Source organism: Haliotis rufescens, unplaced genomic scaffold, assembly GCF_023055435.1.
Source record: "Haliotis rufescens isolate VD_foot unplaced genomic scaffold, xgHalRufe1.0.p SCAF_5, whole genome shotgun sequence".
Taxonomy (NCBI): domain Eukaryota; kingdom Metazoa; phylum Mollusca; class Gastropoda; order Lepetellida; family Haliotidae; genus Haliotis; species Haliotis rufescens.
Window position 1 is genome coordinate 3,740,984 of NW_025964223.1, and position 288,358 is coordinate 4,029,341.

The 288,358-nt window shown below is 42.0% G+C and overlaps 10 protein-coding genes across 12 annotated transcripts; 5 read left to right on the forward strand and 5 right to left on the reverse strand.

Annotated features, from left to right (window-relative positions):
* The first annotated feature begins 674 nt into the window (after nucleotides 1-674).
* Nucleotides 675-34,236, forward strand: LOC124133544 (lysine-specific histone demethylase 1A-like). Of its 2 annotated transcripts, none has more exons than XM_046497976.2 (18): nucleotides 675-1,003; nucleotides 4,835-5,009; nucleotides 5,811-5,944; nucleotides 6,335-6,413; nucleotides 7,967-8,059; nucleotides 9,056-9,162; nucleotides 16,905-16,986; nucleotides 18,051-18,145; nucleotides 20,000-20,142; nucleotides 21,079-21,169; nucleotides 23,204-23,338; nucleotides 23,817-23,890; nucleotides 24,705-24,853; nucleotides 26,571-26,666; nucleotides 28,671-28,873; nucleotides 30,106-30,348; nucleotides 30,782-30,863; nucleotides 31,385-34,236. In XM_046497976.2, exons 1-18 carry the CDS (start codon nucleotides 788-790, stop codon nucleotides 31,606-31,608), a joined length of 2,421 nt encoding a protein of 806 aa, XP_046353932.1. In that variant the 5' UTR covers nucleotides 675-787; the 3' UTR covers nucleotides 31,609-34,236. The 2 variants fall into 2 exon arrangements, with proteins under 2 accessions (XP_046353932.1, XP_046353933.1); XM_046497977.2 differs by having other exon boundaries at nucleotides 675-946.
* A 1,513-nt stretch (nucleotides 34,237-35,749) lies between these two features.
* Nucleotides 35,750-60,838, reverse strand: LOC124129340 (E3 UFM1-protein ligase 1-like). Its single transcript, XM_046492865.2, has 17 exons — nucleotides 60,752-60,838; nucleotides 60,002-60,147; nucleotides 58,298-58,424; nucleotides 57,424-57,538; nucleotides 56,752-56,882; nucleotides 55,952-56,010; nucleotides 55,220-55,366; nucleotides 54,815-54,990; nucleotides 54,437-54,607; nucleotides 53,621-53,747; nucleotides 46,113-46,365; nucleotides 45,137-45,303; nucleotides 44,595-44,725; nucleotides 42,643-42,723; nucleotides 38,919-39,010; nucleotides 37,967-38,178; nucleotides 35,750-37,448 (listed from the first exon to the last, which is right to left on the reverse strand). Exons 1-17 carry the CDS (start codon nucleotides 60,823-60,825, stop codon nucleotides 37,288-37,290), a joined length of 2,370 nt encoding a protein of 789 aa, XP_046348821.2. The 5' UTR covers nucleotides 60,826-60,838; the 3' UTR covers nucleotides 35,750-37,287.
* Nucleotides 60,839-75,398: 14,560 nt separating this feature from the next.
* On the forward strand, nucleotides 75,399-149,074 carry LOC124133546 (dynein axonemal heavy chain 5-like). Of its 2 annotated transcripts, XM_046497979.2 has the most exons (83): nucleotides 75,399-75,631; nucleotides 77,762-77,811; nucleotides 80,795-80,881; nucleotides 81,352-81,384; nucleotides 81,806-81,868; nucleotides 82,058-82,129; nucleotides 82,677-82,736; nucleotides 86,708-86,881; nucleotides 87,245-87,437; nucleotides 87,709-87,874; nucleotides 88,868-88,961; nucleotides 90,293-90,391; nucleotides 90,759-90,940; nucleotides 91,560-91,679; nucleotides 92,512-92,713; nucleotides 93,726-93,821; nucleotides 94,511-94,774; nucleotides 94,885-94,950; nucleotides 95,542-95,771; nucleotides 96,236-96,387; nucleotides 96,755-96,962; nucleotides 97,773-97,993; nucleotides 98,354-98,613; nucleotides 100,869-100,880; nucleotides 102,607-102,813; nucleotides 103,769-103,849; nucleotides 104,559-104,963; nucleotides 106,014-106,132; nucleotides 106,637-106,936; nucleotides 107,224-107,464; nucleotides 108,145-108,271; nucleotides 108,381-108,453; nucleotides 108,921-109,074; nucleotides 109,496-109,762; nucleotides 110,384-110,650; nucleotides 111,188-111,412; nucleotides 111,925-112,097; nucleotides 112,586-112,764; nucleotides 113,481-113,668; nucleotides 114,059-114,253; nucleotides 114,575-114,709; nucleotides 114,938-115,045; nucleotides 115,825-116,124; nucleotides 116,756-116,999; nucleotides 117,816-117,928; nucleotides 118,662-118,826; nucleotides 119,349-119,474; nucleotides 120,422-120,562; nucleotides 121,301-121,411; nucleotides 121,672-121,794; nucleotides 122,311-122,553; nucleotides 123,193-123,345; nucleotides 123,668-123,808; nucleotides 124,332-124,574; nucleotides 125,237-125,391; nucleotides 125,869-126,022; nucleotides 126,874-127,038; nucleotides 127,181-127,369; nucleotides 127,726-127,882; nucleotides 128,584-128,789; nucleotides 129,252-129,354; nucleotides 129,653-129,840; nucleotides 130,052-130,219; nucleotides 130,829-130,966; nucleotides 131,474-131,731; nucleotides 132,236-132,430; nucleotides 133,123-133,278; nucleotides 133,620-133,802; nucleotides 134,486-134,729; nucleotides 135,607-135,912; nucleotides 137,167-137,306; nucleotides 137,811-137,978; nucleotides 138,479-138,614; nucleotides 139,230-139,369; nucleotides 139,848-140,012; nucleotides 140,398-140,592; nucleotides 141,251-141,401; nucleotides 141,929-142,040; nucleotides 142,539-142,695; nucleotides 143,290-143,502; nucleotides 145,982-146,110; nucleotides 146,543-146,669; nucleotides 147,409-149,074. In XM_046497979.2, the coding sequence occupies exons 1-83, from the start codon at nucleotides 75,529-75,531 to the stop codon at nucleotides 147,690-147,692; spliced, it is 13,836 nt and encodes a 4,611-aa protein (XP_046353935.2). In that variant the 5' UTR covers nucleotides 75,399-75,528; the 3' UTR covers nucleotides 147,693-149,074. The 2 variants fall into 2 exon arrangements, with proteins under 2 accessions (XP_046353935.2, XP_046353936.2); XM_046497980.2 differs by lacking the exon at nucleotides 100,869-100,880.
* Nucleotides 149,075-153,442: 4,368 nt separating this feature from the next.
* On the reverse strand, nucleotides 153,443-172,160 carry LOC124133547 (uncharacterized protein C11orf97 homolog). Its single transcript, XM_046497981.2, has 5 exons — nucleotides 171,809-172,160; nucleotides 161,648-161,746; nucleotides 161,146-161,271; nucleotides 160,693-160,731; nucleotides 153,443-158,540 (listed from the first exon to the last, which is right to left on the reverse strand). The coding sequence occupies exons 1-5, from the start codon at nucleotides 171,837-171,839 to the stop codon at nucleotides 158,416-158,418; spliced, it is 420 nt and encodes a 139-aa protein (XP_046353937.1). The 5' UTR covers nucleotides 171,840-172,160; the 3' UTR covers nucleotides 153,443-158,415.
* Nucleotides 172,161-177,069: 4,909 nt separating this feature from the next.
* Nucleotides 177,070-194,585, reverse strand: LOC124133548 (dentin sialophosphoprotein-like). The gene is made up of 3 exons (XM_046497982.2): nucleotides 194,521-194,585; nucleotides 190,273-191,694; nucleotides 177,070-182,308 (listed from the first exon to the last, which is right to left on the reverse strand). The coding sequence occupies exons 2-3, from the start codon at nucleotides 191,509-191,511 to the stop codon at nucleotides 179,573-179,575; spliced, it is 3,975 nt and encodes a 1,324-aa protein (XP_046353938.2). The 5' UTR covers nucleotides 191,512-191,694; nucleotides 194,521-194,585; the 3' UTR covers nucleotides 177,070-179,572.
* Nucleotides 194,520-212,049, forward strand: LOC124133549. The gene is made up of 9 exons (XM_048383906.1): nucleotides 194,520-194,651; nucleotides 195,942-196,132; nucleotides 197,638-197,788; nucleotides 198,978-199,119; nucleotides 204,526-204,663; nucleotides 205,513-205,652; nucleotides 206,439-206,647; nucleotides 208,240-208,494; nucleotides 211,043-212,049. Exons 2-9 carry the CDS (start codon nucleotides 195,956-195,958, stop codon nucleotides 211,367-211,369), a joined length of 1,539 nt encoding a protein of 512 aa, XP_048239863.1. The 5' UTR covers nucleotides 194,520-194,651; nucleotides 195,942-195,955; the 3' UTR covers nucleotides 211,370-212,049.
* A 953-nt stretch (nucleotides 212,050-213,002) lies between these two features.
* On the reverse strand, nucleotides 213,003-222,380 carry LOC124133552. The gene is made up of 8 exons (XM_046497984.2): nucleotides 222,168-222,380; nucleotides 220,233-220,486; nucleotides 219,510-219,656; nucleotides 218,778-219,001; nucleotides 218,046-218,294; nucleotides 217,273-217,447; nucleotides 216,114-216,259; nucleotides 213,003-215,832 (listed from the first exon to the last, which is right to left on the reverse strand). The coding sequence occupies exons 1-8, from the start codon at nucleotides 222,367-222,369 to the stop codon at nucleotides 215,532-215,534; spliced, it is 1,698 nt and encodes a 565-aa protein (XP_046353940.2). The 5' UTR covers nucleotides 222,370-222,380; the 3' UTR covers nucleotides 213,003-215,531.
* A 1,849-nt stretch (nucleotides 222,381-224,229) lies between these two features.
* LOC124133553 lies at nucleotides 224,230-232,684 on the forward strand. The gene is made up of 7 exons (XM_048383924.1): nucleotides 224,230-224,662; nucleotides 225,534-225,787; nucleotides 226,309-226,455; nucleotides 228,812-229,035; nucleotides 230,023-230,271; nucleotides 230,758-231,078; nucleotides 231,366-232,684. The coding sequence occupies exons 1-7, from the start codon at nucleotides 224,377-224,379 to the stop codon at nucleotides 231,661-231,663; spliced, it is 1,779 nt and encodes a 592-aa protein (XP_048239881.1). The 5' UTR covers nucleotides 224,230-224,376; the 3' UTR covers nucleotides 231,664-232,684.
* Nucleotides 232,685-242,069: 9,385 nt separating this feature from the next.
* On the forward strand, nucleotides 242,070-250,683 carry LOC124133554. Its single transcript, XM_046497986.2, has 7 exons — nucleotides 242,070-242,499; nucleotides 242,856-243,109; nucleotides 243,997-244,143; nucleotides 244,564-244,787; nucleotides 245,545-245,790; nucleotides 249,038-249,358; nucleotides 249,650-250,683. The coding sequence occupies exons 1-7, from the start codon at nucleotides 242,211-242,213 to the stop codon at nucleotides 249,933-249,935; spliced, it is 1,767 nt and encodes a 588-aa protein (XP_046353942.2). The 5' UTR covers nucleotides 242,070-242,210; the 3' UTR covers nucleotides 249,936-250,683.
* A 3,273-nt stretch (nucleotides 250,684-253,956) lies between these two features.
* LOC124133555 lies at nucleotides 253,957-262,944 on the reverse strand. Its single transcript, XM_046497988.2, has 3 exons — nucleotides 262,828-262,944; nucleotides 261,029-261,164; nucleotides 253,957-257,003 (listed from the first exon to the last, which is right to left on the reverse strand). Exons 1-3 carry the CDS (start codon nucleotides 262,859-262,861, stop codon nucleotides 256,829-256,831), a joined length of 345 nt encoding a protein of 114 aa, XP_046353944.2. The 5' UTR covers nucleotides 262,862-262,944; the 3' UTR covers nucleotides 253,957-256,828.
* Between the last annotated feature and the right edge of the window lie 25,414 nt (nucleotides 262,945-288,358).

The window sequence follows — 288,358 nt, forward strand, 5'->3', positions numbered from 1 at the left end:
CAAACAAATTGTGGTGTGCAGACACGTATATATATTGTGATGATGCTTCTGTTTAAAGCCCGATATTCCCGCACAAACCTGGGTCATACGTATCATATTTCATTGTTTGTGTGGTTTATAAGTAAGTACGGTTCATGAGCCGATGCCCATACACACCGGTTGAATTCCGGGTTTAAATAGGTCCCAAATGGATCGGGAGATCAAGCTCATTAAATTGGTTGATTGGTGCAGAGACCATATACCGATCTTTTCTCTGATTGAAATTCATCGCACCCCCAGTCCGCTGCTCGCGTTATCAACCCCTGGTTTGTCTGGCCCAGATTCGATATTGTACACATGCCTGAAGACTCCCGTCACACACATACTGCAAAGCGGATCACTAAAATCCTTGCCAATAAATGCAGATAATGCCAGAAATTATTTGGAATCAGCTTTTTAAGAATTAAAGATAATTTCTAAATATATCCATGTTCAGCAATTACGATATTCATGCAATTTGTTGGCCGGGTGAATTTTGCAACACTTCATAACGCAACGAATGGTGTGGTTTCAGCACTGACTCAAATGTAGTGTTAGTTTTTTCCTCAACACATGACATTTTGCACGTAGACAGCAATGAACGGCAAACAAAAACCTTTTGGCGGCAGTAGGGGAGGCAACTCTGGCGGTATAGAGGGCGCTTCATAAACACAAAGCGAAGCACCGTTTTACCAAAACATCTCGGATACAGGCCTATTTGATGTTATTAAGGTATCATTTACCGCTTGCAAGTTGTACCTAAGTCGATATGTCGACTTCCACAACTGGAAAAGCTCTGCTAGCTGGTTTGAAAGATCGCAAAGACAGCGAATCAAACGGTGACGATCGGAAACGACAAGGATCGCCGGTTGTAGTAGAAGACAATGAGGCTGCCGACAGAAGAACCAGTAGAAGAAAACGACCAAAGGTAGTTGCCGCCGGTACAGATGGAGCATCCCACCCACAACAAAGCGCGTCATCGACTGTGAATATTATTTTAAATTATAAGTGTCCACGTCCGTGTTTGTGGCATGAGTTTGGAATGCAGAGCTTCGGTGGTTTGCTTGCTAGTTCTCGTCTTGACACATGTTGTTCTGTTTTCGATCACTTGTCATTTTCACAGTTTGTGTCACATTCTCAGCCTTGTCGTAGCACATGTATGTGGTGTTTAGTTTTAGAGTGCACATATCTGATTCAACCTATACCCAGCCTTGAAAAAGTTTGTTCAATTCTGATATAAAAGTAAAGTACCCCTGACATTCATTTAGCCCTATACCGGCTTTAGGCGAATTCGTAACCAGGTCCAGAAGCAATACCAATAAAATTACTAGTCGTTTGTCATATTGACCCCAACACTCATTACGATTTGCCATAGGCATTGAACATAATCATCATGTAACACCTTCTATATCTACAAAATACCGCAAAGTTTTGTTTTCAGCAAGTTTAGTTTACAATTCATTGCTGTATGACATCAGAGGATTAGGATGAGGATGGGGAACTCGGGACGGGTGGGTCCTGAGTAGGACCCAGGTACCCGCACAACTACCTGACAAGTCACATCAAATTCTGTTTAATGACATTAACAACAATACTCTACAAGTATAGCTAATTTTCACATTTCTTTCTGACTATGCAAGCATTTGCTCTGACTTTTATATGTTCTAGTAAGGATAAAGCATCTATCAACTTCAGTGTATGCATGATCAGATTGTTTTCTACGTGTCTCTAAATAGCTTATGCCAGGGCTACGGTAAAACAATTCCCATTCAGACATTTTGTTCCCAACTCTTGAGACCTATAGTGCTGCCCAGGTAATAGGGTGTCGGGTACCTGGTAGTAAATTTGTCCTCGTCCCAGCCCTACAGATGATCCAGATAAACCAATGAAATCATTACCTTGCTAATGAGTCAGGTCACGGGCTGTCATATTCAAGCTTCGAGGTACAATCCATTTTTGAAATGGGAGAAGTTTTAACACAAGAAATAACATTATAGATGATTGCAAAACACTTTCCATTTTTGCACTTTTGGAGTTTATTTAATTTAACAGAGAAAATGTGTCTGAAATTTTTCTGGCATGGGTTACTTCCCTTGATCAATCTTCTGACTACACGTTTGTCAAGATATGCTTTTTAAAGAGCATTGTTAAAGTTCAATATGGTCCCACCTCAAATTATTTTTTTGCAAACAGGTAATGAAAATAGTCAGACATTTCACCAGTACTTGTGTAAAGTACACCAAAATTGCAAGGCAGAATTTTTAAATTTTATTTAGAAATCGTATGTTCTGACTTGTGCCTATAGGGTCTATCTTCAGCATAATTCAACACCAGAACACTTTTAGTCTCCAAAGAATATTATACACATAATTGTATATATAGTCACAGTTACTTTCACTATTGAAGATTTTGTCGAAGGTCAAGGTCATATTTAAGGATATTGCAAAACATGGTTGCCTCATTCATTGCCAGTTACTGTTTTACTTGGACAGTCCTCCCGTGAATATCTGGGTTAGAATAGGTCTTCAATAACCCATGCTTGCTATTAAAGGCGGCTATGCTTGTTGTAAGAGGCAACTAACGGGATCGGGTGGTCAGGCCCACTGACTTGGTTGATGCATGTCATTGTATCCCAACTGTGAGGATCAATGCTCATGATGTCATTGTCAATCACTGGAATGTCTGGTCGGGACTCTATTATTTACAGAGTGCCATCATATGCTGGAATATTGCTTAGTTAAACAACAAACAAACAAAACTTGGACAGTCCTGTGACTTGGATAATTGTTGGGTGTAAAGAAGTAGTCTTGATTAAGGTCAAAATCTAGAAGTAATGTTTATGGACTGGAAGTACATCAATATTTTTACAGGCTTCGGGGAAATGGTAGTGATGGGACTACTTCTGTTTTTCAAGTACTGGCAAGCATCACTCGTTCCATCTTCCCTAGGCAAGGGTGTTAACTGACTATAAAAGTCCAGTTTCCAACCTTGCCGAACTGGGCTGGAATTTGCGGCCCTGATCGTAGCACCACCAGTGGCTATTATGAGTTATGTCCATTTTATGTCCTTCCTACTGACAAATCAGATTATTTCTCTCATATCACATGTATTTGCTTCAAACAAAACGGCAGCGCCCGGTCAATACGATCTGATCGAAAATCAAGATACATATTGTAATAAAATGAGTCTTACCCCACGAAGTGCATCAAATCACATGAGCTTGATTAAAAACATGAAAACATTTTCAAACAGTCGACCCAAATCTGCACATTGAAATCCATGTTGTTTACTAACCGGATGTCTAGTTCGTTACACATTTTTGATTGGACTATGCATAGACTCATTAGTCCAGCCAAAATGTAACTCCAGAATCCCAGCCTAGTTCGGCAAAGGTGGAAACTGGACTTTTATAGTCGGTTAACGCCCTTGCCTCGGGATGATGCTCTTGTTCATGTTGTGTGTGTAGTTATCTTTCCTGTGAAATGTTCTTGGGTACTTGTGACATAAAAACTGTGAGAATATGGTATTGTTCTGATCAGCATGAACTAGGATGAATATTTCACTCACCTGACTGAAAGTCAAGTGAGCTTATGTCGTGGCATATTGGCGTCCTTCTGTCGTTAGCATTTGCATTTTAGACGTCTCCCTGAAACGACAATGCCTTGGGAGCTGATTGTATGAGTGATCCCTGCTTCTGCTCCAAGTCTAAACATGGCTTCCATGGCAGCCATATTGAAAATGTGATTTGGGGCCATTACTCAAGCTATTTCTGCATGTATCTCTATGAAATTAGGAGAGGCTCTTTGTATACCGGTAGATTAAAATCTAGGACAAAATAGCGAAACAATATTATGCATGCCCGAATGTTTGGCCAGTTTGCCCTGTGTGTGAATTACCCTTGGCTTGTCAAAGCAAAAACAAAACATTCCTTGTCTTTCATCGAGTACTCAGTACTCAAGGAAGGGGGTGGGGTAGGGGGGTGTAGTGAAGGGGGCAGATATATCCAATTGCGTTGATCGATGCTCATGATATTAATCACTTGATTGTCTGGTCCAGACTCGATTATCTACAGACCGCCATCATATAACTGGAATATTGCTGAGTGCGGCGTTAAACAACAAACCAAAAACCAAAACAACATTGCCAAGCTAAGTGACATTGACAAGATAGGCAGCTTGATATGTTTGACAGCCGACATGACCAAGAATTTCAGTGTGGTTTAAAATAGACCTGTTTGAAAGTTATTCCTTCCTGTTATCATATTGAGCCAAATTACAACAATACTATGGATATTTTATAGGAAGATGAAAGTAGATCAATACGAGAAGGAAAGTTAAACAGTCTGTAACCATGGTAACACTTTGACTTGTCATTCAAGGAAACACCAACATGATGAAGCAGGACATTTTGATCATTGTTAATTATTTTTCATAAGCCTGCTTGTCATAATTTAGGCCAGGCTCATCTACGGAAAGACTGTAAAATGGTGAGGCCACACATGATACAAGTATTTCGACAGTGATAATGCTGACAGAAACTAACCTGTGAAGCATGTTTAAGTTACTACTCACGACTCAGGATGTATTTTCAAAACCTTTTTTAACACTTTTTTATCTTGAGTTCTACTAACACTTTGGGATGATGTTATTTCGGGCCTGTTTTGAGTGTCTTTGAGTTGGGAGTGTTGGTGTCTGTTCTAGCCCAGGATTTGGCATGCTTGGTGTCCTAGAGGTTGATGGTTCGTGTCTATGTTCTGAGCCAGGCTTTACCCTGTCCTACAGGTTGAATGTTCTAAGCCAGTCTTTTTTCCTGTCAGATTGAATACAAGGAAATGGAGGACGCACAAGGTCAGGTGTCGGAGGAAGAGGAGGGTTCGGAGGAGGAGAAGAAGGAGGTGAAGGAGAAGGAGAGAGTGGAGGAGAAGAAACTGATCCCAAAGGAAGAACCCGAGCCTATTGTGGATGACAGTGACCATGCCGATGACCCCACAGGTAAGTGCTGAACAGTGACCATATCGAGGTACCCATCATGGCATGGGTTGAAGGAGAACACCAGCGTAAAAAAAGGGCGTTTCAGTTTGGGGTGTCACGATTCACAAATTTTATACACACTACGTCTACCTATGTATTGATTCTTGTGGTGGCACATGGTCGCGTGCACAGAGCACAGGTCACAAATCAGGTGCAGTGAAGCAATGTCGGTCGCGGAGAGTCCTTGGATGGGTGACCGGGTTTCGGCAGCTTGGATCCAGAGAGTTTCTAGGACTTCGGTACTGCCCCACACTAAAAGTGACACAGATTTACTATCATGCCTCAAGATTTGTGTCAATTCTGTATTGGTATATGCAGATTGAACATGCTATGGAAATTTGATATTCTGTTAAATATGTAAGTTTGAAGCCTTCAGAATAAGATACCTCTTTTCAGTTTTTCTTTTTCTTCACATTTCATGTATTAAAGAGTCAACAGATCTGTAAATATGTTCTTGCAAAGCAACGTCCCATTGTTGTTTTGCTGTGATGATAAAAAATCTCTCACAAAAACATAAACTATTATGTTAACATCAATCAACTTTTTGTCAGGGTTCACATGTTCTGATGTTTTCTGGGGCAGTTGGGTAGCCTAGTGGTTAAAGCGTTCGCTTGTTACGCCGAAGACCCGGGTTCGATTCTCGACATGGGTACAATGTGTGAAGCCCATTACTGGTGTTCCCCGCCGTGATATTGCTGGAATATTGCTAAAAGCGGCGTAAAACCATACTCACTCACTCGAATGTTTTCTTTCACTGAGCAGGTTTGGAGGGTGCAGCATTCCAGAGTCGTCTCCCCTTTGACAAGATGACATCCCAGGAGGCAGCATGTTTCCCCGACATCCTACAGGGACCTCCTCAGGCCCAGAAGGTCTTCCTCTACATCAGAAACAGGCTGGTGAGTTGGACTGACAGTGGACAACGTCATTTTAAGGGTCTTTGCTCTTCCAGTTCTCCATATCACCCCAATCAAAAATAATATTAAAACCTTTTTTATATCCACCCACCTGAAAAAATACCAGTCCTAGGAGATTATAAACACACAAATAATAGTTTTAATTTACTGATATCTCTGGATACTATGGAACATGTGTCAAGGTTATATTGTCATGGCCATGGACAGTTCCAATGCATCGATAGTTTCATCTTTTGTTGCAAACCTAAGCGACATACAAACTGGCATCAAACACATGACAATTTGAGGTAGATGACCTGGGCTGAAGTCCCTATCAGGAACAGCTTTTGTCTGCCATTTATGGTCAGTTTTCTACAATCCTTGCACTCGCAGCTTCAACTCTGGCTTGACAACCCCAAACAGCAGCTGACGTTCGAGGGAGGTCTCCCACAGATTGAAGCCCCATACAACAGTGAGTCTTTTTAATTCAATATCCTCATAATTTCCCTGGTGATTCCTGGCTAGAATTGGTTCCTATTGATCATGTTGATGCAACACATATTCTGGATTAGAAGTCGGGGGTCCGTTCCGCAAATCTATCGTAGTGCTAAGGTTATTGTAACTCCCATACTTTAACATAGACTTACGACTGTCATTGCGCTACAATTGCTTTGTGGAACGGGGCCGGGGTCTTGATTAAACACTGGCCTTGATTCGATTTAACGCTGTTTTTTTTATGGTCTGAAATCTCACCATTTCTTTTGCAATTAACACTTGGTTAAAAGAGTGTCTGCCAAAATATACGTCTGGGCATTTAATAAAATAAATATGGTATGCTTTGTTGGGAGAATTGATTCAATTTGATTTTGTTGTCTGGTTCTGATTAGCTGATTGCGTGTCATCGCGCCTTGATGGTAGGGCTGGGACGGGTAACTCAGTTCGGGTTGGTCCTGAGTAGGACCCGGGTACCCACAGGTACTAAGCAGACCAGTTTCAGCTGAAAAGGAAAATAAACATTCTCATCCTTGGATATATTGTTTTATGACAAAAACAACTCTATGGTCACATTACAAGCCACTAAATGTTTTCATTTTGATCTGCTGATGCACGCATTCCTTCTGACTTTTATATCTTTGGGTATAGATAAAGCTTTCGTCAACCTCAGTGTATGCATAATCAGATCGTTTTATACGTGTGTCTAAGTAGTTTTTGCCAGGGCTCCTGTAAAACAATTCTGAATCAGACATTTTGTAGCCAATTCTTGAGACAGCAGATATCTGGGTAAGGTCGGGTAATAGGCAACCCGGAACCCGGGTAGTATGTCTGGATTATTTCACTGCAGCATTAAACAAAACTGTCACTCAGGGATCACATTTGGTGCAATTGTTATTTTTTTAATTTAAAATATTATTTTCATGTTTCCCTCATGAACCTACTGAACCCATAGTCAGTGATAATGACGTAGCTGGACAAGTGTATGTCAGTCACAAATGTTACACAGTTGTCCTTGATATATTGTGGGCCACAGATTGTCAAAGGTTCTCAATTTGTTTTGTGGAGTTGCCTCCCATGGTCCTACCAGGATGTGCTTCCAGGATCTATTATCAGCACCACACTCTTGCTTGTGCTTTTCATCAAGTGGTGGGGGCATGGGTCGTCTTAAGGTGCTGCGATTCACTGTGCAGAATTGCATCCCTTGGGCACGCCAGAAACCTATGATTGTGGTTTCAAATCCCAGTTCGCCCTGATTATGTTTCTATGGTTTGTCAGCACCATATCTGTGCTCGTGGGTTTCACCGAAGTGGTAAACGGTTCAGACCTGCATAACTTCGGGCTTTCCTCCCACATTAAGCTGGCACACCGTGATATAACTGGAATTATGTTAAAAGCGGTGATAAGCCCGACTCACTCACTCTTCAAGTGGTAAACCTCTGCAAGAAGCTGACATGCCTTGATACAACTGACGTACTGTTCAGAGCAGCATTAAACCCCAACTATCTCACTCAATGAATGTCTTTTTCCCAGGTGATGGGCCTCTTGTGATGCGAGTCCACTCCTTCCTGGAGAGATATGGACTCATCAACTTTGGCGTCTTCAAGAGGCTGAAGCCACTACCAGGTGAGAAGGACGAACCAGTTTTTGGTACCCTAGTTTCAGTGTCTGTTGTTTTTGGTTGTTCGTTCGTTGTTTAACACCGCACTCAGCAATATTCCAGCAATGTGACGGCGGTCTGTAAATAATTGAGTCTGGACCAGACAGTCCAGTGATTGATATCATGAACATCGATCTACGCAATTGGGATACTATGACATGCATCAACCAAGTCTGCAAGACTGACCACTCGATTCTGTTGGTTACATCTTATGACAAGCAGTTGCCTCTTATGGCAAGCATTGGTTGCTGAAGACGTACTCTACCCCTGATCTTCACAGGTCGGTTACAGTGCTAGCTTGTCATGTTCACTTGGCTTTCATTCCCACATTGGTCAACATTGTCAAGCAAATCCCAATCTCATTAAAATCAGATCTTAGTTCTCGCTGCCGCTGATTTGAGAAAAAAAAGATCTGAGGACATCCCATTACGGGTCACGTCAGACCGACCTTTCATCCGACCAATCAGAGCAGCTTACCAGATCAGGAAAGTGACAATACTGCTTTTTGCAATCATGAAGAACAACACTTACATTGTCAGCCATTTTGCAGCATCTGTTCTCTCTACTGAAGTGATGGTGGTGAATGGGTCCGGAGTATTTATCATAATAAAATGATATAGAAGAGAAAGGATACGTTGATTCTCGAGGATGAGACACATTCTGCACTTGACCTAATTAGCTTCTTGTTCCAGCAAGGGGCGGTCGGGTAGCCTAGTGGTTAAATCGTTCGCTCATCACGCCGAAGACCTGTGTTCGATTCCCGACATGGGTACAATGTGTGAAGCCCATTTCTAGTGTCCCTCGCCATGATATTGCTTGAATATTGCTAAAAACGACGTAAAGCCATACTTGCTCACTCTTGTTCCAGCATACAAAAAATACCGGTATTGCGGATGACTGTAACTCACCAAGTATTGCTGTGTCTTATTGTGTAAGAATCTGAGGGAAACAATCTATTTCAGCCAAGAAGCACGGTCGAGTGGTGGTGATCGGAGCAGGCATCGCAGGGCTGGGAGCTGCCAGACAACTCCTGTCTTTTGGGATGGATGTTGTCATCATTGAAGCAAGGGTAAGTCTGTTTGACTTAATGGAAACATTAATAACAGTCGCTGTGCTATTTTATTTGGTGGTGATTCCAGTGTAACAGGCTGAAACAACCCCAGTTCTTTCCTGGGAAAAGTTTAGTCTACACAATTTCTTCCCTGGGACAAGATTTCTGATTTTTTTAAAGAAAAACAACTGAATTTTGGGTGATCACTTGCTTGATAATGGTGTTAGACCCTACAGCAAAACGTTATTGTAATCAAGAAGTTGTTCATCCATTTATCTTATCCCTACTTAGTATTCCAACTTCTAACAAAGATGTTTGAACTTTTGGTTAGAACTTTGAGGCCTGACCATGTAAACAGTGTAAACAGTCTCTATACTATTTTTGGGGTTGGTTATTCCGATTTTACAGGCTTAAACATGCAGGCACATGCAGGGGGCACATCCAGCATACACGTCCAGGGGGCACATCCAGCATACACGTCCAGGGGGCACGTCCAGCATACACGTCCAGGGGGCACGTCCAGCAGGCACATCTAGCGGGCACATGCAGGGGGCACATCCAGCATACACGTCCAGGGGGCATGTCCAGCAGGCACATGCAGGGGGCACACCCAGCGGGCACATGCAGGGGGCACACCAAGCATGCACATGCAGGGGGCACATCCAGGGGCACATGCACATGCAGGGGGCACACCTAGTGGGCACATCAAGCATGCACATGCAGGGGGCACATCCACGGGCACATGCAGCGGGCACATGCAGGGGGCACACCTAGTGGGCACATCAAGCATGCACATGCAGGGGGCACATGCACATGCAGGGGGCACACCCAGCGTGCACATGCAGGGGGCACACCTAGTGGGCACATGCAGGGGGCACACCTAGTGGGCACATCAAGCATGCACATGCAGGGGGCACACCCAGCGGGCACATGCAGGGGGCACACCTAGTGGGCACAACAAGCATGCACATGCAGGGGGCACATGCACATGCAGGGGGCACACCCAGCGGGCACATGCAGGGGGCACATGCAGGGGGCACACCTAGTGGGCACATCAAGCATGCACATGCAGGGGGCACATGCACATGCAGGGGGCACACCCAGCGGGCACATGCAGGGGGCACACCTAGCGGGCACATGCAGGGGGCACATCTAGTGGGCACATCAAGCATGCACATGCAGGGGGCACACCCAGCGGGCACATGCAGGGGGCACACCTAGTGGGCACATCAAGCATGCACATGCAGGCGGCACACCCAGGGAGCACGTCCAGGGGGCACATCCAGCGGGCACACCCAGCATGCACATCCAGCGGGCACATCCAGCGGGCACATCCAGCACACTCAAAGAACAGAACAGAACAATGTTTATTTCTCATAAATCACTCAGTGATTTAGAGAACATACATTTTACAGTTGATCAAATACTAATAATATTACATTAAGTAATACGTTACCACTGTTATACCGAGGCTGTTGTCTCCCACAACTGCTGCTATAGCGAAATCTACCACAGAGATCTCAATTACCTCATGCAGCACGTGCGTAGCCACCTAGCTGCCATGTGACACCCTTCACTCTTGTCTCCTTCGTCTGCTTAGCAAGACGTGTTTTCTCCTGCTGAAGCGTTCCTTGAAGATTTGGTGATATTTATTATAGTTTATTCTCTAATAAACTGTGCTTTTATGGGTCGTTGCGGTAGCTACGCTTGGTTATAATTTTCCCGCCCTTTTTTCTATATACTTGCGGAGTTCGCGTATGCACGTTGTGTTTTACGTTTCCCCTGTTCTTGTATGTTTTGGGGGTTAACATAACTTATTTCTTTAATAAAAGTTATATGTGTATGTTATATGTTCACATTGCTCGTTTATTTTCTTGTGAAAATGTTCGTTTGTGAATCATTGTGGTGCGTGCGTTGTAACCATGTTTTGTTCTTTGTTTATAGCAAACAATCAATGTCTGACATGGATATGTCCCCAGTAACCACCCCCTCTACCCCTGCTCCTCGGAGTTGTGGGGTGTGCAGAAAGTTTTTGTCGTCCTGGGATCCCCACGATCGTTGCCCCCGGTGCAGGGTTCCTTGCGGGGACACCCGGTGCATCCTGTGCGAAGGTCTGGGGCCTGCGGTGTTTGAGCGGTACCGGCTGTACGTACAGTCCGTCTCCACCCCTGTGGTGGCCGGTTCGTCCGGTCGGGGTCCCCGTGCGGGTACCACCTCCTCGGCTGCGGCTGATCCCCTTGCGGCCCTAGGGCTGTCTGGGGATTCCGTCGCCGCATTGTTGTCGAAACTTGTGGACTCCAAGCTGGCGGCCTTATCGCAAGATAGGCCGCTGGCTGTTCCGTCCCCGGCCTCTTCGGTGGCCGCGGGGTCGGACGCGGGGTCCACCGGTAAAGCGGCGGATCTCTTGGCGGCCTGTGTGCTGTCCGGGGATTCCGTCGCTGCATTACTTGCATAACTTGTGGACTCCAAGCTGGCGGCCTAATCTCAGGATAGGCCGCTGGCTGTTCCGTCCCCGGCCACTTCGGTGGCCGCGGGGTCCACCGGTACGGCGGCGGCTCCCGTGGTCACCGGTCCTTCCCCCGAACCGTTGCTCCCGCTATCGGTTTAGGACCGCGTGGCCATGGTTTATGACCTCTTTGAGGACATGCCCCGGCCGGTACCGCGGGGAATCCACGACTGTGGGTTCCTCCGAGGTATACGATGAGTCTTCCGACACGGCTTTCCCCGCATCGACCTTGCTGCGCGGTTTCAAGCCTTCCTTGGAGAACGCCTTCGCGGCGGCCTCCGGTCGGGGTCTCCCGTTGCCTCCGACGTCGTGGAGAAAGGGTTTATTCCCGGTACATGACCTTGCCTTTCCCGAGGCTGGTCCTACCGCAGAGGCCCATGTTGAGCGGTTGGGTGTCCGTGCCCCACCGGCTGCTACGGTAACGCAAGCTACCTTGCACCAGCTGGACGCCCTCGCTCGGCACTCCATGTCTCACGGAGACACTTACTTGGCTGCAGCGGCCCGTCTGGTCGAAGGTTCTCCCACGGACCGTGACCAGCGCATTTACAACTGCCTGCTCAGTTTAAATGCTTCCCTGGAGTACGTTGCCGAGGACTCTCGGCACACACTTGCTCTTGTTGGGTCCCTGCATAGGCGCCTGGGTGCCGCTCCTAACCGGAGCGCGCCCCAGGCTGCTGCGGCATGTAGGTCTAAGGGGTCGGGTTCTTCTTCCTCTGGGAAGTAGCCCCGCCCTGAGGGCTCCGGTATGGGCAATCAGCTGCCCTTTCGCGGGAAGACGGGGAACTGGGGGAAGCCCAAGTCGTCGACGGACGGCAAGGGCCCCTCCAGGTGACTCTCATTGGAGGGGTTCGTATGCCGACAGCGCCAACTTCGGTTGGCTCTTAGGCGAACCCGAGTCACTTGGCCCTGGACAGTTGCGCCTGCCGCAACCTGTCAGGGCCCCCTCTCCTTCCCCAGTGGGAGCCAGACTCCAGACTTACTGGGAGAATTGGGAACAAGTGTTCGACGACCCGTGGGTGGTCAACACGATTCGGTACGGCTATCGGCTTGATCTCAAAGCGAATCCGCCGCTCACCGTTGCCCCGTTGGCAGGTTTCGATTCGGAAACCGATCTTCCCATCCTCGCCGATGCCATCGGCAGGTTGGTGGAGAAGGGGCAGTACGGGAGTTAGCTCTACCAGAAATAACACCGGGGTTTTACTCCAGGATATTTCTCGTTCCCAAGTAGGACAGTGCCGAACTCAGAATGATTCACACGTCCGCTCCCTGGCTGTTCACCCGGTTAACCACCCCCATAGTGGGGTTCCTCCACAGGAGGGGTGTCCGGTACTTCGCGTACCTGGACGACTCGCTAGTAGCAAATCGAATGACGGACACCCTGTCACGCCATCTCGATTTCGCACGTCGGCTCTTGGAGCAATTTGGGTGGATTATCAATCTCCCCAAGAGCGAGTTAACCCCTTCTCAGAACTTGCTGTTCATCGGAGGTCGGTTCAACACGGTGTCCCATCGCCTCTTTGTCCCCCCAGACCGGTGGCACAAAATTCAGGCGATGATTGCCAAAGTCTTAGCGGTGCAACAGACTGTTCACTTTTGGTCACAGCTGTTAGGGCTACTTGTATCAGCCCAGGACTGCACCGCACGGGGTCGTCTCCAACTCCGCCCGCTGCAACGGTTTTTAATCCAGTTGTTAGCAACGGAGGTGAACAGTGCGACCGTCGCCCTCCCGGATCGGCTCCGACCGCATCTGGAGTGGTGGACGGTCCCTTACATTGTCTTATCAGGACTCTCAATGCGGCCCTACAGGGCCACGTTGACCCTGTATACAGACGCCTCTCTAGTGGGCTGGGGCGCCCATCTAAAGGGGGAGGTGAGCTCGGGGCTGTGGTGCGTAGACGAACTAGGTCTTCACATCACTTGTCTCGAGTTCAAGGCAGTGATCAACGCAGTCAATCACTGGAAGCATCGTCTCGTCGACGCCCGGCTCATGCTGGCGACCGACAACACGACGGTAGTGTCCTATGTGAACAAACTGGGGGGAACCCACAGTCACTCGCTACTCGATCTCACGTTCGAGTTTTACGCTCTGGTGGACAGTGTCCCGTGCCAGATACGCGCCCGTCACATCCCAGGTGTGCGGAACGTACTGGCCGATGCTCTATCGAGGCCTCAGGATCCGAGCCCCACAGAGTGGATGCTGAACCCAGTAGTGTTTCAGTGGCTGTGCGAACGTTTGGGTCGTCCGATGGTCGACCTGTTCGCAACGCGGTTCAACAATCAACTCCCGTTGTTTGTATCACCAGTCCCTGACCCGAGGGCCATCGATCACGATGCTCTCGCGTTAGACTGGACGGGCTTGGTCGCTTATGCTTACCCGCCGACAGCGTTGATACCACACATTCTAAGCCGGCTCCGAGGAGTTCGCTGTCGAATGTTACTGATCGCGCCCATGTGGCCGAACAGATCGTGGTACCCCGACTTGCTGACCCAGGTCACGCAGTCGCCACTTCCACTGCCTGTGAGACCGGATCTCTTGATCCACCCTCACACCCGTCAGCTTCATCCAAACGCAGGGCAGTTCAATCTGCACGCGTGGATGTTGTCACCGAGCGTCTGAGGAGTAAAGTTTTTTCTCGCCGGGCGTCTCGGGCATACGTTAGTATGCATCGTGATTCTACCCAGAAGGTGTATAATGCACGTTGGGTTATTTTCACGAAGTGGTGTTGTAAACATCACATTCATTCGCCAGATAAGGTATCTGTGCAGGATATTGCTCGTTTCATGTCTCACTTGCGAGAGACCCGGAAACTCTCCGGGGGTTCCATTGCCAACTATGTCTCGTCCGTTGCTACGGTACGGGACGTTGCTATGGGTACCAGTCTCTCCAAAGAGCCGGTGATACGGGGTATTATCAAGGGTTTCAAACAGCACGATCTTAAGAAGGGCCGCCTTCGGGCACCGGCCTGGGATCTTTCCCTAGTGTTGCAATCACTTACGGAAGCTCCGTATGAACCCTTACATAGTGCTTCGTTCCGGCATGTGACTTGGAAAACAGCATTTCTCCTCTCCTTTGCCACGGCGGCACGTGTATCCGAAATTCATGCACTCGATGTCGCCAAGGTACGATTCGATAGGGGTGACGAAGGAGCGGTCCGCCTGGGCCTGCTCATGGGCTTCGTCGCCAAGAATCAGAGAGTCGGGCAAACGGAGAGAGAATTCACTGTAAGATCACTCAAAGAAATCTTACATCCTGCTGATACTGAGGACAGAGCGCTGTGTCCGGTTAGGGCCCTTAAGTATTATCTTAAGGCTTCGAATGAACGTAGACAAGGGCGTGACCGTCTGTTCATATCGTGTAACCCTAATCGCACGGTTGACATAACTCGCAACTCGATTGCGTTGTGGCTTCGTTCTGTCATCAATCTGGCGTACCGGTCTCGGGGGTTACTGGTAGCGGGGTCAAACCCGCACGAGATCAGAGCGCTAGCGGCAACATTTGCCCTACACTCGAATATCTCTGTTCGCAGAATATTACGAGGTTGTTACTGGCGTTCTGACTCGGTTTTTGCCAATCATTACCTCAAACAGGTCGCTGATGCCGTCGTGGAGAGTGTGCACCGTCTTGGCCCGCGGATCGCGGCGCAAGCGGGCACCTAAGGGGTGTGCCCAGCGCAATTCCGAACTCCTCAGGCGTCTGACCTTGCACGGTGGTCAATCTGGGTCGACTCAAATGTTCCCACTGCCGTGGGTACAGGAGTTTGGGTCCCGCAAACCAGCGCACTCACACCACAGGTGAGGGCGGCTTTTTGTGTGCTTTAGTCCTTATTTGTATTTTGACAATTATGTCTTTAATTGTCTGTCGTGTATCCCAACCTTGTGATGCATGCTTACAAATACTGGAATTAGGTCACGCGCCTAATGCATACTTTAAGTAGGCTTGCTCTGGGATATACGGTCTGAATGAAATTAATTTCCCTCTTTTCGACTGTTTAACCTGATCTAAGATTTAGCTCACACGGATACTGTGTTCTCATCCGCTGCGGCGATGAAATACCTATCCAGTGGGGCCGTTTGGAGTCACCAATCGTTTTGGCAATGACGATTGAGCCTTACGGTATGCGCTTGACAGTGCTTTGGTATTCCTATAGGGTAACGCCTAGCTAGGTGCATGCGCATCGAGTGCTTCCGCCTTGGTGTTTACTTCCGCTGGTCGGAAGGAACGCTAGCAGTCAGGATTCGGGTTGTAGGTGCTCCCCACCGCCTACTGTGGTAGTCAGCCTCGGTATAACAGTGGTAACGTATTACTTAATGTAATTTGTAGAATTTTCCTATTCGGAATATTCTATAAGTAATACGTTACCACTGGGCTGCTGCCCGCCCGTCCGTCCCCCGAGCACTTGCTCTCGCAAGAGACAAGAGTGAAGGGTGTCACATGGCAGCTAGGTGGCTACGCACGTGCTGCATGAGGTAATTGAGATCTCTGTGGTAGATTTCGCTATAGCAGCAGTTGTGGGAGACAACAGCCTCGGTATAACAGTGGTAACGTATTACTTATAGAATATTCCGAATAGGAAAATTCTACAAATATACACGGTGGTAGGGCTGCAACGAATACACTATGAGGCGAATACGATTCATATCACGAATATAGGGTAACGCATATGAATATTTATTCATGAATACAATAACAAGTCAGCAGTTGATGTATTATTTATTATAGTCAGTGAAACAATAACAACATAAATTATTTGTCATATATGAGTGTTGTGTTTGTAGAAATCTATGTATGCATATTATAAGTTCTTATGGATATTTTTAGGTACAGGGTATGTAAATGCACATGACTGCATATTCATAAATATTCGATTCTAGTGGGCACGAAAAACGAATTCAATTCATGAATGGATTCGGTTTTATTCACCGAATACACAAGTGAATTGTAACAGCCCCAGTGAGTGGTATACTTACATACATGTGGAGGCGAATATATACCTTTTTACTTGAACACATTCAGATAACAATCAACATCATTGGAATATATACACACATTCATCATAATAAAAATATCTTGCATTTATTTCTGTAAGGACAATCCACTTTTGATATATTAACAAAACTTTGAGTAATGGCTGATATTGACAATTCATGAGATAGGTAAATTTGTGTCTAGTTGGGCAATATGCATGCACCCACTAGATCCGCCAGGGCTTGTGTGAAGTGCATATTGATGGTATTGATTTATCGGACCTTGCAGGATCGAGTTGGAGGGAGAGTGGCAACGTTCAGGAAAAACAACTATGTAGCCGATCTTGGAGCAATGGTGGTCACAGGGCTTGGTGAGCAATTTCAAAGTGTATTTACTAACATTTTGATATATTTGATACTGTAATCCTGATGCTATCAATAAAGTTGGGCTGACTTGGTTGATGCATGTCATCGATCCCAATTGCGTGGATCGATGTTCATAATATTAATCACTGGATTGTCTGGTCCCGACTAGATTATTTACATACCGTCATCATATGGCTGGAAGATTGCTGAGTTGGCGTTAAACAGCAAACAAGCAAACAGACAAACCACAAGATGATCTTGGGGCTGACTGTCATCAGTCTATGTTGACAGACCCTGGTTGATTGTGAGTCCTCACACAGACCCTGGTTGATTGTGAGTCCTCACACAGACCCTGGTTGATTGTGAGTCCTCACACAGACCCTGGTTGATTGTGAGTCCTCACACAGACCCTGGTTGATTGTGAGTCCTCACACAGACCCTGGTTGATTGTGAGTCCTCACAAGCTGCCAATGTGGCTCATGGTTCATGCTAGCGGTGACGAGTTTGATTGGTGCAAACTTATTTACAGATGGCTTTGGTGTAGCTGGGATATTGCTGACCATAGCATAAATTCACTCATCGACCTGGAACGCCTGTTTGTAAATGTATCTTGTTAAACTCAGGGCGTTAATTTTCACCGCCACAAAGTGGGGCGGGGGATATGGGTCTGTCCATCCACTCCTTAACATGCTCAAGGGGACAAATTTTCTCAAAAACTTTTTAAGTCCGAGAAATGAGGTTTTACACATGGATATTAATGGTCATGATCTCAAATTGGTGTCGTAAATTCATTTTTTACAGAGTTATGGCCCTTGCTCCATGCTTTTCAACTTAGTGCATGCATACTGCGTGAAATGGGGATAGGTTTTCTCAGAAATTACGGAAGTTACATGAATGAAAGTTTGCATGGTTATCTAAGAGACTGAGTTTGAAAAATGGTCCTGACAATTGTTTTTTTTTACAGAGGTACGGCCCTTGATCCATGTTCTAATGTGTCCCATGGCAGGGGAGGTGATAATGCTGTGTTCTTGTTCTAGTTTGTTTGAATCCCACGTTACACTGTTTACAGGAGGGAACCCTGTGACAGTGCTGAGTCGACAGATTAATATGGAGCTGCACAAGATCAAACAGAAGTGTCCGCTGTACGAGAGTAATGGCTGCACGGTGAGTATGGAAAGTATCTGACTGATAGTGGCATGAACTGACGCTACCCGTGCCCGTGGGTTTCACCGAAGTGGTAAAAGTTTGAGACCTGCATCACTTACAGCTTTCCTCCCACATTAAGCTGACATGCCGTGATATAACTGGAATACTGTTAAAAGCGGCGTTAAACCCAACTCACTCACTCACTCACTCACTCACTATAACGAACTACGGTTATAACGAACTAAAATAAGTGGTTCCTTTGAGTTTGTTATAACCATAGTTTAGTGCATAGTAATATAAAACACTCAGCGTTCTTTAACTTCTTTTGAGTGGTATATATGTATCATTCAGGCGAGTATATAAGTCATGTTCTTGATAGTTAGCCTGTGTCATGATTCACACTATATCACTGCACGGCAGACCCATGAAGATCCGGGGTAGAATAGGTCGTAAGAGTCGACCAACGGGATCGGGTGGTCAGGCTCGCAGACTTGGTTGATGCATGTCATCGTCTCCCAATGGCGTGGATCGATGCTCTTGATGTCAATCACTGGATTGTCTGGTCCAGACTCGATTATTTACAGACCGCCTTCATATAGCTGGAATATTGCTGAGTGCAGCGTTAAACAACAAACAAACATTGCATCGCAAATTTACTGATGATACCATACACAATATGCCCCCCACTGCTCCCCTCTGCCCCCCTCTGCCCCCACCTCTCCCCACTGCCCCCCTCTGCCCCCCACCTCTCCCCACTGCCCCCCTCTGCCCCCCACCTCTCCCCACTGCCCCCCACTGCTCCCCACTGCCACCCTCTGCTCCCCACTGCCCCCATTGCCCCCCTCTGCTCCCCACTGCCACCCTGTGCTCCCCACTGCCCCCCTCTGCTCCCCTCTGCCCCCCACTGCTCCCCACTGCTCCCCTCTGCTCCCCTCTGCTCCCCTCTGCCACCCTGTGCTCCCCACTGCCCCCCTCTGCTCCCCACTGCTCCCCACTGCTCCCCTCTGCCCCCCATTGCTCCCCTCTGCTCCCCTCTGCTCCCCTCTGCCACCCTGTGCTCCCCACTGCCCCCCTCTGCCCCCCTCTGCTCCCCACTGCCCCCATTGCTCCCCATTGCCCCCCTCTGCTCCCCATTGCCCCCCCCTCTGCCCCCCACTGCCCCCCTCTGCTCCCCACTGCCCCCCTCTGCTCAACCACTGCCCCCCACTGCCCCCCACTGCCCCCCTCTGCTCCCCACTGCCCCCATTGCTCCCCACTGCCCCCATTGCCCCCCCTCTGCTCCCCACTGCCCCCCACTGCCCCCCTCTGCTCCCCACTGCCCCCCACTGCCCCCCTCTGCTCCCCACTGCCCCCCTCTGCTCCCCACTGCCCCCCTCTGCTCCCCACTGCCCCCCTCTGCTCCCCACTGCCCCCCTCTGCTCCCCACTGCCCCCCACTGCTCAACCACTGCTCCCCACTGCCCCCCTCTGCTCAACCACTGCCCCCCACTGCCCCCCACTGCCCCCCTCTGCTCCCCACTGCCCCCATTGCTCCCCACTGCCCCCATTGCCCCCCTCTGCTCCCCACTGCCCCCCACTGCCCCCCTCTGCTCCCCACTGCCCCCCACTGCCCCCCTCTGCTCCCCACTGCCCCCCTCTGCTCCCCACTGCCCCCCTCTGCTCCCCACTGCCCCCCACTGCCCCCCTCTGCTCCCCACTGCCCCCATTGCCCCCCTCTGCTCCCCACTGCTCCCCAGTGCCACCCTCTGCTCCCCACTGCTCCCCAGTGCCACCCACTGCCCCCCTTTGCTCCCCACTGCTCCCCTCTGAATCCACGTGTGGCCCTCGATGCTGCACTAGTCAGGAAATTGAGATGTTGACTTTGTTTCACCAGGTTCCCAAAGAGAAAGATGAGATGGTGGAGAGGGAGTTCAACCGGCTGCTGGAGGCGACGTCCTACCTCTCACATCAGATGGATTTCAACATGGTCGAGGGGAAGCCTGCCTCTCTGGGACAAGCACTGGAGGCTGTTATAAAGTACGTTGTAGAGCTCACTGATGAGGGGGCATCGTTGTATGACAGTATGGATCATTGCTCCTGCTATCAACCAGTGGTTTGCCCAGAAGAAGAGCTGGAATATGGCTGGCCACAGCGTAACAATCAGCCTCTATCTGACTGTCAACATGCCCCCGGGACTCTTATAGACCAGGGGGCACGGGGGGCCCAGTTGTCTAAGGCGCAGCAATTCACTGTGCAGAGTTGCATCCCTTGGGCACGCCAGAAACCTATTATTGTTGGTTTGAATCCCGGTTCACCCCAGTTATGTTTCTAGGTTTGACAGCACCATACCTGTGCTCGTGGGTTTCACCGAAGTGGTAAACGTCTCATACCTGCATCACCTCGGACTTTCCTCCCACATTAAAATGCCGTGATATAACTGGAATATTGTTAAAATCGACGTTAAACCCAACTCACTCACTTACTTATAGACCAGCTCTGTGGTCTAGAGGATGGAACCTCTGCCCAGAGAGCAGAAGGTCGGTGGTTCGAAAAGGCATTAAAAGATGGTAATTGTTGTTACTCTGCCAGGTGCTCAGCATTAAGGGGCTAAAACAAGGACTGGTCGGCTCGGAGTCTGTATGCTGTGTTTGAGTGGGGTATTCATGTTAAACTGCGGCATGGTATCTCAGTGGGCTAGCACTATAAATCGGCATCAGTCCGGACCAGTGCAACGCACCAGTCCGCACACACACACACACACACACACACACAGGTCGCTATATAAGTGCAGTGATCTTGGACGTGAAGTTAAACCCAATTTCACTCAAGGGGTATCCATGTTAAACTAGCATGGTATCTCAGTGGTACCAGCAGGTGTATGCATGTCACTGCATAAGTGCTTGTGGCAGTATTCTTGGAACTCCTCTTGTTCCCCCTGTGGAGCTGGTGGTGACTGACGGGTGTCTGTTGCAGGCTGCAGGAGAAGCATGTGAAGGAGAAGCAGTGTGAGCATCAGAGACACATCATCGAGATGCAGGACAAGCTCAAGAAGAACCAGACCCAGGTATGCACAATACATCATGTCCCAGCCATTCAGTATGCCATAACTTCAGTGTTTCAGCCATTCAGTCCTCCATGCCATAAGACCCGTGAAGATTCCGGGGTAGAATAGGTCTTCAGCAACCTATTCTTGCCGTAAAAGGCGACTATGCTTGTCGTAAAAGGCGACTAACGGGATCGGGTGGTCAGGCTCGCTGACTTGGTTGATACATGTCATCGATCCCAATTTGCGTAGATCGATGCTCATGATATCAATCACTGGATTGTCTCAGTCATTTCCTGACCGCTGTCATATACAGTGATCGCTCGCTATTGCGCTCTTCGATAAAGCGCTACTTCGGTTACTACGCGCAGTAACGCATGGCTCCCAAAATTTATGTACACTTTTATTACTGATAGTTTTACACAGACACAATTGTATTGTTGTTCGTTGTTCATTTGCACATAACGCTTTTCATTGCATAATCAACCGTTTATCGCTGAATGGAGTTCTAATAATCTGTTTGAAAACATCCGCGGCAAGTCCCGGAAATACGATTGTTCAACTAGTTAACTTTTCACACTATACATCCTTTGATCTTAGAAGCGCATGCATGCAATAAAAGAGAACCACAAGCGAAGTTTATATTCTTAATTAGTGGGCAATCCAATTTGAGGCGACACTGTCACACACATGTAGTTGCTGTCACAACACGGCGGTCATTCATTTCGTAATCGCGCTTTCGTAACATCGCCTGTTTTTTTCCGTAGTTATAACAAGCGATTTCATTGGATTAAAATTTGTTTCTAATGACGCTTTCTTGCCGAAATCTACTACAAGTTTCGTGATTGGTCAATTTTGAGCACGTGACCTCAGGCAGCCAATCAAATTATAGCTGTGATACCAAGCTCGTGTTTGATAAATTTCAGAAGTTGGCGAAAGATTTTTTGTTAAATCGTGTTATTCTGAACGTTTTAAGCAGGAAATCACGATATATATTAAAAATATGGAACTTCGCGAACCCGTTGTGGAAATGTGTGTCCGAGAATTTTATTTTCAATAACATCACGGGAAATAGTGAATAATTTTTTAATTTATCGATTAAAAATGATAAATTGAAATGGAATACGTATTTCAGACATTTTGAAACGTGACAGAATTAATAAATGAATGATATTACGGGTAGATCTAGGTCCATAAAAATATATACTATTTTGATGTGACGTGAGATAAACACATATTGATGATTTGAGATTTGCCGAGCGCGCCTCGGCCTCCGTTAAACGGCTCATCGTCTATAACGCCCACCAATTATTTGGACCCCATTGGCAGCGTTGTAGCGAGGGACCACTGTAGCTGGAATATTGCTGAGTGCGGAGTTAAACAACAAACACACAAACAAATATCATTACACTTCCAAAGTTTTTTGTGTGAAATAATGAAAGGTTTGGGTTGTATGTGGGCTCAGAAACCACCGGGAGAAGAACATTTCCACTAACGGGATCGGGTGGTCAGGCTCGCTAACTTGGTTGATACATGTCATCGATCCCAATTGCGTGGATCGATGTTCATGATATTATTCACTGGATTGTCTGGTCCAGACTCGATTATTTACAGACCACCGTCATATAGCTGGAATATTGCTGAGTGCGGTGTTAAACAAAAACCAACCAACGTTGCCATAACTTCAGTGTGCCAGCCATTCAGTCCTCCATGCCATAACTTCAGCGTGAGGAGCCCCTGTAATGGCTGCATACTTACTACAAGTGAACCTGAGACGGTTTCATGTTTCTGTGGGCAGGATTTGTATAATATTCTGCTGCATTCAGCACTCTTTAGGCTTCACCACAGCGGGGTATTAATAAAATCTTGGCCAGACGAGTTAGGGATTGACACCCTGAGGGAATGACAGCTCCCCACACTGCCCGGTTCAGTGACACAATGTGCAAGGTTTAGTTGTCTTTTTCAAAGAGCAAGGACACTGAGGACCTAGAATCCTCGGTTGGATAGCAGTGATGACAATCACTATAACTCAGAGCTGTGATGGAAATGTTCCAGATGCTGACTCTGAGGGACAAGATCGAGGAGCTCCACAAGCAGTGGAAAGAAGCATCAGAGGTGAAACCCCCCAGAGACATCACCGCTGAGTTCCTCATCAAGAGTAAACTCCGAGATCTCAACGCAGCCTGTAAGGTGAGTAAACTCCGAGATCTCAACGCAGCCTGTAAGGTGAGTAAACTCCGAGATCTCAATGCAGCCTGTAAGGTGAGTAAACTCCGAGATCTCAACGCAGCCTGTAAGGTGAGTAAACTCCGAGATCTCAATGCAGCCTGTAAGGTGAGTAAACTCTGAGATCTCAACGCAGCCTGTAAGGTGAGTAAACTCCGAGATCTCAATGCAGCCTGTAAGGTGAGTAAACTCCGAGATCTCAACGCAGCCTGTAAGGTGAGTAAACTCCGAGATCTCAACGCAGCCTGTAAGGTGAGTAAACTCCGAGATCTCAACACAGCCTGTCAGGTGAGTAAACTCCCAAGATCACAACGCATTCTGTAGAGTGAATGAACTCATATCTCAGTGCAGAATATAGAGAGGAGGTCTCACATTGTCCATCACTGTTTCTACACCTTCAATGTTATTTTCAGTAATCATTTTTCTTTGTATGTTTCGACAGGAATTCGAACTATTTCAAGCTCAACAGAAAGAAATTGAAGAAAAATTAAACGAACTTGAGTCCAATCCACCGAGGTAAGTTTAATTCTGTCCTCTTATATTGGTTGTACAGTCTCAATAATATATCTCATACAAGTAAGGCAACACCTTTTCTGATTTTTTTGGTGTATGGATATTCAAGAGGGATTTGCGACTTAAGGAACACAAAGCAGCAATAAGAAAATATAAGGTTTTATTTGTGTAGACACCCTACAGCTTTACCTGTCTGCATGAATATATGACCACCCCTCCATAGCATCAGTTGAACTTCCTAATCAGCGTCAAGACATTTATGTTCTCGGTACAAGTCAGCAGTGCAGCCAGACCTGCCTATCTGGTGGCTGGGCAAATGATAAACACTGTACCATTATGTTGTTGTGGATATGTTCTTCTCCCGGTGGTTTCTGAGCCCCACATACAACCCAAACCTTTCATTATTTCACACAAAAAACATTGGAAGTGTAATGATTTTTGTTTGTTGTTTAACTCCGCACTCAGCAATATTCCAGCTATATGATGGTGGTCAGGAAATGACTGAGCCTGGACCAGACAATCCAGTGATTGATATCATGAGCATCGATCTACGCAATTGGGATATGATGAAATGCATCAACCAAGTCAGCAAGCCTGGACACCCGATCCTGTTAGTTGCTTTTACGGCAAGCATGGGTTGCTGAAGACCTGTTGTACCCCTGATCTTCACGGGTCAAGAGTGTTAAGTAGTTAGGACTGGTGTCTATTGTTTTCACAGAAATCAAACTTTTTTATTTAATCATGCAAGGGTGTTGGTGGATATTGATGACTGATGTTGGCGTTGGAGAGGTGATGCAGTGGTGTGCTTGTGTTTCAGTGATGTGTACCTGTCGTCTCGAGACCGCCAGATCCTGGACTGGCATTTTGCTAATCTCGAGTTTGCCAATGCGACGCCACTCACGACTCTGTCACTGAAACACTGGGACCAGGACGATGACTTTGAATTCTCAGGAAGCCATTTAACAGGTATTGTGCTGGCATTTTGTGATGTCACGATTGTCATTTCTTTCATTTCTGTCATGTAGTATTGTCTGTTGCCGACATTTAGCATTCAGAGTGAACTGGGTTCAGATCTAATATTGCTATACTGTAAATTAATTCTAAAAATGTGACCGTTAGTAGCTGGCATTAATTATGCATTTGTCATCCAAATTTGCCATCCAAACTCACTGTCAGATGTCAACAACATTGATATCGTCATGCAGTGTCAACAACAATGATATTGTCATGCTCACTGAAGCTTGTCAGATAGCCCAGACTGGTGCCACACATGCAAGACAGTTTTTTTGTTCTTGGCCACTTAGTCATAAGCCAGCATGAGTGATCATGAGCTGACACGAATGAGTTCATCCTGTCTCTGTTTTTAATTGTGAGAAACACATGTGGGGCATAGTGTGTTGTTTCAATGACAACATCAGCTTGTAAGATGTGAGATGACGGCATGGTTCACCCCAATAGCAATCAGTGGTTTGGTTTTTTTATCATTTTTTTAATATGTTTTTTTGTCATGCTTATAGTAGTATTATCCAGTTTGAATTAAAAATCTCTTATTAATAAAGTGACACATTTTTGTTTTGATACTCGTGTTCGCATTATTTTCGTGGCACATTAATTTCATGATTTACAGTATTTGACAGTATCACCAATATTAATTAAGCCATATTCATTGCCCAAGAAGCAGTCACATGTCATTTGACAGAAACGCTTATTGACTCCAAGTTTGGTCTATTTATATGTTGAATCGGCTCTATTTATTATGTAATTAGGGGGGCACGGGGGGCCCAGTCGTCTAAGGGGCCGCGATTCGCTGTGCAGAGTTGCGCCCCTTGGGCACGCCAGAAACCTATGATTTTGGGTTCGAATCCCGGTTCGCCCCAATTATGTTTCTAGGTTTGTCAGCACCATACCCGTGCTCGTGGGTTTCACCGATGTGGTAAACGTCTGAGACCTGCATCACTTCGGGCTTTCCTCCCACATTAAGCTGACACGCCGTGATATGACTGGAATACTGTTAAAAGCGGCGTTAAAACCAACTCACCAACGAACCAGGATTCGAACCCACAATCATAGGTGTGTAGACTGGAGTCTGTGATGGGGAAATGTTTCAAGATAATAACCATAAATACACAAAATAGACTCGGGCATAATAGCAAACCAAATATAAGGTTATGCTGAGATTTGAGGCGGTGGGGTGGCCCAGTGGTTAAGTCACGTAAGTGTTTGCTTACCATGCCCACAGCCTGGGTTTGATTCCCCACATGACTAGCATGTGTTCAGTGTCCTCTGCTGGGATATTGTTGGAACTTGCTAAAAGTGGGGTAATGCCTCATAATTGCTCATTCGCTTCTACAATATGAGGGGCACGGGTGGCCCAGTCATATAAGCGTCCGTAGATGCTGTGCAGAGTTGCGTCCCTTTGGCACGCCAGAAAGCTATGATTGTGGGTTCAAATCTGGTTCGCCTCAAGGTTTGTCACCATCATGTCACCATATCGAGCTTATGGGTTTCAGCTGTAAGTATCTAAGACATGCATCATCAAGCTGAAGCACTGTGATATTACTGGAATACTGTTCAATGTGTCATTAAACCCAACTCACTCACTCTGATATTTGGGAACCAAGGATGAAGTCGCTGCAGGTTCATGAATTATCTTTCAAATGGTTTGTTTATATTCTCCCCGCAGTACGGAACGGCTACTCGTGTGTACCTGTAGCTCTGGCTGAAGGACTGGACATCAAGCTCAACACTTCAGTCAGACAGATCCGCTATACACCACAAGGTAGGGAAGTTTATTTACACAGCTTTCTATCAAAGCTATAGACAATTTATTCATTAGAAATCGTTCTCATAGACACAAACCAAAATTATACCTTTTTTATTTACCAATAATTGCGTTGAAGTACACATGTTCACTCTGAAGGGAGGGTAGACACATTGTTATTGGCTTGATTCCCGTTTGCGATGGCATTGGTATTTCCATCCTATTATGAACTGTTCAATGTTTTTCACTGAAACTTTGCATATGCATTGCTCATCAGCTTAAAAGGTACCCTTTCCTGTGTTGAAATTTTTCTAAATTGTATGGGTTTTTTTTCTATAGAAACAATTTCGACTTAGTCTCAAACAAGGGTAGGGTTTGTTTCCAGGCCATAACTTGAAAACCTTCCAGCATTTTTCAATGCTCTGCTCATCAGTTTAACTATTTTGCAAACTTAACTTTTGCTCTTTTGAAATTAGTATTTTGTTACATTTCAATGAAAACAACTTGTTCTCTATGAATTCTAGGCTTTGTTTCCGAGCCACTACTCTCAAACTTATAACTAATTTTGCATGAAACTAGACATGTGCAATGACCAAATGCTCAACTTTTGCCTTTTCATATTTTTCAATATTTGTTTTCCATTTCTATAGTTTTCCATGGAAACAATTTTTGAAATTCTTAAGAATCTTTCTACTATGCATAAAACTACTGATTGTTGATTATGGGTACATCTACTAGCACAATACAATCTATCACCCAAATGGCTGTTACAAGTTCAGGAGTCTTGTCTGCCATGAAGTCAACATGGCATCGACTGTAGTGCTACTTCATCAATGCATTAATCAGATTCTGTACTAGTAGTTTTTGCTATTATTGTCTTTTGGATTCGCAAACACATACCGTATTCGACCCAATAAGTGCCCATGTCCCAATAAGCGCCCCCTTTTCCCGGATGCCCAAGTAAGATTTACTCACCTGTTTTTTACATACGGTCAAGAATCTTTTGTAGTCGGTTAATGAGGAGATGTTCACCAGTAAACGTAAGTAACAGTTTATCTCCAGCCCCCCAGCAACGGAAGAATATCAATAGGCTTACTGATGAATTTACGCCAATTTGACTCTGAATTGGTCCCAATAAACGCCCACCCTTTCTGTCTTTATTTTAAGCGCCCTGAGCGCTTATTGGGTCGAATACGGTATACAGTCAAGTCTCGTTAATCCGACACTCGTTAATCCAACAATCGGCTTTATCCGACACAAATGATGGGAACCGATTAAATCAGTGCTATTTAGACCCGTTAATACAACAGTCTCGCACTCCAACTCCAACACACCTAATTTGCACCGAATTGCTGAAATCACTCATTAATCAGTCTCGTTCATCCGACAGTGATCAGCGTACTCCGTGGTCATCTGCCCACGAGGACACACCCCGTGTTTTGATGTGAGACGAGTCGGCTGGTAGCTGCATATTTCAACGGCTGCAGAGATAAACTTGCTTAACAATAAACAATCACTGCTTTAAATAAACAAAACAGAATTAATCACATGCCTAGATTACCTTAATCATTAATATCGGATACAAGTTCTCGCTACCATTGAGGACATCCCATTACAGGTCGCGTCAGAACAACATTTCACCAACTTTGACCGACCAATGAAATTACTAACAGGAAGTCGACATTAGCCACTAAGAAAGCAGCTTTCATAAGCATTGCGGCACTAGTTTCATATTGGCGACTTCCATTCCAGAAAATGTGATCACACAGTTTAGGTTGTGGTTTTCCCAATGTGTTGGTGTTTAGCAACAATACACAGCTACTGGATATCTACTTGAAGTGGCATTTAGAAGTTAGTACGATGAACAAGGGAGACAGGTGTATGGATATACAACTTCTTTATTACAATGAATGTGACGTTACGGTGTAGATACTGACACTGTTATCAAGCAAGTGGATATCTTGCCTGTAATTGAGACTACCATATCCTGATTCCATGTGATCGGTGATTCCTTGACTCCAGGTGTGGAGGTGACGACGGGTAACTCTCGGGTGAACATGAACCCTCAGACCTACAAGGCAGATGCGGTGCTGTCCACGCTGCCGCTGGGGGTGTTGAAGGAGAGCATGAGGAACAGTGGCATCAACAGCCCCCAGTTCCTGCCTCCGCTGCCCGACTGGAAGGCTTCGGCCATCAAGAGACTGGGATTTGGTAACCTCAACAAGGTATGTGTCATCAGTGTTCGAAATACCTGCCTGCCCGACCGTCCTTAATCCAGGCAATAAGGATTCGCACAAATTTGAAAACTACAGGCCCGACGTCATCTGCCTGCCACGGGCCTATCCTGACCAAGTTCATGAGGTTTTTATCGAATCATATCACAAATCGACAGGAGGGGAAATAAATAATTAAGATGTCTTTTTATATTTAAAAGAATCCATGATGATATTTGTTACTGCACGGTGCTCATATGCATATTGTCTTGTGTATCATACATACCAGCCTTTGGAGAGAGGAATGATACCCTTTTGGCTTCAGGAGAAGTCTTTGCTTGGCAGGCTGGAGAGAATAAGGTGTTGCTATCTTGTGTCGTGGGTGGTGCTGTGTTTTGACCATAGCTGTCATCTCTGTTGTGTCATGGGTTGTGCTGTGTTTTGACCACAGACTAACACTGTCATCTGTTGTGTCGTAGGTTGTGCTGTGTTTTGACCACAGACTAACACTGTCATTTGTTGTGTCGTAGGTTGTGCTGTGTTTTGACCACAGACTAACACTGTCATTTGTTGTGTCGTAGGTTGTGCTGTGTTTTGACCACAGACTAACACTGACATCTGTTTTGTCGTAGGTTGTGCTGTGTTTTGACCACAGACTAACACTGTCATTTGTTGTGTCATAGGTTGTGCTGTGTTTTGACCACAGACTAACACTGTCATCTGTTGTGTCGTAGGTTGTGCTGTGTTTTGACCACAGACTAACACTGTCATCTGTTGTGTCGTAGGTTGTGCTGTGTTTTGACCACAGACTAACACTGTCATCTGTTGTGTCGTAGGTTGTGCTGTGTTTTGACCACAGACTAACACTGTCATCTGTTGTGTCGTAGGTTGTGCTGTGTTTTGACCACAGACTAACACTGTCATCTGTTGTGTCGAAGGTTGTGCTGTGTTTTGACTACAGACTAACACTGTCATCTGTTGTGTCATAGGTTGTGCTGTGTTTTGACCACAGACTAACACTGTCATCTGTTGTGTCGTAGGTTGTGCTGTGTTTTGACCACAGACTAACACTGTCATCTGTTGTGTCGTAGGTTGTGCTGTGTTTTGACCACAGACTAACATTGTCATCTGTTGTGTCGTAGGTTGTGCTGTGTTTTGACCACAGACTAACACTGTCATTTGTTGTGTCGTAGGTTGTGCTGTGTTTTGACCACAGACTAACACTGACATCTGTTGTGTCGTAGGTTGTGCTGTGTTTTGACCGAGTATTCTGGGACCCCAATGCCAACTTGTTTGGACACGTAGGCAGCACTACAGCTAGTCGTGGTGAGCTCTTCCTGTTCTGGAACCTGTACAAGGCGCCGGTGTTGCTGGCGCTGGTGGCTGGCGAGGCGGCAGCCATCATGGAAAATGTCAGCGATGATGTCATCGTGGGTCGGTGCATCGCAGTCCTCAAGGGTATCTTTGGCAACAACGCCGTACCTCAGGTAAACACTTGATTTTTTAAGCCACACCAAAGAATTTACATGCAAATGTTTCAACTTAACCAGAGTTATAGCAAGGGAATCTGAAGAAAAAAAATCAAGATTGAAATAAGTTCTTCCCCTTGACAAAAAAACAGCGATAAGTGTCTGAGACTGGCAATTGATCATTTCTAACACGGCACCTTGAGATTTACAGAAAATGTTTTAGCTGCCATTAACTTTGGTAGGATGTAACGCTTATTTGTATGGTAGCCCAGTGATTAATGTGTTTCCTTGTTATACTAAATACCTGGGTTTGATTCCCAATCTGGTTAACATGTACATGCAATGGCAGAATGAAAAAACAAAGACTTTCTGACTAGAAGAATTAAACTGCGTTCTTCTGAAAATCTAGTAATTAGCTTCCACACGTGACTATATTTCCCTGGTGTTTCAGCCGAAGGAGACGCTAGTGACCAGGTGGCGAGCTGACCCTTGGTCAAGAGGCTCGTACTCCTATGTTGCAGCAGGATCGTCAGGTGAGCTACAACCTATCATTGATACTTGGATTTGGTGACAAAATAACTTTTCCATAAATACTTGGGAGAAACTTGTTTTGCGTCATGTTTTAACACACACACACACACACACACACACACACACACACACACACACACACACACACACACACACACACAAAGAGAAATTGGTCGCTGTACATGCTCGATGTCATAAACAAATGTGTTGTGAATGGGGACCGCCTCCCTGGGTATTCATGTTAAACTGTGGCATGGTATCTCAGTAAACTAGCACTATAAATCGGCATGTCCGGACTAGTCGCACGCACGCATGCACACATAAAGTGCAATAATCTTGGACGCAAGTTTAAACCCAATTTCACCTCACCTCATGGAATGGAATATTGCTCATGATATCAATCACTGGTTTCCAATTATTTACAGGCCTCGTGTCAAAATGCTGAAAATATTGCTGAATGCAACATTAAAAAACAAACAATTTTTAGACAGTATTGTGACATATTTTTTTCTGTTCTGTCCAGGCAACGATTATGACCTCCTCGCCACGCCAGTGTCACCACAACAAGGAAGTCTACCACGTCTGTTCTTCGCGGGGGAACACACAATCAGGAACTACCCTGCAACAGTGCATGGAGCTCTGCTGAGTGGACTGAGAGAGGCTGGACGGATAGCAGACCAGTTTCTCGGAGCCCCCTACGCCCTCCCGACGCGGCCCCCAGCAGCGCCACCTATCACCACATCCTAGAAACATGACCACCGCCACCATAATGTTCATGTAAAGACTCCATGTCCGTCAGCAGTGTCAGGCACAAGGGAGTATAGCTTGGCACTGCCTGATCCTGGGAATTCATGTGCGATGCCTTGGTGCTCTCTCAGTGACATTGCCAGCGCTACTCGGGAATTCAAAGAAACTTGAATTTGGTCAACAGATCATCGCTAGAGTTCAAGAACTTGAAATGCAAAATTTTACATCTAAAGATGACTTCTTAGTCACCATGTTGGTTGCATTATTAAGTTCTCATACATCTGACTTATATTCACCACCTTAAATTTCCAAACATTTAAACTCAATTTCCCTTCACAGAACTACAAATTTCCTTTCATTTAATCTTCAGATTTCCATAAATTAACACAATTTCATGTACAAGAACTTATAGACGTATATATTTAAGGTTTCGTCTCCAAACACAGATACCTTAACATTCTTTCTTGTCATTTCTTGTTTAAGGTGTAGCTTTAGAGAAGCCAGTCAGAAAGAAGTTAGGAGCATTATCGAGGACAATAGTTGGAAGTACCTAGTTTTTTATCAATTGTCCGTTGCGAGAGTATGACACCTGCCTATGGCCGCTGTTGGATAGGCATGGCATGATCACTGGACCACCAGTCCTTTAGTAGAGAGTGCTGCAGCTAAGATGGGTTGCTAAGACCATTGTTGTCTTGGAGCCAGCTGCAACTTCAGTTACCCACGATTAGAAATTGAAAACAAATGGTTCTCAAACAATTGAAACAATGAAGCATTTTCTGTTTGAAAACGTGATATGGGTTCAACATATTCAGGGTTTTTTTGCTCTAAGATTTAAATAAAAGGCTTTATGCAGAAAGGCATCTCCCTGCCTCATATGTAGATAGTAGCAATTTGAGAGTTTGTGTTCAGTTTACTTTGCGCTGTACATAATGCTGTGTGAATGTTGGAATGATTCACAATGATTCATGCTCATAATTCAGTTCTCATGTGTATAAATTCCATTGAATCATGTCAGGTCAACATCCTATACAACGATGGCAGCTAACACAAAGGACTCGACACATTTTCCATCCTCTGTGGTCAAGGGTCTGTTTCTGTTCCAGCATCTTTCACCCGTGATCTCAGTCTTGAGTCCATGTCTGCAGTTCCTGATTGGAGGATGCATTAGTAGTTAGCCAACAATACATTCTTTTTTCGTCTGCAGCAGGATTTAAAATATTCAAATTCAAGTTCTGGGACAAAAGAAGTCCCAATGTTCATTTAAGAAATGATGTAGGTGACATTGTTGCGTGTGTGGTCTGGCAGAATATGTGTCATCATCATCATCATCATCATCCCCATCATCATCATCATGACCCTTTAATGTCAACCACCCGTGTGCATGGAACATGGCTGATTGCAGCACTGTATACTACTCAAAAAAAGTTAAGGAACACTTGATATTTAGCCATGACAGATTAACTAGTGTGAAATAAATCTGTTCTTTAACTTCTTTTGAGTAGTATAGAATACTCTCATACACTCTGATCATAGTCTAGCTTTTCGAGGCCAGTAACATATCGGGTCTTTATCGGTATTTCGATTGTTGACGAGACAAGACAATTGACATCCCTGGTTGAGACCCAAATAACAGTGATAAGCAATTTTTTTATTATTCATGTTGGAATAGTCATAGACATTGGAATAATGTTTCAAGTTAACAGTCTGCCTCAAACATTTGAACTGCTTGCCTGAACCTGTCACTTGACATCATTTTCGGTTGATCTTAGTGCTAATGTGTGGACTTAAACCATACTAGACCAAAAGAAACTTTACTTGAGTCCGTTTTTTCACTAGTGGCTAAAGACTAAGTTACTGGTCTTGCCGTGTTTAAACATCTTGTGAGTGACAAGACTTGATGCATTAGGTGGACAAGAGTTGGAAAGATACCATCTACTTGTGTCTTCTTCTGTGTTCAATCCTCACATCAGTAGAGATGTTTGGAGACTCTGATCCAGTAAGTGTGCTTCATTTGCAACATCACTCCGTGACCTTTTGTTGCCGCCGTCAGTGTACAAAGGAACACTTGTTTTGAGATCCACGTGCTGAGCTGTATTTGTAGCATTGTGGGGTATCATCTCTGTGGAGATGTTGTTAATTAGGCTTAAAAAAAAATAATAGTCTTGGTTCTCAGGCACCGGCATCATTATCGTAAAGTTCACCGCACAGTTCATATTTATTTCCATTTTTAATAAATTATAAAAAAAATCCTTAAATATTCCAAGTCCAACAGTAGTCAAATACTGTATTCCATTATTCTACTCATCAAGGAATACATTTATGTAGGGAGGCCCTTCCCAGGTTGATTGTACACAACTGTTTATTTGATTACCAAAATGTTTATATGGTTACATACTAGTTTGAACCACAACAAAAAATTACACCGCCCACCCGCACTATATTTTAAAAAAACATTGCCTGAGAACCCATACTTTTATTTTTTTAAGCCTTACAAGTGAAGTGCTGACGTTTCCAATTGGACGTGTGTCCTAAAGCATGTTAAGTATCCTGTTAAGTTATTCTTTATTTTTGTATCAATGTTTGTCTTCCTCGTGGAGTAGATGTAGAAAATAAAATTGTACAATTCGACCATTTGTTGATTTATACTCGGAAATGACAGTTGAGTGTGTGACGGGTTTGATGATGCTCTGAGAAGTACAGTAAACTACAGTCATTATGAACTCAAGGGGACCACTCATTTTAGTTCGTAATAACCGTTGTTTGTTATACATACATATAGCATATATACAACAAATGGTTGGGACCAAAAAATAAGTTCATTATAGGCATGTTCGTTATAAACATAGTTATATCTCGGCGGGTCAGCTGAATGCTGGAGGAAAGCTTGATAATGACGTTTGAATATACACTATTTTGCCGCCGCACACCAGGACTACGGTTCATGGATGCTTTGTGGGATCCAACAGTAAGGTATGACACTGAAACAGTGCTGAAACCTCATCACACCATACTTAAGTGAGCATGTTTAGTGCCACTTTGAGCGGAATTTCATGTTTGCTCAAAGTGCAACAAGTGGGTAAATGTTATCCATGCAATAGTTGGCTTCACTGACAGCGTTAGGCTAAAAAAAAAAGTAATACCGTACTCGACGTAATAAGCGCAGAGGGCGCTCTCAAAATTAGAAAAAGGGGGCTCTTATTAGATCATAAATTTCATGGCTTATGCTGACAGCCTGAAATGTTTACATACGACAGACATATTTTTCCAGAATTTAATTGCCCATAATTAAGGGTGCATATAACACAAGTCTGTATTATACACGAATAAATAAATCTTGTGTACATTGATCAATCGGAAGGGGTGCTAATTGGGATTGTTCTCTAGCCAATATATTAGCAAATATTGCTCTGGGCGCTTATTAGGTCAAATACGGTAGTCTTGGTTCTGTGACACTGCCTGCATCATCATGAAGCCTGTTGAATGTTTTGCGAATTTTTTTCTTTAAATATTCTGTGTCACGAACACACGACCCCAGCAGTGAACATATACAATACTTAAGAATGACATGATTTCGCCAAAATTATTGTAAACAAAATTTGATTACATACTAGTTTGACTCATGGGGAAAAAGAAACACCGCCCAATATTTTCAAAAGCATTTGCCTGAGAACTAATTCATTTTTTTTTTTTTGATGATGTGGCAGTGTCTTGTGGAAGTCAGCCATGCTCACGCTATCAACCACTGGTCTGCGTGGTCCAGGCCCCCCGAGATATCCCATGATTCTAACTGTTGCTAATCACAGGACATGCAACCCAGCAATCCTCTCTGTAATCCCCTGGACTCATTCTCGGTCCATACGCATCAAAAGACATTAAGGGATTGTACTTGATGTTACCCTGCACTTGGCAATAAGGGGATTAAAAACAAGGACTGGGCCCCGTTCCACCAAACGATCTTAGTGCTAAGACTGCTGTAAGTCTATGTTAAAGTATGGGAGTTACGCTACAATTGCTTTGTGGAACGGGGCCCTGGTCATCATGTCTGAATGGTGAATCCTTGTTAAACTGTAGCATGGTATATATCTCTGACCTTACTCACTTAAAAAACTCAAAACCCAGATCCATTGAAAGAACACATTAAAATTGTTTAAGTTTTATTATTTGACAATATTTATTACATACATTTCATGTACTTGATAAGCAGGATCGTCTGTACAAAAAATAAAATAATGCCACTTGGCAGATACTTAACCAACCACCAAATCTTAAACATAACACAGGAATAATCTTGACTGGACCTCCCACAACACAGGGCCCATTAAGGCGGCCATTTTTACCGTGGTTACAGAATACTGAGAGACACGCAGCCCTCAAGTTCAAGATATAATATTCTAAGGAAGCAGTTGAAAAGTGTGATGTCAGATGAAACACTTAATTCCTGAACTTTTGAGACACAGCATCACTCTCACTCACTGACTCACGCACATGCATGCACATGCATGCACACACAAATGTTGACACGCTGAAAGAGAAAAAAGCCCTGGGTGCTGTTGTACGAAGCGATCTTAGTGCTAAGGTGATCGTAACTCCGATGCCTTAACATTGTTTAACTACGACAGTATCGCCATTAAATTGTTAAATATGACAGAAGCACAATCTCATTAAAACCAGATCTTAGTTCTCTCTACCGCTAAACAAAGATCTGAGAACATCCCATTACGGGTCATGTCAGACCGACCTTGAGCGAACTTTGACCAACCAATGGAATGACCAATCAGAAGACAGCTTTCTCGTGCTTTACGGCACTAATTTCAAATTGGCGACTACGCTTTGAAACATATTTTGACAAATTCTCGATTTAAAATTTTAAACCTGAACAAAAGAACATTGTGAATGGTTAATAGATAGTCCAGATTGTATGGATTCAGTCGTTAAACCCGTAACTATCGTTCGGAATACCCAGTGTTAAATTTCGAGTTTGCATGATTAGAAATCACATTCCCACTGTCACTTTCATGATCTGGTAAGCAACGCTCTGATTGGTTGGATGAAAGGTCGTTCTGATGTGCCCCCTGATGGGATGTCCTCAGATCTTTGTTTAGCGGTAGCGCGAACTGAGGTCTGATTTTAATGAGATTGGTCAGAAGCACTGAGATGTTTACTTTGATAGATGGAAAAACTGTTAACCCAATCCCTAAACTTCAGGAATTGAGATTTTATCTGCCACCAGTTGAACTGCTCCCTTATTCTGGATCCTTCATGGTCCTCACTGATCAGGATACCTGAAATCTGGTTCCTGACAATCTCAGACTATTGTATACCATGGATAGCTGAACAATCAAATCGAGACACAAATTAGATGAGAGTAATTTTCTTGACAATCACCAGGCATACACACCTTATTATTGATTTTAATGGTGTTTGTGCAGGATGTATTTATAGATCAATTTATTGTCACTGAATGAACAGAAAATGTTTTCCAACTAATATGCCTTGTTACCATGGTAACTGGATAACAGGGTCTCACTGAAAATGACGGTACATCAACCTTCATTTCTGAAACATAAACTGTCCACAGACTCGACGAATGAATTCCCTTCGTGGTGATGCAACTTCATTGAGACATGTCTGTACAACCACTCATAGCTGTAGGTGCTCCAGAGTCACACATCACCGGAATTATTTGTCTTCCTCTTCTTTGGGTGAATTTCTTTTGGCTGTGAGGGCTATTTCCTTCACCTGGGGCAAGAGTGGCTTGATCTCCTCCATGACAGCAGCAACAGCATCAGCGTCTGCAGCAGCAGCATCGGCCTGGAGTTTGGCCTGTCTCACCACAAGTTCTGGGGAAATGCAAACTTTATGTACGTCTTGTGTTATTCAAAGTAAGTCATCACAACATATTTACCCTTACACATCACCTTGATTTTGATGTTAAACAGAGCTGTGGATCAGGAATTTGTTGTAGCATTTGTACTGAGTGGAGGCATGGGAGGTCAGTTAGCTGCTAGGAAGTACATTGTGTGCTTGCCCTGTGTGAGTGATTTGGGTTTAACGTTTCTTTGAACTATATTCCAGTTATATCACAGTTATATGTGGTAAGAAAGCACACGGTCATAGATTTCTGGTGTGCCCAAGGGATGCAACTCTGCTAGCGACTTGTGGCCCCTTAGACGTCTGTCACCTGTGTCCCCTGCTTGTCCTGGTATGGACACATATGTTTTGGGGGGACATCCAATGAAACCTAATACAAAACTATGTTTGGTATTTAGGAGGGTCTATCTTCGGGAACAAAATATTCATATAAAAATTCCCAAACAAGCAGATCCTGTATCTGCCAAGGGACACAACTCCATCTTACCTTGAAGAGTGACTAGTGTCTTGTGTTGCTCCTTGTCCATGTAGACTTCGAGGTACTCGATGATCTGCGGCACAACACGTCCCGGTGCATGGACCATCATCTGGGTGTATGTCTGGAAAAGTATGACTGCGGCGAGGTGGAGCGACATGGCTGGGTCGCTCTCGTCCTTCACGCTCTCCACCAGAGACTGACGATGATTGAACACAATTTGTCTGAAATAAGTAAAATCATTCATGTTTACATTTTCAATTGGTTCATTTAGGTTTTCTTGATCTTGAAATATATACTGTAAAACGTGAAATTAATGCGTCTCCAAAAGAATGTGACTGCTGGCCCCTAGCCAAAAATGTGACTTAGTATGAATGCGACACCCCCTCCTCTCAAGCATCAGTGGATTTATATCTAAACAAAATGTCCTCTGTCAGGTTTACAGGAGAATCCTCACCTTAATCCAACCACACACCAAATAGCACCGCTTATTAGCGCTGAGTAGAGTACTTCAGCTAAAACAATACGTGCACGCTGGCTTGTGTCGGCCTTTAATGCAGTCGCAAAGAGCAAAGACACCGTGTTGGGTGGCGTGTGTCTGGACTTGCAGGTGTGATCAGTGATGACATGAGTGAGTAGAACGCTTGTCTTGACCCCAGCAGTGACAATTCACAGGATGTAATAAGTGTTTGACTGACATTGTTTATATTCGTGTAACAAGTGCTGCTCAATAAACAGTGATGTGGAATACATAGTTGTTTGTTTTCAGCGTATGTCTAAGTTGGTATTTCTGCTGTCCAAAATGTCTTACTGTTGATATAAATGCGATGTTTAATAATGCGAGCAAAGACCACTCGCATTTTTTGCATTTAATTCACGCTCGCGTTAATGTCAAGATTTACAGTATATCATTAGGTTATAGACAGCAAGCACCTGCCTGCTTCCCTCCACACCCTCTCCCTACCTCTCCTTCCTCTTGTCTGGTTTCTTCAGCAGCAATCCCAGGTGTGCTGATCCACACACAACATCCAGGTAGTTGAAGAAGTCATCCAAGTTCTAAAACACACAAATACACACAATGTAAGGCAATCCACATTAGTTTCTGTGTGTCTCATCGCCATTCCTTATACTTACTATACTTATATCAAATGACAAAATGCAGGATAAAATAACATGTCCAATATGGCTGCCCTGGCAGCCATGTAAAAAAGCACATCACCATTCTGTGAGCATATACACCGCTTTCCTCTTCATCATGTTGACAGGCTTCAGGAGGAGATATCGAAAATGGAGTAACACAAGAAAAAACGGTTGACGTGAAGGTGAAAGGTCGTAGTTATTGTTCATACAACATACCGGCTGCATTTTAAATCATTTGGGCAAACATTGCATTTTCAATATGGCTGCCGTGCAAACCGTTTGCCTTTGAAAGAAAGAACTAGATATATCGTCAGATCATAGGTTTTTGGACATCATACGTTTTCGGACTACTCACGCTAAAACAGGGGTGTAGCATCACACAGACATTGTAAATACTCACATGATGGCTTTAGAAAGTTGTCTCTTATTTATAAGTGAATGAGATGTTTAGCAGTTGTTTATGTGATTAGAGAGAAAACAAAGAATGATTCTTAGTGTCCAAAAACCAATAACACAGGATACTGTTCTGAATGCTTCGCTCACTTGTAGTAAGAATTTAGAAGCCTCAGGGCTGATTGTCTGATTAGAAAGTTCACCTGATACGACCTTTTATAGAGTCTTCTGATGTTCAGGCAGAGAGGTATCATATCGGAGTGGAAGATCTGATGTCAATGACATTGTTCCCTGCCTTCCCTGTCTGATGTCAATGAGATCGTTCCCTACCTTCCCTGTCTGATGTCAATGACATTGTTCCCTGCCTTCCCTGTCTGATGTCAATGACATTGTTCCCTGCCTTTCCTGTCTGATGTCAATGACATTGTTCCCTGCCTTCCCTGTCTGATGTCAATGACATTGTTCCCTGCCTTCCCTGTCTGATGTCAATGAGATTGTTCCCTACTTTCCCTGTCTGATGTCAATGAGATCGTTCCCTACCTTCCCTGTCTGATGTCAATGACATTGTTCCCTGCCTTCCCTGTCTGATGCCAATGAGATTGTTCCCTACCTTCCCTGTCTGATGTCAATGACATTGTTCCCTGCCTTCCCTGTCTGATGTCAATGAGATTGTTCCCTACCTTCCCTGTCTGATGTCAATGAGATCGTTCCCTACTTTCCCTGTCTGATGTCAATGAGATCGTTCCCTACCTTCCCTGTCTGATGTCAATGAGATTGTTCCCTACCTTCCCTGTCTGATGTCAATGAGATCGTTCCCTACTTTCCCTGTCTGATGTCAATGAGATCATTCCCTACCTTCCCTGTCTGATGTCAATGACATTGTTCCCTACCTTCCCTGTCTGATGCCAATGAGATTGTTCCCTACCTTCCCTGTCTGATGTCAATGACATTGTTCCCTGCCTTCCCTGTCTGATGTCAATGAGATCGTTCCCTGCCTTCCCTGTCTGATGTCAATGACATTGTTCCCTGCCTTCCCTGTCTGATGCCAATGAGATTGTTCCCTGCCTTCCCTGTCTGATGTCAATGAGATTGTTCCCTGCCTTCCCTGTCTGATGTCAATGACATTGTTCCCTGCCTTCCCTGTCTGATGTCAATGACATTGTTCCCTACCTTCCCTGTCTGATGTCAATGAGATCGTTCCCTACTTTCCCTGTCTGATGTCAATGACATTGTTCCCTGCCTTCCCTGTCTGATGCCAATGAGATCGTTCCCTGCCTTCCCTGTCTGATGTCAATGACATTGTTCCCTGCCTTCCCTGTCTGATGTCAATGACATTGTTCCCTGCCTTTCCTGTCTGATGTCAATGACATTGTTCCCTGCCTTCCCTGTCTGATGTCAATGACATTGTTCCCTGCCTTCCCTGTCTGATGTCAATGAGATTGTTCCCTACTTTCCCTGTCTGATGTCAATGAGATCGTTCCCTACCTTCCCTGTCTGATGTCAATGACATTGTTCCCTGCCTTCCCTGTCTGATGCCAATGAGATTGTTCCCTACCTTCCCTGTCTGATGTCAATGACATTGTTCCCTGCCTTCCCTGTCTGATGTCAATGAGATTGTTCCCTGCCTTCCCTGTCTGATGTCAATGAGATCGTTCCCTACTTTCCCTGTCTGATGTCAATGAGATCGTTCCCTACCTTCCCTGTCTGATGTCAATGAGATTGTTCCCTACCTTCCCTGTCTGATGTCAATGAGATCGTTCCCTACTTTCCCTGTCTGATGTCAATGAGATCATTCCCTACCTTCCCTGTCTGATGTCAATGACATTGTTCCCTACCTTCCCTGTCTGATGCCAATGAGATTGTTCCCTACCTTCCCTGTCTGATGTCAATGACATTGTTCCCTGCCTTCCCTGTCTGATGTCAATGAGATCGTTCCCTGCCTTCCCTGTCTGATGTCAATGACATTGTTCCCTGCCTTCCCTGTCTGATGCCAATGAGATTGTTCCCTGCCTTCCCTGTCTGATGTCAATGAGATTGTTCCCTGCCTTCCCTGTCTGATGTCAATGACATTGTTCCCTGCCTTCCCTGTCTGATGTCAATGAGATTGTTCCCTACCTTTCCTGTCTGATGTCAATGAGATCGTTCCCTACTTTCCCTGTCTGATGTCAATGACATTGTTCCCTGCCTTCCCTGTCTGATGCCAATGAGATCGTTCCCTGCCTTCCCTGTCTGATGTCAATGACATTGTTCCAAGCCTTCCCTGTCTGATGTCAATGACATTGTTCCCTGCCTTCCCTGTCTGATGTCAATGACATTGTTCCCTGCCTTCCCTGTCTGATGTCAATGAGATTGTTCCCTACCTTTCCTGTCTGATGTCAATGAGATCGTTCGCTACTTTCCCTGTCTGATGTCAATGACATTGTTCCCTACTTTCCCTGCCTGATGCCAATGAGATCGTTCCCTGCCTTCCCTGTCTGATGTCAATGACATTGTTCCCTACCTTTCCTGTCTGATGTCAATGAGATCGTTCCCTACTTTCCCTGTCTGATGTCAATGACATTGTTCCCTGCCTTCCCTGTCTGATGCCAATGAGATCGTTCCCTGCCTTCCCTGTCTGATGTCAATGAAATTGTTCCATGCCTTCCCTGTCTGATGTCAATGAGATTGTTCCCTGCCTTCCCTGTCTGATGTCAATGACATTGTTCCCTACCTTCCCTGTCTGATGTCAATGACATTGTTCCCTGCCTTCCCTGTCTGATGTCAATGAGATTGTTCCCTACCTTCCCTGTCTGATGTCAATGAGATCGTTCCCTACTTTCCCTGTCTGATGTCAATGACATTGTTTCCTGCCTTCCCTGTCTGATGCCAATGAGATCGTTCCCTACTTTCCCTGTCTGATGTCAATGACATTGTTTCCTGCCTTCCCTGTCTGATGCCAATGAGATCGTTTCCTACCTTCCCTGTCTGATGTCAATGAGATTGTTCCCTGCCTGATGTCAATGACATTGTTCCCTGCCTTCCCTGTCTGATGTCAATGAGATTGTTCCCTACCTTTCCTGTCTGATGTCAATGAGATCGTTCCCTACTTTCCCTGTCTGATGTCAATGACATTGTCCCTGCCTTCCCTGTCTGATGTCAGTGAGATTGTTCCCTACCTTTCCTGTGACGGACATATGCAACTTGGTCATCATCGTCTGTTCCGCTGCAGGGAGACTGCTGATTATCTTCAGCCTGGCCTGTGATGAACAGAAAGACACCAAGTAGAGACATGAGACCGGCTGTAACTACTCTCTCATGTCAATACCCTTGTGGAGTAACAACCCATCAAACTATATATTCCATGCCCTGATGGCAATACCCTTGTGGGGTAACAACCCATCAAACTATATATTCCATGACCTGATGGCAATACCCTTGTGGGGTAACAACCCATCAAACTATATATTCCATGCCCTGATGGCAATACCCTTGTGGGGTAACAACCCATCAAACTATATATTCCATGCCCTGATGGCAATACCCTTGTGGGGTAACAACCCATCAAACTATATATTCCATGACCTGATGGCAATACCCTTGTGGAGTAACAACCCATCAAACTATATATTCCATGCCCTGATGGCAATACCCTTGTGGAGTAACAACCCATCAAACTATATATTCCATGACCTGATGGCAATACCCTTGTGGAGTAACAACCCATCAAACTATATATTCCATGCCCTGATGGCAATACCCTTGTGGGGTAACAACCCATCAAACTATATATTCCATGCCCTGATGGCAATACCCTTGTGGGGTAACAACCCATCAAACTATATATTCCATGACCTGATGGCAATACCCTTGTGGGGTAACAACCCATCAAACTATATATTCCATGCCCTGATGGCAATACCCTTGTGGGGTAACAACCCATCAAACTATATATTCCATGCCCTGATGGCAATACCCTTGTGGGGTAACAACCCATCAAACTATATATTCCATGACCTGATGGCAATACCCTTGTGGAGTAACAACCCATCAAACTATATATTCCATGCCCTGATGGCAATACCCTTGTGGAGTAACAACCCATCAAACTATATATTCCATGACCTGATGGCAATACCCTTGTGGAGTAACAACCCATCAAACTATATATTCCATGACCTGATGGCAATACCCTTGTGGGGTAACAACCCATCAAACTATATATTCCATGACCTGATGGCAATACCTGGATAAAATACCAACAGGCACCATTGCCATGCTACACAAGGACTTATCAAGACAAGCCCTGAAAATGTATAAATTTCCAATTCATGTTAAAAATACAGCTATAGCCTTGTAGAGGGGAATAGTATTTTACTTACAACAGGCCCAGTACAGAGGAAGAGACCTAGTTATATATTTTGCATTGTTCAATTAAAAAAGGACCTAAAAATCGCAAGTATAAGAAAACTAAAATCTCAATGTACCTGCAAAGGGCACTGAGATTTCAACTCTAGATAAACCCCTGCTGGGGCTGGTATCTATTGACTTAATCAAATGCAAGAAATGCAGGTAAGCACTTACACAGGCACCTACTGGTATTCTAACCTGGTCCCCACTAAAGAGTTTATCTTGAGTCAAATGATGGTCATGTCTACACCATCCGCAACAGCCTACTCTACCGGTACATATCTCAACTCTGTTAGGATAAGGGGCGGTCGGGTAGCCTAGTGGTTAATGTGTTCGTCACGCCGAAGACCCGGGTTCGATTCCCGACATGGGTACAATGTGTGAAGCCCATTTCTGGTGTCTCCCGCCGTGATATTGCTGGAATATTGTTAAAAGCGGCGTAAAACCATATTCACTCACTCACTCTGTTAGGATAAATACCCTGGACCCATTGGATGCCATAGCTTGGTTATGAGCTTGATTCAAACAACAACAACACACACTAAAGTATAAATACTCTCACAAGCTGAGCATAGTACATTCTGTCATGTTTGTTTTATATATTTTTTCAGTTCCCTTTATTTCTTAAAGCTTTTTTTACAGTCTTGTATTCCAGATAGAGTACACTTTTTCAGCTAAACTCGAATACTGCTACAAAGTTCAAAGAGCAATGGCTGCTTACCTCTGCTGTTAGGCCCTCATCGTCCAGGACTGACATGAGGCTGTCGGTAGCGACTGCATTCAACACGGTATTGGTGATGTCGGTACACACGGTGTTCAGCAGATACTTGACAAGCTGTGTGTTGGCATCGCCTGAACAAACAACATGGAGGTTCGAGAAATGATATCATGTTCCATCGTAGATCTTGGTCCTCATCTTTACCTGGCATAAATCCTGTGTGAACTCATCACAGATATTGCAAGGACAATTATACAAACAGGAGTAAAGGACTCTCTTTATTTTCATGAAGGGGTGTTGGTGGGGTGGTCTTGATTTTTTTCAATAATTTCTCGAAGAAAAAAACTGGAAAAATCTTTTTGCTTCAGGTCTCACAAACAAATAAAACTGTTTACTACACATACAAGTTGTCCTCAGAACAATGTCATCATACGTCTTGAATCAGTCCCAAAACATCCAGCCTCCCACTCCCCCACCCCACCCCCATCAAAATGGTTTGACCCTTTTCCCTTTGCACCAGCAAACATCAACAAAGCAGATCTCACCATGAAAATGTTTTAGCCCCTTCTCAAACAGCTTAGCGTTGGTCCACAGCCCTGATACTTTCTCTTGCAATTCTCCATGGGTCTTCTTTCTGTCCGAGCCTGTCGCAGTGCCAGACGTTTCCAGGAATATAGACTTCGCCACTTCCTGGAACTGTCGAGTCAGGGGTCTGGACAGAGAAGTCAGTTAGAATGTGGACATAGTAAACACACCTGAACACTGGTCAGACATATTACTCAGTGAAACCACACTACACTAGATGGTCACCAAGACTATTGTTTTACACCGCACTCAGCAATATTCTAGCCATATGACGGCAGACTAAACTTGGCTATGTGTAAACAGAGTCTGGACCAGACAATCCGGTGACTGATATAATGAGCAATGAGTATGGCCATCAGGGTATGTTGACACAAATCAACCAAGTCACTCATAATGCTGATCCTTACCACGAGATCCATTAAGATCATAGGCAAGACAAATCTGTGATCAGCGGATCCAGAAATGGCAAAGGGATGCAACTCTGTACAGTAAATTGAAGTGTCCACCATGACCCTAAATTAAGTATCACCATTGGCCACACCCACCTAGTCCACAGCTCATTCCAGACAAGTAACTACAATTTGTGAAAAAACATCTGCCCAGAAAAATACCAAAAGATGTTAAATGATGTTACTTGCTACCCTGCCTGGTGCTCGGCATTAAGGGGATAAAACAAGGACTGGTTGACTCGGATTCTGCATACTGTGTCTGAATACAGAATCCATGGAAAACTGTGGCATGGTATCTCAGAGGGCTAGCACTGCAAAGCCAGCTTAGTCTGAGCCACTACAAGCAGCTACACATTCATGCAGGCACATCGCTACGTAACTGAAATAATCTTGGAAATGAATTACCATGCGGGCCTTTGCAGAATTGATCATAATATATTTAATGCGGTAATGACTAGCTACTGTAACTAGGCTACCAAACACCCACCTGTACAGCTTGCCGGCTATTTCACTGATCAGGTCTTCTGGACAGTCCTGGAGCTTTTCCTGTTTACGTATGACATCTGATATTTGATCGATGGCCATAAATGTCACCTCCCCAGGTTTTGTGCGTGTATTGGACTGAGCGGTGTCATCATCGGAATCGTCGTCCTGATCGCCACGACCTGTTCGATACTTTTTCTTTGTTGCTTTCATCTTTGCCTCCCGACCCTGAGTTCCCCCTCCAGTCTTTGTGCTGGCTGCAACACAGTGAAGACACTTGGTGAGGTGGACTTATACACCTGGGTGCAGGGTGCAGGGTGCAGGGTGCAGGGTTCCTTTACATCTCACATTGGGACAGGTCATTCATGGTAGAGGGGTCAGAGGTTCTTGATGCACTAATGTACTGAAATTAATTACCCTCCCCTAATGCTTGACATATTTTTGGATGACCCTACTCATGTCCTTGCACATTTTTCTCATGACCCTAACCTAAACAATAAAATGCAAAAGCACTTTATATTTCATTATATGATGTCCATTTTTATCATGACCCTCGCCACATATGGGAATTATTATTTATATCATTTATGACCCTCACCTAGGGACTGTTATATTTTTCTGTGACCCTCCCAAATCCCCCTGACCCCCCAGATAATATAGTATCTGCCCCTACTGCTTACCAAACTACTTCTCACCATAAATCTGATGCCCCGTTTTTGAAAAGCACCAGAGTACTTTAGAAAATTACTAGGGGGTGAATGCCATATAAAAGCAAAGCCAGCAATATTCCTGCTATATCACCATATCATGGTGGCCTGGAAATAACTGAGCTGGCCAGGGAATCAACGACTGAAAACGAGCAATGACCGCTATTGCTCTGAAAGCTTGAAAATATGATAATGAAAACCCACAGGTATGTTTTTTTCATTTTATCTATTTTAGCACATCCGAACCCTCTAACTTGGTCGCACTGCATAAAGGTGAGCCTCAGTACCTTGGGTACCATGGCTTCCATGAGTGACAGATTGTAAACAGGCGAAATCCTAATGACCATTCCTGCCTTTCAGAATTGATCATAACATATCTAATGAATCTGCATTAATACTCATCTATCATTTTTTTTAAAATAGATTTTGTTTTGTTTCAAAATCTTCTTCCTGGAATCAGCTACTGTGAAACCGTGTTCCTCTGCTTTGCAGCAAGGACATGCTGTTAAATAGTAACAATCTAATAATTTTGTAGAATTTTCCTATTCAGAATATTCTATAAGTAATACGTTACCACTGTTATACCGAGGCTGTTGTCTCCCACAACTGCTGCTATAGCGAAATCTACCACAGAGATCTCAATTACCTCATGCAGCACGTGCGTAGCCACCTAGCTGCCATGTGACACCCTTCACTCTTGTCTCCTGCGAGAGCAAGTGCTCGGGGGACGGACGGGCGGGCAGCAGCCCAGTGGTAACGTATTACTTATAGAATATTCCGAATAGGAAAATTCTACAAATTACATTAAGTAATACGTTACCACTGTTATACCGAGGCTGACTACCACAGTAGGCGGTGGGGAGCACCTACAACCCGAATCCTGACTGCTAGCGTTCCTTCCGACCAGCGGAAGTAAACACCAAGGCGGAAGCACTCGATGCGCATGCACCTAGCTAGGCGTTACCCTATAGGAATACCAAAGCACTGTCAAGCGCATACCGTAAGGCTCAATCGTCATTGCCAAAACGATTGGTGACTCCAAACGGCCCCACTGGATAGGTATTTCATCGCCGCAGCGGATGAGAACACTGTATCCGCGTGAGCTTAATCTTAGATCAGGTTAAACAGTCGAAAAGAGGGAAATTAATTTCATTCAGACCGTATATCCCAGAGCAAGCCTACTTAAAGTATGCATTAGGCGCGTGACCTAATTCCAGTATTTGTAAGCATGCATCACAAGGTTGGGATACACGACAGACAATTAAAGACATAATTGTCAAAATACAAATAAGGACAAAGCACACAAAAAGCCGCCCTCACCTGTGGTGTGAGTGCGCTGGTTTGCGGGACCCCAACTCCTGTACCCACGGCAGTGGGAACATTGGAGTAGACCCAGATTGACCACCGTGCAAGGTCAGACGCCTGAGGAGTTCGGAATTGCGCTGGGCACACCCCTTAGGTGCCCGCTTGCGCCGCGATCCGCGGGCCAAGACGGTGCACACTCTCCACGACGGCATCAGCGACCTGTTTGAGGTAATGATTGGCAAAAACCGAGTCAGAACGCCAGTAACAACCTCGTAATATTCTGCGAACAGAGATATTCGAGTGTAGGGCAAATGTTGCCGCTAGCGCCCTGATCTCGTGCGGGTTTGACCCCGCTACCGGTAACCCCCGAGACCGGTACGCCAGATTGATGACAGAACGAAGCCACAACGCAATCGAGTTGCGAGGTATGTCAACCGTGCGATTAGGGTTACACGATATGAACAGACGGTCACGCCCTTGTCTACGTTCATTCGAAGCCTTAAGATAATCTCTTACTTAAGGGCCCTAACCGGACACAGCGCTCTGTCCTCAGTATCAGCAGGATGTAAGATTTCTTTGAGTGATCTTACAGTGAATTCTCTCTCCGTTTGCCCGACTCCCTGATTCTTGGCGACGAAGCCCATGAGCAGGCCCAGGCGGACCGCTCCTTCGTCACCCCTATCGAATCGTACCTTGGCGACATCGAGTGCATGAATTTCGGATACACGTGCCGCCGTGGCAAAGGAGAGGAGAAATGCTGTTTTCCAAGTCACATGCCGGAACGAAGCACTATGCAAGGGTTCATACGGAGCTTCCGTAAGTGATTGCAACACTAGGGAAAGATCCCAGGCCGGTGCCCGAAGGCGGCCCTTCTTAAGATCGTGCTGTTTGAAACCCTTGATAATACCCCGTATCACCGGCTCTTTGGAGAGACTGGTACCCATAGCAACGTCCCGTACCGTAGCAACGGACGAGACATAGTTGGCAATGGAACCCCCGGAGAGTTTCCGGGTCTCTCGCAAGTGAGACATGAAACGAGCAATATCCTGCACAGATACCTTATCTGGCGAATGAATGTGATGTTTAAAACACCACTTCGTGAAAATAACCCAACGTGCATTATACACCTTCTGGGTAGAATCACGATGCATACAAACGTATGCCCGAGACGCCCAGCGAGAAAAAAACTTTACTCCTCAGACGCTCGGTGACAACATCCACGCGTGCAGATTGAACTGCCCTGCGTTTGGATGAAGCTGACGGGTGTGAGGGTGGATCAAGAGATCCGGTCTCACAGGCAGTGGAAGTGGCGACTGCGTGACCTGGGTCAGCAAGTCGGGGTACCACGATCTGTTCGGCCACATGGGCGCGATCAGTAACATTCGACAGCGAACTCCTCGGAGCCGGCTTAGAATGTGTGGTATCAACGCTGTCGGCGGGTAAGCATAAGCGACCAAGCCCGTCCAGTCTAACGCGAGAGCATCGTGATCGATGGCCCTCGGGACCGGGACTGGTGATACAAACAACGGGAGTTGATTGTTGAACCGCGTTGCGAACAGGTCGACCATCGGACGACCCAAACGTTCGCACAGCCACTGAAACACTACTGGGTTCAGCATCCACTCTGTGGGGCTCGGATCCTGAGGCCTCGATAGAGCATCGGCCAGTACGTTCCGCACACCTGGGATGTGACGGGCGCGTATCTGGCACGGGACACTGTCCACCAGAGCGTAAAACTCGAACGTGAGATCGAGTAGCGAGTGACTGTGGGTTCCCCCCAGTTTGTTCACATAGGACACTACCGTCGTGTTGTCGGTCGCCAGCATGAGCCGGGCGTCGACGAGACGATGCTTCCAGTGATTGACTGCGTTGATCACTGCCTTGAACTCAAGACAAGTGATGTGAAGACCTAGTTCGTCTAAGCACCACAGCCCCGAGCTCACCTCCCCCTTTAGATGGGCGCCCCAGCCCACTAGAGAGGCGTCTGTATACAGGGTCAACGTGGCCCGGTAGGGCCGCATAGAGACTCCTGATAAGACAATGTAAGGGACCGTCCACCACTCCAGATGCGGTCGGAGCCGATCCGGGAGGGCGACGGTCGCACTGTTCACCTCCGTTGCTAACAACTGGATTAAAAACCGTTGCAGCGGGCGGAGTTGGAGACGACCCCGTGCGGTGCAGTCCTGGGCTGATACAAGTAGCCCTAACAGCTGTTCCCAAAAGTGAACAGTCTGTTGCACCGCTAAGACTTTGGCAATCATCGCCTGAATTTTGTGCCACCGGTCTGGGGGGACAAAGAGGCGATGGGACACCGTGTTGAACCGACCTCCGATGAACAGCAAGTTCTGAGAAGGGGTTAACTCGCTCTTGGGGAGAATGATAATCCACCCAAATTGCTCCAAGAGCCGACGTGCGAAATCGAGATGGCGTGACAGGGTGTCCGTCATTCGATTTGCTACTAGCGAGTCGTCCAGGTACGCGAAGTACCGGACACCCCTCCTGTGGAGGAACCCCACTATGGGGGTGGTTAACCGGGTGAACAGCCAGGGAGCGGACGTGTGAATCATTCTGAGTTCGGCACTGTCCTACTTGGGAACGAGAAATATCCTGGAGTAAAACCCCGGTGTTATTTCTGGTAGAGCTAACTCCCGTACTGCCCCTTCTCCACCAACCTGCCGATGGCATCGGCGAGGATGGGAAGATCGGTTTCCGAATCGAAACCTGCCAACGGGGCAACGGTGAGCGGCGGATTCGCTTTGAGATCAAGCCGATAGCCGTACCGAATCGTGTTGACCACCCACGGGTCGACGAACACTTGTTCCCAATTCTCCCAGTAAGTCTGGAGTCTGGCTCCCACTGGGGAAGGAGAGGGGGCCCTGACAGGTTGCGACAGGCGCAACTGTCCAGGGCCAAGTGACTCGGGTTCGCCTAAGGGCCAACCGAAGTTGGCGCTGTCGGCATACGAACCCCTCCAATGAGAGTCACCTGGAGGGGCCCTTGCCGTCCGTCGACGACTTGGGCTTCCCCCAGTTCCCCGTCTTCCCGCGAAAGGGCAGCTGATTGCCCATACCGGAGCCCTCAGGGCGGGGCTACTTCCCAGAGGAAGAAGAACCCGACCCCTTAGACCTACTGGCCGCAGCAGCCTGGGGCGCGCTCCGGTTAGGAGCGGCACCCAGGCGCCTATGCAGGGACCCAACAAGAGCAAGTGTGTGCCGAGAGTCCTCGGCAACGTACTCCAGGGAAGCATTTAAACTGAGCAGGCAGTTGTAAATGCGCTGGTCACGGTCCGTGGGAGAACCTTCGACCAGACGGGCCGCTGCAGCCAAGTAAGTGTCTCCGTGAGACATGGAGTGCCGAGCGAGGGCGTCCAGCTGGTGCAAGGTAGCTTGCGTTACCGTAGCAGCCGGTGGGGCACGGACACCCAACCGCTCAACATGGGCCTCCGCGGTAGGACCAGCCTCGGGAAAGGCAAGGTCATGTACCGGGAATAAACCCTTTCTCCACGACGTCGGAGGCAACGGGAGACCCCGACCGGAGGCCGCCGCGAAGGCGTTCTCCAAGGAAGGCTTGAAACCGCGCAGCAAGGTTGATGCGGGGAAAGCCGTGTCGGAAGACTCATCGTATACCTCGGAGGAACCCACAGTCGTGGATTCCCCGCGGTACCGGCCGGGGCATGTCCCCAAAGAGGTCATAAACCATGGCCACGCGGTCCTAAACCGATAGCGGGAGCAACGGTTCGGGGGAAGGACCGGTGACCACGGGAGCCGCCGCCGTACCGGTGGACCCCGCGTCCGACCCCGCGGCCACCGAAGTGGCCGGGGACGGAACAGCCAGCGGCCTATCCTGAGATAAGGCCGCCAGCTTGGAGTCCACAAGTTATGCAAGTAATGCAGCGACGGAATCCCCGGACAGCACACGGGCCGCCAAGAGATCCGCCGCTTTACCGGTGGACCCCGCGTCCGACCCCGCGGCCACCGAAGAGGCCGGGGACGGAACAGCCAGCGGCCTATCTTGCGATAAGGCCGCCAGCTTGGAATCCACAAGTTTCGACAACAATGCGGCGACGGAATCCCCAGACAGCCCGAGGGCCGCAAGGGGATCCGCCGCAGCCGAGGAGGTGGTACCCGCACGGGGACCCCGACCGGACGAACCGGCCACCACAGGGGTGGAGACGGACTGTACGTACAGCCGGTACCGCTCAAAATCCGCAGGCCCCAGACCTTCGCACAGGATGCACCGGGTGTCCCCGCAAGGAACCCTGCACCGCGGGCAACGATCGTGGGGATCCCGGGACGACAAAAACTTTCTGCACACCCCATAACTCCGAGGAGCAGGGGCAGAGGGGGTGGATACTGGGGACATATCCATGTCAGACATTGATTGTTTGCTATAAACAAAGAACAAAACATGGTTACAATGCACGCACCACAATGATTCACAAACGAACATTTTCACAAGAAAATAAACGAGCAATGTGAACATATAACATACACATATAACTTTTATTAAAGAAATAAGTTATGTTAACCCCCAAAACATACAAGAACAGGGGAAACGTATAACACAACGTGCATACGCGAACCCCGCAAGTATATAGAAAAAAGGGCGGGACAAATTTTCCGTTTGGCGGGAAAATTATAACCAAGCGTAGCCACCGCAACGCCCCATAAAAGCACAGTTTATTAGAGAATAAACTATAATAAATATCACCAAATCTTCAAGGAACGCTTCAGCAGGAGAAAACACGTCTTGCTAAGCAGACGAAGGAGACAAGAGTGAAGGGTGTCACATGGCAGCTAGGTGGCTACGCACGTGCTGCATGAGGTAATTGAGATCTCTGTGGTAGATTTCGCTATAGCAGCAGTTGTGGGAGACAACAGCCTCGGTATAACAGTGGTAACGTATTACTTAATGTAATGAGAATAACAACAAAACGTCACTAGTCCTGACCCTGGTGATACGGACGTCCCACCTTCGGGAGATAACTGCTGTAGAACGTACATGTATGCAAGAATCTACACCAAGTGTCTTTTCCTATCAAACATAATGTCAATAAAAGCCTCACTCTGAAGCTTGCTGAGAAGTCTTAAACTTTTATTGACAAGCGTTGATATGGTCGATATCAAAAGACATGATCATGATGATGGTGAGATTCAATCTATCATCCAAAATCATTCCTCTAACTTTTTCAGTAATAACAAGTCTTGTGTGCAAAAAGAAGAGATAGCAAAGATCTGCAAACATTGTGATGTAATTCATTGCGACTAAATCTCCCATGGAAGCCAGTTGTTGATGACAAAAGTGAAATACTCTCGACTTAAAATTTGTTAATCAAGACAATTTCAACTGAATCACTACCATCCAGGTTAACATGATTAACAGTGTTTCACTACATATTATAGAAATACAGAACAAGACTTAGTGGTTAGTGTCGCATAAGCATGGAACAAAAAAAAGCTTTTGCTAGAGTGAAAATGTGAATAATTTTGTCAATACTAACAGGCTGCCTTTTTTCTTCTTTGGTCACGTTTGTCTTCACGAGCCGAGCTGCCATCGTCCAGACCCGCAATCTTACTCCCCTTCTTGTCTCCCTCGGGATTCAGGAACACTGGGTTGGACTTGGCCTCCTGGACACAAACAGCAGACATGGCAAATCGAGAAACTGTTTCCAAAATACAAGTTCGAAATCAGAGTTCTCTCTGATGTACTAAATCCTGAAGGGCAGATCAAGTAATGTAATAAAATATTATGCTGTGTTTTTTCAATGTTCTTTTCAAATTCATGTTATTCGTATTCCTGTTAAAACTTTTGTCAGCCATCCAGGTGACAACAGGTGAACACTGAGCAAACTTTGACTGGCCCAATCAAAATGAAGGCTGCATGGATTTGGTTTAGCCAATCAGATATCTGCTTTCTAAAACAATTTGTCACTGTCAAACTGGTTGTTTTGGACAGTGCTTGAGCGGCATTTGTACATATGTTTAGCTGGGGAGAAACGAATGTCCTAATGTCATTGATTGAAAAATGCAATTGACACGACAGGATGTATAGTATCAGTGTGGCCCTTATTATCTTCATTCAGAACTACTTGTCTAGGTTTGTTTTTGATATAGAAAAGTCTGATGTTCGGAATGTATAGCTCCCTCAAGAATTTAGAAGCCTCGACACTGATTGGCTGAGTAGAAAATTCTCCCGACGAGACCTCATATATGTCCTTTGGAAGGTTTGTCAGACCTTGATGTGGACCGGTATTAAATCGGTGTAAAAGATATGATTTCAAGTCAACCAATTTCGTAAATATAAGAAACAAACTCACCTTTCTCGCTTTTGATGTCATGAGTGCTGAAAATGGCTTGCTACATTCAGATATGAGAGACTCGCTTGCCACAATGCTGTCACAGCACACGATCACGCCCTGACGGCCTCGGAGATAATTGGCCAGCAGTTGTCCTGCATCCTTGACGCTGAATATGGACGGCATCACAGTCTGAAAACAAACACCCAGTAAACAGTATTCAAAAATGCCAAATTTAAAACTCTCGTGGATCCTTTATAACTATAAGACTTCAGATGACCATTTAGTAGGCTGTCTTAAGCACGGGATACTGGGGAGTTGTTCTTTATAAGACTTCAGATGCCATTTAGTATGCTATTATAAGCACGGGACACTGGGCAGTTGTTCTTTGTCACTCACCATAATGTCCACCCATCCTCCTGTAGAGAGGGCTTCTTCGGCTGTAGCCTCAATCTGGTCCTGAATTCCTTTCCCAGCGCAACAGGTCTTCAAGTAAGTGATTGGCTCATCCTTGAAACGCTTCTTGATAAAGCTCTTCACGTCCGATATCCCCAGTCTTGACAGCGAGTCATACTCTGTACAGAGGAGCTTACATTAAATACATACCAAAATAACATGTAGAAATGTCCTCGGTACCTGTATACACATGGCTTAGAAAACAACAGCTGTTGAAAATTCATTCATGAGAACTAACTTGATCCTCTTTGTTTGGATGCTGTTGAAAGTGTAGGCTTCCATAAATTTCCTATAAAACTTTGAATGGCAAAACCAGAAATCTTCAACAAAACTGCTCTACATACATACCTAGATATCCATTCTGCTTGTAGAACGCATCAACCCACTCGTTTTGAGACTGTGTATAGATATCTGGAATGTACGTTGCCTTCTCGTTCCTTCCTCCCGATACGGAACCCGCTAGACGTCCCATCTTGATCAGTTTTTCTAAAATGGCTAGAGAGAACAAAGTAATCAAGTGTAAACGTGAGAATGATAAAAATTATTTGAGTAAACTTGCTTCAATTAATTGTTAATTAATGTTACTCATAATGACTTCATAACTCTTGTACATACCATTGGAAGATAGCACCGGTATGATGCAACCCATTTAACACAGTATAAGATCATGAAAAGTGAGTGAGTGAGTTGGGTTTAACGCCGCTTTTAACAGTATTCCAGTCATATCGCGGCCTGTCAGCTTAATGTGGGAGGAAAGCCCTGAAGTGATGCAGGTCTCAGACATTTACCACTTCGGTGAAACCCATGAGCACAGGTATGGTGCTGACAAACCTAGAAACATAACTGGGGCGAACCGGGATTCGAACCCACCATCATAGGTTTCTGGCGTGCCCAAGGGACGCAACTCTGCACAGCGAATCGCGGCGCCTTAGACGACTGGGCCACCAGTGCCCCCAGGTCATGAAGACGTTACTTGACTTCGAATAAACTAAACCCTGTTAATCCAGACGGTAGTGTTCCTGATCAAAGAATCCTGGTAACTTTGTACACATGTAGGTGTAAGTTCCTGTAGATTCTTACTGTGGAAGAGTCTCTCCTTGCAGGCATGCTGAGTCATGACGGACAGCACGGGCGTCGGCCTGCAACAAATGTCCTGGTCAACACATGGTACAGGGCCGGATATGGTTTCACACACGTTTTTCTTAAAGTAACATTCCAGCCATATCACAGCTAGTGCCACAGTGAATGGGGTGAGTATGATTTTACACCTCTTTTAGCAATATTCAAGCAATGCCATGGCAGGGGACACCAGAAATCGGGCTCAAACATTGTACACATGTGGGGAATTGAACACGGGTCTTCAGCGTGTGCTTTCACCACTAGGCTACCCCACCCCACCGTGAATGGGCTTTAGACAAGTGTAGAAGCCATGGTCTTTGGTGCATGCACACTCTCGGGCAACACAACCTGGAACAACTTGACCCTTATTTCTGCCAGTACAATGAAAGAAGGGCAACACTCTAAATCACAAATACTTATAATCTACTTCATAGATAAATGACGCTCGCCAAGTCCGGAGATGGATCAGAAGCCCTGTTTAGTGGGCACAGTTATATACACATAAATACATGGGAACACATAAACATCCACTAGGTGTTTCACGTGGCACATTTGATAAAAAGTTTCTATTGCTGTACCAAAAAAGGTGAATTGGTTAAAGTATCATTCCTTTGATTTTGCTATGTTAATGACAGCATAATTTTGTTTACTGTTGTAGGCTAAACTACAATGCTTTACAAGTAGCTATTCTAAGCACACATTGCACAGTATTGATAAACAATATGTCTGTCTGATTGTGACATGACAGTGCAGGCACCTACTTTGTGACGGCACTGAGTGAGCCTCGGATTCTCGCCTTCATCCTCGTCACAAATGCATGGGTGAAGATGACGTCACGGTCGTAGCTGTCGAGTTGACCTTTGATGATAGACCCAAGTCTTTCACGAATTACCTGCATTAAAAATATATATTCAAGATCAAGCACATCATTGTGCATCATAAGCGACATAAAGATATTTCTACAATATAATAATTCATGATTAATTAACTGAAATTAAGTGATTCCAGAGACTGACAAACAATATCAGGTCAGGTGTTAAGTAGAAACCGGATACCTCTAGAAGTGCACACACAAAAAGTTGAAAACACAATAAAGGACTGATACACTGTCTGAAAATAAGGGTTGCAAATACCCGTCCCCCATCCCCCTGGCCCTACCCCCTCTGGAGCCACCTATATTACAGCCTTATTAATGCAGATTGAAAATAAAAATAAATGAAGCCTTGCCATGGTAACCAGTGGTCAATAGTGTGAGAACCAATCCATGCCACAATGACACAATCAGACCAGTCACGAGAGCTAGCCATGCTTTGCATACAACACTGTTTCCAAATACCATCCATAATTAGCAACCAGTGTGACAATCACATCCACATGATTCAAGTGTTACCACCTTTCCACATAACATGACCAAATTGTTTCTAAACACATACCTCAGTGAGAAAGTCCGCTGGCAGGTCGTATGTCTTGGTCAGTTCTGCGATGGTCACTTGACCTTGTTCGGTAAGTTTGTCGTTCACCTCCTCAGCCAGGCGGTCTTTGTAGGTGCTAGATAATAATTATTGTCATCCATATTTTTTTTCAATCTGAGAGGGGAAGCATTATACCTTATATATTTTATTTAAAAACCTGCTGAACATGCCTAAGGCATTTGTGTTTTTCAACTGTGGATGATCCAAGAGACGCATGAATGTTGGACACAATACTGGACACATCGCTGGACATGGTGTATTTTATCAAGGAAGGAACTGAGGAAACACACATAGCTGTCTTCTTCATCTGTAGGTATGTGGGAGATTTTTGGTACTGATAGTAAAGTGGGTATGGGTAAAAATCACATATTCAATTTATTATGGGCTACCCTTGGGCACGCCAGAAACCTATGATTGTGGGTTCGAATCCCGGTTCGCCCCAATTATGTTTCTAGGTTTGTCAGCACCATACCCGTGCTTGTGGGTTTCACCGAAGTGGTAAACGTCTGAGACCTGCATCACTTCGGGCTTTCCTCCCACATTAAGCTGACACGCCGTGATATAACTGTAATACTGTTAAAAGCAGTGTTAAACCCAACTCACTCACTCACTATTATGGGCTAATCACATGTTTACATATTTTCTGACTAGACTGCTATGAATTATATGGAATACACCATGTACAAGATCTGGCACCAAATTAAATTCTTCAAAACTATTTTGTTTCTATTTTCATTTTTTTAATGTTGATCCATTTTGAAAACCCAATTAACATGATAAATACAAAATAAAAGACCTACGTATTCAACCTCTGCGAATGCCTGTCAAGACTTACACATCAATAAGCTGTCCCAGCACAAGGCTGATCTTCCTGTCATGGCCGACGATGGTGTTCACCTTGGCCTGGATGTGGTTGAGATCAACATTGAGAATCTGCTGCAGTTCAACCAAGTTGATACGACCTGAATACAACACAGAGGTCAGACAAAACACTCAACAGCCACTTGCATGTAGAATACAAATAGAGCATTCCAGATGTAGCGCTCATAGATGAATGACTGAAGTCGGCACACACATAAATATACCTAGACATATTTGTCATGGCCTGATGACTATAAATTGATGGCAAGTCAATATACCAACAGTTAACATCGATGCCATGCAACACTATTGTCGTGTTTCGTAGACATGTTAAACTTTGTTGGTCCTCATGTTGAAAAATGCAAGGAAACACATGTAGTAAGATGGGACAGAACCCATCAACAGTGATGTCAAAACTATTTTGTGATCAATCTATTGCAAAACAAATAAAACAAAAGTTTGCCACTAACGTGGTTATATCCCCCGCCCCTGTTGCAGAATTTATGACATAATTAAATCTAAACAAACCCTAACCCTTTTTAACCGAGGTGGAACTTGTCATGGAAATTGTAAAAAAAGATGAGTTTGGAACCTAAGTCCATCTTGTTGCCATGGAAACGTAAAAAATAAAAATTTCTAAAAGTTCTCAATAGCAAAAGGCACCAGTTCAGCATGTACCTGACAGACCTGCAAAGTTTGATGAAAAAATATTGAACGGTTTATGAGTTATGCTCCGGAAACAAACCCTACCCTCACAGAACCTAAGTCCATCTTGTTGCCATGGAAACGTAAAAAATAAAAAAATTCTAAAATTTCTCAATAGCAAAAGGCACCAGTTCAGCATGTACCTGACAGACCTGCAAAGTTTGATGAAAAAATATTGAACGGTTTATGAGTTTTGCTCCGGAAACAAACCCTACCCTTACAGAACCTAAGTCCATCTTGTTGCCATGGAAACGTAAAAAATATAAAATTTCTAAAATTTCTCAATAGCAAAAGGCACCAGTTCAGCATGTACCTGACACACCTGCAAAGTTTGATGAAAAAATATTGAACGGTTTATGTGTTATGCTCCGGAAACGAAACGTGACGGACGTACGGACGTACGGATGGACAGACGTACAGACGGACGGACGGACGGAGCCCATTTCTATATCCCCCGCCAACTTCGTTGGGCGGGGGATAATAAGTCTTTGAATCGCATGAAACTGAAATAGTTACCTATATTACAGCAGTATCACAATACTGTTTTTAACTATTACACTACAACATTGTATTGCAATCACACACACACGCCATAACTCAAGTTATGTTAGTAGTGTTTTAGTCTTTTATGATTGATTTTAACAGGACACTTACTTTACATGCTCAGAACAGCTATCTTGTTTCGTCAATGATACTATTGTACTTATAGTTTGTTTTATATTCTTGTCATGAATGAATTATTTAAGTTTTAAAATTGGTTCAGCAGGAGGGTATAGCCTTGTGGTTACATTGTTCAGTTGTCACGCCAAAGGCCTGGGTTCTATTGCCCAGGTTGGTACAATGTGTGAAGACCATTTCTGGTGTCCAAAGCTGTGATGTTACTGGAATATTGATAAAAGCAGCGTAAAACCCAACTCACTCAATCACTCACAATTAACATTCCTAGCCAGGATGTAGATAATATACTTTGTACCTCCATGAACATAGAGTTCGTCTCGGATCTCCTTCGCCAGCTCCTGGTGGGTGAGATACTCCTTGCCATCTGTTGTGTAGATCACGTCGATCAGTTTCAGCTCAATCAGCTTTGTCACCAGCTCTACAATGTTCCTCTCAGACAATCTAAAAGAGTAGCAACCAAATGAGTTGGTGAGCATATATATTCTTCAGAATGTTCGATCAGGTTGACACGTAGGTCCAAGTATTGACATTGGATAGCTGATGATAAACTTTGATGGTACAATAATTTTTCTTCTAAAGAGTGGAGAAAAGAAATAAATTATAAATATCAGACTCAGATTAATCCCTTTAATTATCTGTGAAGATATACACATATATCATTTGAAGCAAAAGAAAAAACGAAACATAATTTTTAAATACCACGCAGTGTTAAAAATAAAAGTTCACTTCCTCATTTTCAGTTCTCATGATCTACATTTGTATGGCAGATCCCCAGAGATCCCCAACTGATAGCAAACCTGCTGCAGTAATTATTGACTTATTATAACGACACAGATCATTTTAATATTACCATTACAACTTAGAACTGAATATTGAACATCCGACGATAATTAATTGCAGCTGTTTGCGACACCGGTGAAACTCAGTTCTCAACAAGGTGTGACATATTGCACAACAAATCGACAAAGACAGAAACACAACAATTAGGGTGGATATTAAAATTGAGATGTCCATCTAAACATGACAATGTGATAAAAATAGTTACTTTTGTTTTGTCGTACTAAGCTGGACACGCTGAAAATCAGCTGCCAGACGTTTCACTTCTTCCCAGTCAGCCATGTTGGCAAGTGCACTGAAGAGTATGCAAAGGGGAGATAACTCCAATGTTTTATAGCAGCCGACACTTCTTGGGGGTGATACCACGATCATCATGCGTGCATTAAATGCAAGATACAATATTAATACCACAAAAAGAAAATATGATAATACCATTTAAAATATATTTGTAACAGAATATGTACAGTATCTATTCCACTCCACCTGTTTTATAGGATTTTTCTTTAATGAATGATACCGCAGTTAACGAAACGCCAGTAAAATCTAAATTGTGGCATTAAAAGTAAATAAATAAAGCATCACCGCATGATTTTATTTGTCTGTTTGTTTAGCGCAGCATACAATAATATTATATTATTGACTATATGACTGCGGTCTGTAAATAATCGATGCATCGACCCACGCAATTAGGATACGATTACATGCATCAACCAAGTCAGCGAGCCTGACCACCCGATTCCGTTGGTGACCTTTTACGGCAAGCATGGGTTGTTGAAGACCTATTCTATCCCGGATCTTCACGGGTCTACCTCATGTAGATAAATTAAATTTGAAACCGGATTTGTTGTTACCTCTTGGGAATAAAGTTAAACAACTCCATTTAAAAACTAACGGGATCGGGTGGTCAGGCCCGCTGACTTGGTTGATGTACGTCATCAGTCCCAATTGCGTGGATTGATGCTCATGATGTCAATCACTGGATTGTCTGGTCCAGACTCGATTATTTACAGACCGCCGTCATATAGCTGGAATATTGCTGAGTGCGGCGTTAAACGACAAACAAACAAACAAACCATTTAAAAAAGAAATCACAAAAGTATTCCATGTAATGTGTACTTCCACAAGATTAATATGCTACAGCATGAAACAGGTGGCAGGTGCAATGCTGTTGACTCTTCAAACCATTACATGATTGCCTGGTGAGGCATTAGACTTGGTTCTACGAGGGGTGTTCATTAAAGATTTCCCCTAAACCACTTAGGGTTATCATATTTGGTTGAAATTTCACATGTGTAATGATACATGTATCTATGGGTTATGTCTGAATTTGCAGCACCGAACTATTAATCTTACCACTTTTACAGGTGTTATGATCGAGTAGGGTGTGACAATGGAGCCAGTAGAATACCGAGCAGTGATTAGGTTTTTATATTTGAAAGGTCGCACACCAAAAGAAACTTTCGATGAAATGAAAGCAACTTATGGGGAAGATGCCCCATCATATGAAGTTGTTAAACACTGGCATCGCCAGTTCAAGTGTGGTCGGACATCTGTGGAAACAGCTGCCATTCCTGGTCGCCCCCGCCATTGATGAGGACACTATCCATCAAGTGGAGACCGCCATTTTGGCAGACCGACGTATAACTGTTCGCCAGTTAGCACAAGATGTCAAGATCAGTGTAGGGTCTGTGGAAAAAATCATCCATGACAATTTGAACATGCATAAGGTGTCTGCACGATGGATTCCCAGGTTGCTATCACCTTTCCAAAAGCAGGAACGAGTCAATTGCTCAAAGGATCTTTTGGACTTGTGTCAAAAATCCAGGCAAACCTTTTTGACAGACTTATCACACAGGATGAAACATGGGTCCATCACTATGATCCTGAGACTAAAGTTCAGTCGATGCAATGGAAGCATGTGGAGTCACCACCCCTAAAGAAGGCACGTGTCCAACCCTCTGCAGGCAAGGTCATGCTCACGGTGTTTTGGGACCAGCACGGAGTAGTGATGATGGATTTCTTGGCAAAGGGTACCACATTTACAGGAGCTTATTATGCTTCACTGCTGCGGAAATTGCGGGACGCTATCAAGCTTAAGAGGCGTGGCATGCTGACCAAGGGTGTCTGTCTCCTGCAAGACAAAGCTCCAGTACACAACTCTCATGTTGCCCAGACAGAAGCGCGGTCCTGTGGCTATGAAATCCTTCCACATCCTCCTTACTCTCCTGACCTTGCACCATCTGACTTCCACCTCTTTCCAACCATGAAGTCATTTTTGAAGGGAAAACGTTTCACAGATGATGAAACACTGATTTCTGAAGTCAAGTCCTGGTTTGAGATGCAAAATGAGGGCTTTTACAAGCGAGGTCTCCATAGTTGCATAAAACGATGGGAGAAGTATGTAACTCTTGGTGGTTCCTATGTGGAGAAAGAGTAATACCTATGCCAAGTTTCATTCCACTAGGTCCATCGGAAGTGGGTCAGGGGAAATCTTTAATGAACACCCCTCGTAGATATGTGAGGTGTGAGGCGAAATGGGGTTTAACGTCGCGTTCAAGATTATTGCACTTATATAGCATGCACGTCAGTGTGTGTGTGTGTGTGTGTGTGTGTGTGTGTGTGTGTGTGTGTGTGTGTATGGGTGCGTTTGTATGGGTGCGTTTAGGTGCATGCGTGCGTGTGTGAGCGAGAGAGTTTATGTGTGTGCGTGCGCACGTGCGGGTATGGGGTTGTGGGTGGATGTGCGTGTCTAAAATAGGTCCCCACAACAACATGCATGTCAGCTAGAATGAGTGTCCTGTCCTTATGGTGAGTGACCTAACTAAGTGTCTGGATCATTCTGTGGTGTGTGGTGTCCGCTTGTACTAGTCCGGAATAATGCCGAGTTTATAGTGCTAGCCCACTGGGACACCGTGCCGCAGTTATACAAGAATATCTCCTCAGACACAGTTTGAGCCGAGCAGTGAGTGAGTGAGGTTGGGTTTAACGTCGCTTTTAACATTATTCCAGTTATATCACGGCGTGTCAGCTTAATGTGGGAGGAAAGCCTGAAGTGATGCAGGTCTCAAACGTTTACTAATTCGGTGAAACCCACGAGCACGGGTATGGTGCTGACAAACCTAGAAACATAATCGGGGCGAACGCGGCGCCTTAGACGACTGGTTAAGCCGAGCAGACCAGTCCTTGTTTGTTTGTTTGTTTGTTTGTTAGCCTCTTAATGCCGAGCGCCAGGCAGGGTAACACGAAGTACCATATTTTTCTTTTGGTATAACGCGGCCATGGATCGAACCCCTGATATTCGGTTCTCCGGGCAGACGCTCTACCACTAGACCACGGAGGCGGTCTCCTCTAGATAGAGAGAGGGAGTGGTAAAGGGTTGAAGAGAGGTGTCCAGTGTCTTTTTCGATTCGATTATTTTTGTTAGTTTGTTTGTTGTTTAACCCCAACCTGTCAGGCACAACGCCCTTATCTGACTCTAGAAAGGGTTTCCTTAACTGAAGCGCTCGTAAAATAATACGACGAAGTTCCGTTAAATTGTTTTAGCCATTAATGTTTAAATCTTCATGTCAATTAAATATCAGTTTGGATTATGTTTAGAAATTACTCATATAATGTTCGCATTTTATATTCAATAACGTCTTTAAGTTGACCTGCCCCTAAAAGATAACCCATGGGTAAACTAGGTCAGGTTGCACATTACTGTTGAGTTAGATTGGTCTCACCTAGAACCTATTAGCGGATTCGAACCCACGTTCAAGGGGCGCAACTCTGGCCAGTGTTTCAATAATATCAACAGGTGTAGGCTTTTATTGAAGAAGACAACCCCGTTAAATCGGACGGTGCCGTTCAAACTAAAGCATCCGGATTAATACATGTCAAAATTAACGAATCCCGATACGGTGTATTCTAAAGCATCCGGATTAATACATGTCAAAATTAACGAATCACGATACGGTGTATTCTCAAGCATCCGGATTAATACATGTCAAAATTAACGAATCCCGATACGGTGTATTTTCTCTTTAATTACATATAGGCGTTAACAACTGCAAGCGTCTGGTATAGGCTTGTTCTTTTAAATGTACCGGACGGGATTAACGAGGAGAGTATTATGCTTGTCTGTCTGGCCTCTTGATTGTGAGTTTTAATCTGAAACCAAAGCAGTGACGTCTTGAGAAGACATCGTTTTGAATATATTGAACCAAGAACAGTAAACACGTGCAACCCTGGGTTAGATCTTAGCCCTCGTGGTATATCAATAGACGTAAATGAGCTTGACGCAGCCTATTGTCAGACCTAAGCCACTTGACTACGTGCAAGCAATGCAATGCATGCAGGTCCGTGCTTTGACAACTATTTTTGTCAAACAGAGATCAGGTGTGTGATTGTCATACCAAGGTGATCCCGCCAGGATTCTTGGGTCACCAGTAATTTGATACCCCCTGCCTCGGAGTCGCGATATAACGCAGCCTATTTGATACCCCCTGCCTCACTATAGCGATACAGCCGGGGAGACAATCGTAGCTCGCAACACTGCATTGACTTAGGTTAGGTTAACCTTTGATTCAATCAGTTACATGTGTAGAGCTAATTAATGATACAATACTAGGGTATAGTACATAGTGTTGCCGAGAAACTTGGTTATGTTCTGTTATCGTGAGTGAGGGTGTTCAATGTTTACTGATTTTAAGCAACGTCGCGGCAGGGAGACCGAGGGTTGGCGCCACAAATTACTGTAGGGAACTGACGAGTCAAAATGTTGTGTGTTTTTTTAATCAAATTAGAAACTAATATTTATTTATTTATTTATTCACTCTCACTCACTCACTCACTCACTCACTCACACTCACTCACTCACTCACTCACTCACTCACTCACTCACTCACTCACTCACTCACTCATTTATTTATTTATTTATAAACCACGAGTTCTAGTGATATTTTATATCTTGAAGGTGTCTGGTAAGTCACATTCTTTCTGTGATAACATAACCTTTTAAAATCAGTATATTCAATGTGAAAATACTTTTAGATATCAATAATAATATTCAATTATTCATATCCACGCCTTTTTATATTTTGAAATTCTATTTCATAGATCACATTCACGTTATCAAGAATTTTTTTGTGTGTAAAATATATTTCTTTCTTTTTTTTTAAATAATGATTTTGCTATCGATAACAAACCATTTATAAACAAAGAAAGTATAAAATGTTGCTTACTCCTCTTTGAACAGTGTACCAGTATCAGTTCATGGCGGTGGGCCGGCTTGATGTTGGAGGAAAGCCGGAGAGATACAGGTCCAAAAAACAGTTTTGATGGCGAAACCCACGAGCAAGCGTATGGTGCTGACAAACCCAGTAACATGAGCAGGTCGACTCCAGCTTGGGAACTCACCAGCGGCCACAGGTCTCTGGCACATTTAAGGACTGCAAAGTGAATTGCGGTGTCAACGTATAAACTATATCCGTTATATCAATGGGTGAGTGAGTGAGTATGGTTTTACGCCGCTTTTAGCAATATTCCAGCAATATCACGGCGGGGGACACCAGAAATGGGCTTCACACATTGTACCTATGTCGGGAATAGAACCCGGGTCTTCTGCGTGACGAGCGAACGCTTTAACCACTAGGCTACCCGACCTCCCCTTTATATCAATGGGTGTAACCTCTACATAGGAAACAACTCAAAGTGACCCAGATCTGGGATTCGAACCCACCACCCACAGATCCTGGCATAGCGAAGGGACGCAACTCTACATAGCGAATTACTGCACCTTGTTTCACCTGACCGCTCGTTCCCACACACTCCTGGCCAACCTCCCCTTTATATCAATGGGTGTAACCTCTACATAGGAAACAACTCAAAGTGACCCAGATCTGGGATTCGAACCCACCACCCACAGATCCTGGCATAGCGAAGGGACACAACTCTACATAGCGAATTACTGCACCTTGTTTCACCTGACCGCTCGTTCCCACACAGTCCTGGCCAATACCACTGCACAAAGTACATACAATTAACCCATCATTTTTTCTATCATGACACATTAACAAACAAGGTGAAACTTGAAAGGCTCGATGATTATATATTCTTTACTGATCCTGAAAAAAAGGTGTTTTGATTTGCAATTCGCGATTTCCTTATGGCTGTTACCACGAGAGATATAGCATTGGGTATCTGCCCATAGCTACATTAATTGCTAACTTCACAGACATACGCTCGGGTTATCGCGAACTAAGATCACAACCAATTTACCGATCTCATTGCTGGGGTTAATAATACATAGCTGCACACACCTTGTCCACGACCAATGAGGCTGACACGCTATATGACGCCGGGGGTAGCCCTCAGTCTAGTCGCGGGGATAGGTTAGGTCATTTTCCGTTCTTTCATCTACCTTCTGGTATAGACCGGGCCGTGTGTGAAGTATACTTCCTAGACTTAGTGTGAATAATACATGCGTGAGACTGTTATGGACTGTAGAGTCGCCAGATACTAATTCCTAACATGGCATTGTCAGTAGGATCTGTTATGAAGTGGGGAGTAGAACCCCATGTGTGTTTATAGTATTGAGGAGACTATATAATATGGAAGGTGTGTTACTATTGCAATTTATTATACTATTGCAACAGCTAAAACTACTGGTGCGATACTATGGCAACATATATGCTGCTATTGTAGCAGTTTTCGAATAGTTTGACATATTTTTTTCTATTTTTAAAATGTAAATTGCCTTGAATTGTTCGACCTTCTGGCAAAGATATCCCCTGCCCGAGCCCCAGCCCCAGCCCCCTCGACATTCTGGCAAAGATAACCCCAGGCCCAGCCCAACCCTCGAATCCAGGGTTAGATTGTTCTGTGCATGGGTGAGCGAGTGAGTGAGTTGGGTTTAACGCCACTTTTAACAGTAGTAGAGTTATATCGCGGCGTGTCTGTTTAAAGTGGGAGGAAAGCCCGGAGTGATGCAGGTTTCAGACGTTTACCACTTCGGTGAAACCCACGAGCACGGGTTTGGTGTTGACAAACCTAGAAACATTATCGGGGCGAACCGGGATTCGATCCCACAATCATAGGTTTCGGCCTGCCCAAGGGACGCAACTCTGCACAGCGAATCGCGGCGCTTTAGACGACTGGGCCACCCGTGCCCCTTCTGATATACATTGACGAATGATTTCTGAACGGGCACACCAATGTGTGTTGTGACGTGTCTCTCCAAGCAAGGCGTCCGTACTTTCTTGAAAGCTAGGTTACCATAGAGCCATGTAGCGATAGTTCCACCAATAATTAGTGTACACATCTTCACCATATTCTCTTTTCTCCGTTCTACGTTCTGTGACCCACTAGTTGGCTGGAACACCCTTCGCCCTATATTTCCTTCAGGACAATGTAACTCTATGGTCTCATCAGGGCCCTTATAAATATTATGGTCTAATATCAGCACTCCGGTTGTCTCGAACTATCGACATGTTTCCGATGGTTTTGTTCTAATGTATATCACTTTACAGCCTGTAGGCGGCATGGAAATTTAAGCTGGATATTTTTTGTGTGTTAATAGTGTAAATGAAGATATTGTTTTATGGTACTCAGTAAATAAACACTTTGTTGGATGCAGCAGGGGTAAAATAGTTTCTTCTAAACAATAAACACCCCCACCACCACAACCACACATACACATCTAATGTCCTTCAGGCCATTATAGAACTCTTCTGATTGGCCCAAAACAGTCCTCAACGGGAGACTTCACGGCATTGTCGTCTGCAAAATGATGTCCTCACAGTGAGAGCTTAAAGGGGCATTCACACGGTGCAACTAGTTGTATACATCTTGTATGCAATAAGTTGCTCGAACTGAAGTTGTATACAACTCGGCATTCACACGGGGGCGAGTTGTATACAACTCGGGTTTCGCGAGATCGCTGACAAAAAGCTTGTGATTCACAACATTATCGCTGGAATCCTGGTTGCCGAGTAACGTTCTGACGCATAGATTTGAAAAATCAACACTTTGCGAGAATTGCGGTCGCGCAGTACTAGATCTGTGATATATGAGACGGGGCCCAGTTTAACCACTTGTCGCATGAAAATAGAGCATGCCCTATTTCGTAAAACTCACGTCCAACAAGTTGCATACGTCAAAAGTTGGACCGACTTGCCTGTTCACACGATGCAATGTGTTGCATGCAACAAACTGTATACAACTAGTTGTACCGTGTGAATGCCCCTTAAGTTGTTGAAACAGATAATGGCCACGTGGAGTAGGTATTCGCTATAGAGGGGAATCATTAACTGTTCAAAGACACGTTCCCCTCTTGCAACTCTGGACTAGTGGACTGGATCATTGTCCTGCAACAGCAGAGCCCTGCGTGTTAACTCCCCTCTGCGCTTTGTGGGTATTTCGCTTTCCCGAATTCAGTCAATATGTTGGCATAACGCCATAGTGATTTCGAGGGGCACATATAGTCTACCAATTGATAGATGTTGGATGTTTCCTTTGCACTGATTCAGGTTTTGTCTTGTCATCCCATTTTCGTAGATCGATTCTTATGGTGTGAATCACTGGAATGTCTGGTCCTGATTCGAATATTTACAGTCCGCCTTCAGATAGCTGGGCTATTGCTGACTGCGGTGTTAAACAACAAACAAACAGAGTTGGTCTCTGGACCCAGTGATGAACCCACGTCTCCTCATCTGCTACCAAACATGATGCAAACTTTCTTTCACCGAGTTGTTGAGTTCTGGACTGCATGCCTTCATTTGGTTGCCATCATACACATTGAGGTTGACATTGTCGTAAGAGGCGGCTAACGGGATCGGGTGGTCAGGCTCGCTGACTTGGTTAATGCATGTCATTTTATCCCATTTGCTTAGATCGATGCTCATGATGTCAATCACTTATTGTCTGGTCTGATTATTTACAGACCGCCGTCATATAACTGGAATATTGCTGAGTGCGGCGTTAAACAACAAACAAATCATTCGCTGTAAACCTTTCCAAGGCAAAATCTACAGGACTGCATTCCTTTTGCTCCAGCTTGCTTCAATCCATTATGGAGACGCCCCCGTGATTCATATGGTGAACTAGTTCTCAAGTTTTATTACAAGTACAGATTTATATTTGTTAACATGCAATCAGTGTATGAGTTTTCCACGCACCCGTAGGGATTCCAGATTAGAATAGGTCCCCAGCAACCTATATGCTCGTCGTAAGAGGCGACTAAATGGATCGGGTGGTCAGGCCCCTTGACTTGACTGATTGCATGTCATCGTTTCCCAATTGCGTGGATCAATTTTCTGGGCTAGACTCGATTATTTTCAGGCCGCCGTCATTTGGCTGACATATTGCTGAAAGGGGCTCTTCCACGCGTCTTGTGGCTCAAACATATATACGTAAACTACAGATTTGGAGAGAAGTATGTTTCTAGATGAATAACACCATCAACAAAATCCGAATGGTTTAATTTCTCGTCAACGGTGTGTTCCGAATGTTCCATTACACTCGCTCCATCTTATAGAGCGGTGTGTTCCGAATGTTCCATTACACTCGCTCCATCTTATAGAGCGGTGTGTTCCGAATGTTCCATTACACCCGCTCCATCTTATAGAGAGGTGTGTTCCGAATCAATCTCATTAAAATCAGACCTTAGTTCTCGCTACCGCTAAACAAAGATCTGAAGACATCCCATTTGGGGTCACGTCAGACCGACCTTTCATCCGACCAATCAGTGCGTCGCTTACCAGATTATGAAAGTGACAGTCGGAATGTGATTTTTGTTACGGGTTTAACGACTGATTCCCTACAATCTAGACCATCTATTAGCAATTCCAGAATGTTTTTGTTCAGGTTTCAAATTTTTAATCCGAATTTGTAAAATATGTTTCGAAGCGAAGTCGCCAATTTTAAATTAGTGCCGTAAAGCACGAGAAAGCTGCCTTCTGATTGGTCATTCCATTGGTCGGTCAAAGTTCGCGCAAGGTCGGTCTGACGTGACCCGTAATGGGATGTCCTCAGATCTTTGTTCAGCGGTAGCGAGAACTAAGATCTGATTTTAATGAGATTGGTTCCGAATGATCCATTACACTCGCTCCATCTTATAGAGCGGTGTGTTCCGAATGTTCCATTACACCAGCTCCATCTTATAGAGCGGTGTGTTCCGAACGTTCCATTACACCCGCTCCATCTTATAGAGCGGTGTGTTCCGAATGTTCCATTACAGCCGCTCCATCGTACCTGCATTCGTGAATCAAGAACAAATCAATATTTTTTATCTATAAATAAGAGCCACGCATCATACCCCACATAAATTATGAGCTTTTTCGAATAAACATTATGAACTACTTGATCCCTATATCAAAGGAATGTTCGTCTGTTAACCGTCTTAATTCATATGCGGACATAACTGTAAAGATCTTTAGAAATGGACACGAGTGTCTATAGTGTCAGGTTGCCGCTAATGCGTCGTCCCATACAAGAACGCACTCTCTCTCTCACAGTCTATATTTCTGTGATATATCAGTGTTATAGAGACGACATGGTTTGAAGAACTGTCAATGAGAGTATGGTGACGGTACGGTGAAAGTATAAGAGCTTTTACTGAAATAAAAACACTCATGGCATCGATATGCTGGTTTTTATAACTTTGAGATATTCTTAATGTCAGTGCACAGTATATACAGCGTGTCAGTCATTATACAACTCACACGACAAGAGATGTATGTAGGATATAACCCGCACCCGTGTGTTTGGCTGAGAATGTTAACACCAGGGTATAAAAGAAAAAAGGTTTGCAAGCAGAATACAACATTTCTGACACATTTTTACTCTTCTAGAATTTGACAAAGCAGCCTTTTCACTCTTATTTACATACAGGTCACATTAACATTTGTTGTAAGCGCTCCACATGTTTGTATTTGGGATGTGGGTAGTAGACCACATGTATAGATGCAGTAGGGGTCAAATTTAAATTCGGAAATTTCTCCTTGATTTGAAATTCATATTCTGATATAACTAAATCGGTACATAAATGAAATAAGTCAATTATACCCACAAAAATAACTGATTTTATTGATTCAATGACAAGTATCATTCAATTATTGATTGATATAACAAATTCCGGCAGTTAATGGTATAAAAAAATAAATATTATTAACATATATAGGAAGATTTTACGTTATGTGTGATGATATCAAGCGTTTCATTGTGTTTCATTCTTGCAACAACAAACGAACAAAGCATACACGGAATTCAGAATTCCTTCACCGATATAATATATAGCATGTGTAATTAAATATGGTGAGCAGACCGTTTTGATTAAGTTAATTTATTACCTATTATTTAGATCACGGTAGGTGTATCTCATGCAATACAGACATACGAGGAGAGGTGTGGAGTGGATTTTAATTAGTCGTCGCAATTCAAATTCATATTCATGCTAAGACCGTATATATCCCCGCATAATTCCCGATTGTTTGGGGCTAAACAATGAAATACGACATATGAGTGGACTTTTATTTGATCTCATTTCATTCCCAGTGTTGTTGTTTTTAATATGGAGAGGGTCGTTAGTTTGTAAAAATGGCATGCAATTTTAATATTTTTATCAAAATTTCCTTTGGTATAAGCAGAGAGTGGTCACTCCCTATATTCCCCTACGCCCTACATGGCCAAAGTACTTTATATACAGGGGAGTCGATACACGACATAAAATCTACTCCCTGTTTCATACAAACCAAGCACTCGTCGGGACAGGGTAACCGCTCCTAGCCATATAACTGCTACATAAGATTTTTTAACGATATAATACAACTTTGTTACTGCCAAGGATTAATCAGTTAAGCTTGATCCGCAGTGCTCGGCTGTTATATGTCGACCATGAGCCGATTACAATTTATTTTATTGTGCATATCTGCAGTGGGTATGGAGTTTCGGTTTGTCGGTTGACGGGGCGTTATATATAATAGGAGAGCGTAACGACTTGCCCTTGGGTGCAAGGTCATGCCAGCCCCCGGTGGGTCGGCTACATTTCTCACAGATGGGGCGTACTTGAGGGGTCATAAACCGAATCCTCTGTGGGTCCTCTTAGTTATATGTGTATACATAGCGTACATATAGCTCACCCTGTCATCCGACATAAACAGGACACGCATAAATATATTGGTCCTTATATATTCAAAAGACAGAAATAAATGGCGTGAAACGTGGGACTTGCCTCCTGTGTTGAAATGACATGATATACATGTACAGTTAAATTTTGTTAACTCGAATACTCGAATTATCCGTAGTTCGAGACAAACCGTACGGTGTGTCAATGTTCGTCACTGTGACAAAGATTTGATGTCGCCTCCAACCTTGTTAGTGTACAGTTTGACTCGGTTGAATCGAGGACCTCGAGTTACCCGTTGTTAGAGAGAAATGGGGAATTCTTTTTACGTCACTATGACGACAAAGATATTACGAGTGTAAAAACTTTTCTGTATTTTCACGTGCATTTCAGTAATTCTCAATGTTGATTGTTCGGCAGAAGCGATATTGTATAAAAACAATCATACGATATGACATAATCTATAGTGTGTACGACTGGATAACTTTATGTCATAAAAACAATAGGTTACCATCACTTAACTTTCACCGTAGGGCTGACATATGCGTTTCTTCTATTTCTGTCTTAAAATTGACTATATCATTTGGTCAGGACAGACAATCAATAATTCCTCGTTGCTCGCTAGTTATTATCCAAGCATACCCCGAACAACAGCGGATGAATACATAAATAAATTCTGTGACGGTTTTGTAAAATCTGTATAATGTAGATCCAGGGTAGAATAGGTCTTCAGCAACCCATGCTTGCCGTAAAGGGCAACTAGGCTTGTCGTAGGAGGCGACTAATGGGATCGGGTGGTCAGGCTCGCTGACTTGGTTGAAGCATGTCATCGATCCCAATTGCGTGGATCGATGCTCATGATGTCAATCACTGGTCCAGACTCGATTATTTACAGACCGCCGTCATATAGCTGGAATATTGCTGAGTGGGACGTAAAACAACAAACCAACCAACCAACTGTACTCACATCGACCTTATGTGAAGAAACAAACTGTATCCAAATGATGCCAACAATGATCGAGCGTGACGTCATCATCTACTGTGACGTCATTAAAAATGACGTAAACAATGACATTTTGTCTTACGCCCACGGTGGTTCCTGCAGGGCGCGTGAAAAGCATTATTACACGTGTGTTTTGTATTTCGTTTTATTAACTCGCTCATTTAGAACCATACACATATTAAATCGAGAAATCGAGTTATCCATAGAACGGAGTGTCGATATGGGGCAGTTATATCGATGTGACTCTACTATAACGTTACATCGTCTGAGACCATACCTCGGGTTAAGGGAATTCGAGTTACCAAGGTATCACTGTTAAAGTTGAGGTTAAAACCTGATAAGTCGAATTTCATGAAAGGATATATATATGTAGTTGAAGACGGTGGAACGTGATGATCTTGGCAAATTCGTTGTCTTTGTAAAATATAACATTACTTTGCCTCAAATTACGGGGACTTCTGGTTAAAGGCTTCACTTAAAAAAATATACTTAAAACTGTTGAGATAAACAATGTTGAGCTATATATCTCCTCAGCTTCAAAATAATGTTCACCATTCAGTGTTGGACTGAACATTGCGTTATTTTGTATTTACCTGAACATCCACGCTACATGGAGGCGGTTATATCTACACTCAGCATAATAAAGATTGAATACGAAAAAAATACATATACGGTAAACTGAATATAAAAAACCCCGTCACAAACGAAAATAAAATTCAGTCGTAAACACTCAAGAAATAAGCGTGCGTTCGTCACGCCTTAGATTCATGTTCCATTCGTAAATGGGTATTAATCTGTGATTAATGTGTCCCCCGCTGTGATATTGCCGGAATATTGCTGAAAGGGGCCCCATAATACAGTATCCAACGTAGATCTAGTAAACCGAAAAAACGTCACCCAGGAATGAATGAAAAACAAACTAAATGAAGAGGAGTATCCATCGAAACAAACAACACCCACACCCCAAATGTATGTTACTGTTCAAACAGACCTAACCCGTTAATTCCTATCTGTACCGCATGCAAAAATAAATAAATAAATTAGAGAATCTACCTATTCTACTTAACTGTTCGATGCCCTTCGTGACGTTAATATGCACTGTATAAAAAAAACGTTTTTCTGAATTCATTAATTAATATTAATTTGATTAAAGTGCACGAATAGCGACGTTGAACATGCTATTGTATAATGCGTAACATTGTAACAGCAATAATGTTATTTGATTCATATCAAATAGCATAAACAATAGAAGAAGAAAAGTCAACACTAATTAGAACTTAGTGACCCAGAGACAAGGACATTTAAAAATCCTGGCGCTAAATGAAGATATATTTCTTACAAAATTAATGACACCTCTCCTTGTACTGACTTTTTCACATAATGTCCAACACTGTTTATCATTCCGCAACACCACACAGCCGTGAAAAGATTTTCGATACGTGAACTGATTAGGTAAGAATAATGACCCTAATCCGCTTCAGACCCCGGCTCTTTTGTGTACATGTCTCCATGGTGAGGAAACGTCTCCAACGAGCCACTTGCCAAAATATTAGTCCGCAAAAAAACATCTGTCATCTTATTCATGATCAAAACATATCTTCTGCAAGGCATATTTGTGACAATACCCTGCCCGGTTCATACCTACAATCTCAAGTAAAAATAACGAGCAATAAATATTTGTTGCAGTATTTTTATCGCGGACTATTTTGTATCCCCCACAGCGCGGAAGTCAGAACACGTGCGCGGTAGCACAGCTCAAGGATGACGCGCCTACTTAGTTCGAGTGTTGAGTGAGAACTCGCAGTAACAATTCATTTCTCACAAGGGCACTTGGACACAACTGGACTGTTGATTGTGAGGGGATACTAATAATTTCCTCAAAATGGGAGACGTCGAACAAGACGGCGGGCCTAGTGAAAAAGAGCAAAACAAACCTGACAGCCCCAAACCTGATCAAGAAGTTGCGCCCCCTCTGGTAACCAAAGGTGAGTGGTAGAAGCGTCATGACTCAAAACGTTCGACCTTGTCATTTACTAAATGGTTTAGATTTACAAGTCACCATTTCCGCTTCTTTTATTTATATTGCACAATTTAGCACATACAAGCTCATTTCTGTTCAAGAAAGTGAAATCAATAGGATATGACGACCTAAACAAACCTATCTGAGCGTCCCAAATATTCAGACTCAGAGGTCGACAAATCCCCTGTCAGCTGTCATTTTTGTGTGTAAATATTTACTTAGCGTGTACACAGATAGCGTATATGTCAGTTTGCAGTTCAGATTTTAATCCGTTTTTCAATTTATCAGTCTCAGCTTAATTTTTTTTAAAATTGAATGAAGGTTAAAATAAGTTTAAAAACAAATTAAACAAATTAAAATAAGAATGCTTAAAGTGTTTGAAATAAATTAAATCCTAGGAAATATGACACCTGCAAAAATACTCTAAGCTTGGTAAAGAAAATTACTGTTTACTGAATATTTTATATTGCTTTTTTAAAAATTAACTACAAATCTGCCAAAGTCAAATTTAACATGTTGTCCAGATTTGAAAATGTGAAATTAATTAACATGTGTTCTATGTTAAGATTTAGTAATCTGGTGCTTGACAATCTCTAGTTATATCCTCTTGAACCAAAGTGACATGTTGTTCATGCTATATGTACTATATTGAGCATACAGTGTCAAACTGCCAATGCCACAAGAGTATTAAACAAACAAACACACTTATCATAATCAAAAGTTTTATCACTAAGTTACCATAAATTCGCACTCTATATAGACAAGCCAGACTCGATTGACTGTTAAGTAAATATGTACATAGTGAGTTTGTTTCCCATCAGTAGGATTGTCTGATATATCCAGCACCCCATTCACAATCAAGTACCTCGCCCACAATGCAATCTTTCATGATAAGAAACGGAAATGTACTCACGATCACGCCCGGAGATCCTCTTGGGCTTATAGTGTTCTATTTGTGCTTACCCACTGAGACGGTATGCATGATTGATTACTCTGAAAGGGACAATTTTCTCGTCTATTTATTATTTGCACATGCAATTTGTACATGTAGTCCATTTAGCTCAATGCAACAGTAAATATTATCAAGTATCTGCTGTGTGATTCAAGGTATTAGAGGCCGATGACTTGTTGATATAAAAGAGCCTATTGATAAGACAGCCATTAGAGGGGAGCGGTGACTGTATTGATAAAGCCGATGTCTGTACAGTTTATGAACTGTAAGCTACATTCTTTGACCCCAGCGACTGGAGTGTGAATCTGGACACAAACCAGTGTGTCTGTCACGTACTTGTAGTTGAGTTTTATGAAGGTTATCTGGAGGTTTAAGTGATTAATATCTTCTGTTGCTTTTATTTGGCATTTTTTCTTTAGTATATGGTTTTGGGGTTCACCGACTCCATATTTAACAATTATGGAATATTAAAATTATGGTGCTAATAATTTTTTAGTTCTTTCAAGTTTGTTAAAATATTCTATATGGTGTTGCCGCCATCTTCAGTGCCTGCAACTTAGATGGTATAAATGAGTGTATGTGTGCTCTAATTTTACTGGTTCCAGAATAGTTTGTTTTTATGGTTGTAAATTAAAACTGATCATATATATATATATTTTTTACACTTCCAATTATCCTATTTAGTGACCACTAAGAAATATTTTTAAAAAAATTATTCAAATTTTAATTTTGACCAATGATCCAGTATTTGGAAAAAACATATCTGTAAACCAAGTAATAGAAATTAAAAGCCTTGCCTTGTTTACAAATAATTGATATAAATAAAAAAATGAGTGTCATGACTTTAAGGGGAATAAATCTCTATGAAATTTAGAATCCTGGTAAAATCCTCATGTTTATCTGGGGATCACACAATTTTGAAAAAGGTCTCTTGTGTGGTTGTCCCCCTTTGAAAAGGATTCAATTCTGTCATTCTGTCTTGACAGACCTTAACAGTGTTCAAAATTACAGATGAAAGTCAAGGGGTATTCGCCATAGCTCCAATGTTAACGGCCCCAATATTCAGTTACTACAAATATCCTAAGGCCCCCGGGGGAACTGCATAGCTTTGCTTGAAGATGCTCACCCATGTTTGTGTTGCAGGAGATGACAAGGGAACCAAGAAGCCAGCTCCAAAGATGCAGGTCTCGAAGGTGAGGAAATTTTTTTTTTTAAAAAGGAATTATTCTAATACATAAAACATGTAATATACATTCTGATCATATTTGCCCGTCTTTGGGGTTTTCCAACCGTTTTAGTTTTATTACCTTTTTATAAAGCAAATGTGTATTTTGAATGAACCCTAAATTTTAACTGCCGTTAAGAAACAATACCTTATTGAATTAAACTTTTTTTTTATACAGGTTCATATGTATGCATGATATTATGTAACATATATAAACAATGTATCTAGTACTATCTACACACATATTTAACATAGCGTAAATCCAAATCTGACATTTTGTTTATTTATTTCCATTTATTGTGCCAGTACTTTTTTTTTATCCATTCCATCAATCTGTGCCACAACAGTTTTACATGTGTACATTCAAATAACAGATTGATAATAGATTTGATTTTGATTTTTTTTCTTTATCAGAAAGTGAAAATGATATTTCACTGCCACTTCAGAATACAATTGTCTTAATGTTGCATGTTTGATGTCAGTTGAGAAATATCAATAGCCATACTTTAACAGAAATTCTGCAAAATGTTGATATATTGTAGATGTTGTATCAATAGTTTTCAGTGACTTATGATGTGTGAAGGCCATTTCTATGGTTTTACGCCGCTTTTAGCAATATTCCAGCAATATCACGGCGGGAGACACCAGAAATGGGCTTCACACATTCACATTGTACCCATTAAAACGGAGAGGTACATATCTTTGATTGATATTGCATTTTAGAAACTTAGTTTCATTGTAATTCAAAAATGTGAATAGACTGAGTTTCACTTTTTGTTGTTGAAATTAAGGATCCCTATAAATGTCAATATTGAAAATATCAGAAGTAATAGGATTACCTTCTGTATACATATGCTGTGATTAGCTGCAATATTGGACCCGTGAACATCCGGGGTAGAATAGGTCTTCAACAACCCATGCTTGTTGTAAAAGGGGACTATGCTTGTCGTAAGAACGGATTGGGTGGTCAGGCTCGCTGACCTGGTTGATGAATGTCATCATATCCCAATTGTGCAGATCGATGCTCATGATGTCAATCACTGGATTGTCTTATCCAGACTCAGTTATTTACAGACCACAGTCATATGGATGGAATTATGTTAAGTGTGGCGTTAAGCAACAGACAAAACAAGAAACAAACGAAGCTATAATATTGCTGATGTGGTGTAAAGCAATATTTATTTATTCATTCATTCTATATATAAACTGTCAAATGCTGGGTTTTACATCAAGTCTGAAACATAAGTCTAGTAATTTATTCTGTATGGGTTATCAACTCAACATGTGAAAGTTGATATGTAATAAAATAAATCTAGTTTAATATTAAGTACATTAGGTTTGTTAAAGGACTTTCTGGCAAGTTGAGGAAACTTTAAATTGTTTATGAAGTATGACTTTGCAATTACATTGTCTCAGGCATATTGGCTATTAGTGTTCGAGTGTAACATTTTTATCATGATGTTTACCTATATTAATAATAACAAGGCTCATTTTTTAAATCCATCCCTTTTAGGTTTCCAGAGCTTTTAGTTTATTGACAAAATTGATCTAGTTTTTTATGCTATCACTTAGCAGAGCCAATCAATAGGGCATGCGACAAACGTACCATTGCTTCAGTGATCACACTGATTGACAGCAATAGACACTATAGCCGCTCGCATTATAATACAGCCCGAGAATAAATTCCTTTTAAAGGGGGGCACTTACTGTAAATGTGTCGGACGTGGCATGTTTTATGTTTGGTTATGGTCATTGAAAAGGTACATTCTATTTTTCTTAAGCTACGTTATTCTACAAATAGTTATGGATAATCTAATGTTCTTGTTAAGTGATAATAAAATGACATGGTCAAAAGGCTGTTACATAGATTTGCATTTAGTGAAAATGGAGAAACATTTTAAGACTTCTTTATGAGAAACACAGCTGTAAGGTTTTTAACAATTTGAGTTATTTTAGATTTTTAATGATGTGTTGATGACTTTATTGTTTTGTGAATCATGTTAAATGATATTTGATTATTTTGTGAATTCTTTAGATTAAGCTACATTTTCAAATCATTGACAAAGGACAGTATATAAGAGGCCTTTTGGGCCCATAGGATCAGTATTATATGCTAGGAACTGACCAGACCTTTCAGGAATTGTTAATCAAATGTATTGGTATGACTCAGAATTAGACTTTGTTGTTTTCAAAACTTGCTTGTATTTGGCAGTAAATGTATGGGTTTGGCTATATGGGTGAGACAGGCTGGTTTTCAAGAAGTGATTTTATTAATACAGTGTTCTCTTGCTATTGCGCCCTTCAATAAAGGGCGAACTCGGTATAGCATGCGGTGATGCATGGCTTCCAAAATCTATGTACATTTTATTAAAATCAAGTTTTTTCCCCTTTGCAAAAAACATAACCAGCTGATCACTTTGAGCACCCAACACCAGAAATACCAATCAACAAATCTGAACAGAAGTCCACAATTTATTCCTGTTATTACACTCTCTGGTTATTAAAACATATTCATTGTATATCTGGACTTAAGTTTGTAAAATATTTTATTTATCAGCTAGTCTCTGACTCAAGCTGAATTTCATTGCAGATAAATACAGTTAGTACCGTATTTGACGTAATAAGTGCCCAGGGCGCTCTCAAAATGAGAAATGGGGGGCTCTTATTAGAATATAAATTTGGTGAAAAACAACAGAGTTGAAAGATCAAGTCACTGACATGCTCATGGTTAAAGTTTGAAAAATATTGTTTTCCCTTATTTTATGACTTGACTTTTCCCTTGGTCCCTTGGAATATCTCAGTATGAGACTTGAGCCACTAGTCTGAAGCCTGAGTCTAGTAACATTCTGTTTGTTCTTGTACGATCAGTGCTAAGAGCTGAGAGACTAGTAAGCTAAGGACTAGTAGACTGAGGTGTTTGTCACCGGCTGCTATGTTTGTTTTGTGTGCAGGCCGCCATGAAGAAGATCGTTCTGGCCGGAGACGCTATGAAGGAAGTCCAGCGTGCAAAAGCCAACAAGGATGAGAGGAAACTGCAGGTAGGTGGCGCTGTTTGTTGTTCTGGGATTACAGCATGTCCTTGACATGTCATGGACACGGCTTCCAGGGTGATATTAGTTGAACCCATTTTCGTCTCCCTGTTGTTAAAGATGGTCTGTGAATATTGCTACTTATCTCAAGATTATGATAAACACCAGGTCTTATGAGGATGTCTTGTGCATCCTATCCTTTGGTTCTCCATGACTAGATCCTCATTGGGATTCGGTTCAGAATCAATCCCCATCACGTTTATTTATCACAAGAACTGACTAAATTGAGGATCTGGCGATTAGTGGATAGTTGTTCATACTATCAACCACTAGTTTGATTATTTACAGGCTGTTGTCATAGAACAAGAATGTAGTCTGAATAAAACAACATTCACTTGCTAACACACTCCCTTACAGTTGAGCTGGAGAATGTAACCCGCTCCCAGAAATACTTTGTAAATATCTTTATTGTTTTTCAGATGGATGCAAGACATTCCTACCTCACTGAAAAGGTTTGTGAATTATTCTATTTGCCTTCATGTTGCTCTGCCAGGTGGGGATATTCCCATGTTTTGTCCAAACTGTTTACAGCCGGTAGGGAAGTCTAGTGGTTAAAGCGTTCCCTCGTCACAACGAAGACCTGATTTCGATTCCCCTACATGGGTACAATGCGTGAAGCCCATTTCTGGTGTCCCCCGCCGTGATATTGCTGGAATATTGCTAAAAGCGGCGTAAACCATACTCACTCACTCACTGTTAGCTGAAGGTCAAATTAGATGATACAATTCAACTGATTAGGGATGTTAATTCTGACTTTTAGCCAATGTTACATGTTGATAAATCCACGAACTATTCAAACTGACATTGACACCTGGTGTGCTGTGAGTTTCACAAGAATTCATTTGTGAAGAAGGTTTATTGTTGTTTTTGTAGATTTCAGATGCTCTTGGCCTTGATGCTGCTGTAGTAGAAGACTTCATCTTGGGAGATGACAAGGTGAGAGAAGAACAATATAATACATGAAAATATATTTATCTTGCACTGTGTCCATCCCTCATATTCATGGCATCAAACAACTGAGAAAGGGAATGGCTGATAGTTGACCTTGAACTTGACGTGTAGCCATGACACATCGTTTGTGATGTAACTGTGGGTGGAGAGTGATGTCATGTTTTCTCTTTTCAGTTTGACCTTATTGACAACTTCTTTGCGGAGAAAGGAGCCAGAAAGTTGATGTTTTTCTATCAAGAGGCCACTGTGAGTGGTATTTCTATTGCTTCATGTAGAAAGACGTTATAAGTTATCTATTGAAGGGACTAAAACTAGAAGTCATCAATATATGTGTACTTTTATATTATTTTAATTAAAGTCAGATCATTTGCTCAATACCTCCCTCTGTTAAGATCGGACTCTAATCAGCTTGGCAGCTTCAGTCAAAGAAACTAACATTTTTATTCCATGAGTCCTTATAATGATAACATATGACAAAACCCTTGAAAATGGCAAATTTCCACTAGTCCTTATGATACCTTAACCATTGGGCAGTTTGGCAAAGACTGCAGGACTAGTGCCAATTTCTAATGCTGCAGCTTTTATATTCTTGGTACAAACATTAAGTGCAGCATGTCTGATTTCTGTATTTTGAAAATAAATGTAAATGCACAGTTCTGGATGGAGAATAATACTAGCTGTGCTATGTTTTCACCCTGTCGTTTCCAATTTGGAAATAATTCTTGGTGCCAAGCTTGCAATGACTTTCTGATGACATTCTTCTAACATTTCGTCTGACTGTTTGCTGTTGCAGAAGACAACCCCGACTGGTAACCCCAGCAAGAGGTTATTTATCACAAGTGGAGACACTGAGGTAAGACACGTTCACCACATTGTGTTTTACAGTCTGACATGACTGGCCCACACTGACATGGCTACCTCGACATGGGAAATGTACATGACATACATGCACTGCATCAAATGGCTTGTACTGAAATAACCTTTCTTCCCTCTCACAACAGGACTTTGATCCACCTCAGTTATCCTGTATATTGTATCTCCATTCTGTCATGATAAATACCCTATTGCAGGACTGCAGTATTCTGCACACTTTCTGCCATTTTGGTAGGGGATGCTTGCATAAGTAAAGATACTATTTAATTATCAAAGTTAATACAAAATACTACGTGTTTGTCTAAATGGGGCTCTGATGGATGTCACTTATGAGGTTGTTGCATGCCATTATGGAATTTCTATTTTCGAGTAGTTTCTTGATATTGATGGTTTGCTTTGATATTGGTTTTCAAATGCAAGCAAAGTAATTTTTTCTGCACATTCTGAGCTCTATCACCCTATTTTTCAAATAGTGACATTGTCACGTGCAGCTATATTACTAGCATCAAACAAACATGGCTGATAGCTGTCTTGCAAAATGCATGTGATTCTCTTTTAAAACTTTTGTTTAAAGCCCAATTCTATTGGCATGAAAATAGTGATTCGATGAAATTACTTGAGTGAGAGAACACCTGTGCTAAGCTAGGGATGAGCGAGATTGAGATGGTCATGTCACTTCCAAAATGTAGCTTTGATGGCGCGAGTCCAGGGTATTTAACACTACACAATGGAGATATAGTACCCTGGATAATAGAGGATGGCTCTAGGTTTGTTTTACATTTCTTGTTTCACAATAATGTAAATATAAGCAGTACACATGCACTAGCCTTTTAAGCAGATTAAATGCAGACTTGACCTTTACACCTTTCGTTTTTCAAATTCTTTTCCTTTCATAAACACACACTAAACTAGCAAATAATTGTTAAATAAGTTTTTGCAATGAGGTGTTTATTGATATTGTGTCATTCGTACACCATTACTAATATATTATGCCCAGGTAACGTTAAAACACGAGGGGTTTATAGCGTTGTTTGTGACATTGTTTATTGCATCAGTGGTAATCGCCCAACATTACGGCAACATAACCAGGTATTGTTGCATGTTAATTACAGACTGTACCTCTGGCATTTTGCCATGATCTGTTACCTGGGGACATTGGACGAGGGTTGTCAGCTTGAATCTTGACTGCCTCCCATTGCGTTATTTATTGATCATATAAAGATAAAGATTGGTATTGATCAGCTCTCAAAGTTGTGTGATTTGTACCATTAAGCACCGTCTGTCATCACTCAATGGGTTTACGATGCCGCCGTCGTTGGGAACTGTGTTATCATTTCCTTGCATTTGTCAACAGGAAGTGTTTTTTCTGTTCATTCGTAGATAAGTCCTATTATATTATACATAAAAGGGAAAACGAGAAAAGCAGTGATGTTATCACAACTTCAATCAAATTGTTATTACTCTTGGCGCAAACACCATCTAGGATTTATTGCCGTTACATTGTTACAGTTTAAACATCGGTATATTGATTGTGTTTGTTGTGAAATGGGATATATTGTGTCAGATTACACCTTTGATTGGGGCTTGAAAGGTAGTTGTGTTTAACACAATTCCAGCTTGTATACTAATGACTGTAATTACAGTGGCCTAGATGTTTATTGTGAAAGCAGCCATTGTGTGATGAAAGTGTTTGGGTATTGAGCCTTTCTGTCTAAATCACTTATTAGTAGGCTGCACGAATGTACTGTGTTGACAATAGCTTCAAGACGGTGTATGTTATGAACTTCATTATAAGGAAGAGATATATTTAAAGGATTTTTGGTTGTGATTAATAATAGTATTTCAAGGCAGCATATTGACGGATCTTAAAGATATTAATGGTCTTATGACTTTCCAGTATGTATCAAGATGTTGCAATTAGTGCAGTACATGAAAGTCAGACATTGTTTCTGTTTTATTTGGGTACTCATTAGTCAGTTGCTAGGTGAATATTATGAAATGCAAGTTAACAAAGCGAGTTTTGAATAACTCCGATTGACCCTAGTCACACCTTTTGGCTCAGTTAAATTTTGAAGTTGTCAGAGCTCCAGATTAGCTCTTGGTGTTGTGGGTATTTTACCCAATGATTTTAAAATCATTGGGTATCAGTAATTCTATCTGGGTATTCAAATTTCTGTTACCCACTAGTTTTTACACATGTGGGTATTTAAGTCAAATATTTAAAAACTCTATTCATCTAGTCCCTGCAAACTGGTGTCGTGTGGGTTTGAGAGCTTTATAGGACTCAAAAATACCACAATACTTCCACAAGAAAGTGGGATGGCAAATGATCATGATGTAACTGTCATCGTGGAGTTTGGCAAGGTTGTTTATAATTTCAAAATAAGTTGCTGATTTGCTAATCGAATATGCAGGGTTACTTCACAATATTTTGATGATATGCACAAGTTTTATTTTTGTAGCGTATCTGTAATGTTCGCTGCGTATTTTGTACGCTTGGATTTTATTTTACTGCGCATTTCTGCATTTCTGATGCGTTTTTTTACGCAGATACGCAGATACGCAGCAGCTTATCTGGAGCTCTGAGTTGTAGAAAAATTTGTATGAAAACTAGTGTTCTTTTTTACACTTTGAGCTTTGACTTAACCGAAGACACAAGTACAGTTAAAAGGAGTGAAAATACAGCCTGAATATTGTCAACTTCAAGACTATGAGCAAGTCTGTGACTAAATATGAACTCTTCACCATGAGGTGTACAGACTTGGTCGATGTCTTAGAAAATCAGCGTAGGTCTAAGAAATATGCTTGCTGAAAACATGTAAAATCTGCCCTTTTGATACGCTGTAGCATGGTACAGTTAGTGTTTTAAGTCCTAATATGCAAGTGTTGAAATGAACAGTTAATAGGTTTGCTGTATTATCAAATTTCAAATCCATGTTAATCCCATGGGCTAAAGGGCCGTTGTCATGTATTATCCTCTTTGTGATCAAAGGGATCGCAACGTAGCACAGACTATTAACATTGGTTTTTTCATAAGTGCCAGCCCTTTCCACAAAGGCCCATTTACTTGAAATGAGATATAGTTTCCAGAATAGTTAGTGTTTCCGGAATGTTCATTGATAACATAAAAATCGGTTAATTTGTTGCTATTTTGCAGCATAAGCTGATAAAGCAGGCTAAAATTGGAGTTCTAGGCTATTTTCGAGCTAATCAAGTCTGTCCCCTAAGTGAATTTATTATGAAACTTGTAATCAGCTGGACATTCAGACACAAACAAGATCTCCGTAATCTCCTAGCTCAGCCAGTCAGTATCGGCAGTTGGTTGAAGGGATAGGTTTATTGTTTCAGGATTTTTATATTCTTTTATAGTTCTTCTTTTATATGATTATGAATGATATGAGTGGTGGGACAATATTGTGGGGTAGCAGGGGCAGCCGGGTAGCCTTGTGGATAAAGCGTTTGCTTGTCACACCAAAGACCCGGGTTCGATTCCTGACATGAGTACAATGTGTGAAGCCCATTTCTGGTGTCCCCCGCCGTGATATTGCTGGAATATTGCTAACAGCAACATTAAACCATTCTCACTCACTCCCCATTGTCGGGTAGCAGCACATCAGTGTTTGTTTCTGTTACATGTTGAGTCCCAAATTGAAACAATATGTTAACCAAGAAATCTGTATGTAAAAGAAGTTAGTTTGTATACCATTTGTTGGCTGTTCAGTCAACTAATGTATTACAAAATTCACTAGGTTTACAAATCAGTACGAGTTAGTGCACAGCAATTACAATGGCAGTACACAATGGAGTGGTAGTGCAATGATTGTATGCTTCTTTAATGTATTAATCAGAAGGGCGTTGAAAAGGCCTGAAAAAGGTCTTGAATTTTGTGAGTGACATGCTGTAAAGGCCCTGCATTCTGATTGGTCCGGTGTACGTCTGTGTGTTTCTCAGGGTCTACACGGAGTGTGTCTGTACTTCCTGAGGTTGTCAACCAAGGCCATCTCGAACAGAAACATCGCAGACGAGGTCAACTTCGGTATGATGGACTGCAACCAGGGGCAGGTGCTCAGTGGGTTCGAGAAACACATGTCAAAGGTCATACTGCCAGCTCTGAAATCTCTGGAGGTAGGTAACAGAATAGTGGAAATTTGAGGCTAATTACTTTTTTTTGTAAGATTTCATTTTTTTGTCATATCCAAGTAGTATGTTTGTGAATGCAGTGATTTTTCAGATTCACATGTGTTAAAAATCAAATTTGACTTGAAAATAAATCCTCTGGTCTCTTTCTGTTATATTTGATTGGTTATGTATTTATGCAAAGGGGCGGTGGGGTAGCCTAGTGGTTTAAACGTGTACTTGTCATTCCTGGTGTCCACCACCGTGATATTGTTTGAATATTGCTAAAAGTGGCTTAAAACCATACTCACTCACTTTGTGCAAAGATGAGCAAGAGTAGAATGTGTTTTGAATTGAAGTTGTCCTTTCCAGCAATGGGGCACTTTGACAAATGGCAGCAATGGCAACAATGCTCAGGTTGAGGATTTCTTGGAAAACATGGAGAAATTCATCAGCAGCCTTATCTCTGCCCTGAACAACATGGAGGGCCAGGTCGCCCTGGAGGAGAACGGAACAGGGCACATCATAGATAGCATGGAGTCCCCTGCAGATTATCAGACGGCAGGTACGGTGTGGAATTCTTGAGACCTTAAAATATGATGGGGGAGGGGGGAAAGAGAAAAAAATGTGTCATTTTGTTGACAATTCTTAACATGCAAGGCAAAGTCTGAGGAATGTGTTCCTCTCTCTGTTAGGTGTAAGGTAGAAGAGTGGTTTGTGTGCTCAGTTATGAAGTTCAGGGCCACTTGCACCAAGTAATCTTAGCACGAAGATCCTTGTAACTCCCTCAATGAGGCTGTAGAGACACATGGTGAAGCTGTGGACATCTGTTACAGCTGCAAACACAGAGTACCTGGAGAAGCTGGAGGAACTGCTAGGCATGTGGTCCAAACAGATCGAGCAGGTCCTGGCCGAGAGTGAGCAGATGCGGCGAGAAGCTGATGACATCGGACCAACTGCGGAACTAGCGTACTGGAAGAGTCGTATGGCCAGATTCAACAAGTATGTCTTCCACCCTATTGTGTTCCCTTTTAAGCATTTTCTGTGCTTAATGTATTCCTTAATGAGTAAAATACTGGAATACAGTATTTGACTACCGTTAAACTTTTTTTTTAAATGGAAAAAAATCTGAAACGTACGGCAAACTTTATGATGATGCGGGCGATGCCTGAGAACCAAGACAACTGTATTTTTTAGCCTTATGCTGCCTTTCTACACTTTTGTTTTCAAGAAATCAGTAATATACACAAGAAAATATGGGCTGTGGTATAAATGTTCAGTCTTAGTAGGGGTGATTTCAAGAGCTACTTACAAATTGGTCTTGAAGTTGGTCAAAGGGAACTTATTGAGCTGGGTGCTTAATATAGTGAGAACGGTAGCTGGAATATTGTTGTCTGTAGAGTAAGAGGAATTTATTCTAATGTTTTGTTTTAAGTTTGTTGTGCCAAGGTCTACAGAATGGATTTAATGTTGTGTGTCTAAACTGAGACACTTTTCGATTAGTCAAAGTCGTTATCGCTCATAACTACAAATAGCCTCGGTCTTTTAGTGTTTAATCATGTAGAAGATTATTGGTGGATTTCCGCACGACTACAATTTACTCTCGGTGTTATGACTGCAGAATAGTTAGACATTAAACTCCAATCATTCAGTCACGTTCCTTGTCACACGATCTTTTTAGAAGCAAATGAATCAATTTATTTGAGATGGTTGACTGCACTGAATAAACCTGATAATGATGACTTCTGTATTATTAATAGCCTTAGTTATATAATCCTGTATTTTAGACTGTGATTGAGGCTGGCGTATTGAAAAACAGGTACGTCACTGTTTCAGCACCATCCAAAATATTAGTCAATTACGCCTGTGGCCAGATATTGATTTTACTCGTTTGAGGACTCTGTAATTAGAAGAGAGATCAATTATTGATGCTGTCTGAAGCGGGATTGCCGTGTGTTGTAGTCAGTGGTTGACTGTGATGAATTGTTTCTGCAGCCTCCTGGAGCAGATGAAGAACCCAAGAGTCAAGAGAGTGGTGGGCGTGTTACAGGTGGCCAAGTCCAAGTCACTGAAGAAGTGGAAGGAGCTGGTGAGATGATAGGGGCACTTTCTGGAATCTGCAGCAGCTGGACGAGCCAGTGTATCATGTATCCATTTCATAAATACACTGGACCCAATTTTCACCATAACTTTGAAAAGTTTTGAAAAAAAAAAATAAAATGTTTGAAACTAGTGGTGATATCACCAATTATCTAATGCCTTGTTGCATTCCATTTAAAGAACAGCTGAGAATGTCTGAAACGAGGACTCCATCTTTTACAGCTAAAGTTCATTCATAAGGAGTTTTTTTATTTGATTTAAAATATTGAGGGCTTGTGTTAGGCAGCGCTTTTGAATGTAGTTCTATGCCAAACTTTTGATCAGAAGAGGCATTTGTTGTTGGTTCAAAGCTAATTGGCAAGGGACATTCTGTGGTCAGTTGGGGATTGTAAACTAAAGCTATGGTGGTGGATGGGTCCAGGTATGTATATATAGAATGGAGATGTAATCCCATGGATAATTGTAGATACATTAACAATGACTGAAATTAAGCGTCAGGGTCAGTGGGTCCTTGTCATAAACATAGATAACTATCCCTTGATAGTGTCCACCGGGACTAGTACTGCTGATGAATTCTTCCATGGTAATTTCAATGCTGAATTTATTGGATTAAAAATTAATAAAATTTTGATTATGACCATGCTTATGAAATGATTATGAAGTTTGTTCCTCTCATTATTCTACGGACTAATGTCACTGATTTGATACAACCTACAGACTCATTTTGCTCTTTAGGAAATATTTTGTTTATTGCTTTTGTAATGTCATCTAAGAGATGCACATATATTTCAAACCGGTGAAGATCCAGGTAGAGAATAGGTCTTCAGCAACCCATGCTTGTCCTAGGAGGCGACTAACGGTATCGGGTGGTCACTGACTTTGTTGATACATATCATCGTATCTCAATTGCATGGGTTGATGCTCATGATATCAATCACTTGATTGTATGGTTCAGACTCTAAAATTTACAGACAACCATTAAATAGCTGTAATATGCGTTAATGAACAAACACAGATTTCAGCATTTACCAAACGTTATTTCATCATGAGTGATCACTTGAGGCCCAGTTATCTTAAACAGTGTAATTCACTGTGCAGAGTTGCATCCCTTGCCTGTGTCAGGATCTGATGGTTACAGGTCTGAATCCCAGATTCTCCCCAAAACTTATCCTGTCTCTCAATGCTAGAGCCGTGCTCATAAACATTGAAAATCTGCATCACTAGGGCTTTCATTAAAAAGCTGACTGATCATTTGTTCATTGTTCCTTTTGATTAAGAACTATGCATTGAATGCTGATATGTTTTGAATTTTGTGTCCAGGACGGTCGAATCACTGACGCTGCTAATGAGGCCAAGGACAACGTGAAATATCTGTATACCCTCGACAAGTTCTTCGGCCCACTTGTCAAGTGCACTCCAGTAAGTTCCTAATGCTGAAACCATGTGGGTATTCTGGATTAGAATAGGTTTCCAGCAACCCATGCTTGTCATGCACGGACAATTCATGGATGGGGAGGTCAGGCTTGATAGTAAGTCAACGCATGTACCTTGATGGTTGTTACTCAAAGCCTGTCTAGCATTTTCCTGCCAGCGCTTTTGAGCAGTTTTCTCAACTGGATACCAGAACTGGATCAGAAAAGTATTTGTGAGAATAGTATTTACTGGTCTGTTACAGTTTATAATTAAATAAATATTTTAAGAATCTTTATTTGATATATTTCCAACCTAATATTTCTTAGAATGTGTGAATACAAATGAATGGACTATTTTGCCGATGTTTGCACAGGCCAGCATGGTGGAACACATCCCGAGTCTGATGAATGCCATCAGGATGATCTACAGCATCTCCCAGTACTACAACACCTCGGAGAGGATGACCTCTCTGTTCGTGAAGGTCACCAACCAGATGATCACAACATGCAAGGCCTACATTATGCAGGGGGTGTCCAAGGTGTGGGAGCACCCCAGGTACGTTCAGCCTGTCTTCTGTTGTACTTGGGGCATGGTGGCCTAGTCGTTTTGGGCACTGCAGTTGGCTATGCAGAGTTGCCTCCCTTTGGTGTGCCAGAATCCTATGATCATGGTATGGATCACAGATTTGCCTGATTATGATTCTTGGGTTGCCAGCACCATACCTACCTGTGAAAATCCGGGGTAGAATAGGTCTTCAGCAACCGATGCTTGCCGTAAAAGGCGACTTTGCTTGTCGTAAGAGGCAACTAACGGGATTGGGTGGTTGCTGGCTTTGTTGATGCATGTCATTGTTCCCAGTTGCAGGGATTGATGATGTCAATCACTGGATTGTCTGGTCCACTCGATTATTTACAGGCGACCCTCATATAGCTGGAATATTGCTTAGTATGGCGTTAAACAGCAAACAAACAAATACAAATTGGAACTGAATAAAACTGACAGAAATGATTTGTCCAGTTCAAGCAGGACAAGCTACAATAAAAACAGGAATAGTGACATATAAACTTGTCTTCTGAACTAGTTTTACGAAAGATGAGTTTTTAAGGCTATGAATGGTGACATGTACTGCCTGCCTTCCCCACACTGTGACACTGTAACGGACTTGTTTCCCTAGGCTCCTGCTGCTGCAGAGGCTGGGGGAGTGCATCAAGCTGAACCAGGAGTATCAGCGCCACTTCCACAAGACCAAGGCACGGCTCCATGAGACGCCCAATGAGAGGCAGTTTGAGTTCAGGTAATACATTACTGTTCTGTTCATTCATATTATCATAGATTCACAATAAAATTTGGGGGCACGGGTGGCCCAGTCGTCTAAGGCGCCGCGATTCGCTGTGCAGAGTTGTGTCCCTTGGGCACGCCAGAAACCTATGATTGTGGGTTCGAATCCCGGTTCGCCCCGATTATGTTTCTAGGTTTGTCAGCACCATACCCGTGCTCGTGGGTTTCACAGAAGTGGTAAACGTCTGAGACCTGCATCACTTCGGGCTTTCCTCCCACATTGAGCTGACACGCAGCGATATAACTGGAATACTGTTAAAAGCGGCGTTAAACCCAACTCACTCACAATAAAATTTAATTCTGTTCCTTTGATGTAAAATATGGGATGTAGTAAAATGTTGGTAGTAAACTTGTAACTTGTGTCTTGTGTTTGTGAATTGCTTATTTCTAGTATGACACCCTTGTTGGGGTCAGATAAGGCTGCCAGGACCCCTGGCTAACTTCGGGATTGGGTGACACTGCGCCAGGCTGATTGTGTGTCATGGCACTCCAATGTTGAGGATCAGTATTTATGCTATCAACCAATGGTTTTCCTGGCACATATTAAGTAGTTTCCAGGTTGCCATGAAACTGCCAGAATAATGTCATCCGCCAACTTCTAAGTAATGCCTATCAAACAAGATAATGGGCCAGTTAAGACTTGGAAAAGGGGGGAAAGTTGATTTATTGATTTTATTGCTTTTGTAGGTTACTGATTTTAAGGGTTTGGGTGAGAGTTGACTGTTGATAGATTTAGTTGTAAGCCTGTTCTTACGTTTATTTTGAAGCAATTTTTACCTTTGTTCCAGTGAAAACTACATCTTTGGCAAGTTTGACACATTCTGCAAACGTCTGGATAAGATCATCGACATGATCAACACGATAGAGATGTTTGCTGGGGTTCAGGACATCAAGATAGAGGGTATCGACACCATCATCGTCAGGTACAAGACCATTGTTGATGTCACCAAGAAGAAGAACTACGATGTGCTGGACCACAGGAAGCAGGAGGTCAGTGTCGCATCACCATGACAACTGTCAGTCGCTTGGTACTGGGTCAGTGGGCAGCTCGGATGTCTGTGACTTCCGTCAATTCTAAATGTGTACCAGTCTTGGGAGTTGTATTTCTGATTACTTGGTTCACACTGTCCATGATTAGCATAGAGCTTCACAAACGCTTGTTTTTTTATTGTTGGTACATTGTCCGTTTTGGGACCCATTCTTCGTTCCTGTATCCCCCTAAAGTCATTAGTGAGAGTCGCAGGAACTCTCAGATAGAAAGTCAGTCACGCGTAAATCTCTGTGATAGGTCTCAGGACGAAGTTTTGAAACAATTTGAAATTTATAAATAATAGACTTGTGAAGCTCCGGGTTAGAATAAGTCTTCAGCAACCCATGCTTGTCGTAAGAGGTGACCAATGGGATCAGGCTAGCTGACTTGGTCGATGTATGTCATCGCATCCCAATTGTGTTGGTTGATGCTCATGATATCAATCACTCTATTGTCTGGTCCAGACTCGATTATTTACAGACCGCTGTCATATAGCTGGAATATTGCTGAGTGCGGCGGAAAACAACAAACAAACAACATAGATAATAACCACTATGTCTAATGAAGAATAGATTCTAAATATCAGATTTGAATACCGATTCTCCAATGTGCGAAGCATTACAATTATTAGATATGGTGTAGTGAGTTAACGTTTCAAGTCACATCGCCTGTATTTCAACCATATATTGACTGGGTATGAAATGCACTAATTGACATTGTTCAACAATATTTTCAGTCAACTATTGTCATTTGTGACTAATTTAACTGGTTGACTGTGTTTTTCAGCCCTAAATTAAACAAATAAATTTGTAAGGGTAGTTTTCAAGTAAGTGCATTGTCCCCATATATTGCACAAGCTGTCTTAGTCAGAAGACATTTTACAGTGGTCGACAGGATCTTATTACCCTTCCATTTGTCTAGGTGTCAACACTTTTGTAGACTCATGTGTAAAACATCTGCTCTGTGTTTCAGTTTGATCAGGACTATCAGGATTTCCGTAACCAGATCGATTCCCTCCGTATGAGCATCCAGACATTCATGGACTCGTGGTTCCAGAGATCTCTGACGGTGAGTCGACGAGCTGCAGCAGCCACTGACAGATACACTACTGGTCAAAACAAACATACCCTCAATCACAGCACGGACATTTCAGGAATCATGGAAATATTTGTTTGTACACTTCTAGTCAAAACTATGTACACATGATTGTGATTGGTGCAGGGTGTTAGGAAATGAGAGGATGTGTTTTCTGAACAGTACTGTATTTATATGAATTGGATGGGTTTGTTGCTGCAAGTAAGAATGGCTATGATCTTGACATGTGCTTATGTAGCGTCAAAATATCACAGAATTATGTCCATTGAGCATGTCCCTCGGTGATGTGGAGTTTTGCACTTCACAAATATAATTATTATTATGATTTGAAAGCTTTCATCACAAGCCTCACTATTATTACACTTATTATTACAAATCTTCGCTGTTTAGATTTAACGTGTACAGAAATTAAATAGAGATAAATTCAGGCCACAATCAACGTGATAAACAACTTTTTTACATTTTCATCCAAATTTTGCGAAGCTTGAGTTGAGCCATCTCTATTTTCATATATATGTGAACAGACTGTTCAAGGCGTCTGTGAACATGAAATGTTGATTGATTCACATGAGGCCTGAACGTTTGGTTCGACTCGTTGTTGGTGTATTTCATGGAGTAAACAAAAAGGTGAACACAGGACATTATGTTTGTTTGATCTACAGACTGAGAAAGCCTTGGAGCTGCTGGACAAATTTGATGCCATCAGCGGAGCCCAGTTGGACATGAACGAGAAGTACATGCGCGTGATGATGAGCTATGGCAAAGACTTGGAGTCAATCAGGAAGATCTACCAGAAGAACAAGGGCGACCCCATCGTCCCCCGTAACCTGCCCCCCATCGCGGGCCGCATCGCCTGGGCCAGGCAGCTGTACAGGAAGATCGAGCTCCCCATGAAGGTGTTCAAGTCCAAGCCCGAGATACTGAAGGTCGGTACAGAAGTTCGGGAAGGTTGCTTCTACAGTTCTTGGAATTACAGAATTTCTGCATGGTTCTTATTTATTTATTTATGCTAATTTGTGTTAACTTGTTTTTGCAGCATGCTGAGGCCAAGAAGATAATCCGAAACTTCAACAAAATGGCTGGTGTTTTGCTTGAGTATGAGGTAAGATATTGAAAAGAGGATCGCTTTCAAGGTTCAAATTCCTTGTATTAGTGTCGTGATAGCAGGGTTTGAAATTGTAACAGTTTAAACATAATATTTCCTTGCAAGTGCTATAATGTTGAGTCAGTGAGATGTGGACTTCTTACAAGTGAACTGGGCATTTTATGGAAAATAATGAACACACGCACTGAACAGATTTTGAAATTAGATCTCTCCTGGTTGACACTCAATCCCAAGGTCACACTTGAACATCTTTATCATTGCCCTCTGGGGCAGTGGGGTAGCCTAGTGGTCAAAATGTTCCCTCATCATGCCGATGACCTGGGTTTGATTCCCCACATGGGTACAATGTGTGAAGCCCATTTCTGGTGTCCCCCACCGTGATATTGCTGAAATATTGACAAAAGCGGCGTAAAACAACACTCACGATCATTGTCCTGTGGCACACTGAAAAAAAGGTTTCAATCCCTGACTTTCAATAATTACAAAATAATACTCCATACTTTCTTTAACTTTCTCTCCTGAAAGTGTCAAGTATTGTCAATTGATGCTAAGCCAATTACTGATGATGAACCTGTGATGTGTTTGCAGCTGCTGTATCACCGTGGCTGGTTCCGTGCCGTGGAGGCAGCGAAGAGCGGACTGCACGCCTCACTTCTGGTGAAGCACCCGGAGTCTGGCGACCTGTTTGTCAACTTTGACCCCCAGATTATGGAGCTGATCCAAGAAGCCAAGTGCCTGCAGGCGATGGGACTGGAGATCCCCCGGGAAGCGAAGGAGCTTGTCGTGAAGGAAGAGACAATTAGGAGTAATCACACCACGTAAGTCATCCATCTCGGAACAGTGATAAGTCCCTGTTATTTTTAGTTGCTTTTGATTTCTGCCATATATTATTAATGAGTTGTTTGTGGACGTTTTTCCATGAGTATCATCCGTCTTCATTTGCTGTGCAGAGTTGCATCCCTTTGTTGTGTGATGATCAGGATTTGAATCCCAGATTTGCCTTGATCATGATCCTTGGTTTGTCACCACCCATGCTCTTGGGTTCCACTGAAATTGTCAATGCCATCTACCACCTGCATGTCATCAGGATTTTCTCTGACATTTGCTGACGTGGGATAAAAATGAAATGTTATTGCTCAAACAGACTTAACCCTATTCATGCATCAGATATTCATATTGGACATTTATTTGTTATAATATGATACGGTTGAAGCATCATTTTACAATGTTTATTGTGTTTTTGAAATAGCAGTTAAATGTTTGACTCTTCTTTGTCATGCAGCCTACAGGAAATCCTGTCTGAGTACAAGTGCATTGTGGGAAGTATTGCCCATGCCCTGCTGCCCTTGATGAAACCGTTCCAGGACCGCGTTGAGGAGGCCCTCAGTCCTGGGATGACCAGTCTTACCTGGACTTCTCTCAATGTGGATGCATGTGAGTCTCAGTCATCACTTAGTGTCTCTCATACTCTCACTTTGTCTCTCATACCTTCTCTCCCTGTAGAGATTCTGTGGCAGAATAACAGGTTTTCACAAGCTTGAAAAGACCTTTAGTTTTGCAACCATGATTATGACGCCATTAATAAGTGAATATATTTCAAATATCTTTCTCATAACCTCTGAGGATGTCATTAAGTCCATATGACTATGCATGGCAAACAACATTCACTCATTTCAGTGTTTCAGTGTAATATTTTCAGTTCTAATCTTTTATGATGCACTTTTTAAGCTTTGTTTGAACAGCATCAAAATTATTTTTGTTCAATAATTGTCAGTATATAAATCGTATCTGCATTTTCCAGACACTTCCAAAATCTATGAGGACATGTCTTCCCTTGAGAAGTTGGTGAAGACCGTCAACGATGTCCTTGACTGTCGTATCGAGGCCGTTCTCCAGGAGATGTCCGTCACAGCACTCTGTGATCTGCCAGAGGATGAGGCCATTCCTGCTGAAAAGTTCCTGGAAATCACAGAGGACATCGTCAAGCAGGCATCAGAATCTTTAGCAACGTAAGTCTTCTTGAGTAACCGTTTTACCAAGATTGTGTCAGAGGCTTGGCAAGGATGCGTGTTCATTTGACGACAGTTTTCAAGGCTAAACATCAAAGTACACATCACTACCAATAGTTGCTGAAGGCAAGGGTGGTCCCATCCTCTAAAACATCCCAGTTGCATCACTAAGCCATGCCAGGATAGCTCAGGAGTATGCTTAACAACAAATTTGTATGTAGCCAGCAGGGCTTGCTCCTTTTAAAACTTACTGGCCCTTCTCCAAACGAGCTGGCCTACAACTCAATGGCTGAGGCTGTGAAGTGGCTTAAGCTGAGGTCGCGTAGCCGTAGGCTCTGAAAAGATTCAAACTCCTCATCTCTAAAACGTTTTTTCCTCCACTCTGAGATTAAATCTTGGCTTCCGTTTGCCTCATTTCATTGTGATTTATGAGCAAATAAAGAAGTTGTTCTACACAACATTACAAAATGGCGGACGGTTGTCATTCTACCGAGATGATCCTCTTAAAAAATTAAACAAACACTGAGAAGGGGCGAAATTTTGACTCGCCAGACAGGCCATCAGCTTTGCATTTCAGCAAGCCCTTTGTAATTTACCTGGCAACGGGCCAGCAGTTAACTCGAACCCTGTAGCTGGGTTCGAATCCCAGGTTCTCCCTGGTCCATGGTTTGTCAGCACCATACCCAGACTTACTGGATTCACTAATGTTGTAGACATGTAAACAATATGCAGGCTTTTCTCCCATATTTAACTAGCAAGCTGTGACGGGTATTTGGTGTAGTTATGTGTGTAACCCTTCTTGCTTTCCAGGCAGAGTCAGTTGGTTGAGAAGTCAGTCAATGAGTTGGTGAGTACTCTGAAGGGCAAGCTGCTCCCCGAGGAGCGCACACACCTGTCACCGGACGATGGCTACGCCTGCGTTCAGCCCGACACCAAGAACAAGAAGCAGCGCTGCCAGGAGTGTCAGCCATGTTCCTACTACAGCCTCCTAAACTACTTCACACAGCGCAACACCGAGGCCCTTGTCAAGTGTGAGTATTATTATCCATAAGGCTTAATTGATGGAAGCGAATACCTTTGTGATGTTTGCACATGTGCATTTTAGCAGTTCTCAATGCTGATTGGTCAGTTGAAGAGATATAATGTTTTCATGACATTGCAGAGTTGCCTCCTTTTGGAGTGCCAAAATCCTGTGAAGGGTTCAAATTCATGGGTTCATATCCCAAAGTTGCCCACCTTTCTAGGTTTGTCAGCAGTGTACCCATGCTCCAGTGGTATATACGACCTACTTCATTTTGGGCTTCCCCTCCTAAATCAAGCTGACACATGCAAGCACTGTTCAAAGTGGCGTTAAGCCATACACCCTCTGTATGTATGATGACTTCTCCCAGGTACCCGCCTGTCCCTGGACACCATCAAGCGTCGGCTGCAGGCCTCCAACAAGTACACTATGGGGGATGAGTTGAAGGAGGACCCCAAGCCTCCCCTGTTCAAGGCTGATGTCATCCTGGCCATCCCCAATGTTGTGATGAAGCCAAGTTTGGAGGACCTCCAACACACCCTCAACAAGGCCGTACAGATCATCCTGAAGGCCTCGGCCAACATCCCACAGTGGGAACACCAGACTCTGCAGCAGAAGCAGCAGCAGAAGGTAGGGATCATCCTCTAGTGTGCAGGGCTTTATTACCCCAGGCTTGAGTAGGAGAACCCTGGGGATTCCGGGTCAGAATTAGTCCCCATCACTCCATGTCAATCAAGAGCTGCCTTTGTGTGAACATCGTTTAGTGTCATACATTGATGCTGTGCATTGTTGATCATGGTATCATCCAGATTTGTTTTTAGGATAGGGTGGTCAAAATTACTTACCTGATGTGGGACATCGTATGCTGATGCAGGGATTGTTGATCTTGATTTCATCCATGATTTGAGGAATCAGGTGGTCAACTGCGTGACCTGGTTGATAGTGTGTCACCCCTCCCTGATGCTGTGGATTGTTGATCATGCTATCAGTCATTGGTTCACTTGGCCAGACTCGACTACTGACCAACGTTTGGTTTATTTGGTTCAGTAATGGTCCAGACTGGCATAAAATATCATTGCCATTTTCACGATCTAGTGATCTGATTACACATTTTATCCCACTTGATCTTGGAAGACAATCACAAGTTTCAATTCTTTCAAATTGTGATTTCCTGCCTCTGCTTAAGAAAATGAAAGCACAATTCTTCAGATTGATCCAATGAACATGTAGGTGACGAGGATGAAAACAATTTCTGATAAGAATTATTTGGAACGGCATGAACAATTGCTTGTATTCTAGATCAATGTGGATCCAGTGTACATAAGTGTGTGTACTCTATGCTGGTAGTTTACAAACTACACTGATATAGCTTCAGCCTAGATAACTAATGTTTTAACAAGTTACAGACTGGAGGTCCGTCTTCCACAAAGTCATCTTAGAGCTACAGGGATCGCATATCTGTTTCCTTCTCATTTATATCAGATCTTTTCCTCCAGTACAATACATCTGTACATGAAGATTTAAGGACACCTGAAGTCACATCAGGTGAACTTTGTAATCAGCATCAAAGCTTCTTAATTCTCAGTATGAGAGATTGGAGTCTTCAGACAAACATGTGGATTTTGAATCTCAAAAATGAATATAATTGTGAACTTCTGACTGCAAACAAATGAAGCCTTGACAGTATTTTGTAGTGGATGTTATTCTGTGTTTCTGAGCGGCATGACATCTACACCCAAGAGTGACTATGATCAAATGAATATTTGTGTTTTGTAGGGGTTTTCATTTGTACAGATAAACATTTTCAAATTGTTGTAATGAAATTTAGCCAGATTGTTTAGAAACCTGCTGTCTAATCGGGTCAAGAACCCACTCATCCTTCATGTTGATTGGGTGGTCAAAGTTTGCTCAGAAATAATCTAGCTGACCTATGGAGTGTCCGCAGATCTTGGTTCATAGAGGTATCCTATTGGAGAAGAAGATCTGTGTTTATGAGAGTGTCACAATGATTGTAGCCTCCAGATCACCCTATGGAACGGGGCATAGACTAGAGACGTATCATTGCATGGCTGTCTGGTTACCATTGTACAGCAAACTAACAACGTGTTACTAACAATGGGTAGTCGCCTACTGCTGATGTTTGAGTAAATACAGCTTCCGTACAGCTTCCAAACAGATACAATCACCAAATATATTCAGTGGAACCCCTCATTCAGAACACTTCCTATTTTCAGGAAATCCTCCAGATAAATTTAATTTCTGAATTTTTGAGTCACTTACTAAACTGATCAGAGTTAGCTCCCCTTACTCAACTCAAAAAGCTCACCACATGCTCTCTTTATTCAAGTAAAACAAATGAAAAAGAATTGCATCTTAATCATGAATACATGTTCTTGAAAAATCAGAAATGTTTTCAGAAAAACAGGGCATTTCATACATTAATTTTTCTTTTTTCATAAAAGTTGTCTGGTAGATAGGCCTTCTGGATAATTGGGGTCCTGATAAGCGGAGTTCCACCGTATAAGTTATATTTTATGTCAATTTAGGTCAAATTGCCTGTACATAAATGACCCATCAAAAAGCATCTGATTAGAATATTATTTGGACCAGTATCTGAACTTGACTGCAAAAAAGAATATGATCAACAAACTTGTCTGATTTTGAAATCTATATAGCATCTCGATTTTGAGCATCATTGTATAACAGAGCCCTGTCCATTGTATGTAGTGAATTTGAGCATAAATTGATCAGTGACAAAACTAATGATGTTCCTACCAAGATCTAAGTACTGGAGTAAGATGACTGTGTGCAAGCTGTATTTATATTTTACCTATAACCTGTGCAAGTTACCATGGTAATGGTGTTGTGTATTTTCCCGGTTTCAGGCAGACAGAAAGGTTGGTGTGACTGTGTGATGGCCACATTGTGTTGTGCTGCACGTGATGCTGTGCACAGTTGTGTTAGTCGCTTAGTACACTATTGGTGCATGTGTCAGTGATAGGCCGGTTTAGTTTGTGGGGCATCTTTGGCTCTGGTTTGGTATGGCATTTTAAATTGATTTTATCTGTAGGGTACTAGTGTCATAGACCTAACATGCGAACATCTATCTATAGGTGGGTGTATAATGAGTGTTCTAAACTAAGTATGAAAGTGGGTGTGGGGTGGGGTGGGGTGGGGTGGGGTGGGGTGTCTAATGTTAACAGTTTCAGATTTAGTGGAACCTAGATTAAAATGCCAGAGAAGACCTCAAGAATCTCAGGACGGACTTTAATTTTGGATGCTGTATCTTGATACAAATCACTATTATTTGTAGTCATGGTAGTAATGTATAGACATTCTTGAGTACCAATTGGTCTATTGTACTGTTAAAAAGAGTACAATTCCACTTTTGCGTCAACATTATTTGGACAAATAATAGTTTGGGTTTGTTTTTTTTAATAGATCTTGCAAATATTAGAATTCTGTTTAGTGCTCTGTATTGTTCTACTTCACTATTATGCTTGATGCTTTCTGGCTGATGAAGCATCTTGCATTACGACATAATTTGTTTTGTGGGTGTTGCTGACTAAGCACATTTCTGGAATTGTTGGTTTGCACATGCTTTGCTGTACTATGGGATGGCTGTGTCATTTTCTTGTAAATACTTCATACTTCCATCATACATGACAATTCAGTAAAATATTTGGTATGGATTCCCTTGGATAATTTTCATTTGCATTTTCAGAAATGATTTTGAACATGAACTTTTGTCGTGTCTATGTGTATGCTGAACATGTTCATGATAATCATGCTGTCGTGTTACCATATTCTGTGGTTTTGTAAATGTTGATTTAAATTCAGGCCTGACCAATATAATTTGTTTTTCAAAATGAAATGAATAAAAATGTCAGGTTTGTGTAATGGTAAAGATCCGGGGTAGAATTGTTCTTCAGCAACCCATGCTTGCCGTAAAAGGCGACTATGCTTGTCGTAAGAGGCGACTAACGGGATCGGGTGGTCAGGCTCGCTGACCTGGTTGAGGATGTCATCATATCCCTGTCAAAGACATTTGTCATAATGTTTTGGTCACTATTGCAAATATTTAAGGGAAACTTTACCATAAAACAGGATACTTAATTAGTCCAGCCCCAGAAATCTTGCCAGAATATAACTTTCATTGCTTGTGTATGCCACCTTCTTGTGAAGCAGTAACGTCAGTGATAATATCAACATATGCAGTAGGGGAGAAACAATACAGGAAGTTCACGATACGATAGATAGGTCACGATAAGACGTATTGCGATACATAGGATACAATACAAATCGCGATACACATTTTTTCTTCAAACCCCATGGAAAATTCTTGACTTTAAATATTTCAGAGCAGATTCAAGGGGAAAGGCTAGCTGTAGGCACATGTTTGTAGTGTCTGTTTCTGGAAGCGAACTTGAAACACTAATTGCAACACATTTTGCAGTATTTGACTGACAAAACTCTTGGGGGTCATTAAATGATTAGTAAATAATGTATCGTATCGTATCTTCGCATGAAAACTCACGATGCACTGATGTATCGTTTCGCCCCTAATGTGCAGGATACAGTTGTAGGATGAGGTATTCTGTTTCAACTTGAGGTTTTTTGCAGGAGCTGGAGCTGCTTGCTGCAGAACAAGCTGACGAGGGAGCCAAGTTGATTCCCACCGCCCAGGTGAAGCCCCTGCACAAGGTGATCAGCGAGCACAAGGATGTGATGAAGATTGTTATCCAGTTAAACTCCATCATCTCCACATTCAAGGCAGACGTCAACGAGGCACTGGAAGTGTATACTCAGTACTCTGAACTTTGGGCTCAGGTATGGCCGGCCAGCACATCCTTCTCTGTTTCCATGACTTAGTTACTATGGGATTTTATGTTGGCAATGGGAAGAAAACAATACTCATTCATTTTTGTCATCTTGTCAAAAAGAAAAAAGAGTGTGGTAGGATTGATGGAAGAATTCGCACTGGATTGAAAAAATCTTGAATTTTGCATTGGGGTTTTGAAAAGGCCTAAAATTGTAGTCTGCATTGAAAATGCTCTGTAATAGAATGAAAGGTCTTGAATTTGGCAACAATGGTACAGTTATGTAAATATGTTATTATTTTCTTTAATAATGCCTGACTCCATCTTGTAGCAACATATTAGATTGATTTGTCAGTAAATATTATTGAAATACTGGTGCATGGATATACATATGGAGACATTCTGACAATTAAATGATGTAAGGATGTCCTGTTAAATCTGTTTGAAAGCACCCTTACTTTACACCTCATGATCATTGGCTTACAAAGGCCTTTAATTTGGTGTCTCAAGTTGTGTAAACCAGGAATACTTGTAACAAAGTGTTGTATTCTTGGTTCATGAAAACCACAGACTAATCTTTTGGGGGATATTTGCATCTAATGACATTATTTTCTCAAAGAAATTCAAAAGATTGTAAAAGATGTGATGCATTAAAGTTGATAGTGACATCATTTATGATGATGTTTGTAGGTTAACGCTGCACTGCAGCCACAGGGTATCCAGGGATGAGTGTTTTGAGATGTATCGTGATTGTGTTAGTTAATGCTGCACTGCAGCAGCTGGGTATCCAGGGATGAGTGTTTTGAGATGTATCGTGATTGTGTTAGTTAACGCTGCACTGCAGCCACAGGGTATCCAGGGATGAGTGTTTTGAGATGTATCGTGATTGTGTTAGTTAATGCTGCACTGCAGCAGCAGGGTATCCAGGGATGAGTGTTTTGAGATGTATCGTGATTGTGTTTCAGGAGCCCGAGGAGAAGGTGAAGGATTTCATGGCCAGCAAACCCATCATGTCCGAGATTGAAGCGCAGATCAAGTATTATCAGGTACATTCACTTTCACACTGGTCTAGATGTGTGGGGACCTGGTTAGTTGGGGCGAATGGGGTTTAATGTCACGTTCAGTATCATTGCACTTATACAGCACATGAGTGTGTGGCTGCTTGAACTCGTCCAGACTAACGCCGGTTTTGTAGTCAGCCTATGAGATACCACGCTGCAGTTTAACATGGATACCACAGCGATATAACAAACTATTTTAGCCCAGTAGTCCTGACTCTGAGCTGACCAATCCTTGGCGCCAGGGACAGTAGCAATATGTTGTCAAGAACCCTCTTTTAACTTTTGGTATGATATGGCCGGGATGGAACCACCGACCTTCTGCTCTCCAGTCATATTCTCTGTCCACTGTACCACTGGTCTGCTGTAATCTAATGCTTGTCGTAAGATGTGAGTAAGTTGGATTGGGTGGTCAGGCTCAGTGACATGATAAGTTACAAGAATATCATTGACTGGTTTGTCTGTCACAGACTCAAGAGTTTACAGACCGCTTTGTGTGGCTGGCATCCCGAGGGCTAGTGGAGTTAAGGCATGTGCCAGATGTTGTAGTTTATCACTTCTCAGGATAGTAAAAGTTCAGGTCAAACAGCATTGCCACTTCGTGACATATGACCGAGTACTGTTCACTGCTATAAGCCCATCTCACTCCTATCTGCATGTGATACTCACCAGACTTTCTGCATGCTTAATGTCACAGCGTCTGGAGCTAGAGATTGAAGAGATGCAGACAAGTTTCCGCGTGGGTTCCGTGCTGTTCCTGACCGACATTCTCAAACTAGCGCTGGTCACGGAAACCCGCAACTGGAAGCATGCTTACGCCAAGGCCCTCAACGAGAAGTGTGGTCGGGAGATGGATGAGACTCTGGACTTCATTGACAGCCTCATGAAGAGACTTAGTCGTCCAATCAAAGATTTGGATGATGTGAGAGGCGCCATGGCCGCTCTGACTGAAATACGAGAAAATGAGATCCGTGTTGATATGACCCTGGGTCCAATTGAGGAGACATATGCTCTGCTGAATCGGGTGAACATCTTCTTCAATGACGGCAATGCAGAGAGAGTCGACTCAATGGCCTACATCTGGAAGAAACTTAACACTCAGGTTTGAAAATTTGGAATTTTTTATCTAGTGCATACATTAATACCAGTTTCCAGGAGTATAGTTGACCTGCCTTGTTGTTGTTGGAAGGCATGTCATGACAAGATCGTGTGGATTGTGCTCATGTTATCAACCACTTGTTTGCTGGATAGTCAACTGTGATGTAGCTTATTAATTGATGCTTGGCTAATCAACATTCACATTTGGACAGTCTTGGAGATTTGTATTTATGACTTGTTCAGATGACTAGTGTAAAACTCAGTGGGGACGTGGGCCCAGTCTTCTAAGGCACTGCAATTCACTGTGCAGAGTTGTGTCCCTTGGGTAGGCCAGAAATAATGATTGTGGGTTTGAATCCATTACGGTTCAAAACAGCGTTAAATTCACTCGCTCATTCATTATAAGTTCGAATTTTATAAAGACTCGCTAGTCCTCAGTGTTGTAGCTAGTCCAGCTTGAACAAGACAAGAATGTTTACTATTCTGACTGTTTGTGCTTTCTGTCAGTTTTATTCGGTCCCAATTTGTAGCTAAATTGAAACATTGAGAACTGGTTCATTATTATAGCCCTCAAATGCCACAAGTCAACTACCATCTTTAGATTTTTGCCAGTCATCAGCACAATTTAGTAGTCTCGGGCTAGCAGACTAGCGTGAAATTTGAAGAGAGAAGGAATGTATAACCCCTTGTGAGGTTGGAACAAATAAGAACAAGGGCATCACCTTGCTGTAAAAGCCACAAGGCATCGGGTAGTCACAATGGGTGCTAAGTGTTGGAATGATGCTCACACTATCAACCACTAGTTTACCTGTGTCCTCACCTCGTTAGTCAAAAGATAATGTCATCTATTCAAGGTGTTAGGACAGTTGATGGGTTTCTTTGTTTCAGTGCAGAAAGACTGATTTAGGAATCAATACTTTCATTTAGGAATTATTAATTATTATTATTATTATTATTATTATTATTATTATTATTATTTAGGAATCAATGTTAAACTGATAACCTTAGTGAGATGCAGTGATTGATAAAGGATGGACTGTGTCTGTACCTACAGGTGGAGGTGGTCCAGGAACATCTACTGGTCATTCAGCCCGAGTTCAAGTCTGACCTCACTGCTGGCGTGGAACAGTACATTGCTGATGTCGGCTCATTTGTCGGTGACTATGACAAGACGTAAGTAGATAGAACTGGTCTTTTTGTTGTTGTTATTTTGATTTTTTCCTGAAACTGACACCCTGTCCATGATGCATCACTTGTGTCACCACCTTCGTTCAACTAGCCTTCAGCGTTTCATACTCCCATTCTCAAGCCTCAGGCTATTTGATAGCAAAGGTGTCACACACAGTCTATGAACTGTTTTGAAGATTTCCTTCCACTATTGTAATGATCTGTCTACATAAAAACAGCATCAGTGTTCTGTCACAAGATGAAGACTGCAATCGGAAGATAAAAATATGAGGGATGCAGATATGGTGAAAAATGTCAGAGGTTTCAAGTCACTAAAGTACATCCTCAGATTGACACATATTGATTGGACATCCATTTCAAATCGGAAGCTGATGTCATAGGAAGATTTGTCAATCACTTTCAGTTCCAAATTCAGGTTTGTGCTGTCAAATTGTAAGGTAACACTACTGTATATATGTGGATCTCCTAACCCACTCACTCTGATTCCAGGGGCCCAATGGAGCAGGGTATTCTGCCGAGTGAGGCTTCGGACCGTCTCAACATCTACCAAGCCAAGTTTGACGAGCTGTGGCGGAAGTATGTCACCTACAATGGTGGTGAGGAGTTGTTTGGGCTGCAGGTGACCGAGTACCCCGAACTGTTCCGCATCAAGAAGGAGCTGAACCTCCTCCAGAAGCTGTATCAGCTGTACAACGCCGTCCTGGACAACGTCAGCGGGTACTACGACATCGCCTGGTCGGATATTGACATTGAGAAGATCAATGGAGAGCTCTTGGAGTTCCAGAATAGGTAAGGGTTCAGCAGTACTAATGTACCTCTTGTAAGGGCCAGTGGGGTTGTCTGGAGGTCAATGAATTTTCTTGTCAACCTAAGGCTGAGGTTCGACTCCTCTCATGGGTACATTTCTGGGGATATTGCTCGAATAGTGGTAAAACCCTTACACTTTCACTCTAGGAACTCTGAAAATTTCAAATATTCAAGATGTACACCAACACTTGCCCATACAGCACAATCTTAAAATGCCCCATTGTATTTAGACGTTGTGACGAGATGACTTGATCTGGTGTTTTGTGCAGGTGCCGTAAGTTGCCAAAGGCCTTGAAGGAATGGCAGGCCTATGAGGATTTGCGGAAGACTATTGATGACTTCAATGAGACTTGTCCACTCCTTGAGATGATGTCCAACAAAGCCATGATGACCCGTCACTGGGAACGTATTGCACAGATCACTGGACACACATTTGATGTGGAATCAGAGAACTTCCTTCTGCGAGACCTGATGAAGGCTCCACTGTTGCAGTACAAGGAGGACATTGAGGTGAGACATGCTAGATAGACTAGAGCTGGATACACTAGAACTAGACAACGCTAGAACTAGACAACACTAGAGTTAGATGCTGTAGAACAATACAACACTAGAATTACATACACTAGAACAATACAACTCTAGAATTACATACACTAGAACTAGACAACACTAGAACTAGACAACACTAGAGTTAGATTCTCTAGAACTATACAACACTAGAATTACATACACTAGAACTAGACAACACTAGAATTACATACGCTAGAGCTAGACAGCGCTAGAATTAGACAATGCTAGAACTAGACAACACTAGAACTAGACAACACTAGAATTACATACACTAGAACTAGACAACACTAGAATTACATACACTAGAACTATACAACACTAGAATTACATACACTTGAGCTAGACAACACTAGAATTACATACACTAGAACTATACAACACTAGAATTACATACACTAGAACTATTCAACACTAGAATTACATACACTAGAGCTATACAACACTAGAATTACATACACTAGAGCTAGACAACACTAGAATTACATACACTAGAACTATACAACACTAGAATTACATACACTAGAGCTAGACAACACTAGAATTACATACACTAGAACCAAGCAAGACCATAGAACTAGTGACTGTTGTGATTCTCCTGACTGTTGTGCGTTGTGCTGCAGGACATATGCATCTCAGCTGTGAAGGAGAAGGACATTGAAGCTAAGCTGAAGATGGTGGTCAATGACTGGAGTGCCCAGAACTTCCAGTTCTCCAACTTCAAGACCAGGGGGGAACTCCTTCTCAAGGGTAGGCACACACTTTACCTCATGGAGAAAAATAGCAAAGAAATATTGACTGGATTAAGGAAGTCTGTTTGACTGAATGGCAAGTCTATAGTGCATTACTTTCTGTTCAGGTGACACGACGTCCGAGACTGTGGCACTGATGGAGGACAGCTTGATGGTGCTCGGCTCCTTGCTCAGCAACAGGTAAAGGAAGACTGTTTGGTCAAACTGTTATTTCTTTCAATAAAACATCCGTTCTTCAAAGCACTGTTTTTCAAATAGTTTTGTTAGTATGACGCCATGTGTGCCATTTTCGTGAAGCACATATGTCAGAGTTACATGGTGCCAGATTTAACAAATGTCTCCTTCGTTCATTGACAAACAAGCATGATGAAGTCACAAGTTTGTTGGTCATTTTCAATTTCTCCTTTTTGTTATTATGATATTTGGGGTCAACACATAAGTTTGCATGCAGCAACATAAAAAAAAGTGCTTTTTAGATCTGCTACACACTACATTATATTGGTAAATCTGTAAAACCAGTTTTCCTGAAATCACTTAATGACATTCTTGTTGATATTTCAAGTGTTTCTCAGTGCGTTTAGTCTTAACTTGAACCATTTTCCACAGACTGCTGTGTACGACAATTGATGAATGTACTCTGTCTGTAGATACAACGCTCCGTTCAAGCCCCGTATACAGGAGTGGGTGCAGAAGCTGACCGGCACCACTGAGATCATTGAGAACTGGCTGGTTGTACAGAACCTGTGGATCTACCTGGAGGCTGTGTTTGTGGGTGGTGACATTGCTAAACAGTTGCCACAGGTAGGTGTCCGGCACAGCATGTGTTGATTTGATCAACAAACTGATTGATAGAATGTAGTAAACTAGGCTTTGAAGAAATAAAGGTGTCATACAAAGTTATTTTTCAGAAAATGTTTCAGTCCCACTTGTCCATTGGGATCATTTTCTATAGATTTTAGTGTTACTGTATCCCTATTTAAGCTGAAGTTATTTCACAGAAAGAAATAAAAGTGGAATTCGGTTTGGTCTGCTTGGATCAATTGGCGATGAAGATTTGGTTTTTTAATTTTAGTTAATAATTTAGCAGTTGAGTGGATCAGCAAAGTGTAAAAACTGTTTTCATTAACCCAGTCAACATGATGTATCTAGATTATTGAGGATAGTCATCAAATTGGCGACCCCAAAATTGATTTGTTAACTGATGTAAATCTGTCATTGGCAGGAAGCCAAGCGGTTCAGCAACATTGACAAGTCCTGGCAGAAGATCATGCAGCGTGCCCATGAGAACCCCAACGTGGTCGTGTGCTGCGTCGGTGACGACACCCTGAGTCAGCTGCTGCCACATCTCCTGGAACAACTGGAGATCTGCCAGAAGTCTCTCACTGGCTACCTGGAGAAGAAACGTCTGGTGTTCCCCAGATTCTTCTTTGTGTCTGACCCTGCTCTTCTCGAGATCCTCGGACAGGCCAGTGACTCACACACTATCCAGGTGAGGCAGTGTTCGTCCCTCATTCTGTCTACTGTAACAGGGCAGGGGCAGGGGAAGGGACCCAGGCAGGGGTAAGGGCATTGACCCAGGCAGGGGCAGGGTCACAGGGATGTCCCCAGATGCCTAAGGTGCCTAAATTCATGGGTTCAAATCCCAGAATCACTGTGATTATGTCTCTAGGTTTCTCAGCAAGATACTTGAGCTTCATCAAAGTGAAACATGTCTAAGACATCCCAGGTCCCCAATACTTGTACCAACACTTACATTTATAGATGGAAAATATGATTGCTTGACCGAACATGTTTACACTGTAGTTTCCATAATAGCAAATTTTCAATATGTGACCCATAAAGTTCATCATAATTCAATACACTGCATTAGTATGTGAAACTTATACATTAATCTTCAGTAGTTCAAGGTGTGGTCATTACGAGGGAAGAATGCAAGAGGACAAGATAGTGAAATATTGATGATGTGATACATTATACTATAGGAAATCTACCTGACATACCATCCTTTGACATTTGAGTATCCCCATTACTGAGAAATGTATGTACAGTTTGTTGTTGACTTTTTTGTCCGTTGATGCATTTGACTTCAAGAACTCTTTTGTTCCTTCAGAACCACCTCCTGAGTGTGTTTGACAACACCCGCCTGGTCACGTTTGACGAGAAAGTTTACGATAAGATCCTCGGCATCAACTCACAAGAGGGTGAACAGGTTCTACTGGATGAGCCAGTCAATGCCCAGGGTAATGTCGAGGTGTGGCTTGGGGACCTCCTTAACAATGGCCGCCGCTCACTGCATGGCATCATCAGGACAGCCTCCGTAGCCATCCAGGACCCGGCTTTCAACCTGCTGGAGTTTGAGAACACCTTCCCATCTCAGGTGGGTGTCCGTTGTATGTAACCTGTTCAAGGAAGAGGTCAGCTTCATAACTTCAACGTAGAAATTTGGTTGCTTAAACCTTACATAAACCTTACTCTAGTCCTCAAAGATTGTAACTAGTTATGGTTCTCAAATGCTACTCGTCAATGAAGAATACTAGATTTTTACTTATCCTCGGCACAATGTCGTGGGCGCCTGGAAGCGGAGTAGTGTAAAACATGAAGGCTGATGACATCAGAGCCAATTTAAAATGCTCTGGTGTTAGGATTTATGACCCAGTGTGTATATAAGCCTGTAAGAAACCTCAATAGAATAGTGGCCTTTTTTGTCCCTCTGACATATATTGAAATGGGGAAAATTTGTGAAAATTGTTATGAAAGTTATTAGATGTGTTCATATGAGATTTAGACTTGAAAAAGGTATAGTTTTCATACCAATATTTCAAAGTGGGCCCTTTTCCGAACTCGCGCAGTGTGAGTTATCCAATCGCAGTGTTTGCTGATGAATATGAACTAGACGGGGTGTTGTTCTGTGCAGGTTGGTCTACTGGGCATACAGATGATCTGGACCCGCGACTCCGAGGACGCCCTGAACAACGCGCGGACAGACAAGAAGGTGATGACCACTACCAACCAGAAGTTCCTGGATCTTCTGAACATGTTGATTGAGCAGACCACACGAGAGATGACCAAGATGGAGAGGACCAAGTATGAGACTCTCATCACCATCCACGTCCATCAGAAGGACATCTTTGACGATCTGGTAAGACCAAGCGCCAAAATCTGGTATTCCTGTGACAGACATTTCTGGGATATTACTGTGAAACACAGCTCAGCAGGCTTGAAGAATTTTAATTCAGCAGTTCGGTCTTGAAAAGACTTTAAAAATTGTATGAAATCCCTTGGAAAGGCCTTGAACTCTGCTGTTAAATGGATTAACTTCAATTATATTGTGTTCAAAAGATTGTAATGACTGATGTTGGAAAGGATGTCTGTATCTCCATCCATAAATAAGATTGAAGAATGCTGTACATTTGGATGTTTAAATGGAACCATTCGGACAGTGAAATAAAGTCAGAATGGCCTAACACACCTGTTTGAAAGCAGACTATGGTCTCTTTGCCTTGACTAGTGTGATTATTGCCATGGAAGGCCATAAGAAGGTATTCAGTGCGTTGGATCTAGTATCATTTAGGTGTCCCATGCTGTAATGGAAGTCCTGTGAGAGCTGCAGTGTTCCTTGCCTCCCTGATCTGCATTGTCTTCCTATTGCAGGTGCGCCTCCATGTCAAGTCGGTGAACGACTTCGAGTGGCTGAAGCAGTCCCGCTTCTACTTCAAGGAGGATCTGGACCAGTGTGTCATCTCCATCACTGATGTGGACTTCACCTACCAGAACGAGTTCCTGGGGTGCACCGAGAGATTGGTCATCACCCCACTCACTGACAGGTGGGAACATTCACATTTACATTCACATTATCTTTCACATTTGCATTTGCTTTCGCAGTCCCATTTGCATTAACATTGTCGTTCATGTTGTCATTCATGTTCATGATTTCTTAGCGGCACTTAATCGCAGAAGTATCAATGAACACAGGGTTGACGTGTGGATTTCCACTTCTAATATTTGCAGTGCGACATTTTGGAAGAGGTACTTTTACCTTTATCAACCAATCTCTTGCTAGGTAAACCCTGAAACATACTAAAACCTGTATCAAATGGTGAAGTTAAAATCCATTCTGTCAGCTGTGTGCATGTTGGTAATGTTCTGTCTGCATGTTGGTAATGTGTTGTGTGCGTGTTGGTAATGTGTTGTGTGCGTGTTGGTAATGTGTTGTGTGCGTGTTGGTAATGTGTTGTGTGCGTGTTGGTAATGTGTTGTGTGCGTGTTGGTAATGTGTTGTGTGCGTGTTGGTAATGTGTTGTGTGTGTTGCAGGTGTTACATCACCCTGTCCCAGGCCCTGGGGATGGCCCTGGGGGGTGCCCCCGCTGGCCCCGCCGGTACAGGCAAGACAGAGACCACCAAGGACATGGGGCGATGTCTCGGCAAGTACGTGGTTGTGTTCAACTGCTCCGACCAGATGGACTACAGAGGTCTTGGCAGAATCTACAAAGGTGAGGGCAATGTTTGTTCTTTCCATCTGTCAAACCCATGTGTATTATGGGGAAAATCCGTCTGTACTTGTGTGGAGGTCTGGCTGGTCTAATCAGGCTGTGTTATCGTAGCCTGACTGCCTACATAGATGCTCATGCTATCAACCACAGGTGTGTCTGGTCCAGACTCACTTATTGCAGGCTGCTTTGATGTTGCTCGAATGATCCTGAATATGAAATTAAGGCCACACATTTTTAGTTTTTCGTTTCACGGGCCCACCTCCCCAACTGAAAAGCAGCTTTAAAAGAAATAAATTAAACCTAAAAATATTTATTTTTTATGTCTCATGCTAGTAATATACACCCTCTTATACAATATTAAATGTAATATATAAATTCCACGTCTTCACAACTATCAGTGATTCAAGAAGCCAACTGCAGTTTTAAGTCCAATGCAGAATGACTTTCATATAAATAAAAAAATGATAGACGTAGCTATTTATTTTTATTTTTATTTCAACCGAGCTTGTGTGGAAGAGGCTGAATAAATCTGTGAATCATAAAATTAAACAAGAGTGGCCTAAACAATTTAACTACCAAACTGAAACTATCAATAAGACAAAATCATCTCCATCTGCAACAAGCAATCAACACACTTGTAGATTTTTCATAAATAATATAACGACATGGAATAGTTAGTTCAGATAATAACACTACTGTTTTGTCGTTCTTTTTAGGTCTTGCTCAAGCTGGTGCGTGGGGTTGTTTTGACGAGTTCAACCGTATCGAGCTCCCTGTGTTGTCCGTGGCTGCCCAGCAGATCGCCATTGTGCTGCAGTGCAAGAAGGAGAGGAAGTCATTGTTCATCTTCACTGATGGAGACTCGGTGGACATGGACCCTGAGTTTGGTATCTTCTTGACCATGGTAAGTCACCATGTAAATAGTGATGCACAATTACATCTGTTTTTAGATGTTTGTTGAATCATTTCTTGAACAATGTCAGTACTCTCATTCTCTGTGGTTTACCGTGAATTGTTTTGTCCCTGGGAGCCTTTGTGTCCCATTTGTCTCAGATGCTGCAACTAACTGTGCAGAGTTGTGTCCCTTACCCATGAGATCATAGGTTTAAGTAGCAAATTTGACCTAATGTTTCTAGGTTTGTCAGCACCTTCTTTGTGCTCATCGGTTTCACAATAGTGGTAAACGTCTAAGACCTGGTTCCTTTCAAGCTTTCCTCCCACATGAAGCTGTGGTATAACTGAAATACTGTTCAAAGAAGCATTGAACCCAACTCACTCCCTCTCTGCTTTGTAGAACCCTGGCTATGCAGGACGTCAAGAGCTGCCTGAGAACCTGAAGATCAACTTCCGTACCGTGGCCATGATGGTTCCGGACAGAGCTATCATCATCCGGGTCAAGCTTGCCAGTTGTGGTTTCCAGCAGAACATTGTTCTGGCCAAGAAGTTCTTCACCCTCTACAAGCTCTGTGAAGAGCAGCTCAGCAAACAGGTCAGTGTTTCCCAGTTCTTTGTTTCAATCACTCTGTATACATGTATCTGCTATACAAGGTCTAGACCAGGGTCTATTCTAGCATAGGTGTGATGGTGTAGCTTAATGGTTAATGCTCTTGTTTGTCACACTGAGGACTGGGTTTGATTCCCAACATTGGCACAATGATTTGTGAACTTCATTCTCCTCTCCCCTGTCTTATTATTGTTGGAATATTGCTAAAAGTTGCATCAAACTATATTAACTCTCTGATTCAGTATAACTTTCCAAGAACTTACTATGTATTTTCACTAAATGTTTTTACGTCTTCATCTCCTCTAGGTCCACTATGACTTTGGTTTGAGGAACATCCTGTCCGTACTGCGTACACTCGGAGCCTTCAAGAGAGCTAACCCTGACGATGGAGAGCCCACCATTGTGATGAGAGTATTGCGAGACATGAACCTCTCCAAACTGGTCAGTGAGAAATAGCGGCCCTTTAGTTTTACAGATTCTATACAGACTGTTGTCCCCCAAATTGTTTTCTCTAAATTTGTGAAATTTTCGGTCGGTAGATCCATAAAAAAAAATAATAAAAGAAAACCTGTCAGAGCCGTGGGAAATGTGAAATTTCATTGATAATATTATTACAGAAATAGTTTTGCATCGTTGCATCATATGATGAATGTTGTCTGCTGTTGCCAGGTGGATGAGGATGAACCACTGTTCATGTCGCTGATTGAGGACTTGTTCCCTGGGATGACCTTGGACAAGGCAGGCTACCCGGAGATAGAGGCGGCCATTGAGAAACAGGTAGGAAATCATGGTGCTCCGACATCTTTGATGTACCGTGTATCTGTTAGGTGGACCCATTTACAGTCACAGCTTAGTTTGGGAAGAGGCACCACCATCTTCTCTCTCTCCTCTCTCTCTCTTCTCTCCTCTCTCTCCTCTCTCTCATGCTAGCTTGTCACAGATTTCTTTCACTCATGATCTTGAAATATCAAATGGCTGTTCAGAACAGCGTAGCATCTCATCCAATGTCCACATCACCAACAGCTTTGCTGTTATCCCTCTGTGAAATATGTTTAGGGGCTTTTGATACTGGTTTCAGATGTATACTTACTGCCAAAAGAAACGTGAATAACATACATGTTGGTTAATATATGATAATTGCTCATATTCAAGAGATATTAGATTGGTTCGATGCACAAATGAACATACTGTTATGTTGTGTGAACCGACGCTTGTGAACACATCACTTATGACATCATAGATCCATGACTAGAGATGCACCATTTGACTCGTGCAGGATTAGCATGTAAAGTTGTGAAATCATGTGCAGCATATCATGATCAGAATAAAGACGCTGTGGTAACATTTGGATGATTGTTAGTTTTGTCATTAATTGGTACACATTGGAAACATCTCTTCTTAAAGTACATCTCTATATGTTTCTATGGTTCGTGTTTCTTTTGGCGGTGGGTATATTATTAAAAGTTTCTTGTTAGTCTTGACTTCCTACATAGTATTCAGTCCAAATGAGGTGCTGTCCCATCACCAATAGCCATCTCGCATCTTCGTCTGTGTAGGTTAGTGATGCAGGCCTGGTCCATCACGCCCCATGGGTCCTGAAGCTGATCCAGCTGTTTGAGACCCAGCGTGTCCGTCACGGCATGATGACCCTCGGACCAACTGGTGCCGGCAAGACCAAGTGTATCCAGATGCTGATGAAGTCCATGACGGAGTGTGGCACCCCCCACAAGGAGATGAGGATGAACCCCAAGGCTATCACTGCTCCCCAGATGTTCGGCAGACTGGACGTTGCCACCAATGACTGGACGGACGGTATCTTCTCTACTCTCTGGAGGAGAACACATAAGACAAAGAAGGTGGGTACTGATAGAGAGAATGCTATTGGAAATTATTATACAAGCTAGTACTGTTGTACATCTTCATGATGAAGGATAAGCTCACTGAAGCTCATAGAGGAAAAAATGATTTTGTGGGGGTGAGGAAGGGAAAACGGTGGGATGGGGTAAGGTGTGGGGGTAAGGTGTGTTGGGTCGGGGCTCGGTGTGTTGGGTGGGCGAGGGAAGGAGAAGCAGGCCCTGTTTGTTGGAAATATGACGGTACAGTTTTTTTATATATTTTTCATTTTTTGTAATCAGAATTCATTTTTTACCTTTGAAACATTTTGTTCATTAATGCCAAAGTTCTCCCAAATTTTAACATTACTAGACTAAGGGTGTGGTATTTGTAGGATAAGTTAAGGACTGATGTTTGTAATTAAAATGCCCTATGCTACTTTATGTTGTACCAGGTCCATGTCTTGATGTAATTTACACCTAGTGTGAAACTGATACATTATTTCAGAGCAATACAGTAATCATTGACTGCAAGATTGTGTTGCATTGACAAAGGATTCATAACGACTTGGCTCAAAATGTCCCTACTGACCTTTATCCCCTAGTCTAGCTTTAATGCTTCCAATACACTCTACACTCTTGTCCTCTGTCACAGGGGGAGCATGTGTGGATGATTCTTGATGGTCCTGTGGATGCCATCTGGATTGAGAACCTCAACTCGGTACTGGATGACAACAAGACACTGACACTGGCTAACGGAGATCGTATCCCCATGGCACCCAACTGTAAGATCATCTTTGAGGTCCACAACATCGACAATGCCTCCCCCGCCACCGTGTCCAGGAACGGCATGGTCTTCATGAGCAGCTCCATCTTGGACTGGGACCCCATCCTCAAGGGTATGTTTGTTGTGTAATGCTGCATCGCCAATATTCTGTCTGGTTACGACACTCAACCAAGTCAGTGAGTCTGACCACCCAGTCCAGTTTAGTCACCTCTCTGACAAGCCAGAGTCATGGGCATCTAACCTATGTCTCCCCATAGGATATTGAAACCTGTTTGATTGGTTCTTATCACTTGTAAACATTGTATGATTGGCTGACCTAACACAGGTAAAACTTAAATTTATTTATGCCACTGGTTTTGTAGCACCCTCTTTGAAAATGTGACCGCCTCCGTGGTCTAGTGGTAGAGCATCCGCCCGGAGAGCGGAAGGTCAGGGGTATGATTCCTGGCCGCGTCATACCAAAAGATGTTTAAAGATTGAACTTGTTGTTACCCTGTCTGGCGCTCGGCATTAAGGGGCTAAAACAAGGACTGGTTGGCTCGGAGTCAGTATACTGTGTCTGAGTGGGGTATTCATGTTAAACTGCAGCATGGTATCTCAGTGTGCTAGCACTATAGATCGGCATCAGTTCGGACTAGTACAAGCCATTATCTTGGATGCGACGTAAAATCTAAGTTCACCTCACCTCTTTGAAAATGTCCCACTGTTTTGTTCCTTCTACCTCCCCCCAACTGGACAGCCTACAACCTGAGCCATGAGTCGGACGCCAGGGCTGGCAAAATTTATTTCAGCCTATTAAACTAATAAACGTCCATATATCAACAGTAATGTCTATGGAAATGATAGCTTGTGACAAGTTGGGACTTGTCTAATGTGCTAGAATGAACACTGTTCTTAGTTTCTATCTCTGTATTTTTATTCCCCGCAGGCTGGCTTGTGAGTCGTCCCCCGGCCCAGAGCGACATGATCTACAACGTGTTTGAAGCCATCTTCCCCAAGTTATATCTGTTCGTTATACAGACCCTCGAGCCCAAGATGGGGGTATGTGCTGTCACAGTTTCTGTTACATATGAAAAAATATTGCAAGATCGGTGTTTGGAATCATTTGGGATTTCATCATTGATTCTTCATTTTCAGCTTGATCAACCAAACAATTGTCCGTTGTAATCTGTACTCATCTTGAAATTGAAAGCAACAACATGAGCTAAAGTGTTTGTTGCATGTGACTAAGACTGTCAGTGGTAGTCAGAAGTAAAGATTCTTTACAGCTGGAAAGAGCTTATTTGTTAGAAGTTTGTATCTGTAGTAGTTATAAGTAACATATCTGTTGTAGTTAGAAGTAGCATATCTGTTGTTGCTTGAGGTAATGTAGCTGTTATACCTGGAATTAATTTACATGTTGTTAGAAGTAACATCTGTATAGCTTGTGTTAACACATCATTTGTAACTGGAATTTACTTGAATGTTAGAGGGGCGATGGGGTAGCCTAGTGGTTCAAGCTTTCGCTCGTAATGGTTTAGACCTGGGTTCTATTCCCCACATAGGTACAATGTGTGAAACCCATTTCTGGTGTCCACCGCCGTGATATTGCTAAGATATTGCTGAAAGTGGCGTAAAACAATACTCACTCACTCATTTATGTGTTATCGTTAGAAGTACTGTATTGTTGTAGCTGGAAGTAACGTATCTGTTGTAGCTAGACGTAACGTATCTGTTGTAGCTAGAAGTAACGTATCTGTTGTAACGCTGAGTAACGTATGTGTTGTTTGTGCAGGTGCTGGAGTGCATGTACATCCGCCAGGCCATAGACGTGCTGGAAGGACTGCTGCCCAAGGGTGACGACAACAAGGACATTCAGAGAGACCACCTCACGCGTCTCATCATCTTCGCCATCATGTGGTCCCTCGGGGCACTCCTGGAGATTGAAGACAGGAAGAAGGTCAGGAATCTACTTCCAACTTTCCTCCTTCAAACCTTTCACGAGTAATGAGTGATATTTTCAGGAACAATTTTAAGAAAATGTCACACCAAGCAGTCATGTATTTATTTATCATGGAACTTTCTAGGATCCTTTGATATTTCTGCAGTAGTATTTCCATACGGGGAATCCCAAAATCTTTGATATTTGACGTGAAAGGATCTTTTCCAAAACCCTCTTTAATTTCTAGTACTGAATAACCAACAACAATGTTTGCAATCAGAAAGAATTCAATAACATTTCTTAGATTTGAATACCAGTTTGACTGATTTCATTTAGTTTAAAAACCTGCATGTCATGTACAAATGTTTTTGTGTTAAATCCAGTACTGAGGACAGAAGTGATACGTTGTAAACTTTATTTGTCATCTTGTTAAGATTAGTTTTTCCTAACATAGTCTCCCTGCTTTATTCCAGTCTGCAATTTGCAATTTGTGCTTTGATAAGATAAATGTTTTACTGGTTATGTCTGTTGCTGTTGTAGCTTGAAGAATGGTTCCTGGAGAAGAATGGAGAGCTGTGCCTCCCCCTGCCCCCCGTGTCTGGGGAGGACACCATCTATGAGTTTGTCGTTGGCGAGAATGGCGACTGGGAACACTGGGCGGGACGAGTAAGCAATTATTTAGTGCATATCATTTCCAGTTTTAATTCATGATAAATGATGACCTCTTTATTTTCTTCACTTACTTGTGTGTAATTGTTTATGCAATCAGAAATAGGCAGATGTATGTCTAGGACTATAAATAATTGAGCACTGATGAACATTTAAGGATTTATACAACGATCCACACCATTGCTGTATAAGAACATGTTACTTGCAAAAGCCAATTCAGTCAGCTGGGGACGTATTCTGCTCTGAAATGGTTAAGTGTTTAGAATTATGGGTCTTGATAGAATCAACTCAGTGCACTAGCGTGCGAAAGGCACTCTGCCCTGTACCGAAACTCGCATTGGAAGTATAGAGAAGTTGAAATCTAGGGCTGTAACATTTCACCGATACCTACGATATCATTGATACTTAGGTACACACGATACTGGAATCGTCAGTTGTGAGATCACGATACACTATAGATAGAACAGGAACTAATAGTTACCTCATAATGGCAGAAGTAGCATAGCGCCACTTGTAAGCACTGCAGAACACAATGACTTGGTAGCTCAGGATGCGCTGACTGATACATTTAATAACCATCCCTTCATTTAAACACTTTTTTGTGCTTGTGGATGTCTTTGTTAAAGTTTTTGAGATAACAATAATCATTTATGTGAAGAAAGAAGTTTTAGAGCTTTATTTCTGAGGTTTCATCATTTCTTACTATTTGATGTGATGTATTGTGATACCATTAGTATAGTCAGTCTGTATCGTGATACGAATCGTACTCAGCTCTAATGAAATCCAATAGTCAACCTTGTTTTCATTGGTTCAACAATGCACGTCTTCTAAGGGCCACTTAAAGATATCATATACTTGGACTTGTTATTGAACTTTTATATTATTTCTACAGACATTCTGTTATATAAGCATGACGGTTTATCTGCAACTCTATTTTCCTTCAGGTGCCCGAATATGTGTACCCCACGGACATGACGCCCGAGTATACCTCCATCCTGGTGCCCAATGTAGACAACGTGAGAACTGACTTCCTCATTGACACCATCTCCAAACAGGGCAAGGCCGTACTGCTGATTGGTGAACAGGTAGGTGGCAGCACCGTGACCCTGGTGTCAGATGTAGTACATCGTTATGACACAGATATTCTGTGTTGCTTTCACCATCCTGTAGCAGTGTTAAAATGTATTGTAGTTTTGAAATATTTAGAAATTGTCTGCTTTGTCAGAATCCTACACTTTGGAAATCATTTTACATCAGTCATTAATATTGGTCATAATCATTGAGGTCAAAGTAGACACTATTTATGGATAACAACTCCTTTATTTACTGTAAAGGCAACGTTTCAATATAGATCCTTTTACCATATATACTGAAAGGATCCCCACCGAATGTCGCCTTAACGCTAAATAAAGAAGTTGTTGTCCATACATTGTGTCTACTTTGTCATCCATCAACTTCTAAGTAATGCCCATCAAACAATTCATAAATTAAAAAATTCTTATCACAGCATTATTTACAGAACGATCAGGTGTACAGGACTTTTTATTGTTTTTCTTCCATAAGGCAAAAATCAATTGGCCATCACTAAGACATGATAGACAAAGAAAATTGTTCCTTGAAAATATGCATAATCTTGACATTCATAGAATGAACATTTAATTGGTCAGAACATCTGTGACATGTGACCAGAGTGAAGAAGGGAGTGGTCTTCTGTTACCCTAGCAGGGTTGCCTGTTTGATCGTGGGGTGATGCTAACGTGTGTGTCTGGGTTGATGCTAACGGGTGTGTCTGGGTTGATGCTAACGGGTGTGTCTGTCTCCAGGGTACTGCTAAGACTGTGATGGTACAGGGCTACTGTGGCAAGAGTGACCCGGAGCTTCACATGTTCAAGAGCTTCAACTTCTCCAGTGCCTCAACGCCCATGCTGTTCCAGGTACGTTGTTGTGCACATTATCTGCACTTGCTGCGAAATGAAGGTGGGCAAAGCTGTGCGTAAAATAGACCCCCATGTTCGTTAATAGATTGCATGGTTCTGAGACCCTATTTTCAACAGAAATGAAACGTAAATTCCATGCTGCACGTATTTCTTTTCACTTGAGGTGCAACACATGCAACATATTTACAAATAGAAAACCGATGTCCTCGTCATGGCGCTAATGTATCCAGGTTAACATAGTCTGGTTTTGTTTTCAGAGGACTATTGAGAGTTTTGTGGACAAAAGGATGGGCACAACATATGGACCCCCTGCTGGACGCAGGATGACCGTCTTCATTGACGACATCAACATGCCCATCATCAACGAGTGGGGAGATCAGGTGAGCTACAATTCTGCCGTCACAGTGGAACAATGGATATGAGACATGGGTGACATGTTTCTTGTCTCAAGTGACATGGATAAGCAGTTTTATGAGTTAAAGATGACAGTGTTTGGAATTGAGAGGATCATGGGATCCTTGTGGCCAACTGTGGTCTTTGAATCTAGGGACAAACTAAATCTTAGCTTTTAACGTTAAATAAGGTGATGTGAGTCAATGACTCATGCTTAATTTCGAACACTTGATTGCTTTGAACCCTTGTGAGTCGGACCCAGTTAACCATCTATTTAGTATGGTAGATTTGAGATATAATACCCTGGATAACCGAGGATGATGACTTAAGATGCAAGGGAAAGCTGCTCTTTCAAGATATGTAAATATGACAAAGCTTGACACCGGTATAAGGATCTATACTGAAACGTCACCTTTACAGTAATAAAGGTAGTTGTTATCCATCAACTTCTAAGTAATGCATCAAACAAAGTGTGACTGTGTATTCTGACTTCCCCTCCCCAGGTGACAAACGAGATCACTCGGCAGATGATGGAGTACCATGGCTTCTATAACCTGGAGAAGCCGGGCGAGTTCACCACCATCGTGGACATTCAGATCATCGCCGCTATGATCCACCCTGGGGGCGGCCGTAATGACATCCCGCAGCGTCTCAAGAGATCTTTCAACATCTTCAACTGCACGCTGCCTTCCAATGCCTCCATTGACAAGGTTTTCAGAACCATTGGATGCGGTTGGTTCATCAAAGTGAGTTCTATGCATGATCAGGGCCCTGCCTGTTCTATTATCTGCCAGTTAGGAAACAACAGTCCATCAGGGCTGACAGCAAGTTTACTTCAACTACACACACTGTAGACATCAATACGAATCAGTAGCATCATTCAGCACAATTATGCAACACAAGCCCCACCTTTTCTGTAATCGTTTGTTGCTTAACGCCGCACTTAGCTATATGACAGCGGTCTGTAAATAATCATGCCTAGATCAGACAATCCAGTGATTGACATCATGAGCATCAATCCACACAATTTGGATACAATGACATGCATAAAAAAGTCAGTGATCCTGACTACCCGATCCCGTTAGTCGCCTCTTACGACAAGCATAGTTGCCTTTTACGGCAAGCATGGGTTGCTGAAGATCTTCTACCCTGGATCTTCACAGGTCGATTCTATTATTGGCCAATCAGGAAACAATAGTCCATTTGTGGGTGTGATCTGATAATTTTCTTTTGATGGAATCGAAGGTGACAACATTGCTTGTGTACCCAATCAGCTGCCTTGGAATCCCTTGCAATTTATTTCTTTGACCTGTCCTTGATATATTGCCATAGACAATGCCTAGTATTGCACTTGGATCAATGGTAACACCCGTATTTGTCAACAGGAACGAGGGTTTGTTGAGGAGGTGTCGGAACTGATCAAGTCCCTGGTGCCAGCCACGAGGAAGCTCTGGCAGAAGGTCAAGATCAAGATGTTGCCAACGCCGGCTAAGTTTCACTATGTCTTCAACTTGAGAGATCTGAGCAGAATATGGCAGGTAAGGATGTGCACAGTTGTAACAGCAAGATGGCAGACAGTTTTAACAAAGTAGTCTGTATAAAAATAATGACACTTCATGTTTTACTTACGAAAAGAGTCTTTTGCAATAATATTTTGATAGTTTCTTTCAGAGCAATGGCAGAAAATATATTCTGTCTGAAATCCCAGGAATATGTTTGATATACAAACACTTTTATTATTTGGTCACGATATGGCTGAAATATTGCCGATGTGACGTAAAGCCTAAACTCACTCACTCACTATTATTTAAAAACATCCTATTATTTGTCTGTTTTAAGTTATGACCTTCCCATTTGCAGGGAATGTTGAACACCACCAGTGAGACAGTTACCAACAATGGCATCCTGATGTCGCTATGGAAACATGAGTGCACACGTGTCATCGCGGACAGGTTCACTGAGCTGACTGACAAGGATTGGTTTGAGAAGACTATCAAGCAGGTCAGTCTTGTGTCAAGTTCTCCAGTGAAGAATGTCAAGCCATTCATGTTGTTTGATGATATTGTCATGGCTGCTTAGTACTGTGCAGTAGGGTAGTCTGATGGTTTGAGTGTTTGCTTGCCATGTCAAAGTCCTCGTTTGATTCCACCTGGGTAAAGTGTGTGAAGCCCATTGTGTCCACTGCTGGGATGTTGCTGGTATATTGCTGAAAACGTTGTAAAACCATCCTCACTCACGGTACTGTGTCTATCATACCAATGGGGCTTCAGAGTGGTTCATATTCCGGGACACTGATTGTTGTCCAGAAAAACCTGAAGATAATTCATAAAACTGGTGATCACATTGAAGAATATCATGTAAATAATTAAATTATGGAAATGTTCAAGGATGTCTTTGTGACATTTGCAAAATGTTAAAATCATGAAAAAGACAAGAAAAGCCAAATACTCCATCCCTCCCTTCTCCCCCTCCTCCCTCTTCTTCCTCTGCATCCCATGTCTGACACTGTGTCTGCTGTCTGCAGGTTGCTGAGGAGCAGTGTGGGTCTGCCGTCTGTCAGGACATGCAGGTTGAACCCTACTTTGTGGACTTCCTGAGGGAACCCCCCGAGCCCACGGGGGATGAAGCAGAAGATGCTGACTTAGATGCTCCCAAAATCTACGAGCCCATCATTACATTCGAGGGCCTGTCTGAGCGACTCATCTCCTACCAGTCGCAGTACAATGAACTCATCAGAGGATCCAAGATGGATCTCGTCTTCTTCAAGGTATGTCCGGCTGACAAGGGCTGTGATTTGTCTGTAAAATGTCATGCAAGAATAATACACAGAGTCCACACTGAAGACTTGTAGCTGACAGAAAATCCCCTTGCAGGTGTAGTTATAGGTCCGACGGACAGCTCCTGTATCATATTTACCTGTGTTTGTTCCTGATGGTAAATGACCTGTACCTGTTCTTCATGGTTAATTAACTGTGTACCTGTGAAGATCCGGGTTAGAATAGGCCTTCAGCAACTCGTGCTTGCTGTAAAAGGCGACTATACTTGTCATAAGAGGCGACTAACAGGATCGGGTGGTCAGACTCACTGATTTGGTTGATGCATGTCATCGTATCCCAATTGTGTGGGTTGATGCTCATGATATCAATCACTGGATTGTCTGGTTCAGACTCAATTATATGTAGACTGCCGTCATATAGCTGGAATATTGCTGAGTGCGGCGTTAAACAACAAACAAACAAACAAGTAATGATCTGTGCTTGTTCTTGATGGTTAATGACCTATGTTTGTTCATGATGGCAAATGACCTGTGTTTGTTCATGATGGCAAGTGACTAGTGTTTGTTCAGCATGGTAAATGACCTGTGTTTGTTCATGATGGTAAATGACCTGTGTTTGTTCATGATGGTAAATATATTTGTATTTTCTTCAGGATGCCATGACTAACTTGGTGAAGATTTCACGTATCATTCGCACCCCAAGAGGCCATGCTCTGTTGGTGGGTGTGGGAGGTTCCGGCAAACAGAGCTTGACTCGTCTTGCTTCCTTCATTGCTGGCTACAAGATATTCCAGGTCACTCTCACAAGGTCAGTCTGGTGTCAGAGGTCGTCATGCATTAAGTGAATACGTGTTGTCTCTTGATCGTAGTGTGGAGAGATGGGACGGCAGTACTGGAGCATGTTACAACACTCAGGAGCACTGTATTGTTGAGAAAATGTTAACCAATTAAGCAATCTCCAAAATTTATTTTTTTTAGTTTGGACAATGCCTCTCAGTGTTTGCAATTAAGGATGAACATCAAGATGTGCTTGTCAGGGTCTGAATGTTAAAAATATGTTACTAAGCCAGGGTTTTCCATGATCCAGGACATTTTCCGGGTTACGATTCCAAAATGTCCTAAAGACTCTTTTAAAAATATAGGATAAGAAAGAAAAATGCCCTCGCTAAAAAATAAAATAATGAATTTGTCCTTGTGAGATGTGTCTCATGTCCTATTCCATATGTGTAATGTTACGTAAGGCAGTATTTGATTTGTGGTCCTGAGTGAACTGTGTGTTGTTCAGGTCATACAATGTGAGCAACCTACTGGAGGACCTGAAGAACCTGTACCGCATCGCGGGGCAACAGGGCCAGGGCATCACCTTCCTCTTCACCGACAACGAGATCAAGGACGAGGGCTTCCTGGAGTACATGAACAACATCCTGTCGTCCGGAGAGGTAGGGTTACACGCAACGGTTGTCAAACTATCTGCCATGAGAGTCTGTGGTTATGATGTGTGACTTTGGTGCAAAGACTTTTATGTAGACTTGCAATAGTTGCAGCATTGAGATAGTCGCAGCACTGAGATAGTTGCAGCAGTGAGATAGTTGCAGCAGTGAGATAGTTGCAGCACTGAGATAGTCGCAGCATTGAGATAGTTGCAGCACTGAGATAGTCACAGTACTGAGATAGTCGCAGCTTGAGATAGTCGCAGCATTGAGATAGTTGCAGCATTGAGATAGTCGCAGCTTGAGATAATCGCAGCATTGAGATAGTTGCAGCTTTGAGATAGTCGCAGCATTGAGATAGTTGCAGCATTGAGATAGTTGCAGCATTGAGATAGTTGCAGCATTGAGGTTCCTGGTGCCAATGTACCCTGGCAGCACGAATTGTTGCTCATGACATCAACCCCAAGTTTGTCTGGGCCAGATTGAAGTTTTGGGGCTGGAATATTGCAACTTTAAGTTTTAAAAGTATTAAGAAATATTTGTTGAGGGAAACTTGAGAATGACTGCATGATGATGTGTGAAATCGATTTCTGTCATTCTGCCTCAGTCATTGCTGTTAACTTCTTCACTCTAATGGGGCAGTGGGGTAGCTAAGTGGTTAAGGTGGTCAACATGCCAAAGGGTTTGATTCCCCGACTGTGTGAAGCCCATTTGTGTTGTCCACCGTTGTGTGGCTGGACTGTTGCTGGGTGTGGGTTTATTCAATACCTCACTCGTCGTACTTCAAACATGGTGTAATTATTACGGAAGCATGAAGTGTTTGTTTGTCAGCAACTAATGCTACTGGGACATGTTGTCAGGTTTCTGGACTGTTTGCTCGGGACGAGATGGATGAGATCCTGCAGGAACTGATTGCTCCCATGAAGAGAGACTCCCCTCGCCGTCCGCCCACAAATGAGAACCTGTACGACTATTACATGAGCCGTGTGAGGCAGAACCTTCATGTCTGCCTTTGCTTCTCTCCGGTAAGTACCAGAACACACTATAACTCATTGCTTGCACCTGAACATACTACAGAGTCGGTACAGAAGCAGAGATTCCTTGTGTTTGTTTCATCCAAGTCTTCTGGGTGTGATACTCATCTATGGTGTTTTGTCTTTTTTTCAGGTTGGAGAAAAGTTCCGGAATCGGTCCCTGAAGTTCCCTGGTTTGATCTCCGGCTGTACCATGGACTGGTTCCAGCGCTGGCCCAAAGATGCTCTGGTTGCCGTGTCCAACCACTTCCTGGCATCCTATGATATTGTCTGTACACCAACGGTCAAGCAGTCGGTGGTCAACACCATGGGCGTGTTCCAGGTATGTTCTATGTCCCTCTGGCAAGGTGACCAGGGCTTGTGGCAGTGTGTAAAATGTAAAATGCATTGAAAAGGCCTTGATTGATAAATTGTATTGAACTCTGGTGTGGTTATTGCAAGTGCGACACCACATCTCTCTACCCCATTTCAATCCTTTGGAATTTTAGAGATCAGACATTGTTATCAGCATTGCAAAAGCTTCAAGACTGGTAATCAACAAAAAATAAATGCATGTTTTATTCATATTATTTTCACTGATTTGTGCCCAAAAAGGTAAAACTTTGTGTTTTATTGATTTGCTCAGGTGAGATCGGTACATTCCCGTATCAGTCATTACTCATGACCTTTATTTAACAGGATACAGTTGCCGAGCTGTGCAATGAATACTTCCAACGATACCGTCGCCAAACACATGTAACCCCGAAGTCCTACCTGTCTTTCCTGTCTGGATACAAACAGATCTACTCCGAGAAGAAGGAAGAAATCGGAATCCTTGCTAACAGGATGAATACAGGTAACATACCATTGTAGCACTCCTGTTCAGGATGGATCTAAGGCAGTACAATTGGTGGTGCAGAGTTGCATCCCTTAGCTGATCCAGGATCCACTATTCGTTGCTTAGATTTGGCCTTGATGTGTCTGCACCTGATTGCTCATGGGTTTTCCCCCAAATATTACTATCACCTGCCATGGTGTGTCTCATCAGGCTTTTGACCTGTTTGTCTGATGTTTAACGCCGCACTCAGCAATATTCCAGCTATATGACGGCCGTCTGTAAATAATCGAGTCTGGACCAGACAATCCAGTGATTAACATCATTAGCATCGATCCAAGCAATTGGGATTGATGACATGCATCAACCAAGTCAGCGAACCTGACCACCCGATCCCGTTAGTCTCCTCTTAAGACAAGCATAGTCACCTTTTAAGACAAGCATGGATTGCTGAAGACCTATTCTATCCTGGATCCTCAGTCCTTTTGACCTGTGAAGATCTGACTAATGTAGATTAGTTCCATGGTGTGACCTGGCTCATTATGCATCAGCGACAGGACCATTGCCTGTGCTATCAACCAATGGTCTGTCTTGTCCAGGTTATTTATAGGCTGTTGTGACATAGCTGAAATATTCCTGACTGAAGGGTAACACAAACACTCACTCATTGAGGATATACATTGTTGATGGAGTTGAAGTTTAACCTCTGGTTCTCATTGAAGGTTTGAAGAAGCTGATTGAGGCGTCCGAGTCTGTGAATGAGCTAAGTGTGGAGTTGGCGGTCAAGGAAAAGGAGCTGGCTGTCGCATCCAAGAAGGCTGACCAGGTGCTGGCTGAGGTCACAGTGAAGGCCCAGGCAGCTGAGAAGGTCAAGGCCCAAGTCCAGTTGGTCAAGGACAAAGCTCAGACGATTGTCGACCAGATCTCTGTGAGTTCAGTGTGATACTCAACAATACAAGATCAGTTCTGAAATCACAGGAATATTATTTGGATTTGAAACCTCTGATTGACCAATCAGAATCAAGTATTTGCAGATATGGCGCAGTAGATTGTTTCAATTGGCAGCTGAGTCATGCGTTATGTTTCGCTTGTTTCTTAAGATATCCTCTACTAATACAGCTATTAATCCTTTACATGTTCAGAAAATTTACACCCAGCTTTTATTAAGATTCCTCTTTAGATCTTGATCATTGAAATGAAGAAATCCTGTGGTCCTGATTCTTTTGGGTGTACTATTTTGGTCTAAGGACCATATTGTCTGTAACCTAAGGATGTTACTTTATATATAATTTGGTAAACTGCTGGTTAATTTAGGATAAGTTGATTGGAAAAAAATAAGGGATTGGACGGGAATTGATTATGATCTTACACCTACTATTGCTGCTTACAGGGAGACAAGGCGTATGCCATGGACAAGCTAGAGGCTGCTCGTCCTGCCCTTGAGGAGGCTGAGTCTGCCCTTCAGACCATCAAACCAGCTCACATCTCTACCGGTAGGTCAAGCCCTGGTTTCTAGTACACACACTGAAGCAAGAATTTCCCCAAACTCCCTAGCAGGGCTACAATACTTTTGCAAAATTCCCCAGTTGTAGGAAAGGACTTCTTTCTATTACATATTAAAAGACAATTAGAAAAAATTTTGCACTTGAATTATTTACATTTAAAAAAATATGTGCTAATATAGTCAAACATGGTATAATTAATGTGTACACTGTTTAATTGTGTTGTGGGAAAGTCTCGGAAACTGTTACGATTTTGTTGAGGTAAAATGTGTTTATTTTTGTTTTCCAGTGAGAAAGCTTGGCAAACCTCCACATCTCATTATGAGAATCATGGACTGTGTGCTGATTCTGTTCAGACGAAGAGTCGATCAAAACCAGCAGGACCCAGAACGACCTTGCCCTAAGCCATCTTGGGGGGAGGCTCTCAAACTGATGTCTGGGGGCGGCTTCCTACAGTCGCTGCTCAACTTCAACAAGGTAAACAAGAGTTGCCTGGCTTGTCTGCTAGGATCTGCAGGTTTGGGCCAATCTTTGAACTGTAGGTTGAAATGCATGATAGAATTTGAGGCAGGTTATCGTGATGAATTTGAACTTAAATTAATCTTCCTTGGGCGGCCATCTTACCAAGGCGGGTCCGTTATACATGTAACACAGGACACTGACACATCTGTCTGAATTGTTCTTGCAGGATACCATCACAGAGGAAATGGTAGAACTGATGCATCCATTCTTATCGATGGAGGACTACAACATTGACAGTGCTCGTAAAGTTTGTGGTGACGTTGCCGGACTTGCATCATGGACCAAGGCTATGGCCTTCTTCTTTGGCATCAACAAGGAAGTCCTGCCTCTCAAGGTGAGTCCTCCTTCATGGAGATCATTGCCAGGATGTAAATCTTAAGGTCACATCTCGCGGATCACATGACTATAAAACACAGGGTTGGAACGATACATCGGTGCACCACGCGACAACACGAAACACGTTACGTTTTTCTGTATCAATACAAGACGATACACTCACTGAAATATATTACTTACCTTTTGTTTAATGACCCCCCCCCCCAGCGTTCTTGTCAGTGAAATATTGCAAAAGTAGTTCACTACTAAAATAGCAGCTACAACCATATGTCTACAGCTAACCTGCTCTGAAACATTAACAGAAGTTTCCACGTGATCGACATAAATATGCGTTTCGTGATAGTATCGTATCATGACCTATGTACCGTAATACATATTGTATCATGACCTTGTTGTATCATTTGACCCCACTGCTCGTTCTCGCCGTCTGCAACCCTCATTGCATTTAAACTTGGATTTCATTTCTGATATTACAGTAATTTTTTAATTATAAGCATCAAGAAATTCCAGGACCAAGTTGTATTTAAATGTTACAGTTAAAACAGTATTTACTGGTAAACAGAAACATGATATTTTCCCTTGCGTCATACTTTGTGTTGTTTTACAGGCTAACCTAGCCGTGCAGGAGGCTAAACTAGGCGTGGCCAACGGGGATTTGGCCTCCGCACAGGCCCAACTTGATGCTAAACAGGCGGAACTGGATGTTGTACAGGCACAGTTTGATGCTGCCATGTCAGAGAAACAGGTACACGAAAATAACAACATATTATTAGAATCTTCTCTTTTACTGCGATACAATACCTCTGTGTGAAGATCTCACAAACACTCCAGTGTGCATCAGGTGATTTCTACTCAGCCAATGAGCATCAAGGCTTAAGGTTCTTGTTACGAGTGAACAAAGCATTAAGAGCAGGAAATTCATGGTGTATCGTGAAAACCAACATAAATGGGCAGTTCTGAATGGAAACAATAACAACTGCACTATTGTCGTGGATATATTATTCACCTGTCATTGAGCACACTGGTCAGACTGGCCCAGTTACTTCCTGCCTGCCATGATATTGCAGGAATATTGCTGGCATAAAACAACATTACCCGTACATATGACTTCAAAATTTACAAACATTTTAGCACAGGATTTTTGAAAATGTACAGACCATGATGAAGTGTTTGAATAATGACTCGTAGTTTTAGTTCACCTTTTTGAGAAACGTGTGTTTAAGCAGGTATATAATAAGACTTTTGCCTGCAGACTCTGATGGACGATGCTGAAGCCTGTCGGCGTAAGATGAACAATGCCGAGGCTCTCATCAATGGTCTGTCCGGAGAGAAGGTCAGGTGGACAGAGTCCAGCAAGAGTTTCGAGTCCCAGATCCAACGACTGGTTGGCGATGTCCTGCTGGCTACCGGCTTCCTGTCCTACAGCGGACCTTTCAACCAGGAGTTCCGTAGTCTCATGCTCCGCAACTGGAAGAAGGAGATGATACAGAGCAAGATCCCATTCACTGATGTAAGTCACCAGTGCCAGATTAGCTTTGTTCCAGATGGGCAGGCTTTAACCTTGTGGTGAGAAGTTGGTCTAAATGTATAGATATTTTCAGCTGAGGTTGCTAGGCAGAAATAAGTTCATAATAAATTTTACTAGACTTGGGCTTTCAAACTAGTGACTACACTCATAGATTGTTGATTTGCTGGGTATGCTCTGTCAAAAGATTTCCTGTCTGCCTTGCAAAGCCTTGTCTAACGTGTGTTGTACTGTGTGTTGTACTGTGTGTGCAGGACCTAAACTTCCTGTCGGCCAGGGGCGGTTGGGTAGCCTCGTGGTTAAAGCGTTCGCTCATCACGCCGAAGACCCGGGTTCTATTCCCGACATGGGTACAATGTGTGAAGCCCATTTGTGGTGTCCCCCGCCGTGATATTGCTGGAATGTTGCTAAAAGCGGCGTAAAACCATACTCACTCACTCCTGTCTGCCTTCAAAGCCTTGTCTAACGTGTGTTGTATTGTGTTTGCAGGACCTGAATATCATCTCCATGCTGGTGGACAATGCGACCATCAGTGAGTGGAACCTGCAAGGTCTACCCAACGATGAGTTATCCATACAGAACGGCCTGATTGTGACCAAGGCAGCTCGCTTCCCTCTGCTCATTGACCCCCAAGGTCAAGGCAAGGCTTGGATCAAGAGCAAGGAGGGTGGCAGTGAACTACAGGTTGGTAGTTTGTTCATGAAACCGTACAGGATAACGAAGCACAAACTTAGGACTTGATGTGGAACGTAGATGTTCCAACATTTATCGGGTTAAATCACTCGGGGATGTCATGATTCAACAATGTATGAATGCATTGGAATTTACACCTGTAGATTTGATACACGATATGCCCACTCCTGTACCGATTCATTTATTTATTCTGTGTTGTATTTCGAAAGGGAAAATGTGCTCGGTTTTGTAATAAACCGGACTGATAAGTACAGGGGCTGTTATGAACTTACTGTCTATCACTAAACAAAATAGAAATCAAACAATAATGTGAGACGAGACTAAATTCAGCAACCTCTTTGTACCTAGCTACATCTAGCATGGAGAAATTTACAGCTCAATTTAAGTATCTCATGTATTGCGTATGTATTGTACACAAGGTCGGCATATTGTGACAGCCGTACAATTCGCGGTGAAGAATCGGTCCCTGTGCCAGGATTGGTTGATGCTTGATTCCAGTCCCAGACCCAGTCCCAGACCCAGTCCCAGACCTGCCCCATCCTTGTTCTCAGCACCAGACTTGGGGCTTTCCTCCCCCTCCAAGCTGTCATGATGTGATATGACTGAAATACTGTTTGCAATCACAAATCACTCAGCATTTTATCAATTCTTCACTTAATTTGATTGGTTTTGTTTGTTTTCAGATCACTGCTTTGAATCACAAGTACTTCAGGTCCCATCTTGAGGATAGCTTGTCCTTGGGACGTCCCTTGTTGATTGAAGATGTGGGAGAAGAGCTGGACCCCGCACTTGATAACGTCCTGGAGAAGAACTTCATCAAGTCTGGCAGCACCTACAAGGTAAACCATTGCTTGCCTTACAACTTCTGAGCCTAATGCAAACATACCTCTTCTCTTTCTGAAAATTTCATCAAAAGCCCAAATATTAGTCTGTTGCGAAACCTCTACATGAAAATCTGACAAGCTCTTTATAGGAGCCAGCTTTCCGAAACGACTTGACCCCATAGTTATTATAAATGTTTTCCATGAAGGACAAAAAATAATAAATGTTTTGCTGTTTGCCTATTTGCTTTTTCAAGTAAGATTAATTTTCTTTCTTTTTTCTTTAGTCTATCATGTCAAACATTTCAAATGACAAGACTAGGCATGACACCATACTTATCTATATGTCTTGTGTGCAGGTAAAAGTTGGGGACAAGGAGGTTGACGTGATGAATGGCTTCCGTCTGTATGTCACCACGAAACTGGCCAACCCTGCATACACACCCGAGGTGTCTGCCCGAACGTCCATCATCGACTTCACAGTGACACAGAAGGGTCTGGAGGACCAGCTCCTGGGAATTGTCATCCTCACAGAGAAACAGGTACAGTGTGGAGGCGCATGTAGGCGTTGTGTGAATTATCATTTACCTTCATCACCGAATGTGGGGATGTCGAGGGCCCAGTGGGTCGCCTAGTGCTAAAAGCCTTGCCTCCTCAAGCTGAAAACTTGGGTTTGATTCCCAATATGGGTACAATATGTGAAGCCTATTTCTCGTGTTTCCCATTATAATATGCCTGTTGCTGGCTGTGTCAAACGCTGTTTTAACCCTGCCTGAGGCTTGCCATTAAGGGCATAAAACAAGACTGGATGGCCTGAACCATGCCAGGTTCATTGGTCATGGAAATATTGCTGAATTCGGCATCAGACAACTGCTCAATCACTCAGTTCTTAAAGATGGATATTTTTCATGTGAAATAGTACGTAAATGTTTGAGCTTTCTATGAAGAAATATTTAACATAAATATAGCTTGTTGGCGCGAAAAAAAAGGACTGAATCAGACGGGTTGGTTATGTGGTTCCGATGTGCAGGGCGGGGTGCATTTGGGTGAGATGTTTTCGGTTCTCCGGGAACACAACACAGGAAGTTTCAACTACCCTTTGGTAATAAGAAAAGATCAGTAATTAGTACAAGTCAAGATAAGTATGCATGATATTTTTATTCTAACAAATATATTTTGGATTAATTTTGATGTGAGACACTAATGCTGCTTGTCATCGGTGCAGGAGCTGGAGGCGGAACGTACGAGTCTCCTGGAGGAGGTCACGAACAACAAGCGGAAGATGAAGGAGCTGGAGGATAACCTGCTGTACCGGCTGACCTCAACCGAGGGGTCGCTTGTCGAGGACGAGTCACTCATTGAGGTACTCAGGATCACCAAAGCCACCTCTGAGGAGGTCAGTGAGAAGTTGAATATAGCAAAGGAAACCGAGATCAAGATCAACACTGCTCGAGAAGAGTTCAGACCAGGTAGGGACATTCAGATTCTTGTTGTGTTCATTAGAATTAATGCTTATGTTTTTATCCCAAATTCATTTAGTCAAGTTTCTGACATGTTTTGTTTCATATCATAGTACAAGAAATCATAGTACAAGAATTTGGAACTCTGGTGTGGGTGTCTAAGTATTGTCTCTGGATTACATCTACTTTAAGTATTGCCACTACTCCTGAAACTATTCTCATGTCATGGCTCCTCTTACTTGTCCCGTCTCCTCTGTGTGTTGCCACTTCTCCTCAGACTATTGTCAAGTCTCCTCAAAGTATTTTCATGTTTTCAAGTAGTGTCTAGGGCTTGGACGGGTAACTCGGGTACCCGAGTCAGGTTGGTACTGAGTAGGACCTACAGGACTACCTGGACCAGTGGTTAGTCTCATGATATATCGTTTTATGAGAAAAATTCACCACTACAACTGTATAGTTACACTACAAGTCCCCAATGTTCGCATTTCTTTCTGTCTGTACACTCAATCCTTCTGACTTTTATATGTTTTAAGAAAACATACAGCTTCAGTTAGCTTTGATGTATACATGACCAGATCGTTTCATAAATGAACCTAAATACATTTTGCCAGGGGTCCGGTAAAACAATTCCTAATCATACATTTTGTAGCCAGCTCTTCACAAGAAGGGTCAGGTACCCGAATTGTATTTTTTGGACTCATCTCAGCCCTAGTAGTGTCACATCTCCTTTGTATTAATTGTCATATTTCTAAGTATCGTCACGTTTGCAAGTAGTGTCACATGCCCTATGTATTGTCATATCTCTAAGTATCGTCATGTTTTCAAGTAGTGTCACATGCCCTATGTATTGTCATATCTCTAAGTATCGTCATGTCCTCTCTTCTAGTGGCGGGACGGGGCAGTATCCTGTATTTCGTCATCGTGGAGATGAGTATGGTGAACATCATGTACCAGACATCGCTCCGTCAGTTCCTGCAGCTGTTCGACTCGTCAATGGCCCGCTCACAGAAGTCTCCCATCACCGGCAAGAGGATCAACAACATCATCGACTTCCTCACCCTGCTTGTGTTCAAGTACACCTGCCGCGGCCTGTACGAGAAGGACAAGTTCCTCTTCACCATCCTCATGACGCTCAAGATCGAGATGTCCTTCATGAGGGTCAAGCCAGAAGAGTTCCAAGTCTTGATAAAGGGTGAGCCACATTCTAATTTCATCATTCTTGTCTGTCTCATGTGTACGTGGTATATTGACAAAATGGACACAATTTATGGATACAAACTTCTTTATTTTACTAATGGCGACGTTTCGATATTGAATCTTATGCCATTGTCAAGCAAGGATCTTAAATGAAATGTCTCCATTACAGTAAAATAAAGAAGCTGTTATCCATAAATTGTCTACTTTGTCATCCGTCAACTTCTAAGAAATGCCTATCAATCAATGTATTGTTGTAGCAGGGACGGATATGCAGGATATGTACAGTAGTAGAAGAAGTAGAATATGATTCTAGAGCAACTGCCTCCCAGAATATAGCCCATGAAGAAATGACACCTGGATATCCCACCTGCCCCCTCCCCACGCACCGTCTACATCCCCCTCCCCACGCACCATCTACATCCCCCTCCCCACGCACCGTCTACATCCCCCTCCCCACGCACCATCTACATCCCCCTCCCCACGCACCGTCTACATCCCCCTCCCCACGCACCGTCTACATCCCCCTCCCCACGCACCGTCTACATCCCCCTCCCCACGCACCGTCTACATCCCCCTCCCCACGCACCGTCTACATCCCCCTCCCCACGCACCGTCTACATCCCCCTCCCCACGCACCGTCTACATCCCCCTCCCCACGCACCGTCTACATCCCCCTCCCCACGCACCGTCTACATCCCCCTCCCCACGCACCGTCTACATCCCCCTCCCCACGCACCGTCTACATCCCCCTCCCCACGCACCGTCTACATCCCCCTCCCCATGCACCGTCTACATCCCCCTCCCCACGCACCGTCTACATCCCCCTCCCCACGCACCGTCTACATCCCCCTCCCCACGCACCGTCTACATCCCCCTCCCCACGCACCGTCTACATCCCGCTCCCCACGCACCGTCTACATCCCCCTCCCCAAGCACCGTCTACATCCCCCTCCCCACGCACCGTCTACATCCCCCTCCCCACGCACCGTCTACATCCCCCTCCCCACGCACCGTCTACATCCCCCTCCCCACGCACCGTCTACATCCCCCTCCCCACGCACCGTCTACATCCCCCTCCCCACGCACCGTCTACATCCCGCTCCCCACGCACCGTCTACATCCCACTCCCCACGCACCGTCTACATCCCACTCCCCCACCAGTGATATAATGTGGAATATCTATAACCATCAGTTGTGTCCTCCAGCTTCAGATTGTGTTTTGTGTTCACGAGTTGTGTTCTGCCTCTAGGTGGCGCTGCACTTGATCTGAACGCTGTGGAGCCGAAGCCCAAGAAGTGGATCATGGACATGACGTGGTTGAACCTGGTGGAGCTGAGCAGACTGCCCCAGTTCATCCAGATCCTCTCGCAAGTCGGCAGGAATGATAAGGTGTGTACGCTGGTAGATGCGGCTTTAGGGATGCCAGGGCAGAGTAGGTCCTGCACGGGTCATGCTTGGCGTTATAAATAAGTAGGTGAAGATCAGGTGGTGAAAATGTTGGCATACCCTGACGGGACGTATCTAGTGTTTTATTATTTACAGACCACTTCAATCATATCCAATCTTCCCACATATTAGAACTTCAGTCATATTAGAACTTCATTCATATTAGAACATAGGTATAGTTACAATAGGCCCCCAGCATTAGAGGTAACTAAATGGATTTGGTCCATTTGGATTTGTCATCCTACCCTGACGGTGTGAAAAGTTGCTCACAATATCGGTCGTGCATGTCATTGTATCCTAATTGTGTAGATCAATGCTCATGATGCAAGTCACTGGATGGTCTGGTCCGGACTCGATTATTTACAGACTGCAGTCATAAAGCTGAGTGCATCTTAAAACAAACAAACAGACAAAACAAACCAGACAATCTTTGGGTTTCTTCTCCAGGCTTGGAAAGCGTGGTTTGATGAAGATGCCCCAGAGGAAGTGACGATCCCGGACGGGTACTCCACGACACTGGACACGTTCCGGAAGCTACTACTCATCCGATGCTGGTGTCCGGATCGAGTCATCCCTATGGCCAGAAAGTACATCGCAGAAGCTATGGGTGCTGAGGTAGGTGATCTCAAGGATGGATGCCATGGATGTGGCATCTCCCAGTGAGGTTGGGTCAAAGTAGCCACTGCCTGGTGCATGGGTACAGTGATATGTAGGGCCTGGTCATGTTTGTCACAGGAACTTGGTGTTTGTCCAGTCAGTTGTGCATTCAGGGAGAAAAAGATGGATTTGCAAATTGAGCATGGATTTTCATGGTCAAACGAAAGTTCAATTAGACTTGCCAAGTCCAGGATGTGTTCAGATTTTGTTTAATTCAACAACAAAAACAGAAATTGTAAGACATTTTCATAGCAATTTCTTAGATTTTAATAGATTTGAGATTTCCTTGTTTTAGATGCCAATATCACAATTATAATTGTAACGGCACAGTTAAAGGTAAGCTTTGGTGCCAGTTTCACAATTAGATTTGTTTTTGACACAACTCCCTGGTGATAACGTTTGCTTCCTGCTCCTCACTGTCCGCCTGTCTTGCATGTGGTTCAACTTTCTTGCTTCAGTTTGCCGAGGGTGTGATTCTCAACCTGGAGGCCATGTGGCAGGAGTCCGCCAACCGATCTCCGATGATCTGCTTCCTCTCCATGGGATCAGATCCGACTGACGACATTGAGAGACTCGCCAAACAGAAGGGAATAAGTGAGTGCCATCACCACAAGCTGTCTACACTTGACTCTCATTATGTGGCAGGCCAAGTGGCAACAGTATCTACTTGTTCAGATGGCTCTTACATGACACTGTTTCCAATCACTTACCGCTAGTTAACACCATTTACAGAGAGACATGTCATTACTGAGTTGTTTCACAGTATGGAGGGGTGGATAAAGATGGCAAATAGTATCAGGACATTTTCATGATTTTATCAACTTTTGATGCGACATTCTATATATCATAACCAAATTTGAAAACAAATCTTCAGGACAATTGGATTCACAGTCAATGTCTTAGAAAATATACTGATCTGAATCTCTGCTAATACCGGTCAGTGTCATCGAGGTACATGTATTAAACAACTCTGGACGAAGGAAATACTTCACTTACACGATTTCAGTTATTCGGTTTCAAATAGTGATAAATAAAGAATGATGCACTCGGGACACTACAAAGTACCTACTTAACCGGGGTTTTGTAGGTTTCCAGTTTCTACTTCATGTAATTCTACTGTATATTTAATTATTAGAAGAGGTTCCTTTAAGTCAGACTCCCCATGTCTGTGTCTTGTTTCTAAGAGCTCTGTCACTGTTACCTCTGCAGAATGTGGCGCAATCTCCATGGGTCAAGGTCAGGAAGTCCATGCTCGGCGTCTGCTGCAAGTGTCAATGTCTGAAGGTCGCTGGGTACTGCTGCAGAACTGCCATCTTGGTCTGGACTTCATGGATGAACTGCTAGATACGGTGAGTAAACCTTGTGTCCTTATTTATATGATGCTTAGAATTTGATTTGTTTCATGCGTAAACCTCTCAAGACTTTAAAAGGAATGTGTATGAGGGAAAGTATGTAAGAGACAGAGTTGCTGGACAGAGTTGCCTCCCATGAGTGTCAGGATCTGCTGGTCGTAGGCTTGATTCCTAGATTTACAGCACCATGTTTGTGCTAAATGTCTATGGCTTGATGGTGATAGATGTTGGTGTTGAGAGATGTTGATGTTGAGAGATGTTGATGTTGAGAGATGTTGATGTTGAGAGATGTTGATGTTGAGAGATGTTGATGTTGAGAGATGTTGATGTTGAGAGATGTTGATGGTGAGAGATGTTGATGTTCAGAGATGTTGATGTTCAGAGAAGTTGATGGTGATAGATGTTGATGTTGAGAGATGTTGATGTTGAGAGATGTTGATGTTAAGAGATGTTGATGGTCTGACTGTGTGGGCAGGTGACAACAACGGAGCCGATGAATGAAGCGTTCCGCCTGTGGGTGACAACGGAGGAACATCCCAAGTTCCCCATCAACCTGCTGCAGTCGTCCATCAAGTTCACCAATGAGCCCCCACAGGGAGTCAAGGCTGGCCTCAAGAGAACATACGCTGGAGTCACGCAGGTTCGGACACTCATCTTGTAGTGCCACTCTTCCCGAGTGCAATATTTTCACATGAGGATTATTTCCATAAAGGAACTGATATGTACATGTAAATTGTATGAAATATGTTTGCATGGCAATCAAAAGTAAAATTGTATATTCATACTTCTTATCACATTACTATTGATACTTTTAACTTAAGTTTTGTTTGATTTTGCAAATACCTTGTTCACTGAGCAGTAGAGGAGTACCCGGTAGGATGATATCGCAATATGAAGGAACAACCACTACCCAGGGATCTACACTACTCTGCTGACCAATGTTATACTATCCTGTCTTTTGGCATACCTGTCATTTGTCTTGCCTGATGATGATGATGATGATGATGATGATGATTGTCATATAGGAACAGCTGGAGTACAGCAACCTGAACATGTGGAAGCCGATCCTGTACGGCGTTGGCTTCCTGCACACCACTGTACAGGAGAGGAGGAAGTTCGGACCCATCGGCTGGAACATCCCGTATGAGTTTAACCAGGCTGATTACTCTGCCACTGTACAGTTCGTACAGAACCATCTGGATGATCTCGACCCCAAGAAGGTCAGTCTGACTTCAACAAATTTGGGAAATTTTGTGTTGGATGTCAATTGAAAGATCTGTCGGTGTTCATTGTTAGTCATACAGTCAAGCCTTGTTAGTCCATACCCAGTTAATGAGGATTAGATTACGATTTATCCAACCAGGCATCAGGTCTCTGTTATCAAATATTGCATCAAAGCAGAGATTGGGTCTCTGTTATCAAACAAGGGAGTGGGTCTCCGTTATCAAACAAGGGAATGGGTTTCCATTATCAAACAAGGGAATGGGTCTCCGTTATCAAACAAGGGAATGGGTCTCTGTTATCAAACAAGGGCGTGGGTCTCTGTTATCAAACAAGGGATTGGGTCTCTGTTATCAAACAAGGGATTGGGTCTCTGTTATCAAACAAGGGATTGGGTCTCTGTTATCAAACAAGGTATTGGGTCTCCGTTATCAAACAAGGGATTGGGTCTCCGTTATCAAACAAGGGAGTGGGTCTCCATTATCAAACAAGGGAATTGGTCTCTGTTATCAAACAAGGGAGTGGGTCTTCGTTATCAAACAAGGGAGAATGTCTCTTCTGTTATCAAACACTGTATGAAACGCGGGATTGTGTGTCTGTTATCAGAAACTTTTTTAAACCTGTAGGAGAGAGTTAATGATGTGTGTTGATTTTCAGGGAGTAAGCTTTGTGACTGTACGCTACATGATCGGCGAGGTGCAGTACGGAGGGCGTGTAACGGATGACTTTGACAAGCGTCTCCTCAACACATACGCCAAAGTGTGGTTCAGCGAGCATATGTTCCAGGACAACTTCCAGTTCTACACAGGTGGGTGGGATCCCTGCCTAGAATAGGTCCCCAGTAAACTGTGCTTGTCATAAGACGCAGTTAAATTGATAGTGTGGTCAGGCTTGGTGTCTTGGTTGATAGTGTCACCGTACCCTGACAGCATAGATTGTTGCTCACAATATCAATCACTGGGTTGTCTGGTCCAGACTTTTTACAGGTTTTCAAGATATAATTCTGGAATATTGCTGACTGCAACGTTAAATTTTATGTGGATCAGGAGGCTGTGTGAATGTTGTTTTATGCCAGTCAGCAATAATCCAGGTATATCATGGTGGCCTGAGCAATTTTTGACCAAGGTCTGACAGTGATTGGTCCCTTTGCTATGATATTGCTGGATTATTGTTAACAGTGGCATTGAACATACTCCCTCAGTTCCTCAATGAAGCTGGAAATAAAGATACAGTACATTTTACTCTGATAATGTGAGGCTTTATTTAAATCAAGTGTTCAAGTCCCGGGCATCGAGAAGCATTCTGTGTATTCTACTACATGTTGTGCTATTTCAGGCTACAAGATCCCACGCTGCAAGACTATTGACGAGTACAGACAGTACATTGACAACCTGCCCCTGAATGACACCCCTGAATGCTTCGGACTTCATCCCAATGCTGATATCACGTGAGTAGTCGTCACCTTTATCACAAATACCGTGAACGTGTTCCTGTCACAGCTGTGATTCTGGGTTCGAAACCGTCACAAGTAACCGACACTTGTCATGAGAGACGACTAAATGGGTCAGGTGGTCAGGCCAGGTGACTTGATTGCTTGTAATAATCCATGGCCAGGGCGATGCTCATGCTGTCAATCACTGGTTTGTCTGGTTCATATTTATAGTTTTTCCAGGCTGTGGTGATATAGCTGGAATTTTGCTAACGGAGGCGTTAAGTCAGAATCAAACTTGGTATTTGTGAGAACCTTATACAGGGGTCTGGGAGAGGGATCTAATTGTCTCCAAACAGCCCCAGTCTTCCCCCAACAGGTGTGTCTGTAACAAGAACAACTGGAGGTGGGAGGACTCAGTCGTGCCGGGAAGGAAGGAATAGCAAGACTTGAATGTGTTGCAGAGTTCATCACTTGAGTTGAATCAGTTGTGTAATGATTGTGTGTAATATCCAGATACCAGACCAACACCGCCAACACCATGCTGGACACTATAGTCAGCATCCAGCCCAAGGACTCCGGCGGCGGCAGCGGAGAGACTCGTGAGAGCGTCGTCTACAGACTTGCTGACGACATGTTGGAGAAACTCCCCGTGGACTACATTCCATTCGAGGTACGGAGTCTGCAGATCATGTGTCAGTAGAAGGAACAAGTGATGGCATGTCTTATCATGATCTCCTATATTGTTGAAAAGTAAAGGGACACATGTCAATATTGTAGAATGTTCTGTTGTTGATGGCTGTGGCTGAAGAGACTTTCCCTCAATCTTTATGTGGTGACAGGAACTGCTTGTTATCAACAAATCACATTGAAATGAGTCCTATGTTCACAGTGAGCATTGTGAACGATCTTTGAGGTTCATAATTCTTCCTTCCATCACCATGGGGGCACATTTTGCACAGTCTTAGTGCCAGAATCCTACAGTTGAGAGTTTTTTGTTCCCTGATTCACCGATTATGATCATTGCTTTGTTAGCACAATACCCCCCCTTACAGGTTTCACCTAAGTGGTAAACGTCTCAGACCGGCACCACTTTGGGATTTCCTCCATCAAGCAGACGCATCGTAGTATAACTGAAGTATTGTTCAAAGTGGGGTTGAACTGACTCACACACACCATCAGTATTTTGAACTCTCCTGTGGTGTAAGTACATACTAAGTTATTGTGTATCGTGGGTGTTCAAGCATCTCTCTCTCTCTCTGTCCAGGTGAAGGAACGTCTACGAAAGATGGGTCTTCTCCAGCCTCTCAACATCTTCCTGAGACAGGAGATTGACCGGATGCAGAAAGTAATCGCTCTCGTCCGCATGACTCTGAAGGATCTGAAGTTGGCTATTGATGGTACAATCATCATGAGTGAAAACCTACGTGATGCCCTCGACAACATGTACGATGCTCGTGTTCCAAGCAACTGGAAGAAGGTATGTACAATGCAGTCACTTCCTTTTGTTGCTTTAATAAACAATCTGTCATTTTTTAATGGACAAGATGTATATTAATATTATAACTAACCTCTGTCAATTTTAATTTTCATCTGGTTTCATATGTTTTTATGTAACATGATATTTTGTTCCCTAACCCTGTCCTTATTAAAGGGGTGGTCGGGTAGCCTAGTGGTTAAAGCGTTCGCTCGTCACGCCGAAGACCCGGGTTCGATTCCCGACATGGGTACAATGTGTGAAGCCCATTTCTGGTGTCCCCCGCCGTGATATTGCTGGAATATTGCTAAAAGCAGCGTTAAACCATACTCAGTCAGTCAGTGTCCTTATTAAACGTCCTTTCTTTCTCTATGTTCATCCGTGTAATCCCTGTCCCTATTAAACGTCCTTTCTTTCTCTATGTTCATCCGTGTAATCCCTGTCCCTATTAAACGTCCTTTCTTTCTCTATGTTCATCTGTGTAACCCTTCTTTGTTTTCTTCTTGTTTGAACTGTTGGAAAGTGAAAACTGGGATGTTATAGTGTCCTAGTTTGAACTGTTGGACCCGGTCTGAACTGTCAAGAATATCTCACAAGAAATAATAATCGGTGAAACTCATCATTTAAGCTGAGCTTTGAGGTTTGCCACAGGTGTTCATCATTTCAAAGCACAGGTTAACAATCTATTTGCTCCATAGCCATATTCAGGTGAGCAAGTCTAGGTTGACCTACCTGGTATTGAATCTGACTGAAGTTTTGGGTCCCAACTATTTTGCAGATGTTTCTGCGGCAGGTATATTGAGGATGGACAATGAATGTCAGCTTACTCACTGTGCACATTGTCTCCGCTGTTGTTGGCTGTGTCACAGATGGTTGCATGTACAACGGTGTCTGTTAATGCTTCTCTCAGCTTGCATGTAGTTGCAGTGTAATGTCTCCGATAGACACACAGTATGTCACGGACTCGGAGTGAGAAGAACTTTGAATGTCCACTTGATAGTTGTGGGTGAATGTCCACTTGATAGTTGTGGGTGAATGTCCACTTGATAGTTGTGGGTGAATGTCCATTTGATAGTTGTGGTTGAATGTCTACTTGATAGTTGTGGTTGAATGTCTACTTGATAGTTGTGGGTGAATGTCCACTTGACAGTTGTGGGTGAATGTCTACTTGATAGTTGTGTGTATTATGCATATTTTACACAAACTTTACATGTCACAAAGTTGGAGGTAGCAAGGCTTTCAATGTCTATAGTGGGGTTAATGTGAGTCGATGTTGTATAGAGGGGGGAGCTGTATTTGCACTTGATATGGTACTGACACCACTTGGATCACAGGATCAAATATTATAGCCAAGTTTAGCACTGTCTCAGGGATGAGAATTTTCTGCAGATCTGCAGAATTCCACTGATTCATTTCATCAAGGGTCTTTTTTGTGACACATGCCATTACAATATTTGAAACGTGAAGATCCGGGTTAGAATAAGTCTTCAGCAACCCATGCTTACCGTAAGAGGCAACGAACGGGATCGGGTGGTCAGGCTTGCTGACTTGGTTGATGCATGTCATTGTATCCCAATTGCATAGATCGATGCTCATGATATCATCCACTAGATTGTCTGGTCCAGACTTGTTTATTTATGATGTCATCATATAGCTGGAATATTGCTGAGTGCGTTTAACAAAAAAAAAAAAAAAAAATATTATAATATATGCATAAATCATATATTCTCCCAGTCTTCTTTAAAAAAAACATTCTCATCCCTGCTGCGAGTAGATAGTCTTATAACATAGGATCACATATAGCTAAGTCCTTCACTATCAGTACACAAGGGAGCACAGGTGGCCCAGTCTTCGAAGCCGCTGCAGGTTGTTATGCAGAGTTGCATCCCTTTGGTGTGCCAGAATTCTATGACCATTGGTTTGAATTCACTCTGATCATGATTGTTGGTTTCTCAGCACCAAACCATGCTTGTGGGTGGCAAGAGTCTACAATCTGCATCACTTGGACTTTTCTCCCACATCAAGCTGACATGCTGTGATATAACGGGAATACTGTTCACAGCAGTGTTAAACCCAACTCACTCACTCACTGTAACTAGACTAGGTTCTAGTAGATTAATATTTAGCATTGTCAATAGCTTCAGGAGAAATTTGGACATACTTTTTTTGTAAATCATGTAAATAATGTATAAAAATATCTTGTGTCTGAATGTATGATTTCAGAATAATTCTGTGAACGTTTTCTTAAATAGTAAATGTACATGATAAACTTGCTAAGTATATGCCTTGTCAGGTTATTTTCACACAAGTTGTAACCTTTAGTATGAACTGTAAGATGTCAGTCAGTGGAATATAGTGTCATGTATCATAATGTGCGTGTGTGTTTCATCATGTTATGTGTGTTTAATTGGTAATGCCATGCTGTGTTTGTCATGTATGCTCTGTATCCTCTGTCTGTATGCTCTGTATGCTCTGTCTGCAGGTGTCCTGGGAGTCGGCCACGCTAGGGTTCTGGTTCACAGATCTGCTGGACAGGAATGCTCAGTTCCACACCTGGCTGTTTGATGGCCGACCTACCTGCTTCTGGATGACTGGCTTCTTCAACCCTCAGGTACGAGTTCTTCATCATCAAAATATTCATCATCATCATAACATACAGAAGCAGCGTACTCATCTTCGTCCTGATGTTCATACTGCATGTCACATTTTGAGAATGCTCAAATGTTATAATTTCCAGGGGGCATGGGTGGCCCAGTCGTCTTAGGCACCACAATTCACTGTGCAGAGTTGGTCCCATGGGCACACCAGAAAAAAACTGATCGTGGGTTCGAATCCAAGTTCGCCCCGATTATGTTTCTATGTTCGTCAGCACCATACCATGCCAAAGTGGTAAAGGTCTGAGACCAACATCGCTTCAGGTTTTCCTCCCTCATCAAGCTACCACGTGATATAACTGGAACACTTTTCAAAGCTGCGTTAAACGCAACACACTCACCATAGTTTCAAATTTTATAAAGACGAATTCTGATATTGTTGTATCCAGGGTTTCCTGACTGCCATGAGACAGGAGATCACCCGAGCTCACAAGGGCTGGGCCTTGGACAATGTCTTCCTTGACAATGATGTCACCAAGCTGATGAAGGAGGACATCAGCACACCCCCATCTGAAGGTACGTCTTTTGTGTGTAGACCCTGTGGGCATCCTAGAGCAGAATACGTCCCCAGTTGCCTGTCCTTGTCTCCCTGTAAGAATGCTAGAGCAGAATACGTCCCCAGTTGCCTGTCCTTGTCTCCCTGTAAGAATGCTAGAGCAGAATACGTCCCCAGTTGCCTGTCCTTGTCTCCCTGTAAGAATGTTAGAGCAGAATACGTCCCCAGTTGCCTGTCCTTGTCTCCCTGTAAGAATGTTAGAGCAGAATACGTCCTCAGTTCTCTGTCCTTGTCTCCCTGTAAGAATGCTAGAGCGGAATACGTCCCCAGTTCAAGAATATGTCCTCAGTACCTCTTGCTTGTCTCCTTGTAAGGATCGAGGAGCAGAATTGTTCTTGGTACCAAATGCTTCTCTCCTGTGAGTATTTCAGAGCAGAATTAGTCCCCAGTACCCTGTGCTTATCGCAAGAGACAACTAATGAGAATCAGAATGGTATGGGGGTTGTACACATCACTGGGCAAGAACCTTGAAAACATTTCATGGTTTAATAAGGGGTTGGTAGTAATATCTTGATAATTCTGGCAGTTCAGTTTACATCAGTGTGCCTCATTAAGAAGTTTCCTGTCTGTAATCCTGATACAACAGAAGACTTCTGTAACAACTGTTAATTTGATCATTGATGTTATGATCACCTTCAGTACAAAGTTGTCATTCAAATCTTGTCAGCCATTTCACCAACTTGTCCTGTTCCCCCACAGGTGTGTATGTATACGGTCTGTTCCTTGACGGTGCCGGATGGGACCGGCGGAACGCACGTCTGATCGAGCCCACGCCGAAGGTCCTGTACACGCCTCTGCCAGTGGTGCACGTCTTTGCTTCCAACCAGGAGAAAAACAAGGCTGCCAATTTCTACGAGTGTCCCGTCTACAAGAAACCGCGACGTACCGATCTAACCTACATCTTCCCACTACTTCTCAAGACCAACAAGACTCCGGACCACTGGATCCTTCGTGGAGTTGGCTTGCTATGTGACACCAAGTAAACACGGATCTTTATATAGCATTGTTCGGAATTAAGGGCAGTCCTGGTGTCCTTGAGTCTTACTCCTGTTGTATGTGAATCTAGGGACCCTGAATGTTGACTAGGACCCAGGATTTCCAGGCTTAATTTCGAACACTATATAGCAAGTCCGTTCCTGTTACTATTGGCAACACAGCCTGAAACAACAACACCGACCTGGAACTTTTACCTGAAGCATTGATTGCAGGAGCGCTATGTAAGAAACCTTTTTATTCCATACCAAAAGAAAATAATAAAAAAAATGTTGGCATATGCTTGGTGTCTGTCAAGAATTTGTAGATATGGTTGGTTTAAAAATGTTATCTTCAGAGCTCCAGTGAGATAATGAAAATGTCAGAAATGTCATTGACATACAATGTTGTGCTATATATCATGATATATATGAAACTGTACAGTGCTGATTCAATGTGGGGTGATATTTGACTCGGTCATCTATCCTCAGTCCTGGCATACAAGTTCTACCTGACTGTCTCATGTTTTGTCATCTTCAGATTTGATTAATTTTGTCACTTTTGTACAAATGCACAATCGTTTGTTCATTATTGCTTTACATTTGTCTTTTTTGCCCATATGTGTTTCTTAAAATGAAAAATATGCAACCAACTGCAGACAATCTTTATGTACTCAGAAAACATATCACTTGCCAAAATTCATTGATGTTACTTTTTCAAAATACGGAGTACGGCGACAGTATCAAAAGTCTATGAAATTAATATATTTGTGTCTGTACATATGCTCAATATCTGTACAGCTGTACACTTTCGTCAGAGTAAGATTTGTATCTTTACATAAATACATATGTTGTTTTTTATCAGTATTGTTTGTGTCTGGTTTGAGTTGCAATAAGAATGTGCAAGAATGTCCATTTTTGCTCAGTTTACTAATACATTGTATGTACATTTCTCCGAAGTCCGTCCTTGATGCAAAGCATTAAACATTAGTTTCAATATTGCTGTTAAATGTGTGTTTGGTATTGAACAGTTTTGTGGGTGTGTGTTGTTTTCCTTATCCAGTATTACAAGATAAAGTCAAATTTACGAGAGCACAATCGAAGCCAAATCTTCCACATCGCCAGTATGATCCATTGTGATAAGTTGATGGGGAACTAACCCGTATCATATCCAATACACCAGGACCAATGTTAAACACTGATGAGTAATATTCAGCAGTACCACTGATTTCTACGTGTTATTTTCCAATGTATCAAATATACGTCCTGTGTGATAATGTTGACGGGGTTTTTGTTGTGTATTTTACGTGCACGGTTTATATTTGTATGCATTTTGCATTTGTGATATCACCATATTTTATTTTTGTTTGAAGAAATAAAGTTGATAAAAATCATTGATATTGTTTTGTGTGACATTGATGTGAATTATATCCTATATTGCTTGTGTTGTGGATGTGATAAACTGATCCGATAAACTTGGTGATCCGATAAATGAGGTCACCTAGCCGGAACTACTTTCAAACTCCATACATCACATGACAATGCAGTGCCATCTTTCTCAATCAACTATTGACTGATATTGACCAATATGATTGAATATGGGTTTCCCATTGTGTCAGTGTTTCTGTAGACATTTCTGCAAGGCATTTGGCACTATATGATAAACTGGACAGTTCACTCAAATATTGAGTTCCTACTAAGTTTCTTAAGTTACTTCGAGTAAAGTTGCATCTTAAACATTGATTATTTTAAGAATGACATTACATAAGAGTTTTCCCATATCATATATCAGGAATACAAGATATGTATTATGCTTGTCAGAGGCTCGCATACTACAGTTGTTCTTCCTGAAGAAAACATACAAGATACAGAAGCACACAAGGGTAATAATCTGTTTATGGTGTGGTGAATGTTGTTTTACGCTGCAGGCAGCAATATTGCAGCTGGATCACGGCAGCGTAAAACATGTCTGACCAGACAGACCAATCTCTGAAAAGCACCATTCAATTCCGTCGGGACAAAATGATGAGCCATATCTCTGAGCACACCACCCAGTCCACAATTGACAGGTGTTGACAGGTGTGAGTGAGTTGGGTTAAACGCCGCTTTTAACAGTATTCCAGTCATATCACGGCTTGTCAGCTTAATTAGGGAGGAAAGCCCGACGTGATGCAGGTCTCGGACGTTTACCACTTCGGTGAAACCCACGAGCACGGGTATGGTGCTGACAAACCTAGAAACATAATCTGGGCGAACCGGGATTCGAACCCACAATCATAAGTTTATGGCGTGCCTAAGGGATGCAACTCTGCACAGCGAATCGCGGCGCCTTAGACGACTGGGCCACCCATGCCCCCTGGAAGTATAACATTTGAGAAAAATTCAAAAAGTGACATGCAGTATGAACATCAGGACGAAGATGAGTACGCTGCTTCTGTATGTTATGATGATGATGAATATTTTGATGATGAAGAACTCGTACCTGAGGGTTACCTCCCAGTCCACAACCACCAACGTGCTGCTAACAGTGATTGATATTATGCCATCGGGAATGATGACACATGATCAACAAGCATGACGGAAAGCATGAGAAACATTCAATACCACTGACCTGCTATGCAACAACCCTGTTAATATGGACTGTGTCGCTTCCACTGATTTGTCTGGATTAACAAACATCAGGAATGATGAATCATGGTTAATTGTAACTCGAAACAAGATACATGTCCCTGAACCCAGTAACAGTATTGGAGTGATGTTTTATGCCACAATGAACACATTCCAGTTACACTACATCGGTCAACAAATAACCTGTTCGTAGACAATCCAAACAAAACTGTTTGAGAAGTGTTCTATTGCAACATAAGCTAAAGTTTAGCCATACTTTGGGCTATAATAGAGTGGCCAGTAAGTAATCAAGTCTGCCAAACCTGTGGATCAACAATCAGCTCCATCGGGATCAACAGATCCTCAGTTTAATCTGCTCTTTACAAGAAGCATGACTCCGGGATTCGGCTGCTGATTTCATTGTCTGCATAATTACTCCACAGGAATACCAAGGTACATTTCTGTATACACATGTATACCCCGGGTACCTCTGTAAATACACTCAAGGTACCTTCCTTTATACACAAATATACCTCAGGTACCTTTCCTATACACATTTATAAACCTACTGGCTGTTTGTGTAACTCGATACAGAGTTTTTGAAGTTGTTACAATGATTGTAACACCCCGCAGGAGGTATTACAACGATTGTAACACCTCGCAGGAGGGCTTACAATCATTGTAAACCCTTGATAGAACAAAAACTACGAACAGCCTACGAGACGCACGTGCAGATTTCATGCCATTGTGAGACGCACGTACAGATTTCACACCGTTGCGAAACCCATGTGCTGAGGTCACCGGTTTCATTGAACCGAGTTCACGACTGCAGGCGATATTTCATCTCCGACACAGGTTATACATTTGAGAGTTTTTATTACAGTTATTTAATTAAAAACGTTGTCTATGCGATGAGTCCGTTTATAAGTTGGACAAACCATGTCTCCTCAAGATTACTAGAGATTGTAAACCTCTAGTTTACAATCTCTAGTAATCCCTCCGAGACATGGTTTCTCCTATACGTATACCCCAGGTACCTTTCTGTTGACACACGTATACCCCAGGTACCTTTCTATATACACATATATATATACATTTCAATATACTTTCTATGTACCCCTCGGTGTTGTACAAAACAACCTTAGCACTACGATTGTCGTACGTCTATGTAAAGGTATGGGAGTTAACGATCACCTTAGCGCTAAGATCGCTTTGCACAACGGCACCCAGGTACCTTTCTGTTGACACACGTATACCCAAGGTACCTTTCTGTTGACACACGTATACTCCAGATACCTTTCTGTTGACACATGTATACCCAAGGTACCTTTCTGTTGACACACGTATACTCCAGATACCTTTCTGTTGACACATGTATACCCAAGGTACCTTTCTGTTGACACACGTATACTCCAGATACCTTTCTGTTGACACACGTATACCCAAGGTACCTTTCTGTTGACACACGTATACTCCAGATACCTTTCTGTTGACACATGTATACCCAAGGTACCTTTCTGTTGACACACGTATACCCCAGGTACCTTTCTGTTGACACGTATACCCCAGGTACCTTTCTGTTGACACACGTATACCCAAGGTACCTTTCTGTTGACACACGTATACCTCAGGTACCTTTCTGTTGACACACGTATACACCAGGTACCTTTCTGCTGACACACGTATACCTCAGGTACCTTTCTGTATACACTTGTATAACCAAGGTACCTTTCTGTATAACAAGGAATATGAGGAGGTCTCTTCACACAATGTAAAAAATCTGTATATGTTTGTCCGACAAGTAAACTCAGTCCTGTGTGGAATATCCAGTAATTGGTACAACAGAGGGTTACAGGGGCCGTCTCACAGGCAAGTAAGCTGAATTAACGATGACTGAGTGAGTATGGTTTTATGCCGCTTTTAGCAATATTCCAGCAATATCACGGCGGGGACACCAGAAATGGGCTCCACACATTGTACCCATGTTGGGAATCGAACCCGGGTCTTTGGCGTGACGAGTGACACTTTAACCACTAGGCTGCCCGACCACCCCGAGTTAATGATGACAACTAAGTTAACCCAAGTTTTGTCTTCACGTCATTATGGCCGATGTTCAGCTTTATGTGCACAGTGGTTGTAACTTAGTCTTTGAAGGACTATCGTACCAAGAACAGGCGCACAAACAGTATCCACTGGATTTGGGTGTACATAAATGAAAACATCTATCCTTTTCAAATTCTTATTTGAAACATCGCGTTGTGGCCATCGCTTCATGTATCCTTGGACAGTCCCCATGCTTATAACAACAGTTGGTTGGTTGGTTTGTTGTTTAAAGCCGCACTCAGCAATATTTCAGCTATATGACGGCGGTCTGTAAATAATCGAGTCTGGACCAGACAATCCAGTGATTGATATCATGAGCATCAATCCACGCATTTGGGATCGATGACATGCATCAACCAAGTCAGCGAGCCTGACCACCCGATCGTGTTAGTGGCCTTTTACGACAAGCATAGTCACTTGTAACAACAGTGCAGGCTTAGAGTAAGTAAACCACTTCAGTGCTGCTAGTATTGCTCCACTTGGGTATGTATTAGTGCTTGTGCCGACAACCACACCATGACTGGGGATCGCTTCTGCCAAGACATCCTCATGTAAACATATTTCTAATCAACCGACCCATGAAGATCCGGGGTAGAATAGGTCTTCACCAACCCATGCTTGCCGTAAAAGGCGACTATGCTTGTCGTAAGACGCAACTAATGGGTTCGGGTGGTCAGACTCGCTGACTTGGTTGATGCAGGTCATCGATCCCAATGGCGTGGATTGATGCTCATGATATCAATCATTGGATCGTCTGGTTCAGACTTGATTATTTACAGACCGCCGTCATATAGCTGGAATATTGCTGAGTGCGACGTAAAACAAAAAAACAACCCAAAATATAATCAACCAAACGTAGAGAAGTCGGACAAATAACGACTCATATTTCATTTTCTGATCGCTGCTTTTGGTTGAGTCTCTCTAACTGACGACAATCATGGGCCTCCTCGGCCCCAGCATCCCCATGTGATGATTGAAACTGAAGTAACAGAGCAGAGACCATATACCTCTTAGTCTGACCATGAAACAAAAAAAAGAACCAAAATACAAGATACATTTGAAGTTTATTGAATTGAAACATTAATAACACATTCTGTATAAAGAATTTTTGTCAGCTACACATTTTCTTAAAAGACTACAAAATACATCAGGTCTCCGATGTGATGTAGGAATAGGTATGTACAATGATGTGTTAATTTGAACACTGTGTAATGAAGGGATCTGCAAATATCAATTCAAATATAAAACATATATCTAAATTTAACAGTTTTAGAACAGCATGAAGGAACTTTAACATAGCAGTGTTTCCGTTTAACAGTTATGACTGGTTTTTGACTTTATATAATGAGGACCATGCTACCAAATATTGCTGGAATAGCGAGTGAGTGAGTATGGTTTTACGGCGCTTTAGCAATATCACGGTGGGGATCTCCACAAATGGGCTTCACATATTGTTCCCATGTGGGAAATCAAACCCAGCCTTCAGCATGACGAGCGACACTTTAACCACTAGGCTACCTGACCACCCCTATATTGCAGAAATAAGTGACTGTAACTTAACTTTCTTATAATCACACAGTGCCAGGTCAAATATGAACATGAGCCCAAATTTCACAACTTTTGTTGTCTCCTTACAGACAATTCCTCTACTTTTACTGGCAGCAAAACTCACTGAAAGTTATAAGTGATCATAAGAGTAAGCTAAGGTGTGTGTCAAAAGTATTTTATTAATTCAGCAATTAGTATCTTGAAATCATGACCTATTAATAATTCTTGTCAGTCCATATGATGTCAGTTAATAAAGTCACTGGAAACACTCCATAGCACTACAAACAGTCAGTGCAAATCCATCTTACACTGTTAACAATTAACTTAGAATTGTAACATTTCAATCAAACAATCGTATAACAATCGTAATTCTTTTCCTCATTTCCATATTCCACCAAATGTCAGATGTAAAGCTATGTAAATATAGTCAGATCTTTTACACTGATACGAGATACAGAAATCAGATAGGCTTGTCTGAACGCTTCCCTCACACACACAGTGAATTTAGAAGCATCGTTGCTGACTTGCATTTTAGAAAGTTCTCCTCGCGCTTCCTCCTATGTAGGTGTGCTCAGATCTTCATGCAGACAGCTATCAGAGTAAAGATCTGATTTTTAATTATGAAAAAAATATTAACATGGGACGCTTCAAACAGGTGCAATGACAAGTGCAAGTAACAACGTGAGACAATGAGCACCAGCTGATTGGTCAAGGACACACAACAAACATTATTCAGGCCTCTTTTTTTGGTGAGGTGGTTTACAAAACCAACTGTCAAGAAACATACTTAGATAAGAGAAAAAAAAATTCTTTTGACAAAGGCTTTGGGGCCTAACTGTGTTTCACTATCAGACGTTGTGCCATGAAAATAATTACTAGTTGCTAGGAGGATTGCACCTCTGCTGTCTACTGGTTCCTGGAACTACTTCCTTGACAACCAAGCATCGTTGAAAACATCGGTGGATGATCGCCTTGAATTCTTCTGTAAATATTGGTTGGTGTTCAGATGTTGGATTCTGATGAGCTAGTGCCTAAACATCGTCTACACCTACTACTTATACAGCTCGAAAGTCTAGTCAAGTTTTTATCATTCATTAAGATCAACTTGTATGGATCTATACCAATACGTTGCCTTTACAGTATTAAAGAAGTTGTTATCCATAAATTGTGTCTACCTTGTCATCCGTCAACTTCTAAGTAACGCCTATCAAACAATTCAAGAGCATCTTATTTTGATAGTTGAATATAGAAAAACTCATCTGACCACTTACATCGAATGTCCTGGCCCAACATTTTGTAAATCAACTAACTAAATATAAAAGGCCTTACATAACTATTCTACACATCACCCTACACCTTCTCATTAAATGTCAACCCTATATCATACACCACATACCATTGTAAAAACATGCACCGAGAATGTTGTTTTGGCTCCGGGGAATCACAAATATTATTTCTAATAAACTATATAATGAACAAAAGCATTTCCTTATCCAAATATGTCTCCCACATGAGATTTGATGTGAGGTCAAGCATGTATGAGGTCGAGCAATATCTCCAAATAGCACTTTCCTATTAACAACCATATCATGCAAGATATTTCTGGTTTACAATTTCGGCCAGGGTACATTTTTGTAGTACTCTATACGACAACGGTTGAAGCCATTCAGTGGCAAAATAAGCTAGAAAAAGAGAAAAACGGTTATTAATTCCAGTTCTTAACCACAATGAAATTGGTCCAGTATTCCCTAAGATATTCCCTGTCAGTATTCAACTGCAATGTTCATGGCAATCCTGAGCTACACATTGCATAAACCTGCCACATTGTTCTTAACTATTAAGACAGTTCAGTCAAAACAGGGTTAAAAAAACAATAAAGAGATAAAAACATTACACAGGGTTATAAATTCCCCACAAAATACACAAACAATAAACAAGACCGCTCTGCATACAATGTCAGTTTCACAACATCTAAAACAAACTAAACAAGCATGAAATACTCACATCCCCCGCCAATATGACATGTCTGGTTATGTAGAGCACTACTGCCATTTTCAGTCTAAATCAGAATCTTTGCCAAGGAAATTCGAAAAAATTAATTCTTAAAAAATCCAATACTATCAAAAGGCCCAAGTTCACCACAAGACATATCTATGTGCCCAGTTTGGTTAAGATATCTCTCCTGGTTTTTGAGTTCTGCTCCAGAAACAAAATGTGACGGACGGACGGATGGATGGACAGACAGCACCCATTCCTATATCCCCCTTCCATTTTGTGGTGTGGGATAATAAAGTCAAACGTTAATGGCAAGATTCACCATGTAACAAATACCGGTACTCCGGTGACAGGGAAGTTATACCATGTCTTCTGTGACCATGTCTTGTGTTATTCCATGCGCATCACAAGACAGATCCATCTGTAAGACTTGTGTACTTGTGCAATGACACTAGTTGCTAATCTTAAACCAGACTATTTCCTTGTTTACAGATGCTTTCCTGCAAAATCCTGGTAGGCATTGAGGACTAGGGGACATATGAAACAGACATTTCAGATTATTTTTGTTTTTTGTTCTTCCAAAACTTATGTTGCCATTTAGGCAGTGTTAGTTAAGTTTGTCTTGCACATATTTTTACATGTGTCCAAACAGTTAACAGTTCTTTTCAGATAAATGCTTCACACACTTTTCAATATTTTGGGTGCAAGTGCATCTGTAAACTAATTTCAAACAAACCGTTAATTAACAGTTCTGTTATTTGTCTTGGTGTCCTTGTCCAAGGAAACATCTCCCTTCCAAGCTCTGGAGTTCTCTCCCTTTCAAGACCTTAAGTCCAGGGTTCTCTCTATCAGTTATTTGATTTCAAGAGTAACCCCCCTTTCAATTCCTTGATTTCAATAGCAATTCCCCCAATCAAGTACTCAAGTCCTGGAGTCGTCATCCTTCCAGGTACCTGAGTCTGACACAAGACACACGACTAATGACACTGGTTCTGAACCAAGACCTTGAGGGATACTCATGGAGGCCAAGTTGAGTGAGGTGCTGTACAACAGTTAGTTTTACAGCCATATCACTCCATGGAACACCTAGAATATGCTGCACAATTGTTGTACTCAAAGTCATACACACCAAATCTTTATGTCCTTTTGACAATTTGGAAAAAAATCAATTTCGGTCACAACAAACTGATCATCCATTAATTTTAAACAACACCAGAAATATCTGCTTACATATATCTTGTTCATTATAAAAATATAAAAATGAACTTAAAAACCATTGCATCTTGAATGCATATTTGCCATGATAAAACACAAACAAAACAAATGAGAGGTTATGATATGCCAATATCACAGGCTACAGCTTGTTCCAAATACACTAATAGATGATTATGTCATGTGACACACAGATTCCATTCTAAGTCAGGAACACTTTTTCAGATTAATGGGTTAAAATACACAACCACCATTCTGTCCATAACATATATGCAGTGGTACCTATGTTAGCAGGATCATGGGTTATCTCCCTTACACTGGGATCTTTCCATTCGTGACCAACTTGTGTTATTCCGGGACAAGCCTAATAGCGACTCGTGCCCCTCTCATGGCAATTTTTGCGACTGGGTTCCGCCTTAGGGCAGACGGGCATACTTAAAACAGTTGTCAATTGTAATGGTTCACATATATTTCCCCATATACAATATATATTTTAGATGCAATTTAAAGCACTTCGAGACATGCAGAATTATACAGTATGATTGAACACATTTAACTGTGTCTTGGGTATATTTGTAGATGCAAGACATATGTAAAAACAAAAATCATTTCTGAGGGATTCTTTGAGGAAGAACTTGAAACCATACACGCTTTCTGATTGGTTTGTTGTAATTTCACACATGACATTCATCGATGGGGAGACAAGTCTTCTTGCAGGTTACAGAAAGGGGCGAGTGGTGACGAATGGGATCTTGAAAGTAAACAGTGATACACTCACCTGTCTGTGTTGTACTTAATATATGAGATCTATGACAGAGAAATTGCCAAAAGATGGACAGGTTGATGATTATATGTCTTTATGGTGTGTAGAAAACGATCATAATATATTTTCATGAATGTTGGGATTTCACTTTAGTGTTCTTTGATAATGTTGATGTCTGCACAGTGGCAAAAAATGCCATTTTTGGTGCAAAAAATTAATCAACAGAACTCAACTACACATATTTGGAAATCTGACCTTGTAACTTGTGAATTCTGAGAAACAGTTCCTCCTCGACTTCCTCCAACACCAGTTAACCATGGTTGAACAACAGTGATGACACTGGTCTACGATAATAACAGATGAAGCACTTATAAATTCTGAACTTGGTGGCACTAAACCTCATTCTGGACACAAGTAAGGTGTCTATCTTGTCACAAGTAAGGCAACGTAAAAAAACCCATCCATGTTCATGGGTCATATGATTAACATATTAGCACTTGTTAGAAGTCAGAAATCATGGTCATCATTGGCCCATTTATTTGTTTGTCCTTGTGAACTCTGACCCCGAGTGTCCTTGACATTGGCTCCCGGAGAGTAGCTGTACCCTCGTCTTCCGGGTGTCCACATGCCATCTGTCAATAATAAATACCATATTACATGTATTATGAGGGATGTATGGCAAGCCGTTTTCACATTTATTACGGAATTACAGATATCTTCAATTGTTTTAAAGATATCGTGAATGGAATTGAAGATATCTTAAATACAGATAATTGTAGATATCTGCAATAAAATTTAAGATATCACGAAATGAATTAAGGATATGGTGAAGCGTATTACTGATATCTTGAAAAGAATTGCTGATATCTTAAATTCTATTATTGATATCAAAATATGATTTAAAGATATCAAAATGTCATGTTTTGTTATGATGTCAGTAATTCAATTCCTGATATCTTGAAACTAAATACAGATATCAATAATTAAACAGTCTTCAATTTGATATCTCCAATTGTTGCCATTATTAAACATGTTACATTAATAATGTTACTTAAATTAGATAACTGATATCAATGATTAATATAAAGATATCATCAAATTTGTTAATGATATCTTTAATTGGATTTTTGATATCAGTAACAGTAATTGAATTAAAGATATCTCTAATTGAATTAAAGATATCTGTAATGCATTTGTGGATATGTATGACTTATTTCAAGATATCTTGAATTGAATTTAAGATATTTTGAATTTATTTTTAATATATTTATGTACAGTAGGATGGTAATTGTTTAATGATATCTTAAACACATTTAGAGATATCACAAACTAATTTTAAGATATCAGTTATTGTATTATGGATATCAGAAGTGAATTTAAGATATCTTTAATTATTTTTGGATATCTTATAAACATTATTGATATCTTTAAATAAAATACCAATATCTTTAAAACAATTGAAGATATATCTGATATTCTGTAATAAATGTGAAAACGGCTTGCCATAGCGATGTACTATGTTGTTGATCAAATGGTTACAGAGGCAGGAAAGACATGCATCATATTACACTTGTATCATAATATGGATCAAGTTGCACCATTGTGATACACATCATATCGCACCCTTAAGCTTGTATGACCATATGCAACATATTGCACCCTTAAGCTTGTATGACAATATGCATCATATTGCACCCTAAGCTTGTATGACAATATGCAACATTTTGCACCCTTAAGCTTGTATGACAATATGCATCATATTGCCGCTTTAAGCTTGTATGACAATATGCATCATACTGAACCCTTGTAATATAATCTGGATCATACTTTACCAAAATTGCATCGTATCAGAACCTAGTATTAGTTTGTTTGTTTGTCGTTTTACGCCGCAATCAGCATTATACCAGCTATATGACGGCAGTCTGTAAATAATCGAGTCGGGACCAGACAATCCAGTGATTGATATCATGAGCATCCATCCACACAATTGGGATACGATGACAAGCATAGTCGCTTTTCACGGCAAGCATGGGTTGCTGAAGACCTATTCTACCCCGGATCTTCACGGGTCAGAACCTAGTATTAAAATATGGAATTGGAATTGAATTGATAAAGATTTGAATAAGAGATTCAAATTATTTACACAAAATCTGGTCTTCTAAAACATTACTACTGTGCCAGGCCACTGAATTGGGAAATTCAATGTTTCCACAACATGTGATGACAAGGGACAAAAGCAGAAAGAAGTGGCACATGCATCAATTAAATAATCTCCTACAACTGTCTGTCTTGCATCTATACTTGAGCTAAGTGCATGCTGCATGTTGACATCACTACTGAGGAATGTTGTGGATACAAGGATGGCAGTCTCGATTACATCCTTCTCCTAATGAGAGTTGAGCAAAAGGAATGGGATCAATAATTGATAACCAACCTCTATGTGTTGGTGCGTGGTATATTGATGGATGGATATCAGTGACTTCATCACTGTAACTGTGCTTTTCTTTGTATAATACATGACAGAGGATACTGGAAGATCAACAGACATTTTGGTGAGTGAGTGAGTGAGTGAGGTCAACAGACATTTTGGTGAGTGAGTGAGTGAGTGAGTGAGTGAGTGAGTGAGTGAGTGAGTGAGTGAGTGAGTGAGTGAGTGAGTGAGTGAGTGACGAACCCAGGCCTTTGTCGTGATGAGCAAATGCTTTAACCACTAGTTATCTATAGTATCAAGGGAACATTTATTCTACAAAGTTAGCCCTATCTGCTCCACATGTTTGTCCTTACCTCCCACGGCACCAGGCATGGAACATGATGCACTTGAGTCTGTAACAGATGAAAGGTACACCACTTCAGACTAACATCGTAACTTGGGTTTAATGTCATTTTGAACAATATTACAATAAAAATTCTGCAGATCCTGCCAACCCTAAATCAATGAAATTGTAAAATAAATATTCTGAAAAAACCCAAACAAACCCACTACAGTTATATTCTTCCCAAAGTAAAGTTAGATGTTCTACATACAAAAAATGTGCCTGTAATAGGATATACTCTACATGCTCTAAGGCTGACCAGACAAGCAAACTAATCAGATTACTCCTAATAATCATGATAATTTCAAATATCTTAGTTATTACATATTTTCCTTCCTACCGAAAAGACCTTGTAAACAAAATCTGTAAAGCATGAAATCTTAAAGTCAGAACCGACAGGTAAATTATTCTCTAACTCATATACCTTTCATGCCGCCATGCCTGGAGTAGAAGCTCTTGTTGGCGTTCAAGTTGAGCTTGTCCTGTTGGGCAGTTCCGATGCCGACATTCCTCTTGATACTCCACACCCCGTCCAGGTCAATTGCCGATGCTGGAAACAAGAACAGTCGTTTCTGACATACTGTTTCAGTGAAAAATCTTTCAGTTCTATCACGGCATGTCAGCTTAATGCAGGAGGAAAGCCCGAAGTGATGCTGGTCCTAGAGGTATACCACTTCAGTGACACCCAGAAGCACGGGTTTTGTGCTGACAAACCTAGAAACATAACCGTGGCGAACCGTGATTTGAACACACATCCATAGGTCTCTGGTGTGCCTAAGGGACACAACTCTGCCTCAGACGACTTGGCCACCCATGCCTTATCCCGAAGCATGATGTCACATGTTAAACCATCATGCATGTTTCAGCCTGGATCTAGATCTTCATACTTGTTTCCTCTACAGTTTAACAACAAATTACTTTCTTACTTGAGGAGCTGGAGTTTTTCCGAGGAGCGAAGTTCATCTGATCCTCTTCGGCATGTTCCTTAGACTTGGGACCCGTGTAAAGGAACTTCTTGGCTCCCCCTGGTGGCAGAGATGAACACTAAGTACAACTGGTGATGTCACCAAGTGTAACCCACAATGGAGTCGGGACAGATGGACACGAGGTGTGGCAGATGGACGACTAGTTTGTCATAACAAAATATGTTGATTTGCGTGAGGAGAAATGGGGTTTAATGTCACATAAAAGATTATTGCATTTAGATAGCAATGTGCATGCATGTATGTGTGACTGTGCTTGCACTTGTCCAATGAGTGAGTATGCTTTTACGCCGCTTTTAGTAATAGTCCAGCAATATCATGGCGGGGGACACCAGAAATGGGCTTCACACATTGTACCCATGTCGGGATTCGAACCCGGGTCTTCGGTGTGACGAGCGAATGTTTTAACCACTAGGCTACCCGACCGCCCGCACTTGTCCAAACTTATGCCGGTTTTATAGTTCAGCAAGGGTGGAAACTGGACTTTTAAAGTCAGTTAACTCTCTTGCCTCGGGAAGATGACAACAAGCATTGGCTGCTGAAGACCTATTCTAACCCGGAATCTTCATGGGACAGCTAGGATTACATAACAACACAGGAAAAAAAGATTAACAAACCAACAGTTTTTCATCTTCATAATGTCATAACTTTGCCACCCTCGTATGTTTGTTTGTTGTTTCTGTAATATTGCGAAAATACATTAGGTATAAATGTTTGTGGCCTCCGCAGGTTACTTTGAAGTGGCTCTCTCATCATGTCAGTCATTCACACATCCACAATCAGTGTGATACCTAGTCAACTGGTGTCATGCTTAGTGATTACCTCACGCAGATCACATGCTTGGAAGAAAATGAGGTTCCAATATTGATTACATTTGCCAGGCTCATCGCACAGCTAGATGTGAGCATTGTGTCTCCATGCATGTATTGTGGTGTCCTTTGGCTTCATCTACCAGGGATTAATCTTGCCTGTATACATGATCTATGCAGTCATATATCAGGGTTTTACGTCCAGTAGTGCAGTACGCACAAATGTAGAGAATGGATGCAGAAACCACTGTCATCATGGTCATTGATCCTTTCCAGGCTCTAAAGTAATAAGGGCGGTCGGGTAGCCTAGTGGTGGAAGCGTTCGCTCGTCACGCCGAAGACCCTGACATGGGTACAATGTGTGAAGCCCATTACTGGTGTCCCCCGCCGTGATATTGCTGAAATATTGAAATAAGCGGCGTAAAACCTCACTCACTCGCTCTAAAGTGATCATCTAAATGTTCAGTACACTATACCATTTCATTCCTGTAAGGGACCCTCATATTGCCTGCATTGACCCTTAAAATTATTTTTGGGGGTCCCGGGTATATACTCCCCATCATCTGCGAAGGATACTGAGATATTTCATACTGTGACGTAACATGCCAACACCTTACTGAACTGTGCATTTTTATGTTAATTCAACTTGAAATGAAGCTGCACATGCTTTAGTTCCATGGCGATATTGAACACTATTTGTAGGACAACATATCCCAGCAATCAGTCACATTCAGACCCCACCGGGATACTCCCTATCCCTATAACAGTTGAGTAGTATATCTGATTATCCTTTTAGTATCTGTAATAAAATAGTGCCATGGTATTGAAGCTTACCCGAAAATGTAGTGAACAGTTTAAAACGTCAACACTTGCTGTCAGCATTGATATTCCAATGTTTTTATGCATAAACACATGACTATAAGTAAAATGAAAATCTAATGGTTTGAACGAAATGTGATGACATCGTAAGAATGATGAGGAGAAACAAACGTGCCAATGTTTGTCTCCAGTGTGCTGGCAATGTCAGGGGAGACCTTTATGCCCAAAATGACTTGTATGTTGATTTAAGAACAATACAGAACCATTTGTCACCACTCGCCCCTTTCCGTAACCTGCAAGAAGACTCGTCCCCCTATCGATGAATGTTATGTGCGAAAATACGACAAACCAATAAGAATGCGCGTATGATTTTAAGTACTTCATCAAAGAATCTTTAAAAAAATAATTTTTGATTTTATACATGTCTTGCATTTAAAAATATACCCAAACACACAGTTAAATGTGTTCAATCATACTATATAATTCCACTTATCCAGATGTGCTTTAAATTGCAATTTAAATAATGTGGGGAAATATATATGAACCATTCCGCAACGAGTTGACAATTGTTTTAGGTATGCCCGTTTGCGCTAAGACGGAACCCGGTCGCAAAAATGGCCATGAAAGGGGCACGAGTCGCTATTTGGCTTGTCCCGGAATAACATGCGTTGGTCACGAATGATAAAGAACATATGGAGGATAAATGGCTGAGCAACGACCTAAACACAGCTGCTATGGACAAATTGAGATGTCATCAATTGTGGGAACAGTTGGTATATGGTCATGTGTACCGTCAACTGGGCGTTGACTGATATTTTCCAAATGTTTTTAATCAACATGCTTGGGCATTGTGCTACAATCTATAATACACTGGGTGTCTGTGAGGCAGGGAATGTGAAACGTTTCTATGATTAACTTGATCAGATTGTCTTGACAGGGCACCACCATTTTGTTTGAAGCAAATGCAAGTGATGTGAGAGATGGAATCTGATTGGTCAATAGGAGGGACATAGCGAGTCACGAAATTCCAACCTAGTTTGGCATGGGTTCAAACTTGACTTGTGTAATCAGTTAACTCCCTTGCCTCGGGAAGATGATGTGTCATGTGAAGATATTTCCAAAAGGTACATGAACATGATGAAGTTCGCGTTGTCTAGAACATAGCCCGGGGTGTACCCCTACTTATCCAGTAGGTAATAACCTTTATTTTATTCTGTACATTTTCTCTCCAAGACCCTGTGATGACAGGTATCATTTCCAAAATATGTCATCACATCTGACCTGTCAACCACAGGGATTCTGTTTAAAGCTGGCACAGTGGTAACTCACGACCTTACCAAGTCCCATATTCTACCGACAAACAACGAGTTCATTTGCAGGAATCACTCATTATAATCACCAACATATCATAATATAAAATAGGAAACTTTTATCTTGGGCATTCATTGATGCCTATTTTCCGCAGTAACATACACAAAAAGATCATGCCCCTTGTGCGTGTTAGTCTGTCATCTGTGTTGAAAAATATATATCATGTTTAGGGATATATTTTCCAAAGATATTGTTATACGGCAGTGTAATGAATTGCTAAACAATGATTAGAGCTGTATTACATTGTTTCTGTTCAGATTCAGTAGAAGATCACTGCATTGTATTGGAAAATGATTAGTTGTTAGGAATGTATTTCTATTTAATGTAAGCAGTGGTGAGGAAGTTATCACTGGTCTAGTACTGTGTGGAAAGTGCTTGAAGCTAGAGTATATAAGTGGAGTGAGCGTCCCTGTCTTGTCTCACATTTCATCTGACATAAAATCAAGACCAGCTTTTGCATAAAGTTCACTTTTCACCCTGGTGTTAGCATGGTTAGGCCTATCTAATCTTGGAAGCTTGACCACTGTTGATTATTACTTTTGTCATTGTCATTTCCACTGCTCTCACAGTTAATACTGCCATTGAATATTGTACTACCATTCCATTGCGTACTGCCATTGTAATTGCTGTGCAGTAATTTGTATTGATTTGTAAACCTAATTAATTTTGTAATACAATTGTTGATTGTGTACCATTTGTTGGCTTCACACTAAATCCTTTTACGTACAGATTTCTGGATTAACATATTGTTTCAATTTGGGAATCGACACGTAACAATATACAAAAAAGAACTCACGACATACTAAATTTGGGTTTATCACCCACATGACCCACCCGGTGATATCAAACATTCATGTCATACACCTGATAATAATCACTCCATGTTTATCCTTGTATTCCTGACACAGGCACAATGACAGACATGTGCACTGCTAATACGTCCATGACCCATGTGAATAGAAAATGTCACCCAGAAAATAGCTTATCATTTCAAATCCAGACATGGCATAGTTTAACATTTATCAAATGAATCTATGATTCCAGTAACCATAGAAACAGGATCCTTTTCAGAATTCTATTAAGCTACAATCTGCCTTACACCCTGGGGTGTTGGCTTTTACCTGACTGCATGAGTGCTTCCTTCAGATTGTCTCTGACCGTGTCACCAGCGCTGAATACAGTGTCGCTATACTGCTTCACGACTGTACGAACAGCACACCACCATCCACACTGGGGCTGTCATTCAGCTCTGTACGTGCAAGCTTAATATGGTTGATCAGACAATTCCATCAACTGGGCTGAAGTGTTTGGTTGTAGTAATTCTACTCCCATTTTTCAATTTTTAATAACTGTTTCCCAGGGCAACAATGGTAAATCCAAGCCAGCAGCCATGCCTAAATCACTCTTAAAATATTTACATTAAGCGTTACCATAGAGCTCATTCTACACACAGCCAAGACTAGTTGTCAAACCACTAGGATATAATCATAACACCTGATAAATCAGGCGACCTTCTGACCTTCCACTATTTGGTTAGTTGATAAGAAACTGGTACTTATTCAACTACTGACAAAATATCTCGTCCAACAATATACATCATTCCACTCCCAAAATAATCAATAATATACAAATTGAAAGTATACTCAACACATAAAAAAAGACTACAGCCATAAATCTCTACATATCACCTTGCTAAAGATAAGATATTGGCTTGAACCTTTTCGTCAATTCAAAATCATACGACCGTGAACATATCTCAATGAGCAGCGTAATCCATGACATATAAGAGCTTCATTGATCACACATGATCTTGCGAGTCACCACAATGCTCCCACAGTCCACCCGTCGCCAATACCAGAAACAGGCTGTCATCCTAGCAGCACTCCACTGTGGACATCGGGTTTCTACACACCATACAGGCTAGTTAAATATGACTGAATAATAATTCCCAAACCAGAGCAACAAATCTTCTAAAGCAAGGTAGATGAGAATACCCTGATAATGACTGTCTGTAAACAGACATCGGGTTTCTACACACCATACAGGCTAGTTAAATATGACTGAATAATAATTCCCAAACCAGAGCAACAAATCTTCTAAAGCAAGGTAGACAAGTAAACACTGATAATGACTGTCTGTAATTTAACAGACATCAGGTTTCTACACACCCTACAGGCTAGATAAATATGACTGAATAATTATTCCAAAACAAGGGCAACAAATTCTTCTAAAGCATGATAGACGGGTATACCCTGATAATGACTGTCTGTAATTTAACAGACATCGGGTTTCTACACACCATACAGGCTAGTTAAATATGACTGAATAATATTTCCCAAACCAGAGCAACAAATTCTTCTAAAGAATGATAGACGGGTATACCCTGATATTAGTGATAAAGACTGTCTACCTGATATCAACAGACAGCCTAGATAATATGAAAGTAGAATTGTTTGATAGGCATACCTAAGAAGTTGACGGATGACACAGGAAACAGTTTATGGATAACAACTTCTTAATATAATATTACAGCCACATTTCGGTATAGATTCTTACTACCATGGTCAAGCAAGTCTGCTGTATGAAAGTTGTTCGTCAATATGTTTGCCACAAGACATTGACGGACGACAAAGTAAACATAATTTGTGGATAACAACTTCTTCATATAATCTTACAGACACATTTCGGTATAGATCCTTATTACCGTTGCCAAGGTAGACTGCTGTATGAAAGTTGTATGTCAATATGTTCGTCCACACTGACATGCCTATAGTGAGTCGCTGGGACGCCTGGGGTAGTTCCACATTGATTATTTACGCTAATGGTGGCGGGGATCACCTTGAGGGGTCTGATTGACATGTTTATAGTCAGGCTACAGGGAACACTGCTACAAGATCTCCCTCAGGGCTGATAACAGTGCAATATATAGTAGCACTGCATTGATAATTTCAGCAATTACAGATTTCTTTAATGATAATGTCGCTATGCTTTGTGCCTGTTTCTGGAAGTAATTGTGTGTATATTGGCATGGCTACAATGGCTGATCTCAGAGTTAACGGGTAAAGCTGGTACTGACATTCTTGGGTTTATCATGGTAACTGGCATGATTTGACCACGTTCTAAATGAAATTGTCCCGATGGTTACCGGATTGAGGATACATGGGTACTAGAGCTTGGATGCTACACCAACTGTGTGTACTGATACATATCCTGATACATTGTTCACGATCCGATATGTATCACGATACTTGTAAGTGCTCTTATCTGTAGTGTGTAAGCCATCTTTTTCATAGACAGGATAGTCAAATTCCTGGCACGCTGACATCTTACAGCTGGCAGTGTCAAGTCTGACACATCATATGAAAATATTTACTTTTTCACTACTAATCAGCGGTAAAAATTGGCACTAGTCCTGTAGTCCTTGCCAAACTGCCCAATAGTTTTGCCATTTTAAGGGTTTTCCATGTTATTATTATAAGGACTAGTGGACGAAAACTGTTAGTTTCTACCGCTGCTAATAAGTGTTTGGTGTAACAGCCATTAAAGTAAACATTTAGAGTATGAATCAATATATTGTACTTAGTATGCGACTAAGATTGATACTTGTATCGGGAAGTAAAATATTGCAATCTACTGATGCATCGGTGTATCGTCCCTCCATTAATGGGTACCAAAACGCAAGTATTTACACATGTAAGCATCTCAAGCAGTAATCGCTGGAATGGAGAGGTTCTAGATGAATAAAGTTACTCTGAATTTCTAAATTTGCAATAGAAATCTGAAATTGGATAATTATTTCAAATGAAACACACACAAAGAATTATGAATAAATTTACATACATTCATGATATAATTATAAAGTTTATCCTTAACTTACACCATGTACATCAGTGTTCAAGATAAACATTGCATGATGCCTTATGTCATTGGCTTTGATCATGTTAATAAAATTGTTCAATGCTGAACTTTTTAAATGATATGGTATGTGTAAAAAAAGCTTTGGTTATGACTACAAGAGGCCATTGCTGTACCTAGCATTTCAGATTTGGGAAGCTAGGTAAATTATAGATATATTTTGCATATGAATAAATTTTAGAAACATTTTTGTTTATTTTTGCTTAACGCCACTCAGTAATATTCCAGCTAAATGACGGCTGTCTGTAAATAATCGAGTCTGGGCCAGCCAATTCAGTGATTGACATCAAATCATCGATCTATGCAATAGGGATACGTTGATGTGCAACAACCAACAAAAAAAGTTACCAAGTCAGCGAGCCTGACCACCAGATCCTGTTATTCACCTTTTACAAGCAGGGGTTGCTGAGACCTATTCTAACCGTAATTTATCATTGAAAAAAGGATAGGGGTCCAATCATTCATTTAGGACAGACACAATTCACAGCTAACTTTCGGACTACCTGACGATACTGATAATGAGTTGCCGGAGGTATGATCAACACCTGCTGCAAACAGAGCTGGCCAGATAAAACACCTGGAAATTATAGCAAGTGAGTGAGTATGGTTTTACGCCCCTTTTAGCAATATCCCGGCGGGGAACACCAGAAATGGGCCTCACACATTGTACCATTGTTGGGAAACGAACCCGGATTTTCGGCGTGATGAGCATATGCTTTAACCACTAGGCTACCCGATCCCCCTGGAAATCGTATGTCAGATAACACTTGAGTGTTGTAAATCACAGAAAAATCACTTAAGGAAAAATTAGTGCAAAGATTTCCGCCTGTATCCCTCCCCCTCCAAAAGTTATATTTTATGTCGAATGCCGTATTGCTAAAGAGACGTGTGATCTTAAAGGGGCACTGATCTAACGCAATTCCCCGGACTGGTTGTTGCCTTTGTTATTGTTTTTTCCCCCGTGAGTACCCGGATGATACGCAACGCAACTGAGCGTGACCAGAAACTGGGCTACCGTCTGCAAGGACAGCTAAATAAACTTGGAGGCTGGAGGCAATATTTGTTTTACGATTTTTGCATAAACACTGATTGGTTAACTGTGATTTATACAGATTTCGACAAAGGGCGCATGTTAATTAATTTCTTCAGCCTAAACAAGCAGACAAAAAGAACAGCGGAGCTCATCAGATGTCGTCATTTGGAAATACCCCAGATGGTTATAGTTTTATACTAAAAAAAGTATCCATGCAGTGAAAGCATTTTCGGATTTCGGCTTGCGTCGATAATATGATTACTACTCCCTTGTTGACATCCACGTTTTCTCGTATAACCCTTCACTTGTGTATTTGTCGTCATTCACTTGGTGCTCAGTTAATGAATTTATTACAGGTACAATTAGTGGTAGCACCAGTTAGATTACCTGACAAAGGTTCCCATTTGGCATTTATTGTGTCTGGGGTAATTATTCAATCTAAATCCAGGTTTGAAGTGAGGTGAAATGTGTGTTATGTAATATACACGTGGCAGCCCAGCAAGAGATGAATGATCAGTTGATTTATTTTTTTGTAAATCAACGGAACGTTCCTAGTCATCAAAGGATTAACAGAAAATACGTTGATTGATTAATCACTGTTATCTTGCACAGTGGATATGTCAAGAGTGAGTGTTTACATGTCTAGGTTTACTAAAACAAAGGGAATACACTCATACCATGGCGTGAAGTGCCGATGTAAAAACAACATACTTTGTTCAGAGGGTTAACTTATAATACGTTGATTGATTGATCATTGTTATCTATCGCCCAATGGATTTTTTAGGAACCGTGAACGTTATGAAAATAGTTGTCACGTGGGCTTTCTCAGCCGACCATTGAGACTTGACACCTATGTAAAACACCTGAAACAATCCAAGTTATCAGTTGAGAAACGAACACGGGTTATAATATCCCGAAACGACATATATCTTTTAAAATATTTGATTGTTACTGAGACACGTGACATCGAATAAGTTTCTTTGTACATCTGCAGACGAGTGGGATATTGTTCCTTTGCGTGGATATTCACGGATACATTCCTCGAACAAGGAAGCTGCCTAAAATTTATACACATAAATTTGGTAGGTTGTAATTATGATATTTGCATTTTGTTTTCCTTCATTTGAACCGATTCGTTCTTGTTTCCCCTCGTCTTGGTTGGGAAATTCTTCACTGCGCGATAGACGTTGTTTTCACAGGTCTTTGTAAGCGTGTATATATTACCGTCAATTTGTAAAATGTGATTCTCTCAGGCAATTTATAAAATGTGTAAATATTTCAGTCATTTTGACTAAAAAATCTCTCCAGATTGATTAAGACGATCAAAAGGGCCTACAAACATCACAACAGATTATTATGTAGGATTAGAAGCCAAACAACATAGAAATGTACTTTTCTCAACGTAACATTTTCAATCTCTTGGTGATGACATTAAACATCAAAATGTTTGGAATTTGTTATCATAATAATACAGATGGAAATGTTTTTCAGTCACTAAAAATAACTGAATATTTGTTACACATTTGACAGTAAAAAAAAATACACACTATAAAAAAAGCAATGCTCAGGTGAAATATGTACTTTGTGTTGCAAGTCAAAATAGTGTAAACGAAAATCGCAAAATTACCAAGCAAGTGACTTATCAAAACTTCGTCACCATTACCGATGCTACCCACAAAGATACCTACATTTCCTTATTATTTCGAAAACTGTATTTCATTTTGTTCATCAATGTGACCATACGCCCTTATTACTACCCATAAAAGCGACTAATGCGCTTACGAATGGCGCAGCAGAGGTCGCGAACTAGTCTAGATTTCTGCTATACATCCGGGTACTCACTGGGAAAAAACAATAACAAAGGCAACAACCAGTCCCGGGGAATTGCGTTAGATCAGTGCCCCTTTAAAGCCTCAGTATATCTCGCCAAATATGCTTATCATGTACCGAGGATTGTAGCTCAATACTTTAATAATAATTATAGATATACTTTCAGGGGTCGTGTAGGACGGATCGAGAGGCTCTACTTATTTAAGTTTTGTCCGCACAGGCAGCCACGAGCGCACTGCCGAGTGTGGTCAGTGCTGACATGACGGTCTACAGATTACTTTCACAGAATTACACTGCTTGTGCAAAAAGGTCGGTGACAATACTTGCCTGGAGGCTGACTATCCCCGTCTTTCCTCATTGAAGCCGCCAGCCTCTTGGTTAACTGTACCCGTGGTTAGTCTATGGATGCCCGCCCCTGTAGTTCTTGATCGCTGATCACTGGACTTTGTTTACAACCCGGTCAGCCATGACAGATTCTAAGCCTCGTTCTGGAATCAGGGCACTCGAAGAAGTTCGTCTCGGGCGACTCTGTCATTTTAACACAGACCATCGTATGGGCTCAGATTCTAATGGATATCCATCAAAATTTACATGTGCGTGTTAGTTATTAAGATACCAGACAACTGTGTTTTGCTTGATATTCTCTGGATTCCAATTCGCTAAGCCTTTGCATTTCGAAATCCCGCCCTGGCTGAATATTCAGAAGTATGGATTATCTCCCTTCACTCATCTTAAAAACGCGATAAAAGGTGTATTAATATACAATTATTGTTCTTTCAAACGAAATAAAATCTGATCCACCTTTCACCAACTGGACTGAACTTTTTATAAGACTTTAATTACACGTACTTTTAAATGTGCCAGGGACTTTTGTTCCACGTGTGTGTGCCTGCGTTTATTATCAGTAGGGTCAGAGACCATCTATTCTACCATGAATTTGGAATTTACTCGATTCTGATTGGTCAATCAGAGGCTATTAAATCACAATAAACCCCCTCTGATTGAAAGAGCTGGTTTGACGGCCGCATCACCGCGGAAGCTAAAGTTGATAGAATAGTACTATTTTCAGTCATTGTCGGTAGGCACATTTAAATAATTATATCTACAATTACAGGTTACAAAATGCACAGATGCGGTTACTACAATATTCAAAGGATGTGTGGCAATACATTTCGTGCAGAAAAATACGACAGAAATCAACAAAGGGAATGTATTTACGTTTTGGAGACAACAGAGAGCTTGGAATTTTGGCGCTTTTCTATATACGACTGTGACGTCATATCTTTTGCGTCACAATGAGCGATATGACGTCATAATGGTGACGCGCGATGTAGAGCGAAAGCCTTGCAAAGCTTGCTTTGTTTTCTTTAGGGATGCCCACCTCATGTTAGCTTACCAAGTTGCCGTGATTATATACTTTCAATGCCTGTCATATGTTCGAGCGAAGTATTACGGTGTAAACAAACTGCTTGCGTATATACAGCACCATATTTTGTTCGGTGATTCCGCAATTCAGATCGATAACCCACTCAAAACACTGAACTCAACCCATGCCGCTTCACTCAGTATATTTGCTAACACCAAAGAGTTCGCGTTTTATTTAGTCATGGTAGAATGGAGATAAACATACTGTGTTTGCGCGTTCGGTTCCAAATTCAATTTAGCGGGGTTAAATCTACAGGTAACCTAGCTCTACATTGAAAACACAGTATGTTTATCTCCTAATTATATATAGCGTGCATGGGCGGATACAGCTTTTTTGAAAAGGGGGTGAGGGGGGGGGGGGGGGGGGGGTGCACAATTAAGATCTATTTATTGTCTTTGGTGGTAATTTATTCACCCCTCCTCTGTATCCGCCCATGTCGTGTATACTTCAAATTAAAAAAAATTTTTTTATAATAATTCACGCGCAAAACTGCATTGTTGACGTATAATAGACACTTTGTTGGCGTAATACAGACATAGTTGACGTTATATTTGTGATGTCACGCAAGATGACGTCGCAATCATCGTTGTTGACGTCATGTGGACTGTTTGCTTCTACGACACAGTTTTTCTCAAGAGAACAGTGACTCACAGCTTGTAAACTGAAGAGCTGTTTATTTAATTCGTGTGTTAGGCATGCTGATGTCATTAAACTGTCGCTTTATAAACATCATCAAATCAAATGTGAATTGAAACTTGATTGACCCGCCAGAATCGAGTATTTTCCGAATTCACGGTATAATCATGATTTAGTATGCGCAGTTACAGCGTTGTTGGCGTAATGCAAACACTCTTGGTGTCGGAATGTGTAATAACGTTATAATAGCTAATCTGTTAATCCTCAGCAGGGTTTTTGCTCCACATATATACGCGAAGAACACGTATGATATGTGTTTGTGTGTCGTACTGATTTTACGACACTTGCCACAATTCGTGTATAAAATTCAACATAACACTTCTGACATTTCATCTCGCGCACTCCCTTAATTACAACTGTATGTATAAAAATACTTTGATGACAATATAGACAATGATGACACAACATAACAAGTGCTGAATGGCATGAGTTTATTTGGGACTTTGAATCTTGAGACATTGCTGTCAATACATTTGGCACTTTGTTCATGAATATGTGAGTATTTTGATTTGACAAAGGAATGTGAAATACATATTAATTAAACCTACACACATTGCTAAAACAAATACTTCTAATAAAAGTAGGAAATACTGGATATTGTGTGTCACAGACGTCTTCTGTGTTGGGTGATTGTCACTTACAATGATATATATGGTGCCTACAGTTCTAATACCGTGTTGACCCGTGAAGATTCCGGGATAGAATAGGTCTTCGGCAACCCATGCTTGCCGTAAAAGGTGACTATGCTTGTCGTAAAAGGCGACTAACGGGATCGGGTGGTCAGGCTCACTGACTTGGTTGAAGCTTGTCATCGATCCCAAATGCGTGGATCGATGCTCATGATATTAATCACTGGATTGTCTGGTCCAGACTCGATTATTTACAGACCGCCGTCATATAGACGGAATATTGCTGAGTGCGGCGTAAACAACAAACCAACCAACCAAATCTAATACCGTGGCTCCTCCATCATTCAGTGTATTATTCCTCTATTCTTCTATGATAAACACCCTGGATCCTATTCGCCACCATAGCTTCGTTCCGGAAGTGACGTCACCACCCCACTCGCTAATATCTTTAACTCACAGGAATTCGTTATTGGTAAGTAAATGAAAATATATACCCCTAAATATAAGTAGAGTAAAGTAGTACTTGTATACAGGGGGGATATATTTTATTTACTGACCAATAACTAGTTCCTGTGCTTTAACTCGATTTTCTTTGTCTTCAACCAAGACCTGGTGGCGAATGAGTTCAGGGTATTTATTTTAAAATAATTGAGATATAATACACAGAATAATCGAGGATGAGCATATATTTGCCTTGTGTGATTGAATGTCCGTGAATTGTGACCTGTGTGATTGGAGAGATACATAAAAAAATCTAAAACAATATCAACAGAAGAGTCATCAGTGAGTGAATGCTGTTTTTTGCCGCATAACCAATTTTGCACCTAGTCGAGGCAAATACTTGTAAACAGGTGATCATTTATCAACTTCGAATGACTTTCTTAAAAGTGACCGCAAAGTAATTATATCAGAATAAAATATCGGAAAGCCAATTTTTTCCATCATCATTTGAGATAGCAGTTGAGCATCAAGTCTTTTGAATCATCATATTTGATGAAGGTAACACACTTAATCGCTAAAATCTGTCAGGCGGACGGTAACTGACGGTGACAATGTTAATGATGTATAACATGTTATAGATACAGCGTGGCTATGTGAGAGTGGTTGTGTGCCGCCATCAACGATATTGCAGCCACCTCACGGCGACACAGTTCACCCAATGTAGTCACGTGGTCGTTGACGTGAAGCGCGAACACATTACCCCACCGACCTCTACGTGTCGTAAAGTGAATATAAGTAATATACAAATTAATGCAATATGATACATAATTAAGCACTACTATTCTGCACTCGTAAAATAACAATCTATTATTTTAAAATATAATGAAGATATAACTTCATCTGTTTCTTTTTCAAAATAACAATTGAAACATTTATACAGTAAACATTAATAAATGTAAAATACATATATATATATATAACTACCCATACGCTTCACGCATTTTCTTTAAAGACCCGGTAGACGTTTGAATACATAGGTCCCTGATTTCCTTTTCGTAACAAACTAGGTCTTCTCTTACTTTGACGTATAAGACCTTTCACTAATATCCCATCTTCGTGTTAATGTTGAAATTAAAAACTGCATCTGTTCCCGTGCGTGACGAGTGACATACACTGCATCACTAAAACCTGTAAGTAAATATGTAATATACCGCTATAACATGCAGATACCGTTACACGTTGAATACATGCATATATCTAGGTTTGTATGGCGGTGAAGGCACAGTTGGGTACGATTATGCATGATTTGTAATAAATATAATCCTGAGGGTAAACAATAACATTCGTCGAAGTAACATGTGGAACAAACGGTACAATGTAACTGAACATTACTTGGATCAAATGACCAAAGGTCTGACCAGCTTGCTTAATTATCTATACATGAACTAATATAGCAAATACTCCTTACCATAATTTGTTATACGGTTAATATAAATATATATTGACTGTTAGAAAAAGATTTGTTCTTGGTTCAGTCGCGCACGTGGAGATTCCGGGATAGAATTGATCACCATACTTAATTTTGTTGAAGGCAGCGACTAGTGGATCGGGTGGTCAGGCACGATAATTTGTTTTAGCGGGTTTAGTACGGAAACCTTTTAGGGCCATTTCTTTTTTGTTGTTCTTGAAATGATTTTGAAATTGCAAAATAGTAAGTTGAAATTTCAAGATACATACGTTGAAATTAAAAAGAAAAGAAAAAGAAAAAACAAATGGCCTCAAAAGTCTACCTTACTAAAAGGCTTCCGTAGTTTATGCTGCTGTGATGTTACTGGAAGTTGCGTGAAAACAAACACACCTGTTACAGGAAACGACAAAGTATGTGGTGCGTACGTAAAATATCATATTAAGTCGTATCGGAATCAATAAGTATAGGAAAGGCCAGTATCAAGCAAAACATAGTTATGTTATCCACTGAGGGGAAGCACGGCAATGTTTCGATTAAAAACATGGCTCATGAAACTTGAGAAGGTACTTTAGAGCCCAGGACCACAGCAGCTGCTGTATGGCTGGGAAACAGCTGTTTTGACGTAAAAGCTGAATGCGCTCACCAGTCATATAGCTTAAGTGTGTATTCGTCGTCAAATGAAAAGATGGTAATACGAGGGAAAATGTTGTCCTTAGATACACTTCCCAACTTAATTGAGGAGTTTGACGATGTCATACTATTTTGTATACTATAAATTTGGAATAATAGGAATCCCTATCAAATGTTAATGATTATTCATATTGCTCAAATTTGGGATACAAAAATAATTTTACTCTTTATTATATATATATATATATATATATATATATATATATATATATATATATATATATATATATATGTTGACGAGAAACTAAACAGGGCTTTGTAACCTTTGTCCTATGAGCTACAAATATCTTTGTTGACCAACTTTTATAGCAACGTGCAAAATCATCGTGCTTATTCTTTTAGCGTGGACTAGTGAGCGAGTTTAGTTTAGCGCCGCTTTGAACACGCATAACATATGAGTGAGTGAGTCTAACGCCACTCTGAACAGTATTTGAGTTCTATCATGGCGTGTCAGATTAATGTGAGAGGAAAGACCGAATGATGCAGGGCGTAGACGTGTACCACTCTGTACGGGTATGGTACTGACAAACCAAGGATACACATTGGGCCATCTGGGATTCGAACCCACGCACTGCCGAATATGGAACCAATAAGCAATGCACATGGATATCGGCGACGGACACCACTGGGCCACTTCGGATCCGCGTAAGATTTAAGTTCCACATTTCTCTGTCCATTTCCCCATGCTTATACATTTAGTTAGATGTACTTCGGGCGATAGGGAATTAAAGGAGGTCATTGAGCTATATCCAAAGGCTGGCAGACTCAAAATGACACATGGCCTAGATATAATACAATTTTCGGACACGTTACCAGTGTTAAACCTCTACAACACCTTGTTTGAACCAAAGACGTATATACGTCTTAGATTGAACGTTTCTTCCAAAACAAGGACTTACGGGCAGACTAGCCCCGCGACGCTATAACTCACGCAAGTCTCGTTTTGGCATTAAACAGCGCTTTTAATAAGCTCTCAATGGATACCTTTAAGGGCAGAGAAAGTCGGAGTCTGGATGTATAATGAGGGAGGAAGTATGGTTTTACGCCGCATTTTGCAATATTCCAGCAATATCACGGCGGGGGAAAACCAGAAATGGGCTTCACACATTGTACCAACGCGGGGAATCAAACGCGGATCTTTGGCGCGACGAGCGAACGCTTTAACCAGTAGGCCAACTACCCCCGTCCCCTCTGAATGTCTAAATGCAGGCATTCATCACTACTTCGCCTTCGCTTTATAAAATATATAATCAACATTATTCAACAATACGTTCACACTGAGACAGACCTCCCCTGAAGGATTCACACAGGAATTCATTGGAGAACAACCAGCGAGGTACATGGAAATGACGGATTATCTGCCGAAAGTGTAGCTTCGAGCCTTTAAATTTTTCTATATATCAGACTTTGTCATCTTAAGAAGGAAAATGAAGAATGTGTACGAAAAGTCAGCCCTACAGTGAAACTTCACTAAGTCAACCTACTGTTCGGATGACGTAATGTTATCAATTAATTGACTTTCAGTTTGTGTGAGTTCATTGGAGTATGAACCTTTATAGAGCGAGTGACAAAACTGTATGAACGCGACGTCAAATGTTATTTTCAACAATGATGCAATACGACTAATCACTAATCAGCAATGGGTGATATTCCCTTGATCAGATCCGTCATTCGACGTAGCTCGTTGGTTCTTCTATCAACATTAAACAATCAACATAGGTAATACTTCCTACATATCTTCAACATTAAGCACATAAACCAACCCAATTCACATACTGTACTTATAGAAAAGGGCGTGTCTGTTGTAGACTTCGATCACGTGTATGAATATCCAGTGCATCGTACTATCCCCATTAACATGACATTGATGATAACAGGTTTTCCCATCTTAGTCAGAAACGCCCTTGAAATAATATATCAAATGTGAAAATAGATATAGTAAGTGAAAAAATACTAATTACATGAAACTCTCATTAGATTAACGCATTAGGCACAATGCAAAACATCACACGTCGTATAACACAGTAGATTAATAGGATCTGTAATTATATACTAGTATATAATTTGATATACTCATGGAAAGAAGGAAGGGAACACGTTTAAAGGGAAGGACGTGTTTGGGCGAGAATTTTATACGCACGCAAAACACAACCAGTAGAAATACTAGATACGTTTTACTCTGATCTAACACATTGTGTGCCACTGGTTCAAGACATGCAACTGTTTTATATCCGAAACAAGCCCAACCATTGTGTAATAGGACAGACAGCACTGTTTTAGAGTGAGTTAAACCTTAGGCCAAACATGTTTGTCAGAACAAATTATACAAATTCCCTTACCAAGGTTAGAAATTAATTATTATTTTCACTACTCTGCAAGAACGACTCCTTCTTGAATTTTACTAGTCTCGGACTAGTGGAATTATGTTAATTTCAAGCCGTGCTTACTGTTATATCCATGCGTGTGGTTTCACAGAGATGACTGAGAGCTGGAACACACTCCAGTGGTCAGTGTGGTACCTGCATCCAATCCTGTTGTGTTTCACATGCGTAACTGGGAACTAGAACATCCCAGCGTTCAGTATGGCACTGTTATTCAGCTGGCACCATTTTGTTCCCTTCACCCTTGAATGAATGTTGCAAGTGATATCTTCACACGTCCAACGAACTCACAATCTTGTCCACATACGAAGAAAACTAAGCATCAGACACAGTACACACGCAGCATAACTGATTACACTATCACACATCAACATCATCGTCAGGTTCCCCGAAAACAAACGTGCCTGGCGTGACTTTGACATTTTGTGAACTATCACTCCTTTCTCGACCGTCACTACTGGAGCCGTCAGACAGCTCAGCCAGCAGGTCATCGTCCGTGAACTTTAACCCCTCCTCTTCCTCCTCACCAGAATCACTCACGTCATCACCCACCCCGCTGATGTTGTAAGATCTTGACCGCCCCTCATCGCTGTCTGACTCTTCCTCAATTCCAGGCATCGTGTTGATCGAGTTCCTGATGTTGCTGGCCGTCGCCCTGGGCTTGTCCTCGTCCTCGGACTCGCTTGAGGCGTCGCTGTGGGTGTCGTCGTCGTCATCCCCGATAGTAAACACAGGCGCCGGCACCTTCTTGGGCTGGTCGGATGAGGTAGGGGGATGTGAGATGCGCGTCTGGGGAAGAGGGCTCTCTGTTGATGAACTGGACAATTCTACTGATGTATCCAACAAGGAAGGATCCAGGGAGGACAAGGAGCTTGTATCCAGATTTATTCCACCTTCTTTCTTCGGCTCAAAACCAGACACAACACTTGACTGATCCTCGTCGTCCTCTGTTTGTTTGAAAGATACGACACCATCTGGTGAATCAGTATTGCTTTTTGTGGTTTGGTGAGCGATGTTTATATCCCTTTCCCCATTCGCCTCTTCATCTTCATCTTCATCATCTGATTTCTGAACGACGTTACCAAAATCATAACACCCGGAAACATCACTAGAAGCTGATGACTCGCTAACACTACCATCTTTTGAGTCATCTTCTGAATGATCTTCTTTGAAACTACTTGACGCTGGTCTAAAATCAACACTTCCGTCCTGTTTCTCCCCATCATGGAATGAGCCTGACACTAGTAGTACACTTTCGTCAGCATCAGCGTTTTCCCGGGAAGTCTGATGTAAACGAGCTGATGTGTGAGACGGTATGTCGGATTCAGCACTGGCTCTTTTAAAGTGTTCAAGATGAGTATGAGGAACATCTTCCTTTGTTCTATCTGCTCCGTCAAATTCCCGAGAAGATGTTGACTCTGGAGGAGTTGGATCTGTCAATGATGTCGTCTTCACATGGACCTCTACCCCTGCGGTGTCGTCACCATCTAATGAATCTGCGCCTTCCTCAGGCATTCTGTCAGGCGTCACTATGCTACTTCTTTCAGGTAGGCCAGAGACTTGACCAGGAGCCGTAACAGAATAACGTGAGTCGCTTGGTCCAACTGAACCTACACCATCCATCACGAAAGATTCCTTCTCAGAATCATTCTTTGGGACAGAGGTCACTGAATCTAGTTCATCCTTCACAAAAGAATCCTTCTCGGAATCAGGAACACTTGGATATTGCTGTGCAACCTTGGCGTCAGATGTCACTAAATCTGTTTCCTCCTTTCCAGAAGAGTCTGCACCCGATTCATCTTTACCCCTAGAGACCCCCTCTTCAGTGTCAGAACCTTGCTTCCTTGCACTTTCAACTTGATGCAACCCCCCGTCGCTAGATCGCCTCTCTGTCACAACTACATCTTCATAGACTCCATTTGGGGTATTTACTTCTTCATCGGGTTCATGTTTGTTTTCTTGGATAGTTACGACCGAAGAATCGGGAGGAATACTCACATTTTCATAGTCATGTATAACCTCCCTTCCCGCCATAGTGTGAACACCGTCACCACCCGTACCTCTTACATTCTCGTATCCAACCTGATTTTCCTCATTGTCGCTTAATCTGTTTGGTATTTCGCCTTCATGGTCAGGTATGTTATCTGGTACTTGAGACACGCGTCCTTCCTCTTCCTCGTCAGATATTGACCGACCCCAACCACTTTTAGACATATTCAATAAAGCCGTCAGCTTCTCTGCCTCCAAGGTCACCTCGCCTGGCGTTTTAGCAGACAGCGACCGCCCTCTTGCGGACATGCTAGCGTCATAGGAAAGTCTTCTAGATCTCGGCTCCTCGTTCGTGAATGCTCGTCTTTCTCTAGATCGTTCAATCAAAGCAGACAGCGACATTTTTCGAAACGGAAAATGGTTATTTAACTGAGAACCGATCGTACTCGAGTCATCGGATTGAGACGTGTTGGACTCAATCTTTACATCATGTTCTTGTTCCTGTCCTTGTTCCTGTTCAACGGTTGCAACAACATCCTGAGCTCTTCTGGACGTCTGACTTTTATCGCTGTGGGACGCAGAATCTGACTCGCTGGAAGAATCGTCCCCCTTCCTGCTGTCCGCATCCCCATCGAACGTATCCATATGACTAAAGAGATAGCTCTTCCGCTTCATCAGCTCCCTATCTTCAGCGTCCTGATCAACTGGCTGCTGCTCCAAGTCATCGAGCTCGCTAGACGTCAACCCTTCATGGTCCTTTCTGAAAGCCACATTAACATAGTGAGGGCCGCTTTCTCTATCTATGACCAAACTCACGCTAGACGTAGCCCGAGAAGCAGTCTTGAAGAAGTCGTCAGCGTCATCTCGGACAAGCGTGAGAGTCGACGCGCCCTTCGTGGCATATTCGGGGTTGTAGAACTTGCCGAACTCTCGGCCTATAATCATCCTCACGGGGTACTTCTTCCTGTACCAGAGATACAAGCCCAGCAGGACACTCAGACAGATGAACACGGGCACACCCACCCCTGCGGCTATCTTCACCGTCCCACTGCCGTCGTCAACGTACGTCGTCACCGTCTTTGTGGTCGTCACCTGCGGTGTTGTGATCTGTAACAGCAAACAATGCTTTCGTGAGTGGCTGGAGCTGAACAATGGTTGGAGTGTAAAAAATATATTTTGTTTCTGGTTTTCTGATTTTAGTGAATGGATACGACGGCGAGGCGTGATTAAAAGGGCAAACATGACAAAGTAACCTAAGTGGACAATAATTATTTATTATTTCAGACTGTTGAAAAAAGGCCGCAAATATTATATTGCTGCAAGATGTTTCAATAAAGAAATTCTGGTTTCGCAGCTGTAGCTGAACGCATATCAGGTCTTCGAGTTGAAAAGAGGTCACGTGGTATTTATTAGAATCGGTTATACTTTATAGATTTGTAACCTACTAAAATAAAATTTAATTACTTCATAAGAAACAAGACTATTATTAAACTGGCCTAACCGAGTTAGCACCAGGCCATACAATATATGAAGGACTTCGACTATGCACCACGGAGTGCCAAATGAATGTACTTTAAAATCTGATTAATGGACATACAAGTCTTCTATTGTGGCCATGAGCTGGCATGCAGTAACACGCCCAAGACTCCAGCTATCAGGTGACGTGCGTCAGTGACATGAAGTGGAAGGTCAGCTTTCATCTCCCAGCCAGTACAGCTCTGCATGGCTGTCGGCTGTGGCGACATGATCTTCACAATCAGTACATCTACACATGTAGGGGTTGGTCTGAATTAAATGGGCGTCTACGAAGTACGAATACAATGATGATGACTAGTTTTCTTACGCCGCACTGTAAATAGTCTATATTGGGCCAGACAAACCAGTGATTCATATCACGAGCAACGTCCACGCACGAGCAACGTCCACGCAATGAACCAAGGCACCAATCCGGGCCACCCATTGCATATTGTCGCATATTACGACAAGCATAGTTGGAACCTTCCACTGTGACGTATTTAGTATTGTGAGGTTGCAGGTTCGATTCACGTCATGGAATTTTCATGTTTAAAACAAGTTTCTGACTTTTAACCAATCATCAACCACAATAGTGTTCACATCAAGAGACAAGTTTATAAAACGTTTAATTTCACGGAATGCCCGCTTACCCGGGCATTCTGAGGGAATAACTCCTTTACGGGTTAACCCGAGAAAAGTCGAACCTATATTTGTAACAGAGTGACATCGTTAGAGGTTTATAAGGTCAGTTAACTCCCTTTCCTTGGGAAGATATTATACACTGGCTAATCGGCGTTAGTCCGGACTAATACAAGTAGCCACACACACGCGCATGAACGTCGCTATTATCGTCCTTGGTCTGTGATCACCATACCCGTCCTCGGTCGTTGGCTTAACCATTTGGTGCTTGTCTTTCATTTTCCGCTGTCATATAATGGAATTACGTGGAAAGCGGCGTAAAACACAACTCACTCACTCAATACAAACCATTTTACAGATGTATATGCAGATTTTAAAGCTCAACCAATCAAACCATCTAAACTCCTTTCACGCATCTATCAAACCAACACTGTGGGGAGTTGCGTCATTCAGGCGATCTCTGTGAGTCCAGTCGGAATGACTAGCAGTCTGAATACGCTGCTTACCACCATACCGACAGCGCAGGTTGGTAGGTCCTGATTAAACAAAACGGGATATCACATCAGTTGTGTCTCTCATCGATTCCCTAACTATTTAAACCCACTCCAGTCATCTAAACATGTCGGTCTGTCAACAAGGATACAATAGCATTATAGTCAGGCACAAGAATGCCCAACATCGTACAAACGCTCATATCCATTAACAAACATTATGTTTGAAAAACAATAGGGTGCCATGTTTGCGGATTTGTTGTTAAGACGCTCTCTATTTTCAATAAACATTGAACATCAAAGGTAAAATCAATGAAGTACAATTGCCGGGTTATGGTAGATCGTCCTTGGGCTGGGTTAAGTCACGTGGTTTCAATACTGCACACGACGTAATTGAGGCCACAAGGATGTGGATTCTTCTATTGTGTGTTAATTTACTACACGGGTCGCGTGCATACCAATAACACTCCAGCAGAACATGAGACCGTTTCACAAATTGTCAAGATAAACAATATGTTTACACAGGAACAAGGAAAGTTTGTACAATTACTAGTATTTGGTTGGAATTTGTAGGAAGCTTATGGCCTCTTTCCGCCTTGGTTAATGAGAAGGAATATATCACAATCACTTTAACAATCTCGGCTGACTGTTTTCTTAAAGGGGGACTACGGCCGGTCAGATTGGCAGTCTTAGCAAGTTTGATTTAGGTAAAATCACATTCTGTTCGCCTGCCATGTTAACAACACGCTGCTGTAACCAATGCGAGGGGTGCCATCGGTGGGGCAGAATACGCTCACTTTCTTCTCGAACACCTGGTGTCATCACTATTTCATAGTGATTCAGCAACACATGATTTTAGTCGAAATTATACAGCGGGGTCTTCTTATAGTAAAGATTCCTCATGTTCTAATAATATATAAAAAATGCAGCAAAGGGGGTTTGGGTGATCCCGGCACTGTCAGACTTGTTAGGCTCATCATCGGCTCAGGGCCCTTGCCCCCTCTACACGCAGCCCAGACAGCGAATGGGACTTCTCCGAGGAAGCGCTGCCTTGTCAAACCCAACACTGCAACCTTCTGCATTACCCAGATTGTCAGAAGGGCTGTATTCCTGGCAGCAAACCCGGGTTCTCTCCCAATGTCAGTTAACAGATTGGGAGGTACCAAACCGAAGGCCCCGAGAACAATGGGGAGTCGGACAACTTGGTACTTGGGATGCAAGCGTGACATTTGCAAAGCGAGGTCGGCATATTTGCCAAGTTTTTCCTGAATCTTGTCAATCATATTAGTGTCAAAAGGGACAGGAAATTAAATAATATAAATGATTTCATTGCATTTATCAAAATGGACAAGATCAGGTTTGTTGCCCTGGAAACGTCTGAGGCTGTATACGGGCCTATTCCATAGGTTTTGTATTTATCATTTTCCATGACGCCCTCTACATATTCTGGGACGTACCATGGATGGACCTCTGTCAAAACCACAAGCATTGCGAAGACGGTAATAAAATGATTGAGCCACTCCACGGTGTCGCTTAAGATATTATGTTTATGCCAAGGATTTGCTTCCACTGACACTGTGTTGGATAGTCTCATTTCATTCATTACATAGTTAATAATAATTATTTTTATTACACAAGATAATATTTCAGTTTCACATATGGCACTTACGTCCCCTCGTAACGCAAAGCGATCTTGGTGGCTACGATTGTCGTAAGTCTCTATGTTAACGTATGGGAATTACGATCGTCTTAGGGCTTTGTGGAACAGGGCCGGGGGCTAGATTAATAATTGCTCCAGATCATAGTCTCCTCTTTTCAAACATTGATGGAGAGCTACGTTCTAGAGTTTAACGCCCAGTCTATGTCTGTCTGTAATTAGTGACATGTGTGAGTGTGTAGGTTGGGTTTAGCGCCTCTTTGAACAGTTTTTCCGGCTGTATCATGGCGTGTCAACTTAATGTAGGAGAAGTGCCTGAAGTGATGCAGGTCTTAGATGTTATTAGCTTTGATGAAACCCACGAACATTGTATGGTGCTGACAAACCTAGAAACATATTCAGGGCGGATCAAGAATTCGAACTCAAAATCACCCATTCGGGCATCACCTAAGGAACGCAATTCTACACAGTGAATTCATTTGCCTCGTCTTAGAGGGCAGGGCCAGTGACCATTGCCACGTGTGGTACTGAGACACTGGGAAGGTGGGGTAGCCTAGGGGTTAAAGCGTTCGCTAGCCACGCCTGAGACCCGAGTTCGATTCCCTACATGGGTCCAATGAATGAAGCCCATTTCTGGTGAACCCCCGCGTGATGTTGGTGGAATATTGCTAAAAGAGCCGTAAAACCACATTCACTCACCCACCCATTTCTGGTGAACCCCCGCGTGATGTTGGTGGAATATTGCTAAAAGAGCCGTAAAACCACATTCACTCACCCACCCATTTCTGGTGACCCCCCGAGTGATATTGGTGGAATATTGCTAAAAGAGCCGTAAAACCACATTCACTCACCCACCCATTTCTGGTGAACCCCCGCGTGATGTTGGTGGAATATTGCTAAAAGAGCCGTAAAACCACATTCACTCACCCACCCATTTCTGGTGACCCCCCGAGTGATATTGGTGGAATATTGCTAAAAGAGCCGTAAAACCACATTCACTCACCCACCCATTTCTGGTGAACCCCCGCGTGATGTTGGTGGAATATTGCTAAAAGAGCCGTAAAACCACATTCACTCACCCACCCATTTCTGGTGACCCCCCGAGTGATATTGGTGGAATATTGCTAAAAGAGCCGTAAAACCACATTCACTCACCCACCCATTTCTGGTGAACCCCCGCGTGATGTTGGTGGAATATTGCTAAAAGAGCCGTAAAACCACATTCACTCACCCACCCATTTCTGGTGACCCCCCGAGTGATATTGGTGGAATATTGCTAAAAGAGCCGTAAAACCACATTCACTCACCCACCCATTTCTGGTGACCCCCCGAGTGATATTGGTGGAATATTGCTAAAAGAGCCGTAAAACCACATTCACTCACCCACCCATTTCTGGTGACCCCCCGAGTGATATTGGTGGAATATTGCTAAAAGAGCCGTAAAACCACATTCACTCACCCACCCATTTCTGGTAACCCCCCGAGTGATATTGGTGGAATATTGCTAAAAGAGCCGTAAAACCACATTCACTCACCCACCCATTTCTGGTGACCCCCCTAGTGATATTGGTGGAATATTGCTAAAAGAGCCGTAAAACCACATTCACTCACCCACCCATTTCTGGTGACCCCCCGAGTGATATTGGTGGAATATTGCTAAAAGAGCCGTAAAACCACATTCACTCACCCACCCATTTCTGGTGACCCCCCGAGTGATATTGGTGGAATATTGCTAAAAGAGCCGTAAAACCACATTCACTCACCCACCCATTTCTCGTCAACCCCCGCGTGATATTGGTGGAATATTGCTAAAAAGAGGCGTAAAACCACACTCACTCACCCACTCGATACCGAGGCATTGTCCCTGTGTATTTAGGGTTATTAACTGGAGGTTGACGTCCATAATAAAAGAAAATGAGTTAGCAAAGAAAATGGGTCTTGAAATACCCTAATCAAACTGGCTGGGGCTGTCATTTGAGTCGAGATTAGTCCCCCTTTAACAGCGAGATCACCGCGTGTGTACGGAAGCAGCATAACGGTAGTGCTGACATGTGAAGTGGTAATATAGAGTCGCTAGGCTGGACCAAAACCGTGTACTCTACTGTAGAGGAAGCTAATTACTTGTGTTTGGTTATAACACAATACATCTCCGTGCTAGTTTCTCATAATGGACACTGTCAAGGCAACGGTCTCCACTCGTCCATATACGATGTATACGTACAAACATTCCATGTGTTATTGTTAGAATTGATATTCCGGCACAATCGGACTCGACTATACCCAATAAGAGAACTATTAGTATATTAAATACATAGGCAAAAGTAGCCGTGATCTATTTTATTGATAGCTGAAAGTTGGTATTAAATATGTTGGTATGGAATATATGGGTTCACGGGTTGATTGTGCGTCTAACAGTGTAAACAATGGAGGCTTTTTGACATTATTATGATATTAGGGAAAAAAAGAAAGTCACTCCCTCTTCTTTCCCTTCCAACTCCTGATACCTCTAATAGAATTTTTTTAGATCAGATATGTGACCATATATCCGTAAAGGAAACAAAAATTGCCGTGCATAATTTGAATTTTGAAAAAAAAAATCTTTTGAAAGTCTATGCATAGTCTCGCTCGTTAATCAAATTAAACAAATAAAAGGAGTGTTTAGTTTAATGAGAACTTAATTAATTACTTCTGTCTCTTTATGTGTGGTATGCTATAATCTGGCAAACTGAAAATATGAATAGGATTAATATATAATTCAGTGTTTTTTTCCACTTCACTAAAAATGTAAAACTAAACGAAAATATGACAAAACATATTTCAAATAAAGTTCATTGATCGATGTGGAAATTGTAAAAAGCTGAACACGACTCAACGTGTTATTAAGGAAAGGTTGGCTTCCAACCTCGCGTGTTATAACGAGGTATTGGCAGATTGTTCCGTGTGGCCGTACAGGTGTTGTTTATAAGAATCAACATCCACCGATTTCCAGTTGGCCAAATACAACCCTTTGCCTGTTGGCGCCACGTCAAACTTCCCAAGGTACAAAAACTCCGGTAATTGGGTTGCCAACAATGCAAGGTTCAGATGCTCAACGTCAGACATAATACATGGCTTCGTGCTTGCTGTCCTCAAGAACAATGACTGGTCTATACTAAAATATTACGCTGAGAAAACGCTAAAAGGTAAAAAAAGGGTCATTATAAATACTAGTACTACCCCATTTGACATAATTTAACATTTTTTGAGACCCTAATACACCATAATAACCTTTTGAACTTGTACGACCTTTCTTGAATGTATCTCTAATATGATAATAGTTTTATATACGATTTACCTACGATACCCAGTGTAGAAATACGACGCTATTTGCTTACTTGAACTGTGAAACCCCCGAAAAAACTAACTCAGACAGCCATCCCCATCCTTCAGCCACCATCCCACCCTAAATACCTTTTAAAGAAATTCAGAATTGTACATAAACCTACAAGAATATGTATATTGTATACTATTGTGTTAATACGTCGTCCTCAGAACGACACTACACAGTGCGTGTTGTGTGTCGTTATCAGTGAGTGTTAATGCTATTAATGTACATGACAGTTCCAGTGATTGATTGACAGACATCAGCTGTCAGAGCCGGAACGTATTTACAAGAGAGGGGATGTAGAAACCTATATTATACCCTAGGGGAATAAACATGTCGTATTTCATATAAATCGCATTTCTGGGTGACAAAATGTTTGTCTTGAGGAGGGTTTCATATTTATTGCGTCATAGTAATGTGTGCATATAAACAATGCCACTTACGATGTCAACAAATCTTGTCATGCCTATACATGTGTATGAATATTAATATTTAGTTATGTCATACGGCATTGATTCGTAAATCTAAAACCGATATCCTAATGCAATGAGTGAGTGAGTGAGTATGGTTTAACGCCGCTTTTAGCAATATTCCAGCAATATCACGGCGGGAGACACCAGAAATGGGCTTCACACATTGTACCCATATCGGGAATCGAACCCGGGTCTTCGGCGTGACGAGCGAACGCTTTAACCACTAGGCTACCCGACCGCCCCCCTAATGCAATGAAATAACACTTTCTGTCAGAAATACTTAAAATCTAAAATCTAAAACTGTGATTTTCAGACCATTCGTAAAACAATCACCTTGTCAGGTCAATCGATGTGATAAACATTTTGAAGAAAATACAAAGATCATATCTGTGCTCATTCACCATGGGCGGAACTGACGACAGATATGAATCACATGTTCCAGTGACCTCACATACAGTCTGTGACAAATATGAATATTACCTTGCACAGTTTATCTTCACCGACCTGCCATATGTCAACAACAACAATGACGTCGCGTATGCGTGTATTACCAATCAGGTGTTACAATCATGGTGTTCACATTGTTAATATAAAGAGACTATCTACCTGTTTACAAATATACATGTACATATATAAAATGTCCATACTGGCTTGGCGTGTATGCTGTAAATAGCAAAAAATACTCAACATTCAATACACAAGTGTGTGTGTGTGTGTGTGTGTGTGTGTGTGTGTGTGCGTGTGTGTGTGTGCGTGTGAGAGAGAGAGAGAGAGAAAGAGAGAGCATTCGAAGCAGGTCACTAATTCCCCTGCAATAACAGTTACTGATGATTACCGTTGAACGATCTCTCACAGAGAGAGAGAGAGAGATTATAGAATTACGTGAACAGAAAATACAACTAAATAATGTATATTTTTATTGTTTTACTTACCGGAGGGAGAATGGGGGTCCTGGAACCCCCACGGTCCTCCTGTCCCAGCATCATGAGAGATCCCATCTGATACTGTATGTAGAAGCCTTGGTGAGCGCTGGAGTTGCTAGCAGGACCATGGTACACTATTTCAACTGCGTTTGTGAGGCTGGTGACATTTTGAGATGCCCCTCCACCCACTAACCCTAAAATCAGCCTTCTCTCGCCCCCTGTGTCTGTGATTTCTAGCGAGCTCCCAAGGGGCAGGTCGAAGTATAGAAACGAAAGGTGAATGATGCGACCGACGTCAGCAACGACCTGCCAACTACAGCTCTCGCCGGCGTTGATAACACTTGTCGCGTAACCCGGGTTGACTATAACTCCACTCCACTGTGTGAGAACCACTCTGTTAGAACAATCAGGAATTTCACATTGCAGAGTCGTTCTGTTCCATGCTGGGGTTTCACCGTTATCAAGAATGCATTTAACCGTATCCCCTCCTTTAACAATATATGGAGAATCACAGAAAAATGTTAAGGTTGAATTGATTTTTAAATCGGAATATCGCGTGTTCCCGTTTGGTATCGTTGGTAGTTTGCATGTGTCCAAACACAAAGGGGCGGGGTCGGACCACGTGGGTTGGCCCGACTCGCCCAACACACATACAGTCACACGAGCCCCGTCAAGCCTTAAGCCAGGGGTACAGCTATAGGAGATGACCGACCCCACAGTACTATTGCCAACAAGGGATGCATTTAAAGGAGTAACGGGATTATCGCGAGATGGGCAGCTGTCTCCCAGAATAACAGCACTGTACAGGATGTCGAAGCCAAGAAAGTTCTGTCCCGGTCTTCTAATTCCGATGTTTGGAGCAGATGAAAACCTCAGCCAGAGCTCGCGTTGTTGTGATTGGTAAACATCATCGCGCTCCGAGTAAACATTTGGCGTCGCGTTCGGAAAAGAGGGGTTTTCTTCATATATTAGAAGTTCCTCTTCAAACAACGCGGCTGAGTTGGTTTCTTGTGTTGAGTAGTGTTTAATGGCTATAGTCACACCGCTGACGTTAACATAATTAGCAACACTAATGTGCCACTGGCATGTTACCCCGCCAGGGTAGGGGTGGGGGTAGTTGGGGGAGCGGATCACCCCACGGGTGGTCGTGAGGGTGTAATTACAAGATGGAGTGACGTCAGATGTATGAACATGTACCGCGGACTGAATCAGCGCAGTCAACACGAACACGTGACCTGCTGAGGTCATGGTGATGTCATGTATAATCAGCTGATTTGTCAGGGAAGTAGTTTCACAGGTGAAGCAGGTGATTGATTACAGGTAGCGTTGAGCTGACACCCCCGGCCGTCCAGATAGCCACCGTACGAGGGTGGTCAGTAGCTTTGAACTGGACTTCAGAGGTCATTGTCACATCCACCCTTGCACGTGTACCTGGAACGAAATAAGTGAACGATTTGTAGAGACTGATCTGTCTATTCGTCCTGTATCATGACTGTGAAATATATGTAGTTATGAAAACAAAAACAATCTAGATGTAACTAAAAGCAAGTCTAGCCAGCTCTATGAAATCAGCATCAGGAAGATTATCTTAATTTTAGAAGAGAGAAATCTATTGTGTTGATTTCATAGACGATATGTTTGTTTGATCTACCTACCTACCTACCTACCTACCAACCTGTCATTCTATCTATCTATCTATCTATCTATCTATCTATCCATCTATCCATCCATCCATTTCAAACTGTTATATAACACATGTGATAATGTATGTGAGCCAAAGCTATCGACAATCGCCCGATTTCATTCGCCTTTGAAACTCTTTAAGTTTGTTTTCTGCTAAATATTAATTTTTAAAATCCCATTTTCAGAATAATCTGGGGATTAGTTTCACAACCTAAACGTGCATACAAGTATTTGCACCATACATACAGTGATTTGCTGGAAACACGTGGAATGAGGATATTGTCATTTAACCAACATTATATATACATAGGACGTGCTGACATAACTGATAAAATTTGATATTATGATGTCATTTTGTTAAATGACAGTTAGTCAATATTGCAGAAAACGAAATGATCTGAAACCCTCATAAATACTACTACTTAACTGATATCAACCAGGGCCCACTTGCACAAAGCGATCTTAGCGCTAAGATGATCGTAACTCCCATACTTTAACATAGGCTTACAATAGTCTTAGCGCTAAGATCGCTTTGTGCAAGTGGGCCCAGGACTTAGATCATATACACTTTATATAGTATCGAATAAAATACCTTCAACCAGGAAATAAAATTACAAATTGATAAGGAATGAAAAGCCAGGCTATTTAAACACATACAGACATTAAACACGAAACGTGAACTACCTGGCAATCAAAGGCTGCATGGACACGGCAGCTATGAAGGTAGAAAGTTGTATACATATTGCCATGTTACATCACTGCATGGTATATTTTCTCCTGCATGGGCGTAAGCACGTCACCAAGCACGTAGTGATATTCATATACTGCTCAACTCTTAATTGGGATGTTTTAATTGGCCATGTCGGCCCTGTTTATGACTGGTTGCTTGGGGTGATGTCACGGATATGTTGATTTGCCGTGGAGTAAATTTCAGCTTCAAATTATGTTTATAATGCATTTCTATCGGTTAGGGTCCTCTGTTTCGTAACAGAATGAAATAATTCAGTCGCTCTGTTATGAAATGAGTAGTATATCTTGCGTGGAAGGATTTGCCTCGACTGCTGTGCGAGTATTGATTGACACATTCTTCTTCGAGGGGTATAATGTACACGGGTTGCCGTACGTCCGCTCAGATCGTTCAACGGTAATCATCGGTAACTGTTATTGCAAGGGAATTAGTGACCTGCTTCGAATGGCGAAGCGTAAGCTAATGAAAACAATATATCTCAAGATTTATATGTAATGATGATTTTATATAGTGGAATCTAGGACTCTCTCTCTCTCTCTCTCTCTCTCTCTCTCTCTCTCTCTCTCTCTCTCTCTCTTTCTTTCCCTTTCTTCTTGTTCCCCGGCCCTTTCTCCTCCCCTCTTTCTCTTTCTTTCCCTTTTCCCTCTCCTCTCTTTCTCTTTCTCCTTCCTTCCCTTTCTCACCCTTTCTCTTTCGTTCCCTTTCTTCCTCTCCGCTCTTTCTCTCACCTTTCCCCTATCTCCTCCCCTCTCTTTCTCTTTCTTTCCCTTTCTCCCTCTCCTCTCTTTCTCTCTCCTTTGTTCCCCTTTCTCCTCCCCTCTCCTTCCTCTTTCTTTCTTTCCCTTTCCCCACCCCCTCTCAATCACAGTGTAAACATAACGGTTGGAATGTGCACGTTAGACTGCAACATTTTCAACAATGGTCACTGCGATATAATGCCACAGGAACGTGATAATGCTTCAATGTTATCGGTGGTTTAGTACACAAACGAGCGTGTGTTGGAGTATGGGTGAAGATAAACAGCAGCTAAAAGACTGCAGCAGTAAGTCACGACACTGCGTGGGACAATATACTGATTATGCGTGTATCGGTAATACCTGTGATATATATTGATCGCATACGTTGCAGCAGGGAATGTAGGTGCCGAATGCGTAATCAATAAGCGTTTTACTCCCAAGCCTTAATCAAATGTCATTGGTATTTTTGTTCTGGGAGTCCATATATCGCTGACGTCGACAGAAGACAAAAGCAACGAGCGATATAACAGATGATTATATGTGAACTATTCCCGATAGGCGGGCGTTGTTGACATGTGTCTCAGTGTCAACTCCTACAGAAACAAAGGTTACTCATAGTTCATGAGTACTGCTTTCAAAAACATGTACACAAATATGAACATGAATTCTATATTCTGTGCATATTAAAAAAACGTGGCTTGATTTTATATGAATGCGTTTAACTAAGTAAATACTCGGTCATGATATATAATGTGTTGTTAAATATTTATTTGCACCTTCGCGACCAGGGGTAAAAATAGATATCGACCAGCAATTGATTTACTTACAAGGTATATGCCTACCCGCCATTTTAAATCACAAGAATTTACACATTTTATCAAGCAAAGCCTATGGACATAATCCGATTTAAGTTTGACCATCGTGAACATGTACTAAATAAAAGGGGGCGTTTCCTGGGCACTTGACTCTTTCATCATTACCGTTTTGATATTTGAAATGATTGATTTTACAGAGAAAATGACACTTGCTTCTGTCACGGATGCTCTAATCAGTAAGGATGAAAATATCAACGTCAAATCCCGTACTCACTTTTGATGTGCTCCGGTTGTCCAGGTGAGGAGTATCGCTTCAAGTCACTCAGTGGAGGGGGTGTTTCCCCAGTGGTCACGTGGGCGGAAGAGATTCCCGATGACGTCACATCCAGCGCCATTTTTGAACAGGTAAACAATGTCATATTCACTCCGCCAAGTGTTTACGATCGATTTGATTGTTTAAGACAACTTCAAAACAATCGGCTGGTGTGTTTTGTTACCACTGTTGTCTTACTATCTTTTTGAATTTCAAAACCTTTTGTGATCGATCGTTATAATGGTGTAAATGACAAGGATACCAGTCAAAACGGCCCGGCGCACTATCTCATGCTCCGAGCAGTAGACAGCTGTTAGACACGGTTCTCGTCTCCAAAGTTGCCTTGGCAGCAGGGATATGACTGTCACACTGTTCATGTTAAAAGTGTCATGAGCACCGAATCATTGACTAACAGTCAAACGTTAATGTTAATTCAAGCCAACACAAATTAATACATAGTGACCTTAGCAGTTAGCGCTACTGCGCTAGCCTGCATATGACGAATGTAACTTCCAAACTCTAGGCCTAACCAATATCATAACATTGCGATAGTCGGGGTCAACTGCAGTATTTGGATCCCCAGTAGTGCTAAGATCGCTCTGTAGGACTAGATACAGTTTATACGTCATCTATCGCCATGGTATCGATTAAGATGTGTACGCCATGTGATCATCAGTATCATTTTGAAAAAAACAAACAACCTGATGGGCTGATAATAAAAATAATGTGAAAACGGTACATATTGACATGTAATGACGCGAATAAATATGATTGTGTACTGGGTACAGTATCACTACAGTGAATGTTTTCAGGTAGTGTTGTTCCAATGAGTGTGTCCGCAGTGGGAATCCATAGACGGATGGAGTGGGGGGTGGTGTGTGTGTGTGTGTGTGTCAGGGGGTCCGGAATGATCCCAGCAACCTATGCTGGTTGTAAGAGATCACAGTGGATGGGATGGTAGCCGCGCTGACTGGGTCGATAGCATGACATTGTATCCGGATGGTGTGGATTGTTGCTCATAATATCAATCACTGTATTGTCTGGCCCAGACTCGATTACCGTATTTGACGTAATAAGCGCCCACGTCAACATTTGCTAAGATATTGGCTAGTGAACAATCCCAATTAGCACCCTTTCCGATTGATCAATGTACACAAGACTTATTTATACGCGTAAAATACACACTCGTGTGTTATATGCACCCTTAATTATGGGCATTTAATTCTGGAAAAATATAGCCTTGATTGTTCACTAGCCAATATATTCGCAAATATTGCCGTGGGCGCTTATTAGAGCGGGGCGCTTATTACGTTGAATACGGTAAGTCAGAACCATTTCCAAAAACTAAGTTTCAGCATTGTAATTAGTTTGCATTTTTTCAGTTTCAAGAGTAAGAATGGAGTCCACCAATGTGTTTGGTCAGCTCCGGAGCCTTGCTAGGCGTCTTGACCACGGTGTGGTTGACATACAGAAGAAAGTGGCTGACCCAGGAAAACATTCGGACAGTGACAGCAGCTACGCACATGCATACAGACATCTACAGGAGGTGAAGAAGGAAGTCCAGGCCCTGAAGGTGAGTTCAAGAATCAATCCCTCCAAGTATTAAAGATCTTTTTTCCTCGAATGGGTAGAAATGTCTCTTTTTACAGTTTGCCATTATCCATTTTTGGGGCAACAACTGAGAAATGAGTGCAAGGTTCACATAGGCAAGGAAAGACAGTCTGGCCTTTTCAAGGCCTTAAGATTTGATAAAAACCTTGAAATGGCCTAAAAGGGCAAGGAAAGTGAAAAAAATGATTGCGATATTTTTGCAGATATCAATTGTCCTTTATATAAAAAATAATAAAAAAATCCTAACATTGGTAGAAAGTATTTAAAATGTCCAAGTTAACGTGTTGAAATCACATGCTCTGTAATCGGCTTCCAAAACAAACCTATATGGGGACGTGGCTTAAAGCTTCCAGCACAGGGGTGCTTGAAAAAGTGAGTGAGTGAGTGACTATGGTTTTACTCCGCTTTTAGCAATTTTCCAGCAATATCACAGCGGGGGACACCAGAAATGGGCTTCACACATTGTACCCATGTTGGGAATCGAACCCGGGTCTTGGGCGTGACGAGCAACCACTTTAACCACTAAGGTACCCGACTGCACCTGCTTGACAAAGGTTTTCACTGGCTGATGTGTTATTCTTAGCAGCTATACATATACTGTTTGTGCTATTTCTGTTAATCGTACAAATAAAATAACAGTGTATACATTTTTTAATGTGTGACATAATTACGAACCCGTTTTAACCCATATAAAGCAGTGGAGAAATTTTTCGTGTGGAGGACGATTTCTGCCTGTAGTTTTTTATTGTCTGTTTTATGCTATTTAATTTTGGTCAAGCATTTGTGATTATGTATATCCTAATGTATTTAAATCTGCTGAGTTCCTATGTTGACTTTACTTGCCCTATAACATAGTTACTCTGCTGAATATTAAAATAATTTTTTCCCTAGCATCGCATGAGGACATCCTGCAGCAACAGATTAATCCTTAATTTGAGACCCGTGAAGATCCGGGGTAGAATAGATCTTCAGCAACCCATGCTTGCCATAAGGGGCGACAATGCTTGTCGTAAGAGGCGACTAACAGGATCGGGTGGTCAGGCTTGCTGACTTGGTTGATGCAGGTCATCGATCCCAATTGCGTGGATCGATGCTCATGATATTAATCACTGGATTGTCTGGTCTGCTCGATTATTTACAGACCGCCGTCATATAGCTGGAATATTGCTGAGTGCGGCGTTAAACAACAAACCAACCAACCAACCTTAATTTGACTGATAAATAACATTGAAACACTGCTGTGTGTACTTGAATTTTTTATTAATGTAACATATGTATTGACGATGAAATCAGGTTAGAATGTCCTACTACATCTATTTAGGACACAATTGGATTTTTCTTTTAGCTTTGAAAAGTGTGATCATTTCCATGAAAATGCTTTTAAAAGGCCATAAATCATGTGGATGTTAGTTTTTTATCCACCACAGAGTGGTGTCCCGGCTTTAATAAGCCTGATGTGTGTACCAGGACGAGGCCCGGGAGAAGATGGCGAGTCAGCAAATCAGTACATACAGGCTGCAGCAGGTGCTGGACCTCTTGCCCCGACTCATCGCATCACAGAGACGCACTCTCACCGGAACAGAGGACTACTTGGAACAGTACGGCTATGTGAAGCAAGGTGACTTCTTCTCTCCAGCTCTGTCAGACACATGACCCGTGAAGATCCGGGGTAGAATAGGTCTTCAGCAACCCATGCTTGCCGTAACAGGCATCTATGCTTGTTGTAAGAGTCAACTTATGGGATCGGGTGGTCAGGCTCGCTGACTTGGTTGATGCATGTCATTGTGTCCCAATTGCGTAGATCGATGCTCATGATGTATCCCCTACTTTTTGTGCATAGTATATATTAACGTGAATTGGTAAATCTTTAATTTTGTGAGTGAAATTTTGCTGACGTTTGCTGCAGACTTCGGATGAATATTGGCCTCTGTGGAGGTCTTGATAATCCCCTGTGGACTTATTAACTACCTCGCAAAATTCATACTTCACTAATGTCTATGGTGACAGTGTTGCATCAAAGTATATTTCATCGTATTTAACTTTTAAGAATATTTTAACTACCTCTGCATGCTGTCATACAAAAAGAGGTTAAGAGATAGTACTTGTTGTTACCCTGTCTGACCATCGTCATTAGGGTTCAAAACAAGGACTGGCTGACTTGGAGTCAGTATGCTGTGTCTGTTGGGTATCTATGTTAAACTGCAACATGGTGTCTCAGTGGACTAGTACTATAAAACCAACAGTAGTCCGGACTAGTACAAGCAACCACACACATAGAATCCCACACAATAAACAACATTTCACCCTCACCTCACCTCACCTCCCCTCACCTCCCCAGCCGCATCATACCAAAATACGTTAAAAGATGGTACTTGTTGTTACCCTGTCTGGCGCTCGGCATTAAGGGGCTAAAACAAGGACTGGTCGGTTCGGAGTCAGTATACTGTGTCTGAGTGGGGTATTCATGTTAAAACTGCGGCATGGTATCTCAGTGAGCTAGCACTATAAATCGGCATCAGTCCAGACTAGTACAAGCAGCCACACAAACACACACACGTACATGCACGTCCCTATAATAGTGCAATAATCTTGGACGCGACGTTAAACCCCATTTCACCTCACCTCACCTCACAACATAATAACAGACACGTAAGCTCCAGTTGAGCACATCGTCTCTTCAACTTATTCTTCTGGCTCATGATATTCTATGATTAGTAAAAGAGTTGTAAGTAATATTTTATGTCCTGCAGACACTTATCATGCCCTATAATGATTGTAATGATGAAAGCACTTGTGAACATTTTCAGCCAAGAAGACGACAGCACCAGAAGCAGTTGTGAAACCGGAAGTGACAAACGTTGTCCCTGACACCAGTCATGGAGAAGGTGAAGATGACAATGAGGAAGAACCTGACACCGTGAACGATGAGGCTATTGTGCATGAGACTACGTATCCTTTTTGTACTGTCTTGCAAATTGTTGCTTCTGTTAAATGACTTTGTCGATACTTCACAGGTTTGTATACACCTTTCTCCATCAACCGTGAATACCGTGAATACGGTTGATGTAGTCACTGTGATCTGATCAAGCCATGTCCAGTGAGTGTGCGGTACGCTACACACTGATTTAATATCAGGTGATGGTCGGGTTCACATTATCTTTAATTGAAAGCAAGCTTATTATCATGGTTATGATATGCTGCAAATTATTGTTAATTTCCCCAAAACAAAAAGTGAAAAACAACCTACCATCTCACCCTCGGCTGAAATAGGAAACAGTCACTGTAGTCACATGACCAGAAAAGGGCGCCATTTCTCAAAGCGATGTTAGTGCTAAGGTGATTGTAACTCCATTCTGTAACATTCTGTCCATTCTGCTTACAATAGTCTTAGCAGGTAAAGTGTTCGTAACTCCCATGCTGTAACATAGGCTTACAGTAGTCTTAGCAGGTAAAGTGTTCGTAACTCCCATGCTGTAACATAGGCTTACAGTAGTCTTAGCAGGCAAAGTGTTCGTAACTCCCATGATGTAATATAGGCTTACAATAGTCTTAGCGGGTAAAGTGCTGTAACTCCCATGATGTAACATAGGCTTTCACTAGTCGTACAGGTAATCATAACTCCCATGCTGTAACATAGGCTTTCAATAGTCTTAGCGCTGAGGTGACTGTAACTCCCATGCTGTAACATAGGCTTTCAATAGTCTTAGTGCTGAGGTGATTGTAACTCCCATACTGTAATATAGGCTTTCAATAGTCTTAGCGCTGAGGTGATTGTAACTCCCATGCTGTAACATTGGCTTTCAATAGTCTTAGCGCTGAGGTGATTGTAACTCCCATACTATAACATAGGCTTTCAATAGTCTTAGCGCTGAGGTGATTGTAACTCCCATACTGTAACATAGGCTTTCAATAGTCTTAGCGCTGAGGTGATTGTAACTCCCATGCTGTAACATTGGCTTTCAATAGTCTTAGCGCTGAGGTGACTGTAACTCCCATGCTGTAACATAGGCTTTCAATAGTCTTAGCGCTGAGGTGACTGTAACTCCCATGCTGTAACATAGGCTTTCAATAGTCTTAGCGCTGAGGTGACTGTAACTCCCATACTGTAACATAGGCTTTCACTAGTCGTACAGGTAATCATAACTCCCATGCTGTAACATAGGCTTTCAATAGTCTTAGCGCTGAGGTGACTGTAACTCCCATGCTGTAACATAGGCTTTAAATAGTCTTAGCGCTGAGGTGATTGTAACTCCCATGCTGTAACATAGGCTTTCAATAGTCTTAGCGCTGAGGTGATTGTAACTCCCATGCTGTAACATAGGCTTTCAATAGTCTTAGCGCTGAGGTGACTGTAACTCCCATGCTGTAACATAGGCTTTCAATAGTCGTACAGGTAATCATAACTCCCATGCTGTAACATAGGCTTTCAATAGTCTTAGCGCTGAGGTGATTGTAACTCCCATGCTGTAACATAGGCTTTCACTAGTCGTACAGGTAATCATAACTCCCATGCTGTAACATAGGCTTTCACTAGTCGTACAGGTAATCATAACTCCCATGCTGTAACATTGGCTTTCAATAGTCTTAGCGCTGAGGTGACTGTAACTCCCATGCTGTAACATAGGCTTTCAATAGTCTTAGCGCTGAGGTGATTGTAACTCCCATGCTGTAACATAGGCTTTCAATAGTCTTAGCGCTGAGGTGATTGTAACTCCCATGCTGTAACATAGGCTTTCAATAGTCTTAGCGCTGAGGTGACTGTAACTCCCATGCTGTAACATAGGCTTTCAATAGTCGTACATGTAATCATAACTCCCATGCTGTAACATAGGCTTTCAATAGTCTTAGCGCTGAGGTGATTGTAACTCCCATGCTGTAACATAGGCTTTCACTAGTCGTACAGGTAATCATAACTCCCATGCTGTAACATAGGCTTTCAATAGTCTTAGCGCTGAGGTGACTGTAACTCCCATGCTGTAACATAGGCTTTCAATAGTCTTAGCGCTGAGGTGATTGTAACTCCCATGCTGTAACATAGGCTTTCAATAGTCTTAGCGCTGAGGTGATTGTAACTCCCATGCTGTAACATAGGCTTTCAATAGTCTTAGCGCTGAGGTGACTGTAACTCCCATGCTGTAACATAGGCTTTCAATAGTCGTACAGGTAATCATAACTCCCATGCTGTAACATAGGCTTTCAATAGTCTTAGCGCTGAGGTGATTGTAACTCCCATGCTGTAACATAGGCTTTCACTAGTCGTACAGGTAATCATAACTCCCATGCTGTAACATAGACTTTCAATAGTCTTAGCGCTGAGGTGATTGTAACTCCCATGCTGTAACATAGGCTTTCACTAGTCGTACAGGTAATCATAACTCCCATGCTGTAACATAGACTTTCAATAGTCTTAGCGCTGAGGTGATTGTAACTCCCATGCTGTAACATAGGCTTTCACTAGTCGTACAGGTAATCATAACTCCCATGCTGTAACATAGGCTTTCAATAGTCTTAGCGCTGAGGTGACTGTAACTCCCATGCTGTAACATAGGCTTTCAATAGTCTTAGCGCTGAGGTGATTGTAACTCCCATACTGTAACATAGGCTTTCAATAGTCTTAGCGCTGAGGTGATTGTAACTCCCATGCTGTAACATAGGCTTTCAATAGTCTTAGTGCTGAGGTGATTGTAACTCCCATGCTGTAACATAGGCTTTCAATAGTCGTACAGGTAATCATAACTCCCATGCTGTAACATAGGCTTTCAATAGTCTTAGCGCTGAGGTGATTGTAACTCCCATGCTGTAACATAGGCTTTCACTAGTCGTACAGGTAATCATAACTCCCATGCTGTAACATAGGCTTTCAATAGTCTTAGCGCTGAGGTGACTGTAACTCCCATGCTGTAACATAGGCTTTCAATAGTCTTAGCGCTGAGGTGATTGTAACTCCCATGCTGTAACATAGGCTTTCAATAGTCTTAGCGCTGAGGTGATTGTAACTCCCATGCTGTAACATAGGCTTTCAATAGTCTTAGCGCTGAGGTGACTGTAACTCCCATGCTGTAACATAGGCTTTCAATAGTCGTACAGGTAATCATAACTCCCATGCTGTAACATAGGCTTTCAATAGTCTTAGCGCTGAGGTGATTGTAACTCCCATGCTGTAACATAGGCTTTCACTAGTCGTACAGGTAATCATAACTCCCATGCTGTAACATAGACTTTCAATAGTCTTAGCGCTGAGGTGATTGTAACTCCCATGCTGTAACATAGGCTTTCACTAGTCGTACAGGTAATCATAACTCCCATGCTGTAACATAGACTTTCAATAGTCTTAGCGCTGAGGTGATTGTAACTCCCATGCTGTAACATAGGCTTTCACTAGTCGTACAGGTAATCATAACTCCCATGCTGTAACATAGGCTTTCAATAGTCTTAGCGCTGAGGTGACTGTAACTCCCATGCTGTAACATAGGCTTTCAATAGTCTTAGCGCTGAGGTGATTGTAACTCCCATGCTGTAACATAGGCTTTCAATAGTCTTAGCGCTGAGGTGACTGTAACTCCCATGCTGTAACATAGGCTTTCAATAGTCTTAGCGCTGAGGTGATTGTAACTCCCATACTGTAACATAGGCTTTCAATAGTCTTAGCGCTGAGGTGATTGTAACTCCCATGCTGTAACATAGGCTTTCAATAGTCTTAGTGCTGAGGTGATTGTAACTCCCATGCTGTAACATAGGCTTTCAGTAGTCTTAGCGCTGAGGTGATTGTAACTCCCATGCTGTAACATTGGCTTTCAATAGTCTTAGCGCTGAGGTGACTGTAACTCCCATACTGTAATATAGGCTTACAGTCGTCTTAGTGCTAAGGTGATCGTAACTCCCATGCTGTAACATAGGCATACAATAGTACCTTAAGATCTCTTTGTGGAACAGGACCCAGGTCTGTAGTACTTCACATTCATCTGTGACTTGTCTGATTGCATGTAGTTGTGCCTTGATTACATGGTTCGTCCTGTGTTCTCCTGGTCCAGTGAATTACAGGTCACTGTGACATAGCTGGAATATTACCAACTGTGGCATCACTCACTCATGACCCTGCTTCTAGTTGCCCTTGACGACCAGCTTGTCATGCTCCAGTAATAGACCAATAGAGTTGTCTCCCTTGCATACACTCATGACAGGGTGCTCCAAATTGTCTGAATCAGCGTTAATCATATCAAGTGCAGGGCTCGATTTAGCTATGTAAAATCTAATATATATGTTTACAAATTCAAATTTAGTAATCCTTACCCGTCCACACAACATCTATCTTTCAACTCACTCACTATCTCTATGCTTTATTTCCCTTACCACATCGGGCAGTCGGGTAGCCTAGTGGTTAAAGCGTTGGCTCGTCACGCCGATGACCCGGGTTCGATTCCCAGTACAATGTGTGAAGCCCATTTCTGGTATATTGCTAAAAGCGACGTAAAACCAAACTCACTCTCTCACTCCCTTACCACATCACTTATTGCTGTTATGTGTAGTTCATGAGACATGACACAGTCATCCGATAGTTCATTTATTTAGACTAGTTTACAGAGCTCCAGATAAGCTGCGTATCTGCGTAAAATACGCATCAGAAATGCAGAAATACGCAGTGAAATAAAATTCAAGCGTATCAAATACGCAACGAACATTCCAGATACGCTACAAAAATAAAACTTGTGCGTATCATCAAAATATTGTGAAGTAACCCTGCGTATTCGATTAGCAAATCAGCAACTTATTTTGAAATTATATACGGACATTCCGTCAACCTTGCCAAACTCCACGATGACAGTTACATCATGATCATTTGCCATCACACTTTCTCGAACCCACACGACACCAGTTTGCAGGGACTAGATGAATAGTGTTTTTAAATATTTAACTTAAATACCCACATGTGTAAAAACTAGTGGGTAACAGAAATTTGAATACCCAGATAGAATTACTGATACCCAATGATTTTAAAATGCATGGGTAAAATACCCACCACACCAAAAGCTTATCTGGAGCTCTGAGTTTATACATATCTGCTTCAATTGGGATAGTTTTATCAGACCAGGGTGCAACTAGCTTTTCTTGTCAACATGCACCTGGTGCAAGTCAAATCAAGTTCCTTAATTCGAGCCCTGAAGTAGTTTGTCACTGGAGTTTGAAGTCAAAACAGAATCATAGTGTTTGTAGTGCTACTTATCTTAAGTCAGTTGTACTTAATGAAGTACAATGTCATAGCCAATCTTACTTATGGAAATGCAATCTTATAATCAGAATATAGTCGAGACATCCTCTCTCATACTTGTTGTAGTTGCTCTCCTTAACCAGACCCCGAACGCCTCCTACGCGGGTGAAGCCGAGTGAATGTAAGACACCACGCCTCGAGGACTTTGGACTGAGTGACCTCACACTCAATATTCTTCAGAAGGGGCGGAGCTACGCCCCGACACAGCAGCATGTCCCACAGACTAGGTGAGCCACTCCTCATTCCTTTAGGGGACATGGATGGCCATGTGATCTTTGACTGCAGTCCTCTGTCCAGAGTCATGTCCCTTACCCACACCAGGATCTGAAGGTCGTATGTTTCACTCAGGTTATGATCTGTGGCCTGTCTACAACAGTGTGAGATTCTCTAAAGTTTTAATTGCTTAAACTTGCTTCACTTGGGACTTTTATCCTGCATGTAGCTGACTAGTTGTGATATGACTGAAATGTGTTCAAAAGAGGCGTCAAGCCATGCAAGATTTACAGCTCAATTTTTAGACTTTTAGTGATGTGTGACATGCAGTTTTATTACTGGAATATTTTCAAAAGAGATGTTCATCCACACTTACTCTCTGCAATGCCTGCAGCTGAACCTCATATATGCCAGGCAGGTTACCGTATTCGACGTAATAAGCGCCCAGGGCGCTCTCAAAATTTGAAATAGGGGGCTCTTATTAAAATATTATTTTGGTGAAATAAAAAGTTGAAAGATTGTAAATTCCTTGGTTTATACTGACAGCCTGATATGTTTATATACGACATATTTTTTTTCCAGATTTTAATTGCCCATAATTAAGGGTGCATATAACACACGACTGCGTATTATAGACGAATAAATAAGTCTTGTGTACATTGATCAATCGGGAGGGGTGCTAATTGGGATTGTTCACTAGCCAATCAATATATTAGCAAATATCCCCGTGGGCACTTATTAGAGTGGGGCGCTTATTACGTCAAATATGGTATATCTTGTATATCACATTGCAGAGGTGTTAAGCCACGCAAGATTTACAGTTCAAATTTTGGAGTTATTGTGATTATCTCTTCATGTTTCAGTTCACTTTATGCATCCAATCAGGGTCTTTCTGAAGACTCTCCAACACCAGCTCTCTTCAAACATAATGGCTTATTTGTGACTCCGAGCCTCATGGGCGGCCGATATATACCTCAGCAGACACCAGACTGTAATAGAATAGGTAGGATGGGCGTTCTTCATTGCGCAGTCGGTTCCTTCTTTCTCAAACAGGCATGTTTATAGTGTTCATACCGTATGAAGGTATACAAACATAAATATTCCGACAACCCAGCCAATGTTATCAGTTGCAGGATACCTGTGTTACCTTGTTCATTATACAAAGGGGGGCAGGGGTGTCCCAGTCGTCTTTTGCGCCGTGATTTGATGTGCGGAGTTGCGTCCCTTGGGCACACCAGAAACCTATGATTGTGGGTTCAAATCCCGGTTTGCCCCAATTTTGTTTTAGGTTTGTCAGCACCATACCTGTGCTCGTGGGTAAACGTCTGAGACCTGCATCACTTCGGGCTTTCCTCCCACATTAAGCTGACATGCCGCAATATAACTGGAATACTGTTAAAAGCGGCATTAAACCCAACTCACCCACCCATCCTCATTATACAAAGCAGTGGTATGCAATGAATTAATTATTCGATTTTCATCTAAAAGATTTGGATGTAGAAGTTTAAAGGATGGGAAAGCGGAGAGTTTATGAGACTGGGAAAAAACTAGGCAGTTGGCAGTCTCTTCCCTCCTCTGAATACCCTGCTGATTTTCTGCTGAATACCCTGCTGAATACCCTGCTGAATACCCTACAAAAATACCCTACGCTGAATACCTTGCTGAATACCCTACTGAATACCCTGCTGAATACCCTACTGAATACCCTACTGAATACTCTACCCTCCAAAACAGCAGGTATATTGTGGATATAAAGAAACTGTTACACACATACTGTATATTGTTGCAGGGTATGGCTTTCCCCAACCCATGTTCACAGAGGATAGCCCCACCCCCTTCATGACCCCCGCAGACAAGGGGGGATGGAGGCGGCCGGAGGTGCGACTGAACTCGGAGTACCAGGGAAGTCCCGTCCCCCCTGTGCTCAACACCCCCGGAGCCAAACAGATCCACAAGCAGCTGTACAGAGAGGGCGTCAAGAAGCCTGCCGCCACAGAGGTAGTCATCCTCCAGTAGCCAGTGTTTATATTTCCATTCTAATTTGCTAAATACCCTTGACACATTTGGAATAGATTCTTTTTGGAAGTGATGTCACTGCTTCATCGCTCCTATCTCTAACCTAGCACACAATTTCTTGCTCCTATGATTGAAATTTGATTTTGGACAGGTATTTTTAGCATCGTGCCATTCGAATTGGGTTCAAAACAAAGCTACGGTGGCGAATTAATCAAATAGAATGGGGATGTAATACATTGGATTATCGAGGGGGAGGAACAGGATGGGTTTTGGTTTGTCTGGTTTACCCATTCATAGTGAGTGAGTGAGTGAGTGAGTTTGGTTTTATGCCGCTTTTAGCAATATTCCAGCAATATCACGGCGAGGGACACCAGAAATGGGCTTCACACATTGTACCCATGTCGGGAATCGAACCCGGGTCTTCGGCGTGACGAGCGAGCGCTTTAACCACTAGGCTACCCGACCGCCCCTTACCCATTCATAAATATACACCCTGGGTTTAAGACTTAATGTTAAAAAGACCCACAAGACAAGATATTAAAGTTTAATTAGTGGAGTTTCCGGGTAGGTCCACATCAGCCTACGCTTGTTGTTAAAGGTGACTAAAGGATCAGGTGGTCAGGCTTGCTGACTTGGTTGTAATGGTATCTCAATTGCAATGATCGATGCTCATGATGTTAATCACTAGATTGTCTTGTCTAGACTCGATTATTTACAGCCTGAAGTCATGTAGCTGGAATATTGCTGAGTGTGGTGTTAAATAAACATTGTTAATGAAACAATTAAAACAGAACTTATTAACACCTTGAACATCTGTTGGATAGGAACATAACAAGGACGTTATTATTTACCACCAAGCCACTATGTCTGTCTTATACATCAATATTGTCACAACAGTAACTCTCAGTGGGGTAGGGTGTCATGTACACTTGGAAGCCTTTGACAACACAGACAGTGTGGAACGAGCTCAGATTCACCATGCACTGACTGACTATTATACAGTGTTGAATACCTTCAGTCAGGGAAACCATACTTACTTTCACTTCAGTTAATCTATTTGTTTTGTTTGTTGTTTAACGCCGCGCTCAGCAATATTCCAGTTATATGACAACAGTGTAAGTAATCGAGTCTGGACCAGACAATCCAGTGATTGACAACATGAGCTTTGATCCACGCAATTGGGATCGATGACATGCATCAACCATGTAAGCGTGCCTGACCACCCGATCCTGTTAGTCCCCTCTTACGACAAGCATAGTCGCCTTTAATGGCAACCATGGGTTGCTTTTTCTACCCAAGATCTTCACAGCCTTCAGTTCAGTTAAGGTGCATGGGATCAAAACCATGTCATCTCTCCAGTGTTAGCCTACAAAAAGTCACAAGGTTTTTTAGTTAAAATATGTGATTTCTAACTTGTTTGGACTGTGCCATTATGATTTTTAGTATTTTTTACTATGCCACTGGCGATTTAATTCAAGGAATTTTGAACCCTAAAAGACTTCAGTGCTATTATCCTTGATGTCCTGTATCAAGCTGTTGGCAGGAGAGTATTTCATGCTTTATTTGTCCTTCAGGACAAAGACAGCCCGATTCCTCCTCTTCTGATGACGCCAGGGATGAAGCAGATCACTAAAACCATCACCGCCCCCAAGGTCACCGCCCTCAACAGCAAGCCAGACAATGACAGCCCCATGGTGCCAGTGTTGATGACCCCGGGGGTCAAGCAGATCCAGAAGACTGGCGGGGTCAAGAAGGCTATGCCTGTCCCAGTGCCGGCCTCCTCCTGGGACAAGGAGCCAGAGATGCCGGAGTTCACGCTCAGTCTTCAGGTACAACCAGGGTCTGAACTCACACTTAGTCTTCAGGTACAACCAGGTTCTGAACTCTCACTAAGTCTTCAGGTACAACCAGGGTCTGAACTCTCACTTAGTCTTCAGGTACAACCAGGGTCTGAACTCACACTTAGCCTTCAGGTACATAGGTCTGAACTCACACTTAGTCTTCAGGTACAACCAGGGTCTGAACTCACACTTAGTCTTCAGGTACAACCAGGGTCTGAACTCACACTTAGTCTTCAGGTACATAGGTCTGAACTCTCACTTAGTCTTCAGGTACATAGGTCTGAACTCTCACTTAGTCTTCAGGTACAACCAGGGTCTGAACTCACACTTAGTCTTCAGGTACAACCAGTGTCTGAACTCACACTTAGTCTTCAGGTACAACCAGGGTCTGAACTCTCACTTCGTCTTCAGGTACAACCAGGGTCTGAACTCACACTTAGTCTTCAGGTACAACCAGGGTCTGAACTCACACTTAGCCTTCAGGTACAACCAGGGTCTGAACTCACACTTAGTCTTCAGGTACAACCAGGGTCTGAACTTACACTTAGTCTTCAGGTACAACCAGGGTCTGAACTCACACTTAGTCTTCAGGTACAACCAGGGTCTGAACTCACACTTAGTCTTCAGGTACAACCAGGGTCTGAACTCACACTTAGTCTTCAGGTACAACCAGGGTCTGAACTCTCACTCATTCATCAGGTACAACCAGGGTCTGAACTCACACTTAGTCTTCAGGTACAACCAGGGTCTGAACTCTCACTTAGTCTTCAGGTACAACCAGTTCTGAACTCACACTCATTCATCAGGTACAACCAGGGTCTGAACTCACACTTCGTCTTCAGGTACAACCAGTTCTGAACTCACACTTAGTCTTCAGGTACAACCAGGGACTGAACTTACGCTTAGTCTTCAGGTACATAGGTCTGAACTCACACTTAGTCTTCAGGTACATAGGTCTGAACTCACACTTTGTCTTCAGGTACAACCAGTTCTGAACTCATACTTAGTCTTCAGGTACAACCTGGGTCTTAATGCACACTTAGTCTTCAGGTACATAGGTCTGAACTCACACTTTGTCTTCAGGTACAACCAGTTCTGAACTCACTCTCATTCATCAGGTACAACCAGGGTCTGAACTCTCACTTAGTCTTCAGGTACAACCAGTTCTGAACTCACACTCATTCATCAGGTACAACCAGGTTCTGAACTCACACTTAGTCCTCAGGTACAACCTGTTCTGAACTCACACTTTGTCTTCAGGTACAACCAGGGTCTGAACTTTCACTTAGTCTTCAGGTACAACCAGGGACTAAACTTACGCTTAGTCTTCAGGAACATAGGTCTGAACTCTCACTTAGTCTTCAGGTACATAGGTCTGAACTCACACTTTGTCTTCAGGTACAACCAGGGTCTGAACTTACACTTAGTCTTCAGGTACAACCAGGGTCTTACCACACACTTAGTCTTCAGGTACAACCAGGGACTGAACTTACACTTAGTCTTCAAGTACATAGGTCTGAACTCACACTTTGTCTTCAGATACAACCAGTTCTGAACTCACACTTAGTCTTCAGGTACAACCAGGGTCTTAATGCACACTTAGTCTTCAGGTACATAGGTCTGAACTCACACTTTGTCTTCAGGTACAACCAGATCTGAACTCACTCTCATTCATCAGGTGGGGCGGTCGGGTAGCCTAGTGGTTAAAGCGTTCACTCGTCACGCCAAAGACCCGGGTTCGAATCCTGACATGGGTACAATGTGTGAAGCCCATTTCTGGTGTCCCCCGCCGTGATATTGCTGGAATATTGCCAAAAGCGGCGTAAAATCAAACTCACTCACTCACTTACTCACTCATTCATCAGGTACAACCAGGGTCTGAACTCTCACTTAGTCTTCAGGTACAACCAGTTCTTAACTCACTCTCATTCATCAGGTACAACCAGGGTCTGAACTCTCACTTAGTCTTCAGGTACAACCAGTTCTGAACTCACACTCATTCATCAGGTACAACCAGGGTCTGAACTCACACTTAGTCTTCAGGTACAACGAGGGTCTTAACGCACACTTAGTCTTCAGGTACAACCAGTTCTGAACTCACACTTAGTCTTCAGGTACAACCAGGGTCTTAAGGCACACTTAGTCTTCAGGTACAACCAGGGTCTTAACGCACACTTAGTCTTCAGGTACAACCAGTTCTGAACTCACACTTAGTCTTCAGGTACAACCAGGGTCTTAACGCACACATTGTCTTCAGGTACAACCAGTTCTGAACTCACACTTAGTCTTCAGGTACAACCAGGGTCTTAACGCACACTTAGTCTTCAGGTACAACCAGGGTCTTAACGCACACTTAGTCTTCAGGTACAACCTTGATGCAGTCTCACATTGAGTCTTTAGGCTCCATACAATAGAGCATATAATGTCATATAAGTTCAACATGGTTTTCTTATGAGGTATTTCAGAAAAAGATTACACAAAAATAGCAATCAATCTGATCAATGGCAATTTCTGAAGATGTTTTCTTTCACAACAGGACATAACCCAGCTGACACAGTCATTCCGTCTCAACAACTCTACAGTCTCCAACCCCCCAGAAGCCCCAGCACTTCTGGCCAAGCACATGAAGGACCGAGACACGCCTCCACTGCCGGAACTACTTTCCACACGACTGGCCAACCTCGGCACCCTGCCAGGGACATCATCCCTCTCCTCTGCTCCCCACACCAAGGCTGCGGATGACACCATGTCTGCAAGAATTCTAAAAGCAACACAGTGTGACACCCCTCCGCCTCCAACTCTGTTTGGCAAATATAACTTCACATCCAAATATAAACATCGAGAAAATGTTCCTCCCCAGTAAATCAGACATTTCTATTGGATGTTGACAATGGCGGTCAGGGCCAGGTTCTACTAAGTGACAATAGTGCTATAACTTCCATAACTCTAGCAGGATTCATCTAGATTTGTCAACCAAGTGCCTATTGCAAGGTAAAATTGGGATATTTTTTCAAGTGTTTATTATCTTTAATTCAGAGGTATTGAATTCAATTCAGTAATTAAGGTGAACTGGATATTGCTGTATTTTTTTCTTTATTGGCCTTACCTCTTTTCGTTTAAAAATGATTTATATCTTTTAAACCTGTAATTAACAATATTATTTTATTACCGGACCCGTCAAGATCCAGGGTAGAATAGGTCTTTAGCAATCCATGCTTTCGCAAGAGGCGACTATCGGGATTGGATGGTCAGACTTGCTGAATTGGTTGATGCATGTCATCATATCCCAAATACGTGGATCGATGCTCGTAATGTCAATCACTGGATTGTCTGGTCCAGACTCGATTATTTACAGACCGCCTTCATATAGCTGGAATATTGCTGAGTGCAATGTTAAACAACACTGACAATTTCCATAGACATGGGTCAGAATATCAACTGTAAACATGCCTTGATTATTCTCTGCCAATATTAAGAGTGGAAGTAGGAATGACCGTCATTAATGAACTTACTCTGTAAATAAATCTTACACTGTGAACAAAACAATGTGTATTTTGATATTAGTGTGTTTCTACCTTATCATCCAAAATTGGCTCCCACAGTAGATATGGCTTGGGTGATATCAAGCGATATCTACATTGTAGATATCGCTGGAATGAAATTGCATCACAATGCTTTGCAGACCATTGTGACATCATTGGTTACATCACTAATGGCTCTGCTACTGAAGCTGTTAGCAGTACTTTTTACACTTAAGACTGATTATAACTGTCTACAAACTGAAAAAGTTGGCAGATTGATGTTGGATGATAAATAAAATCTCACCCTTGTGTCTTTTGATATAAAATATATCAACACTCGTTGATAAAAGTGGAACCCGTGTTGACATATTTAATATGAAAAGACACTCAGGTGATATTCTCTATATAAATGAATAGAATGTTCAAATCTGATTGTTTAATCAGAGGTTTCAAATCACAATAACCATAGCAAATGATTTGATAGTTGCATCACCGTCCGCTTACAATGCCAAATGCTACTGAACTGTGTCATGTCTGTATTCACATAAATCATGATCCATGGGATTCTGGGTAAGAATATAGGTCCACTATGCTGATCGTAACAGTGACTAAATGGATCGGGTGGTCAGGCTCGCAGATTTGGTAGATGCATGTCATTGTATCCCCATTGTGTGAATCGATGCTCATATCAATCACTAGATTGTCTGGTCCAGACTCGATTAATCATGGACCAGCGTCATATTGCTGAGTGCGGCATTAAACAACAAACAAACAAACAAAACAATTATCTCATACTTTCATATGTTCTGAAAGGAGAATCTACTTAATTAAATCTACACAAACTGATTTTAATTTTTCATTTGCTTCAACACAAGTTTGGTTTAGCTTTGTTGTATAACATCACACTCAGCAAATTTCTTATGATTATATATTGAGACTCAAATTCTACATCTTATATAATTGCCACACAATCAATGAGTCAAATAAAAACTTTTTATTTCCTCTTTATTACAATATACAAGTTCAACTCAGTCGCCAGTGCTGCATAAATTTATTTATTACAATACTCAATGTTGAAAGCAGAGATAGTGAAACAACACCAATGATTTACAAAGAGCAGCACTGTATAAATGTATACATATGAGTATTGCACATTCCCAGAGAAACTTCAGTGATGAACTTGTGTGAACGATGAAGAAGGGTGAGTTTGATGTTAATGCTGCTTGACCAGTATTTCAGCAACATGACTGCCTGCCAACGAAATGGTCAAGGAAAGCCAACACTGACACAGGTCACCAAGGTTACCACTTTGCTGATTAAGGATCAAAATCGTAATGTTGGATTTGAGCTATTATCAGCTGTTCCTGGCATGACTAAGGGACACAACTCTGCATATTGCAGTGCCTTAGACCACTAATCTACCTGTGTCCCTCCCCACAATATTAATGGTTAACTGTATAGGTGATGCCCACTGGGATATTTCGGGGCTGAAGCAGAATATTGTTTCAGTCAGTACTTGAAAACATAGTTGTTTTCACTGGAATGTGGAACCAAACAGTTGTTTTGTGACCTACAAACAAATATTGTTCATAACTACCAGCATGTCCAGTGAACAAGTTCTCTTGTTGTGTAAAATCTGAATACAAAAACTACTTTTTCCCAGCATTTTTGCGAACAGATTATTTCATAATAAAATTCAACCCCCAATCCTGAACTGCAGATGGTGGGCCTCTTATCTCACTCAGAATACCCCAAGTAACAAGTATAAAAGATAACTTCCTATCCTTTGAATTGCTATTACAAAAACCAAGGCTATTGAGAAATAGGGCATGGTTGTAGCACAGTGGATTTAGCATCCATTTGGACTGGGTTTGATTCCCCAAGGTTACAGGTGTGGAGACAGTTTCTGGTGTCTCCGTACCTGATGTCAATGGAATATTGCTGACAGCAGCAGAACTCCCTACTCACACAACAGAGATAGATAACCACACACACATACACTGCATGCACATATACTACAGGTCCATGCCTACATGTCAAACTGTAGCACACTGTAGCCAAGCTGGAAGAAGCTCATATGTACATATCACAGACTGTGCTTTAATGAGAGGTTGTCCTGGTTAGATATGTACAGTAGGTTCATAACAACTTAACTCTGTCGTATATAAACATAAGTAAGACCATTTGCTGGAATGGCCATCCTTTTTTGTTTCAAGGATAAAGGCATTGATGAAAAAAATATCCGGAAAAAAACCCACCTAAATAAGGTTTTTACAAACATATCATTCGTTTATATACTGTCAATCAAACCAGTATCTAAAAAAATATGTTATATTTTTACTTAAGCCAAGAGGTGCAGTCGGGTAGCCTAGTGGTTAAAGTGGTTAAACCCCCCACCCTCGTGGAAAAAACATGGACCCCAATGACAAACAATAATACCATTGTATTATTATATACCTCCACACACGCACACACACACACACCTCCACACACACACACACACACACACACACACACATAAAGGTAGAAGTTCAATGAGGACCCCACACACCCCCACTCACGCACATGCTGAAAGTATAAATGAGAATGTGTGAACTAACCCCTCCTTAACAAAATACTCGTCACGATATGGCTGAAATATTGCCGATGTGACGTAAAGCATTAACTCACTCACTCACTTAACAAAATAAGGGATCTCCTCAAGTGAGGTACCCACATTTGATGGATCATGTACCCCTCCAGTCCTGTACTGTACATACGACCATTTATAAATCCAGGGTAGAATAGGTCTTCAGCAAACTATTCTTGCCGTGAATGGCGACTATGCTTGTCGTAAGAGGCGACTTACAGGCTCCCTGCCTTGATTGATACTTATCATATTTCAATTGCGTGGATTGATGCTCATTATATCAATCACTGGATTGACTCATTATTTACAGACCGCTGTCATATAGCTGGAATATTTCTGAATGCGGCCTAAACAAATCCTGTACATACAGATAGAGTGTAACACTACCAGGAACAAGACTCAACCCTCCTTCCCCTTATACCACAAGTCTCTGCAGGTGACCTGTCCAGTTGTTCAGGGTCATTCAGCACACAATATAAAGCTTTGCAGCCATAGCGAAAGTACCAAGGCAGTGTAGTCCCTGCCTGTCGAAATATGCAACATCAGGCGTTAAAACTTTACACAGACAGGTTGTTTCTCAGTTCAGTGAAATCGATGACAAAAAGGAAACCATCAGGCCACACCCAAAGACTGGAAGCCCTAAAGTTACATGTGACGTACACGCGTCATAATGGAATTCACATTTTGCACACGGCACTTGTGTCATTACAATCACGTCCTACTGAATCAGCTTATCTCACAAAACAAGTACTTCTGGTTAGAAACCTCCATGCTGCTAAAATAGCACAGAAATGTAAGCCTCGTTTTGGGATCAACATCTCTTAGAATGAGACTTGATGGCGTGTTTGCCCTTGTAGAGAAGAAGGCTCTGGCACTCAAACGGCTGTGGTGGACTTAAACACAGAATTCAGTCCGTCTTTCTGAATCTGAGATTCCATCTGTTTGATCTCATCCTCAAAGAACTCGGCAGAGTTGGAAGCGAGCAGCCCGAACAGATTGTCCAGCTTGGTGAGGTCGGGCCTATTCGTCTCCAGGCAGTACTGCAGTGGCTTGAAGCCTTCCTCCCTCAGCTCCTTCACCATGCGGCCCACGCTGTGCTGGCCCGGGAGGAAGGACACAAACACCAGCTTGGCAGGGTACACCTCAGCGTGGTACTTCTTGAAGAGCGGACAGAACCTGCAAGAGAGATCCAACCTTCTTTAACAGGCATATTTTCAAAAATATTTATTTTGATATTTAAAATAAACTTTAAAATTGACATTTCCGTTATTCCAGATCTCGCCCTTTTCCCATTTACCAATCAAGATATGCCTTGATTCTATTTCAAATTTCTCTCCCAGAAATGGCCCAGATCCTACCTCGTCCTTACCCGTTTTCCCTTCAAGATATGCCTTGTAGACGTTATTACAATTTTAAAGATTCTATTCCCTCCCAGGGATGTTGAGGGCAAGACTCACCTGTATCCCTCGCACTCGTCCATCTCTTCCTCATCTGTGACGACGATGAACGTCTTCACCACCTCCCTCTCCTTGTAGAAGGGGTAGAGACTGGCAGCCGGCGCCGTACCCCCCTCCGCCCGTATGGTGACCGCCAACTCCAGACACTGCAACATCATCACATTACAGGTAAACATTGACAGACGGAAGCAAGTTCCTGTATACAGGGATTAGAAACGTGAGCAACGCTCCTATTCACACTACAATGATACAATGATTACGTTGTTTATACAACAGGTACGTTGTTTATACAAAATTTGAAACAACGGACTAGTTTCAAGATACTGCCTCTGGTCTTGCATGATGACAACTCACCAATCTCATTAAAATCAGATCTTAGTTCTCGTTGTCGCTAAACAAAGATCTGAAGACATCCCATTACGGGTCACATCACAACGACCTTTCATCCAACCAATCATCCATCCATCGCTTACCAGATCATGAAAAGTGACAGTCGAAATGGGCTTTCTAATCATGCAACCTCGAAAACATTAACATGAGGTATTCCGAACGACAGTTACAGAATTATCCTTTCTCTCTCGCTTCCGTGGGATAAACATTTGAACGGAGGAGGCGTTGCACAGAAGCACGGTCATACAATCTCAACCGTAGATAAGACATTCCGGAATGTTCGTTTGTTATGTTTTCAAAATTTTAATTGAGAACTGTGTCAACATATTTTTCAAGCGTAGTCTGAAATGGAAGTCGCCAGGTTGAAACGAGTGCCGTAAAGCTTGAGAAAGCTGCTTTCTAATTGGCTGATGTCGACTTCTTGTTAGTCATTTCAGAGGTCGGTCAAAGTTCGCGAAAGGTCGTTCTGACGTGACCCGTAATGGGATGTCCTCAGATCTTTGTTCAGCGGCAGCAAGAACTTACATCTGATTTTAATGAGATTGACAACTCACCAGTTTATATGAAGTTGAACATCTACGTGCAACTGCGATCGTAATTGGAAATCCAAAAGCAACTTTTTACGCCAAGTCCCCAAAATAAGTTCATCATCATCATTATGACCAGCCACGTCAAAGAGCCTGACAATCCCCTTACTTACAAACATAAGTAGAAAGTATCCGTACAAGCCCGTATTTATTATCAACAAGCCACAAATGTGTAAACCCACCTGCTGGACGGTTTTTGGCAGGTACGGAGCATCCCTGGTCCATTCGTTGAAGAAGACAAGCTTGGCGGACGTCACCGCCGTGAGGAGGCTGGCGATGATGGTGCTGGTCCGCACCGCGACATCCATTGAGCCGGAAGCGTCCCCCATCACAACCACCGGGGACTCCAGACACAATCTTTTGGCAGAAAGAAGTGTTACAGTATATCCCCGAAACTATGTCTTCCGTACGATTACCCTAGGAAACGAATGTATGTATAAATCAAAGTGACATAGTTATGATCCCATGGCCCTTAAATGGGTTAAAATTGACGATTTCACTAAGAACCATACCATCCGGATGATCGATATGATGTATATATTCATGTTGGAAATTGGTGGCCATTACGTATATTGTTTCTGTCTGATTTTTCTATTTTAAAAGGGGTGGGGTCAAAAATATCAAAATCAACTCTCAGATGATTTTATTGCCTACAATGTACAACTTTGGTCTTCAAAAGGAGGGGGGTGGGGATGGAGTAGCCTAATAGTTAAAACGTACTACATTTGGTTTTCAAAAGTAGGGGGGGGGGGGGGAAGAGAGAGAGACTGCACCCCCTACCCCACCCCCACTCCCCTCTGGATCCACCTATGCGTTCACCCAAAACGCACCAACCCGACAAACTCACTCTCTTATTACAACTACTAGACCTAGGCTTGAAATGGGCACTGGTCCGCAAAGAGAAGGTTCCTTTAATATGGAAGTATGACAACTTATGACAACTTCTTGGACTTACTTGATGTTCCTCAGCCTGTCCTCGGCCAGGGTCACCAGGTCCGGGTGGAAACTGGCCTTGGTGGGGTTCTCAATACGAGGCACGTCCCACCCGCTGTAGCTGGGGTCGAAGGGAATGTTTTCTCGGATCATTTTCAGTGTCAACAGTCTCTCCAACAGCTTCCCATTGGGCAGCGACACCTGGTGGCCCTTCTCAAGCCTCGTCTTCACCACAGAGTCCAGTTCCGGGCACTGGAGGTCCTCGTAGTACCTGGAAAACGACCATTGACATGACTGATGATAGTTATATTCCCCTGATAAGACATAAAGCCAGACATATCTAGGTAAAACAAGACATACAACAGAACGATGCATCCACTAAAACGTCTAAATCACGATCGTGTAAAGGAGAATGATGTTCAGTTTCTCATCACAAGTACCTAGGTATTGTATTGCAAGGAATCTTCTGGAGAGCAATGTTTGTCTTGCATAAAGTTTACCTCAGTAAAGTTGATGTAAATATAGCATACCATTTATCTGAGAGAAATGTCCAGTTTCTGCCCCTTTCTTCCTATGTAAGTTTAACATACCATTTCTGCCCAAATACGCCTATGTAAGTACAGCATACAGTTTACCTGAGAGAAATGTCCCCTTTGCAATGAAATATACCTTTTACTATTGTATGAAACAATATCCTATATCTTCCACATACCCTCATGTACCCCAACTCAAACAGCACTTGTAGCACCTATACCAGAGAACGGTGTCCAGTTTCTCCTCGTATTCCGCTACTCTCGCCATTGAGTCCGACGTCAGGTTTTTGACGTGGGCCTTGACCACGCTGTAGGGGATGTCGTACTCCTTGACGAGGTCGTTCACGTTGCTGTCCGTCAGGCTCTGACATCTCTCCACCATGGTGTTGTCTGGAGCAGGTCCGCCATAGCAGAAGGGCAGAAACCATGGTAACGCGGGGAAATCCTGCACAAGATTACAAACCCATCAATGTCGCATGATACATTTATATTTATTTTTTTATTGTCAAGTAGTGTTGTAGTACTACTTTTCTTGATTAAACTGTTATGATATCGTTGAGAAGGCAACAAAGTACCCTTTACTAAATATAATATTGTTACTTTTATAATTAGTAATCACTAGGGACCGATCATTTTACATTCCTCGAAGGCACGTCGTGCTTGTGAGACGAATAATGGTGTTTCAGTGACTGCTTCAAGGCATTCAGTTGTCTTCGGAAAGACATTTTGAAAAATATTTTGTGTAGAACCTGAGGCCAAAATATTTTTGTTCAGATTTTTTGGAAGAAATATTAAATCTTAAAAGAATTCCAGGCCCACCTCGTAGAATATCAAATGGTCGCTCCCGTATATTCTATTCTTCGACAGTGAAACTCCACGTGATTGGTAGTGTTGATACAACTAACTATGTACATCTCCCTCTTTGGCGTTAAAATGTATCTACGTATATGTACCTCTTTGGGATTAAAGTGGCATATATCTGCAAGTTTCTTCCAGCCTTGTTTGGGAAAGTACAGTGCGTAGAACTCCAGCTCCGGAGTAGTGAAGTTCCTCACCCACCTCGTGATGTGCTTGCAGGTGGCGCCACTGGCAGAACCTGTCTGTGGACACGTCATCAGGTATGTTACGTCATGTTAATACACCACAGCTTTGAATCGTGAATTATATTTCTTATAAATGTTTATGTGAGTTACTGTTGTTATACGCCGCAGTCAGCATAGGTCCAGATTATATACCGTGAAGTCTTGAACGTTTGTAAATATTGTACAGCAAAGAACGTCCGATTCTTTGATATCACTTTACATAAATCCACGTTTATAACGAACCCGCTTATAACGAACTGACGGATATGACGAATTTATTTTTTTGTTCCCGACCATTTGCTGTATACATGCCGTACATATACTTATAACGAACTACGGTTATAACGAACTAAAATTAGTGGCCTATTTGAGTTCGTTATAACCGTAGTTTACTGCAGTTAATCGGTCATGCCATGACAGATTAATTTTGGTCATATGAAAGAATCGGATGATCTTTAACTTCTTCTGGGTAGTATGGTATCGGATGGTGGTACATTTACCCACTGCATAGGAGATACATAACATGATCTTAAGTTTATGATTAAGTTTCAAAATAGCTTCAAACGATTTATAGATGCAAATATTTTCACTTACTTGGGGCTTCATAGCTTTGAGGTTCCCCAGGTCAGCCTTCAATTTCCCAAACTTCTTTTTGCTGACCTTTGTCCCTGACAGCTGCAACCTTGTCATTTTTTTCTCAAGGACTCGAATCTGTCTCCCCGAGTCCAGCAAGGTCAAGGCCTTCAGGACCTCCACCAGACCGAACTGTTCTCGGTTCTGGAGGAAGGCGTCCGAGAGCTTGTAGTCATTTCTGGCCCACGCGGCAGCCAATGCTCGAACCCTGGCGTCTGGAATAATCGAAGTGTAATGTGACTGAGTTTGTTTCTAAATTGCTTAGGTATTATTGACTGGGGACACTGGGTGTCCCTGTTCCCTATGGGAAGCGAACTCGGGTCGACGGGTCAGCGCGGAAGATACATTTTCGTCACGCTAATGAAATAGGGAGAAGTCATCTAATGCGCCGCTACTCGCTGTGCAGATTTGCCAGAGACCATTTGTCGCGGGTTCGACTCCCAGATTCACCCTGATTATGTTTTGTCAGAACCATGTCTGCTCGTTGGCATGGGCTCACCAGTGAGGTAAACATCTGAGACCTCCACCACTTTAGGCTTTCCTCCAAAGTTCACACACCTTAATAAACTTAAATAATGTTCAAAGATGCCTTAATCGATACCCCATCACTCCTCCCAGTAGAATATATAGTGCTTTTGGTAGTAGAAATGTATTTCATTCACAACTTATATATACACAACGCCATTCAAATAATAGAAATGATAGAAACAATAGTAATAAATCTACCTAATAACATCTATAAAATAATATTACTACTACCACGTAATTAATATTTATTAGGGGTGAGTGAGTGAGTTGGGTTTAACGCCGCTTTTAACAGTATTCCAGTTATATCGCGGCGTGTCAGCTTAATGTGGGAGGAAAGCCCGAAGTGATGCAGGTCTCAGACGTTTACCACTTCGGTGAAACCCACGAGCACGGGTATGGTGCTGACAAACCTAGAAACATCGGGGCAAACCGATATTCAAACCCACAATTATAGGTTTCTGGCCTGCCCAAGGGACGCAACTCTGCTCAGCGAATCGCGGGGCCTTAGACGACTGAGCCACCCCTGACCCCAATATTGATTAGGCGACTAACCAAAGACATTATAACGAATTGAAACAAATATAACAGAGCTACCAATTTTCCTGAGACATTTCAAACTTTTTATAGAAACCAAATATCTCTACAACAGCCAACTAAACACGTATAGTTAATTATTCGACGCAAGCTACATAGACTCTCTGTTCCCACCTAAACGATAAGTTGTTATCATCCATGCGGTTCAAATACATGTAAGGGAGTTGATACTAGTCATAGTCTACGCAGTCCCGCACAAGCACTAGATAATGTTTTCGATAACCTTGTGCTATTATATACCCAAGTTTATATAGTACATGTAACTATAAACCTGTGGATAGGAAAGTGTTTTCTTCAATCGCGGCTAGTATGCAATGTTTTAAAAATAAATCACAGTCAGTTTTATATGCAGTCTAAACGACTTTTCAGAGCTACTAGCTTGTTGCTCCTACAACAGGTGACTACTGATAATGCTTATAATTTCATTTTCATTTTCTCTCTCTCTCTCTCTCTCTCTCTCTCTCTCTCTCTCTCTCTCTCTCTCTCTCTCTCTCTATATATATATATATATCCATCCATCCATGCGTATATGTTTACACAAGGTAGGATTAATGTACAATCGGTGTCAAATTTCACACATATGCACATATATACGTATATATATAACGTGTAACAATTTGTTTTCGGAGATTATTCGGAAAACTTGCATGCATTCTTACACTTTTTTGACATTCTATATAGTGTTTGGCGTTAAAGCCATCATTTGAATACATAGACAATATTGATTGATCCGATGACATATATACAACACTGTATAAACAGCACGATACTCACTCTGAGATACGGCAACGCCACTGTTCGCCAATACCGCCATTGCAGCTGCATAGCGTTCTCTATTCTGCTCCTGTCCTTTCACGTGATCTGCCATACCCACCGTCCCCACAAAATAATCTTTAGGCTCCTTCTCTATATCCAGATCTTTGTGTTCCTCCACTTTGTTTTCGTCGATCTCTTCCTCCCTGTGTTGTCTCGCCATGCCCCCCTGTCTGGCGCCCCGCCCCCCTCGGGACCTCCCCCTATGTCCCCCGCCCCGTCTACCCCTCCCACGGCCTCGTCCACGACCGCTCATGGTTATGGCTCGGTTTTAAACGAGGTGTCTTGTATGTTGGTAAATCGTTGATTCAGCTACATTCTTGTATTCAGTACACTGACTGTTTGAACCGTCCGAACATTTATATGGAAGTACGAGTTTGTAACTTGCACAATCATGCGTCAGATTTTCTTTAGCCAATCAGCGTGCTCGGGCTTCCATGACCTGGGGTCAAGTGTGATGTAGTTCTAGCTACTACTGCGTTGACTGTACGTTCATCGTGAGAGTAGTAATTATGAAAAAAAGTGATCCGCTTACGGCATACCAGTCACTGTTGTATTTCTCTTATATTTCATCATGTATGTTAGTGTGATTCTATTTTCACAAATTAGACAAAATAATACGTGTATACTACATGCATTACACCACATTCTGAAACATGAAACAACATTTTAGTTGAAGGGATATTACACATTTAGATTATTTAAAAAACCAGCCACACTAAAATCAAGATTATGACACCTTCACATTCGTATTTAAACAAGAAATAACAGCAAAAGTAGTCCAAGTACTTTTTTTCAAAATCTCAAATACAAAATGACACTTTCTTTTATGGACAACACTTTCTTTATTCTTTGTAGTGGTGTTTCAGGGCTATACTGCCTTTTCATTGGATGATTCCGTGTACTTTAGGTTCGATTTCATTTGATTAAAAATGATTTTGTTCTCATTACAAAAACACGATAAAACGAGATACAGTGGAACCTCTCCTATCCGGACCCTCAGTAAAGCCATACAGCCCATTACATCATAAGCATTACATATTTATAATATTATATCATCAATATTTAATATCAATAAATACATTTGATCACAGATCTGCTGTTGACTTGAGTATTTTTGTAAACTTTTAGTATGTATACTTAATAAATATGTCAGTGGAAGTAGCTTGTTAAGTAAATTAAAAAAAAATGATATTCAGTTCAGTACGAGTTGTAGTTTCTTAGGGTGTTGTTGAGCCGAGAGCTCTTGCTCTATTATATACGCATCGATCTGTACCGAAATATCACATTGAAAGAATAAACAAGAAGTTGATATCGATAAGTCAACCTGTCTTTATTGATACTAACACATCTTCTAAATGCCATTCAATGTAGATCGTGATGTAGTCAGTATAGGACGCGTGAGGTTAACCGCGATTACTATTGTATATTCTATCACCCACAAGCACAAAAGTTTGGATTTTACTAAAGAATTACTTGTAGGAAACATTGCTGCCCTAGTTCGTTACACAATGGTAGCCAATGTTTTTAAAACAATTTATTATGAAACCGATGCTATTATTCAATCATCACGAATTTCCAGTTTATTTACATATTATTTTTTATGAATCAATTATAGATCATTGAGCCCGTGTTCAGTGTTTATCTGTAACTAATTTGTAACAAGAATAAAATAAAGAATTTCAAATATTATCTGAAATATTTATTCTCGAAGCAATGATGTTCTAGATGGTTCTCTTCATCTCTTTTGACACGTCAGGATATAGACTTCGAACCGATGCAAGCTACGCAAATTCTATGAATGAACCCACACGTGCGTATTCCTACGCTTCGGAACGAGCACGTTTGAAACGTAATCTATGCATTAGAATATATGACAGCTTATAATTGTGCTATTATTGCTAAGGATATATGCATACGTAAACTTACATTTGATTAATATGTCTGCAAGGGATATAAATCATACCTATATCAGCGAACTATATTTCTGTGCGGAGTTTCGGGTGTTGCTAGGTACGCGAGTTGTTGACATGTTGTTGTGCAAGTTGCTCGACATATAATTACGGACACGCGGTACAGACCACAGTTCGCAGACATCAAGAACGTGGGCATCATTTACATGACCGATTAAGACACCTCGTATTATTTTCAACACTTGTCATATCTGATAATGCCGAGAGGACGAGGCCGCGGTCGTGGGGGTGCCAGAGGGGGGCGTGGTCGTGGAAGAGGCAGGGGAAGATCTGGAGGCCGTGGAAGATCCGCATCGGCGTCAAACACAGGTAACGATGAGCAAGGCAGTGCCCCAGAACAGTTGGACATCGAGACTAGGCCTAAGGACTTCTTCACTGGCACCGCCTCGGTCGCCCAGCACATACAGGGCCAGACAGACAACCTGGACAGGTACGCGGCCACCATGGCAGTCCTCCGGAAGAGTGGGGTGGCTGTGGCTCAAAGTGAGTACGAATTGCTGACGTCAATAGTTTTGATGAATCGGCAACTATCTGTGTGCATACTTTTTTGTGAAAGATCAGAGTTTTATTCTTGATATTTTACTATAAAATGAAGTTAAGAAGTATACATAGATCTACATAGTTTCGATCCGGGGTAGAATAGGTCCTCAGCAATCCATGCTTGCCGTAAAAGGTGACTATATGCTTGTCGTAAAAGGTGACTAACGGGATTGGGTGGTCATCCTGACTTGGTTGATGCATGTCATCGTATCCCAATTATGTGGATCGATGCTCGTCAATCACTTGATTGTCTGGTCCATACTAGTTTAGGAAATCAATATTATTTTGTAAGGATATCAATAGTAGGTAGGAGATAAACATACTGTGTTTTCAATGTAGACCCAGCTAACACACGACGTTGTCACAACGTTGTGGAAAGGTTGTGGATTGGTAACGTCGTGATATTACGTTGTCACAACGTTGTCACAACGTTATCACAAGGTAGAATTGTTTGCTAGGGAGCTAGGTTACCTGGAGATTTAACCGTGCTAAATTGAATTTGGAACCCCGGAGTGAGGTTTCAAATGTTAAGTTTAGTGCAGTTTGAATTCAACAGATCACATAAAATATAGAAGTAATATTTTAAGGAACTAATTAATGGCTAGGGCATTTCTAGTAAATGGGAACAGAGAGCTGTGTCCTTTACATTAAATATATATTCAGTAGAAAAAAACCCACAATTTCAACCATAGATAATGACCCTAATTTGTCAAATATGAATTTGAAGGCACCTCCCTCTGTGAATATATAGAATGGCAACTTATACAAGAAATTCTGTAGAACGAATAAAGTAAACTGTATTGTAAATTTGCAGATGCTTGTGTGCGAGCTTTGACTGCTGCATGGGCCCGGCATGACTACAAGCTTGCTGATGCCTTTCTTCAGAACAGAGAGCAGTTTGGACTTGTTGAGGTTTTGAAGGCCTTAACTTTACTCGACTCAGGGCGGAGAGTGCGTGTTCTCGAGAAAAAGCTCAAAAGGTTGCAACTCACAGGGTCAAAGATCAGCAAGAAGAAATTTGGAAAGCTGAAGTCAGACATTGACAACCTTCAGGCTATTAAACCACCAGTGAGTACTGCAGGAGTTGTCTCCCTTGATGTGCTGAAAGACAATCAGAAAATGGTAGCAATGTCTCAACACTGTAAACTATAAGGTTACAATGTTGTAACAATGTGAAATTGTTAGCTGGATAGAATCTCTAGATATTTATAAAGATATATATATAAAAAGTCAAAAATAAATTTATACACGATAAAATGTATTACATAACCAACCAGAACATTCAATGTGACTTGAGTCCAGCAGAAAAAATAACAGCATGGAAATTTGTTTCCTAGTTATGTAAGAGTTGCTTCCCTTGCATCAATACTGAGGAGCAACACCTAAGATATATTGCAAGATTTTGAGTTGCAAATCTATACATTATTTATTGATAAGGAACTCACAATATGGCTAATATTTGAAATAAATGCAATCTCATTAAAATCAGAGCTCTAAGATCTGATGAGATTGAAATAGATGAAATCGTTCCATGATTGAAATAGATGAAATCCTACCATGAAACTCATACTTACGATGACTGTTTCCAGCAAGGGTCTGCCAGCGGGGCGGTGTGCAAACATGTGCAGGCGTGGGTGAGGACGTTCACGAAGGAGGACCTGGAGTTCTACGCTCTCCACTACCCAAAGGATCCCTGGAAGAAACTGGCAGACATCTGCCACTTCAGCCCCAAAACAGTAAGTCTGACAAGTAATTATCCAGGTCAACTAAAGTGACATGGAAATATGGGGGGCTATGCTGTTGTAACGTTGCGCGAGTCCTGAACGACCTCAACGCTCGTACATAAATAGAAATAGGTTCTTGAATTAAACCCTAATTACGGGCTGTCCGAATCCATTGCTCAAAGCAGCTTGACTCAGGGAACTAAAGTACATCATCGGAGCAGATTTACATATAGTTTATTGAAATAACATATCATACAAAAACAAGCTATGATATAACAAACACTGCTCTGACTGTAGTGAGAGTATTAGCTTTTTCCGAGATGTATTTTCTTAAATCTTTATCATTTTAATTTAATCTGTCCACATGAAAACAAAGTGTGCTACACGGCAAATTCACACTTTACTTTTTAGGCATATGGTGACATCATTCACAGTGCTCAGTTTTGCATTGAAGTGTTCCAAAACGTTTTCAACAACACATGCAAAAATTGTGACTGTATAGAAAATCTGCCTATGCTCATGCAGTCGACCACTTGTTTGTCTGGCCCAGACAGTTTGGTGACATATGTGTAGTAGTTTAGTGTATGTCTTTTTTACAGTTAAGAAACACATGCTACAGGGTTGAGGTCTTTATTGTGATGCCAAAGATCTAAGATATCAGACACCCTGAAACACATAATTACATAATATACTAGTATAATAGGTAAACCATTATCATCAATGCTAGATATATTGTATAGGCTTCCTACAAGTAAGTATAACATGGACCGGTGAAGATCCGGGGTAGAATAGGTCTTCAGCAACCCATGCTTGCCATAAAAGGCGACTATGCTTGCCGTAAGAGGTAACTAACGGGATCGGGTGGTCAGGCTGGCTGACTTGGTTGAAGCATGTCATTGATCCCAATTGCGTGGATCGATGCTCATGATGTCAATCACTGGATTGTCTGGTCCAGACTCGATTACTTACAGACCGCTGTCATATAGCTGGAATATTATGGAGTGCGGCGTTTTACAACAAACAAACAAATACATCAGTCATCCATTTAATCACTAGATAGACTGTACGCTAAACGATTATACTAAAACACATACAGTAATATACATGTTACGCAAGACCACCATCCAAGGGAGATAACTCCTTGACTTTCATTTGACTGTATAATATACACAATATAAATACATAATGCTTACACATTCTGTAGAAACATATACAATACTTTAAGACAGAAATTTATGATATGATATTACATTAAATGTGGTCATAACATTTAGATTACATCTTATGTCTTAAACAATTATAAACAAAACTATGCATACCCTGTAGGCGATACAAGGGTGCAGATCCCAACTGCCACACTTATGGCAACACCATAGTTAATCTGAATAAATAATACATAGACTAAAACACTATTTAATATTTAATATTGAACAAGGTAATACACACATTTAATTAACAATGATTCGCATGTATAACCTTTGAATCTTTACATTACAAAGCTTTTTAAAACATTCTTGAAGTAAAACTCTTTCACACATATTTCACTGAAGTGATGGGGGCACGGGTGGCCCAGTCGTCTAAGGCGCCGCGATTCACTGTGCACAGATGCGTCCCTTGGGCACCCCAGAAACCTATGATTGTGGGTTCGAATCCCGGTTTGCCCCGATTATGTTTCTAGGTTTGTCAGCACCATACCCGTGCTTGTGGGTTTTACCAAAGTGGTAAACGTCTGAGACCTGCATCACTTCGGGCTTTCCTCCCACATTAAGCTGACACGCCGCGATATAACTGGAATAATGTTAAAAGCGGCGTTAAATCCAACTCACTCACTCACTCACTCACTGAAGTGATAAATTATGGCAGTTTAGCTTACCTTATGCAGATTCAAATAATTAGACATAACCAACATTTATATTAGATTACATACATTTAGTTTACTTAATATAACACTTTAAACATACTGTATTATTTCAATACAACACAAGATAGAGATTATAACCATTTAACTCACCTGATTTAAGATATCTGTATGCTTTGCTGGTCTGAGCAGTTCTCTCAGTTCATGTGCTGAGAGAGTATGCAGTGTAATCAAAGCATGCAGTTTAACAATAGGTGTTAGCTTGGCCAATCAGCGTATGAAGCTTCTGGCCATGGGGCAGTTAGTAGGTAAGACAGGTCAGATACACTTTGTTATAGAGCTGACTGAAACTAACAACTAGTTATATATAATAAATATATGTGAAAAACTACAATGAAATTAAAACAGATATTACCAAAATCTACATCGGCCATGTAAAGCAACATTCACTCACTCACACATGTCAGATATGGTTCTGTGTGTAAATCATTTCCTTATTTTGTACTGCAGGATTTTGCAGTGTTGCCATGGTTCCTGCCCTTCTGTTTTGGTGCCAATTCCCCTGAGGGATCGATGGTGGAGAGGTGTCGTGACGTCACAGAGGCCAACGTCAATGACCTCATCAAGGAGTACGATGTCCCGTACACTCATGTGAAGGAACATCAGGCCAAGTTGACGGAAGACTCGAAAGCCAGATTAGCTGCATATGAGACGAAACTAGATACAGTGTTATGGTAAAACACTTTAAAGCAGTCATGTTTGGGTTTCAATAACTACGGGGCGGTAGGGTAGCCTAGTGGTTTAAGCGTTCGCTCGTCACACCGAAGACCCGGGCTCAATTCCCGACATGGGAACAATGTGTGAAGCCCATTTGTGGTGTCCCCCGCCGTGATATTGCTGGAATATTGCTAAAAGCGGCGTAAAACCATACTCACTCACTTCAATAACTACCTTCATTATTCCATTGTATCTTTTACCAGATTTTCCTGTGTATAATACAAATAACCCTTTTTGGGGGTGTTGGGGTTCGGTGGGTGGACCAACCTTTTTTTATTGGGTGGGGGTGGGGTGGAGGTGGGGTGGGTGGGGGGGAACGGAGTGAGTCGGTAGGAAGAAATACTGTCTCTTCGCCTCACCTGTTTCTTTATAAGAGCAGTGTGAGAGAGAAAACCATAAAAAAATTGATGTTACTGATGAAAGGTTGTGAGGCACAATCAGTTCCTGTTGCCAAATTTTGTTTTGTTTTAGATGTCTAAAAATTTGCAAAGTAGGAAATATGCATCATTAAAGCCCATTTTTTTCCCTGCCAACTTGAAACTTTGTTCATCACGAAATAATTGAGCTGCAGATGCAAGACAACAGGCTACAATAGATTAAGTGATGAGACAAGCTTAACTCAAACTGCAGTCTATATATTCAGAGAAAATATTGAAGGACAAAATAACCTGAAATGTCTTTTTTATATTTTATATTTTTTTCTTACTCACCAAGATTTTTCTTCAAAATATCTGAAACCATGAAATTACTTCTTTTTAAACAACATTCTTTCACCATTTCACTCATACAGTGACCATTCTTGAGATCTTATGTAGATATGTAACGGTTTTCTGAATTCTTGTAAAATATTGGAGTAAAATGAAAAATTCTCCTTTCTGTGTTGACTCCATGTTTAACCAAAGCAATGTGAATACTGTACTTATCTACTGTTTATCTCCCTTTAGGTGGTATGAAGATCTTCAGTGCTTGGAGGTAGACAAAATAATAACAGAACGACTTGAAGCAGGCGAGAATGTGAACCTGGCCAATGGGAAACTGTTGGAAAGATTATTAACCCTGAAGATAATCCGCGAGAACATCCAGTCCACGTCATATTACGGCTCTGGGGCCCCAACCAGGGAGGCAAACCCAACAAAAGTTTGTTTTCTCCCGAAGCTGATCCCCTTGGCTGAAACAAGACTGACATCAATCAAGTAAGTATTACATGTATATAGGACTGATATATGCTCAACTCCGGCTATAAGCCCAACACTCAACTCCTGATGTAAGTCCAACACTCAACTCCGGCTATAAGTCCAACACTCAACTCCTGATGTAAGCCCAACACTCAACTCCTGATATAAGTCCAACACTCAACTACTGATGTAAGTCCAACACTCAACTCCTGATATAAGTCCAACATTCAACTTCTGATACAAGTCCAACACTCAACTCCTGATGTAAGTCCAACACTCAACTCCTGCTTTAAGTCCAACACTCAACTCCTGATACAAGTCCAACACTCAACTCCTGATGTAAGTCCAACACTCAACTCCTGATATAAGTCCAACACTCAACTCCTGATATAAGTCCAACACTCATCTCCTGCAATAAGTCCAATTTAAGCAAGAACAGAACATTACCACTAGGCTCCCACTGTATAATGTTATCACTTATTTCTTGTTTGCACTTTTCTTTAGACTACCCCTCGAGTCCCCAATTGTTGTGATCGGCGATGCATCCGGGTCCATGCAGGTTGCCATTCGAACCAGCACCATCATCGCTAGTCTGCTCACCGCGATCTGCTCAGCCAGACTTGTCTTCTTCAACACCGAGAATCGTGAAGCACCATACTTGCCCAAGACCATCGATGAAGTGCTGGAACTGGCGGTGACAACCACGGCAGGTGGAGGGACAACTCCTGCCGCTAGCTTGTGGCCGTTCTATGAGAAGAAGGAGGTTGTGAAGACATTCATCATGGTGACTGACGAAGAGGAGAATGGAAAAGTTCAGGATATGAAGTGAGTTGAACATTCAGGATTGCCTGTTTTAGACATATGGACTCACTACTGACTTCATATCTGTTGTGTAAATTCTTTTCAAGGAAATTTGATTTAGAGTAAATGATGGTCCTGTTTCTACACACAGGGAGTTTGGGTGCAGCTTTATGTAGAGTCTTGTTTTGGACAAAGGATAAAAATTGCAGACAAAAGTTTACCATATCTAATGATAATATTCAGCATTGACAATTCAACTTGTTATTTGTTATCATGACAATTTGATGAGTTTCACAATGATTTTATTTCAGTTTTGCTAATTTGTACAAGAAATATCATGACGAAGTATTTCCTGCAAAGCTGGTCTTCGTGTCCTTCCTGCGTTCCCAGCATGCAAAGGGGCAAATGGTGACTAACCTTCAAGAACTTGGATTCCACCCACTCCAGTTCCAACTGGAAGGAAGCCGCCCTGACCTGACTAAACTGGACAATCTGTTCGGGCTGCTGTCGTCTGATTCCGCCTCCTTCAAGGATGAAATCACCGAGATGCAGGAGAGCATCACGAAGTTGGGGCTGGCCGAGGTCTTCAAGGGGCTCAAGACAGAGTAAGATGAGTTAGGAGGTCAATACCCGAACTCAAGACTGTAGGGGGGCACAGGTGGTCCAGTTGTCTGAGGCGCTGTGAGTTGTGTCCGTTGGGCACGCCAGAAACTTATAATTATGGGTTCGAATCACGATACACACTAATTATGTTGCTAGGTTTGTCAGCACCATACCTGTGGGTTTCAACGAAGTGGTAAACGTCTGAGACCTGCATCACAGTGGCTTTCCTCCCACATTAAGCTGACACGCCACGATATAACTGGAATAATGTTAAGAGCAGGGTTAAAACCAACTCACTCACTCACTCACTCAAGGGCTGTACTCCACAGAATAATACCACTACAGGGCTAGAACTGTCATAAGTAAAGGAGTAAGACAATCATAGTGCAACTCTTGTCCTAAGACTGCAGGAACATATTGGAGTTACGACTAAGCTACGATAAGTCTGTGTTCAGGTATCTGACTTCATTATGTTGCTTTTAATTACAGATACACACATAGTTTGCACACAGGTTAATAGTTGACACACATGTTCAATAGTTGACACACAGTTTCAATAGTTGACACAAATGTTCAATAGTTGACACACAGTTTCAATAGTTGACACAAATGTTCAATAGTTGACACACAGGTTCAATAGTTGACACACATGTTCAATAGTTGACACACATGTTCAATAGTTGACACACATGTTCAATAGTTGACACACATGTTCAATAGTTGACACACATGTTCAATAGTGTGCACACATATTCCGGTCTTTATGCACATAACAGAGTTATGCATGATGACTGAAACATTACATGATCATTGGGATATAATTATTTAAAATTGATTGTGTGACTGTATTTCTCCCTGTATTTTGTGTAAATATCATCTGGATAATCCATTTATTTGCTCACTTTTGTGTTGAAAAGTATTTTTTTACTGAGAATGATAATAAGACTAAGAGGGTCATTATCTTAAGTTTGAAACCCTAGAATGGTCAAGTTGTAACCTTCATGTATGCTTTATCGAGAAACCATTTTAAAAAAGTACAACTAGAAAACAATCATTACCAGTCTTTTCCATATGTTTCTATATAAAATACATGGCATGTTGTATATGTAGCGGCCATAAAATTTCCGAGTCCCGTGATGGGATTCAGACCACGGACCTTCTGATCCAAGGTCGGACACCTTGTCCACATGACCAAAGAGGTTAACCCCGTCAGCATGCTGACAAGGTAAGGATGTCATCTGTGGGATGACTCCACGCCCTGCTACATACTCCCCCGTCAACAGAAGGCACGTCCTGGGCCGCATAGTAGGGTACTGAGGCTTATTTTGCTCAAATTTAATATGAACGTGCTCAGCCCCACGTTGGGCGCCAATGTAGCGGCCATAAAATTTCCGAGTCCCGTGATGGGATACGAACCACGGACTTTCTGATACGAGGTCGGACGCCTTGTCCACATGACCTAAGAAGTTAACCCCGTCAGCAAGCTGACAAGGTAAGGATGTCATCTGTGGGATGACTCCACGCCCTACTACATATAGATTATTTCTGAAAAACTTGGGCCATTATTTTCTGTAATTAGCAAACATCCTTCAATTGATAAGTCATGTTCTTGATTCCTTGAGGAGACCCTTGGGCACTATCTTGTGTTCAAGGGAGATAACTTTTGCTATGATTTAGTTGCATATCATGAATAAATCTTTGTTCGTTGTTATGTGTAATACATCAACATCAGCAAGATTATATAGCTTTATTCTTTTTGTTGGTTGACAAAGTTTGTGAATAATAAGGGCATTTGATATTAGGATGTTGTTAAGTTGAGTGTTATGGATGGTGTAGGGAAGCAAGGTGTTCAGTTATTTTTTTATTTTGATCATGTGTTAGGTTTTAATTGTGTATATGAGCTGTATTTTTATTGACAAAAAATAATAATCGGAATGTTTTACATATTGCAGCGCCATCTGGCGTTCTTTATTGTCAACGTCTTTTCGTGCTCACTGACATTCTTTATTGAAAATGTCCTTTCATGCTCACTGACATTCTTTCGTACACATTGTTCTTTCTTTTCTTATGACGTCTTTTCGTAACATTTGACTATTAATATTGTATTTTGACCTTTAGTAGTAACATTTAGTTCTTTATTCGTAATATTTGACCTAAATTGCGTACTTTTGTCCTTTTTTTTCAACTTTGTATTTTTTGACCGAATGGCCGCTCATATAGTTGTCATTACCATGCAATTAGGTGTAACAAGCAGGTAACTACCAGCTACTTTGTTTATAGAGAAATAATAGCTATTTTATACAAGACATACTTTATACTATATGGTTAACATGCGTATGGTAGATATAACAAACCTTTGACATAGATACGTTTTAATAAGAACAGCTAAATTAAGGCATTTTCATTTTTCTTCATTAATCTGACGCAAGTGCTTTGTGATTGGTTCTGTTGAGTTATTTTATGTGCAATACTATACTGTCTTCTTGGTGGCACAATCAGGTTCTCAGGATCTAATATATGATTATTTGTTTATTTAATGTTACAAAGATGTATTGTGTTGAGTCAGCAGTACTGACATTACTGTATATTTGTACTAGAACAGTTACTACATGTCACAAAACATATGTTGGTTTGAGTCTGTGATACTTTTTACCTTTTTTGTACATGATCAATGTATGTTTTTATCTCAGGGCAACCTTTCATAATAAATATATGTTCAAATGTATGATATTACTTTGTTTTCATTATACGTTTAGCAAACACAAACAAATCAATCTGTCAGTAAAGAAGACAAGGTTGGTATTTAAGCCTGGATCAAATCAATGATATCATTGTGGCTTATGTCAGTGATATAATTGCGGCTTATATATGTCTGTGATATAATTGTGGCTTATATAGGTCAGTGATATTGTGGCTTATATATGTCAGTGATATCATTGTGGCTTATATATGTCAGTGATATCATTGTGGCTTATATACTAGTATATCAGTGATACCATTGTGGCATATATGCCTGTGATATCATTGTGGCTTATATATGTCAGTGATATCATTGTGGCTTATATATGTCAAGGATATCATAGTGTCATATATGTCAAGGATATCATTGTGGGTTATATGTCAGTGATATCATTGTGGCTTATATATGTCAAGGGTATCATTCTGTAATATATGTCAAGGATATCATTGTGGCTTATATATATGTCAGTGATATCATTGTGGCTTATATATGTCAGTGATATCATTCTGCCATATATGTCAAGGATATCATTGTGTCATATATGTCAAGGATATCATTGTCATACATGCCTGTGATATCACTGTGGCTTATATATGTCAGTTATGTCATTGTGGCTTATATATGTCAAGGATATCATTGTGGGTTATATGTCAGTGATATCATTGTGGCTTATATTTGTCAAGGGTATCATTCTTTAATATATGTCAAGAATATCATTGTGGCTTATATGTCTGTGATGTCATTGTGGCTTATATATATATGTCAGTGATATCATTGTGGCTTATATATGTCAGTGATATCATTCTGTCATATATGTCAAGGATATCATTGTGTCATATGTCAAGGATATCATTGTCATACATGCCTGTGATATCATTGTGGCTTATATATGTCAGTGATATCATTGTGGCTTATATATGTCAAGGATATCATTTTGTCATATATGTCAAGGATATCATTGTGGCTTATATATCTGTGATGTCATTGTGGCATGTACAATGTCTGTGCTTTCACTGTGGAATTGGCTATTCAGTAATTCATGAAGATATCGTGAACTATTTCAATGATATCACTGATGCATGGGCTATTTCTGTATACCACGACAATGTGGAACATTTCTCAGAATATTAATCACTGGATTGCCTGGTCAAATTCTCAATTATTAACAGGCTGTCGGCAAGAAAGTTGGAATATTGCTGAGTGGGGAGTAAAATCCCCCACAAAAGGAAGGTGGCATTATTTATGTTACTTGTGAGCCCTTTATCAGTAATGGCTGCACTTTACAGGTGATAAATAGAGGTTATCACGCGAGTTATCGCCAAGGCTCGCTAAATACAATGTTTATTCCTAATGCAGGATATATACCATCCCCAAACACACAAGCGTGATAACCTCTTTATCATATAATGTCATTCTTTAATTCTGTGCTTCATAATCGCTTTCCCTCTCTCACAAACATTACCGAAACATTGCGAGTTGTCCTGGAATGCGCGCATTAATATTTATTACGTCATAGGGTAAGTGATGTGTCAGTCAGACAGTGACAGTAGCCAATATAGTTCCAACTGAAATCTGTATCTTATCAAGTGGCGAAGCAACACATACGCAAAACAACAATCATTTTTTTTTAATTGCATTCGCGGCAATCCATCGGTCTGTCCGCTAGAGTAACTGCCCTTTGTCAAAGGGAAGCTACTCTAACCCTAGTCTATGAGACGGTCAGACGTTGTTGACGGTTGGTCTGTCCTGTCATAACGTTAAGAAGTGTAGTCAGATGAACACACTGCGAGAAAACGAAACAAGATAGCAAGTCAAGTATATTTCGGCCAAATCCAACTATTTTAATTTGTGGAGAAGGTTTCAAGCCGCAGAGGTCTACAAGCACAGATATGGCTACTGATCCCGCGTGGCTAGGCCTCGTGCCCTCGCAAAATTGTTTCGAAATTGATATATCCAAAGTTGCCCAAACCTATAAAATGCCTTAGCTACGTCACAGTTAGACACTGATTTTCAGTATATTAGACTGTTCTTTTGATAATGATAGCAATTATCCCTGTTGTTTATCCAGATTCCCGATGGTTAATTCTGACTCGATCGCCTAATAACGATGGCGACGCCATGTTTGTTTTATAAACATTGAAAGTAGTCCCTACTCGACCTATGATATTTGCATCTCTATCCGCATATGACCCCAGCGGATATCGTTTTTATCCGTTGGCTTTATCCTGCCGAGAAACCTACCCATTATATGATAAATCGTTTTATTATCACTTGGGGTGTCACGATACGATATTTATCTCGATTTTGAGGTCACGATACGATACCTATCTTGATACAGCAGTACCAACCTTTTATGCGTAAATTTAGAAGCAAACATATTTAACTACATATCACATTCACAATTGTGTTCTAATCACTATCAGTGGATTATTTTGTAAAATAATCAATCTTGGCAAAGTTTGATTTTGTTTATTCAAACAAGTGGCAGACACTTGAAATGTATTTTCATGAAATAAATGCTGAAAAGTGAATAATTGCATTGTTTGTTGTCATTTAAATGAATGGAAGTGTTCAATTTATTCATGTCACTTGTGACCAACTCTTGGTAAAACAATAATAACCATACATCATTATTGACTCAATATCAAGCTGCGCTTCACCAAAATCATGTATCAATCAGCTATTGTCATACTCGCATCAGATACTTTTATGTGTTACTGTTAATTTGCAACACTGGTCTGAACCAGCTCCACCAGTAAAATACTAAGAGGAAGAATAAATATTAAAATGTTTCACCCTAAATAGCATAAACGCAAATAATGTCAAATGTTCTTATATCTTATTTTCAAACAGCAAACAATATAAACACTGCATGCTTAACCCAATCAGCAAATACTAACACTTAACACTTGACCAGTAAACAGTCTGATCAGACAATAACATTTAAACTTCTCTTTAATTCACTTATAATCTTCATTACAAGTTTACAACTTCTGAATTCGGTCTAGGTTTCGAAAATGAATCGAAAATTGAACCTTGACCGGATGCTGGTCTCTTTAATACATTGTCATACATTGCATTCTTCCCACTACTGCTAGAGCTTGGAGTTGGAGCTGATCGACGCAGATGGATGTGATTTCAGGTAAGTGTAAGTGAAAGTTCATGTTGGTTGTGCTACCTGTGTAGGAAATGTGCGTTTTAGAGAGTTGACAAACAGTCCTTTCGCGGCAAACTTTCCTTACACCGGCTTCATCGATAGAACACCGGAAATGTCTCCAGACATTTGAATTAAACTTCCCCAATCTCATTAAAATCAGATCTTAGTTCTCGCTATCGCGAAACAAAGATCTGAGGACATCCCATTACGGGTTACGTCAGCATGACCTTTCATCCAACCAATCAGAGCGTCGCTTACCAGATCCTGAAAGTGACGGTCGGAATGTGTTTTCTAATCATGCAACCTCGAAATATTTAACACAGGGTATTCTGAACGACAGTTACGGGTTTTATGATAAATCAATACAATCTAGTCCATCTTTAAGCCATTCCAGAATGTTGTTTTTGTCAGTTTTAAATTTTTAAATCGAAAATACGTCAAAATATGTTTCGGAGCGTAGTCGCCAGTTTGAAACTTATGTCGTAAAGCTCGAGATAGCTGCCTTCTGCAGAGGTAGAAACTAACATTTTTGGTCCACTAGTCCTTATAATGATAATATATAGCAAAACCCCTAAAAATGGCAAATATCTACTAGTCCTTATGATACCTTAACTATTGGGCAGATTGGCAAGGACTATAGGACTAGTGCAAATTTCTAACTCTGCTTCTGATTGGCAAATGTCGATTTCTTGTCATTCTTTTCATTGGTCGGTCAATGTTCGCGAAAGGTCATTCTGACGTGACCCGTAATGGGATGTCCTCAGATCCTTGGTTAGCGATAGTGAGAACTAAGATCTGATTTTAATGAGATTGAAAATTCCCCAGCGGGTCTTCCAATTCTGTGACCGAGAACTCCATGATGTCGTCTGCACGCGCTGTGACAGACGCTATTATGAACCGCTGTCTCTGATTGGTCAATAACACTCCAGTAACCAATAAAAACAAGCGTATCGAGTAAAGTTAGCTATGTTTGTTATTTATTCGTGTATAATACGCACTCGTGTGTTATATGCACCCTTAATTATGGGCAATTAAATACTGAAAAATATATCTGTCGTGTATGATACGCACATACTTTTCTTTTGTATCATTTTAAACTGTCATCATAAACTACGAAATTTACAATCTTTCAACTCTGTTTTTTTCTCACCCAAATCATATTAAAATAAAAGTCCATTATTTCTAATTTTGAGAGCGCCCCGGGCGCTTATTACGTCGAACACGGCAGGAGGAATCTCGTATTCAAACCAACAACTATAGGATCCTGGTAGGGCTGAAGCGCACGTAAACACATTCCAAGGTATGTACCTGATCTTTTCACTATAAATAGCCACAGCTTTAACAATATCGAACTGATTGACTGCCATATTTTAAAAATATCTTGTTTACATTTAAAATTGAACAATTGTTCGTAAATATTTGTTTCTAAACAATCAATAATTCTTACATACAAACATTACATTGTATTATTCATCATGGATTTCACCAAGATCGCAAGTTATATAGACAGATTCGCTTCTGACGTGTATCTTGGAGTTACAGCAAAAGTGTCCCGAACTTGTCCATGGAGCATTCATTAACGATTTATATTATCTCTCGAATGTTAAAAGCACATTTCTTGGTGTACATTTGATTTTAATTCGGCATAACTACATAGGGATCTTTATGTAGGCATTGAAACTGGACGAAACTAATTTTTTAAATGATACTTTCATTATCCTGGAACACATTAAAGATTAATATCTGTACATAAAAACGTGAAGTTTAATCAAAATACTATTGTGCGAACACATTGCTACCAAAAATATATTAACACATTTCATTTCTTATTTTGTAGGCTTTTATGCAAGAAAATGTATTGGTATTTGTAAATAAAACCCATTTCCTTTAGAACAATTCTCTGAAAGGATGGGGATTGCATACGAACAGCTCTACAAACAACATACCATAATTCTTTGCAATAACATAACATATTCCGCTACAACGCGTGATATACTTTGCATGTAAATCACGACGCGGAAAATAAATGCTTGCTTCAGATTGCTTGCTCTTTTACAGAAAGCTTGTAAATTTTGTTTTACCAGAAGGTGTGTAGTATTTTAATAGGGGAAATTATGTTTTGATTTTAATGGGTTCAACAAAACTTAACTATAAATATTCTGGTTCGTAAAACTAGTATCTCATTTGGTAAAGTATGTTTACTCAAAATATTTATGATCTCTATGTTCACAACATGTCTGAACGACTGCAAAACTTTTAACTAACTGTGATACCTGTGTTTATATCTTCACAGATGTTTAAGAATTTTTATTATCTTTGATATATCATTTTAGAAATGATGCCCGCACTATGGTGTAGAGTTAACATTTTGGGGAGTAATAAACAATGTAGCGTACCGCAACTGAGACCGGGAACCAGGTTTGTTGTGTAGGAAATTAATAGACCAATCAGCGTTCGCGTCTCACGGCGGAGAAGGGAGTTTTCCAGTTGTGTATATTGCACGGCATTGGTCCACTATTTGCACTGTGATGTGTGTGTGCACAATTAAATGAATGAGTGAGTGTGAGAGTAAGCGCGTGAGTGAGTGAGTGAGCGAGTGAGCACACGTTGGTTTCAGTTCGGCTCTTGCTATGGCCGATTACATACAAACTATCAGTCAGCATCCTGTACACCCATGCGGGTCGACTCTAGGACTACAGCAAACCATTAATGAACGTCATGATTGTCTAATGTCTACATCCCAATTCCTCCAAACAACCGACGACGCGATTATTTCAACTCGCCCACTCTAGCTTGCTGCTGCTGTCTAACACGTCATGCCGAATATCCGGGTGCGATCCTACACGCGAGACATGCTAAACGCGGACCTTAATTCACATTTATTGACTGATTCATCACACGTGAGCTAAAACATTCGACTCGTCGCTGAAATAATGCCAAAGCACGTTAGCTTTTCACTCATTCAATACGACGAACGCCGCAGTCCAGGGGTACGATTGTCAAACGAGGCAACTATATGGAACAGATGGGGACTTGGTTGGTTGCCCCGACGACGCTCGACGGTGCTTATAATATCAATCACTGGTTTATCTGGTCCAGACTCCAAGCACAGACACAGCTTTCAGGTAAAGAGGTATGCACCCACCGACCCCTCGATCCGTGCATGGAGTTGAACATTTACAGTGCGGCACAACCAACTGCCTCAAACGAACACCAGTCATTGTTTTGTGCTGAATCATCATCTATTATTTTCTTAAGCAACTATATTTATGTCTATGTGTAACTGTATAAACTATCCAACTTCAGATCATACCCGTGCTCATGAGTTTCACCGAAGTGGTAAACGTCTAAGACCTGCATCACTTGGCGCTTTCCTCCCACATTAAGCTGTGAACCGAAACAACCGAAATTGTTTCAGATTTGGTAAAAAACATGACTTTGCATTAAATCTTTATTCAATGTCACAGGAACTTTTGTTGTTCAGTATATATCTGGGCTGGGAACTCCGCGCACCTCATGTATTTCTGGGCTGGAAACTCCGCGCACCCCAAGTATGTCTGGGCTGGAATCTCCGCGCACCTCATGTATTTCTGATCGGAAACTCCGCGCACCTCGTGTATGCCTCGGCTGGAATCTCCGCTCACCTCGTGTATGTCTGGGCTGGAAACTCTGCGCACCCCATGTATGTCTGGACACTTCATTCATATCAACACATCATCTAAATGCCATTTAAATATAGATAAATAAATTTATTGTTCATAAGTTTGACCGATTTCCACAAAAAGTGATGTACATGTAGTCAGTATAGGACGTGTGAGGTTAACCGCGATTACTATAGTAAATGCAATCATCCACAAGCACAAAAGTTTGGATTTTACTAAATAATTACTTGTAGGAAACATTGCTGCCTTAGTTCGTTACACAATGGTAGCCAATGTTTTAAAAACAATTCATAATGAGATGGATATTTTATGAATCAATCATCATGAATTTCCAGTTTATTAACAATTACATATGATTTTTTTAGTGAATCAATAAAAGATCACCGTAGCCGTGTTGCGTGATTATCTGTAGCTTAATTTGTAACAGGAAAAAAATCAGGAATGTCAAATATTATCTGAAATATTTGTTCCCGAAGCAGTGATGTTATAGATGGTTCTCTTCGTCTTTTTTTGACACGTCAGGAGAAACTTCGAAGAGATTCACGCTGAAGGAAATTCTCAAGTTCCTTAATCCAGCGCGTGACACCTTCGTTACACTCTCGAGAGCTCCGCGAACGGGTTATCGCTGTGAGGAGCTTTGGAAATTCTATGAATGAACCCGCACGTGTATATTCCTACGCATCGGAACGAGCACGTTGAAACGTAAACTATGCATTAGAATATATGACAGCTTATAATTGTGCTATTATTGCTAAGGATATATACATACGTGAACGTACATTTGATTAATATGTCTGCAAGGGATTAAACTCATACCTATATCAGCGGCCTATATTTCTGTGCGGAGTTTCGAGTGTTGCTAGGTACGCGAGTTGTTGACATGCTGAGCAAGTTGCTCGACATATAAATACGGAAATGCGGTACTAGCCCACGGTTCGCAGACATCAAGAACGTGGGCACCTTTACATGTTTTCAACACTTTTCATATCTGATAATGTCGAGAGGACGACGAGGCCGCGGTCGTAGGGGTGCCAGAGGTGGGCGTGGTCGTGGAAGAGGCAGGGGAAGATCTGGAGGCCGTGGAAGATCCGCATCGGCGTCAAACCCAGGTAACGACGAGGAAGGCAGTGCCCCAGAACAGTTGGACATCGAGACTAGGCCTAAGGACTTCTTCACTGGCACCGCCTCGGTCGCCCAGCACATCAAGGGGCAGACAGACAACCTGGACAGGTACGCGGCCACCATGGCAGTCCTCCGGAAGAGTGGGGTGGCTGTGGCTCAAAGTGAGTTCATATTGCTGACGTCAATAGTTTTGATGAATCGGCAACTATCTGTGTGCATACTTTTTTGTGAAACATTTTTGTGAAAGATCAGAGCTTGATATTTTACTATCAAATAAAGTTAAGAAGTATACATATATAGTTTCGACCCGTGAAGATCTGGGGTAGAATAGGTTTTCAGCAATCACTGCTTGCCGTAAAGGTGACTGTAAGAGGTGTCTAACGGGATTTGGTTGTCAGCCTGACTTGGCTGATGCATGTCATTGTATCCCAATTGTGTGGATCGATGCTTGTGATGTCAATCACTTGATTGTCTGGTCCCAACAACGAATAAAGTAAACTGTATTGTAAATTTGCAGATGCTTGTGTGCGAGCTTTGACTGCTGCATGGGCCCGGCATGACTACAAGCTTGCTGATGCCTTTCTTCAGAACAGAGAGCAGTTTGGATTTGTTGAGGTTTTGAAGGCCTTAACTTTACTCGACTCAGGGCGGAGAGTGCGTGTTCTCGAGAAAAAGCTCAAAAGGTTGCAACTCACAGGGTCAAAGATCAGCAAGAAGAAATTTGGAAAGCTGAAGTCAGACATTGACAACCTTCATGCTATTAAACCACCAGTGAGTACTGCAGGGGTTGTCTCCCTTGATGTGCTGAAAAGACAATCAGAAAATGCTAGCAATGTCTCAACACTGTAAACTATAAGGTTACAATGTTGTAACAATGTGAAATTGTTAGCTGGATAGAATCTAAGATCTTAATAAAATATTAAATAAAAATTAAAAATACATTTATACATGATAAAATGTATTACACAACCATACATAAACATTCAATGTGACTTGAGTCTAGCAAAGAAAATAACAGCATGGAGATTTGTTTTTCTAGTTATGTAAGAGTTGCCTCCCTTCCATTTATACTTAGCCGCAACACTTAAGATATATTGCAAGAGTTTGCGTGGCAAATCTATATGTTATTTACTGATAAGCAAATCACAATATGGCTAATATTTGAAATAAATGCAATCTCATTAAAACAAATCTTTGTGCTCCCTTTGTACACAATCATAGTGGTACTGAGCACTAAGATCTGATTTAATGAGAGTGAAATAGATGAAGTCCTACCATGAAACTGCCGTATTCAACATAATAAGCGCCCAGGGCGCTCTCAAAGTTAGAAATAGGGGGCTCTTATTAGAATATTATTTTGGTGAAAAACAACAGAGTTGAAAGATCGTAAATTTAGTGGTTTATGCTGACAGCCTGAAATGTTTATATTTTATACGACAGATATATTTTTTCCAGAATTTAAATTCCCATAATTAAGAATGCATATAACATACGTATTATACACGAATAAATAAGTCATGTATACATTGATCAATCGGAACAGGGGCTAATTGGGATTGTTCACTAGCCAATATATTAGAAAATTTCGCCGTGGGCGCTTATTAGAGTGGGGCGCTCATTACGTCGAATACGGTAATACTTACGATGACTGTTTCCAGCAAGGGTCTGCCAGTGGGGCCGTGTGCAAACATGTGCAGGCGTGGGTGAGGACGTTCACGAAGGAGGACCTGGAGTTCTACGCTCTCCACTACCCAAAGGATCCCTGGAAGAAACTGGCAGACATCTGCCACTTCAGCCCCAAAACAGTAAGTCTGACAAGTAATTATCCAGGTCAACTAAAGTGACATGGAAATATGGGGGGCTATGCTGTCAGCTGGTCTGTAGTGAGAGTATTAGCTTTTTCCGAGATGTATTTTCTTAAATCTTTATCATTTTAATTTAATCTGTCCACATGAAAAGAAAGTGTGCTACACGGCAAATTCACACTTTACTTTTTAGGCATATGGTGACATCATTCACAGTGTTCAGTTTTGCATTGAAGCGTTCCAAAACGTTTTCAACAACACATGTAAAAAATGTGACCGTATAGAAAATCTGCCTATGCTCATGCAGTCAACCACTTGTTTGCTGACAAGTGGTTGAGTTTAGATTAAAACAACATTCACTCACTCACACATGTCAGATATGGTTCTGTGTGTAATTCATTTCCTTATTTTGTACCTCAGGATTTTGCAGTGTTGCCATGGTTCCTGCCCTTCTGTCCTGGGGACAGTCCCCCTGAGGGATCGATGGTGGACAGGTGTTGCGACATCACAGAGGCTAACGTCAACGACCTCATCAAGGAGTATGACGTCCCGTACACTCATGTGAAGAAACACCAATCCAAGTTGACGAAAAGCTCGAAAGCCAGATTAGCTGCATATGAGCCGAAACTAGATACAGTGTTATGGTAAAACACTTTAAAGCAGTCATGTTTGTTTTTCAATAACTATCTTCATTATTCCATTGTATCTTTTACCAGATTTTCCTGTGTATGATACACGTACCCCTTTTGGGGGGAGTTGGGGAGTTGTGATTCAGTGGAGAGAAATACTGGCCCTTTCACCTCACCTGTTTCTTTATTAGAGCAGCGCGCGAGAGAAGACAGTCAAAATATCGATATAACTGATGAAAGGTTGTGAGGCACAATCAGTTCCTGTTGCCAAATTTTATTTTGTTTTATATGTCTAAAAATTTGCAAAGTAGGAAATATGCATCAGTAAAGCTCTCATTTTTTATTATTGAAACTTTGTTCATCACGAAACAATTGAGCTGCAGATGCAAGACAACAGGTTACAATAAATTAGGTTACAATAGATTAAGTGATGAGACAAGCTTAACTCAAACTGCAGTCTATATATTCAGAGAATATATTGAAGGACAAAATAACCTAAAATGTCTTTTTTATATTTTTTATTTTTTTCTTACTCACCAAGATTTTTCTTCAAAATATCTTAAACTATGATATTATTTCTTTTTAAACGACATTCTTTCACCATTTCACTCATACACTGACCATTCTTGAGATCTTAAGTAGATATATGTAATGGTTCTCTGAATTCTGGTAAAAATTGGAGTAAAATGAAAAATTCTCCTTTCTGTGTTGACTCCATGTTTAACCAAAGCAATGTGAATACTGTACTTATCTACTGTTTATCTCCCTTTAGGTGGTATGAAGATCTTCAGTGCTTGGAGGTAGACAAAATAATAACAGAACGACTTGAAGCAGGCGAGAATGTGAACCTGGCCAATGGGAAACTGTTGGAAAGATTATTAACCCTGAAGATACTTAGCAAGAATAACCCCACGTCATATTTCTGCACTATGGCCCGGACCTGGGTGTCAAATTACACAAAAGTTTCTTTTCTCCCCAAGCTGATCCCCTTGGCTGAAACAAGACTGACATCAATCAAGTAAGTATTACATGTATATAGGACTGATATATGCTCAACTCCGGCTATAAGTCCAACACTCAACTCCTGCTATAAGTCCAACACTCAACTCCGGCTATAAGTCCAACACTCAACTCCTGCTATAAGTCCAACACTCAACTCCTGCTATAAGTCCAACACTCAACTCCTGCTATAAGTCCAACACTCAACTCCTGCTATAAGTCTAACACTCAACTCCTGATATAAGTCCAACACTCAATTCCTGCTATAAGTCTAACACTCAACTCCTGATACAAGTCCAACACTCAACTCCTGCTATAAGTCCAACACTCAACTCCTGCTATAAGTCCAACATTCAACTCCTGCTATAAGTCCAACACTCAACTCCTGCTATAAGTCCAACACTCAACTCCTGATACAAGTCCAACACTCAACTCCTGATACAAGTCCAACACTCAACTCCTGATATAAGTCCAACACTCAATTCCTGCTATAAGTCTAACACTCAACTCCTGATACAAGTCCAACACTCAACTCCTGCTATAAGTCCAACACTCAACTCCTGCTATAAGTCCAACATTCAACTCCTGCTATAAGTCCAACACTCAACTCCTGCTATAAGTCCAACACTCAACTCCTGATACAAGTCCAACACTCAACTCCTGATACAAGTCCAACACTCAACTCCTGATACAAGTCCAACACTCAACTCCTGCTATAAGTCCAACACTCAACTCCTGCTATAAGTCCAACACTCAACTCCTGCTATAAGTCCAACACTCAACTCCTGCTATAAGTCCAACACTCAACTCCTGATGTAAGCCCAACACTCAACTCCTGATGTAAGCCCAACACTCAACTCCTGATGTAAGCCCAACACTCAACTCCTGCTATAAGTCCAACACTCAACTCCTGCTATAAGTCCAACACTCAACTCCTGCTATAAGTCCAACACTCAACTCCTGCTATAAGTCCAACACTCAACTCCTGATGTAAGCCCAACACTCAACTCCTGATGTAAGCCCAACACTCAACTCCTGATGTAAGCCCAACACTCAACTCCTGATGTAAGCCCAACACTCAACTCCTTATACAAGTCCAACACTCAACTCCTTATACAAGTCCAACACTCAACTCCTGCTATAAGTCCAACACTCAACTCCTGCTATAAGTCCAACACTCATCTCCTGCTATAAGTCCAACACTCAACTCCTGCTATAAGTCCAACACTCATCTCCTGCTATAAGTCGAACACTCATCTCCTGCTATAAGTCCAACACTCATCTCCTGCTATAAGTCCAACACTCAACTCCTGCTATAAGTCCAACACTCAACTCCTGATACAAGTCCAACACTCAACTCCTGCTATAAGTCAAACACTTAACTTCTGATATAAGTCCAACACTCAACTCCTGCTATAAGTCCAACACTCATCTCCTGCTATAAGTCGAACACTTAACTCCTGATTTAAGTCCAACACTCAATTCCTGATGTAAGTCCAACACGCAACTCCTGATGTAAGCCCAACACTCAACTCCTGATGTAAGCCCAACACTCAACTCCTGATGTAAGCCCAACACGCAACTCCTGATGTAAGCCCAACACTCAACTCCTGATGTAAGCCCAACACTCAACTCCTGATGTAAGCCCAACACTCAACTCCTGATGTAAGCCCAACACTCAACTCCTGATGTAAGTCCAACACTCATCTCCTGCTATAAGCCCAACACTCAACTCCTGATGTAAGCCCAACACTCAACTCCTGATGTAAGCCCAACACTCAACTCCTGATGTAAGTCCAACACTCAACTCCTGCTATAAATCCAACACTCAACTCCTGCTATAAGTCCAACACTCAACTCCTGATGTAAGTCCAACACGCAACTCCTGATCTAAGTCCAACATTCAACTCTTGATACAAGTAAAACATTCAACTTCTGATTTATGTCGAACACTTAACACTCTGATATAAGTCCACCACTTAACTTCTGACAGACACTCAACTTCTGATATAAGTCCAACACTAAACCCCTGCTATAAGTCCAACACTCAACTTCTGATGTAAGTCCAACACTCAACTCCTGATATAAGTCCAACACTAAACCCCTGATATAAGTCAGACACTCGCCTTCTGATATAAGTCCAACACTCAACTCCTGACAGACACTCAACTCCTGATATAAGTCCAACAGTCAACTCCTGATGTAAGCCCATCAATCAACTTCTGATATAAGTCCAACACTAAACTTCTGAAACCCCCGATATAAGTCCAACACTCGCCTTCTGATATAAGTCCAACACTAAACCCCCGATATAAGTCCAACACTCGCCTTCTGATATAAGTCCAACACTAAACCCCCGATATAAGTCCAACACTCGCCTTCTGATATAAGTCCAACACTAAACCCCTGATATAAGTCCAACACTAAACCCCCGATATAAGTCCAACACTCGCCTTCTGATATAAGTCCAACACACAACTTCTGATCAATCTCATTAAAATCAGATCCTAGTTCTCGCTATCGCTAAACAAAGATGTGTGGACATCACATTAGGGGTCACATCAGAACGACCTTTCATTCAACCAATCAGAGCATCGCTTACCAGATCATAAAAGTGACCGTCGGAATGTGTTTTCTAATCATGCAACCATGATATATTTAACACGGGGTATTCTGAACGACAGTTACAGGTTTTATGATCATATCCATACAATCTATGCCATCTATAAGCCATTCCAGAATGTTCTTCTTATCAGTTTTACCATTTTTAATCGAGAATACGTCAAAATATGTTTCGAAGTGTAGTCGCCAGTTTGAAACATATGTCATAAAGCTCAAGAAATCTACCTTCTGATTGTCCAATGTCGATTTCTTGTCAATCATTTCATTGGTCGGTCAAAATTCACGAAAGGTCGTTCTGATGTGACCTGTAATGGCATTTCAACAGATCTTTGTTTAGAGACTGATTTTAATGAGATTGAATTTCTGATATAAGTCCAACACTCAACTCCTGACAGACACTCAACTTCTGATGTCAGTCCAACATTCAATTCCTGATACAAGTCCAACACTCAACTTCTGATGTAAGCCCAAAATTCAACTTCTGATATAAGTCCAACATTCAGCTCTTGACATAAGTCCACTACTTAACTTCTGACAGACACTCAACTCCTGCAATAAGTCCAATTTAAGTAAGAACAGAACATTACCACTAGGCTCCCACTGTATAATGTTATCACTTATTTCTTATTTGCACTTTTCTTTAGACTTCCCCTCGAGTCCCCAATTGTTGTGATGGGCGATGCATCCGGGTCCATGGAGGTTGCCATCCAAACCAGCACCATTATCGCCAGTCTGCTCACCGCGATCTGCTCAGCCAGACTTGTCTTCTTCGATCACGAGAATCGTGAAGCTCCATACTTGCCCAAGACCATCGATGAAGTGCTGGAACTGGCTATAGAAACCAAGGCAGGAGGGATGACAACTCCTGCCGCTAGCTTGTGGCCGTTCTATGAGAAGAAGGAGGTTGTGAAGACATTCATCATGGTGACTGACGAAGAGGAGAATGAAAAAGTTCAGGATATGTTGTGAGTTGAAAATTGAGGATTGGCTGTTTTAGACATATGGTCTACTGACTTCATATCTGTTGTGTAAATTCTTTTCAAGGAAATTTGATTTGGAGTAAATGTTGGTCCTGTTTCTACACAATGGGATTTTGGGTGCAACTTTATGTAGAGACTTGTTTTGGACAAAGGATAAAAATTGCAGACAAAGGTTTACCTTATCTAATGATAATATTCAGCAATTCAAACAATTCAACTTGTTATTGGTTTTAATATCATGACAATTTGATGTGTTTCGCAATAATTTCATTTCAGTTTTGCTGAGTTGTACAAGAAATATCATGACGAAGTATTTCCTGCCAAGCTGGTCTTCATGTCCTTCCTCGAATCCCAGCATGCAAAGGGGAAAATGGTGACTGAACTTCAAGAAGCTGGATTCCATCCACTCCAGTTCAAACTGGAAGAAGACCGCCCTGACCTGACTAAACTGGACAATCTGTTCGGGCTGCTGTCGTCTGATTCCGCCTCCTTCAAAGATGAAATCACTGAGATGCAGAAGAACATCACAAAGTTGGGGCTGGGCAAGTTCTTCAAGGGTTGAGCCTCAAGACAGAGTAAAATGGGTAAGGTCAGTACCTGAACTAAAGGGGTGTTTTCACAGAAAAATACCAGGGCTAGAACTGTCGTAAGGCTGTACGAACAAATTGGAGTTACGACTAAGCTACGCATTTAATTACAGTTACACACATAGTTTACACACAGGTTCAATAGTTAACACAATTGGGAGATCACGTAATTTAGCATAATAACCTAGGGTAAGGGACATCATGTGGCCATTTTCAGAACCGATTAGAAACATCTTATAAATTTGATATGAGTACGTCTGGAAGTTGTATGTATCTTGTAGTCTCTCTTATTACTCACGTTTTGGCCGTGAATCGCTCCTATTGGTCATTTGGGGGGTGGGTGTTTTCCTACTTGAGTGCTCCTGCCTCTTGTTGTATGTTCCACCACGACCTATGATGTGCCCAGCACAATATGGTAGGAACGCCCTGATTGGTTGTGACCTGGTACTGCAGCATTCAGTGTCTTATGAGCTCAGGATTCCCGACAAGTAAGTCCTCTCAAGTTCGCGGATATTTTGGCACAGACTCTTGTTTAACAAGACGCCTCTATAGTTAGTTGTAGAATAGGTCTGAAACTGAAATTGGTTCTCTCCGTCCGTCTGTGTGTCCGTGTGTGTGCGTGCGTCCCGAAATCATTTCCGGAGCATAACTCAGAAACCGTTAAATGTTTTTCTACGAAACTTTGCATGTCTATCAGACTCATGCTGAACTGGTGCTTTTCGCTATGTAGGAATTTTAGAAAAATATTTTTGGACTTAGGTTCTATAAGGATGGTGTTCATTTCCGGAGTGTAACTCAAAAAACGTTAAATACTTTCTTACAAAACTTTGTCTACCAGGCACATACTGAACTGGTGCCTTTTGCTATATAGGAATTTTATGAGCTTTTATTTTTTATGTTTCCATGGCAACAAATTGGACTTAGGTTCTATAGCGTAGAGTTTGTTTCCAGAGCACAACTCAAAACCCATTCAATACTTTCTTACAAAACTTTGCATGTCTACCGGGCACATACTGAACCGGTGTCTTTTGATATTTAGCACTTTTAGAAACTTTTTTTTTTACATTTCCATGGCAACAAGTTGGACTTAGAAAACAATAAGGGTATGGTTTGATTCCGGAGGAAAGTTTCGACATCTATCAGACACATCCTGAATTTTTGCCTTTTGCTATTTATTAATTTTAGAAATGTATATTACCTGGCATCATTTCCCGAAATTTTTCCTTGCCAAACATTGCATGTCTATATATAAAGCATATACTGAACTGGTGCCTTTTGATATTAAGGAGTTTTAGAAATGTTTATTTTGTAATATCCATTGCAGCTACTTTGACATGGGCTAAGAGAAATGTTGGGTCAGTTACCTGGTTTGGGACAATAATGTGTTAAAATGGGCGGGGGATATAGATGACTTCGTGGACTATACGCTTGTTTTATATTCTGTTAAACATTTTACTTTTGTTATATTAAAAATTCATTGTATTTGCAACAAGCCTTTTTGTCCTTATTCACCTGCCTAATGCGTGAGCCATACTACAGAGTCTCACAGGAGTGTCCCCAGCTAGCTGAGTCACGGTTAAACCACACATTTACCATCAAATAAAACACAACGCAAAGGGCCATGAGTCAGCAGTGGGATTCGATCTATGTATGGCTCTGATTTGGAACTCCGCCCACCTCTTGTATGTCTGAGCTGGAGCTCCGCCCACCTCTTGTATGTCTGAGTTGGAGCTCCGCCCACCTCTTGTATGTCTGAGTTGGAACTCCGCCCACCTCTTGTATGTCTGAGTTGGAACTCCGCCCACCTCTTGTATGTGTGAGACTGAAACTCCGCTCACCTCTTGTATGTGTGAGACTGAAACTCAGCTCACCTCTTGTATGTCTGAGTTGGAGCTCCGCCCACCTCTTGTATGTCTGAGCTGGAGCTCCGCCCACCTCTTGTATGTGTGAAACAGAATCTCAGCTCACCTCTTGTATGTGTGAGACAGAATCTCAGCTCACCTCTTGTATGTCTGAGTTGGAGCTCCGCTCACCTCATGTATGTCTGAGTTTGAGCTCCGCTCACCTCATGTATGTCTGAGTTGGAGCTCCACCCACCTCTTGTATGTGTGAGACAGAATCTCAGCTCACCTCTTGTATGTGTGAGACAGAATCTCAGCTCACCTCTTGTATGTGTGAGACAGAATCTCAGCTCACCTCTTGTATGTGTGAGACTGAAACTCCGCTCACCTCTTGTATGTGTAAGACTGAAACTCCGCCCACCTCTTGTATGTCTGAGCTGGAGCTCCACCCACCTCTTGTATGTCTGAGCTGGAGCTCCGCCCACCTCTTGTATGTCTGAGTTGGAGCTCCGCCCACCTCTTGTATGTCTGAGCTGGAGCTCCACCCACCTCTTGTATGTGTGAGACAGAATCTCAGCTCACCTCTTGTATGTGTGAGACTGAAACTCCGCTCACCTCTTGTATGTCTGAGTTGGAGCTCCGCTCACCTCATGTATGTCTGAGTTTGAGCTCCGCTCACCTCATGTATGTCTGAGTTGGAGCTCCACCCACCTCTTGTATGTGTGAGACAGAATCTCAGCTCACCTCTTGTATGTGTGAGACTGAAACTCCGCTCACCTCTTGTATGTCTGAGTTGGAGCTCCACCCACCTCTTGTATGTGTGAGACAGAATCTCAGCTCACCTCTTGTATGTGTGAGACTGAAACTCCGCTCACCTCTTGTATGTCTGAGCTGGAGCTCCACCCACCTCTTGTATGTCTGAGCTGGAGCTCTGCTCACCTCTTGTATGTGTGAGACTGAAACTCCGCTCACCTCTTGTATGTGTGAGACTGAAACTCCGCTCACCTCATGTATGTCTGAGTTGGAGCTCCGCCCACCTCATGTATGTCTGAGTTGGAGCTCCGCCCACCTCATGTATGTCTGAGTTAGAGCTCCGCCCACCTCTTGTATGTCTGAGCTGGAGCTCCACCCACCTCTTGTATGTGTGAGACAGAATCTCAGCTCACCTCTTGTATGTGTGAGACAGAATCTCCGCTCACCTCTTGTATGTGTAAGACTGAAACTCCGCCCACCTCTTGTATGTCTGAGCTGGAGCTCCACCCACCTCTTGTATGTCTGAGCTGGAGCTCCACCCACCTCTTGTATGTCTGAGCTGGAGCTCTGCTCACCTCTTGTATGTGTGAGACTGAAACTCCGCCCACCTCTTGTATGTCTGAGACTGAAACTCCGCCCACCTCTTGTATGTCTGAGCTGGAGCTCCACCCACCTCTTGTATGTCTGAGCTGGAGCTCTGCTCACCTCTTGTATGTGTGAGACTGAAACTCCGCTCACCTCTTGTATGTGTGAGACAGAATCTTAGCTCACCTCTTGTATGTGTAAGACTGAAACTCCGCTCACCTCTTGTATGTCTGAGTTGGAGCTCCGCCCACCTCTTGTGTGTGTGTGACTGAAACTCCGCTCACCTCATGTATGTCTGAGATGCACTTTCTTCTCATCTCGCACCAGATGCTACACAGCCATATTCAACACATTAACACCTAAAGACCCGTGAAGATCCAGGTAGAATAGGTCTTCAGCAACCCATGCTTGTCGTAAAAGGCGACTATGCTTGTCGTAAGAGGCAAATCGGGATCGGGTGGTCAGGCTCGCTGACCTGGTTGATGTATGTCATCGTATCTCAATTGCGTGGATCGATGCTCATGATATCAAACACTGGATTGTCTGGTCCAGACTCGATTATTTACAGATCGCCGTCATATAGCTAGCATATTGTTGAGTGCGGCGTTGAAGAACAAACCAATCAACCAGCCAACCGAAAGTCCAAACTATACAACTACCATAGGCTACAGTTGGTGACAAAATATTTTCACCTTCAACAAGTCGACTTCGTGTTCAAAACTTACAAAAGTTGACTCAACGGCAACAATGAAGGATCAATTTGGCAGAATTTGTGTATGCCGATGTAAATCGCTCATCGAAGACCTTACAGACACTAGTCAAGACAATAACAGTGGTAAGTTTGAGAGTTTATTGACGACATTAAAGAGACACATACTGAGCCATACACAGTTTTACACACATATTAGGACGACTCGTGGTTTGAACCAGTCATATATGTCGTCATACGCTGTGACTGTTTCCGGAAGCAGACAACATAATCACAAGGTCAAGCTTTATGCCGCAGTAAATACAGCGAAACTCCACAAGCCCGGAAAAACACCCTCTGGCCGATCCGGGAGTGAACGTTTGGAAGGTCTACACAAACCAAGGATACATGACTTCACAACTATTTTCATTATTCCGGACATTCGCTGGTCCGGACAATTTCACATGGAAAAGTACTGTCTGGATTAACGGGGTCTCAAATTTTTTTTTCCGTTTTTATTTTTGTGAGTGAACCCCACCCTCTTCGTTAACCCATGCCACCATACCCTCATACCCACACTGTGATATGAAAATAGTCTTGTCTCTGTTATAGGATATCAGTTTTTAAAACGCGTCAACCGTTTTGAAGTCAAAATTACAACATGCCTACGGTGTGACTTGATCTGATGCATTGGTTTCCAACGGGAAACTGGCTTTACAGGCGTTTTGGTAAACATTTTTTGCAATTCATTTGACATTTAGACCCACCGAAAAAACTCAAATTCTTAATAGTCCGGTTAACTTCCGTTTATCTATAATAGTGAGACCCCGTTAATCAAGATTAATCATTATTGCGGACGATTTCTGTTCGCAACGTCTTATGACAATGAAAATGAAATTAATGCATATTTGATTTAATCCGGACAATTCAGTAACCTTCTGGTTAAACGAGGTTTCGCTGTACTTAGACGACGCGAATAAAGTCGGCCGCAGTGATTGATCAGTGTCAAGTGCTTGTTAGATATCCATTATCAGGGCTGATATATGACGCAGTATTAATCTATAATTCTGGTTAATCATGGACAGACGAAGACTGTTTTAAATCACCAGTTGAACAGATGTGGATTAAAGAATGGTGAGTCATAATTAGACTGTAGTCACACATGCCAGTATACTGAGGGAACACGGTATAACGAGGTTCAGTGTAACAGAGAACAGGTGCAAACATTAACGTAATAAAAAAATTGAAAAGTAGAAAAGTGTTTTTGTCTATTTAAGGGACAATGTCGAATAAGGGCATGGTTCCCACTGCCACTGGAAAACCTGGAAAACCTGGAAATGTGTTGGAAAAATTTCCAGTCAGGGAAATATCAGGGAATTCACTAAAAACTTCAAAATCAGGGATATATCAGGGATTTTTTGCTCTTGGAACTCATACTCTCTATTATTTAATGGTTGTGGCAGCCACTCAAATTTAAGCAATGGAGTTTATTCGTTTGAAAAAGAGGTATTTGTCAAATTTTACTATATCAAGGTCAAGGTCAATGTGGCTGATAGGGATTTGCGCCCCTTACCTCCAGAGCTAACTAAATTCTAAATTTAAAATATTTTGAGTAAAATATTACATTGCCTTGGTATTATTTTACCATTTGAATTTCAGAAATCAATTTGAATGTAAAATTTCAAATCTCATAAAGTTCTACTGTTCAAGAACAAACAAAATAATGCAATTAGGATTCTATAAAGCTCTTTGTTAATGAAAAGTGTATCAGTGTTAGATAAATCATTGGAAAAACTTAGGGTGACTTCAGTTGTGGTTATAATTATCTATTCCCTGGTGACCTTTTGAAAGTGCAGATGTATATTTGAATGGTTAGTTTGTGAAATGCTGTGCATGAATGTTGCACTGAAAGTAGTGATGGTATTTACTTTATTATAATGTTACTAATTAGTTCATGTTCATGTTTCTAAAGTTGTGAGATCCTAGTCCTGAAGTCCATTTTCAAAAATTGTGATACTTGTTTTGATTAGGCAATGATTGATGGAGTTAATTTGTAGTTTGCACTCTTTAAATGGTGGCAGATGGATGGCCTTAAGGGGAGGATAATTACTTGGTGACTTAGTTTTCCTTAAACCAAACATAACACACTTTTGTACAGAAATATCTAAAAAAAGACGTTTCCATTGGTCTATTTTAAAGCTGTTTATATAATAAAGTTAAAACACCACTCCCAGTTGTTATAATGGAGGCCGTGTAATGCAGTCTGGAAAAGTTCTAAGTTCTCTGGAAATATCAGGGAAATGTCAGGGAATTTTTCGGAAGAAAAAACGTGGGAACCATGAAGGGTCTTTATGACCCAAAGGATTTGCTCATTTCAAGGAAACATGTTTAGACAATGTTGTGGTAGTTGCCACATGCGTTCATATGAATGGAATGTGCTTTGTCCATGCCAATAATTTTGGAATTATAACAATCCTAAATGTATAGGTTAGGCGAAGATATGTCAAACAATTAGTTAAAACATGTTCAGGAAACGTTTTTCTAATATTTGGCCACAAGCAATATTTGTACCCAAAATATTTGTCAACGCCAGAGAACAATCAATCTGGACCATCTGCCCCAGCAGCTTCCAAACAGTGATGAGACCCATATGAATGGGTCCCTGAAAACCGATCATTTTCATATTTTATAAAAAGATTTTCCATAAATCTAAAATTTGACTTATTCAGTATTCCAGAAAGGCCCTCATCCCACCTCGTCCTTTAAACGATGCTTGAAAAGTTAAGGCAATATATGAATATTATTTATGCCCAACTATGCATTTTAGCGTACTGTGACGAAGACACGAAGAAAAACTGTATGTTGATCATTCAACTTCGATACGGCATTTGGTTTGTTATATACTGGTATGTAGTTTCCGTTTAACTGGGTAGGCTTTGTTTAAGCCCACACCACACAGAGAAGCACATGCCCTGTCCTCCGCATTCCCCCATCCACGCTCTCAGATCATCTTGTCAAGGCCCAGCCACACAGCAAGCATCATCATCAGGACTAACACCAACTGCGGGGATAGCACCGTTCCGCCATTGTCGTTTTGTGACGTAGTTGTCGTCGTTGAGAGCGTTGAAGACATTGTGGAGAAACAAGAATTGTCTCCCGATAACGTTGCGTTCTCACTGGAAGAAAATTACAGAGAAAACTGTTTAATTAAGTATTCTGGAATTCTTGGTTGAAATCAAGCTTCATACTTGTGCGTTGGACAATTTGTCATTTGAATATTTTACCGTGAAGCGGGGTTCTGGTTGTGATCCAATTCCCTGCGTGTTAAACCTGATAAATCTAATACCTACTTACATCGCAGCATGACCTGTGGAGGTCCAAACCGTTAGGGCATGGTAATGTGAAGGTTCATACACTCAGGGCATGGTGCTATGACGGTTCATACACTCAGGGCATGGTGCTATGACGGTTCATACACTCAGGGCATGGTGCTATGAATGTTCATACAATCAGGGCATGGTGCTATGAATGTTCATACAATCAGGGCATGGTAATGTGAAGGTTCATACATTCAGGGCATGGCGCTATGGAGGTCCATACACTCAGGGCATGGTGCTATGACGGTTCATACACTCAGGGCATGGTGCTATGAAGTTTCATACAATCAGGGCATGGTGCTATGAAGGTTCATGCACTCAGGGCATGGTGCTATGAATGTTCATACAATCAGGGCATGGTGATATGAAGGTTCATACACTCAGGGCATGGCGCTGTGAAGGTTCATACACTCAGGGCATGGTGCTATGACGGTTCATACACTCAGGGCATGGTGCTATGAATGTTCATACAATCAGGGCATGGTGCTATGAAGGTTCATGCACTCAGGGCATGGTGCTATGAATGTTCATACAATCAGGGCATGGTGATATGAAGGTTCATACACTCAGGGCATGGCGCTGTGAAGGTTCATACACTCAGGGCATGGTGCTATGACGGTTCATACACTCAGGGCATGGTGCTATGAATGTTCATACAATCAGGGCATGGCGCTATGAAGGTTCATGCACTCAGGGCATGGTGCTATGAATGTTCATACAATCAGGGCATGGTGATATGAAGGTTCATACACTCAGGGCATGGCGCCGTGAAGGTTCATACACTCAGGGCATGGCGCTATGGGGGTTCATACACTCAGGGCATGGCGCTATGAAGGTTCATACACTCAGGGCATGGTGCTATGAAGGTTCATGCACTCAGGGCATGACGCAATGAAGGTTCATGCACTCAGGGCATGGTGCTATGAAGGTTCATGCACTCAGGGCATGGCGCTATGGAGGTTCATACGCTCAGGGTATGGCGCTATGAAGGTTCATACACTCAGGGCATGGCGCTATGAAGGTTCATACACTCAGGGCATGGCGCTATGGAGGTTCATACACTCAGGGCATGGCGCTATGGAGGTTCATACACTCAGGGCATGGCGCTATGAAGGTTCATACACTCAGGGCATGGTGCTATGAAGGTTCATACACTCAGGGCATGGCGCTATGGAGGTTCATACACTCAGGACATGGTGCTATGAAGGTTCATGCACTCAGGGCATGGTGCTATGAATGTTCATACAATCAGGGCATGGTGCTATGAAGGTTCATGCACTCAGGGCATGGTGCTATGAATGTTCATACAATCAGGGCATGGTGATATGAAGGTTCATACACTCAGGGCATGGCGCTGTGAAGGTTCATACACTCAGGGCATGGTGCTATGACGGTTCATACACTCAGGGCATGGTGCTATGAATGTTCATACAATCAGGGCATGGCGCTATGAAGGTTCATGCACTCAGGGCATGGTGCTATGAATGTTCATACAATCAGGGCATGGTGATATGAAGGTTCATACACTCAGGGCATGGCGCCGTGAAGGTTCATACACTCAGGGCATGGCGCTATGGGGGTTCATACACTCAGGGCATGGCGCTATGAAGGTTCATACACTCAGGGCATGGTGCTATGAAGGTTCATGCACTCAGGGCATGACGCAATGAAGGTTCATGCACTCAGGGCTTGGTGCTATGAAGGTTCATGCACTCAGGGCATGGCGCTATGGAGGTTCATACGCTCAGGGTATGGCGCTATGAAGGTTCATACACTCAGGGCATGGCGCTATGAAGGTTCATACACTCAGGGCATGGCGCTATGGAGGTTCATACACTCAGGGCATGGCGCTATGGAGGTTCATACACTCAGGGCATGGCGCTATGAAGGTTCATACACTCAGGGCATGGCGCTATGAAGGTTCATACACTCAGGGCATGGCGCTATGGAGGTTCATACACTCAGGACATGGTGCTATGAAGGTTCATACACTCAGGGCATGGCGCTATGAAGGTTCATACACTCAGGGCATGGTGCTATGGAGGTTCATACACTCAGGGCATGGCGCTATGGAGGTTCATACACTCAGGACATGGTGCTATGAAGGTTCAAGCCGCCTCCGTGGTCTTGTAGTAGAGCGTCCGCCCGGAGAGCGGAAGGTCCGGGGTTCGATCCCCGGCCGCGTCATACCAAAAGACGTTAAAAGGTGGTACTTGTTGTAACCCTGTCTGGCGCTCGTCATTAGGGAGCTAAAACAAGGACTGGTCGGCTCGGAGTCAGTATACTGTGTCTGAGTGGGGTATTCATGTTAAACTGCTGCATGGTATCTCAGTGAGCTAGCACTATAAATCGGCATCAGTCCGGACTAGTACAAGCAGCAACAAACACACACACACACGTGCATGCACGTCGCTATATAAGTGCAATAATCTTGGACGCGACGTTAAACACAATTTCACCTCAACTATGAAGGTTCATACACTCAAGGCATGGTGCTGTGAAGGTTCATACATTCAGGGCATGGCGCTATGAAGGTTCATACACTCAGGGCATGGCGCTATGAAGGTTTATACACTCAGGGCATGGTGCTGTGAAGGTTAATACAATCAGGGCATGGCGCTATGAAGGTTCATACACTCAGGGCATGGCGCTATGAAGGTTCATACACTCAGGGCATGGTGCTGTGAAGGTTAATACACTCAGGGCATGGTGCTATGAAGTTCATACACTCAGGGCATGGTGCTATGAAGGTTCATACTCTTTTCACATGACTCTACGAAGGTTCATATAAGCTCTGACCCCGTAGTGTTTCGGTAAACATAAATGAATTTCCATACAGTATTTCTGTTGCAATATTCAGTAAAGGTTCGTACAGTTAGGAAATAATTCTGAGAATGTCCGTCCCTCACAGTTAGGGGGCTAATAGGTGAAGGTTTCTCCATTTCAGTCTAAACACTATGGAGGTCCCCCAACTTCGCTATTTGTAGTCTTGAGTGATGATTATGAATGTCAATTGATTAATTATATATACGATTTTACAGCGAATTGCTGCGCCTCAGACGACTGTGCCACCCGTGCCCCCTATAAGTACAGTGATGAAGGTTGCAGAGGTTAATACCAATTTGGTGAAGCCGCGGACACAGGTATAGTGCTGACAAAGCAATGATTGCGCATCCTCTTGGCTCATTTGATGAAGGAACATGGGCAAAGTGAGTGAGTGAGTATTGTTTGACGCCGTTTTTATTCCAGCAATATCACGAATAAATTGTTTGATAGGCATTACTTAGAAGTTGACGGATGACAAGGTAGACACAATTTTTATGGATAACAACTTCTTTAATACTGTAAAAAGCGACGTTTCGGTATAGATCCATATACCGTTGTCAAGCAAGACTGAATGAGGGACTTTGTACAGAATATATATAGTAGGTGGAAGATTAAAAGTAGAGGATTAACAGTAAGAACAATTGCATATGTGAGTGGGATAACATAGGTAAACGGTTGACAACAAGGGGACAATACTGTCACAACACGATGGACAGATAACACATAGGTGGAAGCCAATGGGAAATGAAGCCCACCCACACCGATGGGCTTCACACATTGTACCCATGTCGGGAATCGACGTGACGAGCGTGACGAGCGTGACGAGCGAACGCTTTAACCACTAGGCTACCCGACCGCCTCTCATGGGCAAAGCAAACTGCCACCTGGTATTGAATGATATGACAATACTTAAAGCGTTCTAGTTTTATCAGCAGCAAATGCGTTTGCTTAAACATGAAATCCATCTGAGCTCGCGTTAAATAAAGGATATATCTCACAAGCATATTCTGTCGTTGGCCTCACATGACCCCTGTGCTGTGGTACCGTCGGTGAAGCAGTAGACGATGAGGTCGGGTTGACATACGGCGGGGTTGAAGTCGGTGCAGTTGGTGACGAGAGAACAGCGGGCAACGCCTGTAACATGACACGTGTTTCTTATTATTTTGTTAAACAACATCAAACTTTACAATATAAAACCTAAAGAACTCCTTCTTCATGCCCTAGGACATCCTCGTTTATGCAGGGTATTTTATTTAAATTATATTACAATTAATCCCTGGGCCTATTCGCTACCATTGGCTTTATTTTAGCCCGATTCGAATGACAATAGCTGTCCAATCAATTACACTCTTGAGCAATGTAGCCAATTTATGCAAGTTAGTGATAAGATAGGTGAAGCTGGTGACGTCACTTCCGGAACGAAGATTTGATGGTGGACAGGTCCAGGGTACTTAGCATAATATATTTGAGACCTCATACACTGGGTAATCAAGGATGAATGTAGGGTTAAGACGGATGAAACGGTATCGAACTGTACCTTGATACAATTTTGAGATTCAGAAATCACTCAGTGTAGAGACTGACTTGGCGTGAACGCAGTTTTGAACGGTATGTCAGATATTTGACGGTATTTTCACTGGCACGGCTTAATTTGGAAAGAAAGTGACGCAAGTCGCTATTTACTACAGTACGGTACAGACAACCCACGTCTAATAGCGTCTGTCTGACAGTCGACCACCGACCATCTTTGACAAGGCAAAGGGACGTAACTCACATTGTGTTGAGGGGCATTCACAGAGGGTCACCAGTAGAAAATCTAGTGACACTATAGCGCATTTACTGAATTTATTGAAACAGAAAACGATTCATTAATAATTTATTACATCTGCTATATACATATACATATCATAGTTACGAGACCGCCTCCGTGGTCTAGTGGTAGAGCGTCCGCCCGGAGAGCGGAAGGTCCGGGGTATGATCCACGGCCGCGTCATACCAAAAGACGTTAAAAGATGGTACTTGTTGTTACCCTGTCTGGCGCTCGGCATTAAGTGGCTAAAACAAGGACTGGTCGGCTCGGAGTCAGTATACTGTGTCTGAGTGGGGTATTCATGTTAAACTGCGGCATGGTATCTCAGTAAGCTAGCACTATAAATCGGCATCAGTCCGGACTAGTACAAGCAGCCACACAAACACACACACGTACATGCACGTCGCTATAAAAGTGCAATAGTCTTGGACGCGACGTTAAACCCCATTTCACCTCGCCTCATAGTTACGAGAAGCGCATCTTGACTATGAATTGAAAGGCTGAAGCACTGAAGATATATATATATATGGATGCCTCAGTGAAACTCTGTTATCACGAAACACCTGTTTTCCGGACGACTATTAGGGGCGACGTCGATCTAAAGCGGCAAGCAAATGAGCCCCGTCGAAATTCCTGGCTAGAACGGGTCCCGAAGACCCTATGCTGGTCTAAAGAGGCGATCAAGAGGATCGGATGGTCCGACTGGGTGACTTGGCTGATTGGTGTCATCGGATCCCGACGTAGATCGTTGCTCACAATATCAATCACTAAACTTTCTGGTCCAGACTTGATTATTTACATGCCGCCATCACATAGCTGAATTATTGTTGGGTCCGGCGTCAAATAACAAACAAACAAACAAACAAACTTCTTATGCATGATTCCTTAGTCAGAAATTTGTTCACCTTGACGAGTTAACTGAGAACGATACTGTCTGGAATGACAGGGTTTTGTTGTACTGGGGTGCCCTTAACCCTTTCTACTCACCCATCACCAAGGCCAGCAATATCAACATCATCATGATCGGGGTTGCGTCAGGTGCCTGCAGATTCACACCAACATCAATCAAGAACCAGGTGTTGGCTGGCTTTTTATATAACAACCTCCCCATGTTTATGCGGGTTATAAACGTGTTTCGAGGGTGTCGTGAAGTTTTAGTGGAGTACAAGGCTTCTCACATTCACCTGTGCAAAGTCATAAATATTAATGTATGGTCATTTATTCTTTCACATTATGATATCGGTGCGGAATGTTTGTACAGGATTGTAACTAGTGTTAAGGTGGATGTGAAACTGTCTCACTCGCTCAAAGAGAGATACATGTAGAGGGCAAGCAAATGTACCACCAAAGCAAAGTATCCACATGAGCACCAATTGTGCCCCCCCCCTCTTTACTGATTTGTTTCTTTAGGCATATGCATCGGAATTGGCAAATTCAAAACACGGAAACTTGACCACGGTTAACTTAAGCTTCAGATATATCCATGATCTGATATCGTTCAATAATAGTCAAATAGTCAATTCCTTCCAGAGACTTGCCCACCAGGGCCCACTTGCACAAAGCGATCTTAGCGCTAAGACTATGGTAAGCCTATGTTGAAGTATGGGAGTTACGATCATCTCAGCGCTAAGATCGCTTTGTGCAAGTGGGCCCTGAACTAGAAAAGAGAAAACGCCTGATTTATATTCTATTCATAAAGATTCAGAGCGACAAGAAAAATCGCCACAATATTGTATGACAAGAGGGATGACTTCAACTTTCCAGTAATCAACTTTCCCTTCATGTCAAGCAATATTTTTGAGCATGTTCTTTTCACGACGATATTATTGAGCGTCATACGACTCTTGCTCAAACGTTGTTTTATCCAGGTTATGACATTGAAGGCCTCAGTAAAGCTTTCAAAAGGTTTTATGGTAGACATGTGGAGGACATTTCCAAATTTGACTCATCAGTGACAAAATTATCCCTGATGCAAGTCCCTATTTTGACTTGTACCATATGTCCCCATGTGTTCTCAGGTGAAGACATGCCTTGTCTTTGCATGTGTTTGTGATAGGTGCCACCGATGGGACTGGAGATCGTCACCTTGACTATTTGATGTTTCAAAAACACATGAATCGTACAATGGAGATTTCTTATGATTTTGTGAATGTCTTTTATTGTTTTCATCATCGGGGTGAGTGAGTTAAAATTTAACATCGCATCGGCATTGTTTCAGCCATAGAGCGACTATTATCACCATCACCATCATCATGATCATGTTTTTAAAATTGAAAATAACAAAATTTAGCTTCAGGAATGACAATGGCATGACCACCAACATAAGTATTGATAAAATGATATAAAAAAATGTTTCATGAATTTTATGAACTTTTTTCTGAATGTTAACCCTTTTATAACCAAAAATATATTTTTCATGGCACGCGTGTTCTGTCTGTTAACTACACGTCCTTGGTCAACGATTTGCTCAAATCTCCTTATATATATAATCGCCCATGAAAATCCCACTTTTGACATATACTTCTTTTTAACCTTTGCTCTGCCTTTGGATTATAGAATATGTATATATATGAAGTGCGTATGGTTGTAGAGAAAAAACCGCTAGCTCTGTCAAATTAACACTTTATCAATAATAATGGAAAAACAAAAGAAGCATAACTTCTTTAATTCGCGGGGCGGTCAGGTAGCCTAGTGGTTAAAGCGTTCGCTCGTCACGCCGAAGACCCGGGTTCGATTCCCAACATGGGTAAAATGTGTGAAGCCCATTTCTGGTGCCCCCCCCCCCCCCCCCCCCCCCCCGTGATGTTGCTGGAATATTGCTAAAAGCGGCGTTAAATCATACTCACTCACTCACTCTTTAATTCGGTGGAGAGAAAGGGTTATATACAACCATGCCTTAGTTTATTCTTCACCACAAAATAATCGGGGATTAATAGAAGTTTTTCAAATTCATATGAAAAAGGGATAACTCAATATTATAAAACTTGAGACGACATAGTAAATGTGGCCTGACGCCGTTTAGGTACCCGTGCCTTGGACTGTTGGGGTAAATGTAGCTTGACGCCGTTTAGGTACCCGTGCCTTGGACTGTTGGGGTAAATGTAGCTTGACCCCGTTTAGGTACCCGTGCCTTGGACTGTTGGGGTAAATGTAGCTTGACCCCGTTTAGGTATCCGTGCCTTGGACTGTTGGGGTAAATGTAGCTTGACGCCGTTTAGGTACCCGTGCCTTGGACTGTTGGGGTAAATGTAGCTTGACCCCGTTTAGGTACCCGTGCCTTGGACTGTTGTGGTAAATGTAGCTTGACGCCGTTTAGGTACCCGTGCCTTGGACTGTTGGGGTAAATGTAGCTTGACCCCGTTTAGGTACCCGTGCCTTGGACTGTTGTGGTAAATGTAGCTTGACGCCGTTTAGCTACCCGTGCCTTGGACTGTTGGGGTAAATGTAGCTTGACCCCGTTTAGGTACCCGTGCCTTGGACTGTTGTGGTAAATGTAGCTTGACGCCGTTTAGGTACCCGTGCCTTGGACTGTTGTGGTAAATGTGGCCTGACACCGTTTAGGTACCCGTGCCTTGGACTGTTGGGGTAAATGTGGCCTGACACCGTTTAGGTACCCGTGCCTTGGAATGTTGTGGTTAATGTAGCTTGACGCCGTTTAGCTACCCGTGCCTTGGACTGTTGTGATAAATATGGCCTGACACCGTTTAGGTACCCGTGCCTTGTACTGTTGTGGTACATGTAGCTTGAAGCCGTTTAGGTACCCGTGCCTTGGACTGTTGTGGTAAATGTAGCTTGACGCCGTTTAGGTACCCGTGCCTTGGAATGTTGTGGTAAATGTAGCTTGACGCCGTTTAGGTACCCGTGCCTTGGAATGTTGTGGTAAATGTAGCTTGACGCCGTTTAAGTACCTGTGGCTTGGACTGTTGTGGTAAATGTGGCCTGACACCGTTTAGGTACCCGTGCCTTGGACTGTTGTGATAAATGTGACCTGACGCCGTTTAGGTACCCGTGCCTTGGACTGTTGTGATAAATGTGGCTTGACGCCGTTTAGGTACCCGTGCCTTGGAATGTTGTGGTAAATGTAGCTTGACGCCGTTTAAGTACCTGTGGCTTGGACTGTTGTGGTAAATGTGGCCTGACACCGTTTAGGTACCCGTGCCTTGGACTGTTGTGATAAATGTGGCCTGACGCCGTTTAGGTACCCGTGCCTTGGACTGTTGTGATAAATGTGGCCTGACACCGTTAAGGTACCCGTGGCTTTGGACTGTTGTGGTAAATGTGGCCTGACGTCGTTTAGGTACCCGTGCCTTGGACTGTTGTGGTAGGTTACTCTGAATAAGAGAATGTCGTAATTGTTCATCTTTACTTGTAAACAGCAGAATCTCTGCGTTTGTACACATGAGATGCAATTCAAACTTGACACATCGATTTTAGTTCAACAAAACCAGTAAATGCACTACCGTTTCACCGGATTGTCTGGTCAAGACTCGATTGGCAGGAGAAGTCCCGTGTGGCATTAGGCAACAGACTCTTATATCATCCGATTAGTGTGAGTGGCGGTGCTACCGTTAGAGAAGGACATGTCATCCTTTTCGCCAACACCTGGTGTCAGCACTGGTTTTCAGTGATCCATTCATAGGATTTTCACCTCTATTTAGCCTTTGACGCCCAATGGAATCTGTTTCGATGGGTTATAGAGGTTTATTGACGTTATATATTTACCTCGTTTAAGTAGTCAGTACAAGATAGTACGGGGTAGTATTAACAAGCTAGTCATTACAAGGTAATGAGTACAAGATAGTCAGACTGATATAGTCAGTTTAAGATAGTCAGTACAAGATAGTCAGTGCAAGATAGTCAGTACAACATAGTAGGTACAAGATAGTACAAGATAGTCGGTACAAGACAGTCAGTATAAGATAGTCAGTGTAAGATAGTCAGTATAAGATAGTCAGTACAAGATAGTCGATACAAGATAATCAGTACAAGATGGTCGGTATAAGATAGTCAATACAAGATAGTCAGTATAAGATAGTCAATACAAGATAGTCAGTATAAGATAGTCAGTACAAGATAGTCGATACAAGATAATCAGTACAAGATAGTCAGTATAAGATAGTCAAACCAAGGTAGTCGGTACAAGATAGTACAAGGTAATCAGTACAAGATGGTCGGTATAAGATAGTCAATACAAGATAGTCAGTATAAGATAGTCAATACAAGATATTCAGTATAAGATAGTCAATACAAGATAGTCAGTATAAGATAGTCAGTACCATACGGTTCAAGAATGTGTTGTTCTTACAGTGAAAGTATTTTATCGTCACCCTGCTCGGCCTGGCTGAAGATTTAATAGCATTTAAGAAGGACGAGAAATATATTTGATCTATAATTCAGGTGAAGGTCTGACTTTTGTTAGACTTTGATGACTGTCATCTGCCTATGAAACCTTGCGTTACAATTGTGATTTACAGGTAAACAAGTAAATGTATGAATAAAACAGTTCATAAAATATATGTATAAATTGTGACACCCATTAAAACGGACGACACTGCTTCCAGTGGAATCCATGGGGCTAACAATGTCCGTATTAACGAGCCATGGGTAAGCACTCACTTCTATCTCAATTCTTTATATAGTCAATGAAATCCCGTTGGTCCGCATCCCCTTTTATCCGGAAACTCCATATTCCGGCCGATTACTATACACATAAGCAAACTCCGTAACCGTGGCTCTTTTGTAGCGTTACCTGTTAATATGGACGATTACTGTACAAGTAGACATACTCCGCACACATTATCCGTTTATACGGACACATGTGTATACTCATTTCTACCGCAAAGTAACTATCCGGATTAATGGGTTATTACTGTATTCCAGGTAATGCTACCTTCAATAGAAGACAGTCACTGTGCCAGTTTCACATCTGGCAGTAAGTCCACTGGATGTAATAATTCATTCCACAAAAGAATTGAAATGGTATGAACTCTTCACAGCGAGAGAGAGAGAGAGATGGAGAGAGAGAGAGAGAGAGAGAGAGAGAGCGAGAGAGAGAGAGAGAGAGAGAGAGAGAGAGACGCACACAGACACACAGACACAGACACAGACACACACACACACACACTCACACACACTCACACTCACTCACACACACAACCCACATTCATAGATTTGTTTTTATCGGAAAAGGGCAAGACTTTATGAGGCTTTAATAGTCGGGCGGCAGATACTTGGTGTGACATTTGTTATAGTTTGATTGCTTGTATCATAGTTAAGGAAAATGTGCATGTGACTGTGTATGCTGTCGTTACTTAGTGACTGAATAAACACTGATTTAGTAAGTAGGTCGTTGGGATAGCTCAGTGGTCAAATCGCTTGTAATGCCGAAGGCCCGGGTTCGAGCTGATGAGTACAAAGAACCCATTTCTGATATCCCTGAAATATTGCTCAAAGCGGCGTAAAGGTATTCTCACTTACTTAAGTAGCACACAATTCCAAGTGTCCCAAAGTGTGAAATCTATATTTTATCAAATAAATTTCTGTACTCGAGTATAGCGTGTCCAACTTAATTCTGATGCAATGCAGTCGTGCAAAGTTCCAATTATCATATGGTACCAGTGCTGTTAAGATTCATCCCGATTGTGATCTGTGGTTTGTCAACGCCATTCCAATACAGGTAAGATTCATCCCGATTGTGATCTGTGGTTTGTCAACGCCATTCCAATACAGGTAAGATTCATCCCGATTGTGATCTGTGGTTTGTCAACGCCATACCAATACAGGTAAGATTCATCCCGATTGTGATCTGTGGTTTGTCAACGCCATTCCAATACAGGTAAGATTCATCCCGATTGTGATCTGTGGTTTGTCAACGCCATTCCAATACAGGTAAGATTCATCCCGATTGTGATCTGTGGTTTGTCAACGCCATTCCAATACAGGTAAGATTCATCCCGATTGTGATCTGTGGTTTGTCAACGCCATTCCAATACAGGTAAGATTCACCCTGATTGTGATCTGTGGTTTGTCAACGCCATTCCAATACAGGTAAGATTCATCCCGATTGTGATCTGTGGTTTGTCAACGCCATACCAATACAGGTAAGATTCATCCCGATTGTGATCTGTGGTTTGTCAACGCCATTCCAATACAGGTAAGATTCATCCCGATTGTGATCTGTGGTTTGTCAACGCCATTCCAATACAGGTAAGATTCATCCCGATTGTGATCTGTGGTTTGTCAACGCCATACCAATACAGGTAAGATTCATCCCGATTGTGATCTGTGGTTTGTCAACGCCATTCCAATACAGGTAGGATTCACCCTGATTGTGATCTGTGGTTTGTCCACGCCATTCCAATACAGGTAAGATTCACCCTGATTGTGATCTGTGGTTTATCAACGCCATTCCAATACAGGTAAGATTCATCCTGATTGTGATCTGTGGTTTGTCAACGCCATACCAATACAGGTAAGATTCACCCTGATTGTGATCTGTGGTTTATCAACGCCATACCAATACAGGTAAGATTCACCCTGATTGTGATCTCACAAGACCATGGAGCGTCCATTCCAATTTGGAATGAACGTTGGATTGCTTTGGAAAGATAGCTCATTCCAACCTTTCCAAAGCTTGGAAGGATCGATCTTTACGGAAAATCCAAAATTGGATTGGCAACATTTCCAAACATATTTCCAACACAGGAAATGTTTGGAATGACTTGGAATTGTTTGGAATTGTTTGGAAGTATGGTTAGAAGGGACAAGTTAAAATATGTTTTATTAGTAATTTGAACAATCAAAAGACTGAATTATTTATTGAGTTTAAACTATATATTATAATTAATAAACTTATCTCAAACATTCACTACTTGTCTGTCTAGCGAGGGGCTTTTACAGTCGCATTCTCTCTAGGTGAGAGGGAGACCCGCACTTGACTCGACAAGACACTAATAGGTCTCAAGATTAAGTATTCGGCTGGATGGCTGCCATTTAATTACAAAACGGACAGTCGTCTAGACGGCTCACATGTAAGTGCGCCGACATGTGCCTAAGATCATAAAATGGACAATCTTTGGTAACATCTAATTTACTGTTGTCTCACGCCATAGCTTTGAATAATTCTGTTCATTGAACAATTGGAATTCAGGGAGTTATCAATAATTGTTTTACTTAACATAATATAAGATAAGTTGTTTACGACATAATATTATCATGTCAGGACGTACTGCAGTCAAAACCATATATTTTAAAATCAATTTAATGACAGACTATGATTTCCAAGTCCCGATTATCAAATCAATGAGGTATCAGTTTCACCACATGTGCACAGACCGCCTATACTTATATATACACAACTATTCTCCAGTTAAAGTTCTATCCTCTTATCAAATAATCTGCGAGAGTGATCATCATTAAGGAAACTCATTCTCATCAAAGAATACAGAACAATTGAAGAATCAGATGCATACATTTATTGCCATGCTTCATTCATCACGAAGCAGATTTACATACATTTGTGAACAGCACTTAAACTGTGATAATGAATTTTACCATTGTCCATATTAACATAATAATATATACATATATACAAAACAGGACATGCATTTAATAAATATTTACCATTATATGGATTTCCGAATATATAACGACTTCAACGTTGATATTTCAAACAAAAACAAAGTCTTCTGTCTTTTAACGTTCAGGGGAAAAGGGTTTGCTTTCACAATTTAACATTGGTTTTCATCAAAGGACAATCAAATCAAGCCAAAAACACGAAAAATACATGTATATGTTTAGCGACCGTCATTATACAGCGAGGGGGGAAATTCGTCTGCTCTGACTGCCTTCACAAAAACATTCCAGCCCTTAATTACCGAGGCAGCTGTGACGTAGTAGCATTACATTCGCTGCGTTTGCAGCATATAAGATGTGTAATCTGTGGAGTAACTAAAGTGATATTACGGCTGAAATCTTACTTGCATGGTTGTTTTAATAGAAAACTTATGTTTTAAAAACACAGTTGTACTTATATAATGTTTTTAGGTTTGGTTTATAAATACTAGAGACGATTTTTTATACATATAAAACTGATCGGAAATTTTTATTACATCACTGTGTCAATAATTATTGACTGATTCCGTCAAACAACTGTCAAACCATTTATTGCCATGAACGTACATGTACACATGAAGTCGGCGCTGTCTGAGGTTCCAGGTACTTACTTACTTACTTACTTACTTAGGAGATTTAACGTGCGCTTTCCGACTGATGCGTATTTCGCACACGGGCCCGGCCAGGCCATTTAATGTGTTTCCGAAAGGGGCGAAAGTGGTCTGTGCAACCCAAGAGGGGGCTTTAGGGGTTGCTTATTTAGAATTTGGGAATTTTGAGATTTGGAATAGATGCCGATGGGTTGGGGAGGAGAACTAAGGGAGCTGGGTATGGTGGATGTTTGTTTGTTTATGTGATTTTGATTTGGTAGGTTATTGTGTTTTTAGATGCGTTTTATTAGTTCCGTTTTGATTAAGAATACGCCTAAGGCCTTGAAGTTTTCTAGTTTATTTTTGACACACATTAAGAATACGCCTAAGGCCTTGAAGTTTTCTAGTTTATTTTGTGGGTTTAGTATTGCTTCTAGAGTGAGAGCCTTGTTTAGATTGAGGGTGGTTTGTAATGCGGTTCGATGTGTTAGGTAGTGTGTGCAGTGGATGAGTGCGTGTTCTGGGGTTTCTAGTTGTTTGCAGTGTGGGCAGTTACCTGTAGTGTGTTTTTTAATTTTTTTTAGGAGGTTATTTAGGTTGGTGTGTCCTGTTTAGAGTTTAGTGATTACTCTGTCGATTTTCTTTGATGGATGGAGAATTTTTGGTTTGGTTAGTGGTTTGCTGAGCACTTTTTTGATTTGGCTATTTGAGTTTAGATATAGGTTAAGCCATTTTTTTGTGATTTTTTGCTTGTTTACACTTTTAATTTCTGATTTTGAGATGGGTAAGTTTAAGCTTATTTCTGGGATTTTGAGGGATAGTTTAGCTGCTTTATCGGCGTTTTCATTACCGTATATTCCTACGTGGGCGGGTATCCACAAGAAGGTTATTTGTTTGCCTGCCTTAGTTAGGTCGTTGGAGCTTTTAAGTATTTGATTTATTAATTTAGATCGGTTTTTGGTATTTTTGTTTTGGAGGGCTTGCAATCCACTTAGGGAGTCGGTAAGTATTAGGATTTTTTTGTGGTTTTTGGATTCTTGATTATGGAGGGCTGAGGCCATGCCCATTAGTTCTGCCGTGAATATTGATTGGTTGTTTGGGAGTCGGAAGGATTGTGTGGTTTTAGTTGGTTGTGTGGTATGGACTCCGAAACCTGTGTGTTTGGAGGTCGGATCTGAGGATCCGTCCGTGTAAATGTGACACCAATTTGGCCAATTTTCGTGTATGTATGCTAGTGTGGTAGTTTTAGCTATGTTTGGGTCGGTTTGTTTATTTATTGGCTAGCTAGTGTTGTGTCTATTTTGGGTATTTTAAGTTTAGGGGTGAAGATATTTGATTGTTTGCAGTTTTTGTTTAAGATTTTTAATTTGGTGTTCATTTAGGTAGTTTGTTATTCTTTGGGATACTGGGGTAAGTAAGGGGTGTTTACGAGCTAGAGCTTGGTTTTTGGGGCTGATGTTTTGGTTTATTAAGTTTTGGATGAGAGGGTTTGATTGGGACGCGGCCCAGAAATTTAAGCTTAGCTGTTCCCTGCGTAGACTTAGTGGCATTTCTCCTGTTAAGGCCTGAAGTGAGGTGTAGGAGGTGCCATGTTGGCTGCTTGTAATTAGTTTGAGAGCCTGATATTGTATTGAGTCAAGTTTTTAGATAGAGAGTTGTTTAGGGTGTTGTATATGGCGCAGCCGTAGTCTAGTTTTGATCTGATTAGTGATATGTAGAGAGTGAGGAGGGTATCTTTGGAGGCTCCCAAGTTAGAGCCAGTTAGGCATCTTAGGGTGTTTAGGTCTTTACTGCATTTAGTTGTTAGGTTTTGGATGTGAGCATCCCAGGTGAGATGTTCATCGAAAATAAGTCCTAAGAATTTGGTTTGTTTTTGAAATTTGATTGTTTGATTGTTTAGCTGGAGGATTGGGGAGGCTGGTTTCATGTTTTTATGTTTGAATACTATTCCTGTTGTTTTTTCTGAGTTAAGGGAGAAGCCCCATTTGTCAGCCCATTGTTGTATTTTATTAAGAGATTTTTTGAGTAAATTTTGGACCATTTTCATGCTTTTAGTGCGGATCCAGATGGCTCCATCATCCGCGAATTTTAATGTGTTTACTTTAGGGGATAGGCCCTCGAATAGATCGTTTATCATTATATTGAAGAGGGTGGGGCTGAGGATACTGCCCTGTGGAGTGCCATTTTCTAGAGGACATTGGTCCGATAGAGTTTGGTCTATACCCACGGTTATTTTTAAGTCCTGGATGTAGTTTATTATCTGACCTTTTGAGTCCTATTTTTTTAAAGTTTTTGTATTAGCCCATCGTGCCATACCATGTCGAAAGCTTTAGAGAAGTCTAAGAAGATGCCTGTGGTATATTGTTTATTTAGTTGTCCTGTCTTAATATCTTGTTCTAGTCGGGCGAGGTTATCTAGGGTTGAGCGGCCAGGAGTGAAACCGCTTTGATCTGGGTTTATGATGTTATTTTGGGCTAAGTAATGTTGTAATCTATTTTTAGCCATTGATTCCATTACTTTACATAAGTTTGAAGTTAGGGATATTGGTCTATATTAGTTAGCTTGATTAGCTGGTTTATTAGGTTTAGGGATTGGTATGACTAGGGCCTGTTTCCAGGGAGTAGGAACCTGTCCGTTTAGGTAGATGAGATTGTATAGTTTGAGTAGTGCCTGGAGTAGTTTTAGGGGGAGTTTTTTAATTATTTGGTAAGAAGTTAGGTCTAATCCTGGGGCTGTGCCCTTTTTCCTGTTTTGGATTACGTAGAGGAGCTCCTCCATTGTGTAGGGTTGATTTATTTCTAGATTGTTATTGTTTGGTTCTTTTGTGGGTTTGTTTTCTGTTTTAAGTTTATCTTGGAATGTTTGGCTGAAGTTGGTGTTACTGCTAACGGCCGAAAAGTGGTTGGCGGGATTATTTGCTTTTTGGGCGGGGTTAGTTGAGTTGTTAATGTTAGGGTTTTTTTTATGTCGTTTTAAGCCTCTAATGGCGTGGATTTTGCGCCAGACCGTTCTGGCATCTGTACGGTTATTTATACCTTCGCAGAATTTTTTCCAGTCTCTACTTTTGGCTATTTGGACTAGTTTTTGAACCTGGTGGTTTAGTTCGTGGGCTATGTTTAAATATTTGTAGTCGCGTTTTGCTTTATTGAAAGCTGATTTACGTTTTCATCTAGTCTGTTCTATTTCTTCATTCCACCATGGTACCGTCGGTTTGCCTGTCTTAGATGTTTTGAAGGGGATGGAGGTTTAGGCTGCGTTTATTATATAGTCTGTTAGGTTTTTACAATAGGTTTCTGGATCATTATTTTCTATTTCGTCTTAGTTAGCTTCGATGCAGATATCTTGGAATTGGTCCCAGTTAGCTTTATTGTAATGGAATTTTGGTTCTTGGTTTTCTGTTTGGATTGGTACGTTTGTATATCCTATGGTTATGTTTATGGGGAAGTGGTCACTACCTAGCGGGACGTCGTGCACTTCCCATTGAGTACTTTGGGCTAGATCTGCGGTGCATATGGTTAGGTCGATAGCCGACATTTTTTGGTTTATCTTATCGTACCTCGTGGGTTGGTTGCTATCAAGGAGTACTAGGTCGTTTGTTTCTATCCATTCGGAGATTAATTTGCCATGATTATCTATTTTATCATCTATGCTCCATGTAGGATGGTGAGCGTTAAAGTCTCCTAGGAATATAGTAGATTTATCGCTTATTTGGAGTAGTTTGTTTAGATCCTCAGGTTGGACTTTTTGTTCCGCCCAGTGGTAAATATTTATGATGTTTATGTTTCGGTTAATTAATGTGATTTTAATGCCGTTGGCTTCTAGGTTTGGCGTGTCTATTTTTATTTCTTCGTAATTTATATCTTCCCTGATAAATATGATTAGTCCTCCTGCAGCTCTTCTTGTTTTCGGTTTAGCTCTGTCAGTTCTGACTGAGTTGTAGTTAGGTAGTGTGAATTTGGATTTTTTTGAGAATTTGGTTTCCTGTATATAAGCAATGTGAGGGCCTTTATTTAGTTTAAATTTAGTTTTTAGTTCATGGCCGTGGGAGGTGAGTCCGTTGGCGTTCCACTGAAAAATATTTAGTCCTTCCATTATTGGATTCGGGTGATTGGTGATTTATTTTTTATTTTATTCGGTGAGTTCTTTTAGATGGAGGTTAAAGAGGAAGAAGGGAAAATCGGTTAATTTTAGGTTGAAAGCTATTTTGTGGAAGGATTTCATGCTAGCTTTTGGTGAGTTTTGACTATGCATGTATGCTAGGAGTAAGGTGAGGTTATTTAGGTTTTGGGTGTTGGCTGGTTGGGAAGTTTGGTTTGTTTTAGTTGGAGTAGTGTCTATTGTTGCCTCAGTAGTGGAGAAATCTTCGTCATCGGTTAGATTAGGTTTAGCTGATTGAGTTTCCATGGGGGAGGCATGTGATGTGGAGGATTGTGAAGGTGTTTGTGGGATGGGTGTAGCTGATGATTTCTTAGTGTTTGTGTTTTGTTGTTGTGCTTGCTTGTGGGAGAGTGTTGTTGCCATATGGGCTGTAAGGTGCTTGGATGAGGGTCGTGTTGTGGTGGTCATTTTGAGGTTTGTTTTGCATGCGGGGGTTGATGTTTTGGCTATTTGAGATGTGGGAGGGTTCGTGCACGTGGTTGGTTGAGTGGCTGCTTGTGTGTGTGAGGTGGGTGCGGTTTCTCGGTAGGGGCCCCAGACAGAGCTGTCGGTTATGGGTGTGGTGTTTGTTTGTGGGATGGTGATGGCTCCAGGTAAATAAACATCGTGGTTTTATGACGGGAGATCAGACGAACCGTGAACCAGGGGCATGCGACGTAATTACACCTAAAGGTGGTAGAACCAGGTTATTGTCTCTTTAACTGGCTAATTGACTGTACATATAATTGGTAAATATATTCGTTTTGACACCCGTGATTCATGCGCATCCCGGCTAAATAGCAGAATACAGACAAATGAGGCCCCGTGAACAAAATGGATGCCGCCTTTCGGCCGTACGGAACAGTCAAGCTGCGATCTCGGAACTGCTCGCCCGATTGAATCCAATTGCAAGATTATCTCCCTTACCCAAACATGATCGTTGCTCAGAAATGTTCAAATCTATCTTCAGTAAATCATGAAATTAATGCGAGCATGACATTTATGCAAAAAATGCGATCGTCAGTCCCTCTGATTTAATTTAATATGTTTCATTTCATCATGATAAAAAAGTTAGTCACTTATAAGGTTACCACGTTGGAAATGGAAACGATCGTTAACAAAAACAACAAAATGTATTCTCTAATCATTAATCAGACAGCCTAACAGTGATATAACTGCACATAAAACAATCAAGTCGCTAAAGTATTACACATGGTGGGTGGGGGACCAGGGGCACTTTGAGTTTGACAGGTGTCATCAACTGGTCAAGTAACATCAAGGTTTCTATATTCACGTTGATTGGACAGTCTAGACTGGCGCCAACTAATCATGACGGCGTCTTCAGAACAGAACATAACTTTATTTCTCCCTGGTTTAGGCTTACGTGGATAACGGAAAATTTTGTTTTAGGGACAGCATTAATTGTGATTTTAACAAAGCAGATTCTTCTAAAAACATCATGGTTACCCTAGGTCATAGCCACCAAAATCGTTTACAAAATATCATATATTAGTTCAAATTATAATAATGAGGCCCTATTCTCGAAACGGTCTTTGTTCTACGAAAATCGTAAGTCGGTATGGGAAAACAAAATATTTGTTTAATTATTCAAAGTTCATAGTCAATGTCATATGATTATAGACAAGGAAGATAAGAAATTAATTATAAAGAGTAGCCACTTTAAATGACAGAAATTCTTTTAGTTAAATTTGCTCATGATTTGGTCTTTTCGTGGTAAATAGTGCCAATAATTATTTACTTTCATGTTATTTCTAATCTCACATAAGGTCAAAAGTTGTACAACGTTTAACAGATATGATTATGACCTGTTGTATCCAAACATATCCAAAAAAATCCAAACAAATCCAAGCTTGGAAAGATGACCTTGACACATTTTGGAATGGTCATATTTCCATTTGGAATGGTGGTATTTCCAAGTTTTGGATTGTTTGGAAGTGTTTGGAATGGATGATATTTTGTCCAGTGCTAGTCCCTTAGGGTTAGCCCTAACCATACCCGTTAGCTCGATTTTCGACTCTAACCCTAGCTAAGACCAGTTTAGGTCAAAATGACCCCAAACGAGCCAAACTACGCTGAAAAAACGTCTTTTTCAACCTCCAACCTCCAAACGCACACTCCTAGGACCTCGTTCTTACAAAATAATAAGTTCAGGTCACAAAGAGCATATGCGCCAAACACATAGACACAATCATTCATACTTTCCGGGATTGCAGCGAGGTAAACTTCATTTGGAAATTACCTTAAAAATGCCCTCAGCATAAACTATAACTAAAACTTGATATTACGAACAGACTAATACTACTACATTATCCAAGTAGATATAATGATCCGATAACCATTACTATCATACTTTGTTAAAATGGATTTCAAAAAACAAGTTTCACGAAACCATGCCACCTGATATGTTTTTTGAGTAAAACAATAGTGCACGATCACTATTTGCCTACATTTGACGCATTCAAATATACTTAGCAATATGACACTGTCGTTTATGCCATGCTAAAGCTACAAGGAGTGAGGAAAGCTTATTTAAAATATATTTTATTTTCAGCAATGTATTTTACATAAAATATTGAGCAAAACCTTTGGAGACATGGCCTAAAATAACACAAAAGAGCACCAAACAAAACCAACCACAACAGAACACAAACCACCCCCCACAACAAAATAAACAGCGCACAAAGACCATAGCAATCACAGTAACGATTGACCAAAATAAATTGCACTGTCTAACCCTAGTTGCGGCGCAAACAAAACGCTCCAAAAACGCCACAAAACGCACGCGCGCGCACGACAACGGGGAACTGCTGACATCAAAAACACCACCAACGCTCCGCAACGACTCGACCCTGCCGCGGGACCTCCAAAAATCCACCGAAAGATCGAAAAAAAGCAAAATCGACCTAACCCTAGCTAACCCATAGGGTTATCCCTAACCATACCCGTTAGCTCGATTTTCGACTCTAACCCTAGGTAAGACCAGTTTAGGTCAAAATGACCCCAAACGCGCCAAACTAGGCTGAAAAAACGTCTTTTTCCAACCTCCAACCTCCAAACGCACACTCCTAGGGGCACCGGTATATCAGTAACGTTGTTTAGTATAAAGATAAATAGTTTAGCTAAGGTTTTGAAGGACTCTGTTGATGGGTCGTTATTTGTTGACGATTTTAATATATCATGTCGAGGTAAAAATATGTACACGATTGAAAGACAGTTACAAGTTTGTTTAAATAAAATCAATGTTTGGGCAGAGCAGAACGGCTTTAAGTTGTCTAAATCTAAAACTAATTGAATCCATTTCTGTCGAAAATATAAACCCCAGGGACTCCAATTAAAGTCGTAAAAGAAGCTAATTTTTAAGAATAATTTTTGATCATCACCTTACTTTCTTACCACATATTAAATATTTGAAAGCTAAATGTTTGAAGGCACTAGATTTATGAAAGGTAGTTTCTAATTCCAAGTGGGGGTGAGATCTGACGACCCTCTTTCACTTATATAGATCACTTGTCCGTTCTAAACTCGACTATGGCTCCATCATCTATGGTGGAGCCTGTAAAAGCAATCTTAAACTTTTAGATTCCGTCCACCATCAAGGTCTGAGACTCTGTCTTGGGTCTTTTAGAACATCTCCTATTGACAGTTTGTACATTGATGATGATGAACCTTCTCTCAAACACCGCCGTATAAAACTATCTTTACAATACATAACTAAATTATATTCAAATAAGTCTAATCCAGCCTACAACTGCGTTTTTAATCCTCTTTATGAAGATCTTTTCAATAAAAAGTCTTCCCTTATTCCACCACTAGGAATCAGAATTAAACCTTTCATTTCTGCTGCAAAAATTGAACTGGAAAATATCTCTCCTTTCCGCCTGCTTCCTTCTCCTCCTTGTCTATTGGTAAAGCCACGGGTGGATCTTACATTATTTAAATTAAAGAAATCTGACACTAATCAACTAAAATATCAACAAGAATATAATCAGTTAAGAGGCGAATATAATACTCACTCACTCACAGATGGATCCAAGGATGGAGGTGCTGTTGCCAGCACCACCATCATTGAATCCAGAACCATATTAGCTAGATTACCCGATGACTCTTCAATTTTTACAGCAGAATCAAAGGCCATATTAACTGCTCCAGAATATATAAATAGCCAGTCTAAACATAAGGAATTTATTATTTTTTCAGACTCGTTGTCCTGTCTTCAAGCAATAAAAAATACGTCGTGTCAGCATCCAATTTTACTTGCATTCATTGAATTACACAATAATCTTGCTACTGGCCAATTCGACATCGTCTTTTGTTTTAGCCCCTTTATGTCGAGCGCCAGACAGGGTAACAACAAGTACCATCTTTTAACGTCTTTTGGTATGACGCGGCCGGGGATCGAACCCCGGACCTTCCGCTCTCCGGGCGGACGCTCTACCACTAGACCACGGAGGCTGTCGTGACACATGTGAGCACAACACAGCAAATTAGAACATTGTAACACGCAGGGGATATTTGTTTGGCGAAACATTAACAATGAAATACCTTACTTATATATGACGTAGGACTTTGTTCAGTTACGCATGGTACGTTTTCATCAAAAGAACAAATAGCAGCATTTATTAGATGATTTGTATAAGCATTACGAACCCAGTTAGATGCAGCTTAATATTGATATTCCTTTGAATAACACTAAGAAGCTATTTGTATCTATTAAACAAACCACACGGTGATCAACCTGTTATCGCCATGGTAACAACGAATACATATGACGCATTCACACCGATGCTTAAAGGTATCTGATGACCAGTACCATTCGGTAATCCTTACACGCCTTTTACATATCTTTGATGAGGAAGGGGTGTATCTACTATGCTTGTCGTCAGGGGCGACTAACGGGATCGGGTGGTCAGACTCGCTGAATTGGTTGATGCATGGAATCGTATCACAATTGCGTGGATCGATGCTCATAATGTCAGTCACTGGATTGTCTGGTCCAGACTCGATTATTTACAGACCACCGTCATATAGCTGGAATATTGCTGAGTGCGGCGTTAAACAACAAATAAAACAAACAAAATCTACGAATAAGCGGGACTTTGTATCGTGATTAGATATTGTTTCAGCTACAGCTAATTTATAACTATGAGCCTGATTGTTTTAAACGAAAAACAACTTGCAACAATGTAATGTTTGTGGCAGGTAATTTCTGTCTAAGTATAATTATATTTTTGAAGGATTTTCGGGGACAATATATTTCCATAAGTAGCGCCAGGATAGAAGACAGCTACTCTGCACACCCTCAACCACTGTTGCTGCAGATAACAGATCACCACTATATATCCGGTATGAAGGGGAATGGCCAGACTGAATTAACACTGGTGCAAATAAAATTGCATTGAACGTGACAGTGGTTTAACACTCGTCCAAGGCTATTATATATGGTGTGACAGTGTGGTTTGACACTCGCCCAAAGACATAGTATATGGCGTGAGATCATTTTTTGACACTGGTCCTGTATAAGCGATGTCTCAGATGACATGTTCAACGCAGGAGCTGGTCATATGGAATTTTTTAAGCACTGTAGTGTCCTTAACTGCAAAAATACGAGAGGACTGTTCCACGGCCGATTTGATTTTACTGTTTTCCTTGAGTGTACTGTTGTTCCCCGTTAGGTGCTCTGTTCTCCTTTGAGAGTACTCTTCCCCTTGTTCTCCTCTTCTCTAGTACTGTTTCCCTTTGAGTGTAATACTTCCTCTCAGGTATACAGCACTCCAATATGACGTCATCGGTGCCGATTGATAAAGGAATGACGTCATAAGACTTTATTAGACCCTTTTCACGTCTTGTGGGTACAAGGGTGCGTTGCAAAGCGCCAATCGCTTGCAGCCGTTGCAATCGCGCCAATCCACGGACAAAACGGTTCATATTTCAATCTGTCAGGCATTATATCACCGTTACCTCATAATCTTCATAGTTAGTTGGTTGGTTTGTTGTTTAACGCCGCACTCAGCAATATTCCAGCTATAATCGAGTCTGGACCAGACAATCCAGTGATTAATATTATGAGCATTGATCCACGCAATTAGGATCGATGACATGCATCAACCAAGTCAGCGAGCCTGACCACCCGATCCCGTTAGTCGCCTTTTACGACAAGCATAGTCACCTTTAACGGCAAGCATGGGTTGCTGAAGACCTATTCTACCCCGGAATCTTCACGGGTCTAATCTTCATAGCGGAGATTTCTTGCTATGTAATATTTATGCACTGGGCCATGTAACCAATAATGATAACAAAAACAATTTTTACCACCGATATATCAGTATGGAGGTTTTATCTTCATATGAGATGTCAAGCGACATCCTAATTGAGGAAATGGGCCAAGGCACATCTGTGATTGTACAGGGATGTTCTGACAAGGTTTACCCCACATAATGAGCAATCTAACACTGACTGGGGAAAAATCATTGGTGTACATTCACCCATGGATAGTAAATGTACTAACTGATTGGTGCAGCTTTGATTCCATCACCTGTATTAATCCTCTCGTGAGTTGGGAGTATATTTACACGAAATGAAGGTATCATCTACTCCGTTTTACTTTAAAGTACTCTGATAGCTAATGTTCATAACTTTCATTCAAACAGAAAGAAAACTTCAGTTACTTCTCCCAACTATGATTCAAGGATAACTTAACAATCACTACTCAGGAGTGAATGAGTGAGTATGGTATTACGCCACTTTGAGCAATATTCCAGGAATATCACGGCGGGGGACACCGGAAATGGGCTTCACATATTGTACCCATGTCGGGAATCGAACCCGGGGCTTCGGCGTGACGAGCGAACGCTTTAACCACTAGGCTACCCGACCGCCCCCCACTACTCAGGAAATATGACGTATTGATATAATCTTCACAAATCGTTGAATTTCATCCCTTTCAATTTCTTCTGGGCAGTGGGATAGTCTTTGGGTAAAGCGTTCGATCATCACGCCGAACACCCGGTTTCGATTCCCGACATGGGTACAATGTGTGAGCCCATTTGTGGTGTCCCCTGTCGTGATTTTGCTGGAATAATACTTACTCACTCAATTGAACAATCGTATTATCGTGTGTTTACAAATTAATACTTGTCCTGACTGTTTGTGGAGTTCACAAAGAAAGTGGTTACCACCTGCAACATGCATCACTTTTGCGCAAATTCATGTTTACACTTTAATCTAATGTTGCTAATATCCCACAAACAATTATATTTGATAATTGTAAATGTGTGTTTGTGCAGATGTCCAACAATGACAGTGGTCAACCTCTCGTTACTTCCTAGTCCGAGCAAGGATCAATGCCAGAGACTGTCCAAAGCAAGCTGAAGTCAGTTTCAGTAGACGAAGAGCTTGCAAGCAGCAGCCGGACTCCACAGTCGGCAGAATACAGTTAGTCACATTTTTATTTCTTTGAAAGTTTTCTCATTTTATTTTATTACTGCACTTAGTCTTCAAAACTTAAGAATCAGACCAGCGCGACCAGTGCTAGATAAGAAAGTATTTTTTGGAAAGAACTATGAACAATTAAAATAACATATTTAAGGTCAATCTGTTCATAAGTCTAAGGGGGTACGGGTCACCCAGTCGTCTAAGGCGCCGCGATTCGCTGTGCAGAGTTGCGTCCCTTGGGCACGCCAGAAACCTATGATTGTGGGTTCGAATCCCGGTTCGCCCCGATTATGTTTCTAGGTTTGTCAGCACCATACCGTGGGTTTCACCGAAGTGGTAAACGTCTGAGACCTGCATCACTTCGGGCTTTCCTCCCACATTAAGCTGACACGCCGTGATATAACTGGAATAATGTTAAAAGCGGCGTTAAACAAACCTAGAAACATAATCGGGGCGAACAAGGATTCGTGCCCAAGGAACAAAAACTCTGTACAGTGAATTGCAGCACCTTAGCCGACAGAGCCACCCATGCCCCGAAAATAGATTATGTAGGCCTGCAGTTAGTGAGTGAAATGAGACTTGTGACAGTCTCAATTACTCTTGAAGAACAAATTCCAGTCTCCTTTCAGTATGTCAAGTAATTTCATATGCTAAGAGATCATAGATTAACCAACATATTAATATATGAATATGATCATATCAAATTAGAATTATTATTTTTCTTAATCAGTATTCTTTGATCAGCAGCAAACGATGCTTGTCGTGAGAGGCGACTAACAGGATCGGCAAGCTGACTTAGTTAATGTTTGTTTGTTGTGTAACGCTGCACTCAGCAATATTCCTGCTATATGGCGGTGGTCTGTAAATAATCAAGTCTGGATCAGACAATCCAGTGATTGACATCATGAGCATTAATCTACGCAATTGGGTTTTGGTTTGGTTTGTTGTTTAACGCCGCACTCAGCAATATTCCAGCTATATGACGGCGGTCTAAATAATCGAGTGTGGACCAGACAATCCAGTGATTTACATCATGGACATCGATCCACGCAATTGGGATCGATGACATGCATCAACCAAGTCAGCGAGCCTGACCACCCGATCCCGTTAGTCGCCTTTTGCGACAAGCATAGTCGCCTTTTACGGCAAGCATGGGTTGCTGAAGACCTGTTCTACCCCGGATCTTCACGTTGGGATACGATGACATCCATCTAAAAAGTCAGCAAGCCTGATCACCCGATCCCGTTAGTCGCCTCTTAGGACAACCACAGACGCCTTTTACGACAAGCATGGGTTGCTGAAGACCTATTTTAACCCGGATCTTCATGCCTCAGTTAATGCATGTCATCGTATCTCAATTGCAGTTAAAGATCGATGCACATGTTGTCAATCACTGGATTGTCTGGTCCATACTTGACTGTCATCCTACAGCTGGAATATTATAGGATGCTGTGTTAAACAAACAAACAAACAAAATACCAGTATTCTAGTTCTAATGTGGTGTTATGCTTTGATTTCTTGAAGTAATTTTTCACAGACACAGGATTTGAATGGAACTGCCATTCAACAAAGCTGCTTTTGGTTGGTTGGTTGGTTGGTTTGTTGTTTAACGCTGCACTCAGCAATATTCCAGCTTTATGACGGCGGTCTGTAAATAATCGAGTCCAGACAATCCAGTGATTGACATCATGAGCATGGATCCACGCAATAGGGATCTATGACGTTCATCAACCAAGTCAGCGAGACTGACCACTCGATCCTGCTTTTGGAGAAGTACAGGGAGCACAAAAACAAGTTTACCAAACCTGCGAAGAAACCATCCGTTTGGCGTATCATAGCTAGTGAAATGCGATAGTTTGGATATAAAGTTCTGTTTTCGGATGCTGAACGTAAATTTAGAAACCTGAAAAGCCTTTTCAAAACAACTATTGCGCATAACAGCAAAAATGGCATTTCGAGGAGTAGGTGGGAATATTTTGTTCATATGTGTGATTTGTTGAAAAATGATCATGCAATATTTCCCCAGGCACTAAAGAGCACCATGGTGTCGGATTCCCAAAAGCCATGCTCAGAGCTTTAAAAACAATGCAAGTGAACTAACAATACCACACACAGGTGTATTAAAATCAGACCCACTTACTCTTCCAAAGCCTTTAGACAAAACAGGTTTGCGAAAATCAACCCGACCCATGTGGTTCAAGGGGCATATGGATCAGCAAAAGAAAGAAAGAAAAGGAGGCAGGCTAGCCGCATTTAAAACAATGTATGATGAAAACATGGACATTCAAAGAAAAAAGCCCGAAGAACTGACCGCATGAATGCAACATTCGGGCAATACTTAACTAGCCAGAAATGAATGTTGTAACGCAGTAGAAAAGGCTCCTACTAATATGTATTCACTCACTTTTATTCAAAACGGCTATTGAAGAGTATATATATACACATTCTTAAAGTTATTCTACTTCTATGCTGTTTCAGGTCACTTCATATTAACATATGGTCGTGTGCTGACTCTGCTTGTCTTAAGAGGCGACTAACAGGATCGGGTGGTCAGGCTCGCTGACTTGGTTGATACATGTTATCGATCCCAATTGTGTGGATCGATGCTCATGATGTCAATCACTGGATTGTCTGGTCCAGACTGGATTATTTCCAGACCGCCGTTAAACAACCAACAAAGAAAAAGAAAGAAAGTTTAATCTAAATGTTGCATTATGTGAATGCAGGTCAAAGTTCCAATAAGCGATATGATTCACTCTAGTTTCAAAATAAATTTATAAAATGCATGTTAATAATGGCCCAGCAACATAGGCTAACTTGTCAGGTGAGCTAAAACCACTTGGTTTCCCCTTTGAGCAGGATGATATACCATGTACCCGAGGCATAATATTCTCACAAGTTCTGTCAGCCTCAATTACTCAAAATACCTTCTTGTGCCTGATATAATGATTTTATTATCAAAATACTTATAACGATGAAACATCCACTTAACCCCCCAAAATATCCTTTCTTCCACAAAATGTATTCCATTTTTCCAACGTTGACCATATTTGGCTTCGGAAACTGCCTCCTGAATAGGTCAGTATTTCTAAAATCAATATCATCATGGTTTGGTATGGGATCTACATGGAATGCTTATTTTTCCACAAGGGCAAACGGCAACTTTATATGTTGTTATTAACGGTTACACAAATTGACTTGGAATCATAGCTGGTAATATGACCATGATTACTGTGGGATTAGGACTAGGGGACAAGCATTTAATATCTGCAGTAAACTGTAAAGAGTCTAATAACACATGATCAAGCAAAATATTTACATGAATGACATTTGCAATGTTTTAGAATGCCTTAGCAATGTCCGGAGACATCTTTTATCATCCACGTGAAAGTTTCAGCTTTGAAGGCCTTGTTTTATAAGAGGTTGGTTGGTTGTTTAACGCCGCACTCAGCAATATTCCAGCTATATGACGGCGGTCTGTAAATAATCGAGTCTGGACCAGACGATCAAGTGATTGGCATCATGAACATCGATCTACGCAATTGGGATACGATGACATGCATCAGCCAAGTCAGCGAGCCTGACCACCCGATCCCGTTAGTCACCTCTTACGAGAAGCATGGGTTGCTGATAACCTATTCTAACCCGGTTTCCAGCTACATGTATATGACGGCGGTCTGTCAATAATCGAAACTGGACCAGACAATCCAGTGATTGATATCATGAGCATCGATCCACGCAATTGGGATTGATGACATGCATCAACCAAGTCAGCGAGCCTGACCACCCGATCCCGTGAGTCGCCTTTTACGACAAGCATAGTCACCTTTTACGGCAAGCATGGGTTGCTGATAACCTATTCTACCCCGGAATCTTCACGGGTCGTTTTTTATAAGAGGAGATGCCCAATGTGATAATGTGAAAGTTAACGAAAGATAGACAATGCACCATGACATTAGTTAACGTGATGTTCAGTCAGGTGAGCTGAAGAGCCATATTTTTTATTATTTGCTGATAAAATAATAAATGTGTGATCCCATCACACTTGCTAATAAAATAACACGTGTGCAAAGCTTTCTGTATAAAATCACAATCAGAAATATTTCAGAAACCTCTCAAGTTACTGCTTTTACCATTGTAATATGGACGATTCTATTACATTTACTAGAGTGACCACAATGTGATGTAGACACACATCCTTGATTTCAATTTTTGATCTAATAATAACATAATATGTTAGAAGAAATAGTGTACAGACAAAGTGACAGTTGTGCATGAATGTGATTTGCCGCACATAAAGGCGTGTGAATATTTGACAAGTGCAAAATAACAAAACACTCAAGATGTTTCCAATTTATAGGGAAGAATTTAATATGGGTTATTTATTTGGAATGGAACGTGGAAATATACAAAAGATAATCAGTATGGTCCCCCAAAATAATATAAACAAAATCATATTCCTCATATATATCGCCATAGAGCTAATCGAAAGCATTACCGCACTAAATGGGGTTTTACGAAATTGTGGACTGTTTATCCTAGTTCTGGTCGCTACATACGCATACCATAACTGCCTAGAATTTTAATGCCAAAATAATGTTGATATTTAAGTTGAAATCTATGTGTCAATTGTTTAAAATTGTATAATAATGTAAATGAAATATGTTTAGTTCACCTTCTGTTCACGACGCAGATAACAAGCGAAACTCGATACATATACTTGGTAGCAAAATGTTAAACATGGATTGGTGTCTCTTTGAGATATCACATATTGAGGTGACACGGCACGATAGAAGTGAAAAGCATACTCACTCATGGTTTCAACATTTTCTAAATCATATCATGTAGGTTCTGGATGTACGTAGACGCCAAAGGGACCAAAATGAAGATAACAACTTGAAGGAAAAGATGAAAAGCAAATCAACCTTCCATAAGTCATTTTCAAGCAAATGGGGCCATTCTGGTAATTACGTTATACCTTGGCATTTAAAATGATGAATTTGACTTAATATCAATATAAACATGCAATTTATAGTAATGTTGAATGTAAGTGTGCGCTCTCTCTGTGTTCCCACATTCAGGCACCACGCCAACTGATGCAAAATAACTACTCTTTAAAGCAAGGTTAAACCAAATATGTTCCATCATTCCATTTTCCTTTACTAATGACCATGTTAATGTTCGTTCAGGTGGATGGGTATCAGCATCCTGCTCCCATAGAATAGGGTATGCATTTAAAAATATTCTGAGGACCCGTGAAGATACCGAGTAGAATAGGTCTTCAGCAACCCTTGCTTGCCGGAAAAGGCGACTATGGGCGTCTGAAGAGGCGACTAATGGGATCGGGTGGTCCGGCTTGCTGACTTGGTTGATGCATGTCATCGATACCAATTGCGTGGATCGATGCTCATGACGTCAACCATTGGATTGTCTGGTCCAGACTCGATTATTTACTTACCGCCGTCATATAGCTGGAATATTGCTGAGTGTGGCGTTAAAAAACAAACAAGTAAACAAACATACTGCGGCCTGAAAGCTTGAGAGACCACATCGATCTGCCAAGACAACCGCCAGGCGTCATAAGTGACTAACCCCTATGGTGTCACGCCATGGAAACAAGCGGTGGAAGAACATGTTCTCTCCCAACGAGGCACGCTTGGCCGAAGCAACTGCTGAGAACATACAGAAAGTTAAAGAAGGGATATTTTCTAAGAGTATTCCTTACA

Excerpts from the sequence above, each read along its gene's own strand:
- LOC124133552 (XM_046497984.2), bottom strand. The coding sequence starts at position 222,369 with ATGGCGAGACAACACAGGGAGGAAGAGATCGACGAAAACAAAGTGGAG. Across the intron at positions 217,448-218,045 it reads GACAGGCTGAGGAACATCAA|ATTGTGTCTGGAGTCCCCGG; the intron begins GTAAGTCCAAGA and ends TTCTGCCAAAAG. Across the intron at positions 216,260-217,272 it reads TGCCAAAAACCGTCCAGCAG|TGTCTGGAGTTGGCGGTCAC; the intron begins GTGGGTTTACAC and ends ATGATGTTGCAG.
- LOC124133547 (XM_046497981.2), bottom strand. The coding sequence starts at position 171,839 with ATGAGGAAAGACGGGGATAGTCAGCCTCCAG. Across the intron at positions 161,272-161,647 it reads GAAAAACTCCAGCTCCTCAA|CATCGGCAATTGACCTGGAC; the intron begins GTAAGAAAGTAA and ends TCTTGTTTCCAG. Across the intron at positions 158,541-160,692 it reads CATGCCTGGTGCCGTGGGAG|ATGGCATGTGGACACCCGGA; the intron begins GTAAGGACAAAC and ends TATTATTGACAG.
- LOC124133553 (XM_048383924.1), top strand. The coding sequence starts at position 224,377 with ATGCCGAGAGGACGAGGCCGCGGTCGTGGGGGTGCCAGAGGGGGGCGT. Across the intron at positions 225,788-226,308 it reads TTCAGGCTATTAAACCACCA|CAAGGGTCTGCCAGCGGGGC; the intron begins GTGAGTACTGCA and ends GACTGTTTCCAG. Across the intron at positions 230,272-230,757 it reads ACAAGACTGACATCAATCAA|ACTACCCCTCGAGTCCCCAA; the intron begins GTAAGTATTACA and ends ACTTTTCTTTAG.
- LOC124133555 (XM_046497988.2), bottom strand. The coding sequence starts at position 262,861 with ATGATGATGTTGATATTGCTGGCCTTGGTGATGG. Across the intron at positions 261,165-262,827 it reads ATTGCTGGCCTTGGTGATGG|GCGTTGCCCGCTGTTCTCTC; the intron begins GTGAGTAGAAAG and ends GTCATGTTACAG. Across the intron at positions 257,004-261,028 it reads GCCAACGACAGAATATGCTT|TGAGAACGCAACGTTATCGG; the intron begins GTGAGATATATC and ends ATTTTCTTCCAG.
- LOC124133549 (XM_048383906.1), top strand. The coding sequence starts at position 195,956 with ATGGAGTCCACCAATGTGTTTGGTCAGCTCCGGAGCCTTGCTAGGCGT. Across the intron at positions 196,133-197,637 it reads AGGAAGTCCAGGCCCTGAAG|GACGAGGCCCGGGAGAAGAT; the intron begins GTGAGTTCAAGA and ends TGTGTGTACCAG. Across the intron at positions 199,120-204,525 it reads GCTATTGTGCATGAGACTAC|AACGCCTCCTACGCGGGTGA; the intron begins GTATCCTTTTTG and ends AACCAGACCCCG.
- LOC124133544 (XM_046497976.2), top strand. The coding sequence starts at position 788 with ATGTCGACTTCCACAACTGGAAAAGCTCTGCTAGCTGGTTTGAAAGAT. Across the intron at positions 18,146-19,999 it reads ACGAGAGTAATGGCTGCACG|GTTCCCAAAGAGAAAGATGA; the intron begins GTGAGTATGGAA and ends TTGTTTCACCAG. Across the intron at positions 28,874-30,105 it reads GATTTGGTAACCTCAACAAG|GTTGTGCTGTGTTTTGACCG; the intron begins GTATGTGTCATC and ends GTTGTGTCGTAG.
- LOC124133554 (XM_046497986.2), top strand. The coding sequence starts at position 242,211 with ATGTCGAGAGGACGACGAGGCCGCGGTCGTAGGGGTGCCAGAGGTGGG. Across the intron at positions 242,500-242,855 it reads TGGGGTGGCTGTGGCTCAAA|ATGCTTGTGTGCGAGCTTTG; the intron begins GTGAGTTCATAT and ends GTAAATTTGCAG. Across the intron at positions 244,144-244,563 it reads GCCACTTCAGCCCCAAAACA|GATTTTGCAGTGTTGCCATG; the intron begins GTAAGTCTGACA and ends TTTGTACCTCAG.
- LOC124133546 (XM_046497979.2), top strand. The coding sequence starts at position 75,529 with ATGGGAGACGTCGAACAAGACGGCGGGCCTAGTGAAAAAGAGCAAAAC. Across the intron at positions 122,554-123,192 it reads GATGCGGTTGGTTCATCAAA|GAACGAGGGTTTGTTGAGGA; the intron begins GTGAGTTCTATG and ends ATTTGTCAACAG. Across the intron at positions 123,809-124,331 it reads TTGAGAAGACTATCAAGCAG|GTTGCTGAGGAGCAGTGTGG; the intron begins GTCAGTCTTGTG and ends TGCTGTCTGCAG.
- LOC124133548 (XM_046497982.2), bottom strand. The coding sequence starts at position 191,511 with ATGACCTCAGCAGGTCACGTGTTCGTGTTGACTGCGCTGATTCAGTCC. Across the intron at positions 182,309-190,272 it reads GGACCCCCATTCTCCCTCCG|ATCACAACACCGCAGGTGAC; the intron begins GTAAGTAAAACA and ends TTGCTGTTACAG.
- LOC124129340 (XM_046492865.2), bottom strand. The coding sequence starts at position 60,825 with ATGGCTGACTGGGAAGAAGTGAAACGTCTGGCAGCTGATTTTCAGCGT. Across the intron at positions 60,148-60,751 it reads CTTAGTACGACAAAACAAAA|ATTGTCTGAGAGGAACATTG; the intron begins GTAACTATTTTT and ends CTACTCTTTTAG. Across the intron at positions 57,539-58,297 it reads CTGGGACAGCTTATTGATGT|CACCTACAAAGACCGCCTGG; the intron begins GTAAGTCTTGAC and ends ATTATTATCTAG.